Source organism: Solanum lycopersicum, chromosome 12 (assembly GCF_036512215.1).
Source record: "Solanum lycopersicum chromosome 12, SLM_r2.1".
NCBI lineage: Eukaryota > Viridiplantae > Streptophyta > Magnoliopsida > Solanales > Solanaceae > Solanum > Solanum lycopersicum.
The window spans coordinates 67,817,173-68,088,810 of NC_090811.1; the positions used below are offsets into that span (position 1 = coordinate 67,817,173).

The 271,638-nt window shown below is 32.7% G+C and overlaps 36 protein-coding genes, 2 long non-coding RNA genes, 2 other non-coding genes and 1 pseudogene across 50 annotated transcripts; 21 read left to right on the top strand and 20 right to left on the bottom strand.

Annotated features, from left to right (window-relative positions):
• Positions 1-3,038: 3,038 nt before the first annotated feature.
• Positions 3,039-7,243, top strand: LOC101245829 (thioesterase superfamily protein). The gene is made up of 5 exons (NM_001346837.1): positions 3,039-3,500; positions 3,886-4,063; positions 5,426-5,847; positions 6,634-6,762; positions 6,957-7,243. The coding sequence occupies exons 1-5, from the start codon at positions 3,060-3,062 to the stop codon at positions 7,110-7,112; spliced, it is 1,326 nt and encodes a 441-aa protein (NP_001333766.1). The 5' UTR covers positions 3,039-3,059; the 3' UTR covers positions 7,113-7,243.
• An 87-nt stretch (positions 7,244-7,330) lies between these two features.
• On the top strand, positions 7,331-11,350 carry LOC101245532 (gallate 1-beta-glucosyltransferase 84A24-like). Its single transcript, XM_004252976.5, has one exon. The coding sequence runs from the start codon at positions 9,758-9,760 to the stop codon at positions 11,216-11,218; it is 1,461 nt and encodes a 486-aa protein (XP_004253024.1). The 5' UTR covers positions 7,331-9,757; the 3' UTR covers positions 11,219-11,350.
• A 3,572-nt stretch (positions 11,351-14,922) lies between these two features.
• LOC101266616 (protein PHLOEM PROTEIN 2-LIKE A5) lies at positions 14,923-17,554 on the top strand. The gene is made up of 4 exons (XM_004253129.5): positions 14,923-15,549; positions 15,688-15,832; positions 16,453-16,568; positions 16,947-17,554. Exons 1-4 carry the CDS (start codon positions 15,080-15,082, stop codon positions 17,347-17,349), a joined length of 1,134 nt encoding a protein of 377 aa, XP_004253177.1. The 5' UTR covers positions 14,923-15,079; the 3' UTR covers positions 17,350-17,554.
• Positions 17,555-19,739: 2,185 nt separating this feature from the next.
• On the top strand, positions 19,740-22,583 carry LOC101245240 (protein PHLOEM PROTEIN 2-LIKE A5). Its single transcript, XM_004252975.5, has 4 exons — positions 19,740-20,416; positions 21,342-21,483; positions 21,766-21,884; positions 21,982-22,583. Exons 1-4 carry the CDS (start codon positions 19,938-19,940, stop codon positions 22,382-22,384), a joined length of 1,143 nt encoding a protein of 380 aa, XP_004253023.1. The 5' UTR covers positions 19,740-19,937; the 3' UTR covers positions 22,385-22,583.
• Positions 22,584-27,989: 5,406 nt separating this feature from the next.
• LOC101266319 (probable disease resistance RPP8-like protein 2) lies at positions 27,990-34,040 on the top strand. The gene is made up of 4 exons (XM_010316471.4): positions 27,990-29,527; positions 30,002-31,792; positions 31,905-32,004; positions 33,636-34,040. The coding sequence occupies exons 1-3, from the start codon at positions 28,423-28,425 to the stop codon at positions 31,973-31,975; spliced, it is 2,967 nt and encodes a 988-aa protein (XP_010314773.2). The 5' UTR covers positions 27,990-28,422; the 3' UTR covers positions 31,976-32,004; positions 33,636-34,040.
• A 524-nt stretch (positions 34,041-34,564) lies between these two features.
• Positions 34,565-37,831, top strand: LOC101244941 (caleosin). Its single transcript, NM_001346838.1, has 6 exons — positions 34,565-34,824; positions 36,286-36,435; positions 36,762-36,847; positions 37,161-37,255; positions 37,342-37,467; positions 37,543-37,831. Exons 1-6 carry the CDS (start codon positions 34,710-34,712, stop codon positions 37,706-37,708), a joined length of 738 nt encoding a protein of 245 aa, NP_001333767.1. The 5' UTR covers positions 34,565-34,709; the 3' UTR covers positions 37,709-37,831.
• Positions 37,832-38,682: 851 nt separating this feature from the next.
• LOC109118689 (uncharacterized) lies at positions 38,683-41,426 on the bottom strand. Of its 2 annotated transcripts, none has more exons than XM_010316468.2 (5): positions 41,274-41,426; positions 39,794-40,651; positions 39,541-39,714; positions 39,138-39,451; positions 38,683-39,050 (listed from the first exon to the last, which is right to left on the bottom strand). In XM_010316468.2, exons 1-4 carry the CDS (start codon positions 41,316-41,318, stop codon positions 39,155-39,157), a joined length of 1,374 nt encoding a protein of 457 aa, XP_010314770.1. In that variant the 5' UTR covers positions 41,319-41,426; the 3' UTR covers positions 38,683-39,050; positions 39,138-39,154. The 2 variants fall into 2 exon arrangements, with proteins under 2 accessions (XP_010314770.1, XP_019066824.1); XM_019211279.3 differs by lacking the exon at positions 41,274-41,426 and adding an exon at positions 41,133-41,247.
• Positions 41,427-44,678: 3,252 nt separating this feature from the next.
• Positions 44,679-48,668, bottom strand: LOC104645214 (uncharacterized). Its single transcript, XM_010316466.4, has 8 exons — positions 48,380-48,668; positions 46,943-47,415; positions 46,775-46,847; positions 46,454-46,534; positions 45,955-46,018; positions 45,255-45,342; positions 45,081-45,165; positions 44,679-44,979 (listed from the first exon to the last, which is right to left on the bottom strand). The coding sequence occupies exons 1-8, from the start codon at positions 48,464-48,466 to the stop codon at positions 44,938-44,940; spliced, it is 993 nt and encodes a 330-aa protein (XP_010314768.1). The 5' UTR covers positions 48,467-48,668; the 3' UTR covers positions 44,679-44,937.
• Positions 48,669-50,607: 1,939 nt separating this feature from the next.
• On the top strand, positions 50,608-52,049 carry LOC101244652 (pathogenesis-related protein STH-2). The gene is made up of 2 exons (XM_004252973.5): positions 50,608-50,883; positions 51,613-52,049. The coding sequence occupies exons 1-2, from the start codon at positions 50,706-50,708 to the stop codon at positions 51,909-51,911; spliced, it is 477 nt and encodes a 158-aa protein (XP_004253021.1). The 5' UTR covers positions 50,608-50,705; the 3' UTR covers positions 51,912-52,049.
• A 977-nt stretch (positions 52,050-53,026) lies between these two features.
• Positions 53,027-55,514, top strand: LOC101244358 (uncharacterized). Its single transcript, XM_004252972.4, has 2 exons — positions 53,027-53,584; positions 54,027-55,514. Exons 1-2 carry the CDS (start codon positions 53,207-53,209, stop codon positions 55,251-55,253), a joined length of 1,605 nt encoding a protein of 534 aa, XP_004253020.1. The 5' UTR covers positions 53,027-53,206; the 3' UTR covers positions 55,254-55,514.
• Positions 55,515-58,345: 2,831 nt separating this feature from the next.
• Positions 58,346-60,691, top strand: IAA5 (auxin-regulated IAA5). Its single transcript, NM_001279133.1, has 4 exons — positions 58,346-58,563; positions 59,532-59,827; positions 60,235-60,352; positions 60,622-60,691. Exons 1-4 carry the CDS (start codon positions 58,346-58,348, stop codon positions 60,689-60,691), a joined length of 702 nt encoding a protein of 233 aa, NP_001266062.1.
• A 727-nt stretch (positions 60,692-61,418) lies between these two features.
• TRNAS-AGA (transfer RNA serine (anticodon AGA)) lies at positions 61,419-61,500 on the top strand. Its single transcript has one exon. It is a non-coding gene; the product is annotated as a tRNA-Ser (tRNA).
• Positions 61,501-62,526: 1,026 nt separating this feature from the next.
• On the bottom strand, positions 62,527-66,845 carry LOC101268173 (histone-lysine N-methyltransferase family member SUVH9-like). The gene is made up of 3 exons (XM_004252967.5): positions 66,298-66,845; positions 64,388-66,073; positions 62,527-63,178 (listed from the first exon to the last, which is right to left on the bottom strand). Exons 1-2 carry the CDS (start codon positions 66,676-66,678, stop codon positions 64,457-64,459), a joined length of 1,998 nt encoding a protein of 665 aa, XP_004253015.1. The 5' UTR covers positions 66,679-66,845; the 3' UTR covers positions 62,527-63,178; positions 64,388-64,456.
• A 3,666-nt stretch (positions 66,846-70,511) lies between these two features.
• LOC101268751 (TMV resistance protein N-like) lies at positions 70,512-72,559 on the bottom strand. The gene is made up of 2 exons (XM_004252969.5): positions 71,433-72,559; positions 70,512-71,173 (listed from the first exon to the last, which is right to left on the bottom strand). Exons 1-2 carry the CDS (start codon positions 71,909-71,911, stop codon positions 71,065-71,067), a joined length of 588 nt encoding a protein of 195 aa, XP_004253017.1. The 5' UTR covers positions 71,912-72,559; the 3' UTR covers positions 70,512-71,064.
• Positions 72,560-72,882: 323 nt separating this feature from the next.
• Positions 72,883-78,045, bottom strand: LOC101266010 (disease resistance protein Roq1-like; annotated as a pseudogene). The gene is made up of 5 exons (XR_739070.4): positions 77,436-78,045; positions 76,114-77,214; positions 75,714-76,001; positions 73,696-74,985; positions 72,883-73,613 (listed from the first exon to the last, which is right to left on the bottom strand). The product of XR_739070.4 is annotated as a disease resistance protein Roq1-like (transcript).
• A 745-nt stretch (positions 78,046-78,790) lies between these two features.
• Positions 78,791-86,243, top strand: LOC101267880 (carboxyl-terminal-processing peptidase 2, chloroplastic). Of its 3 annotated transcripts, XM_026028515.2 has the most exons (14): positions 78,958-79,107; positions 79,311-79,350; positions 81,092-81,464; positions 81,568-81,717; positions 82,308-82,390; positions 82,499-82,707; positions 83,484-83,552; positions 83,831-83,949; positions 84,429-84,504; positions 84,575-84,616; positions 85,041-85,149; positions 85,588-85,685; positions 85,772-85,865; positions 85,953-86,243. In XM_026028515.2, the coding sequence occupies exons 2-14, from the start codon at positions 79,312-79,314 to the stop codon at positions 86,076-86,078; spliced, it is 1,587 nt and encodes a 528-aa protein (XP_025884300.1). In that variant the 5' UTR covers positions 78,958-79,107; position 79,311; the 3' UTR covers positions 86,079-86,243. The 3 variants fall into 3 exon arrangements, with proteins under 3 accessions (XP_004253014.1, XP_025884301.1, XP_025884300.1); XM_004252966.5 differs by lacking the exon at positions 79,311-79,350 and having other exon boundaries at positions 78,791-79,107; XM_026028516.2 differs by lacking the exons at positions 79,311-79,350; positions 84,575-84,616 and having other exon boundaries at positions 78,812-79,107.
• LOC138340552 (uncharacterized) lies at positions 81,580-82,302 on the bottom strand. Of its 2 annotated transcripts, XR_011213118.1 has the most exons (3): positions 82,180-82,302; positions 81,951-82,036; positions 81,683-81,819 (listed from the first exon to the last, which is right to left on the bottom strand). It is a non-coding gene; the product is annotated as an uncharacterized lncRNA (long non-coding RNA). The 2 variants fall into 2 exon arrangements; XR_011213119.1 differs by lacking the exon at positions 82,180-82,302 and having other exon boundaries at positions 81,580-81,819; positions 81,918-82,041.
• Positions 86,244-86,780: 537 nt separating the features above from the next.
• On the top strand, positions 86,781-87,195 carry LOC101267595 (small acidic protein 1). The gene has a single exon (XM_004252965.5). The coding sequence runs from the start codon at positions 86,860-86,862 to the stop codon at positions 87,052-87,054; it is 195 nt and encodes a 64-aa protein (XP_004253013.1). The 5' UTR covers positions 86,781-86,859; the 3' UTR covers positions 87,055-87,195.
• Positions 87,196-89,464: 2,269 nt separating this feature from the next.
• LOC109119190 (late embryogenesis abundant protein 29-like) lies at positions 89,465-90,507 on the top strand. Its single transcript, XM_019211702.3, has 3 exons — positions 89,465-89,612; positions 90,096-90,191; positions 90,318-90,507. Exons 1-3 carry the CDS (start codon positions 89,565-89,567, stop codon positions 90,402-90,404), a joined length of 231 nt encoding a protein of 76 aa, XP_019067247.1. The 5' UTR covers positions 89,465-89,564; the 3' UTR covers positions 90,405-90,507.
• A 530-nt stretch (positions 90,508-91,037) lies between these two features.
• Positions 91,038-93,231, bottom strand: LOC101267009 (uncharacterized). The gene is made up of 2 exons (XM_004252963.5): positions 92,199-93,231; positions 91,038-91,561 (listed from the first exon to the last, which is right to left on the bottom strand). Exons 1-2 carry the CDS (start codon positions 92,644-92,646, stop codon positions 91,335-91,337), a joined length of 675 nt encoding a protein of 224 aa, XP_004253011.1. The 5' UTR covers positions 92,647-93,231; the 3' UTR covers positions 91,038-91,334.
• A 3,913-nt stretch (positions 93,232-97,144) lies between these two features.
• On the bottom strand, positions 97,145-109,994 carry LOC101265716 (protein BLISTER-like). Its single transcript, XM_010316465.4, has 13 exons — positions 109,534-109,994; positions 105,116-105,863; positions 104,430-104,953; positions 103,049-103,168; positions 102,700-102,765; positions 101,603-101,713; positions 100,732-100,808; positions 100,182-100,249; positions 99,927-100,040; positions 99,646-99,824; positions 99,438-99,506; positions 98,896-99,051; positions 97,145-97,542 (listed from the first exon to the last, which is right to left on the bottom strand). The coding sequence occupies exons 1-13, from the start codon at positions 109,588-109,590 to the stop codon at positions 97,462-97,464; spliced, it is 2,370 nt and encodes a 789-aa protein (XP_010314767.1). The 5' UTR covers positions 109,591-109,994; the 3' UTR covers positions 97,145-97,461.
• A 1,151-nt stretch (positions 109,995-111,145) lies between these two features.
• Positions 111,146-112,524, bottom strand: LOC101266706 (uncharacterized). Its single transcript, XR_011213120.1, has 2 exons — positions 112,155-112,524; positions 111,146-111,684 (listed from the first exon to the last, which is right to left on the bottom strand). It is a non-coding gene; the product is annotated as an uncharacterized lncRNA (long non-coding RNA).
• A 4,381-nt stretch (positions 112,525-116,905) lies between these two features.
• On the top strand, positions 116,906-118,676 carry LOC101266404 (dirigent protein 18-like). Its single transcript, XM_004252961.5, has 2 exons — positions 116,906-117,435; positions 118,125-118,676. The coding sequence occupies exons 1-2, from the start codon at positions 117,036-117,038 to the stop codon at positions 118,478-118,480; spliced, it is 756 nt and encodes a 251-aa protein (XP_004253009.1). The 5' UTR covers positions 116,906-117,035; the 3' UTR covers positions 118,481-118,676.
• An 11,469-nt stretch (positions 118,677-130,145) lies between these two features.
• Positions 130,146-137,367, bottom strand: LOC138340534 (uncharacterized). The gene is made up of 7 exons (XM_069292265.1): positions 135,902-137,367; positions 133,838-135,811; positions 133,038-133,593; positions 132,769-132,962; positions 132,041-132,684; positions 130,979-131,953; positions 130,146-130,543 (listed from the first exon to the last, which is right to left on the bottom strand). The coding sequence occupies exons 1-7, from the start codon at positions 137,365-137,367 to the stop codon at positions 130,146-130,148; spliced, it is 6,207 nt and encodes a 2,068-aa protein (XP_069148366.1).
• A 7,414-nt stretch (positions 137,368-144,781) lies between these two features.
• Positions 144,782-146,486, top strand: LOC101266107 (chalcone synthase J). Its single transcript, XM_010316555.3, has 2 exons — positions 144,782-145,148; positions 145,492-146,486. The coding sequence occupies exons 1-2, from the start codon at positions 144,929-144,931 to the stop codon at positions 146,484-146,486; spliced, it is 1,215 nt and encodes a 404-aa protein (XP_010314857.1). The 5' UTR covers positions 144,782-144,928.
• Positions 146,487-150,497: 4,011 nt separating this feature from the next.
• On the top strand, positions 150,498-155,840 carry LOC101265417 (probable leucine-rich repeat receptor-like protein kinase At5g63930). Of its 2 annotated transcripts, none has more exons than XM_019211310.3 (3): positions 150,498-151,122; positions 151,597-154,589; positions 155,229-155,840. In XM_019211310.3, exons 2-3 carry the CDS (start codon positions 151,646-151,648, stop codon positions 155,576-155,578), a joined length of 3,294 nt encoding a protein of 1,097 aa, XP_019066855.1. In that variant the 5' UTR covers positions 150,498-151,122; positions 151,597-151,645; the 3' UTR covers positions 155,579-155,840. The 2 variants fall into 2 exon arrangements, with proteins under 2 accessions (XP_019066855.1, XP_025884495.1); XM_026028710.2 differs by having other exon boundaries at positions 150,500-151,122; positions 151,592-154,589.
• A 2,906-nt stretch (positions 155,841-158,746) lies between these two features.
• Positions 158,747-159,378, bottom strand: LOC109119116 (uncharacterized). The gene has a single exon (XM_019211441.3). It carries the CDS (start codon positions 159,316-159,318, stop codon positions 158,866-158,868), a length of 453 nt encoding a protein of 150 aa, XP_019066986.1. The 5' UTR covers positions 159,319-159,378; the 3' UTR covers positions 158,747-158,865.
• A 3,369-nt stretch (positions 159,379-162,747) lies between these two features.
• LOC101265809 (inositol oxygenase 5-like) lies at positions 162,748-164,118 on the top strand. Its single transcript, XM_004252959.4, has one exon. It carries the CDS (start codon positions 162,986-162,988, stop codon positions 163,853-163,855), a length of 870 nt encoding a protein of 289 aa, XP_004253007.1. The 5' UTR covers positions 162,748-162,985; the 3' UTR covers positions 163,856-164,118.
• An 875-nt stretch (positions 164,119-164,993) lies between these two features.
• LOC104645225 (glycine-rich protein 23-like) lies at positions 164,994-165,401 on the bottom strand. Its single transcript, XM_010316554.1, has one exon. The coding sequence runs from the start codon at positions 165,399-165,401 to the stop codon at positions 164,994-164,996; it is 408 nt and encodes a 135-aa protein (XP_010314856.1).
• A 1,361-nt stretch (positions 165,402-166,762) lies between these two features.
• LOC109119172 (uncharacterized protein At4g13230-like) lies at positions 166,763-168,421 on the top strand. The gene is made up of 3 exons (XM_019211487.3): positions 166,763-167,221; positions 167,754-167,873; positions 168,113-168,421. The coding sequence occupies exons 1-3, from the start codon at positions 167,096-167,098 to the stop codon at positions 168,230-168,232; spliced, it is 366 nt and encodes a 121-aa protein (XP_019067032.1). The 5' UTR covers positions 166,763-167,095; the 3' UTR covers positions 168,233-168,421.
• A 2,138-nt stretch (positions 168,422-170,559) lies between these two features.
• LOC101265522 (probable voltage-gated potassium channel subunit beta) lies at positions 170,560-175,199 on the top strand. The gene is made up of 4 exons (XM_004252958.5): positions 170,560-171,317; positions 172,929-173,072; positions 173,898-174,062; positions 174,874-175,199. The coding sequence occupies exons 1-4, from the start codon at positions 170,748-170,750 to the stop codon at positions 174,985-174,987; spliced, it is 993 nt and encodes a 330-aa protein (XP_004253006.1). The 5' UTR covers positions 170,560-170,747; the 3' UTR covers positions 174,988-175,199.
• A 6,098-nt stretch (positions 175,200-181,297) lies between these two features.
• LOC101265115 (protein ALWAYS EARLY 3-like) lies at positions 181,298-205,758 on the bottom strand. Of its 4 annotated transcripts, none has more exons than XM_069292352.1 (23): positions 205,481-205,752; positions 205,098-205,365; positions 203,569-203,678; positions 202,489-202,609; positions 201,936-202,034; positions 201,747-201,809; positions 199,828-199,905; positions 199,023-199,197; positions 198,341-198,606; positions 197,892-198,246; positions 192,311-192,385; positions 191,824-192,041; positions 191,652-191,708; positions 191,201-191,509; positions 190,945-191,123; positions 190,542-190,824; positions 188,364-188,591; positions 187,771-187,932; positions 185,402-185,545; positions 185,111-185,326; positions 183,747-183,848; positions 183,566-183,664; positions 181,298-181,823 (listed from the first exon to the last, which is right to left on the bottom strand). In XM_069292352.1, the coding sequence occupies exons 4-23, from the start codon at positions 202,597-202,599 to the stop codon at positions 181,659-181,661; spliced, it is 3,384 nt and encodes a 1,127-aa protein (XP_069148453.1). In that variant the 5' UTR covers positions 202,600-202,609; positions 203,569-203,678; positions 205,098-205,365; positions 205,481-205,752; the 3' UTR covers positions 181,298-181,658. The 4 variants fall into 4 exon arrangements, with proteins under 4 accessions (XP_069148453.1, XP_010314764.1, XP_025884271.1 ...); XM_010316462.3 differs by having other exon boundaries at positions 191,791-192,041; XM_026028486.2 differs by lacking the exon at positions 203,569-203,678 and having other exon boundaries at positions 205,481-205,758.
• Positions 205,759-209,492: 3,734 nt separating this feature from the next.
• Positions 209,493-211,827, top strand: LOC101265215 (putative vesicle-associated membrane protein 726). Its single transcript, XM_004252957.5, has 5 exons — positions 209,493-209,817; positions 210,404-210,545; positions 210,633-210,753; positions 211,179-211,241; positions 211,510-211,827. Exons 1-5 carry the CDS (start codon positions 209,628-209,630, stop codon positions 211,657-211,659), a joined length of 666 nt encoding a protein of 221 aa, XP_004253005.1. The 5' UTR covers positions 209,493-209,627; the 3' UTR covers positions 211,660-211,827.
• Positions 211,828-212,184: 357 nt separating this feature from the next.
• LOC101264909 (putative F-box protein PP2-B12) lies at positions 212,185-214,276 on the bottom strand. The gene is made up of 3 exons (NM_001366552.1): positions 213,872-214,276; positions 212,888-213,006; positions 212,185-212,795 (listed from the first exon to the last, which is right to left on the bottom strand). The coding sequence occupies exons 1-3, from the start codon at positions 214,130-214,132 to the stop codon at positions 212,390-212,392; spliced, it is 786 nt and encodes a 261-aa protein (NP_001353481.1). The 5' UTR covers positions 214,133-214,276; the 3' UTR covers positions 212,185-212,389.
• Positions 214,277-214,827: 551 nt separating this feature from the next.
• Positions 214,828-217,892, bottom strand: LOC101264806 (F-box protein PP2-B10-like). Of its 2 annotated transcripts, none has more exons than XM_026028556.2 (3): positions 217,509-217,892; positions 216,775-216,896; positions 214,828-215,366 (listed from the first exon to the last, which is right to left on the bottom strand). In XM_026028556.2, exons 1-3 carry the CDS (start codon positions 217,767-217,769, stop codon positions 215,081-215,083), a joined length of 669 nt encoding a protein of 222 aa, XP_025884341.1. In that variant the 5' UTR covers positions 217,770-217,892; the 3' UTR covers positions 214,828-215,080. The 2 variants fall into 2 exon arrangements, with proteins under 2 accessions (XP_025884341.1, XP_010314855.1); XM_010316553.4 differs by lacking the exon at positions 214,828-215,366 and adding an exon at positions 215,922-216,433 and having other exon boundaries at positions 217,509-217,883.
• A 601-nt stretch (positions 217,893-218,493) lies between these two features.
• On the bottom strand, positions 218,494-226,624 carry ABCG52 (ABC transporter G family member 52). Its single transcript, XM_004252955.5, has 20 exons — positions 226,172-226,624; positions 225,039-225,159; positions 224,765-224,938; positions 224,338-224,497; positions 224,176-224,252; positions 223,504-223,557; positions 223,015-223,407; positions 222,645-222,926; positions 222,242-222,558; positions 221,995-222,155; positions 221,797-221,900; positions 221,560-221,716; positions 221,306-221,481; positions 220,873-221,205; positions 220,466-220,756; positions 220,292-220,375; positions 219,850-220,211; positions 219,586-219,757; positions 219,154-219,408; positions 218,494-219,047 (listed from the first exon to the last, which is right to left on the bottom strand). Exons 1-20 carry the CDS (start codon positions 226,516-226,518, stop codon positions 218,790-218,792), a joined length of 4,278 nt encoding a protein of 1,425 aa, XP_004253003.1. The 5' UTR covers positions 226,519-226,624; the 3' UTR covers positions 218,494-218,789.
• A 2,823-nt stretch (positions 226,625-229,447) lies between these two features.
• Positions 229,448-233,638, bottom strand: LOC101258935 (uncharacterized). Its single transcript, XM_069292295.1, has 5 exons — positions 233,185-233,638; positions 232,570-232,693; positions 231,248-231,482; positions 229,937-230,062; positions 229,448-229,811 (listed from the first exon to the last, which is right to left on the bottom strand). Exons 1-5 carry the CDS (start codon positions 233,259-233,261, stop codon positions 229,690-229,692), a joined length of 684 nt encoding a protein of 227 aa, XP_069148396.1. The 5' UTR covers positions 233,262-233,638; the 3' UTR covers positions 229,448-229,689.
• TRNAM-CAU (transfer RNA methionine (anticodon CAU)) lies at positions 233,433-233,517 on the bottom strand. Its single transcript is given in 2 exon segments — positions 233,433-233,468; positions 233,480-233,517. It is a non-coding gene; the product is annotated as a tRNA-Met (tRNA).
• A 3,180-nt stretch (positions 233,639-236,818) lies between the features above and the next one.
• On the bottom strand, positions 236,819-237,920 carry LOC101264107 (glycine-rich cell wall structural protein 1). Its single transcript, XM_010316552.4, has one exon. It carries the CDS (start codon positions 237,821-237,823, stop codon positions 237,107-237,109), a length of 717 nt encoding a protein of 238 aa, XP_010314854.2. The 5' UTR covers positions 237,824-237,920; the 3' UTR covers positions 236,819-237,106.
• An 8,411-nt stretch (positions 237,921-246,331) lies between these two features.
• LOC104645224 (uncharacterized) lies at positions 246,332-249,053 on the bottom strand. Its single transcript, XM_010316551.1, has 2 exons — positions 248,813-249,053; positions 246,332-246,561 (listed from the first exon to the last, which is right to left on the bottom strand). The coding sequence occupies exons 1-2, from the start codon at positions 249,051-249,053 to the stop codon at positions 246,332-246,334; spliced, it is 471 nt and encodes a 156-aa protein (XP_010314853.1).
• A 10,453-nt stretch (positions 249,054-259,506) lies between these two features.
• LOC101264196 (WAT1-related protein At2g37460-like) lies at positions 259,507-264,289 on the top strand. Its single transcript, XM_026028812.1, has 7 exons — positions 259,507-259,691; positions 260,754-260,816; positions 260,957-261,073; positions 261,616-261,871; positions 262,393-262,554; positions 263,252-263,403; positions 264,040-264,289. Exons 1-7 carry the CDS (start codon positions 259,507-259,509, stop codon positions 264,287-264,289), a joined length of 1,185 nt encoding a protein of 394 aa, XP_025884597.1.
• Positions 264,290-271,638: the final 7,349 nt, after the last annotated feature.

The window sequence follows — 271,638 nt, forward strand, 5'->3', positions numbered from 1 at the left end:
AATATGTTTCTAAAGTTGATGTTAGAAACAAATATATCAAAAAGTATAATGAGGGTAAATATGACTCTTTTCTATTTAAACATATATATTGGACCACCAATGGATGTGGGACAGTGATAGATTGTTTCTTCCTTAACTAAAGATTTCGATCCAACTCAAATTAATATTAAATAAAAATATTGAATATCGGATCACAAGAAATTAAAAGGAAAGAAACATACATATTGCAGTACTCTGTCAATAATATGGGTTAATTCCGTAATTTTTTTGCAAAAAAAAGGTTCCGAAGTAATATGACTAAAACATTCACGAGTTAACACACATGAAAAATTGAAAAAAAAACGTCCAATTCCAATAAAATGGCCTCCTAAATGCTTAAAATATGTGCGAGAAATAGAGAGGTTTCATGTACTGCTCCCCCAACTTCTACAGAAGGTTTGTAAAGGTTTTACAAAAAAATTATCTAGAAGTCGTATCATCAAAATATTCATGGGCTAAACAAATGAAAAACTGAGAAAATCAAATAATTCTTGTAAAATCGCTCCAAAATGCCCTTAAATCATTCTGAAAATGATGAAACTGTATGTACTGCTCCCCCAACTTCCTACGGAGGGTTCCATAAAGATTTTGTAAAAGAATCGTTCGAAAGTCATATCACCGAAATATTTATAAGCTAGCACCTACAACGAACTGAGGAATTCATCTAATTCTAATAAAATATCTTATAAAAATGTCCAAAATAAGTGCATAAAATTTGAGGCTTCACGTACTGCTCTGACAATTCCCTACGGAGGGTTCTGCAAATATTTTACAAAAATATCATCTGAAAGTCATATCATCAAATTATTCATAGCTAACATACACAAAAATATTTAAAAAATCACCTAATTCTTGTAAAATGATTCTTAAATTCCCAAAAATTTACAATAAATAGTGAGACTTCCCATACTGTTCCTTGAACTTGCCAACCATTTGAATATATTAATATGAGGATTTTCACATAAAATGAGATAAAAAATTTATAAATTAAATATTTTTTTGTTGGATAGCTTTGGTAATCAGAATTGCATGGGATAAAACGCCTTAATCTCAGGGCCAAGAGATTGCTTCTAAATATTTTAATTAAGTATATATGAAGATTAAGGCAATAGTTATGATAGAAACAACAAGCTTATTATATGTAGAAGATCTATTCCATAATTAATTACCACTTTAGTAAAATTAAAGGAAAAAAATATAAGTATCCATTTGAGTTAAACTCAAAATTTCAGAAATATAATAATCTTAATTACCTTAATATTTAACCTAATTCATTTTTTAAAAAAATTAACAAATATCATCCTAAGAACTTACGTGGTACAGAAAATCAAATTTTTGATAGGCAATGAAATGTACGGTCACAACCCACATATAATGAACGGTCTCTATGTCATTTCAATACTTAGGATGATATTTATTTCATTTTAAAACATTTTAAAGGGTACTAATAAAAATTATAAAAATAAAATGTGTGTTCATAATTATTTTTTTTTGGGATAATGTACAAGTACCCCCTCAACCTATGCCCGAAATTTCACAGACACACTTATACTATACTAAGGTCCTATTACCCTCCTGAACTTATTTTAGAAGTAATTTTCTACCCCTTTTTAGCCTACGTGTCACTAGTTTGAAAAAAAAAGTCAACCATCATTGGACCCACAAGATAGTGCCACGTAGGTCGAAAAGGGGTAAAAAATTATTAATAAAATAAGTTCAGTGGGGGAAATAGGACCTTAGTATAGTATAAGTGTGTCTCTGAGATTTCGGGCATAGGTTGAGGAGGTATTTGAACATTATCCCTTTTTTTTAGATATATCTCCAAATAATTATGAACTTTCCAAAATAACATTAAAATGAGATGGCCACGAGGCCATTTGAAGTTGTAAGCATGGTTAATAATAACGTGCAATGGAGAAATAATTCTTAAGTAATTTATTACTTAGTAGGCCAGCTTAATCCTGCATTAAGGGGAATCTAATGCTGAAATGTTAACCAAAAATAAATAAATTTATTAAATATTAATTATTCTTGCGTCAAACATAATTTTTAATTAGTTCTTCTCATTGAAGCCTTTGCTAAAAATTAGCCTGAGGTAGTTGTGGCTATGTTTTTTTTTTTTAGTCTGTCTAAAAAATATAAAAATTATTCTATCGAATTAGTCACTCAATATTTATAATATTTATTCGATCACACTTAAATATAAAAGTTATTGAAAATAATCGTTAATTAAATCAAAGTTTTTAAGAATGAACATGTTCTCGTGGACATTTTACTAATAAACATGATTATCAAGTCTATTTTTCAATTCATAGACTAAATAAAGTATTTCTTAATTTTATTTTTATTTGTCTAGTATTAATTTAATAAATTTTTTTAAAACATAGTGAAAAAATTAACAATTTTGCTATATTATCATTAAAATATAATAAATTTAATATTTTATAATTTTAATAAATGAATGTGGTTAAGAATAAGTTTAAATTAGAAACTAATTAATAAATTATTTTTTTAATTTTAAAAATTGAATAATTAGAAATTAATATTTATTTTAAATTTAAAAGACAAATAAAACTAACTGATGATTAAATAAATAAATTAGCTGGCACAGCAGCATTAAAATCGGTCAGCACGCATTACAACAACACCTACATTTTCGTACACATGCCATTTAATTTCTATATTACGTTTTCAGAAATTCAAATTCGAGGTCTTTTTGAATTTATATTAAATATTTATAAAAATTTAAATTGCTCATTTACAAGACTATGTTTTAGGAGCGACATTTTTAATAATAAATATTTTGTTCTCAAAAAATTTAAATTTGAAATTTTTGATTAAGTGTTGGGAAAGATTTTAATCATTCTACTGAAACACATATTTATATCTATTAAAAACAAACATTATTAATTGTTATCTAGCTGTCATCATTTGATTCCCCATCTTCTTCTTTTTTCACTATCACTTTAAATCTTAATTAATTTCTCATCATTTCTCATGTATATTTTTTTTAACCAATAATGAAACTCCCAAAAAACACTCTAAAATGTTACTATTTCTTCAAACATGAAGAAAAAAAACTTGTTTCTTCCCTTTCAACTTCACAATCCATACATTTTTCTCAAACAAGGCAATATTCAACTACAACAATGTCTAATCCATCATCAACAACCACGGTTAATACGAATTCATTGTTATTTATGAACCAATCACCTGTGAAAAACGCGTTCTGGGAGGCACGATCGAGTATTTTCTTCAGTTATTCATCAATTGTTCCATTGGCATCGTCAATTGATGATCATTTGATCGTTAAAACTCCGTCTAGGAGCAGGACTCGTGTTGTGTATAGATTTTCTTCGGATTTTGAACTTCGAGAGAGGTATAGGAACCCGATGAATGAGATTCGAATTGAAAAGTTGTTAGAAGACTTGGATGCACTAGCTGGAACCATTTCCTATAAGGTACTTTTTCTATTTCATGATTTCATTTGTTTTAATTTGTCTGAACGCGGAATTTCAAAGAAAGGAAAAATTCAAAATAGAGGACTTTTTAGCTAGTCCTATGTTGACTAGGCATGCCCACTATAGAAATTGTTTACCAAAATACCCTTGTTAATGATTGTTATTGTTGTAACTTCAATAAATTTGGGCAATGTGGATACTTATTGAGGTTAATGTTAGATGAAAATAAGATGTGTTTCTTTGTTATTAGATTCTGAATTCAATAGATAGTTCTTAGGTTTTTGATACAAATATAGAATATATGTAAAAACTATTGAATTCTTGAGAATCAGCATTCGATATTCGAATACATTACTCATATTGTTTCTCTCTCTTTGACAAACAGCATTGTTCTAGTGATGATGGCAAAGCAAGGTCATTAGTATTGGTGACTGCATCTGTGGATAATATGATTTTGAAAAAAACAATTTGTATTGATAAGGATCTCACTATAGAGGGGGCTGTTACATGGGTTGGATGTTCATCTTTGGAGATTCACTTAGAGGTCAAGCAATCTAGATCAGGTATTTTTATAAGTTTTTTTTTCAAAAAAATATATATTTACGGTTGGTATAATAGATAAATATACCATTTAACTTGACTTCAACTTACATTTGTGTCACGCCCTTCAATTTTGGGTGTTCACAAATAAATTAATATTTAAAATTGTATAAAATAGAACAAGTAGACATATGTATCCTATGTGGTGTCTTATGAGGCTATTTTGTGTCCTACGTGACATCCTATATGTATTATGACATGTAGGACGTGTGTGTCTACTTGTTTTAAATTTTTTATTTATTTAAGTGTATACTTGGGCACATCCAAAGTTGGAGGATATAAATGCCGGTTGAGGCCAAGATAAAGGGTATGTTTATAGTAGACATAATACAGAAATGTACCTTTTAACTTGGTCTCATTTCACATTTATGCCCTCCAACTTTGAGTATGCACAATTTAACATTTAAACTTGTCTAAAGTTGAACAAGTATGAATCCTACGTGATAAAATATACATAGGACACCACGTAGGATAAAAATGACATATAGAACATATGTGTCTATTTGTACTTGTGTACACCCAAAGCTAAAAGACATAAATGTAATTTGAAGCCAAGTTAAATGACATATTTATGTTTTATGTCTTTATAATATACATAAATCACATTTTTTGTACAGTACATAAATATGACACTTAACTTGGCATCAACTGATAACTATGACTTTTAACTTCGTTGTGCACAAGTAGGCCCTTAACTTGTATAAAATTGAACAATGGACACATTCGTCCTACATAACAATTCGTGTCGTATTATATAAGTTTAAGTGTGTACTTGTTTTTCAAAGTTAGAGGACATAAATGTCCGTTGAGGCTATTATAAAATATTTCATTTAATTACTTATTCCAAATTATTTTTCAGGTCCATTAAAGAGTATCGCATATTAATTAGGCATAATACATAAATATGCCCTTTAACTTGGTTTCGAATCACATTTATGCCCTTCAACTTTGAGTGTGCACAAGTAGAAACTTAAACATGTATAAAGTTGAATAAATAGAGACACATGTCCTACATGTTATTGTTTGTCCTAAGTGGTGTTCTACGTGTATTTTTCCATGTAGGACTCATGTGTTTATTTATTTAAAAGTTGGATAGTTAAAGTTTCTGTTTGTGCATTATGAAAGTTGGAGGTCAAAGTTAAAATTTGAAACCAAGTTTAGGGTCCAATATCTGTATTATGCCTATTAATCAATATGAGTATCATGCTAAAATGTGCACTTCATTATATTTGTGTAAAATTTATCGTGGACAAGTAAAAATGAACGAATCGAAAAGAGTATTTTTATTGGAAAAAAGACTTATGACATTTATCATTTTCTTGCAGAACCAACCAATTCCAAAGAGTCAGTATCTCTTACAGCAAACTTCACATTTGTAGCAAAAGACAAGAGAGGAAAATCAGTTAAAATCAACCAAATTTTACCTCAAAATGAAAAAGAAAAACATCTATGGGAAGAAGCAGAAGAAAGAAACAAAATGAGAAAGAAGAAAAAAGAAGAAAAAAAAGACAATTTGAATGAATTGTTGTTGGCAAATATTAAAGACAACAACAATAACATTTTAATTAATGAAACTTGTCTTCAAAATTATTTGGTTTGCCAACCAGAGAAAAATAACATTCATGGACAAATATTTGGAGGTTATTTAATGAGGAAAGCTTATGAATTGGCATATGCAACTGCTTATTCATTTGCTAGGACTCCACCTTGCTTTGTGGAAGTTGATCATGTTAATTTCTTGAAACCAGTAAGTGTTTATATATTATTCTCCTAGTTTCTGGTTCTTCGATTTATGTTATTGTATATGTTGTTTACTGTGTTTATGTTATTATTAGGCATAATATATAAATATGCCTTCTAACTTGGTCTCATTTAATATTTATGCTCTCCTATTTTGAAAATGCATAAGTAGACACTCAAATTTGTATAAAATTGAACAAATAGACAAACATATCCTACATGACAATCTGTGTTTTATGTGGTGTTCTGTGTGTATTATGTAATAGGCATAATACATAATTATACCCTTTAACTTGATTTCGAATCACATTTATGCCCTTCAACTTTGGGTGTGCACAAGTAGACACTTAAACTTGTATAAAGTTGAACAAATAGACACATATGTCCTACATGTCATTTTTTGTCCTACGTGATTTGTGCCATGTGGGACTCATGCATTTATTTATTTAAAAGTTGGATAGTTAAAGTGTCTATTTATGCATTATGAAAATTGGAGGTCAGAGTTAAAATTTGAAGCTAAATTGTGTATTATGTCTTTATTTTACTATGTGGTTATTGTTCCTTTTCTTTATATGCTTTGGAATGTTTCCTCTAGTATTTGTGATGTCTTCATTACTTTTGTTTTCTGCTTTTAAATCTGCTTTGATGTGCGTTACTTGTTAGAAACACATATATAACTGCGTTGATACGATTGTTACATGAGATTATATTATTTAAAAGTTTAATCGATAAGGACGAAAATATTTCTATTGTCTTATATAAATTATAGCTAAGACATAGTCTACTAATGCAGGTAGATGCTGGAGATTTCCTTCACCTCAAATCATGTGTTATATACACACAATTTGAAAATTCATCTAGGCCTTTGATTAATGTGGAAGTGCTAGCTCATGTTACACAGCCCCAAGATCTTTCTAGTGAGGTGTGTACTATATCTTATATCGAATATTATTTAGTGACGGAATCAGAAATTCAAGAGAATTTAAAACTTAGACTAATATTTTACATATAGAAAGTGAGAATAAAATAAAAATTTAAGTATTGATACATTTTTATTATGAAATCCTTAATGAATTATTTGATAAATTAGTATGTTATTGCTTTGCTCTTTCACAGGTTTCAAACAATTTCTACTTCACTTTCACAGTCCCCTCAGATTCACTAAGAAATGGCTTGAAAATTAGGAATGTTGTTCCTGGTACAAAGGAGGAAGCGCGGCGTGTGATAGACGTACGGAATACCTATCACCCTGATTATAATTCTCGAATTTGAGTATGAGTCTGTTGAATGTGAATCTGAATTAGTCGAACTTGTGATGGTACCACATGCCAATTTTTATTTTTTTTCCTATAGTCATTTGTTGATGTACTTCCAATATATTTTTTATTTGTTCTCATATGTGATTATTGGTACATTCAATCATAAGGCGATCTTTTAGACATTTAGAGGCTAATTTACCTATTATATAGTACTAATAATTCAATCACTAAACTTTTTACTTTATTTTATAAAAATCGTCTTTTCTTGGATATTAATTTGAAAAAAAGTTTAAAATAAAGTAGGACATTAAAAGTGAGTTAAAAAAAAGGCACAATATTTTTTAAAAGGGCTCAATTGTGTAGAGCAAAATTGGGGAAATATATTAAATGTGCATGATACGACGGGTTAAATAATTTAGCGGACACCTTATTTTATTTTGGGAAAAGAGTCTGATATACCCCTCAACTTTGTTATTTGGAGCTAATATATCCTTCGTTATAAAAGTGGCTTATATATGCCCTTACCGTTATACAAACAACTCACACCCCTGCCATTACAAAATGACTCATATATACCCTTCATTTAACGGAAGTTAAAAAATTAGTTTTAAATTTATATTTTTTACTTGTAATTTTTTTAAAAAAATTATTTAGGGGTATACATGATTATTCTATCAAAGTTCAAGGTATATTTTAATTTTTTTCATGTACAAATTATTTTTTTGACTTTTTTTATTATAATTATTTGAGTTTCTTATTCTTATTTTGTTTTTTTATTTTCATTCCTTAGTTTAAAGAGAGAGAAAATTTAAACTATATTTTTTTTGTTTTTGTAATTTAATTTCATATTCGAAGAAAAATTTGGTCATCTACAATAAGTTTTACAAGAATATTAGTGAAACATAAATAAATTTGATTATCAAAATAATAATTATAAATTAGTCATTGAAACAAAAAAAGGTAAAAAAAAATATGTTTGACGAGGATTAAATTTACTCATATGACATTATATTTTTTAGAAAAAAATAATAAAAATTTAGATTAAAATTATTATTTTTTTCATTTCCGTTTGAGGAAAGGGTATATGTGAGCCATTTATTTACAAGTAGGGGTATATATGAGCGACTTTCATAACAAGGGGTATACCAGCTCTAAATAACAAAGTTAAGAGGTATATCAGACCCTTTTCCCTTTTATTTTTTCATCTTGTAATTTTTATATATTTACTTCTTGATGTTACGAATTCCTGAATGAAAATTATGTGTCCGTCATTATTTGATGTTTATTCTTTATTGTTCTGTTTAAAAGAAAATGCTATGTTTTTATATTTTTATGATAAGAAGCTCTTATAGCCACACAAATGATATTAACATGTTTAAGATAAAGAAGTTTTTTAACCACACAATATATTATGACAGTTACAACTTACCTACCATTATCAATAATTGTACAACCTATCGATCATTCGATAAATTATTTAAGCAATAATTTAGAGTTCATACATACACTATGATTATGCCATTTAACTTTAACCCTAGTTTAGTGATTTTCATTGTATTTTGGAAGCGCATCTGCCTAAGGATACTAGTGGTATGGTTAGGACGATTATTTTATAAATTTATACTATACTATTTTTCGGTTATTTTATTTTATATAATCAAAAAAATATTTTACTGAGTCCTTATTATATTAATTTCTCTATCATCATATGGTATTAAAACTGAGATCTCCCAATAAGAATATTAATCATTTCATTTTGTTTCATTAAATTTCAAATTAAAGCATTTGAGTACTTAATTTGAGGAAGAATTTGTCCTTAAATAGAATAAATATCCATCGTTAATCTTTCAGATTATTTTAAGAAATTTGCACTATTATATATTTTTATTTCATGACCTTCAAGTGTTTAATAATATTATGTGATTTTCTTTTCAAATTGTTATTTTTAATTAGTATATGTTTGCACCTGTACATTATATAATTGGGTAAAAAGATAATTGGGGTGGGGGTGGGGTAGTGGGGGTTGGTGAAACGTTTACTTGTGCAATTTAATTTCCTTTGATTCAAAAATTTATTGAGCCAAGTTGTTGACTTTCTAAAAGAAATAAATATATTAAGGGATAATTCAATATTCATAGATCTTGATTCTTGAGACTACTCGACGAGGCTATTAGAAATCGAATCATTATAAACAAGGTGAAAGATCAGGTAGTCAATTAACTAAAGTACTAAGATTTCTTAACACCATTCGGGGGAGATGATTACGTCAAGATGAGGTATAGAATAATCATCAACAAAGTGAAAGATCAGGTAGTCAATCAACGCAACTTCTAGGATTTTCCGAGACTGTCTATTCTAATCCAAGATTCATGGATCTTGATTCCTGAGACTACTTGGGGGAGGTGATTACAAAGTAACAAATTGAACCATCATCAACAAGATGAAAATATTAGATATTCAATCAACTGAACTGCTAAGATTTTCCGAGACTATTCTAAATCCATATACCAATTAATGACTTCATTTACATTTCAGTTTATTGAAACACCGTCATATAAAATGAAACAGAGAGAAATAAGTTGTACTATTGTTTTTGACTATTGCAAGTTTGCAACTATAAATAGATGATTGATCTTCATATTGACTATTGAAATAAACATGTCTTCTCCATCACAAAACACAAAAAGTAGTCTTGTCCATGTCTTTCTTGTTTCATTTCATGGTCAAGGCAATGTTAACCCTTTTCTCAGACTAGCGAAACGCCTTGCTAGCAAGGGCATGTTGGTTACTTTCTGTGCACCCGAGCTCGTTGGCAAAGAGATGAGAGCTGTCAATATGAACTTGATCATCGATCAACCAACTCCTTACGGTGATGGTATGATCAGGTTTGAATTCTTCGAGGATGGATCCTCGGATCAATCCATTATTGAGGATTTTGACTTGAGGATGCAAATGCTTGAGCAAACCGGACGAAGGAACTTGACTAAGATCTTGAAGAAACAGGATGACGAAGGTCGTCCTGTTTCTTGTATAGTCCACAATCCATTTTTTCCATGGGTATGTGAAATTTCTGAGAGTCTTGGAATACCTAACGCGTTGTTATGGATTCAATCTTGTGCTTGTTTTTCGATATATTACCATTATAATTTCAATCTAGTACCATTTCCAAGTGAACTCGAACCTGAAAAGGATGTCATCCTACCTAGTATGCCTGTTTTGAAACACGATGATCTGCCTACGTTCCTACTCAAATCAAGTGGCTTCGAATTAGTGTTGAAACGGATTATGCTGAATCAATTCAACAACTTGTCCAAACCTTTTTGCGTACTCGTAGACTCATTTCAAGAACTTGAACATGAGGTGGTTAGGCATATGTCGAAAATTTGCCCCATTAGGACTATTGGTCCCTTGTTATTTAATGACCCTGAAATCGTTAGCCACATTCGCGGTGATTGCACAAATATCGAGGAGGATTGCATCGAGTGGCTTGACTCGAGGCCAACATCTTCAGTTGTTTACATTTCATTTGGTAGTGTTGCAGTTCCTGATCAAGAACAAACAGATGAGATCGCGTTTGGACTATTAAATTCGGGGATATCTTTCTTATGGGTGATGAAGCCAACCCCTGGCTATTCTGTTTTTCAGCCTGTTGTGTTACCTGATGGTTTTCTTTCGAAAGTCGATGGAAGGGGGAAAATAGTGAAATGGTGTCCACAAGAACAAGTCTTGTCTCACCCTTCTACCGCCTTTTTTCTGACACATTGTGGATGGAATTCATCGATGGAGGCAATTTCAAGTGGCGTCCCCATCATTGCTTACCCTCAATGGGGTGATCAAGCCACGAACGCAAAGTATTTGGTTGATGTATTCAAAATGGGGATAAGATTAAGCAAAGATGAGAACGGGAGCAAGATAATTCGGAGGGAAGAGATTGAGAAATGCTTGCGTGAAGCCACTAGTGATGATTCGAAGGTAGCAGAGATGATAGAAAATGCGCGTAAGTGGAAGAAACAAGCAGAGGAAGCAGTGGCAGAGCGCGGTTCCTCTGCTATCAATATCCAAGCATTTGTCGATGAGTTGAAAAATATCCATGCCAAGAAACAACAAGAAAACGCCTAGTGATCGACATTCTTAATTGAGAATGTGTGTGTTTGTGTTTTTACCAATTCTGAAGTTCAAGATGTACACTTGAAGATTGTTCATTCCAAGTTTAACTTCAACCTAGTACATAAATATTGAATTTATTTGTTATTTTACGTTTCTATTCGATCCTCGAAGTGTGTTAATCTATGGTTAGAATGTTGCCTCGTGGATTTCTTCAACGATAAAAGTAAGGAAAAAGGGTATGATATATCTCTCAACTTTGTCATTTAGAGCTGATATACCCCTCGTAATAAAAGTGGCTCATATATACCCCTACTTGTAAACAAATGGCTCACATATACCCTTTTCCTCTAACGAAAATGAAAAAAATAATAAGTTTAATCTAAATTTTTATTATTTTTTTCTAAAAAATATAATCCCATATGAGTAAATTTAATCCTTGTCAAACATATTTTTTTTGAATTTTTTTTTAATGACTAATTTATAATTATTATTTTGATAATCAAATTTATTTATGTTTCACTAATATTCTTGTAAAACTTATTATAGATGACCAAATTTTTTCTTCGAATACGAAATTAAATTACAATACACACACAAAAAATAGTTTAATTTTTTTTTTAAACTAAGGAATGAAAGAAAAAACAAAATAAGAATAAGAAACTCAAATAATTATAATAAGAGAAGTCAAAAAATAATTTATGTATGAAAAAAATTAAAATATATCTTGAACTTTGATAAAAGAATCATATATACCCCTAAATAATTTTTTTTAAAAAAATTAGAAGTAACAAATATAAATTTAAAACTAATTTTTTAATTTCCGTTAAATGAAGGGTATATGTGAGCCATTTTGAAACGGCAGGGGTATATGTGAGCCGTTTGTATAACGGTAAGGGCATATATGAGCCACTTTTATAACGAGGGATATATCAGCTCTAAATGACAAAGTTGAGGGATATATAAGACCCTTTTCCCTAAAAGTAATACAACGCGAGATGTGTTTTAGAACCCTTCATGAATCACACATCCGAAATGTGAACAAAACTAAGTTACATGTTGAAATAAATAGATAATAACCTGGTAACTCGAACATACAACCTTAGAGCTGGAGGGAGCTTAGAAGCAACTCCTCTCGTCTTCCACGACAACTTTTTTTTATTTTTTGATGGAGAAATTTATTGAGTAAGTTGACTTAACTAAAACGATATTAAAGAACAATCCAAAATTCATGGATCTTGTTTCCTTAAAATATCCAAGTTAAACTATTGCAAGTTGTTATTAAAATTAATCTTTGTTTTTTCCCTTTGGCACATCCACTACTTCCTTTTGCCTAAAAATGGTTTTTGCATTACAAAACACCAAAATAAGTAGCTTAGTGTGAGTCACTTTACTCAAGAAATAAGAGAACTCAATAGTCAAATCAATTTGTTTTTCTACTTTCTATCGCACGCTTCTACTATTTATTGATACAGTATGTGAACTCTAACAAATGGAAAGTGGCTACGAATATGAAAGTGGTGGTTCACGTCACGAATAGAGGTCGTTAAAGGATGTACTTTTTTTTCCTTTTGTTCATCTAGATTGTGTTGGTGTTCAATATACCACTTGTCTAGTCTGATCCGTGGAAGCCTACATAGAGTACAAGATCGAAAAGAATGGACTGAATGGATGTCCGATTATAGGTTTGTATATCAAATTATATGGATAAGCATCTGTTTAAATTAGAAATAAACAACATTCTAGTAGCTCTTAAGCATAAGATGTTCCTCATCAGCCGACACAAAGGATTTTCAAGGAAACATACTTATCTAGACGGGGTCAATGGTCGATAAAAAGTCTCAACCACCTAGGATGGTGACCTTCATTGCACACTGAAGAAGCGTCCAACTAAGGTTGGTCCAAATGGTCGAGTTCTATAAAATTAAACAAATAGATATATGTATTCTACGTGGCAATCTACGTTACATCCTACATACATCATGTCACGTGGGATGTGTGTCTATTTTTTCAATTTTATACAAGTTTAAGTACCTACTTATGCATGTCAAAAATTGAAGAATATAAATATCAGCTAATTAAGATCAAATTAAAAGATACGTTTTGTGTACTATATTAATATTATATCCACAAATAATTTAATTCAATAAAAAAATACTTATCAAAGTCAATGATCCAAATAGTCTTTGTTTAGAAGTAATTACCTAGTTGACTGTGACATAACTAAAACCATTTGATCAAGTTGTAGAAAAGTTAAATTAATAATGAATTAACTAAAGGACCGAATCAAATCGAGTGCCAAAAATTCAAATAAACCGACTTTTAATATGAATATTGTTATCTATTGTTTCGTAACGTATGATAATGAATTATATTATTTTAATATTATGATTTGTTAAGTATTGGTCATGTCTAAGATAAGAATAAAAAGAAAATAATATCGAAATTAATATATATATTATTTTATCTAATATTTTGTATCAAACGACCCTTAAGTTTTTGAAAATTTCAAAGACTTGATTTGCAGAGGTAATTAACCCCGAGGTAATTAAGTCTTCTAAGTTTGATGCGAGGTTGTTTGATAGTTGATTAGAGTTATGCAAATAATAGTAATAAATGAATCAGTTAGGAGAATTTATGTATTATTTTATACAAAGTTTAGTTAGTCATTCATATATTGCGTGTGTAATACAATTATTAAAAGCGCGTGAAAGACCATTTTAGCCAATTTTTATTTAATTTTTTCCTTCTTCTTTCCTATTTTTGAGCCACCATTTTTCCTACCTTAAGGTCCTTCAATGGTGAAAAGTGATGAGAGTGATTCTAGAGTTGAATAAACTTCTCTACGTGGATTAGATTTGATGGTCAAATTGGTGAAGCATTTTATAGTTAATTAATTATAGTTCAAATTATGTGGTTGAAAGTCGTCATTACAACTTCACTAACAATTTTTTTTCTAGATTTAACAATTGATTATGTGATATTTGACCTTAATTACTATCTCAAATTCTTCATTAAAATGGCAGCCCTTAAATTAATTAGAAGCTGAGAAACTGACCACTTTGTTTGTGTATAATGGAATCCTCCTACTAATAAAACTTAAAAGCATTGTGATATAACGGTCGGCGGAGAAGACGGAGGGGGGTTGAGTTTAATTTGTTGGAGAAGACGACAAGGGTCGAGGCGGGTGGGTGGGGGTGTTCTGCAAAAGTAATTTAAAAAAAAAATTAGTCCTCTTTAATAAATATTTGGGCAAAAATGTCATGTGTCATTGATTCATTGGCTAACTTATAATTTTATACAAAATTCATTATTAAAGAATTGTTTTTGTGTCAAATAACAAATGTCTTCATTTAACTTGGTATCACGAGTGAGTTATACTAACTTTAATTTTTTTTGCTGACAATGAAAAAAGTGTCAAAATAACACAATACAACCTGACATAAGATAGCTAAAATGAAAAAAAACTCTAGTTAAAATATCTAAGTGAAAGTTTATGTCAATTTTAGAGGATCACCGATGGAGACCTTTTATACATTCCGTACAAAATATTACATATATTTTCTTATATATTATACGCGGATTTCGAAATTACAAATCAAATATTATCCTATCAACCTAAGACCTAATACACGCATACCTATACTTTGATTTTTTTTTCACCTTTTTGGCCAAGGCTAAGTCAAAAGTCTTCTTAAATTATATAAAAAAGAAGAAGTAGGGTACATATATTTTTTATGACTTCAATTAGGAACATGATAAGAAGTTACCATAAAGACTATGAATAAAAAGTGAAAAAAAGGTGAAGTATTGTTCTTCATTAAGTTGAGAATTTCCCTATTAGTTTTTAGCAATTGCGACTAATATTCTTTAACAATGTCACACACTTCTTCTTCCAAAATTCAAAAGTACGATGTTTTTCTGAGTTTTAGTGGTGCAGATGTACGTAAAACATTTGTGAGTCATCTCCATAACGCGTTAATACAAGTAGGAATTAACGTTTTCATAGATGAACGTATAGAAACCGGAACATCAATTCCTCACGAACTACCAAAAGCCATAAAAGAGTCTAAATTTGCTATTGTGATATTTTCTAAAAGCTATGCATGGTCAAAATGGTGTTTAAACGAGCTTGCAGAGATCATTAAGTGTCGAAAGGAATTGGACCAAATTGTAATTCCTATTTTCTATAACGTAGATCCATCAGATGTAAGCCATCAAACTCAATCTTTTGCTGAGGCTTTTTCCAAACACGAGGAAAAATATGAAGACGAAAAGATTCAAAGATGGAGGGGTGCATTAGCGAAGTCTGGGAAAATAAAAGGGCACCATTTGCAAAATTACAAGTAAGATTACTTTTATTCGTCCTATTAACTCATGTCAAGTCAAACTAAACGTGTCAGATAAACTGACTCAAAAAGAATATTCAATTTGATTTCTAAAAGTTCGAACTAAATAGTTGTTCTTTCCATTGATACATTTAGGACTGAGGCAGATTGCATTAAAGAGGTTGTTGACAGACTATTGCCAGTATTGCAAATTGACGATGATGATGATGATGATGATGTTCGTGCCTACATACGGGGCAAGGACAGTAAATCTCCGATTCTTATCGATGGAGGCAAAATGGTATTATTTATTTTATTATTTGAATCGTCTTAGTGAAATTCGATAGATATCTATCTAAGTAGAGAGGTCACTCCTTTAAGTACCTTGTTGCTAGTTTCAAAATAGAGTGTTAGTTGACCCTTGAAAATACAATTTCAATTATCAATACAAAATCCTATTTAGTAAGTAATATAATGATCAATAATCTTTAAAATGCAAAATATTATGTCTACATGTTTGTTTTTTTTTATAAATGATTAATTCACACTTGACATATTTCCACAACAAAAATTACATATTGAATAATACTTTTTATTCTTTTATTGCGTTATTTTTATAAATACTAGAATTTAGATTAATAAATAACTGATTGTCAATAAAAAGGACCATGTCTATGTTTATCGTGTTACGTGTATGAGTGAAACTATGAAAGTCAAGTGGACAGGGCCAGTCCAGACCGATCCAACCCAACCGGATAAGGAAGGGCCAATAACTATCCGGCCCCATTCATTAGGGTTGTTGGGTGGTCATGGTCTTGGCCATTCATTAGGATTGTTGAGTGGTCTCTATAGGACCTTTTTCGATTTGATTTCTAATTTATGATATGATGTCCTATGTTTGTGATTTGTCTTGTCAAATAGAGTTTTTCGCTGGATAAGAAGAGGAAGAAATGTTTTATGGTAGCAGCAAGGGGACTTGAAATCGAATGGGGTGGTACACCAGAGTATTGGGAATGGTTATCTCATGTGGACTCAAGGTTATATATGTTTGTGATTTCTATTTATTACTCGCTCTATCTTTAATTACTTGTCTACTTTTAAATTGACATACATATTGAGAAGACATAGTAAAATTTTCATTTTACTCCTATTAATTATGAAGTGAGTGAATTAAAAATTAAAGATTTTTTCAAGAAATTGTACCTTTTTCAAAGTAATTAATTGAGGATATAATTGGTAAAATTATTTTGTCCTTTCTTGATTAGTCACAATGGACAAGTAACTAAGCACAACTACAAAAGGAAAAGTGGACAAGTAATTAGGAACAGAGCGAGTACTATAAGTTTTTTGAATGAAACTACTGAATTTTTTTTACTACATATGATTATTGAGCAATGTGAATTTTCTTTTTAAAGATTCGCGGAAGTGGCTAAACTCAAGAGGGTTTGTTGGCTTGATATTCGAGGCAAAATTGAAACTCAAAGACTGTCGAAGAGAACCAAATACGTTGTTTATATAGTGTTCAAATTGGAACATAAATGGCGTGGCCTTGAAACTGTTAATGCAGTCGTTAGATTTGTTGATTCTGTGAGTGACGTTGACGCAGAGCAACGAGCTAGGGTTGTGCATTTTGCAGGACGAGGACCTAGAGAAACGCTACCCTTCAAAAGAGCTGATGGATGGATGGAAATAAAAATGGGAGACTTTTTCAATGATGCAGGAGAAGACGGAGATGTTGATGCGCGGTTAATGGAAACTAAGAAACTCAATGATAAAAGTGGTCTCATTGTTCAAGGAATGGAGTTTCGTCCCGAATGAAGAAGAGAAGAATCCTCCTCTTACTATGCCCTTTTGTTTTGGTCTCATTTTGATTGATTCAAGTACTTTTGTAGATGGCCCTTCTAGAGGAACGCATTGATAGAGAGAATTGAATTTGATTAGACGATTGTGTATTTGTAGTAAGGCGGATTTTTTAAACATTTTACTATGATTCTATGAGATTTACTTTTTTTACGGTTCAAAAGTGGCGCTACATTTTTGTTTTAGAAGAGAGTATAACAACAATATGAGTATCTATTTCTTCCCAAGTAACTTAAAACAAATCAAAACTTAAATACTATGATCTTTTCATCTCAAATTATCTATCATGATTTTAAAAAAAAAAACTATATCAACTTTTTCTTTTGTCATTTTAGATGTTCAAAATAAAATTAATTACTTTTTTTCATATTTTATCTATAGAGTAGTGATGTTCTTGAAACAACAAACACTGAAATAAATGAGCACAGAAAATATTCAATTTAAAGAGATTATATAAATAAATAGAGAAATTTTTATCTGATAATATAGGCGGGCATTATACATGGGAGGGTGCCCACCTAGTGTCATTATGCATGTATTAGATCTCGCACAAGTAATATCATATTTTATGACTTGAAATAGGAAGACGATAAGAAGTTTCCATAAAGACTATGAATAATCTTTACGATGCTTCTTAGAGTTTTAGAGGTAAAAATACGCGTAGAACAATAATTTTAATTGTACAAGTATGCATAATTTTTAAGTTTATTTAAAAGAGTGGTCCTAATTAAATATTAATATGATCATCTTCATAGTTTTATGTTGACACTGATACACAACTTCAAGTGGTCCATATTGAAGAAAACATTTCCCATTACCAATTTAATGGTACTAGAGAAACTACATCCACAAATTTGGTGGAAATATCAAACATACTTAGTTCTTTCGATGTCATAACAACTTAGAGTAATTAATTAATAATCTTACCAGAGTAGAGCTAACACATACTATACCATAATATTTTCTTATTGAATAGTACTATACATTTAGTTTAGTTTCATAACTTTTTTCTATGTAAATTCAAGGCCTATATCAACCATGTGACTCCATAATATTACTCACTACTCTATCACGACCTTTTTAATTTTGTATCGTGGCATTTTTATCGAGACGATATGTTATTTATTTTTGATTTAGCTTGATATATGCTAAGGCAAAATTTTCATCAGAAATTTTATCACTTACTATATTTGAAATCGATTATATTGTATTTATTTGTTGCAATATATGATGGTTTAATAATTAGTCCAAGAAAAATCATCGTTTAGTGTATTGCACACTAATTTTTCAAATATTATATACACAAATAATATAAATACAATTAAAAAGATACTTATTAAACTCAACAATCCAAATAGTTTGTTTTGAAGTAATTAGTTGATTGTGACATGACTAATCTCATTTGATCAAGTTGGCGAAAAGTTAAATCAATTGACTAAAGACCTAATCAAATCGAGTGATCACAAAAAATCTAATAAAGCGACTTTTAATATGATTTTTGCATATTGTTTAGTAACATATGATAATGTACTATATAAATTTAATACTATAACTTTTTTATATATTGATATACCAAATACGCTATACGACTAAACTAATATTTATATCAGTTATATATATAAATAGCCATAACAATTCTTCGAAATTTCCAATAACTTCAGGATTCCGTAAAAAGTATTAGAGAATTTTATAATCATAATGCATAAATATGCCCTTTAACTTGGCCTTACATCACATAATTGTCCTTTAACTTCGATTCTGCACAAATTTAAATATTTAAACTAGTATAAAGTTGAACATATAAACACACATGTCTTACATAACATCCTACATGACATATATTATATATATATATATATATATATATAACTCTGAAGTTATTGGAAATTTCGAAGAATTTTTGTTGCAGAGCCAATAACCACAAGGCACGCAATAAAGTCTTTTAAGTAGTGAGAGTCGTTTATTAATAGCTTATTAGAGTTATGCAGATGTTAATACATAAATTAATTACAAGAGAATTTATGTAGGTATTAATAATACATGAATTGCATTAAAAAACATTTATAAAAATATCCTCCACAATTATAATAGGAAAAGATATAAAAAGGAGTTTAAAGGGGTACCCCACAATTATAATAGGAAAACATATAAAAAGGAGTTTAAAGGGTAATTGAGCTTTTAATTATACTTGCGCATGTATAGAATCCCTTTGTGTTACTAATACACAGAAATCAATGATATTAGTTATACAGTCTTTCATACACAATAAAATGTATAACTATTACGTGCAAAGAAAAGATTATTAATACACAAAGTTAATATATATATTATTTTTGGGAATACATTCTATCGACACCAAGTCTTTGGTTGGCTTTTTTTTGGCCAAGTGCTAAGTCAAAAGTCTTCTAATTAGCTGTATTTTGTACGACCTTATTAATGAAAATTATGTTTCACTTTATGACTTTGAGATAGAAACATTATATAGGACCATAAAGACTATGAACAAATAGTGAAAAATTAGCAATTGTAACTAATATTCTTAAACCATGTCACACGCTTCTTCTTCCAAAATTCAAAAGTACGATGCTTTTCTGAGTTTTAGAGGTGTAGATATACGTAAAACATTTGTGAGTCATCTCTATAACGCTTTAGTACAAAGAGGAATTAATGTTTTCAAAGACGATGAACGTTTAGAAACTGGAAAATCAATTTCTGATGAACTACTAAAAGCCATAGAAGAGTCTAAATTTGCTATTGTGATATTTTCTGAAAGCTATGCATCGTCAAAATGGTGTTTAAACGAGCTTGCACACATCATAAAGTGTCGAAAGGAATTGGACCTAACCTTAATTCCTATTTTCTTTGATGTAAATCCATCAGATGTAAGCCATCAAACTCAATCTTTTGCTGAGTCTTTTTCCAAACATGAGGAACAATATAAAGATGATATGGAGAAAATTCACAGATGGAGGGATGCATTTGCAGTGTCTGGGGAAATAAAAGGGCACCATTTGCAAAATTACCAGTAAGATTACTTTTCTTTTTCTTGTTACCCCTCCACCACAGTATATATCTCTTAATTTGATTCCGCACAAAATTTTTAAAAAAAATAAACAGAAATTTTGTTGTTTTAAACTTGTTAGGTAGGTTGTTGGAATTGAAAAACACATTAAATATAGAAAGAGAATCTCTTACGGACAAATCAAAGAGGAAAGTGAGACACTAAGCTTGCGTAGACGTGCAATATGAAGTCTAGATTTCAAATCAGTATTTGGGCGCAAAGAGGAAAGTGAGACACTTAGCTTGCGTTTAGATATGCAATATGAAGTCTAGATTTCAAATCAGTATTTGGGCATGTGATTTGAAATTCTGAATTCTCCATATAAAAAAGCACATGATTAGAGATTCCAAACCATGTTTTTGGGAGAATGATTTCAAATTCTGATCTCTAAATCTCATGTTCAAATATTGATTTGAAATTTTGACTTCATACCGCATATCCTTATGCAAGCTTAAATTGGGATATAAGAAATAGTATTTTTCTAGCTTTGCCCTCATGGGCAATTCAAGAAGCACACTGCTTTTTATGTTGTGCAAGAATAATTAAAATTAATAAAATAAGGTATATATAATATCATAAAGAGATTATGCCCTAAATATAAATTCTATAAACTTTGTATTCTCTTTGTGTCTATTTATGTGATATTTTCTTAGTCCATTCACAAAAATATATCACTTTTATATAAATAGAAGGAATTTAACTTTAAATTTGATGTTTACCCTTAATCAAAAGATTTACAACTTTACACAAGTGTTTAAGGTTCTTTTTAGATCATAAATTTTCAAAATTTGTTCTTTTCTTTCTTAAATTTTGTGTTGAATTGAGACAAAAATTAATTTGATTTCTACATTTCGATCTAAGTAATTGTTCTTTTTATTGTAACATATAGGGATGAGGCGGATTGCATCAAAAAGGTTGTTGACGAACTAATGACATCATTACATATTAAATCTGATGATGAAGACGACGACGACGCTGGCGATCGGGGCATAGATTCTAAATCTACAATTCTTATTGAAGGAGGAAAAATGGTATTGTTTCTTTTTATAGTTTGAATTCATGACTGGTCTAGCCTAACCTGATAAGAAAGGGTCCATGACTAGCATGCCCTATTCATAAAGGTTGTTAGGTGGCCTGGACCTGGAACCAGGCCACCTAACAAGTAGTACATAAGTGGTCTATAAGAATAGGCCTGAACCGTTACTAGCCCGACCCATTCATAAGGGCTATCAAGTGGTCTATAAGACCTTTTTACGAATAATTTTATAATTTATAATGTCTTATATATGTTTGTGATTTGATATGTTAAATAGAGTTTTTCACGAATTAAGAAGACGGGAAAGAAATGTTTCATGATAGCAGCTAGAGGACTTGATATTGAATGGAGTAATACACCAGACTATTGGGAATGGTTACCTCACTCTGAGTCCAGGTTTTATATTTGCGCTCTCTTTCTATTCTATGTACTAGTATAAAATTTGAAAGGAATTAGTAATAATTATTGATAAAGGTGAATTCTTTTTTTGTAGATTTGGGGAAGTGGCTAAACTCAAGTGGGTTTGTTGGCTTGATATTCGAGGCAAAATTGAAACTCAAAGACTATCAAAAAGAACCAAATATGTTGCTTATCTAGTGTTCAAATTGGAAGATAAATTCCATGGCCTTGAAACTGTTAAAGCAGTTGTTAGATTTGTTGATTTTATGAGTGTAAAGGAAGCGGAACAACGAGCTAGTGTTGTACATTTTTCAGGACGAGGAGCTAAAGAGACACTACCCGTCAAAAGAGGTGATGGATGGATGGAATTAAAAATGGGAGACTTTTTCAATGATGCAGGAGAAGACGGAGATGTTGATGCTCGATTAATGGAGACTGAGCAACTCGAAGCAAAAGGTGGACTCATTGTTCAAGGAATGGAGTTTCGTCCAGAATGAAGAAGAGAAGAATCCTCCTCTTACTATGCATTATTGTTTTGGTATTATTTGGATTGATTCAAGTACTTTCATGTATGGCCCTTCTGGAGAAGCGTATTAATTCAGAGAATTGAATTTGATTAGACAATGTGTCGTTAGCAATAAAGTTGTTTTTTTAAAATATTTTAATATGATTCAATAAAATTTTATTTTATTTAAAGATCGAGTATCATGTACAATAACAAAGTGACTTGATGCATGCACCACTTATCTATAGTATCAATTTCTGCGGTCAGTTTCAATCAATTCTTTTCCTGTCTCACTATTCTGAAAGGCCAAAGACTATTGTCATATGATTAGGAGGTAAGAGATTCGAAATGTGAAAACATCCTCTAATAGAATTGCAAGATAAAATTCTGTATAATAGACTATATTAGTCAGGCCCTTCCCATAGATCCCTCGCATAACGAGAGCTTAGTGCTGATGTCTTTTTTAATTTTATTTTCTATTGTGCAACTATTTTTTCGCCGTTTACTAAAGAATATTGTGTGCTCATTGCATTGACATACACCAATTTTTGCGGGGGTTCTCTTCATTGAGTGCTCCCTACAATTCTAATTTCAATTTTTTTTGGAAAAACGAATTTAACCTTCTCTTTAAAATTCAAAGTGGATATTCTTGCGCGAATCTCAGCAATTACTTGTTCTGATTCTATGTATTGATCGTTTTGAACTAAAAGCAAACTTTTGGGTGGAATATTCACATTATGTAGAATATCTTCACTCTCAATAGTTACATACAAGTCTATAGAACATAGAAAGGCGGGATGCCCATGACGTGTACGTGTCGGATGAACCAAGTCCTCATTGAATTTTATTTTTCCATTTGATGGGGCTCGCACATGTTCTGCAGTACCCCCCGTGAATACTCCTCCGGTATGAAAAGTTTGTAATGTTAATTGAGTACCCGGTTCTCCAATCGATTGACCTACAATAGTACCTACAGCTTCCTCCCAATTCAACCAGGTCGCCATGAGTAGGACTACGCCCATAACATAATCGACAAATCCAAGATGTACTCCTACAAGTAAAGGGAGTTCGAATAGAGATTGGTTATGCCCGAAAGGTTATGAACCGATTACAAGTCCAATGTCAATGGCTTAGTTTCTTGTGGCAATACATCGTGAACCCATGTATATATCATCTGCTAATACACGGCCAATTAATGTTTGACTAAAAATCCTTTCCGACATTATCCCATTCCGAGGACTCACAAAAATACCCCGGGCGATAACCTCCCCTACCACGTTTCTTATATGCCATTAGGAGAAGTCAGTCTGCACAATCCGCAATGATGAACCCGCGTAATATGCATGAACAATCTAGAAGGTTCTTTTTAACCTATATTGGTGACTTCCACCGCGCTTAAAAGAGGGGTGTCCACTTAAGGTCGGCCCAAATATATTCTTCAATTTCTAGAATGGATCGGCCCAAATGGACGAGCTTTTCAAAAATGTCAAAATTGTACTATACTTTCTAGAATGGGGACTACACAATTTATTTTGATTGGAGTGAACTTCTTGGAAATTTGATGAAACGTCAATTATCAAATTAAAGACTTGGTAAAAATCAAGCCTACTCTTGAAAATATATGTACGAAAATAAGAAAGTACTCAATAAAATTAAACGAAAGAAATTATATAGTCATTTAGTTAGAAGATTCGTATAACTCCACCAAATTTATGAATGTAAAAATTAGTTTAGCGCATGAAAATATAATCAATAGATTTTTGAACGGATTAAATTGAATTGAGTATATATATGTTGGCGGGTCAATTTGGGAATAGCTTTATTTAACCAAATCTAAAAGCTTGGACTAATTTTAGCAACATAATTGATCACCAGTAAATTTAAGTGTTAAATTGATATTTAAGGTTGAATTTGAGTGTACGTATATTTATTTTGGTAGTTCACCCATTATATGTGGGGTTCAGAAGAGAATCGAACCACAAGAATTTATTTTATGTAGCTTAATTTATGGCTCAAATACATGATTTATTGGTCATGCATGTGGTAACAATTTTATTAATTATATTAAAATATTCGTTTCAAACAATATTACATTATATTAAAAATAAAAAAATAAAAAAAATATCTTCTACTTTATCTATAAATATATGGAAAGTATAGACTAATTTCATAGATTTCTTTATAAAATGACTTAGAAACTTCAAGCATACCGCAATTGTAGCAAAACTCGTACGGAGTACGAACAATTCAACAACTTTGAATAGAAGCTTAAAAAACTTTGAACATAATTGCTATTATTATTCTTTTTGACAAAAATGACATAAAATTTAAAATAAATTTGTAAAATAAAGGACTAGAAAATCAATGTGATGGCTAGATATTACTTCCTCCGTTCCAAAATACTTGTCACATATTATTTTTCGAGAGTCGGTTTAACTGATCGTCGACCCTAATTATTCATATAACAACACAGACAATATAGTTTTACAAGTGGATTCTAGAAGGATAAGATGTACACAAACATTATCCCTACCTTTAGGGAGGTAGACAGATATTTTCGAAAGACCTTCGATTCCAAAAAACTGCGTTCGAAGCAGGATTGCAAGAAAACTATGACAACAACATATATTGCAAGATGAAAATTAGGTATAATACATAAATATGACCCTTAACTTGGCATCAATTGACAACTATCACATTTAACTTTGGGTGTGCGCAAATAGACACTTAAACTAGTATAAAATTGAATAAATGAACACATTTGTTCTACATGAAAACCCTGCATGGCAATTTTGTATCCTACGTGTATTATGTCATGTAGAACACTTGTGCCTACTTATTTAATTTTATAATAGTTTAAGTGCATATTTGTGCACATTCAAAGTTGAAAGACATAGTTATTCATTAACGCCAAGTTAAGGGTCATATTTATATATTACAAATAAAGCTATCGATTGTGTTACAACATTTTGGAATCAAAATTTAAATAGTTGAAAAATATATAAATAATACTATAACTTGTAATTTTTCTCAAGATGTATATCTTTAAATTTATCAAAATATAATTTAATTTTCGAAAAGAGCAAAACGAAATCAATATAGAAATTTTGTGGTGTCTGCATTGCTACTGACTTGTTGGACTTATACAGGAACATGTGAAATTTCTGTGGATATATACACTTTGACAAAGATATTCTAATTAATATTATCATCATTTTTAATCATTTATAATGTGGAAAATGATTGGGTAGATGGCACATTCAATGGATGAATTTAGTTATGTTGGACAAGTAATTAAATTAATTAAAGAATTTGATCGACTAATGTTACATCAACTATCTATTAACTTAGCTACTTTAATTTTTTTGCAAATTAAATTTATTATTTAATTTGTCTATTGTTCATCCACAAAATATCTTCAAAAAAGTTTTCATAGTTTAATCGTTTAGATGAATGACTATATATAATGTTTTAGATGTAAGTTATTTATTTTCTAACAATTATTTTTGTCCAATGAGGTGTCCTCGAATGATTGGATAGAAAAAAAAATTAGTGGTTTTTATTCATATTATAAGAAATCAATAATATATTTATATATAAATAATTAAATATGAACTTCATTTGAGATATTTATAAGAAAATGTAATTATCAAAACATGAATCCACTTTAGTTAGTCAGACAAATCTATTATTCACTAAATTTTTTAATAATATACCATCAACTTTCTCAATTATGAAAAAAAAAAATACTATTAGTTCATATTTTTTGGTTTAAAGTAGCATATTATCTCGCCAATATTTTAATTTCAATTTCGAGTTTTGGTCGAAAATCAAAATTAAACCATAATAAAGAAGGTTTATGTTACCTAATAAAAATAATGTACCATAATATTAAATTTCGTCGAAACGATTGTGATAATGTTTGAACTATATTTATCACTAGTACTGTTTTTTGTTGACTTTAGTTCTTATATTTATAATATAAAAAGTAGTATAATTAATTGCTTGGTTTGATTTGAAAATTTTGATGCATTGTCATTTGGGTATTATTAAGCTTTCAACGAAATTTTTAGTTGTGTATAATATCCTTCCAATATTAAAATAACTAAATATAGTACATATTCCTTAGTCATATAAATATGGTACTCCTTTAATTTACCTACTTTTAGTATATATTTCGTTTTATTAAAGTCAATTTAATTATTTCTTTTAAGCTAAATTGAATTAAATTAATTTGACTTTTGAGAACTTGTGCTGGAAAATGAAGCTTGGAATTAGAAAATAAGGCCCTCTCAATATGGTCATCTGGTAGGAAGATTCAAATTAGAAGATTCAAGTACCCCACCACCATAAATATAGCCAAAAAAATTATTAATATATGACACCCATCTACGCACCGTTATATATGAGTCGTTAATATGAATGAATAATTGAAGTAAATACAAAATCAATTATCTATGTATTTAGCACAAATTTAATCTGTCCAAATTTAAGTTAATCGTCCTATTTAAATATAAACATCATAAAACACATTTCAATTTTTCATATTCTAATACATATGTAATGTAACTAGTATTATAGGGGAAAAGAATAAAATTTACTTACATTTACCAACTAAAAAACAGAGATTTTTTTTTTCCAATTAAAATATAAATAGTCCAGGAATAATATACTTGTCAGACAATCAACATCCACCAATTAAGTTGGATATTAAAATAGACAAATAGTTATACTATAGTCTATAATATTATATAAAAATTTGTTCCAAATAATAACCGATGGTCGGCACGTCTACAATAATTGTTTTAAATAATCTTTAGTCAACAAATAATAAATGCATAAGCACTGATGCAATATGACTGAACACATGTATGATATCGCGGACGGATTTAGAAATTAAAATTTTTATAAAGTTTTAAAATAATTTTAACTTAATATATTGAAATTGCAATTAAAATATTTACAAATACTTAATAAATATGCGAGAAAAAATCGACTATACTCTAAATAATTCGAAATGAATCAATTTTACTCCGTATCAAAATATTCTCCAACTATCAAAACAACTCAACCTACTAACGGTTGCTAATAAATATAAAATTGGGGTAGAGATTGGCGGTTGAATGTATGATATACAATATAATAACATATAAAAAAATTTGTAGTGTATATAAACACTTCACATATTATTAAAATAAAAATGATTGACATGTAACTCTTTTTTTCTTGTGACTCCTTATACATTAGGTAAGTGTTTATTTTTAAATTTATGATATCGTGTATCTTTTCTTATATGACTATTTAAATTTTATATATCTAAACTAATAATAATGAACTTTTTTTACTAACTCTAGAAATGATATATAATAAAAGAAATCAAGCTCAATTATATATCTTGACACGTTATATTACTGATTATACCTTTAAGTCATCTCAAGTTTCAGTCAATTTCTAGAGGATTGGTATAATAGTTGGAGGTCATTTCTAGCAATAGTTAGTAAGGTATTTTTCGAGTTGTTTTGACAGTTTGAGAGCGTTTCTAAGCCAAAGACGTAACAGCAAAGATATAAGGCAAAAATATAACTGAGGATAAAATTGACTTTTTTTTTATTTCCCGCCTTAGGAGCGCACACATTTGTGTTCTTTTAGTGACTCGAACTCACAACCTTAGAGTTGAAAGTACTTCCTCTTGTCAAAACTGACTCATTTTGAATAGTGAGAGTAAATTTAATCATTTTCTCTACTTATGCAGGATCGAGCCAAAAGTTATTGAATTCACGTGAACTCACAATATAATATTATATTGTGGATCTACATGTCTCTACCAAAAGTAGGGAAAAAAAATATGATTATAGAGGAATCAAAATCTACAAAAATATTTCCAAAGTCAATTATACTAAACAAAATACAATTTGTACAATCTCAAGTCTTGATCAAGAAAAGCTTACATTCAACTTATTAATTTTAGTCATGAAGTTTAAGTAGTTAATATGTCACTTTCTATAGTCTTAAATTACATGTCATGTAGCTATGAAATTTCTAGGAATCTATTCTAATTCAAACAAAAGCTTCAAAGTTAAAACGCCTAAATCTTCCTGTATAGTCTATTTTCTCAACACAAACAAAAAAAAAATGTATGATAGTTCTCTCTTTGGTCTCTTGCAAATGCTATATGATACACTAAAGAACGAGGCGAAATTCCTATCAAATGTAAGCAATCAAATTCAAGATATTCGTGCTGAAATAAATCGAATACAATGCTTCTTACAAGATGCAGATGCTAACAAACCTGAGTATGAGACAGTTCGTAACTGGATTGCAGATATCAGAGAAGTTGCTTACGATGTAGAGAATATCCTCGAGAAGTATATGCATAAGGTCGTATTGAGGAGGGATCGATCGTTGTGGAAGGAGAATATAAATTTACATAACATAGGCCTGGAGACAAAAGATGTTATGTCAAGAATTGATAACATAAAAAGATGTATGAAAACTTATGTTGATACAGGTATAAGAGCTATATGTCAAGGGGATACCTCGTCGGAGAGAAGTCAATGGTTAACGAGGTCTTACTCTCATCTTGTTGACGAAGACTTTGTTGGATTAGTAGAAGAGGTGAATAAGTTGGTTGATGAGTTGATCGATGATGAGTTTTATGTAGTTTTCGCGATATGTGGAATGGGAGGTCTTGGTAAAACAACACTTGCTCGGAAGGCATATCGTCATGTTGATGTACAAAGTCATTTCCAGGCTTTCGCGTGGGCTAGTATCTCGAGACAATGGCAAGCAAGAGATGTGCTGATGAGCATCCTCACGAAACTTGAACCTGAAAACAGAACAAGGATTAATATGATGATGGATGATGAGCTTGTAAAAGCACTTTACAATGTTCAACAGAGGAAAAAATGCCTTATTGTGCTTGATGATATCTGGTCAACAAATTTCTGGAATAGCGTAAAACATGCTTTTCCGAAGGGGAAAGGGAGTCGAAGCAAGATTTTGCTTACAACGCGCAAGAAGGACGTGTGTACACACATAGATCCAACTTGTTTCTTGTTTGAACCAAGATGTTTGGATGCTGAGGAGAGTTGGAAGTTACTTCATAAGAAAGCATTCCCCAGAGTAAACACTCCAGGTAATTTATCTTCAATTTAATGAAGTCTCATTTCAATAATTTGTTCAAATATGTGTAAAAATTGTCTATAATTGGCATAATACATAATACATAAACAGACACTGAAACTTAGCCTCACCTGGAAAGTAAGCACTCTAACTTTTGGGAGTGCACATCTAGATACTTCAATTTGGTGTCAAACGGCAACTGAACACTCCAACTCGTCCCAATTGTATGTTGTGGTCAGCCGATATTGAGGTGGGATGTAAATTTTGGAGGTGTCTAGATGATATAGTGGAGACGAGTTGAGGTGTCTTACTAGATGTGTATACTGAAAGTTTGAGTGCTTATATACTTGCTAGCTGACGTGAAGTTTGAGTGTATGTTTGTGTATAATGCCTTCAATTTTCTAAAAGCACGAAACTTGGGGGTATTGCTTATTGTAGGTATATGCTATTCATCGCGAAATGAAAATTCTCTCATTTTTTTGTGTAGATTTAAAGATTGATTTGGAGTTGGAGAGGCTTGGAAAGGAAATGGTCAGTAAATGCGGAGGCTTGCCTTTAGCGATAATTGTGCTTGCTGGACTCTTGGCTAGAAGACCTAAAATCGATGAGTGGAGAAGGACCTGCCAGAACCTTAACTTACACATGAGTGGTGAAAGTTTTGAACAAGATGGAGGAATTCACGGTGTCCTTGCTTTGAGTTACTACGACTTACCTTATCAGCTGAAACCGTGTTTTTTGTACTTGGGAATTTTTCCTGAGGATCAAAAGATTTCTGCGCGGAGATTGTATCAGCTATGGGCTGCTGAAGGTATCATATCATTGGAAGGTAACCGAGGAGAGGAAACAGCAATGATGGAGATAGGGGAACGTTATCTGCACGAGTTAGCTCAAAGGTACATGGTTCAGGTTCAACTAGAGGAAACAACGGGAAGGATCAAATCTTGTCGATTTCATGATCTCATGAGAGATACATGTTTGTCGAAAGCAAAGGAGGAAAACTTTCTCAAGACAGTTTCTCCTCAGCATTTGCATCAATCGATGCACTGCTCTACTTCAGCTACAGCAACATCAACACGTACTGTACGTAGACTGTCCATCACAGTAGACAATGAAGTTCAAAACTATTTCTCTACGGACGATAAGTCATTTCAGCATGTGAGAGCAGCTTTCTTCTTTCCAAGACAGACAGGACGCGAAGGCACAGAATATCCCCTGCCTTTATTCCAAGGTCTGTGCAATAACTTCTCGATGTTGAGAGTTTTGCATCTCGAGAAGTTCACTTTTGAGGAAATTTTACCAAAAGCAATTGGTAATTTAGTGTACTTGAGATACCTGAGCTTAAGACATTCACACTTTCAAAAACTTTCGTCGTCTGTAGGTAATCTTAAGTACCTACAGACACTTGATTTGAGGGTGAATTTCTTCTCGTACTTAACTTTACCGAATACCATACAGAAGTTGAAAAACTTGAGGAATTTATATCTTCCTCCTTCACATCAACACACGTATAAGTTAGACCTGAGTCCGTTAAGCCACTTGGAAATACTGAAGAACTTCGATACACAAGTTTCTCCTTTTCGAGATATCTTCAAGTTGACAAAACTTCAGAAACTATCAGCTGTTCTCTCATTGGATTCGGACGAGATGGAAGAGATGATCAAACACCTCACCCTCAGATCAGGTAGACTCAGGGAGACATCTTTTCGCATTTACTACAGATTTCATTCAGAAAAAGAGGTAAACATTCTGAAGTTACTGTTAGGTTGTCACCATCTCCGGAAGCTAGATTTAATCGGACACATCACTAAGCTACCGGAACACCACTCGTTTTCACAAAGCCTCACTAAGTTAACATTGAGAAAGAGTGGACTTGAAGAAGACCCTATGGTCATTCTTCAAAAGCTTCCTAAGCTATTCACCTTGTCGTTACGTGGAAACGCGTTTATTGGAAAGGAAATGTGTTGTTCTCCACAAGGATTTCCACTTCTCAAAACTCTTAAACTCCAAGGGCTACTAAATTTAGAAAGCTGGAGGGTGGAGACAGGGGCACTGCCTAATCTAGTTCATCTAGAAATCGACGAGTGCAAGAAATTGGAGATGGTTCCGGAAGGATTGATATATCTAAGTAAAATACAGGAGGTAATGATTATAAACATGCCAGACAACTTCCAAAAGAGGCTGCAAGAGGTTCAAAGGGAAGAATATTACAAAGTTCAGTTCAGGAAAAGTTTCGACACAAAGAAGATTTCGAAGATCAAATTCAATATGCGAATATCAGGTACTTTGCAGTCCATTTCATTATAATAGAAATGAATTGAAACCTTTATTGTTGAGTCTACATACCTTTATCTCGAAAACTGATACATACATCACTTATTTTTCATGTTCAGGACCAATGTTTGGCGGATTATTGCAGACCATTTATCCATCAACAGTACCAAAGGAATGGAAGATGTTATAAGGATTCACGAGGAAGATATTATCGATAAGGTTAGTAAACAAGACACTCATAAAACTTCATTTACCTTCTTCGCAGTTACCTATCCATACCGTGTACAATCTTCTATGCAAAACATGCTTAGCTAGTTAGCTCTGCTGTCATTCTGAATAGAACAGGAATCAGCTACGCATTTTTTGCTAATTCGTATCTAAATAGAATTCGCGACAGAATTTGTCCATAACTAACTCCAATCTTAAGATGGTATCACGTCCAACACATTTGAAGTCACATGTTATTGATCTTTAGCTAATGTATTATATATGCAGTCATTTGAACATATGCATGTTTTCATGGAACTGATGTATAATACCGCGAAAACTACAATGACAGCTTACATTAGAAGTAAAAGAAATCTGTTTTTCTGTTAAAAGTGACATACCTAGGGTAGTCCAACAATGCCTGATTTGGGGAGGGTTAGAAGTAGGGAGTCTGTTTCCAATAGACGCTCAACTCAAGGAAAAACAGTACAAAGCAGACCAGGAAAAGAAGTAACGGAAGTACAAGAATCAACAGACGAACTTACTACTGAGAAAACAACAATAACTGCTTACATTAGTAGCAATCGAAATCTGTTAAAACCGACATATCTAGTGTAGTCCCATGATCATATTGGGATAGCAGAGTGTACGCAGACCTTACTCGTACCTTAGAGATAAGGAGTCAGTTTCCTATAGACGCTCAACTCAAGGAAAAACAGTACAAAGCAGACCAGGAAAAGAAGTAACGGAAGTACAAGAATCAACAGACGACCTTACTACTGAGAAAACAACAATAACTGCTTACATTAATAGTAATCGAAATCTGTTAAAACCGACATACCTAGTGTAGTCCCATGATAATATTGGGATAGCAGAGTGTACGCAGACCTTACTCGTACCTTAGAGATAAGGAGTCAGTTTCCTATAGACGCTCAACTCAAGGAAAAACAGTACAAAGCAGACCAGGAAAAGAAGTAACGGAAGTACAAGAATCAACAGACGACCTTACTACTGAGAAAACAACAATAACTGCTTACATTAATAGTAATCGAAATCTGTTAAAACCGACATACCTAGTGTAGTCCCATGATAATATTGGGATAGCAGAGTGTACGCAGACCTTACTCGTACCTTAGAGATAAGGAGTCAGTTTCCTATAGACGCTCAACTCAAGGAAAAACAATACAAGCAGACCAGGAAAAGAAGTAACGGAAGTACAAGAATCAACAGACGACCTTACTACTAAGAAAACAACAATAACTGCTTATATTAGTAGTAATCCGAATCTGTTAAAATCGACATACCTAGTGTAGTCCCATGATCATATTGGGATAGCAGAGTGTACGCAGACCTAACTCGTACCTTAGAGATAAGGAGTCAGTTTCCTATAGATGCGCAACTCAAGGAAAACAGTACAAAGCTAACCAACAAAAAAGTAACGAAAGTACAAGAATCCAAAGAAATAACAACAAAACTACAATATAGTAGCAGAAGGAAAGCTAAAAAAGAACACTATTACGATAATTGAGGTACAAGTAATCAACAGAATCGAGGACAAGAAACTATCGAAGCAATAATACAACTACTAATATGAATAATATGATTATTACCTACTAACCTACTACTTATTTTTTTTTATTCAGGTCATGTATTTCAAGCAAGACTGAAAAAAGGATGACAAGTTGACAATATTCTTAATTTGAAATTCGAGGGAAAGTTGAAGGCCTTGCTTTTGTACAGTATTACTAAAAATTCTGACTCTATTATTTGTACGGACAATAGATTCTACTTTGTGTACAGATGTTTGTTAGACTATTGAGCTATTAAGTCTTGTATATATCATATTGATAGTAACAAAAAAGAGTGTACAATACTTAAAATCTCTTTTTGTAAATTATAATTTTTCTTTAAAACTCTCTTCTTTGCTGTAATAATATAATTGTCATTAGTTTAATTACTCCTTCTGCTTCTTTTTTTGTATGATTAGTGTTTGAATGGTGTACAAACTTTATGAAATGAATAAATAACTTTGTAACATTATTATTTTACTTTTTCTGGTTTTTTTTTTGGGGTATGATAGTATTTTAACGTGTACAAAAATTTAACAAATAATCAATAACTTCCAAATACAAACTTAGAAATATGTTCAACATAACCGAAAGTAAAAACCTTAGTACCCTACTGGTCGTTCAACATTGATTTCATCTTATATAATAATTAGTATAAGAGCATGTGACTAATTATCGAATTTAAACCGAGACGAATTCAAAAATTTTAAAAATTACGTGAATCATAACTTTTAGGCATTTATTTATATATAATATAATTTTAATTTTTTTCTCTCCAAGGCAGCAAATAAATCCAAATATTTCTTACATCATGCGAAGAAAAAAAAAAGATATTCATAAAAAGAAAAAGTCAGCAAAGCAATGACACGTATAAAATTACGTGTCAAAAATTATGAAACAAATGTCACTTGCTAGGTGTAAAATATTCATGCATGTAAATGCCACTTGTACTATATATTATATTTCAAAAAATGCTCTAACACATGCATTGTGACAACGCACGAACATCTTGAGTTACATTTTTTTTTAATTTCTCTTCACATTTTTTAGACTAAAGTTTATTTTCGTCACACATTTGGTATTTTTCTTTTAGAGTATTTTAAGTATAAGAGGGGGGGAATTTGTGAAGAATTTGTAAGAGAGAAAATAATGGCGATTGCTGGGGTTGATCGGAATGTGGCGTTGTCGCCGGAGGCACCGTTGGCTCCGGTGACGGTTGAACGGCAAGTTAGGACTGATTTGGAAACTTCTATTCCAAAACCTTGTAAGTTTTACTTTTTTTTTTGTTTTACTGAAATTTTAGTTCAGTTGATTGACTATCTGAATTTTCACGTCTGGTTGGATTTTTCGTGCCGTGTAGGAAGTTATTTCATTAATTTTAAATAATAAATTAAAGAGATCGAAGTAAATAGATGAACTGAAAGAGCATGATGTTGTTATCATGTGTTGGTTTCCTTTGTTGGTTCTTAATCAGATATTTCGAGTTTTGAGTTTTTAGAAACAAAAAGAATCTTTGATGCCTGACATGCTGATCACTGCTAAAAATTATTATTTTCCCATTGAAAAATATTTAGTGGTTGTTTTCACTAATGTTTTGATTGAATTGGTGGATTAAGAAAAAATAGTAAAATAGTAATGGTTTTGTTGAATGCCTTGAATCGGGCCCAAGCCTGTTAGGGCGTAGCTTAGCACTATATATAGACGCTATGGGAAACCCTATTCTGTAATTCTGTTTTTGCCTCTCCATAATAAAACTGCTCCCTCTCTTCCCGTGGACGTAGCCAATTTATTGGTGAACCACGTAAATCTGTTGTCTTGTTTTTCGCGTTTATATTTTCTCGTATTATCTCAAATTCCGCACAACAGGTTTCATATGAAAAAGTAGGAATTTTGCTATTATTTTTGTGAGAATATGTTGTTCACTATGCATTTTCCGAGTGAGTTGGTTCCATGGAAAATGAACGGGGAAATCATGATCTCTAGCACAAATTTTATTGGCATCCTTCGGATATGCACAAGTACACAGTTAAACTTGTATAAACTTGAACATCTATCTACGTGGCACGAATACACTAGCACGATACACGTACGACACCCTAACAGACAAAAAATGATCTGTGGGCGTGGATGTCACATAGGACATAAGTGTGTATTTGTTCAAATTTTATATAAGTTTAAGTGCTTACTTGTGCACACCCAAATTTAAGGACATAAATGTGATTTAAAGCAAGTTAAAATGACATATTTATGTATTATGTTAATTTTATTTACGTGAGAATTTGTTTTTCACCGTGCGAATCTCTTTTCATGTGAGATGAGTTGGAAAAGCATAATCTATAGTACAAATTTTCCATTGATTCGCGATGGAGTTTTTTTTTTTAAAATGTTTTTAGTGGTGTGAATTTGGATCTAGTTAGGCCCACCAAATTTTGGGAAACCAAAAAGAATAGTCCGGACCCGAGCCGTTGTACTTGTGTGTCAAAGTAGCCTTATTGGAGTGGAGCTTCTAATTGGCACAACTATTAATTGAAGGGGTCAATCAATCAAAGCTCCTAGCTCGATGCTTGGATCGTTATACGTATCTCTCATCTTATTTGAGCAGCTGAGCCTTAAACAGGAGCATGTTACATTTTAGTCGATTTGTTTTTCCTTCAATTTTTTGGTAGTTTTACTCGAGGATTGTTACGATGCTATGTTTTAAAAGATTTGTGTTATGTATATTCAGATTTGGCAAGGGGATTGGTGGCTCCTGATATGGAGCACCCCCATGGTACTCCTGGTCATAGGCACCACGGCATGAGCGTTCTTCAACAGCACGTTGCGTTTTTCGATCAGGATGAGAATGGCATCATCTATCCGTGGGAAACTTACTCAGGTAATCATTCCATTTCCGCTACTCGCACTATAGGCAGTTCTATGAGATGTGAACCCATAATTTAACATCACAACGAGTTCAATATTAAAAATCTTAAAAGTTGAAACCATTAAATTTAAATTTTAAACTGTTTTAAGTAGGTAAGGATATGATTTATTCACCATTTTCGGAGGAAAAATGCATCATCGGTAGCATTTAGACTTGACATTTTATCATGTGCAATTCGATAAGTACTAATGCGATCAAATATCCAACATGATATACATAGTTCTTGTATATTTGAACTGAAAACCTCGTGCGGTCCTTTTTCCCCTCACTTTAAACAGGGCTACGTCAGATTGGCTTCAATATGATAGCATCTCTCATTATTGCCATTGTCATCAATGTTGGTTTGAGTTATCCTTCTTTGCCGGTAAGTTCCTGCTTCGAGTTATCGTACTTCAGTAGTTTGCAAGTAAGTTGATCTGTTCTTAGAAATGTTAATAGTAAATGATCATTAAATTGAAAGAACGTTGCTAATATATCGACTTAAAGATCCGTCGAAGTGGGATTTTGGTCCTTTTAGTATATTTGGTTAATAGGTTAATGAGCGGAGTTTCTATACGAAACAATCTCTCTACTTAGGTTGATGTAGGGTGCGTACGTCCTACCCTCCCTCGATTCGACGTATATAGAAGTTTGTTTATGTATAGGTTCTTTTTTCGTTGATATTCGATGTGATACAGGGGTGGATACCTTCTCCTTTCCTCCCAATATATATTTACAACATACACAAGTGCAAACATGGAAGTGATACTCACACCTATGACAGTGAGGGAAGGTTAGTATACTAATTCGCTTGTTATTCCGTTTTCGATATTATTCTTGACCATCCTCGTCAAGTCAAATTGACGACATTTCCTTAAGGTTCATGCCCGTGCATTTCGAGAACGCTTTTAGCAAGTACGCCCGAACTCTGCCTGATAAGCTTACTCTTGGAGAACTTTGGGAAATGACTGAAGGCAACAGAGAGGCGTTCGACTTATTTGGCTGGTAATTTAATTTTCTCTCAATCCAAACCCGAATGTCCCCGAAGTAATGTCTCTCAAGGCTTTTGGCTTTTTTTAGGGTGGCGAGCAAAATGGAGTGGGGAGTTCTGTATGTTCTTGCTAGAGATCAAGACGGTTTTCTTTCTAAAGAAGCTATAAGGCGTTGCTTCGATGGAAGTTTGTTCGAGTATTGCGCCAAGATACAAATGGAAAAGGAAAATGAAGGATGGTTGAAGGAAGAATAGTTGGCAAGTCTATTATGAAGCAACATTGTAATAAATAAGGCAATAATAGCCTTGTATTGAACTTGTATTTTGTGCATGTTGATTGCTAATAGTATTTATCCGAATTGGCGTTATGAGTTTTGCTAGTTGAATGTTAGTGTAACTGCGTGTTTGATAGAGTGCTACTAGTCGAACATTCCAGTATATTTACCTTCGTACCAGAATCGGATCTCTCTGTAGTATCTGTTCTTTGTAATCTTTTTTGTGTGTTTGTACGAATTCACAAAATTTATGTCCTGAATTTCGATTTTACATTTCTCGAAAATTTAGTCTATTGAGCTATTTATATTTCATTGAAGTGCAACTAATTTGGGGTTTTGATGGAAGATATTTTGTTGCCGATTTGGGGTTCTGATGGAAGATATTGTCGAGGTTATACATCAAATACATATGTGATTCTGCTCCTAACAGGACTATATCTGGACTATATCTGGCTCTGATGGAAGATGTTGTCGAGGTTATACATCAAGTACATACGTGATTCTGCTCCTGTACTATATCTGGCTCTGATGGAAGATGTTGTCGAGGTTATGCATCAAGTACATACTTGATTCTATTCTGACAGAAGTCTCTGCAATTTAGCTCGGTAAGATTCTTTTACATTTCATATTTGTTGTTGGAGTCAAGAACACATGTTTTGTAAAGGTTATACATGAAGTACATATGTGATTCTGCTCCAACAGGACTACATCTGGCTCTGATGGAAGATGTTGTCGAGGTTATACATCAAGTACACACGTGATTCTATTTTGACAGAAGTCTACGCAATTTAGCTCGGGTAAGATTTTTTTATATCACACATTTGTTGTTTGGAGTCGAGAACACATAGGTTTTGTAAAATGAAGTGTATATATATAATTGTAACATCTACAAACACAACTTTGTTTGTTAAGTTGCAACTCATCAAACCTATAATTCAAAAAAAATTCAAGAGATTTGACAAAGTATCAACTTTTGTCAATACACATTTACAAAAATTTACATGTTCTCTTCTTCACTGTGAAGTTCCATTATTATTGACAATTTGTGTTTTAATTATATAGTATAGATCTACAAAATTTACATGTCCTCACTTGTGAAGAAGTTCCATTGAGTTAATTATTATACTAAACTTTATATGTCTGAAATGTTAATTATTCCCTTTATATTAATTGGGACATTTTGGCTCTGCTACTTTGAAAAAACTAAGCATACTGTAAAAATCTGCCTGATGAAATCCAAGATTGGTGAACGACGACGACTGAAATTATTTACACCAAAGGTATCTTATATGACTTCACCGGTTCTTCTCGTGTAGATTGAACTTCAAAAAAACAAAAAAAAAATCGTATTAGCAAAATGTTATATAGGTACTCCATGACAGAATAGGTTTCAAGTTCTTGGAGAGTACTTGTTCATCCGCGGAGTTTAGTGTAACTGTCCATCTGTACAATACAGAGGAGGGCAAATATCGTAGGGACTCGTAGACGAGTGACAATTCGAAGTGAAAATCCGTCCATTATTATCATGTCCTGATGAAGTATTCATCATGTTAGGATCTTGATGATATGTAAAATTGAGTTTTACATCTTGTTGATCATGTGTGATATCTTCATTTGTACCACATGACATTGTCTTAGCACTAGCTTCACCAAATTCATCGTTCTTCGCAAATCTTCCTCTTACCCTTGGTCTACTATCTGCTAACGTTTTCCTGCATGCATACTAAACACAATACGGACATACATATATATATACTGTTAGTACATAAAACTTTATAAACATTTCTTATTCCTTGAGTTAAAGGGTTAGACCTTGATTTTCTTGCTGAAATTCCTTTCGTTTCGTTTCTTCATGTATCTATGGATCTTCTCCCTCCTCTCCTCCGGCGTGCACTTAACAGCTTTATAAGTAGTGTCCTCCAAATTTGTTATTTCTGATGCTAAAGGGTTAGCACTAACCAAATGTTGACTCTCATTGCTTAGTGCCTTCATCAATGAAAATTTTAAATGATTGATTCAGTATGATGAATCTGTTGGAACTGTTCTTTTGTCAGATTAGACGTACCTGAAGCTCGTCGGAAGTACAGTTATAGACTCGTGGCAAGGAATCGGGGCAGAATAGTCTACTACTATCTCCTTGAAAATCCATTTCTTGTACCGGTGGAAACTCTGTTCCGAAAAACAAGCTACCTCCCGGGGCAGCAGCAGCAGCAGCAGCAAGTATAGCTGAACATTCAGCGTTAGGCATGTTGGTGTTTGTGTTTAAAGGTAAGTAATTCGCGAGTGAAGGATCAAGAAGGGGAGATGATGAAGATGTAGGAACGCGCATGTAAGAAGGTATAGATGATAAAGAATCGTCTTCGTAGTAATGTCCTAATGGTGGCCCCATAAGTGGAACGATAGGGGGTTGATGATGATGCTGCTGATGATGATGATCGTGAGGATACGGTTGATGAAGTGATCCATCCGAAACATGATCTGTCATTTTCATGTGTTGATCGTTGAGAGAATTCATATCGAATAAATCTTGATGTTGAGTTTGAAGTAAATGATGTGGGATTGAGAAATTTCCATCTTGTGTGAATTCTATAGAAGCGGATATATCATTCTCGATTTGATGATCTTCTTGAGTGTCAAACATAATCGAGAGATCGTTGTTGCTCATGTTGTTGTTGTTGTTATCGTCGTTGTTGATTCTTGAAGGGCTAATAACATTAGATGTAACCGTTGTGACATTTTTTTCTTCATTTTTTTCAATAGTGTTACTAAACTTGTTCATATCAAGATTATTTGAATATGAACTTTGTTCTTCATAGCTACAACAATTTGAGCTAGAAGCAACTTCTGAATTTTGTACATTTGGGAAAAATTCAGATTCACAAAAATTCAGAATTTGATCACTAAGAGGGCTTGACATCTCTTCCTGCAAAATAATAATAAGATGCATGAACGTTATGTTATTTCCGATATAACAGAATACCAGAGATGTCTAATACGTTCTCCAAACATGTATTTGTTCTCCACATGTGACATGTGGGATCCAAAAATGAAAAACAAGAAATTGAAAAGGAAAAAAGAAAAACAAAGAATATGGAAGTTTTCATAGAATTTTGATACTCCAAATTTTGACAAGCAATAAAGAACTTTAGTATAGCACTAATATATATACTATCCCATATGCATGTGAAATGCTCTCTCTACAAAAAAAAAATAAAGTTCAAGAATCATTTTACCACTCTTGTAAAAAACATAATCAATTACACTTAGAAAAAAGCTAAATATTCCATAGTTTTTAATTAATTTAAAAAAAGAAGAGTGTCAAGAATAAGATAAAAGAATTCAATAATATAATTCATGATCTCAAACTAGAACAACATTAGAGCTAATTAAAACAAGATATGTACAATGGGAAGTTGATTTTCTTGAATATTAACCATGTTCTTCAACATTTTCTCGAGGAAAATAAATCGATTTTTTTTCTTTTTAAGTCTTTTGAATTTCCATCTTGAATTTATGATTTCCAAATTATTATTTTTTCATCTTACCTTAACAAAATGCAAGTTTTGAACCAATGGAAGAGAGAATTCCATGCAAGAAAATAGGGGAGAAAGAGAAAAACAAGAAGAGATTTTGATTTGAAGAACAACAAGGTAAATAATATGAAGAATTTTATTTTTATGGGGGGTGGGGTAGGGGGTTGGAGGGGGGTGGGGGTATGAAAAAAATATATATAAATAACTAGAAATAGAAGTTAGTTATATATATAATAGGTACATGTTTGACCGTACAATTGAGTTACATACACCTAGGTTATCGGTGGGCCAGACAAATTATAAGACATTTTACAGTTTTTTGACACGTGGAGACATGTAATAATTTTATAAAGTTTTTTGTAAAGTAAAATATGTACTTAAGTTTGAACAAATTAAGTTGGCCTAGGTTCATTTTCTAGGATCATTACTATGAAATAGCGTTGGATTAATAGTTCAGATATTTCAGGTTCGAATCTTAAAATTTGAGGTGTTTGATAGCAATCGTTGATGGTTTATTTCTTTAGTTAATGAGTTTAATAGATTTTGATTAGTAAATTTCGATAGATTATTATTAAAAATAAAGAAACACAATAATACAATTCATGTTGTGAAAAGTTGAATCATTGCATGAATATTGAAGAATGTTTATATTTTTATTTTCAATCTGATATTTTATTAGTATCAGACTATTCGTTTAATTTGAAACTCCATATAATTCTAATTTCGCTTTATGCAAGTCACGTTAAAAGGGAAAAACGCTCTTTAATAGGATCTATTCAACTATAAAAACCCCAAATAAAAATTTTCTAATAGGCTATTATTTTTGTTTACGTATTGAACAAATGATTTTTTTTCAAAAAAATATTTTTTACGGTAAATATCTTTTAGCTAAATAACAAAAAATCGTCAGTAATCATATTTAGGAATCGATTATCAATGAATAATAATTAAAAAAAAATCATAGCTATAAGTAATTTAACGACGAAATGTATAGTTAATTTCAAAAATAATAATCTAGTAAACTAGATAGCTCAAAAGTTAAGGATAGTCCAAAATTATAAAAAGATATAACCACTTTCTTTCGTGAGATATTTAATATTTTTTTTATATTTATATATAAATATTTAAAACGTGAACATTATAAGATGAAATCGTAAATTTCTTGAAACCTACTTTATTCTCAAGTATTTTTCAGTCAAAGTCACTTCCTATCTAATACAAAAGTATCCAAATCTTTATAGAGAAAATTTACAGTAATTTTTATAATAAAACTCATCTATATTAATTGTATGTGTGAAGAAAAATTATTTTTCCACTTTGTAAAAGAGAACTTTTGGAATAGCATTTGTGAAAATGACCTCTTAGTTGATAGATTCCTAAAATTAATCTGGTAATTAATTAGCCCATTAATTTGTCCTCCTTCTAAAAAAATATTATAATTAATCTAAAGAGATTTATATAACCTCCTAAATTAATATTTAAGATTCAATACTATAGTTCTAATTAATTGTTTTGAATACTTCACCTAAAGTTATATCTAAATTAGTTTTGTGTTGAATACAATTAAGTTAGAAGTGACAAATTATTAACATTAGGGATTAAATATCAATGTGATTTTCTCATCGAATGTTAGTATTAGTAAGTAAATTATCATAATTTTTTTCTTAAACACATCAATTTCAATATATAGGAGTAATATATTTATGTCTAAGCATAAAACCTTATCCTAAGAGTAGCACAAGTTTCTTATTCGTTGAATTATTTGGCCTCTTTAATTAATTGGTATCAAACAATGATCACAATCTCATAAATTGACATCTCTTTTTTTAATTCGGTATCTGATATTCATATTAAAGTTTAATTATTTTGAATCGCACCACGTAAGGTCTCATTCGGGAAGTGCTTTCTACCAAGATTTTTTTTATACCTAGGAATCGAATTCGAAACCTCTAGTTAAGAGAGAAGCAGTTTCATCTATTACACCACATCCTCTCGTGATATTTGTGAAAAATTAAAAAGTTGCACATATTTGTACTTTATGATTAACTATAGCTTGAAGAGTGACACAAAGAGAGAAATTCTAACGAAAGAATTCGAATAAAATACTAGAATTAATATTAAAATAATTTTGAGTCATTTTTACTACTATTACACTAGAAACCCTATCTATGTAAAAATTCTCTCTATATATATGTGTGTGTCATTCTAACTATGTACCTGATCAATAAATAATTTAGACATAATACATAAATATGCACTTTAACTTGGTTTCGAATTATATTTATGTCCTTCAACTTTGAGCGTACACAAGTAGACACTTAAACTTCTATAAAGTTGAACAAATAGACACACATGTCCTACATGTCTCCTTACATGTCATTTTTTGTCCTACGTGGTGTCCTACGTGTATTGTGTCATGTAGGACTCATGTGTTTATTTATTTAAAAGTTGGATAGTTAAAGTGCTTATTTGTGCATTATGAAAGTTGGAGGTCAAAGTTAAAATTTGAAGCCAAGTTTAGGATCTAATATATGTATTATGTCAATAATTTAATATGTTTGTGATTTTATCATAAAGCCTGAGGAAAATGTACAAGTATCCCTTAATCTATGCCCGAAATTAGAGACAGAGTTATACTATATTAAGGTCATATTATCCTCCTGAACTTATTTTATAAATAATTTTTTTGACTTACGCGACACTATCTTGTGAGCCCAACGCGTGTTAACATTTTTTCTTAATAACCTTATCTAACATAAATTTTATTAATTGAATAAATACATATTTCCATATATCAAGGCCTAAAAAGATCCCCCACCCTCAAAAAGGGAACAAATGCCTACACAATCATGACCTTGTATAACAAAAGATGACTCAAAAAATATACTTGTGGTTGGCTAATGTTGGGGCAAATGCTCTTGGTTTAATTCTTGATTAAAACTATAATTAGCAAACACACATTATTATTCTCTAGCTAGGTACATCTAACTTTCTAATTGTTTTGGGAAAGAACTTCAAATTATAGAATTAAAATCTATATATTCTGATAAGCTAAAATTAGAATTTAAGACATATTCTATTCTAAAGTTTTTGAAAAATATATTCTAATGATCATTGAGCATCATTCTTACATTGTACAAACAAGACATTGAAATTCTAATATGATATGACTACAAATTCATTCTAGATTAAGCCTATCAATTAACTTCTTCTTTTTTTTTGTCATATCCTAAAATTTAATTGCTTTTGAAAATAAACCAAGATATGCTCAACAATTTCGACTCCCTTTCGTAACGTGACTTCTTCTCATTTGTCCAAACCTCGATGGATAGAGTTATCTAGTATTCGTGTTAGTGATAGATAATGGGATACCTCATGGAATTAGTTGAGGTACACGTAACGTAAGATAGATGTATATAATAAAAACAAAACACATTTTTCATGAAGAATTTATATCATTACACTTATGGAATGCCAAAACTTGAAAAGTTCATGTCATAAACAAGAAGAATGTATACCTATACACAAACTAAAGAATCTCATTTCTTGATACAACTACACCAAGAACTCTCCAAGATTAAAATGGAGACAAACTACTACTTGGACATCAAATAATAAATAGTCATATTTCTAAATTTTATCGAATAAAATCGAAAAACTTAACACTTCAGACTTGTTACGAGGTGAGGTATCGAGATGCATGTGTAAAACCCCACAACTGCATCAAGAGAACGAAACTCTCAAATCATCGGTCATGGAATATTCAGCAAATTGTTCAAAACAACATAGTTTTTCTGCACAAGTTTGGTAGTACATTACCTCAACATTCTTCAACTCAAACTCTTCATCATGTGCTAAGCATAAGTTCCCAAACGTATCGCAAGGTCCACTATTACCAGATAACCTTCATCGAAAAATTATCTCATCACGATGATGGAACTTCAGAAAATTGTAATGAAAGTAAACTGCAAGCTACAATGTCGATAAACTTACAGGTCTCCATCCAAACATAACGCGAAATGTCCACCTCCTCCAAGCGCAAGGATTTCATTCATGCATAAGTAAAAATATCTGTTGGCACCTAGTCCCAAACAAAAAAAAACGAAAAGAAGACTAGGTAATTTGCTCTTGGAAGTTTTTATGTATCGTGCATTAGTAAACTCGAACGAGTAGTATCATACAAAAGCCAACAACTATATGATCAGTATATGTTATGGTTGAAGAAAATCTTATATACATACACACATATTAGACCAATATATAATCTCTTTTGGCGATAGTGTGTATAATTTAAGAATGTACACGAAATACATAGTACGATAGAATTCCTCAACAGTCTTAAAGATTAACTACAAAGACTCCGTGAGTCTCTCGTTCTTGTATTTTCCCTAAACTAACGCCAACACCCCGAAAATAGCAGGAATCTTCGACTAAATATGAAAGAGAAGTCAAGCTGTGTGGTGTACTAACTCAATAGATAAGTAAAGGGGTGTCAACTTTGATGAAAATCATCACAAAATGTTGGCTTTATATGGTTTATCACCTAAATTTAGTTTGAAGAGAGTCTTAACGGTCATCTGTAAATTCAAATAGGTTTATACTGAAGATAAGTAGCTTGGTCGACCTCATATATAACGAGGACTTCAGTCAAAGAGATATAAGATATAAGGGTTTATCGACTTGATATACTTACCCGTAGGTCTGAATAGCCTTGGTTCACCATATACAGTTGTGAATACAAATGACTGAACTGTTCCCTGTCAGGATAATAGAATAAAAGCATCTTAGTAATGGATATAAAAATGAGATCAATGACGATGAATAAGCACAAATCTTCTACCGTTTTTCAAACATTATTATTAACAACGGAAAAATCCCCTGTTTACATACAAAAAAGTAGACAATCTAAAACATTTTACGATTCTCCACAAGATACCTACAAGAATATACGATATTTCTACTTGGAAAAGGGTATTTGTACAAACGACACTAAGTCTTATGTACATAAATATACAATAACTCTTCATAGGAACGGTGTTTGACTTCGTAAAATTACCAAGGACAACACCAGACAACAAAAGTTATTTGTTCTTTGGATATTAGTTTACCATAAGTTCGAATTGATTAAAAGAAAGTGAACACGGGCTATTGTCACTTGTCTTGTGTAAAAGGCGAAAAAAATTATTACTTACTTGGTACTTCCGCTTCGCGGTTGGCCTGAGTGGTGACTCAAGCAACCCACCAAATACAGCACCTCGCTTATCCCCGGTAATCTGGAACAAGCATGATTAATAGAAATTCACATCAACGATGAGGAAAAAGAATATGAAAAATGATACACTCCCTCTGTTCCAATTTATGTGACATACTTTCCTTTTTAGTCTATCCAAAAGAATATGTCACATTTCTATAAATGAAAACAATTAACGGTGCCACATAAATTGAGACGGGGGAGTAACATATTGGGAATGCATGGACATAAAATTTTTGCAGTAATGTGGAGGCAAAAATACCAGTAAGCAAGGACCAGAAGAATTAGCACTCATGCGAATTAGCGTACGAAGTGATATACCATGTTTCGCGGTGCTGCCCTTCATTCAAATAAACAGAGTAAATATGAATATTGAACCGCAAAAGTTGTTATAGATCTTCAATGGAGACTAGTTCAGAGTCGAAGTTACCTATACAACAAGGACCATTGACAGCCTTTCACTATATTAGGGAGAGAAGACTGGAAAAAGTCATACAACTCCCGAGAAATGAAAACAGAATCTTCAACGAGATTAGGCATAGACTGCTCTAAACTGTCTCCATCAGGTGCATCTTCGAAAGGTTCAAAACCACTGGCGACACTCCTTGCAGAATTAGGTTCTTCATTACACCTAGGTGTATAGAACGATTCGTTCAACACACCAATTGAACTCCTGACCAAGCCATTTTCACCTTCTTCCATGTGATCATTATGATCATCACATTCTGCGTATCTCTCCAAAGGTCTATCACGCCATGAGAAACTCTTACTTCTCCACGTAAAAGAATGTGATTGAAACGAGTTGACATCATCTTCATCTTTGAACTTACTAAAACTTGTTGACGGTAGAAAGATAGAAAGTACAGATGATAAAGATCTTCCCTCTTTCGTGTATGGCCTGGCCTAAACACAGAGAACTACAGTGTCACGAATAATGAGCCAATCGAAAGGACCAAATTAAGAAACATGTACTATGTTGTGTTTGTTATATAACAACTCTTCAACTTCCATTTTGATCCATTTGGTCATGTTTCATTCCAATACTCAATAAACTCGAATTCCTTTGACACTCGAAGTTCTCTACATTTTCTACTGACATACAGATCTCTAAACGGACTTCAAAGAAAACTAACAAACACCTAGTCTAAGTACACACCAACACGTCATTCCAATACTCAATAACCTTGAGGTCCTTTGACATTCCAAGTTCTCTACATTTTCTACTGACATACAAATCTCTGAACGGACTTCAAAGGGAGCTTACAAACACCTGGTCTAACTACACACCAACACGACTATTGCAATCATCAAAAAAACGAAAAACTAAACAATTATAAACAACCTATCAATCCTTCTAACAAGGAAACAAACGCAGCGCCACTTACACAATTACAAAGCTCTCCATATCTTTTTCAAACTCACAACCAATTTAATGCATTTTCTCATTACTCATCTCAATACAATAGAGAAGCTTAGCTTCAGTACACTAAGCTCCCGCTATACACAAGAGTCCAAGAAGGACTCGAACTACAAAAGTCTATTGTACGTAGCCTTACTCTCATCTCATTAAATGTAGTGTCAATGCCACCTCGACTAATTCTACGAAATAACTCCTACCCCACCAACACATAACACATATTGGACACAAGAAAAAAATCACCTAGTATTTTTCGCGTCCGCTAAAATTAAACATGATACCTCATGGATGCTCGTAAAAATTGAAACTTTAGTCATTAAATAACAAACACATTGCTTTAAAATCATAATATCAACATATCAAAAGCAAAAGATCTAAATTTTACAACATTATAACATAAGAAAATCATTTTTTTAGCAAATTTTAATAAGAAAAATAGAAAAAGAGAACCTGAGGTTGTTGATCTGAAGATTTAGAAGGAGAATCAGAAAAAAGACGTGAAAGCTTCTCAGAAACTGTATCCTTTATGGAATTCATTTTTTTTTTCTAAATTTTTTTTTCTAATTTTTTGCACTTACCCAATTCAGAATCTTTGAATTTTAATTCAAAAATTGGTATTTTCAAAGGTAAAAATGGGTTCTTTAATTTGAATTTTGCTGTTTTTTTGGTGATTTTGCAGAGTGGAAAAAGGAAATTTTGGTGAAAGAGACAGTAAGAGGATTGTCGTAATAGCCGGAAAAAAAACAGAACATACCAAAAAAAATTAAAATATAAAAAAAAAATATCAATTTTGATGAAAAATTGAATTTTTTTTTAATTATTTGACTTTTGATATTTATATTGGATAGATAAATTAGTATTTGCATCCTATAAAGGTTATTCCAAAAAAAAAAAAGCATTATCTAATATGATTTATTTTTTTAAAATAGAAGACTTTGAAATCAAGATTTTTAGTTAAGAATCGAAAATAAGAAACATTCTAGACTAAGTTATTTTATCATATTTCGAGGGGAGACTAATCTAACTTTTAAAAAAAAATATTTCTTCAACTTAATTTATATGATATAATTTGATATTAAATATTTATCGAACAAAAAATATATTTATTCTGTCATAATTTATATAATTCATTTTTTTTATAGTCAGTCTCAATATTTTGAATCTATTCCTAAAATGGACTATCTAATTATGCATAACATATGTTTTAAGGCTGTTAAAAATTGAATTGAAACAGATAAGTTGAATCGATAAAAAAGTTATTAGTTTATAGTATTGGGTTATCGACTTAGCGGTTTTGATAACTATTTGATTTTTTTGTTATCAGATTATCGATTCTTAACAGTCTGAAGTTTTTTCTTGACAGGTTAATCGATAACCTGATAGTAAATTAAATAATTATATTTATACCATTTTGTATATAAACTACTCGACTTAGAGTTTAATTTTCTACATTTATTTTTTGTTGTTTCAAATACTTGGTTATTCTACCATGTAAAAGTTTTGTGAGCAAGATGTAACTTGTGACCTCAAGTTCGTGGTTTATTTGGTTTATCGACTTATTATCTAAGTGATTTTCAATGTTTTTTTCTTTTGTGTCAGATTTAACGGTTAAACCGATAATCGAACCGATAACGATCAAAAACCGATAAACCAATAACCGATAAGTCAATATCTTAATGGTTCTATGACAGTTTAGCATCTCTACAAACCGATAACCAATAAGTCAACCCAATAAACTTCAAAACTGAACGAACCGGCCGATACACAACCCTAATATGTTTGTCTAGGGCTGGGCATAAACACTGGAAAACCGAAATACCGTACCGAACCAAATTTTTTTGGTATTTCGGTTTTTCGATTTTCAATTCGGTATTCGATATATATTTTTGTATTTTTCGATATTTATGTAATTTTGTGTTATTCGGTATTTCGATTTACCGAAATATATTATATTATAATATATATTTATATTATATTATAATATATATTTATATTATATTAATTATTAATGTTAAATAATAAATATTATAATTTAAAATAAAAAAGTAAAAAGTAAAAGACACTTTTTGATGTAACTATTTTTAGCTCATTAAGCTGAAAAATCAAACAAAAAAAATTGTAAATTTTTAAAAGTCCAACTAAGCAGGCCCATTAAAAAAATCGAATTAACAAAATCGAACCGAAATAATAAAAATCGAACCAAACCGAATTATTTCGATTCGGTGTTCGGTACATATTGTACAAGAATCGAAAACCGAAAAAACTAAAAAAAAAAAGAAACGAAACCAAATTACCGAATGTCCACCCCTATGTTTGTCTATATATATTTTTTAATTTTGACTTAATAAGAATCAATAATAATAACAACATATTTTCATCTAATCAATCACTTAACCATATGTAAGTTTGAAGTGGAATATATATAGGGTGTGAATAAATGACTTCTCTAGAAATTTATTATTCTTTTCTTTTTTCACCTAGAAATTTATTATTCTTTTCTTTTTTCACCAAGAAATTTATTATTCAAAAGAGTATGGATAGGGCATTTAGAAAAAAAAATGCATTTATATAATAAAGTCTAAAATGGAGTGCTATGAATGTTGAAATTTACAAAGTTGACTTATTGACTCAACTCTAAAGTCTCTCACTCCATTTTTTTCCAATAAATACCTTCTCAAATTAATATTTCATTATCCACATAGCTCAAATCTTTCTCAATAACTATTATAATCTTTTCTTTTTTTTTATCAATTTTAGACAAAAATTAATATTAATTATGGGTGTTACTACATATACCCAAGATATTGTAGCACAAGTTGATGCAAATAGGATTTTCAAGGCTTTGGTTCTTGATGCAGATAATATTATACCAAAATTGATGTCACAAGCTGTTAAAAATATTGAAACTATTGAAGATCATGATGGAAACATCAAGAAGATGAACTTTGTTGAAGGTATTAACTTAGGTTTTTAAATATTGATTCGTTTGTGTTGAAGATATAATTAAATAAAAAAAGTGTGTTCTTTTTAATGATTTATGTTTTTAGATGAATAATTATCCAATTTAATATGATTTTTAGAGTAGGATGACAATTAATCAAATAAGGTAAAAGGTAATTTTTTTTCATTACAAGAAATGAGGTTAATTAATTTTTCTGATGACTTTATAACTACATGATGACCCCTTTATTTTCCACAAAAATAAGTTAAGAAAAATTAGGTACATTGTGTAGTATATTGAATATTTTATATGTCTATTTCTTTATAATTTCTTTCTGAAAATCTTAACTCAAAAGTCTTTAAGGAAAAAAGTCTTTTGTGATGACTTTTTCCAATTTTTATAATAAAGTTGCCATGAAAGTTCCATTTCTTGTTTGTGCTTCATAATTTTCTAAATTCTTATATAATGATTATATTGAAGGCACAATATAACTTCTCCAACATTTGAAAAATAGAATAATAAAAGATTATAACATAGTATAGAAAACAAAGAACTTTTAAAGACGGGTAAAATTTTATAGATAATCTCATTTAGCTATAGATTAACGATAAATTATAAGAAAAATCAGTTGTGTAGAAATATTTTAGCAACAGATTAACTAGAAATTATCGATTGTTCCATAGCATATTTTCTTACGGTGAAACTGACAAAAACTAAATTATTTATGTTTTTATGATGACAGGATATCCAATAAAATACTTAAAACACAAGATCCATTTCATTGACGACAAGAACATGGTAATAAAATATTCATTAATTGAAGGAGAAGTTCTTGGAGAAAATTTGGAACATATTTCTTATTATATTAGATTTGAAGAATGTGAAAATGGAGGGTGCATTTGCAAGACAATAAGTGAGTATCATACAAATGGTAATTGTATAGTCAAAGAAGAAGAAATCAAAGAAGATAGAGACAAAGCTATTGAACTTTTCAAACTTGTTGAGGCATATCTTCTTGCTAATCCTTTTGCCTATGTTTAATTAATGGTTTTAATTTAATTAACTTTTTAAGAATTAACAAGTTTAATTTTTGGAATTTTGGCTTTAAATTTGAGTAATGTGTGTTTGTTATGTTGTTGAACGCATAACCAATTAAATTAGAGTTTCTTTTTTTTCGTATGTCATTTGTGTGATAATATTGAGTAAATTGTTGTTGTGATTTCTCTTCGATAATAGTAACATTTTTTATGAGATGATCAAATATTTTGATATGATATTAGAGCAGATAAATGTTTTAAATTAACTATAAGTTTCACCATCACTCATTATCAAGAAGACTTTCCACGTGTGACGTATGAAAAAAATATAATCTCGCACTTCAAGGAAAAAGTGTATTTGAGACAAAACTAATAATAATCTTTTATAATAACTTAAGCATTAAATGGGATCGATAATCACACACTTTAACAATATAATTTTTAAAAAATGAAACATTAAAATTTTTATTTGTGAAAATATGATTTATAGATTTTCAAACATTCCAAATCCCTTTTGGTCCAAAAGGACTTTGTTTTATGATTTTATTACAACTTTATTTTGGCAAAAGCTATTAAAAGAATGATGAATTTTATTTTGTTACTTTTTGAATTGACCACTAATACCAAACAATATTACCAGCATCTGCCTTTAGTTTTCAACGTTCACATCATATATTGAATTTCAAAAGCATAGTATATATCATACATACTTTTTCCTCCTACATAATTTACGTAACACTTTTTTTCTTTATCTTTTTTAATTCGTCTACAAAAAATATTTTTTCATATATTGTAGTAACACTTAGAGTAAATAGAACAACGAATAATTGATGACATATGAAAAAAGCAAAAAGAAATAATTAAATATGTGTCTGAGTTTTGATCATCATCAAACTTGGTTATCGGAAAAAAAAATCCTAAAATACACATGCAAATTTTATTTCTCAACTTTTCACATATTAATGATAAGATTTTCCTCTAAAAAAAAACTAAAGGTCCACAATTATTGACTTGAAAAAATTTAAATTGAAAATTACAAATCATCCAAATATGTTAATAACCTTAATGGTCAAAAAAAGAAGTTGAATTTAATTACTATTTCCTTTTGTATTCTATTATCTTTTTCTTTAATGTCCTCTAAAAAAATCACCTTCCTCTCCTTCCCCAATTTTCCTTGGGGGTATTTTTCCACGTTAATGCCAAATTCTTCCCTCGTCGGCCCATCAACGACGGGCGGCGAGCGGAAATATAATTTTATATTCTATCATCGTTATCGATCATCATTATTCGTATTTCAAAATGCCTCATAAAATGGGAGCCTTGAAGCCTTTTCAATTATTGGAGGTAAATATTATCTCCGCGCAAGATTTGGAGCCTATATCCAAGAAAATGAAAACCTACGCGTCCGCGTGGGTCCACCCTACCCGAAAACTCACCACAGGGGTTGATAATGATGGTGGTAACAACCCCACGTGGAATGATAAGTTTGTTTTTCGGGTAGATGATGAATTTTTACAACAGGATACTTCTGCGGTACAAATTGACATTTTTTCGGTACATTGGTTCCGCGATTCGCTTGTGGGGTCCGTTCGTGTCCTCGTTGGAAACCTTATCCCTCCTCCGACTAGGTTGCAACATCAACAACACCATATTGGTATGCGTTTTGTTGCACTTCAGGTTTGTTTCTTTCGAGTATATTTTGATCTTTCTGTGAATATCTGTTTACGTGAAATAGGAACGTTGCATGCATGCATGCATCTCTTCAATCTTCGTTTCTGAAATTATCCCTATAATTTTTTCTAAATCATATATTTTTATAGATGAAATTGTGGAATGTAATATGTCCAATATTCTCCCATCTCTATTGTTTGATGTTCATTTTATTTAAATTTGTTTTAAATATACCATTTTTGAAATTTCATATTTTTTTTTAAAAGTGAGATTTCATTAGTTTTGTCATATGTTTCATTGTGTATTTAATAGCTTCATGTCAGAAAAATTAGACAAACAAATTGAAACTGTGTATGTTGTATGATGATTTTTGACAATAACTCACAATTTCTTTGAATAAATATGTGCAAAACTAGCATTTAAAAGTTTGTTTATTTTTGGGATATAGATACGTCGTCCCTCAGGGCGTCCTCAAGGAATATTAAACATTGGTGTGACATTACTTGGTGGTACTATGAGAAGCATGCAACTATATAGACAATTAAGTATGTCAGCAGTTGGATATCGCGATTTAATGGATGAAGATGCACATCTACCCAACTACGACCAAAAAACCCTAGAGGCTCAGAAGGACGACAACAACAACAACAATGCCACTGCGTTAAAACCTATGCTACGTCGTACAAGGAGTGAGCGTAGTGAACGTGTCGCGTTCGATAGCGGCTCGATGGCCAATAGTTCATTAGTTGCAGCAGTTCCCCACAAAAAAAAAGTTGTGGCTGTTGAAAAAGAGAGTTCAATACTTAGTATTTCATTTGAGCCACCAAAACATATGATGAAGAAAAAAGGCAAAGCAAGTTCTGTTATAAGTGGTGCAGAATTAAGAGAAAAGCCCAAAACAAACAATAAAAAAGGTAAATCTGGATCAGTATTAAGTGATTCAATTGTTAGTAAAGAATCATCTTCTTATCTTCATAGGCCCAAGCCCAAAGATTATAGGCCCAAGCCCAAAGATGAAAAGCCCAAACTCAAACTTATAGAGTTAGAATTTGGGGATAAAGAAAAGCCCATTAATGAAAAGAAGGCCGGAACCGATTCACCGACGACTAAGGTAGTTGATGAAAAGTCCATTACAATAAAGCCCAATAAGAATTTGGGCCATGATGTAAGCCCAAAAGAGAGACAAACACCAGTTATTGGAAAGCCCATGTTGAGAAATAATGGTGGATTTGATTATGGAGGCCCAAAAGGGCAAAATGGGAAATTTGTATTTGGAGGCCCATTAAAGGCCCATTCAGTATGGTCTGATTCTGAAGTTGGGCCTTCACCTTCTGAAGTGGCTGCTGCTATTGCTGAAAAGAAATATCCTTTAGAAGAGGAAAAGAGTTCTGTTTTGGATGGTTGGAGTATAGATGAAAGCGTCGAAGGTCTCCGGTCGAAGCTCGAGAGGTGGAGAACCGAACTACCGCCATTATACGACCGGGGGATGGCGTCGAGTAGCTATCATTCAACGGGCCGGCACACGAGAAGGCATACTGATGGTGGGAGTGGGCTTTTTTCTTGTTTTGGCAACTTTTATGGTTATGAATGTCAATGTGTTTGTGGAAAGCCCAAAAGGAGAAGAGTGAATCCAAAGTTTCAAAGCCCATCAGTTGGAAGCAGGTCATGGGTGTAAAAAGCCCAAAAAAAAGATTTCAAGGCCCAATTGTGACAAGGGAAAGGAATATACATTATTTGCAAAGAGTAAAATATTCATTATTATTGTTTTTTAAATTAATAAGATGTTGTATTAATATATTTTTTTTTTCCACTTTGGTGGAACTTAACCAGACTAAAATTCATTTTCTTTTATCAGTCAGTTTCATATGCCTTTTAGATATTTTGGTTTGGTATGGAGGGAATTTTTTTCCCATGAAATAAGATAATATTCATGTTATATACTGTATATAATTTAAAATAAGTGTAATGTGTGAGCTATTCACACAAATAATTTTCATTGTCATCTTAAGCAAAAAGAATGGGGTGCATTACTTTAAACTATAATTAATTAAAAAAAATGAATAATTTTTTTCATATCAAAAAATTATTTTTTCTTTTTAAAAACTAATAATGATTATGCCCTATGGACCCATATATGTTTGCCATTAAAACAAACACTCTTTTCAAAATGATGAATTCTTCCTCTTCAAGTTTCATTTTTTCAAATATATATTTGTTTTATTTAGTCTCTGATTTGTGTTGCCATGTTTTTTTCCTTTATTTACTGAAAATGTTTTTTTATGTTCCCTACCTTTTTGTAGAAATATAGATATTTAATTTATTTTCGTTCGTAGATTCTTATAAAATAGGTTAAATTTAGTTTGTGTTTGACCATGCGATATGAAGTCGTTATTCTAATTTATTATTTAAATGTGTGCTTTGGAATCACAATTTTAATTTTCTTAATTATTTCATTTTATTCGATATTTGGTATTTAATATTTATATTAAAACTCGATTAGTTCGAATTTAGCATGTACAGAATTTCATTCAAAAAGAAATATTCTATATTAAAATGTTTTTTCATATTTAAAATTCGAATTTAAAATCTCAAATTAAAAAAAGAACAAATCATTTACTGCATCACATTCGTCGGTGAGATGCTTTGATCCTTAATGGAACATACTTTTATGACAAGTTTGACCTTAAAATTAGTTGGTGTTAACTTTCTAAAGAAAATTAATTATTTATCAATTTGTCTATATATTAAGCTCTCTAATACTGGCATTGTCTCTAGAAAACATGTTTATTAATTGAGTATTATATTACATTTTATTAAAAGTTAATTTGGACAGAATAATAATAATAATAATATTTGGTCCGACAAAGATCATATGTAAGATATTACAAAACTTTAATGTGGTTAATTTAATAATTAGCTTAATAGTACTATCAAACATGAATTTTATTTCAAGGCCTGCAAAAAATATCATTGTCGCATAAAAAGTTACTACTTCTTTTCTTTTATTTATTCAGTATAGATACGATATATTAAATTATAACAACACAATAATAAGATATGTTTTCGTAATTTTGATATAATAATATTTGATATGTATTTTTATTTTTATATATATTCGATATGATATTCAATTTTCAACAAAAAACATATCAAAATACAGATAACGTGTTGAAGTATATATTTACGTATACATACATATATGTTGTTATAATCCTGATAAATATATAAATTAATATTACAAAATCAATTATTTAGTCATCGGAATTCTGATTACACTATCTTGATTCGGTGTCTAGTATTCATCGTTTACGGCTAAGACTACTGAAGTATTTAACCTCATTCCTCCCCTAGCTTTTGTCTCTTAGTGTCATTGTCGTTCTAGCATAGTGCTTTCGTTGGTGGTGTTCGTTCTTCGTCAAGAAATGTGCCCTTTTTTGTATAATTGATAAACGAAGACAAATGTCTTTTATATACCTTCTTTTGAATATTACTATATGTTAAAGGTGTTAGTATGATATAATTAAAACGCTTCTGAAAGGTCGAAATTATATTTCTTTATTATAAAAGTATATGTGAATCGATGTTGAACAAAACTATGATTTACAAATCTATCACACTACGAAGTATAGTAAAATCAAACTTAAAATATTAAACTATACTGAGTTATAAGTTTAGTACGATCATAGTATAGTATAAAAAAGTATGATGACTTGGATAAAGAAAGGCTAATGGAGAAACCTCATTAATTATAAGTCTTCTAGATGCCTATAAATCTTAATTAAGCATTTGTAATTGACATAAAACAAAATCAAGGATTTAGAAAATCTTAATTAGTCAAGTTTAGGTGTCTCAACTTTAGCATTAAAACTCATGGGTTAATGTGTAAAAGGTTGATTCTTTTCACAAGCCAAAAGCTTAGTCTAGACTATATACTATTTTTTTTGGCTTCAATATACTTTATTTATTTACTTTCTTTGTGTTGTTTGTCTATTATTTAGAAGACAACTATCACTTACCCTTACTTTCAAAAGATTGATCTAATAGTGATTTTGGCCATATATATTCACCAACTTAAATTAACTAAAGATTTTTTTTTATAGTAATTAGTAAAAAAAAGTGGTGTGTACATAATCTTATTTCTATCAAATGTGAACCAAAACTATCATAGGAGGATAAAAACAAAAAATTATTGAATTTTCAAGGAGTCGAAGAAATGGTTTTCTTCATTTGTTTTTAATTCAGTGTTTGATATTCGTCCTCTTAATTTAAATTTATATTAAAATTTTTACTTAAAAAAATGTTTTTTCGAAAACTAATTTCATCTTTAGTTAAGCTTTGAATGTGAATTAATACTTATCACTTTATCGTAACTTTTTGTTATACTAGAAAATTATATTCATTGTAAGTTTAGTCCCAACATTTGGACAAAAAAGTGAATAAGAAAGGAGAAAAGTTCTTAAAAGCTATAGGGAACAAAGAAATAACACATTCAAGTACATATAATGGCAAAAAGAAAATTGAAATGATTTCAAATGAAACTTGAAGAGGAAGAATTCATTTGTTTAATCATTTTATTTAATAATAATAATTTAAAAAAGTGTTTGGCTCAATGGCAAACATATGGGTCCCATATATAACATTTTAAATTTTTTAATTATTATTATTAAATTAATTAATTATCTCCCAATATATATATATATATATGATCACTTGATTCTCATTCATTTCTTGAACTTCAATATTTGTAGTTTGTCAAAAATTGGAAAAATGTGTTCAGAGAATAATTCATCTTACAGTGATGAAACTGGGCTTGAATTGGGCTTGGGCCTAGGCCCAAGTGTTACAAAGACTAACAAATCATCAACAAAATGGTGTGAGTATGGTAGAATTTTGACTGCTAAAGATTTTCCTAATGGATTTATTACAAGAAGATTTAATAATATTTGTACTGATGAAAATATTGGATCTGCTTCTACAAGTGCCAGGTAAATAACTTTTTCGTTGGACATAAGTTTATATTTTCGTATTATAATATTTCAGACGTTATGTCTTGTAGCCTTATAGATATTATACCTCGCGCAAGGCATAAGTTTGATTGTAAGGAGCAGGATGCTCGTTTGAAGGATAAAAATTAAAGATTAAATTGTGCGATTAAATGTTAGTATTTTTTTTTTTTTGTTATAGCTTCACCATGATAATTCCATTTGTTTTATGAAAAAATGTATGATGATGATATAAGCCTTTTTTGGTAAATTTGGTGACTATATTAGGAGTTTTTACTTGAGTTATGGCTTTGAAGTGATTGTTTTTTTATTTTTATGGTTGTGGTGGAAAGAATGTGATTCTTTAAGGATAATTATAAGCTTTGTATATGGTGAAAAGACTAACATAATAGGGTCGTTGTGTTGCTCGCTAAATAAAGAGTTAATATTCAAAATTCTTTACTATCAAATATTTCTTGTGTTTTGACCATCACATTACTTTATTTGGTTGTTGTTATTGTCTAGTTTACCCTTTATTATATGTTATTTCGTCTTTACCTTTGTACACTGTTTGATATGCGTTAATTGACTGGGGATCTTTTGGATAGACGAAAACACTCTCTCTATACCTCTTGAAGGAGTTTTAGTGGGGGTACAATCGTAGTAGGCTCTACCTTCTGTAGAATTACACTTAATATATATATATATTATCGTTATTGTCTTTTGGGAACGATAAACTATGGATAGGGAGGGAGCAATTTCTTTTTATGGGCTTGTGTGGTATTAATCAGATCAATGAATTTCGAAATTCAAACAATTATAAAAAAAAAAGTGCTTATTTTTCCTTACTTTAATTCTCTCTATTAATTAATATAACATTTAATTGGTACATCCACATTACTATGTTCATATAATTTTTTTTGTAGCCTTAGTTATTTCTAACCAATATAATTGCATTTCTTTTGAAGCAGTCAGGTTGTGGGATGGCCACCAATAAGGACTTACAGGATGAATAGTTTTAATCAATCAAAGATTACAAATGCTGATCATCAACAAGAAGAAAATGTGAACAAAGAAACTGAGAGTTCAAACAAGAAAATTAATCATGGAATTAATAATACCAAGAATAATGATGTAGATTTTGTAAAGGTGAATATGGATGGATTGCCAATTGGAAGAAAAGTGAATTTGAGTTCTCATATTTGCTATGAAACTTTAGCCAAAATCTTGGAGGAGATGTTCTTCAAATCAACCAAAACTACTAATTGTAAGTTGACATATCTATCATAGTTACTAAAATTATATCTTTGAAATGATTTGATGGTGCTACTTCTCAAAAGTTATGTTGCTCGAACTTTTCAAAATGACAATGGGGGCATGTCTGATTCTTCAAAAGTATTTTATTTTTGTAGGATCAGGCAAAAGTGACTATTTTTAAAGAGCCTCCAAAGATCGAATACAATTACAGTCTAATAACTTGGTTATCAAACACTTTATTTTCCATCCAACGTCTGATATTTGTTTGTGATTCTGATTAATTTGAATTTACTTTATATAAACTCATTTACTTAAGATGAAACCTCTCTTTACCCTAGATAGTACATGTTAGTGTGATTTTTCTTGTTATAGTGATAATATATGATACTTAATTGAATTTGTGCTTATTTAAATTAGGTGGAGAAAAAGAACAAGTAACAAAGTCATGTAAGCTCTTGGATGGATCATCAGAGTTTGTTCTCACATATGAGGATAAAGATGGAGATTGGATGCTTGTAGGAGATGTTCCATGGGGGTAAAGAAACATTTCTTTTAATTTAGCGTTTCTATAGTTAGTTAAAATGTTTGACGTATTTAGAACAGAGTTATCTGATATCTATTGCTAGTAAAATGTAACCTAAGTATTCTGTAGAGTTAGTTAAAGTACATGCAAGTTAGGCTAGACACCACAACTATATAAGAAAACAAAAATCTTTGACTAGAAATCATTATCGTTATAAAAATTCATAAATTTCGAATCCTGAATGCGTCTCTGCTTACCTGTTCGTTTGTATTGTCTTGTAGGATGTTTTTGAGCAATGTGAAAAGACTAAGAATCATGAGGACTACTGAGGCCAAAGGACTTTGTATGTAGAAACATGGAGAGACACAAAGCAAATTGATCTAGTTTACTTAATTAGCAAATTATCAAATGAGAACACAACTTGGAAAAACTATATAAGAAAATAGTACAAGTAGAGAAGCAAAGAGTACACATTTTGGGGAGTACTTTTTATAGTTTCAATTTTTGTTTATGCATTTTTTTTTGTCTAATGTAAGCCTTATTCAAGTTACTAGTTCTTAAAACCCCTTATATAATTGATACATATGCTTGCTAGATCCTTATATATTGTTATGATTTTTTTCTTTCATTATTTTGAGTTCAATTCTTTTTATTATTGTACTGTTTCTATTTTCTATATATTGAAAATAATTTCTCTATCTTCTAAGGTAACTAGAGATAAGACTATAAATACACCAGTCTACGTCAACATAGATATTATTGTGTTCCTAAGAACTCACATAACTAGGTTTGTGAACTTTAAGTCCCAAAAATAATAAACGAAGACTTTTTTTGACAACGTATAACTCTTGATAAGACTTATAATTAATACTCATATATTATGAATCTACATTTGTTGAATCGCCCATGTTATTCATGTATCATTCAACCTACAACTTCATCTAATGAGTTATAGAATTTTAACAATATGCAGAAGTTTGTAACATTAAGCTTAGCTTCATCATGAAATTAATAAATAAATATACTAAATATTATATATATATATATATATATACTTTAGAAAATAACATCACATCAAGTGGTCGTGCCGGAGTGGTTATCGGGCATGACTAGAAATCATGTGAGCTTTGCCCGCGCAGGTTCGAATCCTGCCGACCACGCCTGTGTTTGTACATTTTTTTAAATAATTTTTGCATATTAAAAGAATTTTATGATGTTATTTCGACCGTTTACTCCGGTCATAATCGTAGATAGAAAGATGCAAAGGTCGTAGATTAGAAAGGAAGATTAGTAGATAATCGTGTGTTGTCTCGCGTTCTTGCACAATAGTCTTGGTAATAGTTTAGTGTGTTATCCGTTCATATTGCATTGTCTCACTCTCTTGCAGAATAGTTTAGTGTGTTATCATTTAGTGTGTTATCCGTTCATATTACGTTGTCCCACTCTCTTGCAGAATAGCCTTGATCGTAGATAAAAATATACGAAGGTCGTAGATTAGAGTGGAAGATTAGTAGATAATCGTGCATTGTCTCACTTTCTTACAGGATAGGCTTGGTAATAGATTGGTGGCATCGTATTTGTTTATCCGTTCATATTGTGTTGTCTCGCTTTCTTGCATAATAGGCTTGATCGTAGATAAAAGGATACGAAGGTCGTCGATTTGAGTGAAAGATTAGTAGATAATTGCATAATAGGCTTGGTGATAGTTTGGTGCGTCATATTTGTTTATCCGTTCATATTGTGTTGTCTCGCTTTCTTACAGAATAAGCTTGGTAATAGTTTGGTGCATCGTATTCGTTTATCCATTCATATTAGTTTTATTTTTGTAGTTTATTGTCTTACCATTTATTATTACTCGTTGTTTCCTTACTTGACCTTAGAGTCTTTCTAAGACAAGCTTTCTACCTCCATAAGATAAGGATAAGATCTGTGAATATACTACCCTCCTAAATTAAGCAAGTTGCGGAATCAAAGACAATTGCTCTCTTGACAAGTTTAAGCTCCAAGCGAGAGAAAGTGAAAGACAAAAGGTGTTTTCCCATTCGATTGATCGATTCAAAATCCCGAACTTAAGCCCAAACCCATACTCTTATTCAGAAAAATGGATCATTGACATACGATCTTTACAGATTAGGAAGCAAAGTATAAACCATAAACCAATAAGAAAGAAAACTCATCAAACAAGATAACAAATGCAAATGCAGGTCTCCCATTAATGAAGAAATAATAAAGAACATTACCGTCCCAAATCTCATTGATTAGGTCTTTTGGATAACCTAATAATCGCCTAATCAAACAAATGTCATGACCTAAAAGTCTTTAGGACTAAAGCAGAGGAGAGAAAGAGATGTCAATTGCTTAGAACTTTCATTTCTGAATTTTTGTGCCTGTGGGTGGGGTGGGGGGAGGGGAGGGAGCTGCCTTTGATGACATCCAATGCATTACAAAGCTGGCTCATCCTTTGTTCTAATTTAATTCGAAGATCGATTGATCTCGATTACAACTAACCATGACAAAGGATTGATACAAATCTCTATACATGATCATATGAAGTTCAATCTTCATATCTACTAGCTAATAGGTTTCTTTTTCTCTTTCGAGAACGGAAGACGCAAACAAGAAGTAGCTTATACTTAACATGAGCTCTTATAATGGGAGAAGAGTATTACTTCCAAGTTCCAAGTTAGTTGTTGCAACAAACTTTCTTCTATCTTCTCAGCTAGTCATTGAACACACCATGAAATCTAGGTTATGTGGACTTAGATTCTATCATCAAGATTGTGAGTATTCTTGGGCAAAGGAAATAGAGAAAACGTTCACCAACAACCGCGCCTTCATCTGCACGAGAAATAATTCAACGTCAGCTGAATATTTAGCTAATACAGTTGTTAGTGACTACAATAAGTCAAAAGCTTACAAAAGTTCATGCTATGTTCTCTCCAACATCACAAAGGTATAAGCATCGAGAATTCGAGATACTGATGTGCAAAACAAGGATATAGAACATGTAGAAAGGAGGTTACAACATTCCAAGTCCTTTTCCCCGGACGTTCTATGATGTTCAGTTTACTCAAATAAAGTATATTATAATAGGGCCTCCCACCATATATGCAAGTGAATGAAATCAACACACACACAAAAAAAAAGAACAGAACAATGTATAATACAATTAGCATTAAACAAGATCAATAATCATCAAACAGCATACATTAGCTCTTCATAAAAAGGTGAGTAAATGACGTTTTACTGATTAGTGTCTTGATTGTCTTGAAGATACTACCAGAGATGATTCACAATCTGTTAAGGCACTTTGACTGAAACATTTAAGCACTCCTAAGATGAGAACATTAATAGTCTTTAAAATATGCAAGTGCACCTAAAGAGGTGACGGAGAATGCTATTTGGTACTAAACCAGAAAGAAATTAATAAAAGATGGCATAGGCTACACTCTTTTCTTTTGTCTAGTTGGTACAGTTAATATTTCAAATTTCAACATTTTCAGTCCATGTAATTTTTCACAGCTAAATCGGAAGTCGCTCTCTCTTTTCTTTTTTTTAATTCAATAAAATTAGAAGCTTCTTAGACATAGAAAGCAAAGAACAAAATGTACAATTAGAAAAAGTAGAGCCAATAGAACTGTAATCTGGCTCTGAATAATCACAGGACATCTGATTCAAAATTATTCAAAACGGAAGTACACTCAAATGCTTTTGAAATGCCTTTACGACTAATCTATTGTATGCATATTCAAATAGCTTGTGTGGGATCCTACAATTGTAAAGCAAGGACAGTGACATTCCAAAGAGGTTGTCAGCGTTGCACTAAATTAAGACGGCCAGCCATGAGCAGAATCACTCTGGGAATTCAAAGTGGAAGGGACTTCAATCAGCATATGAAGAAAGATGCAAAGAACAAAGACCACATGCAGGTAAAGTAAGAAGACGACCAATTTACAGAATCTAAATGCAAAACCAGCAATTCAAGAAAATGTTATGATGTCTATCATAATTTCAAACTCTACAGGATTATTAACTATTGATGGTTACCTCAGTACATGATGTGCCAAAAATAGCTATGCTGCATCTCTCAAAACTCCAACAATTCCTATGAGGTAGTCAATTGCAGATGGCAAGCTTCCCTGTGCAGTCATCAGGCATTCCATAATCAATGCTGAGCTCCCTTAGGGGAGGGATATTCTCCATTGCGAAGAGCATGAGGTGAGGGAAAGATACATTATTATGATCATACAGCACAGGCTGTACTAGAACATTGGGGCTTGAACTGTGACTCATGTAACAGGCTAAATTCCTCATTCTAGAAACATCCATCGCAAAATCCAAAGGAGGAATGGAGGGGTATGCGGGTCGAGCGTAATTAGAATCTATTCGGGATAAATCTCCCCATTCCGCCCATCTCTCAGCAAAATGGCTTGGATAGATTAAACTATCACCATTCATTGTAAATATTTGAGCTTGCTCTTGAGTGAGAACAACACCAGTATATTCACAAATAAAAGACCCTGCTTGCAGGAGGTCTAACGACCTAACTCCCCAATCAGTCTCCCTAGACCGAAATACTTCAAACCTGTTCCTCACACCTTTCTGACTAACTCGATTCAAACAAGTTGGAGGACATGAACAATGTGGCCCACATTCAAAAATGATTGGTTTTCCTCTCAACAAGATCCCATTCGTATCATATGCAAACTGTCCACCATTTTTCATGGCACAAAAGCAATTAGTCCCATTCCCACACCCATCGGTGCATTCACAACCTGAACCATTTCCCACATGCTGATAGACATATGGAGGAAATACAGTCTTCAACAGATAGTCATAACAAGCTGGATCACGTTCATTATCAATATCATTGAATAAAAATACAGGCACATTTTCCTTTTTCCTAGATATATCAAGAGAAATGTATCCCATGGGCCTTACCTCTAGTGGCCTGGTCCTAAGACTCTCTGCAAATCTAAGTATAGCACTTCCCATGTCTGGTTGATTTTCAATCCTAACAAGCTTATATTTGTACACTCCAAATCCAGACTTACCCACATCAAACCAAGATTCCGTGATTCTATACAACCCATCATACACATACACTTTACCACTAGAACTACCAACATATTTAAAGCCACGAATTACCCTCACCTCAACTCCATAGTACATGCTCCTCTCCAATGCCAAATTCCCACCTTCCAACTTTTGATGCACAACTTGCCGTGAGTTCTTATCCTGTCCACCTTGCCCTGTATATATAATCACATCCCCAGCATCTTCATCATCCTCATACCCCCCTGAAGCAATTATACTTGTCGCAATTGGCTCCCCATTTGAGCTCTGGTTAGCAGGAAGATAATCAATCCCAGCTTGAGGTGTCCCATGTAGTCCTACCACACAAAGCTCCATTCTATATAAGAACAAATCACCAACAAGCACTCCTGGAATCGGACCAACAGTACGCTTATCACGATTCAACCAAAGTCCATGCTCCCTCATCATTTGTGATGCTTTCAAGTCCCCCCTTGCTCTAGTCTGTCTGCCAGAACCCAAATGTTGGCTGTTTTCATCCTCTAAATTTACAAAAATCCGTAGAGAATCATAAAGCATTCGTGTCTTTCGAATCAGGTCACGGAAGTATCGTACATCCTCTGGTTTAAGATCAGTCACCCTAACCAACTCTGATGACCTCTTCTCATACTTCCTTCTTGTAATAACAATATCAGAGACCTGAGATTAAGCTAACAAATCAAAAAGGATCGATCGAACTCACAAAAAAACTACCTGGGTCAGTAAGCATTACATCAAATTCATCTACAAAATCATCACAACACCAAATCAACTCAAACCAAACCAACAAAAAAAAAGTTCATTTTATTCAATTTTTAACCTAAACTTCTTCAGGATTTGATTTAAAATCTCTAATACAAGCTAAATAAAACAATCCCTCGTACCTGTGAACCATTGCTGACAGGAACAATCGCTCGACAACCCAAATCCTCATTAGCTTCAACATCTCCATCTCTCTGTACACTCTGAGCAAAAGCCGTTTGAAACAGCTCAGATATCCGATTATACTCGGAATGAACACCTGCCTCGATTGAGCTTGGAGTTTGAGAACTAGTAGCATTCAGCTGCTGCTGCTGCGGAGTAGTAGTATTTCTGAAACCAGAATTGTAACTGAAATTCGAATTGGGGTTCATCGATTGAGGGGTAAATTCATCAAGGGGTTCAAGTTTCGGCTCAATTTTAGGGAAAATCATGGTGGGTGTTGGAGTTTTTGGTTCAGTAGAGAAATTAACGTCTCCTAATCCAACAACAGAACCCATTTCCATAGAAAAACAAGAAAAAGCAAGAAGAATTTATAGATTTTTAACACAAATTAGCTCATGTAAGAAGAAAAAATTGAGAAAATTTAGGGTTTTGCAGAGAAATATTGAGATTTCTCCATAGAAATGAAATGAAAGAAAAGACAGAGGATTTGTCTGAAAGAGAAAATAAAGGAATCTTTTTATCTTTATTGTATTATAAAATAAAATCTATTTTTAAATGTACTCTTTTTTTCGTATTTAAGAATCAAATTAGGAAATAAAGAAAAAATATTTATTTTATTTAAAACAAAAACAAATCTAATGTTTTCGTGCTCTTATAATTAAAAAAAATGAAATTTAATTTTTCCTTATATCTAAGAAAGATTATCTTGATTCGGTTATACGAGAGTCAAGCTGATTAATATTATGTATCTGGACAGTTTTTGTTATAAGATTTGTATATTTAAAAAGAGAAAAATAGTCAAAAGTCTCTAATATATTATCAAATTTTCAACTACACACTTATATTTTATGGGGTCCTATCACTACCTGAATAAATGAAATTTAATTTTTCCTTGTGCTTAAAAAAGATTATCTTGATTTGATTCGAGAGTCAAACTGATTAATATTATGAATTTGGACAGTTTTTATTATAAGATGTAAATATTTAGAAACTATATATAAGGTATTATAAGTCACAATAATTAACAATTTCAAATATTTAGAAACTATTTTGTAAAATTATAATTAAAGAAAATATTCTTTAATTGTTCGAATAATAATTAAGATACTTGAATTGGACCAAAAAAGAATATTAATAAATTAAGGGGTGCATTAAAAATTAAAATATTAAACAACATTTAAAATGGAGTGGAAATAGTAATTGATCCTTCAATTAAAAGTAAAGGGTTGAGTCTTTTTAAAGGAGAAAAGAAGTTTTAACTTTTAATTAGGAGATTATTTTTTTTATGTATCATATATTTTTACAAAATATATTTTTGTAAAATTATAAGTTTACTCAAAATAATGAAAAAAATTACCTTTCTTTTATTGTTCAGTTAAATAAAATTAAATTTCTATATGAATATCAAATATCAAATCATATCTCCCATTAAAAATTATAAAAAACACAAACTCTCTTCAGCTATCATATTTATTTAACTACATATTTGATTTAAGTCAAATTTTTGATAAATTATTTATATTAAATATTTTTATAATATGAATATATTTATTGATTTCATAAAAAAAAATTTACCCATTATGTACATGTCACTAGAAAAAGCACCCAACAAAACAAGAATTAATTCTAGTTATGTGAGGTTGCTCTCCTTGTTACATGTGCCTAGTGGGTGACAATTTATGCGGAGTGTTGGTACTTTTCACCTAAAGGATAACTATAACTTTTTTTATTTATTTGTTTTGAATTTTATATATTTTTTAAAAAATAATGATCGATCAAAATATTTATATTAATTAATAATATTTATTTTAAAATATTAAGAAATAATTTGGAAAAGAAAAGTTAATGATGAGATATAAAAAGGGATATGTAAATCAATTTATTAACGAGGTATATCAGCTCTAAGTCATAAAATTGAAGAATATAACTTATTAATTTTTTAAAAAGAAATAATATTTTTTCCTTTAATATGTTAAACATGATAAATAAAAATGCATTTAATATTTTGTAGCGTAATGAACAAATAAAAAGAATAAATTGACTTTAAGTACATAAAATTATGTTTGAGAAATTAAATAAGAACATAAAAACTAACCAAAACAAAGGAAGAATATAAAGTTATTTGCATCTTGATTTTATATATTATTTTTTATTAGGAGGTATTTTTTGTACTTTTTTTTGGGACACTCAATAAAAAAGAATAATTTACTAATATTTGCAAATAAATAAATAACTTTAAAAAAATTACTTTGCTGGGGACCACTTGCCTCTTAAGCCGCGAAATCTTTTAGTCGTCATTTCAGTTGGATTTGAATTTTCAGATTTTTGGCTCCAAATTTTGAATAAAGTGAAATTTCCGTACTGTATTTTGAATTTTTGCAAAAATTCAAAAAAATGAAATTGTCTGAAATTTGAAAATAATCTTCTCGATAATCAAAGTATATTAAAATAATAATGATATCTCATATTATCGTGTTTAGATTGACAATAAAATTTCACTGAATTTAAATCATCAAAAAAGGTTATTAACAATATCATCGATGTATACTGAATTTAGAAAGAAATCGAGCTAGCTTCTTCTTTTTTTTTTCTATAGGACAACGTTAATTGAGAAGATGAAAATAAACGAGGTCCTGGCTGGATTGGACGTCACTTTACATTTCTTTGCTTCGTAGAGACTTGTCTGAAGACTTTTATGTCAGAACAAAACCGTTCTTATACTCAGAGTAGTCTAATTATTTATTTTGAATTACAAAATGAAAATCTAACGATATAAAAAAATAATTTCTTAAGTATATGCTCATGCATGCGTAAGTTATAACAATCTCAAAGAAAGTGAAATCTAGGGAAATGAATCATCACTTTTTATTATGTTTGTTATAAACGCAACAAATACCTTGGTGAAATATTTGATGTTGTACGTACTTAACACATGTCTATGGTTAGTCGAGTCAGTTTTAACACAAAATGCAGGTATCGTTGGTCATGACTCGATCATCACGCGCCAACATATCCAATGAGATTTCGAATGATAAAAAAGTTGTTTGAGGCTCAAAAGCAACATTATAATTAGGCTTAAGTCATAGACGGACCCTTAAAGTTGTTCACATATTTCACTTAAACATTTTAACTAGGACTTATACCTATTGAACACCTGGATTGTTCTGAATTTAAACCATTTAAACACGTTGTGTACATGTGGCAAAAAAGTGAGATTCACGCCTTAATAAGCGCGTGAATCATTTAATCAGAAATTTTCAAACTTTTTTTCTCATTATTTTTTTTAAAAAAATAACAATCTTTTCAAATACTCCTTTTCAAAATAATACCACCCGCGATCCTATTTTCTTCATAACAATCCACCATTAACATAAGAATTCCAAGGCAATAATAAATTCAAACATCACTTTATTCCTTACATTTCAAGCCTTAATATGTTTGTTTTATCATATTTCTTCTTGTCATTGTTTTAATTTTTCAGATTTAAAATTATATCTTGACATCTTTTTGTCGGAAAAAATGGATACCGCCATCCATATTTTTTTTCTGGGAAAAATGAAGGCTATCATCCACATCTCCTTACCAGAAAAAATGGAGACGCATACAAAACCCCTTCTTCTTCCACAACAAAGTAGAAACAAAATTCGAAAACAAAATTAATTATAACGTATTTTTTGTAAAAAAATAACAATATCAATTCCAAATAGGAACAAAAAGACGGGATAAAGAGAAACAAAAATAAAAAATTCTTAGTTAGTATATGTTAAAATCTCCACTTTTTTTTAGATGAACAACAACAATGGTGGAAATGATTATCTTTAAGGGAAAGAGAAGAAGGGGAGGTTTGGGGTGGGTGGGGTGAGGTGGATTTTTCTTTCTTTTTTTTCTGGTTGAAACTCTTTTTTTTTTAGATTTAGATTTTTTGGTATTTTTATTTCATTTATTTAAGATAATTAAACTAAAATGCCACATGTCGTAATTTAATTTGTTATTTTGCCACATCAACTGCGTGTGTGTTGCACGCACTTCATTTTTTAAGTACGTGTCAGAAAAATATTTGATAGGTATTTATTTTGTAAGGTTGAAGTGTCTAATAGGAAAATGGACATGTTAAGGTGTTTAAGTGAAATATATGGACAACTTTAAGTGGCCGTAGATGACTTAAGCCTTATAATTAGTAAAAATTTCATCCATGTATCATTGATACAAACCCCTCATATACAAATTGTACTAACAATGTAGCACATACTCTTTCCATACCATTTTACGATACGTGTTTGGTTTGAGTACGAAATTTAAGAAAGAAAGCAAAATATAATTTGAAATTTGTGACGTAAAATAAGTGATAGACAGACGTTTGCATCACTCATGTCTTCCTTTTCATACCATTCTGGTTCTCCAACCCAAAATTCCAACTGTTCTTGATGGTTTACGTCATCGATGGTGAACAGAACTTTCTTCCAACGAAGCATATTCTTTAAAATATTCATCCCTTCATCCTCACTAGTTAAGAGTCAATTTTTCACCCAAGAGCTTGCAAATGACGACTTGTTTCTAGCCATGTTAGTCCATTTTTCTGATGAAGTTTTCCAACATCACCGAGAAAACAATCAGCTTCAAATTGATGTAGAACAGTTGCAATTTCTGTTTTGGCGATGCCGCCCATACCCCAAATACCAATAGAACGAACATCATTTGATTCCATATCTAATAATGAGGTTACTTTCTCAGCCTGAGATTTCATACCCACTAAGCTTTTCGGGAAAAGCTGAAATAATTTGAAGTGACTTAGAAAATATGTCATCAACTAGTTTCTTGATGCACGCTGCCTCATCCCTACGTTACAGTGAAATAATCTCAGAGTAAATAAATAGACTTGTCAGACTAATATCTAAAACAAACACATAATAATGTTAGTTCAAATCAACTATTATGAATTATAACGATTTAAAATCATCAAACAACCATATACGTCTCGATTTTCCTAGAATCTTTGTTCCATCTCTGGTAAAAGTATAGCTGATGAATTGTAGCTAAAAGTTTGTTCCTTTTCGCTCTTGATAAAGAGAAACCATAAAAAAAATAGAAAGCTTACTTGAAATTTAGTAAATGATAGCCTGATAATTTGCCTGCCTCCGCAAATGCACCTCTCCATCTTTGAACCTTCTCCATATCATCTTTGTATTCTACCTCGTGTTGGAAAAATGAATCCGCGAAAGGGGAATTTTGATGGCGTACATTTGATGGACTCACATCATAGAATACTGGAATCACAACCTGCTCCAATTCCATTTTACACTTTATGATGTGTGCAAGCTCCTCTAAGCACCGTCTTGAGGATGCATAGCTTTTTGAAAATACCACGACAGCGAATCTGGCGTCTTCTATGGCTTTTAAAAGTTCAGCAGAAATTGATTGTCCTGCCTCCAACCGTTCATCGTCTTTGAAAGCATGGATTCCTCTCTGTTCCAAAGCATTATAGAGATGACTCACAAAGGTTCTACGCGTATCCTCACCTCTAAAACTCAAAAAGATATCGTACTTGCAGACTTTGGAAGAAGAAGCATGAGACATTGTTTGAAGGATATTGCTAAAGACTAACAGGTAACTTCTCAGATTAATATTTGAAGCCTAATTGGTAAAATTATTTCTCAGAATTTGGTCTAAGTTATCATTAATAAAGTCCTCACATTTAAAGTCAATGTCTGATATGAAGTCTTCTTTCCACATTGTGTCTGCAACATGCATTATTGTGAATGGGTCCATCAACAAACACAAATAAAAACAAAGTTTACTTACTACATCTTTTTACACCATATTAGCAAATTCATCCCTCCATCTTTGAATCTTCTCCGTAACTTCTCTGAATTATTGAGAAAAATGACTCATATCAATTGTTCTTTTCTTATAATAGTTAATATCTAGAGCACACCTCGACTAATTTCACAAATCTCATCATGAAAACAACTATCTCTTCCATTCACCCATAGACACCTACCGGCAATATGTATCAAGTAACTTTGTCCATCGGGGATAGGACAAGGACATATGGGAAGAATCACTTGGCGCTTTTGTATCAGTTGGGATTTATCCCGAGACGTCATGACTCTCAACCACTTCATTAATTACTAGGTCATACTCGTTACGGGTAACTCCTTATCATCTTGCTATTTCAACTCATAAAAATGTATCCTAGGTATTCATTATTGTGAGAAATTAATTGAAGTCATTACATTTTTTACAACTTAAAACTCTTTATTGTAATATGGTTGAAATAAACGACATAAGAAGAGATCTAATACGAGGACTTCCGAGGATTCGGTCACCCATCAAATGGGTCCAACCTTTAATAAAGTTCACATGCAGGACCTTTTTTTCAATGGGAACAAAATTGTTAATAGTGTTCACAAAGAGAAAAGACTTTACCTTTTTTCATCTTCTATAGGAAACTTGTTATCATCTTTCCTAATTCATGACATAAGAATGTACCTTTTTTCAACTTACAAATTAAACAAATGAACAGCAAATTGATACCTTTCTGTAAATTAATATAGAATTTTGACCAATATATGTGTCTATAGAATCATTTAGATATTTTGAATTACAAAATGAAAATCCACCTTATGCTCATGTATTGCGGTCACTTATTACAATCACCCAGAAAATGATTCAAAAAACAACATATCTAGTAAAATCCCACAAACGGATGATGCGACGTGTTTGGTTGAATATGGAATTTAAGAAAGAAATAAACAACATTTAAATATCGTGATGTAAAACAAGTCATAAACAGACCTCATTGCTTCCTTTTCTTATTTGGATGACTAGTATTACTCATTGCCTCCTTTTCATACTCCAGGCGAATTCCCCAGCCTACTTCATCAGTAAACTCCAACTCCAACTCCAACATGTAATAATCATTTGGATTCTTCCCTTCTTTATTGCCTTCGCCATTGTTCCACAATGTTTCAAATGGTATGTAGGCAAAACAAATAAAAGGATCGTCAGACTCCAAATTTTCACCGAGAAAGTTGTTATACCCCAAGGAATATTTTCTTTCAGGGCCAGATTTGCAGACCAATGTAACTCGTAATTCTGTGTGATTTCTAATAGGACCGTAACATATCGAAAAACCAATGAATTTATCGGTATACCAAGATGGGTCCAGATCAATTGACATATCTTGTTGATATATAAACCGATTGTAATCAAACAGCTCAGGAATTCTGACTCCAGGAAAAACAATGAGAAAATAATCCCTTAGGTGGAAGTTACACTGCATGCAATAGAATATAAATTATTACTACTAGAAATCAATCAATTTGACAAGAAAATTCAATATTCAATAAATTAATAACCTGGATGCATGTCTTGTGAAAATGCTGTAGGAACACATTAACTTGTTCACTTGAGACAGTTCCACAGTTGGATATTCCCAGCCTACACAACTTAAGACAATTCATTACGAGATCTCTGATGCTCTTCAGGGCTAAATGATAATCTGCATATAGCCATGTTAAATTTGGGGGTAGCTCTCTTGGCAGTTCATTAAGATTCTCACAGTAGTGTACTTCCAGATACTGAAGGAGAAAGTGTCCTTTTAAGCTTTTTGGTGAACAAGAAATATTGCTTCCACTTACATCCAATTCTCTCAAAGATCCTAATTGTCCACCCAATATGTTGCGATCGTGTGGTTGGGATATTGCAGTTTCGCTAGTATCATGTATATACAACTCTTGCAAATCACCAACGTTTTCTGGAAGCTTCTCTAGCCTTTTGCAACCTCTGAGGTTAAGACTACGAAGATTCACCAAATTACAGAGGTTGTCTGGTAGACTTACAAGATCTTCACAACCTGACAGATTTAGATAAATGAGGCCGCTCAGATTCCCAATGGATGAAGGCACTTCTCTTATCGCAGTAGACGTCAGAGTCAGGAACTTCAAGCAATGCATATCTCCTTTGATTTCTGGAAATGTATCTAATTTTGGGGAATTAGATATCTTGAGTCGTGTAAGGGATTCTATCCGAATAGAGCTTGAAAACTTCTGTAAGTTCTCACATCTATCCATCTCTAACTCATAGAGATTCTTTTGAACTCCAAGAGATGAGGGGAGCTTTACCAATCCAGAACATCGGTGTATATAAAGATGTTCCAATTGCTGTGATTCAAAGAGGCTGTCTGGCAGTGTTGTAAGTTTATTGCAACCTGAAATAATGAGATCACTAAGATTTCGTATAGTGTCTGGAATACTTTCAAGAATTTCACAATCAGCCAATTTCAACTTTCTAAGGCCGCTGAGAGACGGGGATAAGCTTCTTATCCAGGGGGATTCAAGAAAGAGTTTTGATAAGCACTGCATATCTCCACAGATTTCTGGAAATTCTTGTAAGCTTGTGCATTTAATGAGATAGAGACGCTCAAGAGATTCCATGCACACAAATTTTGGAAGCTTCTTAAGTTTGTAACAATAAGACAAAGTCAAAGAAGTAAGCATTCTGCAATGTCCAAGAGAGGGATGCACCTCTTCCAAATTCTCACACCTGTGTAAATTTAGTTTCACCAAGTTTGGCATATCACCAAAATTAGGGGTTTTTCTTAATTCATAGCAGTCCGTGAGATCCAAATGCTTCAAGTTGCTCAATTTCTGTTTTCATAAAAAAAAAACAGTTAGCTTAAGTAGTACTCCTAATAGAAATATTTTGTGGGAAAATAAATAAATGAAAGGAGGGATGTTATGATCATTGAAGGATGTAGAAAATGCGAAAAAGAGGGAGTCCCACGTAACTCTATCCACCAAAGCTAGAACATATGGGAAGAAATCGCCTAGGAGTCGTTTGGTAGAGTGTTTAAAAATAATGTGTGTATTAGGAATGCTTATATTGGTTAAGTATAGATTATCTCATATGCATTGTTTGCTTTGGTGTATTAAAAATAGTTATTTACAAGAATATCCTCCTCTATTATGGCGGAAAAGATGTAAAAGTGCTTTTTTGAGAGGTAATTGGGTCATTAAGCATGCCAATGCATGTATTAAATTTATATACATGATGTTCTATAATTACAACTATTTGTTCAGAATTATTGTTCCTATCATTCTGTACAACAACTTCGCAACAAATCCAGTTGATGTCTGCTATTTAATAATTCATCAAAACACTACAAGTATATCACATGAAAATTGTTTCTTTGCTTTTTATGGTTCCATTATTCCGGCCTTTCAAATTTAAAGAACTTTGAACTCACAGAAACAAGTATATAGCATGCTTCACAATAGATTTATTTATTATATTTGCTCCAAAAAAACAAAGTTTCTTGACCCATCTTTGATTAACAATCTATTTAACTCAAACAGGACATTGTACCAAAATATACCTTTGATATTGGCAAAACTTCAACAAGACAACTTTCACGTAAACGAAGCATAACGAGCTGTGATGGTTCAAAGCTCTCTGGCAATGAAATTGAAGGATACCCTGTCCAATCAATAAACCGCAGGCTGGAAGGAAGATAAGTAATTGCGCAGTTTGAGCTAAAAGTTCCATCGCCAATTATGAGTATTTGTAAGCTTTGCATCACCTTGAAAATATTGCTATAATCAACAAGATTCTCTTCAAAATAGGAATATTTTGGGATATGTAGGCTTTCCACCTTTTCTGTTATCTGAGAAGAATATCGAAACGTATATTTAATTGCTAACAAAGAAAAATGAAACAAAAAAGAACAATAGAACTATGAGCTAACGAAATTATCAATCAAGCTAAATATTGCTTACCAACTTCCCATCAAAAAGGTCACAAATTTCCTCGGGAAGCCATATTCTGCTGTTAGCATACTCTTCCCTTATGACATTTTCTCCCATTTCTCTTATCATATTATGCATCACAATTCTATTATTCAAAGTGATGGATAACAGAGATTTTTCCATAAGGTAATCTATTAGAAAACCACGATTCGGGTCTCTCTGTAATAGTTCCAGATAAAGATCGAAATCAGATCTAGCCCAGTAGTCCATATCCAGAAATGCAATATTTAGAAATGTAATATCTAGAAATAATTCCTTCTCATCTTTGTCAAGACCATCAAAACTAAGCCTAAGCTTTCCTAGAATATCCTTGTGAGGGATTCTCTTCAGCCGATCAATTATGTGTCTCCAGTGCTTTTTGTCTCGTCTGTAAAATGAAGAACCCAAAAGTTTAAGAGCTAACGGGAGTCCACCAGCATGTTTCACCACTTCTCTCGAAAGTTCAATAAAATCTTCTTTTGGTGTTTTTTCTCTAAAAGCATGCCTACTGAACAATTCAAGTGCTTCAACCTCGGATAATAGTTGGACTTCATACACGTTATCCCCGACGTGACTGATCAACAGGTTCTTGTCTCTTGATTTAAAATAATTCTGCTACCCATTCCAAACCACTCTGTCCCTCCAACTAAAAATTCCAACTGTTCTCGATGGTTTACATCATCGAGAATGAACAAAACTTTCTTCCAGCGAAGCCTATTCTTTAAAATAATCATCCCTTCATGTTCACTAGTTACACTCATCTTTTCACCCAAGAGCTTGCGAATGACGACTTGTGCCAGCCATGCTTGTCCATTTTTCTGGTGAAGTTCTCCAACATCACCAAGAAAACAATCAGCTTCAAATAGATGGCGGTATCTTTCATACAGAACACGTGCAAGTTCTGATTTGCCGATGCCACCCATACCACTAATACCAATAGAGCGAGCATCATTTGATTCCATACTTAATAATTCGATTACTTCCTCAACCTGAGATCTCATACCCACTAAGCTTTCCGGAAAAGGTGAAATAATTTGAAGTGACTTAGGAAATATGTCATCAACAAGTTTCTTGACGCACTCAGCCTCATCTCTACAATATAATGGAAAATAATCTCAGAGTAAATAAATGTTACAAAGGTAGTTTAAATAAACTATTATGAATTATAACGTTTTAAAATCATCAAACAACCACATACGTCTCGATTTTCCTTTTTCAGTAAAAGTATAGCTGATGATTGTGTGGAATTGTAGCTAAAAGTTTGTTCCTTTTCGCTCTTGATAGAGAGAAACCGTAAAAAATATAAAGCTTACTTGAAATTTAGTAAATGATAGCCTGATATATTGCCTGCCTCCGCAAATGCACCTCTCCATCTTTGAACCTTCTCCATATCATCTTTGTATTTTACCTCGTGTTGGAAAAATGAATCCGCGAAAGGGGAATTTTGATGGCGTACATCTGCTGGACTAACATCATAGAATACTGGAATCACATTCTGCTCCAATTCATTTTTACACTTTATGATGTGTGCAAGCTCCTCTAAACACCATCTTGAGGATGCATAGCTTTTTGAAAATACCACGACAGCGAATCTGGCGTCTTCTATGGCTCTTAAAAGTTCAGCAGAAATTGATTGTCCTGCCTCCAACCGTTCATCGTCTTTGAAAGCATGGATTCCTCTCTGTTCCAAAGCATTATAGAGATGACTCACAAAGGTTCTACGGGTATCCTCACCTCCAAAACTCAAAAAGATATCGTACTTGCAAACTTTGGAAGAAGAAGCATGAGACATTGTTTGAAGAATATTGCTAAAGCCTTAGTGAAAGAAAAAGTGGTACTTTTCAAAAGATGAATAGAAAGTGGATTCATTCAGCATTGCTAAATACTAGACAGAAAGTGAATGCAAGTGGTTGAGAAGGAGGGATCATCAATAAATTTTCGAAACTTCATTTACAGCTACCAATAGTACTTACTGTATGTGAAAGAGATCTAACATTGGGTGGGCCTCTGCTTGTTACCACTTTTTTGTGATGGATGAAACATTCCATCACGTTCTACAAGTAGATTTGTTATAATTTGTAAAAAGTACATTTTAATATGTTTTTTAGGAATATTGATGAAAGATTATTGCTGCTTATAATTATTTTTTAAATTGATTAGTCATTCTAAAATTAAATATACATACTTTTTCATCAAAAGGAGTATAGAATTACAGTATTGTAATTCATTTTTTGAAAATACTTTTTCAAATAAATTGAATTATATAATTAATAATCTTTTCATTCACTATTATTTATTATATTTGAATAAATATTCAAAGGTCCAAATGAAATTAATTTCTTGATTTGTACTCTGATGACAAGCCATGAAAAACTCTATAATCAAATTAGATTTTTATCAAAAAAGAAGAAAAGAAAAGGAAGATAAAGAGTGGAGAGTTTTTTTTTTTTTAATTGTTATACATATATTTTCTCAATCGAAATTTATGTATATCTTTAATACACTTTCTACTATTTTTTTAGGGATATATTAATGATTAAATTGATAATCGAATCAATAATAATCAATAAACGATAAATTAATATTCTAACAGTTTAACATATTCTCAAATAGATAATTAATTATTTTTAAAATCGATACAAAACCCTTATCTCAAATTTAAATAGATATCCAACACAAAATATCAAATGAAAAATTGGGTGTTCGACTTTTCTCGAATGATAAAATACCACTCAATTTCAATTACGGATTATGAATTCGAGTCAATAAGAAAACGAATAATAATAAAAACTCATCCGGAAGCTTTTTAAAAGAAGAAGAAAAACGATAATAAACAGAATTGAAAAGAATTTTTTGTGGCTGAAATTTGGCTACCGACTGAAATCGTTTCGTTTCATTTCTGAGCTAGCAATGGAAGCTCTACTGGGAAGTTCGAATTCTCCTTCATTCACCATCATCAGAAGAAACCCCATTACTTCTTTTAAGGTATGTGAAAAAATGGGAAAGTTTAGTTTTTTATGGTTTTTGAAATAACCCCATTTGGTCAAGTGGGCAAATTCCATTTCATATTACTAGTTGTTGTTTTAGTTGGTGTTCTTGATTTCATTAATTTCTCGATGTTTCAATTTATGTGATTGTGTTTGACTGGAAATTGAGATTGAAATAGTTCTAATTTGATTTTTGTGTAGTATGAATGGTAGTAGAAGAAACCCCATTATTTCTTTTAAGGTATGTGAAAATTGGAAATTTTGAAGTTTTTTTTTATGGTTCTTGAAATAACCCCATTTGTTCAAGTGGACAAATTCCCTAATATTTCATATTTACTATTTGTTATTTTAGTTGGTGTTCTTGATTTCATAAGTTTCCTGATGGTTCAATTTATGTGACGGTGTTTGACTGGAGTTTGAAATAGTACTAATATGGTATTGTGTAGTATGAATGGTAGTAGAATTCAACAACAAGAACATATCTAGTGTAGTCTATGGGGAGGGTAGAGTGTACGTAGACTTTACCCCTACCTAGTGACGGAGTTGCAATTTTCATCAAGGGGTTCACCATCTACTTTATATATATAAAAGATAATTTTAACCATGTAATAAACAGTATGATTCTCCATAAAAGGGGGTTCGGATGAAGCCCTTGATCCTACTTGGCTCCGTACCTTGTCCCTACCTCAGGGGTAGAGAGGTTGTTTCCGATAAACCCTTGTCTCAAGATGAATAGTAGTAGAAGAAGATATTAATTAGCTTAGATAGTTTTAGTTTGCTTAGAAAAGTATTGAAGTGTAAAATAAGTTTAGGACAGGAGAAAATATAGTGATTTCTGTACATCTGCCTAACTCTGGAGGAATAATGAAGATTTGCACTAGCTGGCCTGGATTAAATAATTTTAATGACTGAATTGTGTGTACTATTTTTGAATTCTTGAAAGGGAAAGAGTGTAGTATAGATTAAAAGTTTAAAACTAGAAGAGTTCATTATTTAAGCAGTCTGTTTTCTCAATTGTGAAACATGGAAATCCTTGTTTAAACTTATATAGTAAACAAGTACTTATGTATTTTAAAGTTTTCACAGAGCCAGTAATTCGAGTTAAGATTGAAACTTTACATTGTTTTTCATTTGATGATAATCTCACGATATTTAGTGTGTCAAATGAAAGAAAAGGTAGAAATTGAAAGATCCGAACATTATTTGAGAGGCTTGAATCAGAGAGGTAAAAAATTGACTCCTTCGTTCAGTCATATGAGTCAGCCCCAAACTAGTTGGTGCAGGCAACATGGTTCCGCTATATCCTTTCCACTCTATTCATGCTATTTCATTGCAGTACTGGTACATAATTGGTCTTTTAAGACCAAAAAGCATATACTTTTAAACATTATGATTTAATTAAAGGGGGAAGGTCCAAATTTATCCCTGTACTATTTAAATCACTCAATGTTGCCTCTGTCACACTTTTGGTTCATTCATATTCTTGTTGTTAACAAATCACCACGTAGTTTTCCTTTTTGTTAATGGAACTCCAGCGTAAAATTGGTGGACTCTACGTGTCCAAATTTTTGAGAAAAAATGTCCAAATTTATCCATCAACCTTACTTTGGAGCTTCATTAGTACGGGTCAAGGGTAAAAATAAGACTGCTTCACAGCGGAGGGGGTAAAATAGACCAAAAGTTTATAGAGGCAAAAGTTGCTCAATTTTAGATAGTAATCGGGAAAATTTAACCTTTTCCCTTTAGTTAATTTTAAAGGAGCTGGAAGGCAAAGAAATGATCATGAGGAATTATTCTTGCTTGTATGTGGTGGACCATCTAGAAGGAACAAAATTAACATGTTCGTTCTGTAAACAAGAAGTAAAGCATCTCCAAACTAAAAGCTACTCGTCTTTCTCTTTGTCTTTGTGTTTTTGGTGCAAAAGTGCAAAATTTACACGATATAGATAGTCAAGTAGACTTAATCAATAAACATTCTGCAGGTGCTTTCATGGAATTCTTTGTACAGCGGAAGTAATAAATCTCGAGTATATCATCCTATATTGTGTCTGAAAAGAAGTGGCAATGACAACTCTGGAAGTTGCTCTCCTTCATGCTACATTGAGCAAATGTACAGAAACAGAATGTTTTCTCAGCCAATCCGGAGGTGTAGAAAAATATTCATAGATAAGCAAAGTTTGCTGGTTATACAAAATGGCTTAGCTTTTATACCAAGAAAATTCAAATCCAGTCTCCGCAAAACATTAAAGCATTCTGAACTTTGTAAGAGTATAGTACCTGAGATATTTGTTCGGTCCTGCATAGGACTAATGCTGGTTATGGCTGTCAATGCTGCTGTTGTCAAAGCGCCTTCTTGTAAGTCTGTCAGTTTGATGGATCATGTCAAGCTTTTCCATGTTGTAAGACTCAATTATTCAAATATAAGTAATGAAATTCCTATTTTCTTCCCATTTTACAGTTGCTCTCACTGAAGAAAATCTACTTTTCTTGGAGGCATGGAGAACAATTGACCGTGCATATATTGACAAGACCTTCAATGGTCAAAGTTGGTTTAGGTACCGAGAAGACGCTCTACGAAATGAACCAATGAACACAAGGCAGGAAACATGTAAGTCTTGCCCTTTTTTTGGATGGTCTGTTAGTGATTATCTGCATGAAGTTTTGCAGAATACTCGGGGAAGAAATGATCTGCTATGCATCTGCGTTTAAGCTTTGATTGAAAAAGAAGAAAACATTATTCCGAGTAGGTAGAGGACTAGAGTGTGCAATCTATATAGAAGGGAAAATGTATTAGTTAATCTTACATACATGTATAACAAGATGCAAGTTAGCAAATAGTACCCGGCACATTTTTCTATTTTCTTTTTGCCGACAAGATGCTATATTGTGCCCATCAGTCTGTTGATATACCTTTTGGTCAAGCTCACCTGCATGATGGACTAATAGTTTGTATCTTGAGTTCTGAATTTTTGATTGATGTGTGCTTTAAGCAACCTCATCTATTTTATGGAACCATGCCATTTGTGGCAGGAAACTCTGTTTATCAATATATATAGTCATAGAAACGTACAGATTCCAATAACCAGCCTTGAAGCTTTAAACTTGTCTGGAAGTATGAAATGACTTGTCTCAGCTACAGCTGTAGTTTTCCATCCCTTAAATACATATTGTTAAATCATTGCACTACACTGTCTCCAGATGCAGCAATAAAAAAGATGCTCGCCACTCTGAATGACCCTTTCACCCGTTTTCTGGAGCCTGAAAAGTTCAAAAGTTTGCGGGTATGGTTCTTGTTTTCTCTTGTCTTATTAGCTGGTGAGTTAACTCCACCACGATTGATTGAAAATTTGCTTCCTAAACAGATCTCTTCATATGTTTTTTGAAGGCAGTCGGGAACTCAAAATGCACTTACTGGAGTAGGGTTGTCAATTGGCTATCCATTGGGGAAAAATGAATCGGCCTCTGGACTGGTCGTTATCTCAGCTTCTCCAGGAGGTCCTGCAAATAGGGCTGGCATCTCATCTGGTGATATCATCCTACAAATTGACAATACCAGCACAGAAAACATGGGTATATATGATGCAGCAGAACGGTTACAGTAAGTTTTCTTCTGGTCCTGACGTGCAGTTTCATTTTATGCTTCACAGTTCAAATTCTTGATGAGATGAAGTCTTATTCTGGGTTTACCAGACAAGTGAAGCACAACGACTGAGAGCTTGAACATCAGTAAAATTATTGAATTTACTTGTAACGATTGCCATGCTTTTTTTTTAATAGTATTTTGCCATGATTTCTTCACTTCCGTTATTTCTTTTTCAATCTGCTTTGATACACCTTCCTTTGAGCTGAGGGTCTATGGGAAGCAACCTCTCTACCTCCCAAGGTAGGGGTAAGGTCTGTGTACACTCTATACTCTTTGGCCCCACTTGTGGGATCACACTGGGCATGTTGCTGTTGTTACTTACTCATAACTATTGCACCTGACAAACCTAATGATAGGATCTGCATGCTAGAACTATAAGTCAGAGGTCATAATCCTTCTCACGTTATACTGAATCAAACTGGAAATATTCCTGGGAGAAACAGTATTACTTCTAATTAATGAGGGAGAAACATTGACTGATCAAAAAGAAAAAAGAGAACGCTGAAGTAGAAGTAATTTTACTCTGCTATCATACATATGAGTTCATAAACAAGAATCACGTGGCTAATAGGTTTGTAACTGTAGGTCAATATCTCATAATATTTTCTGATTCTAAGATCTCAATATCAACAGGTTGGTAGTCTGTTTTTCCCCTGGCGATTATGTCTATAGCTTAAGTTTATATGCATATATTTTCCTCTTTATTTATTGTTATTTTTGTTGACATACAGAGGACCTGAAGGAAGTGGTGTGGAACTAACTGTACTTCATGGATCCGAGAGAAGGCAGCTACCATTAATGTGTGTTCATCTTGTTGAACTCTACTAAAGTTTTCTATGATCTGCATACTTCTGTTACTTTTATATATGACTCTTGCATACTTCTTTTATTTTTAAGTATGACTATTGCTATTAATGCATCTATTAATTAGTTTAAGCTCGTACCTTCTTCCTTAGCTGTTATTACAGTAAAACATATGTAAATGTTTTTTTTTTTTGGTTTATGATTATGCTCTTTTATATTCTTAGCTAGAGAGATACCTATTCTTAACAAATACTAATAATGTGCTGTCTTCCAGACGGGAAAAAGTTTCTCTGAATCCTGTAAAATCAAGAATCTGCAAGCTACCCACTGGAGGAGATGATGCTCCTCTGATCGGATACATCAAACTATCAACATTCAACCAGAACGCTTCTGGTAAACTATCTTATCAACTACTTCTAATATTAAAAACACTATCCTACTTAATAGAAAACCAGACTACTCTCAAATCGCCTATTATCTGAACTAGTAGCCTTGCTTCTTCTTTTTTCCTCCTTCTAGGGAGTGGTTTGTCACTATGCAGATGCATTGCATCAAATCGGAGACTTTTTTCTACTCTCTGATTTGGTTATCAGAAGTTGTACACACTTCATGTTTAGAATTTTCTTGATCTTACTGGTATTTTCACTGTTAGTATGCCATCATTGAATATAGCATTTCTGTCAATGACAATGAAATCATTTGGAAAGTGAATCCTGCATTTCATATTGCTACACTTTATATCTATCATTTTATGCATGCTTCCACTAAAATTTTCTAGAAATGTGATGATTTCAGTACGTGTTTGAAGAGTTAAACATCGTGGTAGTTTTTTCATAAATTCCAGTTAAGTAGTCATGTAAATCTCCCTATAGGTGCTGTAAGAGAGGCGATTGAAACCTTAAGGAAAAACAATGTCAAGGCATTTGTCTTGGACCTTCGGGATAACAGGTGATAAGCTCTCACCCTGTCTTCATTTCACAGTCTTTAATTGTGATCTGAAAGTTGAGATCTTGTGCAGTGGTGGTCTCTTCCCTGAAGGAGTTGAGATAGCAAAAATTTGGTAAGCTGTGTTTGGATTTTCCAGTTTGAAGTGTCTGCTTAGTTTTCTTCTGATGATCCAATGTACTCGAGTGCTAGTTTCTCAATAAGTATTACTCATCTTTTCAAGGGTCGATGTAGGTGTTGACAATGAAATTTTTTTCCCTATTTTATTCTTTTTACATAAGAGTGCCACATAGGTCTATATACTGTTAAATACTAGAAGTTCTTTTAATACAATGTAGTCTAGTCAAAATAATATTTTCGATTCACAACAGAGAGATTATGAGATTACTTTGTTAGTGATACAATGAAGTTTCTTTCTTTGGTTCAGCATATTATTATTCTCTAGCTTTTTCGTTCTAATGTTTGCCCCTTTGACGCTACTGCTACTGCTATGCAAGAAGACTAAACTGTGCTATGCAATGGATTTCACTGCCAACCAGGTTGGATAAAGGTGTGATTGTATACATTTGTGATAGCCGTGGTGTTCGAGATATTTATGACACGGATGGGAGCAATGTGGTAGCTGCTTCAGAGCCCCTAGCTGTGCTGGTAAGTGTATTCATACTTAGTCATTTATGTTGACATGGATTAGCCTAACCTCAGCTAAGTGGTTTTTGTGATGAAGGTAGACAATTGAGTTGGTTTTGTTTTTTCCCCTTGTGCACTTAAATTCCACCGCATCTTCTTGTTTTGTGATGCTCGCGGCTGGACTGTAGTTCTCATTTATCAAATATTGGTGCTTAATGATGTATAATGATCCTATTCTTCCGGTGTATTTGAGTTTGACATGAATTTCGTATTTTGCACTGCAAATCTTTCCAGTCAGAGGCTCACTTTCTGTCACAGTTCAGCATTTTAAGTTTATCTTTGGCTTTGCCAAAAGTTGTTCTAGTTTCTCTTTCAATCACTCAAGTTCACACTTCACACACTGATTCCGCCAATCCCTGAACTCTCCCCGGGCCAAACTCACGTGCATATGCTTGTCAGGTAAACAAAGGGACTGCAAGTGCAAGTGAGATTTTAGCCGGTGCTTTGAAAGATAACAAGCGTGCACAGCTGTTTGGTGAACCAACATATGGCAAGGGGTAATAACTTTATTTACTTACATGCAAATACGCTTTAGCTGGCAAAAGAAGAATGCTATTCTTACTTGTTTCTTCTTCTGATACAGTAAAATCCAGTCTGTATTCCAGCTATCTGATGGCTCTGGCGTGGCTGTTACAGTTGCTCGGTATGAAACTCCTGCTCACAACGATATAGACAAGGTCCACACACTCTCTATCTCCTCACTCTCGTTCTGATATATACATGCCACAAACAAATATGGTTATTGATGTGTATCGTCTTTCTAGGTTGGTGTCACCCCGGACCATCCTTTGCCAGCATCATTTCCAAAAGACGACGAGAGCTTCTGTAACTGCCTTCAAAATCCTGCTGCTGCTTGCCACATAGATAGAGTCGAGTTGTTCTCAAAATGACTCAATCCTGCAATCTGAAGAAAATACCTTACTTTTTCAACATTTTGTTTGTAGATACCATTGATTCTTTAACCAGATACATGCATCTGATGTTTGTACATACAAAGAACCAAGAACAAAGGGACAACTCAATTCCTAATACTGTTGAACTCTTTGCTCTAAAAAGTGTCTATTTTACCCTTGAACTATTGGAAATGGAACAACTGTGCCGCCTTCTTAATATAAAGCTTCCTGTTGACTTCTCGCAGCGATTGAGTCGTCCAACAAAATGGTAAGACTTTTCCATGGGAAGGTAATCAAATTGAGATTAAGATGGAAATTCTTAACACTCTTTACTTTTTACCGGTCATGTTTTACTTTTTTCAAAAGTTAATTTGATTAATAGTCGAAATTTAATTGAACTAAATAAATATTATATCAACAACATATCCAGTCAAATTTTCTAAATGAGATTTAGAGAGGGTAAACTGTAAACAAACATTACCACTATCTTCATGAAACTGTTTTCGAAACATCCTTTGTGAAGATAGAGAATTTGTTCTCGAAAATTCATCGGCTCAAAGTGTATTAAATCGAAGTAGAAAAATAGAAAAAACATAGCAACTAACGAGGAGTGTAGTGTGCGAACCATCAGATAATTCGGATGTCCGGGTCGGGTCCATATTTTTGACCCGATTCCGGTTATATAAATAGGCTATTGCACCTTCCATTTTGAATTTTTCCACTTCACAATCCCAATTCTCCAATTGCATCAGCGAGAGAAGAAGAAGAAGAATCAACAATGAAGCCGATGGTAGTAGACTATTTAGCAGACATGGAAGAACAAGGATCAACAATGGCGATGGACGTTGATGACGTGGACACAATCGACATGTTCGGCGAAGGTCCACTCGGTGGTGGCGAACACCTCCGACTCGCCGACTCCGACTTCTTCAATCTCTTTCAGGATGATTTCGATGACTCAGATATCAACTAAATCTATCAACTAAAACTCTTCCTTTCCTAAAAAACAACTACATGTGTTGTTTCTTCTCCCTTCTAGGGTTTACTCTTGCCTATGGTACGTTGTACTTAATTTTCTGAAGGAATAAAGCAATTTTTTTGGATGCTCTAGAAATTTTATCATAGCTTGCTTATTCACATCGATTTTTTTTTTGTGTTATTTTGAAAGCTTTTCGGGCGTTGTGTTCTGAGTTTCTGTTTATGAAGCAATAGTTAGTTGTATGTTGAATTTATAGCTGATTGTGAGGTATAGGTAGTTTCTAAGAGCTGAATTTGCTCTTTTTGATTGATCATTTGTTAAGTTCTTAGATGTAAGAGCTGATTCGAGTCTCTCTGTTAGCAAATCTATCCAAAAAATATGGTTTTTCTATGGAAGACAATCATCTATACTAATTTGAAATCTAGTCAGTTCTAGCAAATGATAAAAAATCACTAGGGACTCTTAGTATATATCGTTGGAGCAATTAGGGAACTTGGAGTGTTAGATAAGTAGTTTAAGTCTAGAATAATGAAATAATATGGATTCAAACGAAGCGCTTATGGTGATGAGGATTCATACTGCTGACTTGAACTAGCTTGGGACTGAGTTGTAGCTGATATTATTGGAAAATTTATGGTTTGGTTGTCATTGCTGTGACAAATTTACATGTGCAAACCATTGTTCGCCCCAATTTCAGATAAAGAAGGAAGGCTATGTAGGTTGACTGTGTCTGATCGGATGAATGCTCTTGTCATGACAGGTAGAATGACTGATTCATGTAGATTGTAGTCGACGCTAATTTGGGATTTAGGTGTAGACCTTTAGTTATTGGCCTTCTCATATTTCTTGCATGGTGGTTACCCAGATGTGTGATTTGGCAGTTCAGGTTTTCAATTGATATTTCTGGAGAAAACTGTGCGACACCATTCATTCTATTTCACTATCTTCTTGTGGAACCTGAGCTGTCTTCTGTATTGTCGTTTTCTCAGAGAGTCAAATTGCTTATGCGACACTTAAGTTTAGGTTGCTGTGTTCTGTCATTTCACCGTTTATGTGATACAGAGGACAATACTCTGGCTGGCTTGGTTCCTCTTTTCTGTTACGCATCTATAGTGGCTTAGTTTAATATATGTCGTTCGTACTTTCCAGAAGCATAAATTGTATGCCTTTCTTGAAGGTTGTTTTTTGGCATAGCGGTATGTTGCATATTACCTAATGTTGGAAGGTTAATCCATGTCATAGGCATTGCAGGAACACACAGGCATTTCAAAATGCTCATATAGGTTATGTCTTTCGATTGTTCATGTATAGTTGCGAACAATGCATGTTTGGTTTTGTTTGAAAGATTGAAATTCTTGCTTTCTATCCCAAGTTTTATCCGTTCTTTCATAACGGTGGTGTTCTAGCCAGCTTGTGTGCATATCTACTAATCCATTGAGTGCGTGCTATCGGAAGCTCCCTCGGGAATATTTTGAGCATTGGAAGTTAAGTACTTGAGTGAATGTTCCCAATGACCAGTGTCATGTTTCTGTGGCTGCGCTTTGTTGCTTCCGAGTACACGTCCGTGAAAAGGACTGAAATAAAACTGGAGAATTAACTATCTTCTTGAGCTTATAGTAGCTTTAGTGACATTGTTGGCATCATTTGTGTATGTACTTGAACATTAGGAACTTAGCATCCTTTGTACTTGTTACCATTCTCAGAAGAAAAAAAGTTTATGATCCTTTGCAAATATCTTGATTTATTTACAACCTTGTGGCGATATTGATATTTGTACCCAACTGGATAGGTTACTATTTAGAATGATGCAATATTTATGATGTTCACGTGGGCACCTATATATATTTTTAAAATACATTATTAAATAGTGCAGGAGTAATAGGGTCTACCCAAAGTTTGGGATTATTATAGTAATTTCGCTCAATGTTTAGATATATTTTGAATCAAATACTTCGGGTTGGCCAAGTAGTATGAGCTTGGGACTTCCATGTTGGAGGTCTCAAGTTCAAAATCCCTTGCCAGCGAAAGCAAGGGATTTGCCTTCTAGGTCAAGTTCGTCGCACCAGGCTTACCTAGTGCGGGTTACCTCTCCTATGTGGTTTACGAGCTATTGCATAGGAGCAGGGCTTTACCCTGTGAGCATCCAAAAAGGATAGTGGCTGCGGGTTTCCGTTGTTGTCAAAAAAACAAATACTTAAAAGAAAAAAGAGATAAAGATGCAAAAAAATGAGTGAAATAAAACATGATTAAATCTAAAACAAGTATGGATTAGCATATTTTTCTCAATGTCACACAAAAATTAGCCACAAAAGGCGGATAAAATAGCAGCAAAATGTGGATTTCAATTTATCAAAACCAATCACTAAAGAATCTCTCTATAAAAACTTCTCATTAGCCCAGAAGGTTTTCATATATATTGAATACCAAAAACATTAACAATTAAGGAGTTTTATATATTTAATATATACGTATATATAATTTTATATAATATATCAAGAATCAATATGGCAAGTGCTCAATGCAATTCTGATAAATTCCATAGCAAAGCTCAGGTGAAATATCATATCTTAGAATATATTGTTTATTCCATCTCATTTTATATGATAAAAGAATAATCAATTTATGTATTTGAAAGTAAATGTCGATTCAAGATTTAAAATTTATGATTTGTAGATTTTAGCCATTTTGAGCTTACTAGTTCTAAGCTTGTAATTTGTAACAATTCGAGTCGAAGGTATTGAGTTCTGTTGAAGTTATACTGTAAACACCATATCTATATAACTTTAGTTTTTACCCTCAACAATATACTCTTATAACCATGGATGCATATCGACATGTTTAATTTCACAAACTTCTAAGGATACTTCTAATATGCACGAAAAAATATGATTAAAACTCATCATTTGATCAAATCACTGTCATATAAAATGAAACGGACGTAACAAATTTATATAAAAATTATGGTTTAGTAAATTCCTAATTTTTACCTTATCTTTTTTTTCCTTCTACTCTTATAAACTTGCAATTTTTGGTAGGCAAATCACTCTGTTAGCAAAGTTGAAGATGCAATTCAAAGAGCTTGTGAATCAGCTCATCAAAAAAGGGAACATAATTCTGGATTTCTTCACCAGGTAATTTTATTAGATATCATTGAATAGTCGAAGTGTGCGTAAACTACTCTCGAAATCGCGATTACAAAAAAAATCAAAATATATTTTTGGTGTATTAAATTATTTTTCTTGTTGATTGTATTTTAGACTGGAGAGCAAATGTTGCACATGGCTCAAGATGCAGTTGATGGGGTGAAGAACACATTTGGAATTGGAACTAAAAATAATAAATAAAAGAATTATTGTTCACTAATATGTTATATAAGGATTTGTAACCAATAAGAATTATCTATCACTATGTTATTATTAATCATATAAGCATGTCACAATTATTTTTTGTTGGTGTGTGTTTGCGCATTAAGATTATTTATAAAATGAACCAAAAATAAGAGAAAAAAATAAGTCAAATAGTTTTGCTTTCGATATCGATGGAAGGGTACTTTCAGAGTTTGAGATGTCTGAGCTTAGGGCTCCACAAGCATTTAAAGTTTTGCTATCTTTCTCTTTACACGCAATATATGGTGGTTTTTTGAGTTCATAGGATAACAACATAAGAAAACCTAGAGCATGGTCGTTAGTCATGTTTTTGTGGAGCTTGATGCTCTATGGCGTAGACGTCTTTGATTAGTTGAAGACAAAAATATAAGAAAAATCTAGCGAGGGAGCTTATAAAATCACTAGTTATAGCTGTAATGGCACTCTTATTCTTCATGATATTATAGTATGTAGCCCTAGAAAAACAACGAGGAGCATGGTCCCTAGTCTAATTTTGTAGTTTGATTCTCTTCGTTATAGATGTCGTTAATTAGATAGAGACAAATATATAAAAAAGTATATGATAAAAGATACTTATAAATCACTAGGTAGTCAGACATAACTCCTCTCAATCATTTACTTTTACGAAAAAACAGTTCCTTTGGTCATAAATTAACCAAAATATATACTAAATTGCTAAATGAGGCTAGCAAGTAACATTGTTCCTCATGAGAAGTACATATCAAATGAGTACACATTTATACCTTAGTGAAACCAAACAAATATTGGTATTTCTATGATCTTTGCTTTCCAATGCATTGTAGAAATTGTAATAAACAATCAGTTCGGTGCACAAAGTATCTCGTGTTCACACAAGATCGAGTCTGATACAGAACATCTTAGAAAATTCTAGTTTTTGTAAAAAACTTTAGATATGCTAGAAACCTTTTTGTTGTAACTCATAATTTTCAAACTTTGCCTCAAAATATCAATCTCCCTCTCCCTCTTAACTTCTTGTTTCTCCATTGAAACAATTTTTTCTTTTAAATGTGCAATGACTTCTTCTTTTGCTTTCAACTCCATATGTAGTTCTTCTAATAATTCCACTTCCTCTTTTCTCCAGCAGAGTCTTTCTCCTATGAAAACAAATTAAACACACCATCAAGAATGATAGAATTCATTTTGCATGGTACAATTGAGCAGAAACAGATTCAGAATTTCGAGTTTATAAGTTCCGAATTGTAGAAAGGTAAGTACTGAATTTTAGATAACTTATTTATTTATATCAAGTGGATTTCTCAACATAAATATAGAATGTTGGGCTAACACTAATGAGTTCCACCGAAAGTAACTAGAGTTCTAGCTCCGTTTATATAATTAAATTTTACTAATTGGATAGGGAGTTAGACTCTATAGGTTACAAGACTTCAATAAATTCAAGAGTGTGAACTTTGGAGTGACCTTTACAACACTAGAAGCTTCTTTAAGTCGATAAGATTCAACAATTTATATATTAATAAAACTAATTTTTCTTACTCCTATTTGTATATTACTATTTTGTCGATTAACGAGACTCAATTAAACCCTCAAAGAGACTTGAGGGATTAACATGAGAGGACATGAATGAATGCATTTCTAGGAGCTACCTCCAAGCAAGTGTTATGTAGCAAAATAACTCGAATTTCAAATTATACGTTGCCATATAAAAAGTGTAAAAACCAAATAGGACTATAAACATATAAAATAATAAAAATAATAAATAATTAAATTTACCTTGATTTGTCCTTTGAATAAGTTCATCAAGCTCATTTTTAATAACAAAATAGAGATTTTTCCATTTCTCAATAGCTTCATCTCTTCTAACTTCCTCTTCTCTAATTTGCTCCAACAATGAATTTCTCACCAACATATGATACTCTTTATTATCACATTTTTCACTTACCATTTCTTGATTTTCCACTTTATCTTTATCTTCTTTATAATCTTCCAATTTTTTCTTCAAATCATTTAATTCTTCATTAAGTTTCTTCTTTTCTTGCTTCCATTCTTCTTCTTTTACTGCAAAAACAATCATTTCTTGATTGTAAATTTCACTCTCATTTTCCCTTATACACATTATTTCACTTACCTCTTTTTGAAGTAACCTTACTTTATACTTCAACTCTTCAATAATTTTGGCATTTGGATTGTTTTTATGATTTTTTGTTTGAAGACTTCCCATTTTGCTAAAAGTCTTTTTCAACTCCCTTTTGCCTTTTTATTTTTCTTCTTCTACTAATAATGGAACTATTTATATTGGTGACTATGTGGTATATATATAGCAAGTTATTGAATATTGAATATTCAGGTTTTGTTGTGTGTTTTAATGAAGGGGTGCCTTAGTACAAGGGTCCATTTAGGAGGTTTCTAAAAATAGAGTTACCTCTCGAGCTGAGTCAGAAATTTATATAAAAAATTTAAATATATATAGATTTTATATTTGTGACTAGTAAATTTTTGAACCTTTACACTCCGATCGATCTTCAAGAAGATTCAACCGTTTACATATAATCAAAAGGGTTACTTTTTTAAAATGATTCATTTCCTTTTAGCTTTACTCGAAAATCATCATTATTTATTTAATTTTAAAATGGTTAAATTTATATACGCTGATATATAAAATTGTTAAACTATTAGATTATGAAAATATAACAATATATAACAATTCATAACAAATCGAAATTAATAACTTAAAAAATAATATAGGTAACTAAAAGTGACTTTCGTGATCTGAATTCAGATGAACTCGATCTTTAAAGTTCTTACCATTATATATATATATATATATATATATATATATTGGACCAATAAAAGAGGAGTGTAGGAAGGAGACATAAATGCCTGAAAAAGAGGCTCCACCAACATAATAAAATGTGAAGTGATAGCACTAATTCAATTATTCATTAATGGAAACTGTGAAAGATGCTTGTGAATTGTGATACATACTTTACACAAAAAATAAAAGTCAATATCTTTGAAAAAATTGACACATTGAATAGAATAAATCCACTAAATTCCAAAATCACATATAAAATAAGTATCCAAGGACGTGATCTAGCTATCATTGAGAATTTACATGATCTCAAATTCAAATTTCAACGTAAATAAAATATTAATTATTTTTTTTTCATTTATTCTAAATTTATTGATCAGATCTTATATATTACAAATAAAAAAAATCACATGTAAATCCTTTATAGGAGCGTGTGTTTTGTGAGGTATTGAATTTTTAGATCTCTTTTTGTATCTATTTGGCCAATTATTATTTTTTATAAATATAAATTATAATAATATTAATAATTATTGGGCCTACAATCACGGAGGAAAACATGGTGCGCATATTTGACAATAATTTTTTATTTTTGAATATATAAATATATACCTTTTTGAGCATGGTATTGCTCAACATTATGATAAATATTATTTGATTTTAAATTATATAAATTGATGATGTAGATTTTATATTTTTTTTTTGGTATCAGCTTAACATGTTATACCATATAATCTTTTGGTATTTTTCAAGAAAGAATGTTTTCGTGTTTTTTTGACATATTAACGTTTAGAAAGATCGATGCCATAAAAATATTAGATTCGAATAATAAAGTAGAATTTAGATATGCATTTAATATATGGTGTCAAATTTAGATAAATCTAGAAGTATTCTTCCTAGAAACTAATTAGGATTAATGATTTTCTTGGCAATTTCATAGTACTAATTATCATACTAGACATATAAAAAAACTTATCATGATCATTCTAGAGAATAAATTCTTATAGTGCTAATGCACTAGATTGAACCACTAAACCATATTTAAAAATATTTTTTCTTTCTTTATTGTCATACATAGGATAATAGGGCATTTCAAAATTCTAGGCAGCCTACCAATCTAACAATTAAAAAAATACTAGTACTATGTTTTATATATATATAGTAATAATAATAATATTTGTCAAAAATAATTCTTAAACAGTTAGGTACTATGAGAAAAATGTGCACTAGAATGAAATTGATGTTTACCAACAATATGAAGATTTATTCAAGTTAGCAGTATGGTTTCACTTGGCTTTCTTGTTCAAAGAATACCAGTAGTTTGAGTTTAAACAGAGTCGATCACATATATTTTTTAAAAAATATTGATTAATATGCATAAAAAGTTAAAGATAATCGTACAAATTTGTTTTATGATCCTTGAACTTGAAAAAAAAAAGTAGTGTACTTTGCTCCTCGAAAATTACAAGTGACACGAGTGGATTTACAAAATTAAAATTAAAACAATATTCATTACATGAATTATTCGCCGTTAAAAGGTATTAGTGACAAAAAATGTTAGTTTTAGCGGCATTAGTCGCTGCTAAAAGGTATTTTTACTGACAAAATTATAGTTTCAGCGAAAATAATAGTAAAAGGTATTATTAGTGACAAAAAAATATTTGTTTTAGTGGCAATAATAGTCGCCACTAAAAAGTGTTTTTATTGACAAAAGATTATAAGGAAAAAGGGTCTGATATACCCCTCAACTTTGTCATTTAGAGCTGATATACCCCTTGATGAAAGTGGCTCATATGTACCCCTACTTGTAAGCAAATGACTCACATATACCCTTTTCCTCTAACGGAAATGAAAATAATCTAAATTTTTATTATTTTTTTCTAAAAAATATAATCCCATATGAGTAAATTTATTCCTCGTCAGACATATTTTTTTTGACTTATTTTATTTCAATGACAAATTTATAATTATTATTTTGATAATCAAATTTATTTACGTTTCACTAATATTCTTGTAAAATTTATTGTAGATGACCAAATTTTTTCTTCGAATACGAAATTAAATTACAATACACACAAAAAAAATAGTTTAATTTTTTTTGTTTAAACTAAGGAATGAAAGAAAAATAAATAAATTAAGAATAAGAAACTCAAATAATTATAATAAAAGAAGTCAAAAAATAATTTATGTATGAAAAAATATGAAAATATACCTTGAACTTTGATAGAAGGATCATATATACCCTTAAATAATTTTTTTTAAAAAAATTAGAAGTATTAAAAATAAATTTAAATTAATTTTTTAAATTCCGTTAAATGAAGGGCATATGTGAGCTATTTTGTAACGACAGGGGTATATGTGAGCGGTTTGTATAACAGTAAGGACATATATGAGCCACTTTTATAACGAGGGTATATTAGCTGCAAATGACAAAGTTGAGGGGTATATCAGACCCTTTTCCCAAGATTATAGTTTTAGCGAAAATAATAGTCGCTGATATTTTTAATGACAAAAAAATATTAGTTTTAGCGGCAATAATAGTCGCCGCTAAAAGTATTTTTAAGTAACAAAAAATATTAGTTTTAGCGGCAATTATAGTCGCTGCTAAAAGGCTTTTTAGTGACAAAAATATTAGTTTTAGCGGCAATTATAGTCGCTGCTAAAAAGGTGTTTTTAGTGACAAGATTTTTCAGTTTTAGCGGCAATTATAGTCGCCGCTAAAAGGTGTTTTGACAAAATTTTTTAGTTTTAGTGGCAATTTTAGTCGCCGCTAAAAGATATTTTTAGTGACAAAAAATTATATATTTAGTGGCAATTATAGTCGCCGCTAAAAGGCGTTTTAGTGACAAAAAGTTATAGTTTTAGCGGCAATTATAGTCGCCGCTAAAAGGTGTTTTTAGTGACAAAACTTTTTAGTTTTAGCGCAGCAATTATAGTCGCCGCTAAAAGGTATTTTTAGTGACAAATTTTTTTAGTTTTAGTGGCAATTATAGTCGCCGCTAAAAGGTGTTTTTAGTGACAAAAATTTTTAGTTTTAGTGGCAATTTTAGTCGCCGCTAAAAGGTATTTTTAGTGACAAAAAATAATAGATTTAGCGGCAATTATAGTCGCTCCTGCTTCACCTGCTAAAAGGTGTTTTTAGTGACAATTTTTTTTAGTTTTACCGGCAATTATAGTCGCCGCTAAAAGGTGTTTTTGACAAAATTTTATAGTTTTAGCAGCAATTATAGTTGCCGCTAAAAGGTATTTTTAGTGACAAAAAATTTATAGATTTAGCGGCAGTTATAGTCGCCACTAAAAGGCGTTTTTTGTGACAAAAAGTTATAGTTTTAGCAGCAATTGTAGTCACCGCTTAAAAGGTTTTTTTGTGACAAAAAATTATAGTTTAAGCGGCATTTGTTGTCACCAGTAAAAGGTATTTTATTTACCAGCAATTTAATCCGCCACTAAATCAAATAACAATTGCCGTTAAAAGATAGTATTAGTGGCAAATAAAACCGCCACTAATTCTTATAGAAGTCGCCATTAAAATCTAGTATTTTGAAAAACTACGAATCTAGGAACCAAAAAATTGAGTTCAAGTTCATCGTATAGTAATATCATAACTTTATTATTGAGCTAAGCCTAAGGATCTATCAAAACCAAGTTATCTACCCTATTGTGGCATAAGATTTGTATACATGTTATCCCTTCCTAGGTTCTATTAAAATTTTAAATTCAAATGTCAAAAACTACACTAAAAATACCATATTAGTTGCAATCTTCATAATCTTAATATGACAGGATTACAACTTAAAATATTTATTGAAATCCATTCAATTTGACTCTCGATAAGCAAAAAGGTGACGAGTAGGTATTAGGCCTAAAAACAAAATTAACAAATACATTAGTACTAAGACTACAACAAGAGTAATTAAAAAGACAATATTTTCGATAGGTAAATGATACATTTGATCCTTTTCCTCTTTTCTCCCACTATTAATTCACAAGTAAAACTACATCTTCTAAATAATTATAATACTAAACCAAACTTCATCTTGTTGTCAAATCTGTGAAGTAATCAATCATTTCTTCTAAATACCTCTTTGAAGCAATTTGCTTCTTCTGGGAAATGAATTAGGACTATGAATCACTTAATAGAACACGAAAACCATCTCCATCTGGCTACCAAAAATACAAGGCGCGGAGGAGCAAAAAGAGCTTATATGATGTACAAAACTCGTTGAACTAAATAAGATTGCTGGTTCTCCGCTTTGATGGTCCTCCAGGGAATAGCTTTATTATCCATCCCAAGACCCGTTCCACCACCTGATACAAAAGAAGAAAGTATAGTCAAGGCATCGACTATCAAGTTTAAATTAGAAGGAGATGAGGAAGCAAAAGAGTGAGAACATTTGACGCCAAGAAGACGAACACCTCAAAACCATCTGACAAGCTGTGTAATACTGTTAGTCCAATATCTCTAAATGACACAAAATTGTAGAAGGTTAGAGTTTGTTGGAGAAAAGAGTGTTTGACTGGCTCTCAAAAAAAAAAAGCAAACGTCCTTTTGGTAGACTCAGTTTAAAAGTTTCACCATGAAAGAAGGTGAATCTATTCATGAAATGTGCACTAGATTCTCCACCATTACAAACGAGATCATGTTCCTAAAGAACCTAGCACTGCGTGCAAACAGGTCACTAAGATACAGGAGATCCTCTCAGAATCTTGTACTGATGAAGTTGATGTTGTCGATGATATAAGGGATCCTAAAGTACATACTGATGTTGGATGCTCTATTACAACATCTTTAAGTTCATGAGATGCACATAAGAAAGGACGGTCTCATTCTCAAAGGTAAAGACAAAAGGTTGGATCCAAGTAATGAGGTTGATCGGAAGAAAGATGCAAAAATGAATAAATCACTTGCTCTCAAGGTGCCACAAAGTCAAATCCTAAAATAGATGAGAACATGGCCTATCTCCCTTGAAGATTTCAAAAAATCGTGAGAAAACATGGAGGTCTCATAAAGAAAGGAAATCTCAACAGGGCTACAAACTTAAATGACTTGTGCCACAAGTGTGGTAAACCATGTCACTTAATCAGAGATGCACAAGGAATATGACAAGCCTGGAGGAGACAAGGACAAAAGAAGGGACCAGGTCTCTCACAAGTCAAGCAGAAGGGAAACGGTTGATTATGTGGTGAAGAAAGCTCTGGCCGTCTGGGGATACATTCTAACAAGAACCTCTACCATTTGTGGGTGTTCGAAAACTGGTATTTATTTTATGGTGTTTCTACATCACTGATAGATCCATTAAGCTCCAGCAGTAGCTTAGAGGAAAAGAAAGAATTTCAAACTTAGCTCTCTCTTAGTCTATAAAAGAACTAAAAAAGCTTACTCTTGAAGCGTAACTTATAAGTTGAATAACGAATCTGAGGGCACAAGCCGCAATGGTATTGGCATTCCATGCCAATTTTAACTTTAATTCGAAATACAAAGTGAAATATAAGTAAAAATTTTAAAACTTTAACAGATAAAAGGGGCACAGAAGATAACTTTAAGAGGATGGAGGTTTATAAGCATATGGAAGCAGTTATATTTACAAGTCATATTACAGTACAAGAAAGGTTCACACAGCACCTTTATTGAATGAAAAGTTTCAAGGTAGGTCATTTTACCTCATCACCTTCATCAGCATATGTGGTGCTGTCCTGCACAGATAAAGCATCTGGTAGCCTTGTTTGGTTATTACCAGTTGCCATGCTTTGAGCAGTCAAAAGCTCCGATCTTTGTGTTTGAGCTTCAAGCTTTCGGGTTAAGTCCTTGTTTAACTCCTATGCTCATCAAGGAACAAAACAAAAATCCATCAAACAAGTGTAGAGAGAGAATATTATTAGTATCCAAGCAGTGAACTTTTAGTTGCACTTCCCAACACAAAGCACTACATGAAAATTAATAGATATTGAAAGAACATGTGCAAGCATACTTACAAAAGGGAGACTTGATCAAAAAAATTTACATTTGCAATAGAACATTGGTGGTTTATATTAGAAGCAACAGAAAGGAAAAGGATGAAAAAGAATCCTAAAGGTGAAAATAATTTGACTCATATTTTTTTTGAGAATGATAACGTTAATTTGACTCACATATTAGATCCTGAGGAGAAATATTTTTGGATGATAATACTAACAAGTGACAAGGACAGCTTCCCTCAAATTACCTGCAATTCAGAGCACTGAGATGATTCCAGTGACAAGGCTTTCATCAACTCTTCTTTCTCCAAGGTTAACTATAAGCATCCAAGTTGGAAGAAAATTATTCAATTCTTTTAAATGGTAAAAATGCCTTGAAATATATAAACAGCTAAGAAGACAGGTAGTCGAGGGTGCAAAAATGATCAGCCTCAAGGATTTTATGCAAGAAGCTACCTCAGAAATCAATGTATTGATGCTTTGAATCATCCTTATCTGATCTGGAGGAACAGTCGTCGATAAACTTTCAAGACTGAGCTGGTCATTCTCAGATAGATATGAAAAGGTGGGGCCCTCAGAACTGCGAGCTCCCAAGTTAGGGCCATCCAAGGTAGTATTTACGATTTTTTCTTCACCTGAATCAATACAACACCACATAATTGAAATCTACAATAATGTTAAAAAATACATAAAGAGGCATCCTGAAGATGTAATCTGTGAAATCTGAAACCACATACGGAGATCCTCTGTTGAAGTTGATACATCCTTTTTACTAGGCATACTCCTGCTAACATCAAGTGACTTGCCACTATCAGAAGTTTTTCGTAGTTTCTCCTGCAAGAGCTTCTTTTCTGTTGAGAGAAAGAAAACAAAGATGTCGTTATGTGTACAAGAAACTGGTGGAAAGAAATAGCAACTCTATATCACTCTAAACCAATTACAAGCAAAATAACTCGAATAAAAAAAAGGTTCTTTAACTATCAGCATCTTACCTTCTTTTAGAGCATCAATTGTTGACAGCAGATCCTGGCGTTCCTTTCCAAGGCTAGCCATTTTCTTTCTGCAGCGATTAAGAGAGAGTCGAATGACATCAACACCCACATTTATTGCAATTTACAAGAGTTAATGAGTAAGGCAAAGCGACTCAATTCTGACTTCTAAAATTTATAGCAATCTTCGCTAACTGTTCTTGCTAATATACATTTTCACAAGTAGATGGAAGTAACCAATATGCGTTACAAAAACTACTAAAGTTTCCTCCATTGCAAGCACCAGGAGAGGCACATAAAGTTTTTGGCAGCACTTCAATATTATATGGAAGTGAATGGTGTTACATAAAGGTAGACATGAATATCTGATAAGTGATATATCCTTCTCATTGTAATAAACTATTGACTTCATTAAAATGATTATGCTATCTAGTTTCCCTTAGCTTTTATCCCAGTGGATAAAGGAGAGATGGGAGGGAATGAACAATAAAAGCGAAAGATGACTATGACCAGATCAGAGTTAAAAGTGTTCACAGGCAAGTTTTGAGCATACTTGAAAGAAGATATTTCAGCTTGTGATTTCTCTAATTCCCTCTCCAGTTTAAGCTCATTAGATCTCAGACGAAGTGCCTACAAGATAAGTTAGACAAAGTTATTATCTCAAAGTGGAGGAAATTATCATCTATCTGAAAAACAAATGGCTGCACTTAATAATCAATTTCGAAGAAAAGAAATCTAGAAAAGGCACGGTTTCAAAAAGGTGAGTAGACCGTTCCGATCTAATATCAACAGGAAGTATAATCGACGATGCACTGATCCAAAGGAAAAATTAAAATCATAACAAATATTGGATATATACCTTACAGCATCGTGATCCAAGTGATATTAAATTTTATTTCTAAACCATTAGAACAAGGACAAAACATCAGACTCCACATACCACCTCAGTATTACAAGCGGCAAACATTGATACAAAAAGTATTATATGTGACAGACATTGAAAAGATACCTGAGTGAGGACATAGTGAAGGCTACCATATGGGTTCTAATAGAGTATCACTTTACACTTCAGAAGTGAATATAGCAAGATACTCCGCATTAGATGTGTCAGCTAATCAATATAACAGAATATACACAATACTAAGTTTGCTTCAAGTTCAACAAATATGAAATATCAATAAAAACTAAACATTATCAACATTAGATTTTCAATATGATAGTTCTAGTGTAATACAATTTATCTTTTGAACAAGGGTATGTTCCTCTTCCAAAGTATAAGAAAACAGAATATGTCTACCTTAACTATCTCTTTTAATCAAATAGGACAACTTTGCAGATGTAAATGATGTTAAAATTCATTTTAAATTCTCAATAAGGGCTTTGTGAAGGATTTGGCAACACAAGGCAATGCCACTATCCGTTACCTTCTCTTCCAAACCAATCACTTCAGAAGCCAATAGCTTAGCACGTTCATCTGCAGCATTACATTCAAATTGTACACTTGCATATTCCATTTTCACAGCTTCAAGTTCGACCTGCTTACATTAGATGCAATGACAGAAAATCACATACCTCAATGGTTATGGTAAGAATCAAGTCCATTATGATGAACTGAACTCAACAGGACATGTTAGTACAAAGATAGCTTGCCAGACATCTGAACTAATCTCAACATGAGAAACCAGTTCATTCCACAATACCGATTCCAAAAGTGTTCTCCAACATAAGGGTCACAGGTGTATCGTTGAATATAGAGTTAAGATGAATGAACACGTTCTTCAACATCTTAATATAGCAGATACGGTTCAAATGGTATCTATTTTATGAAATTTGTATCTGGAAAACCATTGAACACCACATAGAAAATTTGTTGCACCTTGCTGACCAAATTACAGACAAAACAAAGGAACTTCATGAAGCCTCCTCAAAACTGAAGAAAGGGGGTGACCAAGAACTAAGGTTTTAATGTTGTGAATTTATTTTTATTAAATAAAAATATAAACCACCAATGAGACGTACTTAGACAAGAAAGATCATTGGATGCTTCAACATATAGACTGGCCACCCCTCTTTCTTGTCCAAGTCAATCAAATAATTATTTGTGAGTTGTGACTATGCATTTCTTCTGTTTCTAAACAGCAGAAATAAATATGATTGTTTGCATTTTCCATTCTTTATTTTTATAATTGAGTTATGTATGAAATGCCTGGCCAAAATTTCTGCTGTTTAGAAACAAAAGAAGAAAACTGCACGTAACTTTCCGTGGCATCCATGTTGTGCTACAACTTTTAAAATGGCATATCAAGGATAGTAAAGAAAATAGGTCATTTCATTTCTTTGTCGATCAACTTGAAAATGTATCCAGATAAAACCAGTGGAAGTCATTAACACCCACTACCTTGTACTAATTGACAATTTTAGCTATGTTGTGCAATGTAACTTAAGGTGTACATTCAAAAAGGAATACAGATCAGGGAATATAGCAATAATTGGGAGTAACCGAGTGAGTTTTGTTACAAACCAGTTGTGCTTTAATTTCCTCCTGCAGTTCTTCTATGTCGGTCTTTAATTGGGTAACAAAACTGCCCTGGAAAAGAAAATTAAGCAACTGATTGGAGCAAGACTCATTTCTTCAAATAGATAACAAAAAATTCCGAGAATGTTAGACATGCATATTATACTTAGTACAACAAATGTTAGCTGGTGTTACATGATCAAACCCTTAAGGAGCAGATGTGGCTAGTGTACACTACATATTTGAAGCTTGTAATATGCTTCATAATAAATAATTTATTCAACTTCCTACAAGTTTAAATGTGTGTTCTTTGAGTGTGGGAATATATATTTTATATATAAACAGAAAAGTGTACCTGTTGATTATAACTCTCTGTCAGGGCTGAATTTTCAGCAGCTAGAGACTCTGCTAGAACTCGTGAAGCCTCAAGAGCACGTTGTGAAGAAAACTTCTCTTGTGTTAAATCTTCAATATGCTGTCAAAAAATGTAAAAGTATACATCATGCAAGTATTTGACAATTTAAGACCTGCTGTGAAATGCTACATCCCTGAGAGTCATGCAATCATGCATGACCTCTATCATCCTCGTCCATTTCCCTCATTGTAAATGCAAGAGACAATTTTTAATCTTGCCAGTTTCTCTGACCAGGCAATTGAAGAGTGCTCTTGTACTGACACATTGAACAAGCGAAATAACTATCAGATGGAAAGTGTTTTCTAACTATAACAAAAAGATCTTTTTTAAGATGAAAGAACAAGAAATGTAATTGGCAGGTGTTCACTTCACATCAGAGTCTGTTTATTAAGATATTTCATGTGTTAAATTATTTTACTTAATTAAGCTTAATCTCTATACAATCACAGACCTTTCCAGGTTCATGTACAATAATATAGAAAGTAAACAAACCTGACTAATGCACACCTCAAGATTAGCGGCATTATTCTAGCTTACTAACATTTTCTCGATTGCATTCAACTTCACTGAGCCACAATCCACTATATTTAAAAGTTAATTCTAGTCTACACATTTCAATGTGAAAAACTCGAAATCGTGTCTTCAATTATCAACTTCTGCAGTTCTCTCCAAGGTGCTTCAAATAACTGGTAACGAGATGGCTATTATTGGTCCAATGTACTGACTACTAAGAATAATCTTTTCAAATGATGTTATTTTGTTGCAGTTAGTGTTCAGAATGCTTTGTTATGCTTTCAATCCCGTTTGTTCTTTTCCTGGACTGTTTTCCCTTGAGTCAAGGGTCTATAGAAACAACCTCTCTACCTCTGTGATTGGTGTAAGGCCTGCATACACTCTACCCTCCCCATAACCCACTTTGCGGGACTACACTGGGTATGTTCTGGCAGTTTTTAAATTATAATGCCTTTGCTGACAAAAAATCACAACTTCCCCTAAACTTCAAAGTTCTAGAGGAAAGAAGAGAAAAGAAGGGGGGAAAGAGCATGAAAGAAAGTAAAGAAGGATTCATAACATCCTAGTCGAACAGAGAAAAACTTGCTTCATAAAGGGACAATTGATCGAGACAATTTAAAATGACTAAGCCAAACAAGACGAAAAGGTTTTCCATTCTAATAAAGACTGATTTCTATCCTGAAGCAGCAGAGTGCTTTTCATATATTAACCATCAATTAGCAGTACTTTCAAACTAAATTTTGACTTTGAAGACATCCTGACCTAAACTTATCACTTTCTAAAGCAAGGGAAGTAAATGTGGAGAAACCTGTTCTAAAGCAGCAAAATCTTCATTCTGTTTTTGTGCAAAAGACTGATAACGGTTGTCCATGTTCCCCGTGTCTTTCTCAGCATGATGATTCAACTGATCAGACCCACTTGCAGAAAAGGTTGAAGAAGTCATCATGTTCCTGGAGTTGGACGATTCCAAAGTGTCCGTGGGATGACCCTTTGGATCAAATCTGTCTGCAGAAACTGATTCAGTTGGAGAAGGGGATACCACAGGAACTTTTGAAATGTTGATGGAATCAAGGAAAGACGGACGAGATTTCCTCCCAACAGTGGCTGTAGACAATTTTGAATTACTAGAAGAACTTCTTGCTTCAGAACTGATGTCCTCATGTTTAGAATCAGATGCCCAAGAAGACGAATTATTATTCATGTAAAAACCAGAGTTGTTGAACTGGCCATACCCAATATCAGAAATTATAGAACTATTAGCTTCAACAGTACCATCTCTTTGCCCATCTTCCAAAGAAAACTTTGTACTGCTGGTTGTGGGGCGCATATGATCTATCAAAAAAAAAAGGGAAATAGATGTCAGATTATGCAACCCCAATTAATTAACTGGATAGATGAATCGCAGGTACGCAATGAGGCTCTCTAAGGTAAAAAGGAAGCACAATAAAGGATTAAAAAAAGAAAAAACGGAACTCCAAATTACCATAAAGTTACCTTCATATGATGAGGAGGTAAACCCACTAGCCCAACGATCCATAAAACCTGGTTTTTCTTGCAGATGAGGACCACGGGAGTTTTCAGGTGAAACATTAGCAGGAAAAGCATGAGAAGTACTAGAGTTCATTACAGAAAGATCTTTTGTTTTTTTTCCCTCTATTTCACTTTTAGCTACACCATCATGACTAAACAAACCGGAAAATTTACTGTAACTGGGGAATGATGACAGAAAATTAGGTGTAGAATGACTAGTATTAAATCCAAATCCAATACTTCCCAAGGCTCCATCATTCTCCGTCTTCTCAGGGGGATTATAACTATCACTGAATTGTTCAGATGATTTAGGTTTCTCATCACCCTTAAGCACTTTATCTCTAAAATGAGATGGCGTGGAGATGGAAGAAGTAAAACCATGATTGTTTCCACTAATAGTAGAAGTAGCGCTAGCATCATTATCATTGTTGTGTAAACTATGAGTAGGACTAGCATTAGCTTCATAGGAAGAAGCGAAACCACTCTTCTGTGCAAGATCAGGATTCTTGAAATCATGTGTAACGTCTACTCGAGATAACTCTGAAACAGCTCCATCAAGGGCATCAGATGTACCAGCTCCACGAGAGTCAGTGATTCTTGTGTGTTCACTGTCTGAAGGTTGGTTATCAAAGCCTCCACCCGAACCATGAGGTTGATTATTGGAAGTTGACTTTTTTGCCTTCTCTGCTTTCTTTTTGCGGAACTCTTCTAGCTGCAAATGATACAAGATAAAGAATTATGAGATGAAAGAAAAATTACAGCAAAACTAATAAAAGGAAAAGATTCTATATTCAGAATTCAGGCAACACAATTGCAGATTAACAACATTGATAGGACAACAAGGAGGACAACAGAGCCAAAAAGGTTTTGACCATTAAAGGAGAACTAGGTAATGGCTATCATCCAACTCATGATGATTAGCAATTTATCTACCATTATGAAAAAAGAGAAGGCATAAAGCATGAAACAAAAAACAAGAATTGTATGATCCAAGAATTAGCCTTCAGGAGTAGTGGCAACTATCTTGATTGATCAATGAAAATGCATGTGGTTTTTTTACCGCAGTGGATCTACGAGAGAAGCTAATAGATGGATAGACTTCTTCTTTTATAACATAGATGAATAGGCTTCTTTGGAATCATGGAATATGATTTGGAGAATGACTGGAGTTCGCGTGTCTGGCAAGCTAGAGATCACCAATCACCAGAGCATAGAACGAGATATTCTTTTCTTGCAACCATGGAAAACATCAACTGTTCAAGTCTTATTATCTCCAACTCAGGCACTTACTCAATAGAAGGCTAAAGCCCTATATGTAATGCCGATACAAACTACAAAGTTCGTGATGCATATCTTGTTTCATTCATCTTTTTGGTGTGACTCATATGAAATAGGTATAACTGTATAAGTATCTTGTGAGTAAATGTATTGGTTGTGTATAGATTTTTTAGGAGATGTGTCCTGATCCTGACGAAAGAATGTACAGGAATTTAATAATGATTGTTGTTTAGAGACAGTGGTGTACAAGTATACACGCCAATAACTAGCTAGTACTATAATGGAACACATGCTATAAATGAGCTAATACTCCAACCGGATACTCATTAATTAACCAACAAGTATCACATATTGTTTCTGTTGCTAATCAAGGCATAATGATAGGCATATTCTTTCTCCAAATAATAGGCATAAGGGAAAAAAAGTCCTGCTAATGTTCACCCTATATAAAGGATAATGTGCATGTGATCACAATTTACAAATAAGTTAAGTATTGATGAGATCCAATTGATCTTAATTGAAATCCGTTCCACGAAAAGCTTTATACAACAATCATATGTTGCATATTCGGCTGAACTCAAACCAAGAGGAAAGCATACTAGTTACCTTTACATTTTCTGATATTAGAGGCTCTTCAATTGACATAGAAAATGGTCTACGCAATGATAACTTCTCCTCGCATCTCACCTAAGTATTACTTTTTATGACTGCTGAAAGCTAGTATTATTCAAACTAGTATAAAAGAAAAATGTGCTACAAAATGTGTTCTCAAGCAACATCAACTGATTTCGCTGTGTGATTAAATATGTAGTTGAAACTTGCACCAAAGGTAAAAGGCTCTAAAAAGCGTGTTAGTTCTATTGCATCTTTAAGTGCAATGTGAAATTGAAGTGTGGGCTTGGTAAAAATAAGGTGCAATGGGAGGGGAAAAACATATTTATACATAAATATGTAATTCAAGTAAAAGGTAACAAACTTCATTCATAATCTTTTCCTTGACAACTATGTAATACACTTATATGCCGATTAAATTTGTTGTTTAATACAGCTCCATTCAAGCTAGAATTCATGGCAGTGGTGTGCAAGCCTCATTTTCTTGCCTTCACAGCGCAACTTCAGCGAGGTGAAGCGCCTGCCTGAGATTTTCTGAGCTTCAGGGCGTGGACCTTAAATGAATGTTCGACAACACTGACTAAAATGTTGCTTAAAATGTAGTGTAGTGGCCTGCAGTAGGATCATTCAGCCCTTGATTATAGAAATTACCCACGAGAAAAGCTATATTAAAGTCAGATCGGAGCAGCCCATCTCAAAATTTTCCCATCATTGGGACATATCAATAGATACTATTTTTGTTAATCTAAGTAAGCACAAAATAAAGCCTCCCTCCATACCAATTTGTTTGCCTTACTTTCCTTTTTAGTCAGTTTCAAAAAAAAATGTATGTTTCCTTTTTTGCCAACTTTTTAATTCCAACAGTCCAGATAGCATATTTAAGACCACGAGATTAAAGGAAATTTGGTACACTAACCATACTTTATGTATCTTTAATTTTAGTATACAAGATTCAAAAGTCTTTTTACTTTTTAAAACTGCCTACCAAGTTAAAATGAGACGAAATAAATTGAAATGGAGGAGTATATATCTAGCAATTCCCTCATGCTACAAATCTTCAGCTCACAAATATTATTCAGGATAAACATTTAGTAAGCCAATATCCTCAACAAGCATTCGACTATTTCCACCTGTTTCGCAGTAGTACTCGTTCCAGAACAAACATTAAATGATAGTTAGAACATCCTAAATAGAAAAGATGCATTCTTTTCCGCCAATCTAGTAATCCAACTAAAAATAAAAGGCCAAACCAGTGCACTAAGAAACTACAATGTTCGGGTCCAGGAATGCTCAACTTTCAATTCCTGCATACCACAAATCTTCAGCTCACTAATATTATTAAGAAATCAGAATAAACACTAAGTAAACCAATTTCCTCAACAACCATTCCACTATTTCCACCCGTTTCACTGCAGTACTCGATCTAGAACAAGCATTAAATGATAGAAAAACATAAAACATTGCTCAAATAACGTGTTAGAACATCCTAAATCAAAAAAGATTCATTATTTTCCCCCAATCTAGTAATCCAATTACAAAAAAAGGACAAACTGATGCACTTTCTATATGCGGGATTCGGAAATGTGCAAATCTACCTAGAATCTAGTAATCCAACTAAAAACAAAAGGACAAACCGATGAATTGTCAGATCCTTCTATACATGGGATTCGGAAATACACAGTTTACCTAGAATCTAGAAATCCAAATAAAAACAAAAGGACAAACCAATGCACTAAGCTCCTTCTATACACGGGATTCGTAAATGCACAATTTTACCTAGAATCTAGAAATCCAACTAAAAACAAAAGGACAAACCAATGTACTAAGCTCCCGCTATTCGCAGAGTCCCGAAATATGAAATTTTTTTACCTAGAATCTAGAAATCCAACTAAAAACAAAAAGGACAAACCAATGCACTAAGCTCCCGCTATATGCATAGTCTGGGAATATGTAATTTTACATAGAATCTAGAAATCCAACTAAAAACAAAAGCACAAACCGATGCACTGAGCTCCCGGTATAGGAAGAGTCCGGAAATACACAATTTTATCTAGAATCTACTAATCCAACTAAAAACAAAAGGGCAAACCAATGCACTAAGCTCCCCATATAGGCAGATTCTGGAAATACGCAATTTTACCTAGAATCTAGTAATCCAACTAAAAACAAAAGGGCAAACCAATGCACTAAGCTCCCGCTATTCGAAGAGTCAGGAAATACACAATTTTACCTAGAATCTACTAATCCAACTAAAAACAAAAGGGCAAACCAATGCACTAAGCTCCCCATATAGGCAGATTCTGGAAATACACAATTTTACCTAGAATCTAGTAATCCAACTAAAAACAAAAGGGCAAACCAATGCACTAAGCTCCCGCTATATGCAGAGTCCGGGAATACACAATTTTACCTAGAATCTACTAATCCAACTAACTAAACGAATTAAATTCAATACAACAATCATCGTAAATCTTTCTGAAAAAAGATCATACCTTTTTTTTCCCAGCTTGCAAAAGCTCTTGCTTTCGCAAAACCTGAGCCGATGCCATTCGAATCCACACAAAAAAAATTCAAAATTCCCTTAAATCATCATCCGAAACCCTAATAATTATCAGATTTTCAACTAAAATACAGATCAATTAGCAATGTAAGTGAATCTGTAGATCAGTTTTGATGCATTAAAAAACTTAATTATTGATTTTGGGTAATTCATAGCAAAAAAAATGGAAATTTTGTGAGATTACAGAGGAAAAAGAACCTAAATTTGGATTAAAAGGAATCTAAAAAATGGATTTGGAAAGGGAGAAATTAGAGGGAGAACCGAACGGCTCTCTGTTTTTTTTTTTTTTTGTTTTTTTTTTTTGGGTTCTTTTTGAGAAATTTCTTTATTTTTTACTAATTTATTTTTATGATTTTTTATTTATTATTTTTTTTAAAAAATAAGTTTGATTTTAGAAGTTTGAAAACTGGTAAAATTATATGTATAGTCTTTTACCATCGATTGTTTCATTTTTGATTTGGAATGATAAGCTTCGTCATATTGAATGTACTTGTAATAGAAATTTTTAAAAATTGAGGGAGCATTTTCTTAAAAAAAAATGTTTCTATAATTTTAGAAAATTGTTACGCTATTTAGAAATTAAATCTATAAATTGGGGATTGAATTCGCAGTTCAAGTTGCACAATCCAGTACTATGAGACTATCTCTTTTTTTGGATTAAGGTAATTTAAAATTAGTATACATACGAAAATATTAAAAATATATCATATATTTACAGTGTAAATTTTTACCGTAGATTTGAGTGAATCCGTGGAATCACGTAGATCTGCCTCTAACTCTATCGGCTTATTTGGTCGTACAATTCTTTATTTAGATTTCTAATTAAACTTTAAAAAGCGGAAAAGAAGGTAATCAATAGATAGTAAAAGATTTACATTCGTCTTTATATAGTTGGATATAATTTTATCTACTTTTAAAATAGAATTAAGGTCGTAAAACTTTTACTCCTATTTTAACCTTGCCAAACTGAAAATCTAAATCTTAAAAATGTAGTAAGTCACGTATAATATATGTGTTTGACATTGATATTTGTGTATCACAAATTTATAGCTAATTCAAATTCTTTATGCTATTAAATTTTTTTTTATTTTTTGTATGATTTCACACTCCATTATATTTCTGGTTTATTTATATCATTTTATTAATAGTTATTTTGATATTAATAGAATTTTAACATGAAACAAGTGAATTTCACGTGTTCAAATTCTTTAAGAAGATGATCTAAATATATTACGATTTTCTTGTGACTATAACAATCTAAAGTGTTTTCTTTTTAAATATATAAACCCATTTTTAAAGTTGTTGTGATTCTAAACATATCATACATATTCTTTACAATATTCTTCGACGATTGCATAGAATAAAAATGCATAAAAAGAGTTCATATATCAAGATCGAAAAACCTAGTTATTTAATACCTAAAAGTTAATGAACTATGTTCCTTTTTTCTTTTTGATAATTTTTATATCTTCATTGAAGTCCGATTTGCTCTACAATTTTGTGTTTGTGAGTTATTACAACAATCTTAAATTAATATACAATAATCACTGAACAAATCGACTTGATTCCAAGGTAAAGATTCGTATACATTTATTGAAATACATGGTCTAAGCAACATGAACCCATAAATTTATTAACGTGATTCACCGGAAAGTCTCACATAGAAATATAAAGCGTTTTCTGACTAAGAGAGACGATTCTATACTCAAAGCTCGAGCCTGCCTCGTTAAGGAGATGCTAACATCCTCCCCCTAGCATTTTTCATGTACACAAACATCTCATCACGATTAGGTAAATTATCTTTGATTGTTTGAACTTCTTTGAATTTTTTTATCCAATTGTTAATACGAGGAAAATTGTGAGGATTAAGTAACTTAATCCCAACAATTTCTTCAATAATTTCCATCCAAAGAGAATAACCTCCAAAAGCTATGTCAACAAATCCAATATTTTCACCACCAAATAATATATTGTTTTCTCCCAAAGCATTTTCCTCTATGGTTTTGAACATTTCAAGGCTCTCCTTTATAGCATTTTGTTGCTTTTCTCCAGTGTAACAAAATACATTCCATGAACTATGCGACTGCATCACAATTTAACCAAAAAAAAAAAAAGTTAAGTAATATCACATTTTATTTACTTAATTATATCCTCGACAAATTTAACAGTGTGAGTTTTGAGTACTAGCTAAGTGGAAACAAAGAAGGATGAGTAAATTTAACTAAGAAGAACCATTTGCATACTCGTTAGAGTCGATGATGTTTCATTTTCAATTTAAGTGTCTTAATTTAATTAGGCGTGAAATTTATGTACGAGGGGATGAGGGGGAGGGGGGTTCAACAGGTATATATGTAATCTCATTTTTTTTAATTACGGAACAAGAGGGAGTTGCTCGGATGGTAAACATTGTTCACTTCTAATCCTAAGATTGTGGAATCGAGTTACCAAGGAATCAAAAAGGTGGGAGCTCATAGAGCGGGATTGAAAAAAAGAAAATTGTGAATTGCTAGTAGTGCTTCACAATAGAAAATATTGATCATAATAACACCATACCTTTTCTTCGATATATTTAGCCCAAAATCGAGATGTGGCTCGTTCATATGAATCAGTTGAAAGTAATGGATTCAGTTTCCACGTCTCGTTGATGTATTCAACGATGACCATAGACTCACAAATTATCTTGTCACCATGGATTAGAACTGGAACTTTCTTGTGAATTGGATTGTATTTTACAAGCAAAGAACTTTTCTTGGACATGTCTTCATCTATATACTCATAATTTATTCCCTTTAGCTTTAATGCCCAAATAACTCTATATGTGAAAAAACTAAAAGGAGTACCTATTAACTTTACTATTTCCATTCCCAAAAAAAAAAAAAGATGAAATATTAACTATTGAGTGGAAAATTGAAGAATGAAAAAACTCACTTGCTCTAGGTAGTATTTATAACAAGTATTTCTTAGGGAATATTGCAACTTGCAAGTTTCAAATAAGTTTTTATTCCCTCATACTCTTTGTGCCTGAATGATAAAATTAGTCCGTAAAAATAACATATTTATCTATTTATTAACTCATTTTATTTTAATTTGTTTAAATTTAATTTATCCGCTTATATAACGTAGACACGTGAGGAAAATAAATTTTAGTCTATGTTTGTCATTAAATAATTTATTTTTTATAGTAATTTGATCAACAAATGTAATATTATAATAGAATAAAAAAGTTGATAGTAGATGATTAGGTACGTTATCATTTTAAAAGAATGTAAATGAAAAAGTCAACTGATTTTTTTAATCCAAAAATATCAAAAATTCTTTAGAATCAGTAATATTTTCAACTAAACCCTTTATTTTTAATTATTATTAATATAATGACTCTTTGAAAACTTGAAAAGGCAAATTGGACTTTGTTTAACTAAAACCCATTAATTTCTTTTAACATTAAGATTTTTTAAAAAATAAATCAGAACACAAGATATAAGATTAGTTATATATTTTCTCAACAATATCTGAATGTAAATGTTGCTAAAATCTAAGATTTACTGACAATTAACTAATACTTAATAAAAGTTTCTAATATTCTTTATTATCGTTAAAAGTTATTTTTATCGTAATGTATCGCTCGATAAGCCCAATGAAAAAAAAAACTCATAAGATGAGTTATTTCCCCATCAAAGAACATTTCCTAATATTGATAATATTATTCATAAATATTTTACTAGTAAGAAGCTTCAAACTTCATAATATTTGTGTTCCCAAAATATTTCATGTTCAAATTGTAATTCACATGCAAAATAGGTGTGTGGATTCACGAGAAATTAATATACGGAGATATAATAATAAATCATAATCTAAAATTTTTCCACAAAATAAACAAATTAGCTATACTGAATTTTCCATTCAATAAAAAAATGAATTTACTGATTTTCATATCTATAATATATAAAAATAAAATAAAAAATTAGTCAGCCATATGTACAATAGTATATGCATCGATTGAAGTTCATAAACAAATTAATATGCAACTTCTACATATAGTTTAGTTTACGTTATAATTCTAAGAACCTTCAAAGTTTATATATAGTATACAACATTAAACCACAAAATAATAATTTAGTCACATGTACACACTAAACAAAAGTACCGGGGGTTAAAAAAAATTCGACAAGAAATTATATTGTTTATATATGATTAAAATTATTTTTTTTAATTTTTATATATATATATATATATATATATAATAGATATTGAACTTTCATTGACCTTCATTTTGTATGCTTACTTTTTCGTATTTTAAATTTCGTTCACGAAAATCCTAATTCTTTCGCTAAAAAAAATCTTAAGCCTCACTAAATAAACGAAAATAATTCGCATTTTTTATGGCTTTCCTTAATTATATAATTCACATTCCTCTTTAAAATTCTCATTGCCATTACATTCTAACGGTGAATGTTGTAATTTTGCATTATAAATTCAAATACAAACAATAACAAAGAAATGTAAACTAACAAAATTCAAAAAAAAAAAAAAAAAAAACTTAAAAAATGTGTTCTTCCTACATCAAATCACCCTTTATTTTATTGATCATATTATTCATAAATATTTTAAATTTAAAAAATGTTGTTGCAAGTCCATTCCATATTCAAGTTATGAATAATATTGATCCAACTAGATTTCCCTTTAATAGTATTAAACTTCATTGCGCTTCTAAAGATAATGATATGGGATTTCATGACATTACTCCAAATAACAAATTTGAATGGTCGTTTAAAGAAGGATATTTTTCTAACACATTATTTTTTTGTCATTTTTGGTGGGGATTAAAAGAAAGAGCTTTCGAAGTGTTTAATGTCTTCCATGGATGTATCAAAAATGCACCACTCAATCCCGATACTCGTTTATGTAAATGGACAATAACAGATATAGGATTTTTTCTGGAAGATGATAAAGGAAAGAAATATATTGCTTATGCTTGGGAGCCTCTTAAAAAGTAAAAATAGTTAGTTATTATTCGCTCTGATCCCTAATTTGTTTGGGATTGTGAAGCGTGTGTCTTTTTTTTTTTTTGAGTTTTAAATATTCTTATATGGTGTACATTATTGAAGGAATAAACGCATTGTTATATGTAATGCGCATAGGGAAAATCTAGATCCTGTATATATACTAAGAAATTTATTTAATATCTATAAATATTTGATAATTATAAGTGTTTTATTTTGATTTAATATGTTTCACTTTACAATTTATTCTTAAGTAGTAGATGGTACATGAAGTTTATTAAATATCATCCTTAATCATAACTAATCACAAGTGACTAATTAAGAAGGAATTAGAGAGACTATAATCTATAGTAGCAAAACCATTTTTTATTCATTTTCATTTATTCCATAACAATTTTCAAGCAAATTGTCCATTCCTTAAAGTTACTTTTCATATAATTTACTTGTTATATGCGATATACATCTCAATTAATTAAGTCAATAAATTTTACATACTAAATAAATTAAAAGGAAAAAGTTAACTATTCATATTTCATTACAATAAAAAATAATATCGTGATTGACACCTGACGAGTTATATTTCCACTCTATACCCATATTGTTCCACATGAATTTAAAATTATAATCGCGTCGCTTCTATGTCATCCCTAATTAAGTTGCTATATTATGCTACAATAACGTTGGAAGAAAAACGAAGAAATTAATATAATACTAAGAATAATTAAAGTGAGAATTAAGATGGGTTAAGTTCAATAATTGGGCTATAAACTATTCTCTGATCTGTAATGGACCTCTTTATAGATAATAAAGAAAAAACAAAATAAGACTAACTCTCCGTAAAGGTGTCTAAATTGGTGCAACAAGTGGTAAGGGAGGTCGATGATCGATCATGATTCACATATTAATATATTTTTTAATCGAGCTCATCATACCAGGCTTATCTAATACGTTTACATTTATGTGAAATCTTTCAAGGAGACTCATAAATAAACAATAGGAGATGAACTAAAAAAACAACTCAAATAACCAAAAAAATGTATACCTCATGAATTATCGACTGATTATAATCGTAACGAAAAATAATTAGCATTTTTATGGCCTTTACTTATATAATTCACATTTCATCATAAAAATTCTCATTACCATTACATTGTAACTGAATGCTATAATTTTGCATTATATATTCAAGTACTATTGATAATAACAAAGAAATTTAAACTAACAATTTCCTTAGAAAAAAAAAAACCCTACAAAATGAGTTCTTCATACATCAAATCACCTTTTCTTTTATTGATCATATTGTTTATAAATATTTTACATTTAAAAAGTGTTAATTCATTCCAAGTTCAAGTTGTGAATAACATTGATCCTACTAAATTTCCCTTTAATAGTATTAAAATTCATTGTGCTTCTAAAGATAATGATATGGGATTTCATGACCTTAGTCCAAATAACAAATTTGAATGGTCATTCAAAGAGAAATATTTTGCCAACACAATGTTTTTTTGTCATTTTTGGTGGGGTTTAAAAGAAAGAGCTTTTGAAGTATTCAATAACTTCCAAGGATGTATTAGAGATTCACCGCTTAGTACTCGGACTCTTTTATGTAAATGGACAGTGACAGATCAAGGGTTTTTTCTGGAAGATGCTAGCGGAAAGAAATATAATCCTTACAAATGGGAACCACTTCATTAATTTATAAAGTGGTTAGTTATTCGTTCCGATCCCTAACTTGTTTGGGACTATGATTTTATTTTTTTTTTGAGTTTTGAATAAATGCATTATTTTACTCTCCTAGAAACCATCAATATCAATCAATCAATCAATTACGCTTTAATTATAATCTAATCGGGGTTATCTATATAAGTCTTTCATATTCAACAACAACAATATATTTAATATAATCCCATAAAATTATGAGGTCTAGACCAGAGAGGCACTAGGCGGCTAGAATATATGCAAACTTTTTTCCTACTCTGTTTTCAATAAACCCTCGACTCGATAAAAAATAGTCCAAAACAAAAAGGTACGAACAGTGGAGTTGCTTTACTATGGAATATAATGGTGAAAGGTAAACATAAGAATAAATAAAAGGGAGAACTAAAGATGGATTAGGTTCAATAAATAAGCTAATCCTTGTTTAACAAAATGTAACGAACTCACTCTTAACACATTTTATAACACAAATTAATCATGTGTATACAACTTTTTATTGTTAACATAATGAATAATGACACAAAAAAATGTTAGGTTTTGTTGGAATAACTCCAACAATTGCACCATAACTCTATATCACAACAACTCCATTATTATGTCCTATTATGATTATATATCTATATAAAGTTTCAATCTTGACCATAATTTCATAATCAATCAAACAAATCATAAAGAAGAAAAAGAAAACTTTATTTTTCCCTATAACCAAAATCTCAAAATGTTATCACCATATTCCATTTTCTTTGCAATTTTCTTAGTAGCCATAACCAAATTGTCACCCCTTGTTGTTGCTATTGACACTCAAGTTCCCGAAGGATCGATACTCGAGTTATACATGCATGATATCCTGGGAGGAAATAATCCAACAGCTCGACCAATTACCGGATTATTAGGGAATATATATAGTGGACAAGTTCCTTTTGCAAGGCCTTTAGGTTTTCAACCACCTACAGATGGTGTAGCAATTCCTAATTCTAATGGTGCAATTCCAACATTTAATATCAATGGTGTTCCACTAGGAACTGGCTTAGCAGGCACAATATTTGCTGGAAATCAGAATGGCCAAGCTAGTGGTGTGACTACTCAATTAGGCCCTGATGGATTGGGCCTCGGGTTTGGTACGTAAAAATTTAAGTTGTTAGAGAGATACTATTATATTCTTGATTACCTTATAACTTATATTATATCTTTGATATGTTTTCTCACGTATTGTTCTGATTCTTTTTTATTGGTTAGTTTTTTCTTTTTTTCGGTGATGATGAGATTCGAACATAGGAACCACTTGCTTGATTACATTTATATCATGTCTCAACATGATCTTCACACGTGTAGGTCTGCTTCTTTTTCATTGCCCTTTTTCCTTGCGGTATTAAAACCTAGGATCAGTACATCAAAAATAAGCTTTAGCAACAATTAATAAACAATTGTCGCTAAATATATATTTTTTTCGGCAATCAGCCATATATATCCCTGAAGATTTTAGCGACGTTATATCTAATGACATTTAACTAATGACGGTAAAAACTTTAACACTCTTTATTAATGTGTCTATTTATTGCCGCTAAAAATTATTTTTTGTGCTACATAGTGTGTTCTTTACCATGTCTCAATGACGTGTCAACATGATTATTTATTATTGGCCAAACACATTGAATAGTCTGACCATCTCATCTATTTTGACTATACATCAAACATGAGCGCCTGATTCTTTTTCATTAGTCAACCAGGTGGAAGTATCTCTTACTTTTAAAGGTGGAAGTGCAATTTGAATCCAATAACACTTACGTTTTATATTATGTCACGACAGGTACCATCACAGTTATCGATGACTACTTGACATTGTCCCCTGAGTTAGGCACACAAAACCTTGGAAAAGCACAAGGTGTATATGTATCAAGTTCTGCAGATGGAAGTACTCAAATGATGGCGTTTACCGCCATGATGGAAGGAGGCGAATATGGCGATAGCCTCAATTTTTTCGGAGTTTATAGAATTGGAAGCACAATGTCAAGAATATCAGTTACAGGAGGAACTGGTAAATTTAAAAATGCTTGTGGTTTCGCGGAGATTCGTTCACTTATACCAACAGGGCAACATGTTATTGATGGTGCTGAGACATTGTTAAGGATTACTGTTCATCTTACTGAGGGACGACCACGATGAGTACGCGTTTTTATATAGGATCAAACGGCTTTTGTTCGATCGAGGGGCTTAAACAAGAATGGTGGATTGTTATAAATTGTGTGAAAAATGAATTTGATTTGTGTTTTATTTTTTCTTATAATGTTTTAATTTTGAATTGAGTACAAACATATATGATATATCCTCTCAATAATTGCATGTCCACTATTTGGGAGAAGAGTTTGTGTTTGATATTTTAAAGTCAAAACTTAAAAATGTTTATAATATTTGTTTATTGGTTGAATATGCATTTGTTTTCTTTTAGTTGGAAATAATGTCAAAATATAGTCCAAATTTTAAACTTAAAAATGTTTATAATATCTGTTTATTGGTTGAATATGCATTTGTTTCTTTTAGTTGAAAATAATGTCTAAATATAATCCAAATTTTATTAAATCCAAAATCTTCAAAGTAATGCATAGAGCTAGGCAGATGTTTCTAATCCCTTTATATACCCTAATAATACATTTCTAATCTTCAAAGTAAAATGGAATATATGTACCATAAGAGAAATAATAGATTATCTTACAAGTGCGCTGTTTAATTTTATCCTCACTATTAGTAATACGAAAAAAAGTTCAAGAATAAATAAATAAATCTTAGTAACGTACTATTTTAAAATCGTGCGACGATATCATTATTTGACTGAACAATTTACCTGACACGACCCAAAAAGAATAGTTAGAATGAAATCAAACACAATAGGATATGGATAGGTACTTACATAATATATAACCTCTTAAACTTAATATTTTTATAAGATTGTAGTCTAATTTTTGAACTCTACGAAGTGTTTTTCAAGCACCTATATGTATAAAAAGCAACTTCTAACGTGCAAAATAGACTAATTACTAGCCCGTTTAAATTGATTTAAAAAAAAATACTTTCGTCAAATATTTTTATTTGTGGCTTTTTAAAAGTTGATTTAATTTATTATAAAGTTAACATAAAAACTATATATATAACACAAAGTATATGGTTCAGTCCATAATTTCTAGCTCTTTCACTTCATAATTATGGAGTCTTCCATTTGTTTTGTTTTTTAATCTTTTAGCTCTATTCTTGATTTATTCATTTTAGGCATAATGGAGACATGTCAAGACACTTCTGTCAAGTGTAAATGTAAATGTCTATTTTTAGAAAAATATGTCAAGTCTAAAAAATTATAATGGCATTTAGCAATAAAATATTTTGAAAAAACTATTTATTAGATATATATCTATATTATATAAATCTATTATATTTATAATTTTAAATAATTACATATCTTACCACTAATTAAAAGTTTTTTAATATATATTGAAGAAGATACAGACATTTTCGCAACCAGGTACACTAAAATAGGGAGAGAAATGAGTGAGAAAGTTATGAATATCAAATACATGCAATCACACTAAATATACACTAGATACATGCATATGTATGTTTCTAATATGGTTCGCATGTATTTGGAATACCAAATACAGAGGAGAGTAGTGAGTAAGATCGAACAGAGACAAGTGAGGCGAGAGAGATTTGTTATTTATCTCAAATGCATATAAATTCACTAATTAAATACAATATATCTAAAATAAATTACACACTCTATGTATTCCGAGATACATGTATCTGAACGTAGTAGAATGCACCAAAATGTGATAAAATTCACAACATTACAAATTAAAATGTATTCTAAATAATTAAGTACTAAACTAGTTAAATTTCGATAAATTTTCGATCCCATTATTTCTTTTTCTTTTTTTTGCCCAATATTACTTGCCCAAAAAGATTATTACTTAGAATAGAAGCAATCAATAAGACAAGGATAGGAGGCAATTATAAAAATCATCTTCTTGTCTGAAAGTATATGTTAGAACTTAGAATAAAACCAATTATAATAGGACAACTACAAGATATTAAATAACTATCGTATTTAGATGTTGAAATTTCGACTACTCTATTTTAATATATTAAATGGTATTTTTAGGTGATTTATTTAGCAAAGAGGATTGTTCGTACTTAATTTTAAATATTTCTATTAGTGTAAGATATTAGTATAATATAATTGAGACATTTGTTGGAAAGTCAAAGTCATAATTTTTATCATACAAATATATATAACTGGAAGCTGATCGATCTATGATCATCGCTTTATCATTCGGTAAAATATTAAAATCGAATTTTTATATATCTAACACAAAATTAATTTAATATAATAACGATATAATATTTTAAAAATCGTAAACTAAAATTATCAAACCTAATTTTTCAACAGCGTGTCAAGTACAGTACCCTATGATTGATAATAGATAGGAGTTGTTAAATAATGCATGAAAATAAATTGGAGAAGAAGAAATACGTGGGTTCCCTAGGGCATAGCCTATTAAGATCGAAGAACGATTAAATATTGAATCTCTTTCGTAAAAAAAAAAATTATAATATTTATAAAGAGATTTTATTCGTTATATATATATATATATATATATATATATGATACAATGCATAAGTATTCTTTCAACATATGTCTGAAATTTCAGATACACACTTATACTATATTAAGGTCCTATTATCTTCCCTGAAGTTATTTTATTAAAAAATTTTACCCCTTTTCAGCCTACGTGACACTATCTTGTGGATCTAACAACGCAAAACTATATATTTTATACTAAAAGTACATATATTAGACATATAATATAAACTAATAGTATATATATTGTGTATACTTTTGTTATATTAAAAAACTAGATAGGCAGTTAATATAATATTGATAACCATTCAAAATTTACATGTTCACATGTTATTTATAGACCAGTAGAATTTCTTCATCACAAAGATATATATTTTATGAGAAAAATATTTTATTTAAAAAAAAGGACCCTTCTACAACATTAGAAGGTAATTTGGCCAAACAATCTACAACTTGATTAGTCTTATTGAAATAATGTGAGGTTGAATTAAATATCACTAGTATTATTGGTGTCTAATAAATAGATATATGCTTTATGAATTATAAATTTTTTAAAAATAATAATTTTATATTGAGTTCTAAATAAATTATGATACAATATGAGTAGTCAACTTTTATGGTCTTTGACTAAACCTATCGAAAGAAATACAAATACATATCCTTTTTTAAAAAAATAATAACTAAATTTCGAAATTTATGATCTTTCTGGATTATATAATTCTTAATTATCATATGATTTATTGTTATTTGAAAATTATGTTATTTAATTGGTATAACAACTAATTGATGATTTTTAATATTACATGTGTATCTTGTTTTGAATTAAAATTTTAATAATTCAGTTAATTATTATTTTAGCGTAATTTCATTTTATTAGCAAGGATTCAATTCTCTACCTTTTAATTTCCTTTTTCTTATCACTAATTTTTTTTTTCAAATGCTCAATAATGGGGTAGAAAATATTTCCAATCTATGATTTCTAGCTAGTTGTAGCATCTAAAAATTTAATACTCCTTAAATAGCTGATTTCGAGATTTCAAATTTACTCTACTTCATATTATTTGTCCATATAATTGTCCTAAATTACTAGTCAGTTTATAAAATTAAAATAATATCAATTTATTTATTTTCATTTTTCCCTTGATTTTTTTTGTTTAAACGTATAAATATCATAAAGTTTCTCATTGTTAATCCTTTAAGAGTAAATAAACTAAAATACCCTTCTTTCCTTTTCATATATTTTTTTAAACGACACGTAAAATGGAAAATGAACCACTAATATATAACCTTCGATTAGTAACTAATTCATTTGCTTGTAAAATCCTCTTCAAATAAATACTAGAACAATTTCTTAGTAAAAAAGCAAATATCTTTTGTTTTATCGAAAAAAAGTGGTTTTCGAAAAAGTTTATTTTAAAGGGTATTTTCGACCTTTAGGAGTCGCCACTTAATTTTTAAGAAAAATCAAGAAAATTTATTCTCAAAACAATTTAAACAGAAAAAAATCGTTTTGAAAATATTTTAGGGGGTTCGGGATTCCTATTAGTATCTTAGGAAGGTGTTTAAGGCACCTAAGATACTCCGTTAATACGGTTTTCCGACGACTAACTTATTTGACTATTTTGTTTTTTCGTTATTCTTAAGATTTTCCATCTAGGCAAACTTTATAAGTTTTGAAATGACTTCGCAAATTTCATTTTTTAAGGTTAAGACACTTTATATTCGAACAAACTTGTAGAAAATTTTTTTGAACTTAGGAAAAGTTTTAGACGAATTTACGAGTTGAAAACATTTATCACTTTCAAGGCATAGTTCTGAACTAGATAAAAAGAAAGACGTTTCGAAGGGGGTTTGGAGTTTTCTAGTCCTAGACTAAGAGGCAATTAAAGCAAAAATATAAACAAGTAGTAAAACGGAAAAGAGAGAGAGAAAGAGAGAGAGAGATTTGGGTCCAAACTCGGGTTCTGTTCGCCTTGACCGAGTTTTGGACCCACCAGTTCTTTGGGTTTTTGACCCATTTCTCTTTCGTACCTGTCCTAATCTAAACATACAAAATAAATTTCAAGGAAATGAAACAACAAGGGCTTATGCCCATTACAGAATGAAATACAAAATAAAAAAATAAAGTAAAACGTCTTCTAATCCTCTTCTTCGAATTTCTTCAATCTTCAAAGGATTTCAATTTCGAGGAGCGGTCCGCCGGATTTTATGACTTTGACTCAGCAAAAAAGAAATCAAGCCTTTTATGGCCTTTCTTAAAGATGCCAAAGGGGAGAGTCCATTGGACTCGTTCGGAGAGAGAGTTATGCAAAGAAGAAGAAAAAAAAATAGAAGTTAGCGATTTACCAAGAAAGGTCCAACATTAGTTTAATACATAAATGAACTCAAACAATACACAAATAATGCAAGTCGAGTATTTCAAACAATGGAGGAAACCAACAGCAACGGAGAAACGGAGAAGGATTAATTTCCGAATCTAATCAAAAGCTTCATGTTCAAACTAATAAATAACACCCTCATGAGTTTCAACCACGTACTTAAAGCAAGAAGAAGATCATAATAGAAACATATTCAAGAGAACAGGCTCCAAAGCTCACAGTGATTTAACCAACACACCATATATAACAACAACTATACAAAGGTTTCCTGATGCATCGACTATCAAGTAAATTCCTACTTGAACCCAACAGTTGATTAAGCCAAGCGGAGTTCAAACAGATTCACACCACACTGTATGAATAAACGAGTTTAAGCTCAACTAGGCTCATGTCGAAATGAAGAATAACCTTAAACGAAGTGTAACCAACAAAATTGAATTAAAAAAATATAAGCATGGTTTCGACCTCTTTAAAAAATGACATCTAGACCGACACGAAACACAGCGACATACATTTGAACGTCTGGAACGTAAAATCAGCAAAGACCCACAGCGAGATAGAATAAAGCCGAAGAAAACGCAAAGCAAGCTCGAGCGCCATCCTCTGCGTTCATGGATATTCGAAGACGAATATCTCGCATAAGTAACTCATTAGGTGCGTTGACCGACTAGCTAACTTCATTCGACTCACCCAAACACCTTAATACAGCAATAACGAGCCAAGCAAAGAATAAAAGACATCCGACGAACCAGCAGCTGTCATCGACACGAAAACACATACGAAACATGTCGTGCTGCCTCTAGACAGTCTAATGGAGGTGAAATGAAAAACACTCGAGCGAGAAAGAAACCGAAAATCAAACAGCTAGGCCGAAACAGAGTAGGGGTAGACATAATGCAAACAGATGCAAAAGCACCATCTAAACTTGCTGGAAACAGATGCTTATCGCCAGAACAGCTTGTGAAATAAAATTTAGAGTCGGCATACATCGTGCAAGGTCAGCCAACCAACGACAATGGCTGCCTCGCGACGACGGACTCAGAAAATAGGTGTAGAACACAAAGCATACGAACTTCAACGAAACAAACCAACACAGAGTACTTCCAATAACATAGCCTATCACTTATGCAGCGATCAACAACACTCAAAGCATCTCGAATATCCACACATGAGTTTGCTTGCGTAAAGAAAAAGTAGATGAAGGAATACTAATGGCGAGTTACGTTAAAATAAACTGGACATTACCTTTTGGGGAGCAACGAACTTGGGGGCTACGAGCAAGGGAGAAGCACCACTATCGCGACCTCAAACCAACCTCTGTCTCGAATACCTGAGCTGGAACGACACACCTACGCTCGACGAAACAGACACACCGAGGTTGCTACGACGTTTCGACGGAACACCACTGTCGAACACTCGTTAACGAAACAGAGTGTTTCTCTCTAAAACTAATCCGACTTCCTTAGTTCTTCTGAAACCAACAGTAGAGAAACCAAAATGTTTCCAACGCTCACAATAACAGAGTAGCTCGATTTCCTTCTTCAGAATTTCCCAATTTTCAACCCAAGAAATTTCAAAAAAAATCCAACCCCCAAACTGACGAGAATGGGGGTTTATATAGAAAAATCCCTATGGTTTTTGAAATTGGGATGGGTTTCACGAGTTTCCGCGCATCTCAATTCAAAATCTCAAAATCTTATCCGAAATTTCGAGCGGGAAGGGAGTTTGAGGCGAGGTGGAGGGTTGAGATGAAATCGTGGTACTAGCGAGCTACGTGGAGTCATCTCGGCGATGCAAGGACGAGAGAGCAGGTCTGCCACAGCCGAAAGCACGGCACTGCTGCATTTTTTGGTGTCTGTCTTTGCTGCGTTTTCGGCGCAGCTCTGTTCTTTTTCTTTGCAGGTCGCGATGGGAGGGGGGAGAGAAAGACGCGTGAGGGGGACGAGAGCGTGGGGAGATGAGGGAGATTTTCTGCGTTTTTTCTGGGTTCTCGGAATGGCGTCTGTTTTTCTGTGTTTTTTGGGAATTGTTGGGATGAAGGAAGGGGAGGAAGAAAGAGGGGGAAACGGGTTTGGGTCGTGGGGCGGGTTAAGTGGTTTGGGTTGTGGGGCGGGTTAAGTGGTTTGGGTTGGGTTGGATTTAATTTAGTGGGTTGGATTAAGGACGTGGGCCGCCTGAAGGGAAATTGGGCCTTGAGTTTGTGGGCTGTTGGGGAATATTGGGTATAAGGTGGGCTGTAAAGGAATTGGGCCTTTAATCTGAAAATAGAGTAGAAGGGAGTGGGCCTGGGGCTGCTGAGGATTGTGCGAATGGCCCAAACTAAAACAAATTAAGTTAAGGATGGGTTGGTTTAATGAATATCCAAGTTGGCCCAACCCCAAAATAAAAAATGAATTCGTATCAATTAATTAACGAGCTTCTTTATATATAATAATTATAAAAATCATAAAAGTGATTCAAACGTATAATTTTAATTTAAACTAAGGCTAGTTTAATAAAACATTCAAATGTATATCTTGATGATTGTGAAATAATCGTAAGATATACTACTTATATACATAATTATGTAAAATATATATATATATATATATATATATTATCGAAAATTATGTCAAAGCGTATTCGAAGTAACATAAAATTCATACATTATGTATATTTTTAATTTATATACATATATATACATACATATATATATATATATATATGTATATATATATACATACATATACATATATACATGTATATATATTTTTAAAATCTTCTTCTCTTTTTTTTTTCTTTTTTTTTCTTTTTTAAAATTTTTGCAAGATTTATAAAACTAATTAACTTAAATAATTTTAAAAATTCTCGAAGCTCGATAGTTAATTTACACCAATGTGGGTCAAAATTGGGTGTCAACAACTGTCCCTCATTTTTCTTGGGTTGATGCAAGCAACTCAAGGAAAATGAAATTGACCAAACCAATTTTGACCAACTCCATTCATTTTAAAGAAAGGATTTGACATAGGATTTATGAATTATGGACGAACCCTTGCAAACGGGTCTCCTACATATCTCAGGCTATATGAGAATTCAGGCCACTTGTAGTTCAAATAGATTGATTTATCGCACGATTTTGAAAGAATCAAAGCCACTTCGATACCGGATTATGAAGGTATTGAAATGCTCGAGAATAGAATTCGAGAGCGAATGTTGGAATACAGCCGAGTTTTCAACATTGAATCCGCCTACATACCCTTAAACCTTCGGAATCAGGCTGTGTGTAGTTCGACTCGATCGTTGGAAAAGGAAAACTATTATGCTAGCTAACCTTCGGTTTTGGACGAGTGACACATTAAACGAGTATGAAAAAGAGGCTTGTAACCTCTTAGCCATGAATGTGGCGCGCTTCACACCCATAATTAAGAACTTATACGGACATAATTTCCAAATCTTTTGGCGTATTGTCACTCAGATTGGAAACTTGCTTCCGATAAAACAAAACTTTCGGAAGCGAGACAAAAACTGACAGAACTAGAGAAAACCCGTAAGCCTCGAGAGGGTGGTTCGATTGTGGTGGAAGTCGCTCCTCTGCTCGCGTCCTAAGAGTTTGACACTCCTCTTTGGACTGTGTCCCAGTTCGCTGCTAAGAAAAAGTTCCACGTTGTGCTGCATCCTTTTTGATGTCGTCCGCACCTGTGGTTTTTGGAGAATTCATCCTTTTGGATGCTCTCGACAAAGACTGAGATAAAACTCGTCAGCTTAAAAAATGCAATTAGGATGGGAGACAGTGTCTTTTACCATGTCGACACTTCATTGTTCTCCTCCATGTTCGACGTCGACTCGACCGGTCTGACGTCCAGCAAATAAAGCTTATGCCTTGTGTTTTGCAATATCATCTTCAATGTATTCCATACTTGATGTCGAAATAAATAAATAAATGCTGATGCGATATTGATGTTTCTTTTGTTGTCATCTTCGATGCTCTCCATGATGTTTATTTTTATAAGAAATAACATAATGCAGTCGAGGCCAATGGATAAGTATTGCTCTTTCTTTATCCAAGTACGTCTTCTTGCGGGTCATGAATATCTTCCCGCGATACGTAAATTCCTGCGAGATATGAATCTTCTCGCGATGCATAACTTTCAGCGAAGAATAAAATCTTCTTGCGATGTGCAAATTTTGACGAGGCATGAATTCTTCTCGTCGTGCATAAATTTTGACGAGGCATGAAATCTTCTCGTCGTGCATAATTATTGACTCGCGGTGCATGATTTCCGCGATGCATGAATTCCAGCGAGGCATAAATTCTTCTCGCGATGTATAAATTTCGACGAGGCATGAAATCTTCTCGTCATGCATGATTATTGACTCGCGATGCATGATTCCGCGATGCATGAATTCCAGCGAGGCATAAATTCTTCTCGCGATATATAAATTTTGACGAGGCATGAAATCTTCTCGTCATGCATAATTATTGACTCGCGATGCATGATTTCCGCGATGCATGATTCCGCGATGCATGAATTCCAGCGAGGCATAAATTCTTCTCGCGATGTATAAATTTTGACGAGGCATGAAATCTTCTCGTCGTGCATAATTATTGACTCGCGATGCATGATTTCCGCGATGCATGATTCCGCGATGCATGAATTCCAGCGAGGCATGAATTCTTCTCGCGATGTATAAATTTCGACGAGGCATGAAATCTTCTCGTCATGCATGATTATTGACTCGCGATGCATGATTCCGCGATGCATGAATTCCAGCGAGGCATAAATTCTTCTCGCGATGTATAAATTTTGACGAGGCATGAAATCTTCTCGTCATGCATAATTATTGACTCGCGATGCATGATTTCCGCGATGCATGATTCCGCGATGCATGAATTCCAGCGAGGCATAAATTCTTCTCGCGATGTATAAATTTTGACGAGGCATGAAATCTTCTCGTCATGCATAATTATTGACTCGCGATGCATGATTCCGCGATGCATGATTCCGGTATGCATGATTCTTCAGTGTATAAATTCGTGATGCATGAATATTTATATCGCCCCTGTGAATAGTAACGATAAGATGATCTCCAAATAATACATCGACTTGATCGATAATGATAAAATAATAATTGCATAACCGTCTCTTCTGAGGTAATGCATGGCCTTGATCGACAATAATCATCTTGCTTTGATAACGCAATGCAAATAGCGCTATCTATAGAAATCACGAAATCTTCGCTGAGATTCCCGTTTGATTCACCTTTGAATCTGACTGGATATTTTGTAAATTTCCCATTGTTGAGAATGGTTTGAAATAAACAAACACATTCATAAGCATCCTGACGCAAACGATATTCCCGCTTTCAATAAAATCACTGGTTTTGGAGATAGTTTTCTCCTTCTCCGTATTCAATCAGTCGGAAGAATTCGGCCGATTTCGAAGTGAAGCTATAAACCTGCATCCACAGAAAAATTGTCAGTTTTAAACATACTGATCTGTGTCGATCCCTTCGATTGTTTGCTCCTTGTCTTGACGTCCTCGGTTGATTTCCCGATTTCCCGACTCTTGATAGATAAGAAAATATCTTATGCCAAAACAGATGAAATATAAAAGGGAAATTTTTAAGAGAAGCAAGGAATTTTTTAAGAAATAGTATCTCGAAAAAGTCAATGCCAAGTCATGTCATGTCAGGCTTAACGAGCTTCCTTGAGTCCGACGCTTGTCGAATGAATTTCAGAGGCATTCCGGACTTGTGGGGAAGTCCCATGACAAAATTTTGAGGCTATCCTCAAAATTTCTGTCCCAGTTTAGTATCTTGCTCCTCTTTCCATTGTAATCGCACAGATCTCGGAATTTTTGAGATCTTCTCAAAAATTCTGTCCCAGTCGCAAATTCGAAATGTCTTTAGTTTGATCCGCTAAAGAGAAGGTTCCTTCTGGAGAATTTTTTGAGTCCCTCTAAAAAATTCTGTCCCAGTTTCTATTGTAGAAGGGGGGAATAAAATTTACGAGATATATGACCGAGCCCTTGTGGCGCCTACGTATCCCGTTGCGGCAGGAATCAGGTCAAACGTAGTTCCCCTTAAAGGTTAACAAGAATAAAATTTACAAAGAAACCGACCGAAGCCGACACAGGCCGCCTACGTATCTCATTCTCGAGAATTCAGGTCGAACGTAGTTCAGGTCGTAGAATTTGGTCTTCTGTTTTGACTTGTTAAAGAAGTCCAACTTCAAATGAATTTTTGAGATCCTCTCAAAAATTCTGTCCCAGTTTCCATCATGGAGAGAAATGGAAATCTTCTGGGTATATGACCGAGCCGTTGTGGCGCCTACGTATCTCATTCTTGAGAATTCAGGTCGAACGTAGTTCCAATGCAAAGAAATGATTAAAGGGGATAAATGGGGTGACCGAAGCCGACATGGGCCGCCTACGTATCTCGTTCTCGAGAATTCAGGTCGAACGTAGTTCAGGTCGTAGAATTTGGTCTTCTGTTTTGACTTGTTAAAGAAGTCCAACTTCAAATGAATTTTTGAGATCCTCTCAAAAATTCTGTCCCAGTTTCCATCATGGAGAGAAATGGAAATCTTCTGGGTATATGACCGAGCCGTTGTGGCGCCTACGTATCTCATTCTTGAGAATTCAGGTCGAATGTAGTTCCAATGCAAAGAAATGATTAAAGGGGATAAATGGGGTGACCGAAGCCGACATGGGCCGCCTACGTATCTCGTTCTCGAGAATTCAGGTCGAACGTAGTTCGTTACAAGAGGGATAAGAATTCAAATTCGAACAAATACAAGCAAACAGAAGATTACAAGTAAATGATGGAAAATGCAAAACGAACTTCACGCGTAATATCTCTTGACAGCATCTGAGTTGATAGGCTTGGGCCATACAGCGCCATCCATCTCTGACAAGACTAAAGCACCTCCAGATAGTACTTTGCGAACCATGTAAGGACCTTGCCAGTTCGGTGCGAACTTTCCTTTGTGCTCGTCATGATGAGGAAAAATACGCTTAAGAACCAACTGACCAACTTCAAAATTTCTGGCTCTTACTCTTTTGTGAAAAGCGCGAGTCATTCTTTGTCTATACAACTGGCCATGGCAAACAGCAACCATCCTCTTCTCATCAATCAAAGCTAGTTGGTCAATCCGTTTGCTAACCCACTCAGCATTACTTAGCTCAGCTTCTTGGATGATCCTCAGTGACGGTATCTCGACTTCAACAGGTACGACTGCTTCTGTTCCGTATACTAGCAAGTATGGAGTAGCCCCAGTTGATGTTCTGACCGTCGTTCGATAACCCAGTAGAGCATATGGCAACATTTCATGCCAACCCCGCTGCTTGTCAATCATTTTCCTCAGAATCTTCTTGATGTTCTTGTTGGCGGCCTCTACAGCTCCGTTCATTTGAGGGCGATAAGCAGTGGACCTTCGGTGAATAATCTTAAATTGTTCACATATCTCTTTCATCAGATGACTGTTGAGATTTGCACCGTTATCCGTGATGATGGATTCTGGAACTCCAAATCGGCATATCAGATTGTTGCGGACAAAGTCGGCCACCACTTTCTTGGTTACCGATTTGTAAGAGGCTGCTTCCACCCACTTGGTGAAATAATCGATGGCAACCAAAATGAATCTGTGTCCATTAGAAGCGGCTGGCTCTATAGGACCGATGACATCCATTCCCCAAGCTACAAATGGCCAAGGCGAACTCATAGCATTAAGTTCGTGAGGTGGCACCCGTATCAGATCGCCGTGCACTTGACATTTGTGGCATTTTTGCACGAATTTGCAGCAGTCATGCTCCATAGTCATCCAGAAATAACCGGCTCGAAGGACTTTTCTTGCCAAGGTAAGCCCGTTCATATGTGTGCCACAGACTCCAGCATGTATCTGTTCAATAAGCCTCACGGCTTCAGTAGCATCCACGCATCTCAAAAGGCCCAAATCTGGAGTCCTCCTGTAAAGGACTTCTCCATTCAAAAAGAAATTGAGAGCCATACGACGTATCGACTTCTTTTGATTAGATGCGGCGTCTTCTGGATATGTCCCAGACTCCAAGTACCTCTTTATGTCGAAATACCAGGGCAAACCATCTGGTTCTGATTCAACATGTGAACAATGGACTGGATGTTCCTTCAAGTCTATATCCAACGGGTCGATGTAATCAGTATCCGGATGTTTGATCATTGACGCGATGGTGGCAAGAGCATCAGCTAATTCATTCTGTATTCTGGGAGTATGTCTGAACTCGATCTGGCGAAACCTTTTACACAGATTTTGCACATATTGTACGTAAGGTACAATCTTCGGGTTCTTCACAGCCCATTCTCCCTGAACCTGATGAATCAAGAGGTCTGAATCTCCAATAACCAGTAACTCGTAGACATTCATGTCAACGACCATTTTCAAACCGAGAATGCAAGCTTCATACTCAGCCATGTTGTTTGTGCAGTTGAATCGTAGTTTAGCCGCTATAGGATAGTGCTGACCAGATTCTGATACCAAGACTGCTCCAACACCTTTACCCTGGTGGTTCACCGCTCCATCGAAGAATAATCTCCAACCTGGATAAGCTTCAGAGATATCTTCACCCACAAATGACACTTCTTCATCGTGAAAATATGTCTTGAGAGGTTCATACTCTTCATCAACGGGATTTTCCGCAAGATGATCAGCCAAAGCTTGTGCTTTTATTGCCTTCTGAGTCACGTACACGATGTCAAACTCACTCAATAGCATTTGCCATTTAGCTAACTTCCCGGTCGGCATCGCTTTCTGGAAAATATACTTCAATGGATCCATTCTGGAGATAAGATATGTAGTATACGACGACAAATAGTGCCTCAGCTTCTGGGCAAGCCACGTCAGAGCACAACATGTTTTTTCCAGCAGAGTGTAACGAGACTCATACGGAGTAAATTTCTTGCTGATGTAGTAGATTGCCCTTTCTTTCTTCCCTGTCTCGTCGTGTTGACCCAGTACACATCCAAAGGCGTTATCTGAAACAGATAAATACAGCAACAAAGGACTCCGTTCTCGCGGAGGAACCAATACTGGTGGATTAGACAAGTAGCTCTTGATAGCGTCGAAAGCGGTCTGGCACTCCTCAGTCCACTTAGTTGGGGCATCTTTCTTCAGCAACCTGAAGATAGGCTCACATACCACCGTCGACTGTGCTATAAACCGGCTGATATAGTTCAACCTCCCTAAGAAACTCATCACCTCTCTTCTCGTTTTCGGCGGAGGTAACTCTTGAATCGCTTTGATCTTAGAAGGGTCGAGCTCAATACCTCTTCTGCTGACTATAAATCCCAACAACTTCCCAGCTGGGACTCCAAAAGCACACTTGGCGGGATTGAGCTTCAAGTTGTACCTACGTAAACGTTCAAAGAATTTTCGTAGGTGCGTCAAATGATCCGAACTCTCGTGGGATTTAATTATGACGTCGTCCACATACACTTCAATTTCCTTGTGAATCATGTCGTGGAAGATAGTCGTCATGGCTCTCATGTAAGTGGCACCGGCGTTTTTGAGCCCAAACGGCATCACCCTGTAGTGATATACCCCCCAAGGTGTGATGAAGGCCGTTTTCTCCGCGTCTTCTTCATCCATCAGAATCTGGTGATAACCCGCGTAGCAGTCCACAAATGACTGCATCTCATGTTTGGCACAGTTGTCAATCAGAATATGGATATTTGGCAACGGGAAATTATCCTTTGGACTAGCCTTGTTGAGATCTCTGTAATCAACACAAATCCTGATTTTTCCATCTTTCTTGGCGACCGGAACGACATTCGCCAACCAGGTGGGATATTGCGTTACTTCTACAAACCGAGACTCTATCTGCTTGGTGATTTCCTCCTTAATCTTCAGGCTCAATTCAGGCTTGAATTTCCGAGTCTTTTGCTTCACCGGCTCGAACCCTGGGTTGATAGGCAGCTTATGAGATACGACATCGGTACTCAGCCCCTGCGTGTCACTGACCTCCCAAACAAACACATCGCTGTATTCGGCAAGCAAATGCACCAGGCTCACCTTCTGAGTTTCATTCAGGTGAGTGCTGATCTTAACCTCTTTGACACATTCTGAATCTCCCAAATTCACCGTCTCTGTTTCCTCCAGATTCGGCTTATGTTGATTCTCGAACTGCCGAAATTCTTCTACCACATAGTCTGGTTCCCCACTTTCGTCGTCGTAGTCGTCAGCCTCGTCGTCATTTGCCTCATTTTGCTCGTTTAGCTCGTGACATGACATGACATTGGCAGGTTTGTAACTTACGTTACTGAAATCATAAACAGACAAAATTAGAAAAGTAAAATATAACAAGCAATCGAATAAACAAAGTCAAAATAAGGAGGCTTTCATTTAAATTGAATCAAAATGCAAATTTGGGTCATGGCACAAGGCCGTGTCGCCCTTTAAACAATCATAACAAAATTCAAAATCAAGAAATGCAGAAATGGTGGGTCTCGGGCCTCTTCCGAACGACCACCGATTTTGGCATGCACAAAATAACTCCATTCTACCACAGAGTTCGGGGCATCGGGATCGGCGTGGACGTCCAATTTTGCAGCATCTCCCCTGGTTCAGCATCACGAATGCCTGCTGGCTCAGCCTCCCCCTCGATGACGGCGTTGATCTCCTTGAACAGGTCACAGATTCCTTCCCCATCGTCTGCAGACTCGGCATGCTCCCGGACTGGAAAGGAGTGATAGAGATGTGGGATCGGCTTAGTCAACCCTTGATCCTTGCTCCTCTTCATCTTCAAATCATCATCTGCGGGGATGTACCCCAAACCATACTTTGATCCTATAGCAAGGACCGGAATTGGCTCGATGATCCCTTGTGCATTCCTTCCTAATCCGAAACCTGGGTCGAATCCGCTCTGCAGCATTACCGTGGCAATCATTTTGTACACGGCCGGCATGGGAGTCTGTGCTGCCAGGCCCTTATCGGTGGCATTTACCAACTCCACTGTGTAGAAGTCCGAAGTTTGCGGCGTCTCGTCCAAGATCGGCACCTGCTTACCTGAATGGCTCCTTTCCCCGTGAATAACTAGTTCTTCATTTCTCCATACTAGTTTCATCACTTGGTGAAGAGTGGAAGGGATGGCTCCAGCCATATGAATAAATGGCCTTCCCAAAAGGAGGTTATAGCTGGTGTCGATATCCAACACCTGGAATTTTGCCTCGAACTCCGCGGGGCCCATTTGGATGATCAAGTTCACCGCTCCTAACGTCTCTCTCTGCACACCATCAAATGCTCTCACATTGACCTGGTTTTTCTCCAACTTTCCGAGGTCAAACCTCAGCTGCTTCAGCGTGGACAAGGGGCATATGTTTAGGCCCGATCCGTCGTCTACCAAAACACGGTTGACGATCTTTCCGCGGCATACCACGGTGATGTGTAGAGCTTTGTTGTGGGCTCTCCCTTCGGATGGTACCTCATCATCGCAGAAGCTGATACGGTGTCCCTGAATGACTCGGTGAATCATAGCAGCTACATTGTCGCTGCTTGTGCCTGAGGGCACGTATGTATCATCAAGAGCTTTCATTAAGGCCTGCCTGTGGGACTGAGAGCTCATCAGCAGGGCCCATACAGATATCTGAGCTAGAGTCTTCTCTAAATGTTTGACGATGGAATAGTCCTTCGGCTGCATCCTTCTCCAGAACTCTTCTGCTTCCCCCTCGCTTATCGGCCTCTTAGCATGGTCCTTCTTCTGTCCTCCGAGAGCAAGCTCATAAGGAGTGTAGCACCTTCCGGACCTAGTCATGCCTTGAGCCACGGCCGTTTCTATCACAAACTTGGGTTTGGGGAGAGTCCTTGAGGGCACCAAGGCAACAGCCTTTGCAGGTGTCAGAATGACAAACTCTCCTTTCTCCCTGACGCTCAAAGAAGCGACAGCCCTCTCCAAGTCTTCCTGAACAATAGGAGTAATTCTCTTGGCTTCACGCTCATCATCGTCAATTTCTATCATGTTGATGTTTCCACCCCCATGATTTGGCAACGGATTCGTGTTGACGTTTGGCGCCGCGGGCTGAAGAGAGACCACTTCCTGGTCAATCAAGTCCTGGATCTTGTGCTTGAGATTGATACAATCTTCTGTGTCATGTCCAACACTGTTGGAATGGTAAGCACATCTCTGCTCCGGTCTGTAGAATCTGGAATGGACATCCACGGGCTTGGGGCCCACAGAGTGGATGTATCCAGCCGCGGATAACCTTTCGAACAATTTAGTTCTGCTTTCAGCCAACACGGTGAAGCTTCTGGAGGGCTTCTTCTCAGACCTGGGGCGAGGGGGATCATACCCGCCCTGCTGTGGGGGAGGGACTTGTTGGTAATTGCGGGCGTTTGGTCGTGGAGCTTGGGTTCTGGGGTAGGGATTTGTTTGGTGGTTTGGCCTTGGGGCTTGGTAATTTGGATGGGGGCTTTGATATGCTGGGGTTTGTATTTGATATGCGGGGAATGGCGCTTGATAGCTTGGCTGTACATTAGCGCAGCTGGGAGCGATATTCTGGTAGTGGAGAGGGACTTAATAGGCTTGGAGGTAGTTTGGAAAATTTTGGGGAATCGGGGGTGGATTCTGATACGACGCAATATGGGCTTCTGGATAAGTGGGGCCGGCATTGCAGTGGCTGGAATGATTTGAGTTTGGACTGTAGGCTTGATGAGGCTGTGATGGAGGGTAAGGGCGGCCTTGGGGACGTGGTAAGTTTCTGGGGGCCTTTCTTCCCCCGTGTGAGATGGCGTTAACCTCTTCTCTTTTCTTCCTTACCAGTCCGGAAGACCCAGGTGATGCAGACACTCGGGCTATCTTCCCCGACTTCAGGCCATCTTCAATAGTCTCACCCACCTTGACTATCTCGGCGAACTTGGCGCCGATTAATAAGATGACTCTGTCATAATACTCGGGCTCCTGCACCTGCACGAACACCTCCACAATCTCCTTCTCTGTCATTGGAGGCCTCACCCTCGCTGCCTCCTTCCTCCATCTGTACGCGAACTCGCGATAGCTTTCTGTGGGCTTCTGCTTCATCTTCTCCAAGGAGTACCGATCAGGGACTATTTCGACGTTGTACGCGAATCTGTCGATGAACTCCTTAGCCAGTGCACTCCAACTGGGCCATTGTCGAGTCTCGTGGGATGTGAACCACTCCAAAGCTTCCCCGCACAGGCTCCGGCTGAATAACCTCATTAGCAAGGCTTCATCTTTGCCAACTCCCACGAGTTGGTCACAGTACGCTCTGAGGTGTGCCATGGGGTTGCCCGCCCCACCGAAGGTATCAAACTTCGGGATCTTGAACCCTTCAGGCAGGTTCAAGTCTGGGTGGATGCATAGTTCTGCGTAGCTTAACCCGGCGACGTCTGGAGTACATTGCAATTCCCTCATTGCCTTCCGGATCTCCTCCTTTATGTCTACCTTTGCTTCTTCCCTCGACCTCCACTCTATTTCTTGCTCCTCATAGTGGTCCAGCTCGGAGCCGTGCACCTCATGCTCGACTGGGATTGGGACTTGAAAAGTGGTTCTTTTGGGGAGGGGTGGAGCTATGGAAGGGCTTGGAACGTTCTGTGCGGTTTGATAATTTTGCGGAAAATTTTGTGGATTGGTATCTTGGTTAAAGTGGGGATGCGGTGTTTGGGAATTGACGGCGGCGGGATTTTGGGTTTGATTTTGGGGTAATGGGGCTATTGGAATGCTTTGGGGGTGTGGTGGTATTTGTGGAGGATTGTCTGGGGGTGGTGAGGGAGCCTGATAGGAGACTGACGCGTATTGGGGGTTTTGGGTGGTTATATCTATTCTAGAGGGGTTATGCACGGGTGTCGATGGACGTTGCTGAGTAGGATCCGAGCTGGACGAGGGGAAGTATGTAGGGGGTCTTGCGTCGAGAAAGTTGGGGCCGAATCCGGGCAGAGAGGTGTCTTGCCTCCGTTGCATCTCTACCCTCATGTCAGCTATTTGCTGCATCAGCTGCGCAATAAGCTCATTCTGCTCTGCCGCGGTGGGCTGAGCCACCACGACATCTGTGAGGCTGATTTGTTCATTGTTGTCGCCCATGTCTGTATTTGCGTTTGATCTGGGGAAGGAATCTGCGCGACCTTTTGATCTGGTGAAGTAGTGGTGATCTGCCAGCTTTATCGACACAGATCAGTAAGAGGTACCTGTGATGAAAAAACAACTCAAAGGCAAATTTGTCAGTGCATATCCGGAGTACAAAATGCATAATATCGCACATAAAACATATAAACACACAAGTCACTTTGTTTGAGGATATCTTAACCCGCGAATGAGGACGGAAATATATTTTGAACAAACAGGAATTTGTTTGTTTTGACGTCATCTCGGGAAAGCTGAATCACGTTGAGCTATGGTTTTCTTGCAGCTGCTTTTCGTCGTCCGTTGATCTTATCTTCGTATCTCCGAAACACGGAGGAGAATGAAAATTTTTGGTGATAGGGGCCGGGCCGGGAAAGGCTGCCTACGTATCTCACGAGGAGAATTCAGGCCCAACGTAGTTCGAATACAAGGATGAAAATTTTCATTCATTCTTTCATTGTGATTACAAGGGAATTGGAAAACAACATTGAAATTTCTGGCAAACAGCATTTGGCGATTTCTTGTCTTGTGGTGGCGTCATTCCTTTCCTTTCAGACAGTCGGAAATGGAGGCTTGTAGACGATTTCTTCTTCATCGTCCTCCTCAATTACTTCATAGCCGGGGCTACTGTGATCTGTTCCCTGTTCACGGGCGGGATGTTTTCTGCCTTTTAAGTTGCTATGGGTTGCCAATTCTTCGTCGAGTGCCGCACTTCTGGCCAACGACACGGCAGTCTCGATATCTATTTTCGCTTCTCTCGCCTTTCCTTCGTGTATCTCCAAACGAAGCAGGTTCAACCTTTTCCTTAGGCTTTCGGTTTCCATCTCAACCTCCTTCTTTCTCTTTATCTGTGACGCCAGATCTTCATCCAAGGTTGTGACCGCAGCTTTGTAGATCGTCGTGGTCACGTCTACTTTGAGTCCTTCTTCTTTAATTCTCTGAATCTCTCGAGTGATTCGTTCGATCTTTCTTCGTAGTTCCTCCTCAGTGAGCTCCGTCTGGACGTTCTTGCCTTTGTCCATAGCGGTGATTCAACTTCCCTGGGATGATAGAGCGGTGTTTAGGATTTGTGGTGGGAGATGGATTTTGCGTGAGAAACTAGAGACTCGGAAATTTTGGTCGGACATTTTAATAGTGGCTTCTGTATACTCTTTAGAGTTTTGGGCTTGGAGTGGGTTTACAATATCTTCATTCAAAGCAACGTAACACATAAGCATTTAAGTGCACATAGGTAACGCGTCCTAATCATGCATGGGGACCCTTTTGTGCCAAGGGTAGGCCTAACGCATTCGAATGATGTACGTGTGAGTTTAAACCAGTCAAGTGATTCCCCCCAGAATAATATTTAACAATGAGTGAAATGTTTTAAAAGGGAAATAAACAAACCCACGCAGGGGCTATTTAGAAAGTGCGATAATATTGGGCCCACGCAGGGGCTAAAGCAATGCGAATACAACAAGGAAAACCCCGCGTAGGGGCGATATCCACTATGCTGCTCCGGACGATCCCGCTCCGTCGTCGTTTTTCTGGTTTTTGTGCTGTTGGAACATGTACCTCAGTATCAACAAAAAGCCTTCGCCCAGACGCCCTTTGTCTTCCAGGCTCTCGTATCGCATCCTCTCAATTTTCTGCTGGATCCAGTTGTCGAACTCTTCATACCCTTGCTTCAGTCTCTCGATCTCTCGAGTTGCCCTTTCGAGTGCGTCTTGATTCTCTATGAATTTGGCGTAGACCTCATTAGCTTCTTCCTTTAATTCTCGAAATTCAGCCTCTGCTTTGGCCTCTTTGTCTGTCACACTACGAAAGCTACGCGGAATCTGAAAGGAGATGTTTTGTATATCCCTCTTCAACCATGCTTTGTAGCCTTCGTCACATCCAGCGTTGAATCGGTCAGGGGCGATACTGTCTTTGCCCATGCGCTTGGCATTCTTCCATTTTCTGAGCATCTCTGTAGCGTCGTCCACCCTGTCGTCCCCGATGTCATATACATAAGCACCATAATACGCTTCTCTAGGCACAGTCTGCTTTCTTCCGAACTGTCGCAAGACTCGAAACGGCGCGTAAGGGCGGATCCCTCGAATACCGGGTAAAGGAAGCACGACACATCTTCGACTTTCTACGACAACTTCTTTGGATATGAAGCGGTCGAGCATCCATTGGAGGTCCTCTTCTTTCAACTCGGAGAAAATTTGGGCCCATCTCCCTCTCGTCTTCCGATTGTTCATGTTTGCCCAGAATAACAAGTCGTTCAAGTCCTTGAGGGTGTTCTTGTTGTCGAGAGTGTGCAGTTCTCGAGTTCCGGCACGCTTCGCCAAGTGGCTGAGAATCCACCATTGGAGGAGCAGATTACAGCCCTGGAAGTACCGATGTCCCTCTTTGCACTTACCCAAAGCGCGATATATGTCTGACAATATGACCGGGGCTACGGAGTAGTACTTTGTCGTTCCTTGATTCTCGTACCCTTTGAATAGCGTCTGGACGAGTGTTATGACTCTGGTGTTGATACTCAGGCTCGGGCCATGCGGGAAGACCATTGTTCCCAACAAGGCTATGGCAAACGCCAATGGGCGGAGCTCGTTCCACTCCCTGTAGGAAATTCTAAATTCCCGATTATACGCGGCATAGAAACTCGCGTGTCCAAATCTAACGTACAGATCTCTGAACATTATGTGGGAATCTTGACACCAATAAGTGAAATCTTTTCTTAGTCCTAACTAATCCGAGATGTCCTCAACGGAAGGTTTGTTGGGGATAAACACGTCCTCTTGTTTTCGGGCTCTTCTTTCTAGGCCCGTTCCCACGGTGTCTATGCAATCCCTTATCTCTTCTAATGTAGGGGTGATTTCGGCCGTTCCAAAACGGAAGACCATTCTCTGGCTGTCCCAATACCCCGTGAGTACCTCTATCAACTCTGGCCAACCATTCATGTTGATTAGCTCGGTCAAGGCCCCTACATACTTGTTGAAAGTCCGCCTATGATCTCCGTCTAAGTCGTTGTGCCACATTGTTAGTTGGGGTGGCGCTGAGATGACCATGTTGAATTTGGGGAAGCGGTCCATACCTGCAAAACAAAAACCCGTTAGACTTTCCCCTACCCCAAGTTGGTTTTCACACATACACTTTCGAATGTCAAATAACATGATGCGTCGTGAGGTCGAAGACCTTAGACGCGATTTTGGTGATTTTCTACTAAAATGGACTTAATACGCCTTGGGTATTAAGTCATCCTAGGCTAATGCCTAATTTTGGTTTTGGTTTCGCTCTAACTTAGGCTTTTCTAGAATTGTTTTCAAATAGACGGTTACCCGAGTCGGACAAACATCGGGATGGAGCTATCGAATAACGTCGGATGACCGCATTCCAACTATTTATTCGATACTCCCAAATGATTTCTTGAGGTATTTCTGAGAGAAGTCGCGGTAAGCCGCGTAACTTCAGTTTCCTAATGCAGTCTATTTGCCGTTTGGCGGAAGTTATGCCATGAAATGCAATTATTCGAAAACTAAAGTATTTAAGCAAGTGAACAATTATCACAATTAGTCAAACAAGTTAGTCTTAAGGTTAGAATCCTCCAAATAGTCCCCAGCGGAGTCGCCATTTCTGTTTTATCGAAAAAAAGTGGTTTTCGAAAAAGTTTATTTTAAAGGGTATTTTCGACCTTTAGGAGTCGCCACTTAATTTTTAAGAAAAATCAAGAAAACTTATTCTCAAAACAATTTAAACAGAAAAAAATCGTTTTGAAAATATTTTAGGGGGTTCGGGATTCCTATTAGTATCTTAGGAAGGTGTTTAAGGCACCTAAGATACTCCGTTAATACGGTTTTCCGACGACTAACTTATTTGACTATTTTGTTTTTTCGTTATTCTTAAGATTTTCCATCTAGGCAAACTTTATAAGTTTTGAAATGACTTCGCAAATTCCATTTTTTAAGGTTAAGGCACTTTATATTCGAACAAACTTGTAGAAAAATTTTTTGAACTTAGGAAAAGTTTTAGACGAATTTACGAGTTGAAAACATTTATCACTTTCAAGGCATAGTTCTGAACTAGATAAAAAGAAAGACGTTTCGAAGGGGGTTTGGAGTTTTCTAGTCCTAGACTAAGAGGCAATTAAAGCAAAAATATAAACAAGTAGTAAAACGGAAAAGAGAGAGAGAAAGAGAGAGAGAGATTTGGGTCCAAACTCGGGTTCTGTTCGCCTTGACCGAGTTTTGGACCCACCGGTTCTTTGGGTTTTTGACCCATTTCTCTTTCGTACCTGTCCTAATCTAAACATACAAAATAAATTTCAAGGAAATGAAACAACAAGGGCTTATGCCCATTACAGAATGAAATACAAAATAAAAAAATAAAGTAAAACGTCTTCTAATCCTCTTCTTCGAATTTCTTCAATCTTCAAAGGATTTCAATTTCGAGGAGCGGTCCGCCGGATTTTATGACTTTGACTCAGCAAAAAAGAAATCAAGCCTTTTATGGCCTTTCTTAAAGATGCCAAAGGGGAGAGTCCATTGGACTCGTTCGGAGAGAGAGTTATGCAAAGAAGAAGAAAAAAAAATAGAAGTTAGCGATTTACCAAGAAAGGTCCAACATTAGTTTAATACATAAATGAACTCAAACAATACACAAATAATGCAAGTCGAGTATTTCAAACAATGGAGGAAACCAACAGCAACGGAGAAACGGAGAAGGATTAATTTCCGAATCTAATCAAAAGCTTCATGTTCAAACTAATAAATAACACCCTCATGAGTTTCAACCACGTACTTAAAGCAAGAAGAAGATCATAATAGAAACATATTCAAGAGAACAGGCTCCAAAGCTCACAGTGATTTAACCAACACACCATATATAACAACAACTATACAAAGGTTTCCTGATGCATCGACTATCAAGTAAATTCCTACTTGAACCCAACAGTTGATTAAGCCAAGCGGAGTTCAAACAGATTCACACCACACTGTATGAATAAACGAGTTTAAGCTCAACTAGGCTCATGTCGAAATGAAGAATAACCTTAAACGAAGTGTAACCAACAAAATTGAATTAAAAAAATATAAGCATGGTTTCGACCTCTTTAAAAAATGACATCTAGACCGACACGAAACACAGCGACATACATTTGAACGTCTGGAACGTAAAATCAGCAAAGACCCACAGCGAGATAGAATAAAGCCGAAGAAAACGCAAAGCAAGCTCGAGCGCCATCCTCTGCGTTCATGGATATTCGAAGACGAATATCTCGCATAAGTAACTCATTAGGTGCGTTGACCGACTAGCTAACTTCATTCGACTCACCCAAACACCTTAATACAGCAATAACGAGCCAAGCAAAGAATAAAAGACATCCGACGAACCAGCAGCTGTCATCGACACGAAAACACATACGAAACATGTCGTGCTGCCTCTAGACAGTCTAATGGAGGTGAAATGAAAAACACTCGAGCGAGAAAGAAACCGAAAATCAAACAGCTAGGCCGAAACAGAGTAGGGGTAGACATAATGCAAACAGATGCAAAAGCACCATCTAAACTTGCTGGAAACAGATGCTTATCGCCAGAACAGCTTGTGAAATAAAATTTAGAGTCGGCATACATCGTGCAAGGTCAGCCAACCAACGACAATGGCTGCCTCGCGACGACGGACTCAGAAAATAGGTGTAGAACACAAAGCATACGAACTTCAACGAAACAAACCAACACAGAGTACTTCCAATAACATAGCCTATCACTTATGCAGCGATCAACAACACTCAAAGCATCTCGAATATCCACACATGAGTTTGCTTGCGTAAAGAAAAAGTAGATGAAGGAATACTAATGGCGAGTTACGTTAAAATAAACTGGACATTACCTTTTGGGGAGCAACGAACTTGGGGGCTACGAGCAAGGGAGAAGCACCACTATCGCGACCTCAAACCAACCTCTGTCTCGAATACCTGAGCTGGAACGACACACCTACGCTCGACGAAACAGACACACCGAGGTTGCTACGACGTTTCGACGGAACACCACTGTCGAACACTCGTTAACGAAACAGAGTGTTTCTCTCTAAAACTAATCCGACTTCCTTAGTTCTTCTGAAACCAACAGTAGAGAAACCAAAATGTTTCCAACGCTCACAATAACAGAGTAGCTCGATTTCCTTCTTCAGAATTTCCCAATTTTCAACCCAAGAAATTTCAAAAAAAATCCAACCCCCAAACTGACGAGAATGGGGGTTTATATAGAAAAATCCCTATGGTTTTTGAAATTGGGATGGGTTTCACGAGTTTCCGCGCATCTCAATTCAAAATCTCAAAATCTTATCCGAAATTTCGAGCGGGAAGGGAGTTTGAGGCGAGGTGGAGGGTTGAGATGAAATCGTGGTACTAGCGAGCTACGTGGAGTCATCTCGGCGATGCAAGGACGAGAGAGCAGGTCTGCCACAGCCGAAAGCACGGCACTGCTGCATTTTTTGGTGTCTGTCTTTGCTGCGTTTTCGGCGCAGCTCTGTTCTTTTTCTTTGCAGGTCGCGATGGGAGGGGGGAGAGAAAGACGCGTGAGGGGGACGAGAGCGTGGGGAGATGAGGGAGATTTTCTGCGTTTTTTCTGGGTTCTCGGAATGGCGTCTGTTTTTCTGTGTTTTTTGGGAATTGTTGGGATGAAGGAAGGGGAGGAAGAAAGAGGGGGAAACGGGTTTGGGTCGTGGGGCGGGTTAAGTGGTTTGGGTTGTGGGGCGGGTTAAGTGGTTTGGGTTGGGTTGGATTTAATTTAGTGGGTTGGATTAAGGACGTGGGCCGCCTGAAGGGAAATTGGGCCTTGAGTTTGTGGGCTGTTGGGGAATATTGGGTATAAGGTGGGCTGTAAAGGAATTGGGCCTTTAATCTGAAAATAGAGTAGAAGGGAGTGGGCCTGGGGCTGCTGAGGATTGTGCGAATGGCCCAAACTAAAACAAATTAAGTTAAGGATGGGTTGGTTTAATGAATATCCAAGTTGGCCCAACCCCAAAATAAAAAATGAATTCGTATCAATTAATTAACGAGCTTCTTTATATATAATAATTATAAAAATCATAAAAGTGATTCAAACGTATAATTTTAATTTAAACTAAGGCTAGTTTAATAAAACATTCAAATGTATATCTTGATGATTGTGAAATAATCGTAAGATATACTACTTATATACATAATTATGTAAAATATATATATATATATATATATTATCGAAAATTATGTCAAAGCGTATTCGAAGTAACATAAAATTCATACATTATGTATATTTTTAATTTATATACATATATATACATACATATATATATATATATATGTATATATATACACATACATATACATATATACATGTATATATATTTTTAAAATCTTCTTCTCTTTTTTTTTTCTTTTTTTTTCTTTTCTTTTTTTTTTTTTAAATTTTTGCAAGATTTATAAAACTAATTAACTTAAATAATTTTAAAAATTCTCGAAGCTCGATAATTAATTTACACCAATGTGGGTCAAAATTGGGTGTCAACATCTTTTATAAAGATGATAAAATGTTTGTGTTCCAATTTACCGCCATCGGCGAAAATAGTCACTATCGAAGAGTTTCATAAGGCACAACGAGCCGAGGGACTTGCTAATGTGTTGGCCATCGGAACAGCCAATCCTTCCAATTGTATCGATCAAAGCACCTATCCTGACTATTTTTTTCGTATCACTAATAGTGAACATAAGAGTGAACTTAAACGAAAGTTTAAGCAAATGTGTAAGTTTAATATTTTTGTTATCTTGATTTGCACAATTCCAATTATTCAAAGTGTTTTTCTTTCTTTTAATTAAAATATGTTAAAGAATGACAAAAGTCTCACATCGGTGATTAATGAGATGGGTGGACTCTTTATAAGGCTTGGGCAATCCTCCTCCCTTTGAGCTAGCTTTTAGGGTGTGAGTTAGGCCTAAGACCTAATTTCACAAAATATATTTAGTTAAGGATATATGAAAATTATTTTCAGATGATTTCGTATTGAATTTTCTTGAGTTTTTCATGTTCGAGACTTGAATGTGTTTTTTGTTAGTGTTCGGTTTACATTTGTGATTATATGTTACAGGTGCTAAAACAATGATTAAGAAAAGATATTTGCATTTAACCGAGGAAATCTTGAAGAAGAATCCTAATATTTGTGATTACAATACACCTTCTTTTGATGCTAAACAAAAAATAACAATTATCGAGGTTCCAAAACTAGGCCAAGAGGCAGCCCAAAAGGCTATCAAAGAATGGGGCCAGCCCATATCTAAGATTACACATTTGGTCTTTTGCACCACTAGTGGTGTGGACATGCCAGGGGCCGACTCCCAGCTCACCAAACTTCTTGGGCTAGATCCATCAGTTAAGCGATTCATGTTGTACCAACAAGGTTGCTCTGGTGGTGCAGCTGTTCTTAGATTGGCTAAGGATTTGGCTGAAAACAACAAGAAAGCTCGTGTCCTTGTTGTTTGCTCAGAATTAATAAATTTGATGAGCTTTCAAGGCCCAAGGGACACTGACTTAGATGTTTTGGTTGGGCAAGCTTTTAGTAGCGATGGGGCATCAGCTGTCATTATTGGTTCAGATCCTATCATACCAATAGAAAGGCCTTTGTTTGAACTTGTATTCACAACTCAAACTCTTCTCCCAAATAGCGAAAGTGCTATTTATTCTAACCTAAGTGAGGCTGGGTTAATAATCCATATACATAAGGAAGTTCCGATGCTAATTTCAACAAATATTGAGAAAATCTTACTGGAAGGATTTCAGCCTCTTGGCATTTCTGATTGGAACTCCATCTTTTGGGTAGCTCATCCAGGCGGACGTGCAATTTCAGATCAAATTGAATTAAAATTGGGCCTAAAGCCCGAAAAACTCAAAGCTACAAGAAATGTCTTGAGTGGCTATGGGAATATGGGTTGTGCCACCATACTGTTTGTTTTGGATGAGATGAGGAAAGCTTCTATCAGTGAAGGATTGATTAGCACAGGCGAAGGGCTTGAGTGGGGCGTGCTTTGTTGTTTTGGGCCTGGCCTAACTATGGAGGCAGTCGTCCTTCGCAGTATTTCTATTTAGGTCTAAATTGTCTTTTTACTTTACATTTTTTTCATTTGTATTTATATATTTATCGTTTTCAAATTGAATTAATAAATAATGATATTTTTAACTAAAAAAATCAAATAACTCACTTTACTTCTTTGCTCCATTTATCATTTTAGAGGTTGAAGTAATATTTTTCATTATAATATGGTCATAGATCTTAGGTTGTAACTTGATCATGAGCGAATTTGTTGATATTGCACCCATGAAGTATGGAAAGTGCCAAACATTGGGAACTACCCGGAGAGGAGTTAGGAACAGGAACAAGGAGAATAGATAGGCTTTTTTCGCTTCTTCGTCAAACTTTTGAGCAGCTCTTTCAACTGCCGCCTAATCACCCAACATGCTCAAGAACCGAGAGCCGTACAGGGATTGCCGGAGGGAGCTTGCTTATAGAAAGAAGATAGGCCAGAAAAACAAGGTGCAACGGGCTCTCCGCTCCTAGTCACTAAGAAGTGCTATTCTGTCCTAGAGTCATTGCTTATATATTATCACTAGAGCTGTTAATATGGGTCAACCCACCCCATCCGGGCTAACCCATACAGGCTTTGACATTTTACGGGTCATGCTGGGCTAGCCCATTTTTAGTGTGGGCCAGAAAATGGTCGGCCCAGTCCACAAGTACGTAGGCTACAGGCTTGCCGGGCCAATCCACTTTTTAAAAAAATATATTTTTTTATAATTATTAAATTAACTTATAAATTATAATTTAAAAATATTATCATAAATATCGATAAAACAATATTACATTATGTTAGACCTCATTTGTTTGCACTTAATGTGATTTGAATCTTAATCATTCAGATTTGCCTCATGTATTTGTTTTTAAGAACTGAATCTTAATTATTCAGATTCAGTTCATGAAGTTTGTTTGTTTTATTTTATTATAAGCATCTTAATGGGTCTGGATATATCTGAATGAATCTGTAACACACCCTTAACACTATTTAGACTAAAAAATAAGACTCCTATCTTAATTCAACTAAATCAAAACAACTCATAAAAGTTGTGTTCTTATTTAATTAATATTTAATTACATACTTGCCATTATAATTTCTTTTATTCATATTAACTTAATATACATCTTTTACTTTCATAAATTAATCAATATATTTGAATTGATAAGCACTCCCATGATATAATATTTAGCACGGTTTTCAAAAAATAAAAAAAATATTAGTTATTTGATCGATAACAATAATAAATTTCTAAAGTAAAATAAAATAAAATATTTTTCTAAACTATATATTTACTACTCTATATAAACTATTTTAAATTGCATTATATTCGATTCTCAAAGTATTTTGAATGCAAAAAATAGTCATATTAATGATGTAACTTGATGTTAAGTTCTTAAAAGATAAATCATATTACCTTGTTACGGTAAAAAATGTTTAAAATATTATATTATATGAAAAATACTATTTTACTAACAAGGTTTTGATAATATTTTATTGATATAACGTTAAATTTCATATGTGCATTCATATATTGAAAACAAACCGTACCAATAATTTAGTGTTCAGATTCAGAGACAATATTTGAATATTCAGATGTTTATTCAGATTTACACATCTAGATCTTAATGCACATCTTAATATTTAAATGCGTATTCAAACTCAGACGTCTTAATCTTAATGGGAAAAAAATGAGACCTTAATGTCACTACTTGCTAATCAAATTCAAAAATAAAATTATTTTTATAATATTTAGGGAAAATGCACAAGTACCCCCAAGACTATGTCCGAAATCCCAAAGACACACCTTACTAAGGTCGTATTACCCCCCTAAACTTATTTTTTTTTTGTAATTTTGTGTATCTCTTTGGCTTACGTGGCATCCAAATATCTCCGACGCGCCTCAATTGCGTGGAGTCAAATAGAGTGCCACGTAAGACAAAAGATGTATAAAATTAAAAAAAAAAGTTCAGGGGTAATAGGACCTTAGTTTAGTTAAGGTGTGTCTGGGATTTTGGTCATAGTCTAGGGGTATTTTGTGCATTTTCCTTGATATTTATTAATTTTCTTTTCAACTAAAAGTATAAATATATAAATAGAAATATTAAACTAATTGTTTTGATTTTGGACTCTCTTTATTTTTAAATTTTAATATTATATTATATTTTTTAATTAATTTTTATTGGCCCATGGCCGGCCCTATCGACATTTCTCAAGCCTCCCAAATAAGCAGACTTATTCAAATCGGGCAAAAAAAACCTTTTTCTTAAATGGATTTCAAAAATCTTAGCTTAGCCTTATTAAATTTCGGGTTAGGCCAGGCCGGCCCAACGGACCTAACCCATATTGACAGCTCTAATTAGCACTTAGTCTATTTATTACTCAATAAGATATATTTTCTTAATCTTGAATTCAAAAATTAAATCGGTCTAGTTATGCTTAGAACAATATGAAGTTTTTCAAAAACAATTACTACTAAAAGTAAAAGTAAAAACAAATTATTTTCAACTTCTATACGAATAATTATTTTGAAACAGATATTTAAATAAAAATTACATCTATTTTGAAACAAAAGGAATATATAACCATAATAAATTTAGTTACTCTCCGCGTTAATGATAGAAATTGTCGGCGTATAGAGTTTATGTATATTTTTACTATTATTTTATTAATGGTTCAGAAGATAAAATAAATTGATTTGTAGTACATGTTGACCAAATTATTGTTTCATTTATCTAAGGACAAAATTGAGATTTAACGTTGACTTCAAATTAAAAGAATCTTTTTGCATAATTTGATGGGATAGAATTGATTAATATAGCATAGAAGATATTCAAAGATATTCTTACCCTAATTTATACAAAATTATTGATTTTGTTTAAAGATTTTATCTTCAAGATATTCTAACATCAAAAATAAAAATAACATTAGTTTCAAAGTTTTAATGTAGTGATATTTTATGTGTTAGATATATGTTACGATTTTTGAGTTTGAGCCTTATTGATATATTCCTTGCAAACAACAAGAACATATAAACGATTTCATTATTTATGAAATTTAGAATTTTATATATATATATATTATTAATCTTCAAAGATTTTTTTTTAATTGTAAAAAGGATGAAAAATAGAGTAGGTAAAGGGGAAGAATGGTCATCACGTTGCATATTCTTATTTAGTTTAATTGCCTAAAAAATTATACCAACACCAAATGAAAAAAAAAAAAGGATATTTAGAAGTTAGAACTATAACAATCAATCAATATCTTTACGAATGAGGTCGGGAGAAGATAATGTGTATATAGTAATCTGTATTATTATTTTATGTACATGAAAATATTTTATGATAGTCGTCGGTTAAAAAAATAAATATAATATGTAGTTAGATATTTAACTTGATCTTAACTAACAATTAAATAAGAGTAATGCCATCACAAACATAATAAGAACGAATTGAGGTGTCTAGATATATATGAAGTATCTAAATAATCATTTAAACACCTTTAAAAATTATGTGTCACGTCAGCATCAAGTGTTTACCAATACCAGTACCAGCGTTATTTGATTCCGAATTTAGAACAATGACTATTATACCCTTTTCAAATTCAATTAATCACCATTACTTCATCAAAGTCGTGAATATGAACAATGTCATTGCAGATATAATATAATAAGAAAGAATTGAGGTGTCTAGATATGCATGAAGTGTTTAAATGTAAATTTATGTGTCACGTCAGCGTTCCAAATCTACAATCCTATTGTACTATGTTCAAGTTCTAAAAATTACCCCCTATTATTTCATCAAGATTTTGAATACCAGCAATTTCATCATAGACGCAATCAAAACAAATTGAGGTATCTAGACGTGCATCATATATTATAAGCAATAATTTTTTGCAAAAATTCAAATAAAAAACAGAAGATGACACCATTGCTAGCATCACCATCTGATTTCACTTCATCTGAGTCCTCATGTACAATTTTTCCAAAAAAAAAAACAACAAAGAAGAAGCTGTCCAATCTCAAAAGTCCATATGAATATTTTTCTGAAAAAAGTGTATGTAAAATGCCTAGAAAGTTGACAGTTAGTGACCCTTTGAAGCACTCAAAAGCAACATTTTAGAGAGAGAGATAAGATTCTTGAAACCATCTTTTCAATATTTTTCATCAATAAAGAAAAGGGTAGCAAAATCTTTACTTTAAAACATTACATTTGAATTCCCATGTTTCTTTTTGCTTGTTAAATACATAAAGTTTGAATCTTTTTACCCTTTTCCCCACCATTCTTGGGAAAAAAGTATTAGCTTTTAGTTTCATAAATATGGAATTTTTCATCTATAAAGAAAAGGGTAGAAAAATCTTCACTTAGAAACATTACATTTGATTTCCCATGTTTTGTTTTGCTTGTTAGATACATGAAGTTTGAATCTTTTTGCCCTTTTCATAAAATTGTGCATATAGATAAGAAGATCTCCACAATTCTTGGAAAAAGTTAAGAGCTTTTAGTTTTATATATAGAATTTTCCCATTTCAAGATTCTATGGTTTTTGCTGTGTTATCAACAAAAGGAATCACTTGACAGTTCTTGGTTGTCTTTGCTTTTTTGGGCTGTGGGGTCTCCAGCATTTTGAAGAAGAGATGCTACAAAAGTCTAGAGGTATGATAAAGTTTTGATCTTTAATGGATTTTCTTTATATAGTTGACTTGTTAATCTAGCATATTGGCTCTACATTGTTTGGTGGAGTTTCTTGGCAATTCTGAGTTTTGGAATTCTTTGAAATGGTTAATCTGTCAATCTGTTGGATATTTATTTGGATTAGTCTTTGATTTGGTTTGTCGAATTGAGGATTTAAATTTGATCTGTTCAGTCTTTTACATATATGTATATATTTATACTCCATGTGTAAAGTATTAGGTTGTTGATCCCGACTTGTTTGGGACTGAAGCATAGTTGTTGTTAGTTGAAAATATTAGGTTCAGTTGAACTCGTTAACTATATGCTACATCCATCACTGGTTTTGTCAGTGTTGCTCTCTAACTAGCTCTGCTGATTCATTTGCTTTGTTTTGATGATTGAATGTGTGATAGTGTGAGTTCTTTTCTAAAATTTTCAGTATTTGTACCAGTATAGGTTGGATAACAGATCAAGGTTCAAGTTTGGATTATTGAGAGTTTTCGTAATGTCTGGAGTATATGACTCAAGAACTGGTTTAATTCTGATTTGGATAGTTATTTTGTTGGCTTCCGTTACGATGGTTTGTCCTGCAGAAGGATTGAATGCTGAAGGAATGTACCTACTTGAGTTAAAGAAGAGTTTAAAGGACGAGTCTAACAATCTTGGAAATTGGAATCCTAGTGATGAGACGCCGTGTAGATGGAAAGGTGTAAATTGCACTTTTGATTATAATCCAGTTGTGCAATCTCTTGATTTGAGTTTAATGAATCTGTCAGGCACTTTGAGTTCTAGCATTGGTGGTCTCGTGAGCTTAACCGTTCTTGACTTGTCTTTCAATAGATTCACAGGGAATATTCCGAAAGAAATAGGAAACTGCTCGAAACTGCAGAGTCTTCAGCTCCATGATAATGAGTTTTACGGGCAGATTCCTGATGAATTGTATAACCTTTCTCATTTGAAAGATTTAAACTTGTTTAACAACATGATATCTGGTTCTATATTGGAGGAGTTTGGGAGACTCTCTTCTTTAGTTTCTTTTGTTGCATACACCAATAATCTCACTGGTTCACTCCCTCGATCACTCGGGAAACTAAAAAAGTTGGAAACATTTCGAGTGGGGCAGAATCCGCTTTCTGGAACCTTACCCCCGGAGATTGGTGATTGCAAGAGCTTACAAGTGCTTGGTCTTGCACAAAACAATGTTGGAGGAAATATACCCAAAGAGATCGGTATGCTTAAAAGATTGAAACAACTTGTACTTTGGGACAATAAACTCTCGGGTTATATCCCGAAGGAACTTGGAAACTGTACAAAACTTGAACTGCTTGCTTTATACCAGAACAACCTGGTTGGAGAAATTCCTGCTGCAATAGGTAAGCTCAAATCTCTCAAGAGGTTATACTTATACCGGAATGGATTAAACGGTACAATTCCAAGAGTCATTGGGAATCTTTCGTCAGCGATAGAAATTGACTTCTCAGAGAACTATCTGATAGGAGACATACCAAATGAGTTCAGTCAAATAAAGGGGCTGAAATTGTTGTATCTTTTTAATAACCAGCTCAATGGTGTGATACCTCGGGAACTTTCTAGTTTAAGAAAGTTGGAACGTCTTGATCTGTCGATTAATTACTTATATGGCTCTATTCCGTTTTCATTTCAGTATCTCACTGAACTGGTTCAGTTACAGCTCTTTCAGAATTCTCTTAGTGGAACTATTCCCCAAGGTCTTGGGAACTATAGCCGACTTTGGGTTGTTGATTTTTCTTACAACTACCTAACAGGAGGAATTCCTCCGAATATTTGTAGGGATTCTAATTTGATTTGGCTTAATCTTGGTTCAAATAATTTGCATGGAGTCATTCCATCTGGTGTTATTAAGTGTGACTCATTGGTACAACTTCGTCTTGACGGTAACTGGCTACAAGGAAATTTTCCTTATGGCTTGTGCAAATTGAGTAATCTATCTGCTCTTGAATTAGGACAAAACACGTTCAGTGGTTTAATTCCTCCTGAGATTGGAAACTGTCGAAAGTTGCAAAGACTTGATCTTTCAGGCAATTATTTCACACATGAATTGCCACGTGAGATAGGGAATCTTGAAACACTTGTGACGTTTAATGTCTCGTCTAATTTGCTGTCAGGTCAAGTACCACTAGAAATTCTGAAATGCAAGGAGTTGCAACGACTTGATCTCAGTAGGAACAGCTTTAGTGGTACTATACCTGATGAAATTGGAAAACTAGCACAGCTTGAACGTCTTTTGGTTTCGGATAATAAGTTTTCTGGAAAGATACCAGTATCATTGGGGAGGCTTTCTCGTTTGAACGAACTGCAGATGGGTGGAAATTCATTTTCAGGTGAAATGCCATCAGAATTGGGTGATCTTACCGGTCTGCAGATCGCGATGAATCTTAGTGACAACAATCTCTCTGGTTCAATACCGCCTAAGCTTGGAAATCTTATTCTACTAGAGTCTCTCTATCTCAACAATAATCATCTGAGTGGTGAAATACCAATCACATTCAGAAATTTAACGAGTCTAATGAGCTGTAACTTTTCATACAATAACCTCACTGGACCATTGCCTAATTTACCACTCTTTCAGAATATGGATGTCAGCAGCTTTATTGGAAACAATGGGCTTTGTGGTGGTCGTTTAGGTGGATGTAAAGAATCTCCTCCGTTTAATTCTGATCCTCCAACCAAAAATGCAGGTGGTCCAAGAGAGAAGATTGTTATTGTTGTTGTGGCTGTTGGTAGTGGTGTCTTTCTTGTTTTGATTATGGTAATTTTGTATGTGATGAAGCGGAAACCAGTTGATCAGATGGTTGCATCAGTGAAAGATAAGGACATGTCATTTCCAGCTTCGGACATATATTTCCCTCCCGAAGAGGAGTTCACTTTCCAAGACTTAGTTGAGGCTACAAACAATTTTCAAGACAGTTATGTTGTAGGAAGAGGAGCTGTTGGGACGGTATACAAAGCAGTCATGCAATCTGGACGAAAAATCGCTGTTAAGAAGCTGGCTTCTAACAGAGAGGGTAATAACATAGAAAAGAGTTTCCGAGCAGAGATTTCAACTCTCGGAAAGATTAGGCATCGTAACATTGTAAAACTGTATGGCTTTTGCTATCATCAAGGTTCTAATCTGCTTCTTTACGAGTACATGGAAAAAGGTAGCTTGGGTGAATTGCTTCACGGTGCATCTTGTGGCTTGGATTGGCCTCAACGCTTTATGATAGCTCTTGGGGCAGCTGAAGGACTTTCTTACTTACATCATGATTGCAAACCACAGATCATCCACCGCGATATAAAGTCAAACAATATTTTGCTCGATGAGAAGTTGGAAGCTCATGTTGGTGATTTTGGTCTTGCTAAAGTTATCGACATGCCTCAAACTAAGTCGATGTCTGCAATTGCAGGATCATATGGCTACATAGCTCCTGGTACGTACATTTCATTATTTTTTCATGAGAGACTTCCGTAGTATAGCCCGTCTACTGTCTGCTAATAATGTCAAGAAACATATGACCGTCTAGATTAATGCTCAACACTAATATATATTATACATAAGCAATGATTATAACTCTTCGCCGAAATCCAGTGCATGTACACGAAAAATCTCACGTATAGTTCCTCCTCTGAGCTGACTAGTGTGTGTTAGTTTTCCTCACACTTTGACTAGCAAATAGTACTAGTGTTTGTGTTTCCTTGGTGAACGTTTTTGCTTCTTTTGTTATACTCAATAACAACAACATACCCAGTGAAATTTCACAAAGTGTGGTCTGGAAAGAGTAGAGTGTCCACAGACCTAACCCCTACCTCGTAGAGGTAGAATCTGTTTCCAAAAGACTCTCGACTCAAGTGAAACGAAGAGAACAATACAACTAGTAGAAAAGAGTACAGAGTATACATGCAAGGAATAGTAACATCAACAACATAATGCGATCACCTAAACATAGTAAACAACAGATGATAATAGATATACCAAAAGCTAGAAACTACATGAAATAAGGGTAATACCATTTGAAGAGAGCAAGGAGACGCGTCTACTTAGTTTAACGGTTCTGTTTTTCCCATTGCAGAATATGCTTACACCATGAAGGTAACAGAAAAATGTGATATCTATAGTTACGGAGTAGTCCTTTTGGAGTTGCTAACAGGAAGAACACCGGTGCAGCCACTCGATCAAGGAGGTGATCTTGTCACTTATGTGAGGCATTTTATTCGAGACAATTCGTTGACACCAGGGGTACTCGATATCCGATTGGATTTGACAGATAAAACTGCTGTTAGTCACATGCTTACAGTCCTGAAAATTGGTCTAGTCTGCACTTGTTTGTCCCCGGCTGATCGCCCTTCAATGCGCGAAGTTGTGTCAATGTTGATGGAGTCTGATGAGCAAGAAGGTAACTTCATCTTGTCTCAAAGTTGATCTCCCTATGACAGAAACATAATGTATTATGTTATGTTGCTCGGACTCTTCAAAAATGTTACATCACCCGTGTCCGATTCGCAAAACATGTACTAGTTTTGAAGTATTCAACATGCATCTGGTGGCATTCTTGAAGAGTTCGAACAACATAAGTTAAATATATAAATAGCGCGAAGACTGATATGCTTTCTAGTATTAGCTCTTGTATTGTATTCTACAGTTGAATAATAGAATTACCACATGTTTCTCAAAATGTAAATAATATCTCACGTTACTCTGTCTGATCCTCCAAAAATACATAGCTTTTGAAGGATCTGACATACACCGGACATTATTTTTAAAAAATTCGAGCAACATAGCTTGTAAATATTTCTACATACATCACTGAGTAAGTTGACAAGAAAAAGTGAAGACGTCTCTCAAAATCCTATTAAACAAAGCAAGTTGGTTCTAATATTTATACAAGCTAAAAGTCAAAGTAAACTAGACTCCCAAAAAATAAAAATATGTTTATGTATATATTTTACATATTGACACGATATATATCTAATGAAATTAATCAAAACGATTACTTATTCTTAAACCATTTTACCAACCCTACTCCTCAATTATACTATAGGTTATTAAAGCAATAGTTAACTAATTAAGAATACCTTTTTGCAATCATAAACCTATAGCTCATTTTTTTTTTCTAAATTAATATAGGACAAATTACAACTTACAAGTGACATAAAACTAAATTAAAGTTGTATATATCTTTGTGGAATATGGTAGCTGTTGACAGAAAGCATTTGCATGTTTTACTTATCAAGATCAATTAAAAAAAGAACTAAAATAGCTACTTTGGTGATGCATAAGTTCATAAAGTTTTTGGCTTTAACACAATTTGAAAGGTAATTGCACAACTTGGGAGAAGTTCGATTTGGAGACGGATTTAATATTTAAATTTGATAAATTCGACTTTTAGAGTTTTTATTACTCAAACTTATTATACTTTTACGATTATAAGATCGAAGACAATAGTTCTAAAATTTTGGTGGAATTTGACATATAAAAAAAAATACTGAATTCAGATGAATTCGTTGTCTGGTTCAATGATTGAGAAGGGACAAAACGATGGTGTCAATTAATTAATTAATTTCCTTAATTAAATAAGATTATCATGACTTAAAAACAAAGCACTACGAAAAATCAATTATTAACTGGACTAAATAAATGGGACAAGTTGCAAAACAAAAGCTTTAGGAGTTTAAATTTACACCATTAGAGATACAAACAAAAATTGTTGTCTTTTGTTTTCTTTTTAGTTTATTAAATGGAATGCATCTATACTTTATAACTGGCAATTTGATGAAAATATGATATCATATTTTAGATATATTTAAATATAATATTATTTTTGGATATATATATATATATATTATATATCCAAAAGAAAATTTTGCAACTTTAGCTCAATTAAAAAACTTGATTCATTGAGTCCCACAAAGATCCTATCCTAATGCTATCATAGGCTAGTTGTTTAGCTTGAAAAATGGTTTGTTTATTGAAGGTGTAGCGATATACTCTGAAGTTCAAAGAATTTTGATAAAAACACAGTATTTGAAGCGTTAATTCAATGATGAAATACATGAGGCATGCGTGGAAATAAGAATTAACACATAAGTTATTCACAAGAGAGATAGTTTCAAGTATATATCTTGACTCTTTATATCAAGAAAGTAGAGATATCGACGATGATGTCTTACATCGAATTGGTGTGTATGGACGAAGAGTAGGCTTGCGGCATTCGAAGTCTTGTGTAACAAAAAGGTACCATCAAAACTTAAAGGTAAATTTTGCAAAGTACCGACGAAGAAATATAATGTTCAGAAGATGCAAATAACTAATCAGTTGCTATATTTTCTTCACTGTCATTTTTTCTTTTCATGATACATGATAAACAGTAACTTAAAATTTAAATTAACCTTTAAACCCTACCGATCGAAATTCAAACTCGTTTTAAAATGAATTATGACAACAGATCGATACACTTGTAAAAAAAAACCATGCCTATACACACTTTACACTTTGTTGCTATCAAATTTTTGAAAATGACAAGAGACACCACTAAAAATGGTGTTCAATTTTGGATGATTCATTAAGAATTTTTTTCCTAACCTAATTTCTTAAATGGGCAAACGCACTATCTTATCATTTTATTATTAGTGGAACAAAAAAAAATCTTTTTTTTTCTTTTTGGCTAACTTTTAATTTTATAATTTTATATACATAGCCGCATTTCAATCTACATGTCTTAATTAACTATTTTGATATACATTATTTTTAAAAAAAAATTATTTTGAAAAGTTGGATGTGATCATTATGTCCCATCTTACACTAAAACTTTAAGAAAAAGTTTAGTCTAAAATTAGAAACTAATTGAAGTGGAGAGCACAAGAGATGGTTGAAATAACAGACGATTATTTTATTTTTTTAAAAAAAATTATTATTATTAGACTAACAAAATTAAAAGTTCTATTATTTGATCAATTGAGTTATTAAAATTTCTCACATGAAAGATGATTAAACTATAAAATAATATATTTTTATTCGTGTCATACAAACTTGAACTATAAAATATTACACAAAATTGACAAAATCAGAGAGTGCATGATCACGATGAAGCTAAAATTTTTAATAGGAAGTGTTAGAACCGCAAAATATAAATAAGTAAGCAAGCATGCAGAAATAGGTCGATAGATTTTAACATATAGTATATATATATATGATAGAAAAAATTATTAATTTATGTGGAATGTGATTTTTCAACAAAAGGGTGTCAATTTATACCCTAACCACTAGTATGTATCTTTTTTCACTCGTCATCTAATTAAAATATACATTTTTATATAATAATCATTTTTCAAGTAAATGACTTCTATTTTTATTATCATGATAAAATGTCCTTGACGTACATATATATAGTGCTTCGCATGAGTTAAAAACATAAAGAGCACAAGGACCAAAATTAAAAAAAAGGATTAGTCATCATATATATAACAAAATGAAATATTAGAAAGAGATTGAATTTATAGAAAAAGACTAAGGTAAGTAACAAAGAAATATCTTGTGAATTTTGATCAAATAATTTAAAGTTTAGTTTTCAAAAATTTGGCGTAACAACACTCAATCGCAAAACTGAATATATTCTCGATATATATAAGTTAAACTCATTCGAAAAACATAACCTCTCGTCATGATGAGGGGGAAAAAAATAGACTAACAAAAATACATCTCAAGATCACTTAAATCCAAGAAAAATCTTTTTGCCAATATATTTCATCATTACTAAAATAAAAACCATCTTCTTTGACCAACCAAAAACAATGCTTAGTAGGATTGCACCTTTGAACATCTCTATTTCCATGAAATGCTTGAAATTTCCTCCTTTTTTGATCCAATTTCATTGTACACAAGTACATAGTGTTCTTCCAAAATTTCGTTTCGACACTCCAACTAAAATCATCGCGTTCTTGGAGGGCACGTCCCCCGATGTCACCGGAGTCATCATCGGACGAGCACCATACTATCAATGGGAGAGATGAATTGTTGGTGAAGCCATTGATAATGTGGATGTTATAGATGTTGTTACCAAAATAGTAGTAGTGGTTATAATGATGAGGTTGTTGTTTTAAAGAAATGAAAGTAATGTAAGTAGCAAGGCCTAATATGAGGAGAAAAATGTTGTGTGGCCTCATGATTTTTTTTTTGTGTGTGTGATAAACTATGTAGTTGTAATATATATATTATGAATGAATGGTTATGAAAAAAATTGAAGTTGTAGTGGCTATATATAGATATAGGCAACTAGCTACATGATTATATTCCTTTATGGTAAAGTGGTGTACCATGAATATGAAAATAATATTTTTCATGTATTTGAAATAGTTAGGATTTGATAGACTGACTTGGTGGTTAATAAAGCGGATTTAAAAAGTTATTGATAGAGTTACTCGATAATTATGTTTATGGGAGGTGGAAGATGATCCCTCTAGATTTAATCAAGTTGCGTCTAAAATATGATTTTTTTTCATCTCAATTTATATGATGTATAGAGTTTGACTGATATAGCGTTTAAAAAATATGAAAATATTTTAAAATGTTTCAAAATTATACTTAATATGAGTATATTTAATGGACTTTTTGTCAAATAAGTGGGACCCAATATGGATAAAATGTTAGATAGTGTATTTGTCAAATAAAAAAGTGTCATTATTTTCTTTTTATGACAAGGGAAACACGCATTCGCTATCATTTTGGGAATGCATAGGATAATATCTCCACTCCTTTGCAATAGCTCACAAATCACATAGGAGAGGTAACTCGCACTAGGTAAATTCGATGCGACGAGCTCGATCCATAAGAACTCCTTGCTTTTACGCTGGCGAGGGATTTCGAACTTGAAACCTCTAACATAGAAGTCCCAAACCCAAACCACTTCAAAAGGAAAATGTCATATAAATAATTAGGACAAAAAAATATATAACTTTTTCTAGTTATCTAAATCTTGATGGACAAAATTAACTCACGTCTATACTTGTGATAGATCGAAGATGATAAACTAGTATAGTCAGTTAAATGTGTATAAGTTACTTGAACACGTATAATTTTTTTTTAAAAAAGTATTTGGAATTAGTCATGCTAATAGTAATAGTATTGATTTTTTTTAATTTTACTACGAAACCCCTTTAAGAAAAGTAGAATATGCGATTAGCACCTCATGGTTTGGTCACTTAAATTTGTAGTACTTTTTTGAAGCATTAATAATGGGTGAATTAGTGCACGTAAAGTGAAATAACTTTTTGATGTCTTTGAAATTCTTAAAATTTCTAAAGTAAATTCTAGTATTTTAATTTAAATATGTTTAATTTTGCGAAATTTAACTTTAACTAAAAAAAAATTATGATCAAACTCTTGTTGATTTTATTTTTTTTGTTTTATTCAAGTATGGTCGTTGCTTTCATGGTCCTATTCCTAGTTATGCATAATCGATAGGCTAAAGATATAAGATAAAGAATAAAAAAAAGAAATATTTTTATAGAAAACTCAAAAACAATATCCCAAAAATTTAGGTAAATAACTAGCATAGTTTAATGTGTGCATTTTTTCTGATTAGACCTTTGTGTGATTTTACTGTGCAAAAAAACATTCGGACTAATCGTGATTTATTCAAAATCTTAAGTTTATAAAAGAAAAAATTATATATTGAATTGAATAAATATTAAAATATTAAGTCAAAATTATTTGCGTAACTTTAATATAAGCTTTGTTACTAAAGTCGAATCTAAGACTTTAAATTTTAAATATTTATAAATATTTATGAATTCTTAATTTCGCCTCCGTACGTGATAAATATGAATCATGGCCAAGCACTATAATAAAGTTTCCTTTTTATCCTAAGGATCGATTAGCTGCGTTTAATGACTAGTGATTGAACATTTATATATACTAAAATCTCCACGTCTTTAATTGATGTAACAAGCATGCTGATCCTATAATATTGTTCAAGATTTTAATAATTGGTCATCGTGATATTTATGATTACTTTTTTTGAATTACATAGATATGATATTAGAGATTTTAAATAGACGTATTATTGACAGATTAAAATAGATTGAGTTAATATATGAGCATATTAAAGTTATAAACAGATCCCCTCAATTCCTCCTAAATTTTAATTTCTTTGTTTGATTTTTTTATGAATTTTTAGTACCTAACGAAAATATGTTTTTCCCTTTAATATGGTTGTATATATGATATACCAAATAAAGCAAAATGTCTTTTAAAATATTTTTTTTAAATAAGATTTCTCATGGATTAATTATTTGGATCACATATTAGCCCAATTTTTTATGGGTTGAAATGAATACACTAAAAGAGGTTGACTTTTGTTGTTTACTAATTTGACTAATTCAATTTCATGTCCCATAAAATTCATTAAAAAAACATTTTCAATCGTAATTTTCTCTTTTTTTTCAAGGCTCGAGACCTCTGAAGGATCACATCTATCCCACCACACCTGTTTACGATCATTTAATTATGTTATCCATTAAATGATATTGATCATTAGTCTCCACATATGATCTTGAACAATCTTTACGTAATGAATTAATTTTTTAAATTTAGTTAGATCTGAGATGCATTTCTTTATCGTAGTATCAGATTTAGATCAATTTTAACTTTTCGTTTAAATAGTTTTATGTTGAGCCAGTTCCATATATATTATAATCTACGTTCCAATCGACAGGTCTGGACATGCAGAAAAATATAAATAAACTCCCAATTCGGGTAATTAATAATATAAGAACAAATCTTTTGATATGATCTTCAAACAATTTCACTGATTGGCATAAGGAAATAAATATATAGATTAGGTTTTCATAATGGAGGGCAAAAATTTGTTATGTGAAAGTAACCATACATAATGATGGAGGTATTTCTATCTTATATTATTTGAAATCATATTTTTCAATGACTTTAAGCTTTATCTATAATAGTGCTGACCCTAGAAATGATCATGTACAATAAGTGGTGCAATATGATTTTTCAAGAATTGCAAATTAAAATCTACACACAAAAAAAGTAAAAGTCGAAATATTTAAGTAAGATGAAATCCACATCGAATCTTATTATAAAATTATGTAATTTCAAATAGAACATCGAATTACCAAAAATTAAAAATATAGACAGATCATTCAAATTATTATAACAGCTAACAAATATATATATTTTATGACAATTGTACTCAAAAAGGGCATGTTACATTAAACATGGTAATGACTCACTATGGCATATATAAAATGATTTTTCATATATTTAAGGGATATTAATATAAATATTGACAATTTGTTAAAATATTATTTGATTAAAACTAAACACCTATTTACATGGGCAAATCCACATTATCCCCAAACCTCAAACTATATTTTGTTCTTATCCTCTAGTATAATTTAGTATCCAAACTAAACATTTGTCAAGTTGATAATAATAAGCATAAATAAAAATAGAATTATTATAACAAAAGAAAAAATGGGAGGTGAAAATAATATCTAGTTAGAGATTTTTAAGGAATGACTTTAATTACCAACACTTATAAATACTTGAAATTTTTATATTTTTTTACCCAAGTATCCCATCAAAATCAAATTATTATTTTTATCTTATTTACTATATTAATTATCCTATCCTAACCTATCCTATCCCTCTTTGCTTTGCTTTAATTACTTTCAATTATTCTCAAATTTGAGATTTGTGTTCTTTGTTGTAGTTCTATCTGTAACAATATCGTGAGTAAAAATTAAGGTCCAGTTGACAATCTGAGCCAGATTTTTCAAATTATTTCACTTTTTTTTTTAATCATTAAAAATGACTATCCAACTAGAGGGAAAAAAAATCCAAGACCAAGACCAATTTATGGTGCCTCAAACAAATGCATTTGGACATGATTTTAGGGACTACAACAATGCACAAAGTGAAAGGCAAAAAGGGGTAGAAAAATTCTACAAAACACAACATATAAATCAAACCTATGATTTTGTGAAGAAAATGAGAGAAGATTACATAAAATTAGACAAAGCAAAAATGAGCATATGGGAATGTTGTGAATTATTAAATGATGTTGTTGATGATAGTGATCCTGATTTAGATGAACCACAAATTCAACATTTATTACAAAGTGCTGAGGCAATTAGAAAAGATTATCCTAATGAAGATTGGTTACACTTAACAGCCTTAATTCATGATTTGGGTAAAATATTAGTTTTACCTAAGTTTGGTGGTTTACCTCAATGGGCTGTTGTTGGTGACACATTCCCTTTAGGATGTGCATTTGATGAATCAAATATTCATCATAAATATTTTAAAGAAAATCAAGATTTCAACAACCCAATTTATAACACAAAAAATGGAATATATAATGATTCTATTGGACTAGAAAATGTCATGATGTCATGGGGTCATGATGATTATATGTACATGGTTGCTAAAGAAAATGGTACAACATTACCATCAGCTGGACTTTTTATTATAAGGTATCATTCATTTTATCCATTGCATAAAAATGGAGGTTATAAACATTTAATGAATGATGAAGATGAAGAAAATTTGAAGTGGCTTCATGTTTTTAATAAATATGATTTGTATAGTAAAAGCAAAGTTCATGTTAATGTGGAAGAAGTAAAACCTTATTATATGTCTTTAATTGAGAAATATTTTCCAGCAAAGCTAAGGTGGTGAAAAGGAGGTGATATATATATGAAGTTATGAACAAATTATTTTTTACTATATGGTAGATATAATTTGTGAGATGTGGATTAGGTTGTATAATATATAGTTTGTACTATTGGAGTAATTATAATTTATTATCAAGGAGTGTTTAATAGTCTCTATGGGAATGGAATGGGAAAATTGTAATATAAATACCCATTATTTCCCTAAGAGATTGAACATGTACATAATTAATAATGATATTAATAAAATGATATTTAATATTTATTATATACTATGTGTGACTCATCTCTTATGATTTATCTTTCATATTTTTAGGATATTGTTTTGGCTTAATACTTTTTGCATCCTAACATTGACAAAAAATTTCATTTAGATATATACTTTTGAAGTATAGTTTATTTCAATTGAGCAAGCGAATTCATAAAACGTATTTTTATTAGAAACTTTTTTTGAAAACTTTATTTTAAAAAATAAGTTGTATATATTCTCATGTGTCCAATGTTTATTTCAAATAAGCTTATCACATAAAAAACACATCTCATTCAGTAATACACATCATCCTTAAGCAGAAAACGCTTAGGTGTTTATGGTTCACTGAGGTGAAAACGTATAATAAGTAAGGTCATACACTTTGAGTTGTTAACTTATTTACATAATGAGCAATATTTGAGAACGCACAAAATATTTGAGAACGCACAAAATAAATTCGAAATTTAATGAAAAAATATTTAAATAACAAAAAAGACTCAAATATATCGTCGGACATTGAAAAGAGAATCTATTAATAACATCCATTAAAGATTACGTTCATGATTTATTAAAAACTTGAAAGAGTAAACTAGAAATGGATAGAATTAATTATTGGGAAAAAAAACAAGTTAAACCAACAAGCCCAATGAAATTGGGAACATAATTAACACAATCTAATTAAGCAAACTATACTATTATATCCTTAATTATTACACAATAACTTGGAAATAAAATACTAGATAACACAATGATCTAGGAAATAATAGTAATACTAACACTTTTAATTAAAAACATAAAATTTAAATACTAGACACTTCAAACAACACAAGTACTAGGATAACATGCATGCAATAACAAAATAAAAATATTAACCAACACTATATAGTAAAACACTTCAAGGAATAATAACTCCTACACCTTTATAACCACCAATTCCACCACCAACACCTAGTCCACCACCACCAACACCTCCGGCACCGCCAACACCGCCGCCAATCCCTTTGAACCCGGCACCACCAAGACCGCCACCGACTCCACCAACACCACCGGCGGCACCACCAACGCCGCCAACGGCACCGCCAAGTATTGGCAACACCCCACCTACTCCACCAATTCCGGAACAACCACCTATGCCACCATATGTTATAAAATTTTTGTTGTCATTAAGTCCTCCAATTTTGCTTGGTGTTGGAGAATTAGTACTTAAAGTCTTAGTGTTTACATTTTGAACCTCAGGAATATTTCTTGCATTGGCATGGACTAGTACTAGTGCAAATATGAATATTATGGACCAATTTGCCATTTTGTTTACTCCAAAAACTTATGTTTCTATCTCCTTACACACACAAAAACAAACAAAACAAAAAATAGTCTAAGGTTGGTGAATTGTGGTATGTAAAAAATTGTGACAAAAGGTCTATTTAAAGATACATTTGAGGGACAATTGAGTAATTAAGGACAAGACAATAAATATAGTACTTGTCCTCCATCCCTCCGGTTCAAAGATTTATAATATGTTACTAGATATCGAGTTTTTTTTCATCTTTAATTAATAAAAAAAAAATTATTCATTTTTCATCGAATTAGTTTATTTGAAAAACGCATGATGGAAATAGATTTTCAGTAAACTACTGACAAACTTTCTGTTTTTTAAAAAAATATTAGTATTTTCTAATTCACAGATTAAATCAAAATATCTGTAAAAATGGCTATGGTAGATTTATCTCTGAAAAAATTTCATGAAAATAGTGATTATGTTTCGAAGTTCTTAATATATATTTATAAAAATAAAAAAATTCATGAATTATTTCATTTGTTTCAGTTTATGAGATACTCTTTGAACTAAATATAATTTTTTTTAAAAAAATGAAAGAATTTTGAAAATTTTGATTGATCATATTAAATGTATTTTAATATTGTATAACTATAAAACTTTCAAAAACGTATGACCTGAAACATATTAATTTTATAATTTAAATTTTATATTTATTCTCTTAGATACGTTTAAAATATTGAATTCATATAAATCTGATATATATATAAAAGTTAACATTAAAACTCAACCATATACAACATCTCGAGAGTAACATTATAGAGTATAGTCAGAGTTAGGTGAAGGAAAAGAATAGATCATTAATGTTTTTATAAATGTCAACTCATTAATAAATAAATAAAAACAAATTTCATAGTATATTTATTGTGTTTATAATTATTATATCACGCAATTCAAGCTGGCCATGCAACTTCATGCATACTCTTTCATCAACACTTGTAACAATTGTAGATGAAATTAATTAGTCATGCATTCTCTATTTTACATTTCCCTATACACAATTTCTATTAGAGAATTGCATGACTCTCTTTGGGATCAATAAAAGGAAAATATACCCAAAGTTTCATAGAAATAATAATTATTATTATGTGAAGTTTAATGATCCGATTAATTTAAATTTATGCACGTAAAGTCTACGTAAGAGAAATCATTCCTTACCATAGAGAAGGTTAATTTGTGTTAAGAGATATTGTTAAAATTGTGATGATAGAAAAAATAGGAAAAAATTTATTCGTATCAGATGTTTATATCAAGTCAATACAATTTTTGTTATTATGTGATTTAATGAAATAGAACACATATTAATTAATTATGATTAAATAAAATGAAATATAAATTTAAACACATAGCATATTGCTGTTGACTTGATATAAACACCTGATGCGGATAAGTTTTACGCTATGATTCTTCAAGTTAATTAGCATGATTAGTTCTTAACCATAGAACTTTTCTCTCCATTATAGCAACAAAAACCTCAAAAAGAGACACTTGTGTACATGATTTGCTTCTTCACATTTACAACATACAACTACTAGCAATATCATAGGAAAGAAAACAAAAAACAAAAAACAAAAAAAAGTAAAAACTTTTAATCAAAGATTATTATTATTATTATAATTGTCTTAAGAGAAATAAATTAAATAGCAAATCAAGAAGAAAAAGACATGGCTCATTTAAAAGTAATTATAGCCAACATGTCCAATTGTATTTCTACTAGATTCATGATTGTGCCTGCAGGAAATGTATTGATCTATAGAGACTTTGTTAGTGCCACAAGACCTTCTCAAAAAGTGAGTTTTTATTCGTTTAGTTTATCGAGTCTAACTTATACGCACGTCGATTAATTGATTTTTCATTAGCATAAATATTGATATTGAGTAACTTGATCGATTAAATCTGAACGCACGGTTAGAAAAGATATATCATTGAGTATATTTGTATGCCTTAATCACTAAAGTTTGAACCTAAAACACTCATATTTCTTCTTGAATATATTGCATTAATCGTGTTTAAATATATACGTAAATATTCGAGCTTTAATTTATTCATTTTATCTTTTTTAAAATAACCATACTATCTGATTCAGCTTATGCACAATTCTACGAATATAAATAGTATCGAGTAACTTTGTTCACTAAGATCACTTAAACAAATAATTAAAAATAATATTATATGGTATATGATTTGTATGCTTTTATTGAAATTTGAACCTGGAACACTCGTTTTTCTTCTTGAATATTACATTAATAATGTTTTTTTTTGTATACACATATAAATATTTTCTTGTTTTTGGTTTAAATTTTGGATTTTTTTTTAATGAAGATTGATAAAGAGACATGTCAAAAGATAATAGAAGCAGCAGAAGCAGTAAAAGAAGGAGCTAAAGAAGTGAAAAGTGTGGGAGAATATGTCAAAAAAACTGTTTCTGATAGTGCTGGAAATGTAAGCTCTTTTTTTTTTAACTATTTATATAGCTATAAAATTTATCGTTAATCTCTGAATATCATTCTATTTCGATCAATAACAAGATAAATCTTATTTTATCATTATATAACATATATATCTAACATAAACTTAGCAATGAATTGATTTATTTATTGTTTAGCGATAAAAATTGTTCTAGTTAATTCTTAATTTATTATTATTATTATTATTTCATTAATGTTATGTTGATTAATTAGGTAATCTCAGAGGTGGCAAAAGCAGCACTAGAAAAGGCAACTGAAAAGGAAGAAAAAGGTGCATGGGATAAAGTCAAAGACACAGCAAATGACATCAAGAATAAAGTAGTTGGCAAGTGACTTAATTATATCGAATTTAAGTTTTATATATCGTCAATATTAGAATTTATCTCAAATTGTATTTAATTAATTATAACAAGTTAGCGCCTGATGCTTTGATTTATTTCACATTATTATATCATACAAGAAATTACATGTTATTGTAGGTCATTTAATTGATGGTATAAAACTTTTATATATTATCGTTAATCGACCATCAAACAAAAATCATAGCTTATAAAATTTTGTAATTATCTCATGTGAAATAGAACTAGTGAGAAATTATGTTGTTTAATTATCGAATTCGTCGTTTACTAATTTTTTTTTAAGTAGTGATCAATTACTTCTTTTTTCTTTCGTACCTAGGTACTTGTGATAAAAAATACCTCTTGGCTAGGCTTGACCTAGCTAGGTTAAGTTTTAGTAAAAGTTCAATTAAGTTCAGTTTGATTCAATGTTGTAATAAAGTTTGATAAGGCTCGACTCAAACTTTGTTTGACAATGGAATAGACTAAAGTCGAACTCAATTCAACTCGACTCAACCCATGCATGGGATAGTGAAGTACTTCTTGGCTTGCTTCTTGTCGAGATGTAATCCAAACAGGTTCAAGTGGATCATTAATAGAGGCAAAAATGGATTAATGGGCTTGGGATGGAATAAAAGTTGGGCTTCATAATAATCAAGACCAGGCCCATGGATTAGTTTTAGTTGTCCAAGCCCAAATAGAGGATGGATGAGCCAGGAGCCAAGCCCAAGTACTGTATTTAGTTTTTTTCTTTTTCAAAAGTTAATTGTCATTATTATAAAGAAAGTAAGAAAAATTGTAATTAGACTTAGCATAATTATTTTAATTTTGTTTAAGAAAAAAGCCAAATAGTTTACATGATATCAAAAATACAAACAAAAGCAAACATCTCTTTCGTTTGTTACTAATACTCTTGAAAGAAATGTTGATCGATCTGTTTCATACGATTCAGTTTCTTTTTATATAAATGATCTTTAATTATTATAATAAAATTCTTCTATTATAACAAAAAAAGAAACTTATTTTGAATAGAAGACAAATTAATTGCACAATGGAATAATTATGTTGCTACCAAAAGAAGAACAAAAATATAAAGGGTCAGAAACTTTGTACTTCATACTGTCATTGTAGTAATAAACTAAAAAGGAAATTAAAAAAATAAAAGATTCACCTACCTTAAATCTCATAAATATGCTAAATAATATTCCCCACACTTCAATGCATATCACAATCCTATGTCACAAGAGCCAAGTATACTATCCTCCGTCACAAATTATCTATCGTTATTTATTTTAAAATTATTATTCTCTTCGTTCAACTTTACTTGTCAATATTTAACTTGATACACTCATTAAGAAAACAATTATCGATACATATATAGTATTGAATCTTGGTAAATTATATGGATGTAGTATCAATGCTGGGGTAAAACGTGAAAAAAGAATAATTATTTTTTCTTAATATGTCAAAAGTAACAAGTAAAAATAAAAAATTATTTTAGAAATAAGTGATAAATAAAAGTGAATAGAAAAAGTATCTAAATTACCGTATATATTTTAAAAATATACAGAATACATAGTTTTGATTCACATTTTGACTTGATCAACTCAATCAAATCATAACATTGTCATATTCGAGCTTTGATGGATCGAGTTATCTTATATTTATGCGTACACATAAGCTCATATAAAAAAATGTGCACACACAAACCGATTCGAACACCATAATTATAATTTTTATTATTAAAGTGCATCACATCACAACAAATGTATACACACAAGTTTACCCGACCACCACAATTATAGTTCTTTTAATTAATAAAGTGTGTCACATCAAGCCAAATGTATAGACATAAGCTGATTTAAACATTATAATTATAATTTTCTATTATCAAAGTGCATCATATCACAATAAATATGTACGCTCAAACTAATCTGAACACCACAATTATAATTTTTTATTATCAAATGTATCGAATCACAACAACAATAAATATGTATACATAAACTGATTCGAACATTACGATCATAATTTCGTAATTAATCAGCGTCACATCTAAACAATTAAATGCACACAACTACGCAAGCTAACTCGAACACCACCTAACATCACATCACTCCGCTACATTTAGAGCACCCACAATATTAAAATCCTAGATCCGTCACTATGTACAGTCAAACTGATTTGAATATCACGATTATAATTTCTTATCATCAAAACGTATCAAATCACAACTACAATAAACATGTATACATAAGCTGATTCAAACATCACGATCATAATTTCATTCACATTAAAATAAATATATACACGTAATTACGTAACGTAATATGTCACATCACAACAAATTTCAGTGCTTAGATCAATAGTTTCACTGTCAGTCCCAACAACTTATTATGCCAAGTGTAAACAGCTAATCTACACACCAAAGAAACTTAAACTCTATCACAAATTCTCTTAAAAAGACCAATCTTTTTCCCCTTTTCTTGATTCTTGATCTCCCTCAAAAAATGCAAATGCAATACAAGAATTTAGGCAGATCAGGTCTAAAGGTATCACAGCTCTCTTATGGAGCATGGGTTACCTTTGGAAATCAACTTGATGTTAAAGAAGCAAAAACCCTTTTACAGTGTTGTCGTGACCATGGTGTCAATTTCTTTGATAATGCTGAGGTTTATGCTAATGGCAGAGCAGAAGAAATCATGGGTCAAGCGATTCGTGAACTTGGGTGGAAAAGATCGGACATTGTTGTGTCAACAAAGATATTTTGGGGTGGTTCTGGTCCAAATGATAAAGGGCTTTCAAGAAAACATATAATTGAAGGAACAAAAGCTTCATTGAAGAGACTTGATATGGATTATGTAGATCTGATCTATTGTCATAGGCCTGATACAAGTACACCTATTGAAGAAACTGTTAGGGCTATGAACTATGTGATTGATAAAGGGTGGGCTTTTTATTGGGGTACAAGTGAATGGTCAGCTCAGCAGATTACTGAAGCATGGGGGGTTGCTCAAAGATTGGATCTTGTTGGTCCCATTGTTGAGCAGCCTGAGTATAACTTGTTGTCTAGGCATAAGGTAATTTTTTGGACTCTGCTTCTTGGATTTAGATTGTTTCTAGTTTATATTATGGTTTTTTGTTGCTTATGTTTTAGTATGATGATATGAAATGATCTTAGAATGAAGAAATGGGATTCATACAGCCTGGGGCTGAGGCTGAGGCATAACTGTTGTTGTTGTGTTATGGTTTGTTGTAGTTTTTAAGTATGATGATGATGATGATGATGATATTAAATGAGCTTAAATGAAGAAGACGGATTCATATAGTCGATCCAACTTATTTGGAGATGAGGCGTTATTGTTGTTGTTGTTGTTGTGTTATGGTTTGTTGTTGTTTTTGAGTATGATGATGTTATGAAATGAGCTTAAATGAAGAGATGGGATTCATATAGCTGATCTCAACTTATTTGGACTGAGGCATAGCTGTTGTGTTATGGTTTGTTGTTGTTTCAAGTATGATGATGATATGAAATGAGCTTATATGAAGTAGTGATGTTCAGATAGCCAATCCCAACTTATGTGGGATGGAAGCATAGTTGTTGTTCTTGTGTTATGACTTATTGTTGTTTTTAGTATGATGATGATATGAAATAAGTTTAAAGTGAAGAACTTGAATTCATACAGCCGATCCCAACTTGTTTGGGGATGATGCAAAATTGTTGTTGTTGTGTTATGGTTTGTTGTTTTTAGTATGATGATGTTATAAATGAGCTTTAATGAAGAGATGGGATTCATACAGCCGACCCCAACTTGTTTGGGAATCACCATGCTTGTTGATTAATGTAAGGGCGATTTGTCAACAGTTCCCAATATAGTACCTTTGTGTATTGTGTTGGTTTTGAGAACCGAAGCTTAACCAGATGCCTTAGTTGAGCAAATGCTGTGACAGTAACTTCTGTTTTCTTAATATGGTTAGTATAGATTCCTTAATTCCAAGAGTAGTAGAATATGCAGATGTTCAACTAGATAGAAGATTAATCTTTCATTTCATATAAATTGCTGAATGAATGCACAGGCTAGATCTGGTGCATATTACAAATCAATGTCAAAATAGGACACGTGAAATGAAAAAAATAGACGGAGTGGATTGATGGCGATAATTAGTTGACAAGGTGTTTGAGGTAAAAAAAGAGATATTCCCTGACATCCTCTAGGTCTCTCTATAGTTAAACCTTTCAGTGCAAAACTGCATTCTTTTACAGCTGTACGTACAAGGTACTGTTGTGACAACTTCAGTGGAGGATTTTCAGGGTATTGCAAGTCTAGTTTGTATGTGGAAAAAATCTGTTGCCTTTCATTGAACATGTCGCCAACTGTAGAAATTTCTGTGAAGGTGTACTCCAACTCTGAGTATGGTGTAGGACAGTAGGAGCTCCAATGTTGTCCATTGTTTCTTCTTCCTCAGGATCTGTTATTGATTTAGGCTGTTTTTGTTGAGTGGTTCAACGTTGCTGGCTGCTACATATTGGCTGACTGCCATTTTTTTATGCTGACATGAATTTCATTACCTGAACTTGTCAGATTTTAGTGCATTGGCCTTCGCTTGTAGCTCCAATGTCATTATCCCTGTTTGCAACTTGCCATGTGTCTTTACTCTAAAAATACATGGACCTCATTGAATGGTTGCAGGTTGAATCTGAGTACCTCCCTCTCTATAGCAACTATGGAATTGGTCTTACCACATGGAGTCCTCTCGCTTCAGGCGTTCTGACTGGAAAATATACCTCAGGGAACATTCCACCAGACAGTCGATTTGCACTGGAAAATTACAAGGTAGAACCCTCAAAGTTTTACAAGAAAATCCCGTTTGTTTGGGAGCTCTACTTTTCCACTCCTATTGTCTTTTAAGTTAATGCTCTTCTTATATTCACTTAGATCGTTGTTAATTCCTAGTTCACAGCTTCCTATTTTATTTTTTAAAAAATGGTAAAATATTACAGCTTCCTAAATAAATATATGGCAAATTTCTTTGAGCAGCTCATTGAGTGGTCAGCTGTTTGAAGTTCTCCAAATTTAAGACCATTCAGTGATCTTTCAAGCAAATAGTTCTTGTGATTTTAACTAGTATCTTCGTTCATTGAAAACGGATGGTAGATGGTATATGTGTGCCAAAAGAAATTCTTCCCTTACTTGGACACAAGCAGATATTTCTTACTTCTTAATGTTTGTGAGCGGATGTCCTAAACCTGTTTCTTAACAATTCTAGTCTAGAACATCAAAAAAAGAAGTTTTTACATTTTCTTATGTGCTACAACCTAGAACTATAAGATAAAAGTCACTTACAAGAAAAGGAAGTGCTATTGGCAAGTGGATTCAGAATTCTTTTATTATTCGTCATGATTTGTGTTCATATGTTATAAAAGTCTCTATTTTATGAGTTGCTTCCAAATTGATGAACCAAAAGTCCAATAATCGAAAGTTAAAGTTTTCCGTGTAAGTAAGATCAGATATATGTATGTGCGGGCTTATCAAACTTCATGTATTAATGCGTATATATATGCATGCTTTGTTATTTTGTTAACTTTTCTTTGGGAATTGCCACTCTTTTAATCTTACTCCTTTTTGAAGAAACTTGACTAGTAATCTTATGCATTGCAGAATCTTGCCAGCAGATCCTTGGTGGATGATGTGCTGAGGAAAGTAAATGGATTGAAACCAATTGCTGAGGAACTAGGTGTACCTCTGCCTCAACTGGCAATTGCCTGGTGTGCTGCAAATCCTAATGTCTCATCTGTTATTACTGGTGCCACCAAAGAGTATCAGGTCCGTTAGTTTTTCCCTTATTCTGTTATTCATTTCATGAGCTTTCCCTTTCAGACAATAATTCTTTTCTTCAGTGTTAACTCTCACTTCAATAACTGATATCAATCTGGATTAGTTGAGATTCCAGTGTACAGCCTGTGTTATTTCTGTTATTAAAGCATGCATTCATGGAGTTTCTCGTTCTTTTTTGATAAACATGTTGCTTTTTATACCTTTCTGAGCTTACTTTTAGAGTTTTTCTACGTGTCCGCTAACTGTATTAAGCCCTCATAACCCCACCCGCACCCCCACCAGCACCCGAATCCAAAGTTAAAAAGTACTAAAAGGAAGAATCCTCTTGCTTTGGTTTCGAAATATGTACTCATTTTGATTTTGTTTCTACTTTGTATCTCTTCTGATTCAACTTATTTCCATAGACATCTGAGCAAAAAAAGACTAACAATCTTCTTTTTGCATTGTTTTCACTTTCTCCTAATGTTTTGACTGAACAGAATCTTAACTTTTTGCATTTCATTTATATGACTATGTTCGACTAGGCACAACGTTTAAGAAAGAAATAAAAGACTTTAGGCGCATAACATAAGTACCATATGAACTCTGTCATTATTTTCGGAAGAGACTGGAAAGGAAAGAGTGTCATAAAAAATGAAACAGAAAGTAATATTAGTCTATGTTGCTTGGACTCTTTTAAAAAAAAACCTAGGCATATGTCGGATCCTCCAAAATTGCAGTACATATGGTTCAACAACATTTGTTAGGATTCGAGCAAATTTTACGTGGTGTATCTCATGTTTGGTCTACATTAATGCAGATTCAAGAGAACATGAAAGCTATCAATGTGATTCCAATGTTAACACCTGCTGTGATGGAGAAGATTGAAGCTATTGTTCAAAGCAAACCGAAGCGCCAAGATTCATATAGGTAGACAAATTTGTGAGATCCATTAGTAGTTCAAAAGAGCAGTGTTGTTCAAGACTCAGTTTGTTTTTTCATCATTATGTATTTGCATCCCCTTTTGCTTTGCCATATTTGAAGACACTTATGAGAGTTGGTGTTTTTTCTGAACCAAAAAACCTTTAATGATGGTGAATTTTCTACTTTTCTTTAAGTGGATGAATGATTATATTGGCTTTTGAAGTTGCTTGTGAGTACTTTTAACTATATTTTTCATATACTTCATGTTGAAAATTCCAACTTACGAAATGATTAGACAACTCCAAAAGTTATGTTACATGACAACAGGACATAGATATGGTGGAGACTCAAGTCAAGGCGATGGATCACTATCACTATAGATAGATGCTTTCCCTGGACTGTGTTCAATGGCACCTGATATGCCAACAAGGGCTTACTAAGAGATCTAATAGGACTCCACGAGACACAATGGAGACGAGTTAAAGATTGTTTAGTTCCTAGTGGAGATTAAGTTGAAGTTTAGGTTAAAAGATCTGATTAGTCCATTTTTTAAATATTCATGGATTATAAGCACACAAAAATCGGTAAAATGAGGGATTTACCTGTTTCGGGACTCATTTGTCCTTCAAAATGAGCTGTTTTGGCCGTCAAAATGGTTCCATAGCTTATGTCTTAATAGACGTCTACTAAAAAATTGGGCAAAAAAGATGTAGAAATTCTGAATCACCAAAAAATTGTGAACTATAGCACACAAATAAATAAAATGAGGGGTTTACTTGCTCCGTAATTTGTTTGACCTTCAAAATGAGACGATTTGGCCGTCAGGGCCAACTGACTCCATAAATGATGTCTAAATGGACGTTCACAAAAATTTTGGACAAAAATAAAGTCAAATTTTGGTTTACCAAAAAACCATTGACTATAGTACACGAAAATCGGTAAAATGAGGTTTACCTGCTTCGAGACTCGTTTGACCTTGAAAATGAACCGTTTTGGCTGTCAGACCAACTAGCTCCATAGCTAACGACTTAACGAAAGTCTAGGAAAATTTTGAACAAAAAAGATGTCGGAATTTTAGATCACCAAAATTCATGGACTATAACACACGAAAATTGAGAAAATGGAGGTTTTACTTGCTCCGGAGGCTCGTTTGATCTTCAAAATGGGACATTTTAGTTGTTAAGCCAACTCGTTTCATAGCTAACATCTTAACGAACATTCTAAAAAAATTGGGCAAAAAACGTAGGAATTATGTATCACCAAAAAAATCGTGGATTATAGCACATGAAAATTAGCAAAATGAACGGTTTACCTGCTCTAAGGCTCGTTTGACCTTCAAAATGGGCCATTATGTCTGTCACAGTCAACTGACTTCATATATAACGTCCTAACGGATGTCCACAAAAATTTTGGGCAAAAATGATGTCGAAATTCTAAATCACCAAAAATTCATGGACTATAGTACACGAAAATCAGCTAAATGAATTTTCTTGCTTCGTGGCTCATTTTACCTTGAAAATGGGTCGTTTTAGTCATCAGGGCTAACTAACCCCATAGCTAATGTCTTAACAGATGTCCACGAAAAAATTGAAAAAAAAAAGACGTCGAAATTCTGGATCATTAAAAACCCATGGACTAGCATATGAAAATCAGCAAAATGAGGGTTTACCTACTCAGGGGCTCGTTTGACCTTCAAAATTGACCGTTTTGGCCGTAAGGTCCAAATGACTCCATAGATAACGTCTTAACAAACATCCACAAAAATTTGGGCAAAAAAACGTAGAAATTCTTGATTACCAAAAAAGACCGTGAACTATAACACAAAAAAAATCAATAGAATGGGGGGTTTAATTGCTCCAGGGCTCGTTTGACCTTCAATATGGATCGTTTTGGCCGTCAAGGCCAATTGGCTCCATGGATAACGTCTTAACGAACGTTCACAAAAAAATTAGATATTTGGGTAAAAATGACGTCTTAATTTCGGATCACAAAAAAATCATAGACTATAATATACGAAAATTGACAAAATGGGGTTTACTTGCTTCGAGGCTCGTTTGACCTTGAAAATGGATCGTTTTGTCCGGCAGGGCCAACTAGCTCCATAGCTAAAGTCTTAATGGACGTCCACAAAAAATTTGGACAAAATAGACATCGAAATTCTGGATCACCAAAAAACATCATGGGCTATAACACATGAAAATCGATAAAAATGAGGGGTTTGCCTACTCTGGACTCGTTTGACCTTCAAAATGAGTTATTTTAGCCATCAGGGCCAACAGAATCCATAATAACGTCTTAATGGACGTCCACCAAAAATTTGGGCAAAAATGACATTAAAATTATGGATTACCAAAATCTATGATATATGATACACCGGAAATTGACAAAATATGGTTTACCTGCTTCGGGGCTCGCTTGACCTTAAAAATAGGTCATTTTGGCCTTCTAGGACAACTGACTCCATAGCTAACGTCTTCACGGAAATCCACAAAAAATTTGGGCAAAACAGACGTCAAAATTTTGGATCACAAAAAATTCATGGACTATAGCTCACAAAAATCAACAAAATGAGGGGTTTACTTGCTTCGGAGCTCGTTTATACTTAAAAACGGATTGTTTTGACTGTCATGACCAACTGGATCCATAGCTAACGTCTTAACGGGCGACCATAATTTTTTTCACAAAAAGGACGTTGGAATTGGATCACTAAAAACGATTATAGACTATAACACACGAAAATCAGCACAATGAGAGGTTTACATGCTCGGGGCTCGTTTGACCTTTAAAATGAGTTTTTTTGCCGTCAGGGCCAAATGACTCCATATATAATGTTTTAAAGAATGTCCAGGAAATTTTGGGCAAAAATGACATCAGAATTCGAACCACCAAAAATTCATGGACTATAATACACAAAAATCAGCAAATGAGATTTACCTGCTTCTAGGATCGTTTAACCTTGAAAATATATTTTTTTGGCCATTAGGTCCAACTGGCTCTATAACTACTGACTTTACGGACGTCCACGAAAAATTTGGACAAAAAAGACATTGAAATTCTGAATCACCAAAATTCATGGACTATAGCACATTAAAATCGGTAATTTGGGGGATTTACTTGCTCTGGGGCTTACTGGACCATCAAAATGGGCCGTTTTGACCATCAAGGCCAACTGGATCCATAGCTAACATCATAATGAACGTCCACAAAAAATTTAGGCAAAAAAGACGTCAGAATTCTTTATCGCCAAAAAGGTCGTGGGCTATAGCATATGAAAATCGACAAAATGAAATGTTTACGTGATCCGGAGCTCGTTTGACCTTCAAAATGGATAGTTTTGGCCGTTAGGCCAACTGACTCCATAGATAACGTCTTAGCATAGGTCTACAAAAAAATTAGAATAAAAAATGTCAGAATTCCGGATCACCAATAACCCATAGACTATATAGTACACGAAAATTAGCAAAATGAGTTTTACCTACTTCGGGGCTCATTTTACCTTGAAAATAAGTCATTTTGTCCATCATGGCCAATTATATCTATAGCTAACGTTTTAACTGACGTCTATGAATAATTTTGAAAAAAAAGATGTCGAAATTCTGGATCATAAAAAAACCATGGATGAAAAATTGAAAAATGGGGGATTCACCTTCTCTGGGCTCAGTTGACTTTCAAAATGGTCGTTTTAGTCGTCAGAACAAACTGGCTCCATAGATAATATCTTAACGGAATTTCACAAAAAATTTGGCAAATAAAAGAGTCAAAATTTTGGATCACCGAAAAAGATCGTGGATTATAATACACAAAAATTGGCAAAATTAGGGGTTTACCTGCTTTGAGGCTCGTTTGACCTTCAAAAAGGTCTTTTTGTCCGTCAGGGCCAATTGAATTTATAGATAACTTCTTCATGGACATCCACGAAAAATTTGAGCAAAAATAACGTCGCATTTTTGGATTACCGAAAATTCATAAACTATAGTATTTGAAAATCGGTAAAATGAGGTTTATCTGATTCAGGGCTTGTTTGACCTTGAAAATAGGTCGTTTTGGCTGTAAGGGCCAGCTGTCTCCATAGCTAACATCTTAACGGACGTCCATAAAAAATATGGGTAAAAGAGACGTCGAAATTCTGAATCACCAAATATCTGTGGACTATGCACACAAAATTGGGAAAATGGGGGGGGGGGGGGGGAGGGGTTACCTGTTTTGGGGCTCGTTTCACCTTCAAAATAGGTAGTTTTGGTTGTTAGGGCAAACTGGCTCCATAAGTAATGTCTTAACGGGCTTCCACAAAAATTTTAGATCTCAAAAAAAATCATGGACTATATCATACGAAAATCACCAATATGAGGGGTTTACCTGTTTCGGGGCTCGTTTGACCTTTAAAATGAGTCATTTTTGACAGTTAGGGCCAACTGACTCGTAGATAACATCTCGGACGTCCATGAAAAATTTGGGCAAAAATGACGTCAGAATTCTGAATCACTAAAAATATATGGCCTATAGTACACGAAAATTGGTAAAATGAGATTTATCTACTTCGGGGCTCGTTTGACCTTGAAAATTGGCCTCTTTGGCCATCAGGGCCAACTACCTCAATAACTAACGACTTAACGGATGTCCACAAAATTTTGGATGAAAAGATATAGAAATTCTAGATCACCAAAAATTCATGGACTATAGTACACGAAAATTGGTAAAATAGGGATTTATTTGCTTTAGGGCTCGTTTGACCTTCAAAATGGGTCGTTTTGACCCTGAGGGCCAATCAGATCCATAGCTAGCGTCTTAACAGACATCCACAAAAAAATTGTACAAAAAAGGACGCCGACATTCTGGATCACCAAACATTATCGTAGACTATAGCATACAAAAATGGACAAAATGAGGGGTTTACTTGTGAGAATCATTTGACCTTCAAAATGAGTTGTTTTGGTCGTCAGGGCTAACTAGCTCTATAGATAATGTCTTAACGAACGTCCAAAATAAAATTGGGCAAAAATGACGTCGAATTACAGATCACCAAAAATATATGGACTATAGTACACGAAAATCGATAAAATGGAATTTACCTGCTTCGGGACTCCTTTGACCTTGAAAATTGGTCGTTTTGGCCGTGTAACGACTTAATAGACGTCCACGAAAAATTTGAACAAAAAAGACATATGAATTCTGAATCACCAAAAATCAATGGACTATAGCACACGAAAATCGATAAAATGGGGGTTTACCTACTCTGAATTAACACACAGAAAATTGAAAAAAAAATGAATTTCTATTTCGTGACCCTTAACGCCTAGAGGATATGAATATCATTACGGATGGACTCAAGAAAATTAGGACAAGAACATTCGATTGGTCGTATTTTCAAAAATTTATGGACTAATATACACGGAGAATTGAAAAAAAAAATCATGAATACCATGAATCTTGTAGAAGTAATAGGTATCGTCCATTAGGTCATTACAAATGATCCCACAAAATTTTGAGTCCAAAAAGGTTCAATCAGTCATGTTTTCAGAAGTTCATGAACTAATACACATGCAAAATAAAGAAATCTTGAATTCCAATTTCGGGACCCCTAAACAATAAAAAAGTGATCTGAATTTTATGCGGATGGTCCCAAAAAATTTGGAAGCAAAAAATATTTTATCAGAAATATTACCAAAAAATCATGGATTAATACACACGTAAAAATTGAGAAATTCTAAATTCCTAATTCGTGATTCATAAACGCTAAAAAAAGTGGCATAAATCATGTGGAGGCTATGAATATCATTTACTAGATCATTGCGGATGATCCCACAAAGTTTTGGGTCGAAAAGATTTGGTTGATCATATGTCCAGAACTCATAGACTAATACACATGAAATTTTTTTTTGCAAAAATCCTGAATGAATGCCTAAAGCATCACTTGAATTCACATCAAATAATAAAAGTCCAAACAGGCAAAACTCTATGAGAAGAGTCCTATTAAAAAGAGGATGTATAATGCCTACACCAAATAAGTTTTAGTTCGTAAACACAGGCAAAATACAAAATATTTCCTTCAAAATCTGTTGACTTGACAGATTTCTTGTATTTCCATGGCACTATATCCATGTCAAGAATGTGTATGTCACTGGGAAAAACATATAGAACAGAACTAATTTTCAGTTTTCACAAAGAAAATGGGTCAAGTCTCGTGGACAACAACAACAATGGGGTCTGGGGAGGGTAGAGTGTGAGCAGACGTTACCACTACCTCGTGGAGGTGAGAGGTTGTTTCTGAAAGACTCTAACTTTACGACTCACAGACAAGAAAGAAGCTCAAGTCATAGGAATAGTCCAAAAAACAAAATTCATCATTTCATGCCTCTTTTAACTTGCAATCCAACAGGTAGTAGCAGATACTGATTTTCAACAATACCACTCTCCATTAGGAGGGGAACAGAAAAACAGAAATCACCATTGAGGCAGTTAATTAAGTTTTGAATTGGTCTAAGAGCTGAACGATGAATAAGGTTATTATCTGCATACTGAGTTTACAAGATGTAAAAAGACTAGAGTTGATAAACATGTTGCTCGGACTTTCAAAAATGTCAACGGGTGTGTGGCAGGTTCTCCAAATGTAGTGTACTTTTTTAGAGAATCCGATACGGGTACGGCATCGAAAGTGAAGAGTCCGTGCAACTTACACATGGTCTACGTTGGTACCAATGACAGAATTTGGTTTCTGATGATTCCCATGCACTTCTGTATTTCACGGTAGATTGGAGTGTTCTGCGAGCAACTTGGTTGCAAGCTTGCTACAGCGGAATCAAGTACTTTTGCCACATCAGCAGGAGGAAACTGTCGTTCTGTACACTTCTGCAAAAATATACAATAGATAAACAAGTAATGTCAAAACATAAAGATGGAAAATCGGGAGGTATTGTTGGGGATCACAGAATGCCAACAGAAATATTCACATTTAAGATAATGGGGATATAAGGGCACCAATACTTTTGCGTGGAAGATCTAAACTAGGGGGAAAACCACGTCCCAAGAAGAGCAAAACAATCACTACGGTGAGATTAGATGCACTCTACACACTTGAGTGTCACAAAGTTCTTGATGCTAATACATTCAAAAGAAATGCCATCTTTTGAAATTTCCTCACTATAAAACCACTCAAATCTATGCTTCACGCAGATGTATTTCTCTCGTTGAATTCGGTGATAGCAAACGAAGAGGAAGTCCCCATTTGCAGGGTGAAAGCTTGTCTATATCCAATTATAGTTGAATATCTTGATTTTTTTGGTAGTTCTACTTATCGTTGAAGTGGTCTCTTAGTTCTAAAAGATTTATTTATCCATTTGAAGCAAAATCAAATGAAGGTTCAAAGACATTACAGCTCCTCTTCGGCTAATCTACTAGCCATATTTTCACTCTTTCAGCCAAAACACATTCCCCACGACCTCGCCTAGAAAATGCTCGAGTGCATACACTGCTTTCCATCCTTCAACCATGGATTAACCTACCTATCTAAACCCTTTCTTTAACCACCACACCAGAACACTCGATCATCACCAGACAAACAGACCCACCAAAAAATCAACAGAACTCTTCCGATAGATAAAAGTTTTGTCGGTCGAGTCAAAACTCCAGTAAGATCAGGGTTTTGGGTGCTCCAATCTGACCAAAATGAGTTGACTCGCAAGGTTGTCCGTTCAAAGGTTAACGGTTTTTGTTTTGGGATCTCCGGTCTCAGTATGCCATGTATTTATGTTTATGAATGTGGTGAATTGCAATCTGAAGTTCAAGAGTCTGTTCAGCTCTTGTTTCCATAAGCAGCCTTGTGATAGTGGTATTGTGGTGGTTGGAATTGATAAACACAAACTGAAGGGAAGAGGAGAGGAGAAGAAAGAAGGGATTATCTTCGGATGTTATTTTACACTTGTCACTCAGTTGTTAGTTTCTTTTCCATGTCATGCACCTCATTGTGCAATAGTTACATTTTGATGGGTCACTAATAAGGTACAAGGTCAAGTAAGGAGCCAAAATGAAAATTGGTGCCAACTTCAAGGGGTTGTTTATGTATTTAGCCAAGTTTTTTTAACTGGAGATCATGATTATGTAATACACAGCCAGAAACTACAAATTCTTTTTAACCCTCATCTTCCAAGGCTATCTAGCAATCACTATTGGGGTAAAACTTGGTGGCGAAAGATGGCTTGCACTTCTTTTCATAACATGTTGTATGGGTCTCTCCTTTACCCTCCATTGATCATTGATCCAAAAACACAATTCACAATACATCGTCTACTTAGCTTGTATTGAACTGTAAGCAAAATTTTGGGAAGAATGGGGAGCATCATTTGGATGTTATGGAACATTTTATGTCATGCAAAAAAGAGGCACTCAACACGGAAATCCAAAGTTCAGTAAAGGACAGAAAGTGATAGGTAATCCAAGCAAGGGAATTTCCATCTCGGACATTCTAAAGCATTAATCATTTCATAATAACCAGTCCAGAAAAAACATAAAAGCTTGGGAAATGTACTGGAATTATGGAATAAAGGAACTAGTCAACAAGACAGGAAAAAACTGATGCTATAAATTGTATTTACCTGAATCATAAGTAAAGTAGCAATGCATTTTGAGATAAGTTCGGAAGGAATTTCTGCTTCATTTGTATCTGACATATTCTTTGACTTAGGATCAGGTGGCTGCAGGAGATCAATGAACTTTAAATCAATTTATAAAGCAAATGTAGCGACTAAGCGAACATGAATTAGTAAAAGATCTCACAGTGGGCATGAAAGAGTCATCGAGTGGAATTCGATCATTCACATAATCAACCACCTCAATCTTCTCAGTTGCGTTATCTCTACAACTAAATGAAATCATCGCCTACACAGATAAATTAATCAAAATGTAAACAATCTACAACAACGACAGAAGAAACTGACGAGGTGTCAAGGTCACGAAAACGAGAGAAGAAACATGAAAAATATTAGGAATCAGGATGCTATAAACAAACATAATATTTTCCATATGGTAGTATTGAATTAATAAAATCAATTCTAAACAGATTAAAAGAAGTCTAATATTATCAAATTTGGTTAAGAACCCGAAAGGTTTTAAATAAGCTAAATATAAATAGTTCTCAAAAGATTGTCTCAATAAAAGTGTACTGGTATAATCTTCTCTGTAAACTTTAATCCTGATGTATTTTTTTCAAGATATTTTGATCTGGCTATATACATGAAGATGATACAAAATTTATGCAAAATCACTTCTTGTTTTGATAACCGTGGTGTCCGGGCAAGCTTGCGCTCACCTCAACTAATTTCATGGGATACATGTCAACTCCCACCACCAACAGGTACTAGGTAACTCTGTCCACCAAGGTTTGGATAGATGGGAAGAAATCACCTAGTACTACGCCACAACTTGGGTGCAAATCACATACTATTTCTAAATGGAGTCGAAGGGCCTAAAAGTTTCAAAAAGTTCCTGACAAAAGAATTATTTTCTTAAAAAATGATTAAGACATCACCAACTGAACTAGCTAAATCAAAATGAAAAGGTATCCACAACTCTGGCAATCAGAACACAATGTCATTCATAAAACTTTCAAAATAAGATGGAAAAGATAAGTAATAGAAGTCCGGAGACATTGCAATACAAAACCACATTGAGTAAGCAATATTGTTGACATGAAAGGGAAAATAAATTAAATGGGTAGACCAGCCTAGAGAAGACATAGGTAAAACCCAGTAAATAGTAACTTATGCAAAAGTCTCTCCTCTCAGATTAAAGAGGGACATAAGCATACAACCATGAATTTCATTTATACTAATTAAACAATGAACAAGCATCATCATAAAGTGTAGCGTTTTTCATGTTGTAAATACTATTACTGAAAGAGCATATTGATGGCTGCAATTGAAGAAACACATTTGAATACCCCCCAATCTACTGAGGTCAGGAATGACTCAACCAGGCAACCATGTGAATGAGATCTCCGAAGAAACTATCAAATATCAACATGTTATGAATCATAACCCGCTTTAGAATCTTTTCAAACATCATTTAAAACTGATTTGGGTCACGCCATCACTGCTTTTAGAAAGATTTCCAACACAAGTAACAGTTGATTGATTGTGTACCTGCACAGCTGCATCTACCATAGTCCGGGCTTTGATTTTTGAACTTTCTATAATTTCGTTGACAAGAAATCCTGATTCATCCGGCTGACTTGTACAACAATCAAAAGTGCTCAACACACTAGGATCAATGAAATTAGTAACTGGCCTTGGCAATGCAAGTAACATGTTTCCCGGATGGTTATTCCTCTGTCTCAAGCGATATAGAGCAGATGAAACCTGCCAAATCAATGAATGCTATAGCAAACTTTGTGCATCTTAGAAATTTAAATTCTAATAAGAGGACAGACATACTTGCTGATTGACTTCATTTAACTGTATTAGCACGGCCGCATATTGCTTCTTGAAAGGCTCTGAGTCTCTAAGAGAAGAGTCATTGCTCTTTTCATTTTCCAACACTTCATCATTCATGCGCCTCAACTCTGAAACCACTGCATCCTACAAGTTAAGCCCAATGTCATGAGCTCACTGCACATCTAACACAAAATATTCATGCCTCATATATATAACATCAACTAGAAATACATCTTTTGACAGAAGTCCCAAAGACATACATTGAAATACAAGAACAGCCTAACTTAACAGCTACCTCAAAAAATAAAAGACAAGAAGCAGTACAACTCTAAAACGAAAGAAACTAGTCATCAATATGGTTGCAGCATCAATTTAAACTAGCTCACCACTACCTTAAGTATTTCCAACCTCAAACAAAATATTGAACACAGATTTTCTCATAAACAAATAAATGCTCAATGAAAACCTCCACAGATTTTCTCAGACTAGCATATGCCAGTATGTAGACTAAGTTCTATAAAGCTTCTTTGGCCTTCGTTTTTTAAAAAGTATATAGAGCCTTAACCTGCAGGTTCATGAAAGGTTACCCCTTCTACAATTTTTTTTCCTGTTGTTCTTTCTACGCAAATAAACCCTTCAATTTCGGAAAAGAATTATATCTCCGTCATTAGCTTGTACTGGTAATTTTGACATGAACACCTACAAGTTTTATCGTCATTCTATTTAGTTGAATAAAAGAACTTTTGAATTTTGTGATCATCTCATTCAACAATTTTAAAATGTTTAAAGGAGCACATTTATTTATTAATTATAGGTTTGGAACACACTTTCTCACATTTGAACACTAATTGTTAACCAAAAAAAGTCAAACGCCCTATATGGTACAGACTAGAGAAGCATATTCACAAATTTTCTGCAAGTTCTGGTTTTTCTCAGAAACAGCGGAAAATTATGATTTTGGAAGGACGTGTGGTTGGGTCATTCACTGCTCAGATTTTGCAGCATCTCCTCCCTTCACAATGAAGTGATCGCTGATTTGTTCACTAATTAAGGTTGGACTCAGAAAGAATTTAAACGATTTGGAAGCGTCTAGGACTTGTGAGCTGTTATCTACACCAAATATCTCACTGGACTATCAGAAAGTGGATTCTATAATGTGGTGAGGACACCAAATGCCTTTTTCCTATGAAATCATGCTACAAGATATTCACTTCTATTTTATTTTATTATAGGAATACAAGATGCTGTCTTTTAATGATAACAGTGATTCTTCGCCTTGGAAAAAAATATGGGTGAACAATGCTCTCTTGGAAAAAAATATGGGTGAACAATGCTCTCTTGAAACTCTACTGTTGCTCCTGGTTAGTGGCAAGGAAGGCCTGCCTCACCCAAAGCAATCTTTAGAGAAGAGGATGCCAACTTTGTTGCAGATGTCCTCTCTGTGAAGACCATCCTGAAATGTCAATCACCTCTTTCCCCACTGTGAAAACACATATCAGTAGTGGAGTTCAAATTTTTCCTATTCTTGGCATGACTAAGACTATGCCTTTATCCACTCCAAAGTTTTTTTAGTATTGGAACATAAGTGAACTTATGTGTCCCTCAAAATTTGGTATTATACCCCAAGCAATTTGGTGGATTGTCTAGACAAAAATAAACAACAAAAAAATCTTAAAAGGCAAAAAGTAGAACATTCTTAGCCTTAACGCCTCAACTTCAGAGCTACTTCGTTGCTAGCTTTTTAGTGCAAACTAGTTGTTGTACAGTGGTAGAATCATGTCAATATCCTAGAATATTGTAGTTATAGGTATGGCTTGATTTACCTTCTGTAATTATATTGTAATCATGCAATTGATTTTCTTTTCTAGAATAGGACATGCAAACATAGATATTCAAAACCTAATAGCTTAAGGGAACAATCAAGTTTTGTTCTCCCTCAATTACTTGTTCGTTCTCACATACAAGATACAGATATCTTGTTACATATGATTGGAGAATTGCACAACGCGTAACTGTGTTCGTCCCACCAACTTAGTGCCGCTTCTCATTTAATACACTATCAAAAAAACAAAGAAAAGAAACACACTAGCGCACATGCAAGCCTAATTAGTTAACTTGAGTCAAGCACGTGAAAATATTTCTTTGGGTGCCGGTGAGGCTTATGTCGCTATGATACAATGCTGAATTGTATACCGCCTAATGTAAATGCTTAAGTTGGAGAGAGCAAACAGATCTATTTAGGTCCACAACAATTACATAAACAGATCAAGATAATAGGGAAAGAAAGAGAGAGCCACCTAGTTTTCATGTGTATTATCTTCTTTCATGGATCATAAAAATAATGAAGTGAAACACAATGAGTTTTGCACCTTTTTGTCTAGCGCCCGATTGAACTCAACAAGAGCTTGAACATCAGCCTCCTTTCCTAGAATTTGAGCAGCAACAGAAAGCTTTGAATATGTTGTTTGTTGATATGCGGCAGTTTCCATGACTCCAGATTTACATTGCATATCAGCTTCTGCTGAAGCCACCTGACGATCAAGGTACTTGCAAATTATGTGGAAGAATAATATGAAAAAGCATTAAGAAAAACTATTCGTCCTCCGTAATTATGTGAAAAAGAAATTGTCACACATAATAAGGAGGGTAATGATCAATACTCTAGAGGGACTTCTCAAGGTAATATATCAACTATGGTATTACAAAGATTTTGAGATCAGGTATAAAATTGATAATCATGAAATCTACCAAAACTCACGTTGAATATTGGGTTTTCCATTACAAGGTAAACCGAATTAAGATTCAGCTTTCTAAATCGAAAAGCTTAAATATATAGCCTTTCTGTTTAGGTGGCCTACTTTGACGTAGTATTTCGCCTCAATTAACCAATTGAGGCGTTTGATAAATCTGAAAATATACAAATAATGAAAGGTATACAAGGGAGAGTATGAGGAGAAGCAACCTTATTCTGCATTAGGAGATTACTTATGGGATGACTTGGTGGGGAGAAATGAGAGAAAACATCTCCATTCTCCATGTTGTCACCAACTGGAAATTTCATAAACTCATGTGCTCGTGCATTCACCTTGAGCTCATTGAAACTCTCAAAAAACTTATCAACACCATCTGCGTGCCTTTTAAGTGATGAAGGCATGTTTTCAAATGGATTTCGAGGCATGCATTCAAAGTCCTGCCAGAGCATTCAATTATCCAATAAGCCATCAGTCCAGAAAACAACCACCTCAAAACCAAAAGTACTGAAATACTAATTCATACACACAACATGTTGTGAACCAAGTTCCCAAACTATTTACAAGGGCACATAAGGTTGTCTTCCAATAGATAAAAGAGATTAGACACAAGAGTGTAATATATCAGTTTGGCTGAGTAATCCATTTAATTTGGTTTATGTATTTATTTTTCTTTTTTCTCGTATTCAGAAGTATCCTCAGAAGAGGTATTAGACTTACCATATTTGGAGAATGGGACCAGTGTGAATACATTTTGGCTTACTTTAACATAGCCTACCTACTATTTTATTTATTCAAATAGTAAATCATGTCTTAAAGAAGGCAAATGGGAGGTTTTCTAAAACTAAAAGATTTCTTTAAATCTTACACTTACTTGTGTACAGTGAACGTAGAACTCTTGTCAAACTTTGGACTTAATGCAAGTGTAATAGAAACTAAACCCTAATCCTAAACTAGTTGGCATAGCTTATGTGGACCCCCTGATTCCATTGTGCTCTATATTTTAGCTAATACACTAGGGTGATCAAGGACATGTATATAGCAGCAAGACCCGGGTAAGGAGAGTGGGAGCGGGACAGGACTCAGAGAACCTCCCAGTTGTGATAAGGTTGCACCAAGGATCATCTCTTAGCTCGTTTTTATTTGCTTTGGTGTTGGATGATTTGAACACAATACATCCTAGTTGAGGTGTTATGGTGTATGTTATTTGCGGATGACATAGTTCCGATTAACAAGACACAAGGAGGAGTTAACGCTAAGCTAGAGGTGTGGAGACAGACCTTACTGTCTAACAGGTTTAGGTTGAGCAGAAACCAAGACGGGATATTTGAAGTGCAAGTTCAGTGACGTAGCACAAGAGGCTAGTGTAGGAGTAGGTCTTGATACATAGGCATTCCCAAAGAGAGAGTTTCAAGTATATTGGATCTATTATCCAAGGAGAAGCAGAGATTGACGATGATGTCATACATCGTATTGGTGTCAGGTGGATAAAATGGAGGCTTACATCCGGATTTTTGTGTGATAAGAAGGTGCCACCAAACTTAAAATGCAAGTTCTATAGAGTGGTGGTTAGACCTAATATGTTATATGGGGCGGAGCGTTAATCGGTCAAGAAATCTGTCCAGATGAGATGAGGATGCCATGATGGATGTGTGACCAAACTAGGAGGGATAGGATTAGAAATGAAAATATTCAAAACAAGGTAAAAGTGGCCTCGATGGGACAAGATGCGGGAAGCAAGGTTGAGATGGTTCGGACATGTGAAGAGGAGATACACGGATGCTCCAATACGGAGGTCATGGATGGTTTCAGAAGAGGTAGAGGTAAGCCAAAGAAATACTAAGAAGTGACTAGACAGGACATGTAGCAGCTCCAGCTTACTGGGGAAATGACCTTTGATAGGATGTTGTCTCGCTTATATTTCCTTACTTGTAATCGTAGTATTACTCAAGAGTTTCTTGTCCTTTGATGTCAGCTATTATACGTTGTATCTTGCACTTGAATTATTTTGTTATTTTGTTGTAGTTACATTTCTTTTTTCCAGCATGCTGTCTACGTACACCCTATCCTCCAAGACCCCACTTGTAGGATTACACCTAGGTATGTTGTTGTCAACATAGATATCAAGAGATTATATAACCTTTGGTACAACTTTATCCATACGATATTAGATCTACTGCGTCCTTTTTCTATCCACTTCAATGATCAAAATGTTGCACCTAAAGAAAAGTGCATATGTTGGTCTATTTAGGATGTCGGTTAAATCATCTAAAGATATATCCTCATTTTACCATATGTGTGTTACTTCCACCACTGTAATGATTTCTAATCTTGTTCCAATCTTGGTGCCAGAATGTAGTATGAACATATACTAAGCAATAATGAATTACCATGACAAACTCGACCCCAAGCTCAGGTCGGTCAAACTGAACACGACATCTGGAGCGATCGACTGTTAGCACACTGCCATCATGAATCTCTCTTGTTTTAGGATGAATAGCAATGACACGCTGCCCAACTGACAATGGCTTTGCAAGATCTGTGGGTAGACCTTCTCTTGTACCTTCGCGAAGCTCATTATAATGTGTTCTGACAGATTCTCGGTATTGATAAAGCTTCTCCTTTTCTTCATTCAAAAATTGCTCAGAGAATCGCCGTGGTTTTCCAAGAGAACTACATAAAGATGAGGATTCAACGGACCATCATTAACATAAAATAACAAACTTCTTAATATTTAGGACTTGCCCAGGGAATAGAGAAGACTTCCAAACTTCAGCAAAGTTGAGAAACTACCTTCTTATGACACCCCACTCAACACGAGTTAACCTTGGAACATGTCCCAATCCAACATGATGCAGGTACTCCACAAATTCCCTTTTGGCAAACCAGGGATAGTCAATTGCACTGTAGAACCACTCATAAATACACCAACTACGAACCTGATGCTTGGAAAGGCGATTGGAAATCTTTTCCTGCATGCAATGTCTTTAACTTAAATAGTGTCTATAACACGAAGATGCACTACAACGGACAAAGGTGAATAACTAACCTTAAGACTGAATGCTCTGTCATGAAATGCAGTGACGGATGCACTCGTATCATCCAAAATTTTATCAGAAATCTTCGATTTTCTCTGTCTTTGAGGGTTTTTCAGGTCCGTCTTGCGCCTGCTTCTGACTTTAGCAGGTAAATTAACCTGGTTTTCCACAGGGATCTGTGCAGTTGATTGAGCTGAATCACTTCGTTCTGTTCTTGGATCTATGCATGATGCATGCTCCTGATCTTTGATTAATTTCGGTGACATGCTCTGATTGGATCTTTTACCCTTATTTGTTGACTTATTTGGTAGTTCTTTTGCCTATAGGAGGGAAGATCAAGTCAAATTAGAAATAATGCAGCTGATTAAGATATCCAATCTGGCAAAATGTTTAAGACAATGTCTCAAACATCTGTCTAAATCTCTAAACGATCATTTGAAATAGACAAAATAAGAAAATCACCTCAGCTTCCAGAGAGTCTGTGACTTCATTGTTAATGTGACCTTCATTTTTTCGAGCCTGAAAGATTATTGTCAGCATTGTTACATATCATTTACCTCGTCAGAATATTGAGTAGGCATGGAAAGCTGCCTTTTAATACCTTAGACGACATTGCTTTCTGTGCCCTCCTCACCTGCTTTGTTTCAGGAACAGCACTAACATCAGTAGGTCTAACTTTTCCATGCTTTAATGTCTTACTGGATGCAACTCCAGACTTTGATACAGGTTGACTCCATCTTGATTTAACCCCCGCTGATCCATGTTTGTCTCTTTGTCTGTTTGCAGGCAATGCTTCTACGGAGCCAGATTCATCAACATGATCATCAGTATCATCCTTGGCAGGGATCGACTCTGAAACAAAAAAAATATAAACCAATATATTCCCAATTAAAACAGCAAAAAAATTGAAAAATCAAGTGGAAACACATGAACTGTGATGAAGACACAGGATAGTCAGCACATCCAATGCATAGAGGTTTAAGTTAACAAAAAAAAACAGGATACGACAGCAAGAATGTGAAAGGGGGGAAGAGAGATACTAGCAACACCCAGCATCTCTCCAAAAGTCAAACAAGCAAGCTCCATACAAAGATCTAAAGAAACAGAATTTATAAACTTACCATCTTCATTTTCTGTTGGCATCATAAGTGACAAATCAGCCAAAGTTTGCAGAGCATCAAAAGGGGAGTCTTCATCTACAAGAGGAAAAAGGAAAATTAGCAGATTTATCCTCTAGAGTACATTCTACCAAGATATATAACAGCTTCAATCAGAGGTGCCTTAATAAACCCATGGAATCATAATCCGCACAACCCACCCAAGTTTGGGCTGATTATTGACCCGCCCATTTATTAGCTCAGCCCCTAAAAGTTTGGGCTGATATGTTGCCCAAATTGATCATTGATAAATCTTGTCAAAATATTTTGAAAATACATTTTATTCTATTTGACATATTATATATAGTAAATAATAAAGAAAAATAATGATTTTATAAAGTACTTGTTAAGATGTCCCACATCGGTAGAGGGATGGGAATTTGGTCTCCTTACGTGGACTAGGACAAACCTCCCATCATGAGCTAGCTTTTGGGGTTGAATCAGGCCCACGTACCATATCTTATCATGGTATAAGAGTCAGGCCCATCCCACAATTTGTTGTTCACCGATCATGGGCACTCACTTAGAAGTATTCACGCTCTAGTTGAGGTCTAGGCGTGCGGGGGAGTGTTAAGATGTCCCACATCGGTAGAGGGATGAGAATCTATATATGGTATTGGACAAACCTCCCCTCATGAGCTAGCTTTTGGGGTTGAGTTAGGCCCAGGTTCCATAAACATTATAAAAGAATAAATAAAGCAATTAAAACTTGGTAAGAGTTGCGGTATTGACCCGCCAATTATTAACTTAGCCCATTTTGACATACCAAATTCCGCCAAACCCGCCCATTTGTCACCTATAGTTTCAATGACATCATAACAAGTTTACTTTCTTTTTTTGAGATTGACATGATACAACTTTACAGTTAATTTTTTTTTACCAAAATAGCATATGCTACTTTGCATTGAAATAACAAAACTCAAAGAAATAATTGTTGCTTTCCAACTTGGAAAACAAAGACAAACTAATGAGACAAGAAGAAACGGTATTTTTGAAATATAACAGAACATCAATGGATCTCCCAAAGCCATTAGTTATCCAGAACTTGTAATTCTGAGTACTTCTTTTAGGCTTTATCTACCTTTTTCTGGTGTCTAAGCCTTCTGCAGATGAAGCAACTCCCTAGATATTAATGTCATGAAAGTAATGTTCTGATCTAGTGCCAGCCAAAGTAAAGCCTTGTCAGATGAAAAACTGGAGAAAAGGAAGAAATCCCCGAGAATGGCAATACAGCTTAGCTTACAACAACTTCGACGGAACAGAAATAAGAGAGTGTTGAAGGCAGACTTGGGCCACATCATTTGATGGTTAAGTTTTAGGGTTAAGTTTAGTGATGACCAAATCAATGTATGTGCATGTTTTACATACGCAGGAATACAGGAAAATTCTATATAGGGAAGTTGACTTGCTAAAAAAGAAGTTTGAGGAGAAGAAAATATATGAGTATCGTCCAACACTCGTTTATGGGGAACTTTCAATCAAGATCAGTGAAGGAAAGGAAAGAAGAATCCAGCAAGGATTCACACGCAAGCGCCAAGGAAAGAAGAAAATCAAGATCTCAGTGCATCTGTTAAAGGCGAATTAAATCACATCCATACTCCATAGATGCAAGTACCAAGAGCTCAAATTTATCAAAACCCTAGAAGGAAATGAGCTACAACAAATAAAGTTTGATGATCTGTTCAACAGCCTTAATGGAAAGCTCTAAACTTATTCTTGAAGGAGATCAATCTAATTCCTCTTTCCAAAGATCAAACCTCTTGGGCTTTCATCTCTGTCAAGATGTTCAACGGAGTTCAAAAACTACTTCAAGCCATTCAAAGAAAGATGGAAGATATACTTTCATCTAGACCTCCCCAAGCTCCTTTGTTCTGCTCTTAATAAGAATTGTTTTTCATTCTAGATTTACTGTGTACTCAAACGAGAGAAATGAGGAAAAATATTGCTAGTGAGGCATCGTATCAAAAGTCACGAGAAGAGAGATTAAGTGTAGACGTAGGAATTACACTACACCACAACTGTACAAGTAAGACCTCAAAATAGCTCACTAAGAACACCCTTGCAACATAATGAGACTGGACTAAGATTCACATTGGATCTCAACTGGTACAAAAATATTTGGTGTCACTTTACTTTATGCTCTTCGAGTTCTGCATCTTTTATGGTATTCTTATCACCCTTCTTCTTGAAGCTAGCCACATCTGCCTCGATGATCATCCTAATATCACTATCAAGCAATGCTACAATTCCAGATCTTTTGGTAGTATGGGCTTGTTCAGTGATACCTGGGTACAAAGTATGTTTCTGACGGTACATAACTGTTGCTCCTTCCCAAACCAAAAATTCATCTCGTGCTTCTCCTTCCACGGCCTCTGTTAAGTGCTCTCTGGATGTGCTTGCTAAGCTGTCTACTCTAATGCTAAATTTGAGTCAATCAAGGAGGATCTTATGGCTTCCACCTTGTGCAATGTCGAGAAAATTTGTGATACTACGAAGGAAACAGATGCTGATATTGCTCATCTCAGGATAAAGCTGGATAAAGTGATCAAAAAAGATGTCAAACTTTTGGAGACCTTCCCACCAAAATGTCGAACAAGTTTGAGGAGATCTAAGGTGTTGTTGACACAAAGTTTAATGCCATGAAGGAAGCTATTGCTAACACCCTGGTGTACTTTCTTAGGCCCCATTAGATATTTTCTAGATTGTTATAAACTTTGTGTTGTCTAAATGTAAGTCTAGCTGACTATTAATTTGTTTGTTATGCGGCTGTGACAATTACATTTGCTCTCTTTATGCATCATATACGATTTACAAGTTTATATTTGTGGTAATTGCCTCTGCGTTATCCCGAAAAGCCACACATTTTAACATCGTTGTATTTAAATTCCATCTGCTAACAATATTAAGTTTTTAAATTACATTATATATCTCTATCATCTTCAAAAATATATTCTTGGATAAAATTGTAAGTTTGAAATATTGAATACTACAGTTAGTAATCGAATACTGTAAGTTTGATTTAAACACGGCATTTAATTTTCTAATATTAATTACTTCACTTTTGCTTTGAATGTTGTTTTTATTTGCATATTGTGGTTTTTGAATTGAATATTGAAGGTTTCATTTCAATGTTATAATTTTTTCTTTGAATATTCTAGGTGTCCTTTAAATACTTCATTTCTTAACAGAATAATGAAGATTTGAATTGCATACAGTAATTTTAAAGCTAAATATTGCATTCTTGAATCGAATATTATAAGTTTGAATATTGAATATTGTAGTTTGTAGTTGAATATTGTAAGTTCGATTATTGGATACTGTAGTTTGTTCTAATATATTTTCTAATGGTGGCATGGATTACAGTCGTCTACTTTTAGGAATCAGTTGTTGGTTAATGCTTAACTTTCAGAATATTAACCCATTAGACAAGTTGCCACCGGTTTTATTTTTTTACCATGCTTGGTATAGGATGTCAATATTTATAGGATTTTCTATGTACTTACTATTATTATGGTATATTGTGAAAAGAGGGTCAGTAGGATGTATCATTATGTTTTTTCTCTAAACTAAGTGCTAGGGTCAGTAGGATGTATCATTATGTTTTTTCTCTAAACTAAGTGCTTACATTTAGGGAGAGTCAACTCATTGCAAAGTCTAGAGACATTACAAACAGGGAAGTCAAAAATGAGCTATTAATTTTTTTATTGTCATCATCAAAAAGGGGGGAAATCGCTAGGGTTTAGTTTTAATGAAGAAAGAACTAATGTAAGTGCGTAGTTTACATGTGCAAGTGCATGTGCATGAATACACAAAAATTTCATAAAGGAAAGTTGACTTATTAAAAGAGAATTTTAAGAAGAAATTAAATGAGTATCTTCCAACACTCATTTGTGGAAAACTATCAATCAAGATCAGCGAAGGAAAGAAGCCTCAACAAGGATTCACACGCAAGCGGCCAAGGCTAAGGAAAGAAGACTCAACAATTATTGAAGGCCAAGATTCACATCTATGGAAACAAGTACTAAGAGCTCAAATTCGTCAAACCCCTAGAAGGTAACGAGCTACAACAAATCAAGTTTGAAGATCTGCTCAATGTAACTAATGGAAAGCTCTAGACTCATTCTTGGAAGAGATCAATCTAACTCCTCTTTCCGAAGATCAAAACTCTTATATTGTCATCTCTGTCAAAAAGTTCCACAGCTGTTCAAAGACTACATAAAGTTATTCGAAGAAAGATGGAAGACATACTTCTGTCTAAACCTTCAGAAGCTTCCTTAGTTTTACTCTTAATAAGCATTGTATCTCATTCTAGATTAATTGTGTACCCAATAAAGAGAAGAGAGGAAAAATATTGTTGGTAAGGCATTGTATCAAAAGTCACGAAAAAAGAGATAGTGTATAGAGGTAAAAATTACACTACGTCACAATTGTAGAAGTCAAACCTCAAAAGAGCTTACAATTTATGCTCTTTAAGTGTTCTTTATTGTCTTCCTAAATAGTCGAACAGAAAATCAAAGAAGAGTTAAATTCATCCACACACACACACACACCCTCCTGCACTTTCAGTAAGCAGTCTGCAAACCTATAGATGTGTCTTCTTTTGTAAAAAACTTTTCTCCATCCATTTTAATAGGATGTCAAGAATACCAGAAGAAGGGTGAAGGGAGGAATGATTTGTACTATACATGACAAGGGAGGAGGTGGTAAGGAGATGATGTTTGAGGCTTACTGTAACACCCTAGGTGAATTTCACATCGATAAAATACGGGAGAGATGCTGGATATATAAGGAAGCAAGCCTTAGACCCTGGTGACACATTTTAAACCCGTGCGGACCTAGGCCCAAAGCAGACAATAACATTAGTGGGTTGGGCTGTAAATATGGTATCAGAGTCATTCTACGTGCAACCATGAAAAATGGTGGGGAAAACCTCAGCAAGGACGTTGAATTCCTCAGGAGGGTGTATGTAACACCCTAGGTGAATCTCACAACGACAAAACATAGGAAACATGCTGGGTTTGTAAGGAAGCAAGCCTTAGACCCTAATGACATGTTTCAAACCTGTACGCAACAGGCCCACAAAGAACAATATCACTAGTGGGCTGGCTGTGACATCAACATAGGTTTCTACTAAAGAACACAGAGATACAATACGATATGCACATATGTACATTGAAATTGATAGAATAAACAGTCAGTGTGATGAAACTAAAGATTGTCATTCTCCTTCCAAGGGAATTAGCCCTAGTTTGACTTGGGTTAGTGCGATAGCAACTACTCACACTTACTGATCATCCCTCTCATCAAACTTTGTTAAATGTCCATGTCCTATTAGGGATTCGACTTTCCTTCTGTTTCCAAGAGTATATCCCCTTTCCCCCTTTAGAATAATGGCAAGAGATAAAATAGAATAATCAAAGAGGACTAAAAGGAGCATATATAATGCAGTTAGAACTTAAAATTACTGGAATGGAAAGTTCTGATGAACAGCAATCTACAAATATATTTTTTTCAGAATTCAGTAATCTAAAGAACTTTGCAATACCTCTCCTGAAAAACATCTTTCTGCTCCTCTTTCTATGGCCTTGTAAAGAGGTCCTTGAATTCTTTTCATCTGAGGCCTCCAATTCAAGTTTACCCCCCACCGAGCCCAATCTTTGACCTTCTTCTGTACCACTACATGCCTCTTTGATATCATCAAAATGGTTGTCAACACTATCAACATCCAACTTTTCACCATAAGGTCTTCTTCCCTTTTGTGCTGTTCGACTAATGCTTCCAGTTTCCGTCAAATCCTTTTTATACCGCAACAGCTCTCCAGTGTCTGCTTCCATGCTTCCCTCTTCTTCGTCCACTTCATTACTGAGAAGCTTTCCATCGCCCATACCCATTTTAACACGCTAGTTGAGTAAACAAATAAGAAAATATCAAAAAAGTTGATGACTCATAGTTTATAGAGATAGGTCAAAATATGAAATGAAAGTTGAGGAATACCTTTCTTCCAGCAGTTTCAGCAGGTGAGGACATAGCACTGTCCGTCCAACGGTTTGGTGTCTGAGAAACCTGAGGAGAACCACCTCTTTGTGACGCTTCGGTCAAAACTAATGCTATCTTCACATCCTCATCAGTGTCACTGTCATCAGCCTGAAGTTTCAAACTCTGCCTACTTGGCGAAAAATACTTCTCACCCATCGGATTTTCATGAGAAAAAGAAACAGGAAAGCGTGGGGTTCTTTTTCCGACAGCACGAGGCCGGCTTCCTGAAAGGAACTCCAGCAAAACTTTATCAATAATATCACATGGCAAGGGCTCAATCCTTAGAAAATAGAAGAAGAAAATAGGCTTCTACCCCTGATTACAGATAAATAAAAAGAGATATTGTGTTTGTCAACATTCAAAGATGTCAAGCCTCCGTTCAATAAGTAAATAGATCATGTGGAAGATGGCTAAAAAAAATGAAATCCAAAGAAAAGCTACTACACTGCATGCAAGTAAAATGCACTGGTAACAGAAATGTATGCAAGACATTTTGCAACAATAACAAGTAACAAAGATCCAAATCTATATCCATCCAGGAGATACTTAAAGACATTTTATTTTATTTTCCATAGGAATAATTCTTCATTTCTTTTAATTCATCCTTCTTTGTTGTGGGAGGGGTAGAAGGACAACACACCTCCTGAACGCTTCTTCTTCAACAAAGTTAAACAGCCATGCGTAGCTGCTAACGTTGGGGATGCCACCTCAGATGTTTTAGAAACATTAGGCTGAGTCTTTACCCGTGCACGTTTTTGAGGTTTTCTAGATGTTCCAGCATCCTCATTACTTTCTTGCTCACTGTCGCTTGCTGCCTGAAATCCCATGGTAACGTTACTTCAACAAAACTAAGACTCAGGTACAATAAATAAACACTGGGACTCAGAAGCCATGAACAAATATAAGAGAGCACCGAGCAGAAACTCGCTTCTCTTTAGAAAAGTTTTTCTTGTCAACAGTCAAAAGTCAGAAAAATGCTTTGCTACGGGCCTAATGCGTAGAATCATCTTTCCTGATGCTTATTTAGTAACAGCTTAAAAAGAGCTTTCTGCTCAAGACAAACAGCATTTTTCAATTGAAGTATACAAGCAATTCCATACACTGATGCCATGAAGCTAAAATCATCACATGCAACATTTTAGCTTCATGGCATCAGTGTATGGAATAGCTTGTATACTTCAATTGAAAAATGCTGTTTGTCTTGAGCAGAAAGCTCTTTTCAAGCTGTTACTAAATAAGCATCAGGAAAGATGATTCTAGGCATTAGGCCCATAGCAAAGCATTGTTCTGACTTTTGGAGTAGTGCAACACTACTCTCTCAGTTTGAACAAAATAGGGAAGGTATAAATAATTTTCATGAGTGCAGAAGGGAGTGAGGGATGTCAGATAAAACATATAGTACACAGAGGTTCCTCTTGCTCAATACTCTATATCTCAAGCCTTACCAAGTTGCAGTAGTGATCAGTCATCATGGCAATCAGCCCAACAACAGATGCAGTCCCCTCTGGAAGAGATAAATAGGCCTGAGAATACAGTAGAATAGAGTAGGTAATTTTATCTTCATTTTGTATGACTGAATATATTCATGCAGATTAATTATTCATTGTCATTTGTTCTAATTAAATCTTATTATAGTGTCTCCACAGAATAATGATCAAATTGATTGTTCGAATTGTTGCTGATCTGTTACGGGGAAAAATCAACAAACCATGATTTATAATTTTTCTTTTGACAGAGACAATGATTTATGATGATTAATATGGCACTCGGTGCTTTTATGTACATAACCATGTAAGCATAAAAATGATCACAAGTTAAGTGATAATTCATATTTATCCCAAAAAGTTAGTCAAAAAGATGATTCATATTCTCTTCTGAAAGAGATGGCTCTTTCTTAGTAGCATTTGCTTCACCAGGAAACAACATTTTTCTTTTTCAAGTGCAATGGAGAAGTGTTTCACTGTATTAATGCAACAAAATAGCATCAAAAAGAAATGAACAAATCATTTAACCCACTGGTAATGCAGATTTATGAATCTAAGTCATCTTTGATGCAAATCTTTTCCAGTAATATCAATTACTCACGGGATTGCATTGCTCCATATAAGGATCCAGAAAAGGAAAACAAAGTAGCACTAAAAGTCGACTAAACTTGTTGAGATGACATGGAATCTGGATACTGCCCAAGCAGACAGAAAGAGAGTGAAGAGGATGATATTGCAACAGGCCAAATTAAGGAAACTAATTCAATAATAAAAGTGTTAAATTCTAGTTACAGCTGACTAAAATGTCCTACTTATAAAAGAAACAGAGAGGGAAAAACAGAATCTAAGAGTCATATTATTTTTTGATAGGCATAATATAGAGTCATATTATTGTTAATAGATCGATGTCCGCCGGCAAAAGCCGGGGATTATGAGCCTGTTTGGATTGGCTCTTTATTTTTATCATTTTGTCTTAAAATCAAATGCTTATAAGCACTTCTTAAATTTACCCAATCACTTCAAAAGTGCATAAAAGCTATTTTGACAAAATAAGCCAATCCAAACAGGCTCTAGGTTCTTTCCTTAAACAGTTTTCTTCTCCTTTCCTGCTATTTTTTTTTATTTTTATTTTGAGAAATCTGAACAGATAAGTATTCCTTTCCTACTGTTCTTGAGTGGACACATCATTCTTACAAGGTACAAAACAGAAACTGTGTATGGAAGTGCTTGATTAATTGACAATCTCAGAGTACTCAAGGAACTGTCCTTTTGGAGGTCTAAAATCTTTGCAGCTGATGAGTACAAAAATAACAAACATCAAGTACATAATTGACTGCAGCTCATATTAATACATCCACATGCGTCTATGATAAAAGAACGACACGCATATCACCATAGCAGCAATCATGACCATGCAAGACAAAAGGCTAAATTATTTCAAAACTAAGACAGGAAACAAAGGCTATGAGGGAAAGCGCAGTCCACGTAAAATAATTGTCTACCAGAAAAAAGAGAAATTGAATATAAGATGAATGCAGCCCCACAAAAGTAGACAACCCTAACCAGATTTTATTGTAAAAAGATTTGACTTATTAGAGTATCGTGCTCCTCAAATCACTTATAATGAATAATGTCACAAGCCAACAACATCAAGTGTTAGAACAAGATTCTCACAAATGGGCTCTCTCGTCATGCAATGAGTATGTATAGATGACATTTAAATCCAGCTATAAATCAGCAGCAACATAGTTTGGAAAATAGATAAGAAGATCAAGATAAGTAATGCCAATCAAGATATATCACTCGATGATTTCATAAGCAAAGAGGATTCAACTATAAAGACGTGTGGTGTTACTTTGTTGTCTACATTCAAAGCCTACCCTATTCATTGTGTAAAGAGCCTCCACCATCTCTGCAGTTCGGGGTTTCACAGCACCAGCAACCTGTAATAAATATAAAGCAGCTCTTAGAGGCAAGCATTACAGATCAATCAACAGCAAATATATGCAAGCTACTGGGGATATACAATAAACTTCAATTAATGGATTACACATTGAATTTGGACAGACCTTTTTCCAATCTTTACCATACTTGCGGTATGCTTGATAGAAGTGTGTCAGGTCCTCATCACTCCACTTGGGACCTAGCATGTCAGACAACTTCCTCTTCTGCAATTTTATAGAAAGAACCGCATCAAAATGCATTCAGAATTCCACAAGAATGCTTTACATCTAACAAAAATGAAACCAGATGAAATCTGTTTCCTTCCAACTCAACATATTACCACTTTCCTAAAGGAACCATTTGATTGACAAGAATAGGGAAGGAAAGATCTGGAACTTTAACATTACAGCATATTCAACCTTTAGCAAGATGAAAGTTGTGGAAAATACAAGAGAAAACTTCCCACAACTTCCATCTAATCCATCCAAAATGTGAGAAAGTCGAAACCAAACTTTTTTTCTCATTCCATATTCTCCTTTTTCTTTCAAAGAAAATCAGGCAGGAAAATGTCTTCACTTCACTGACACATTTCTAGCAACAACCTGACATCCTTAACAAAGCCATTCATCTCTATTCATGTAATGCTACAAGAGCAAACAAAAGAATAGTTGAACTCACCCGTTGCAAGCTTTTCTTTGAATTGTCCCCAATACCATCTTTACTGGGAGAGATTTCAGTTGTAGGAGAAAAGCGTTTATTTGCAGTTCTAGACTTTTTTGCTGGAGCCATGCCTAAAATCCTGGGAAACATACAAGGAACAAAAAAACAGAATTAGGCAAGCACAATGTAAGAGTCTGGTTTATGACAATTGAATGTTTTGTAAAGTGATAGACTACATAAAGAACAAACTTTATTTTAATATGTACATCAAAATAAAGTTTCAGCAACTAAAGGTCCATGAAATAGTTACTTGATTTTGTCAAATTATATACAAACAAATGGACAAAATTATATAGCGAACAAGCATATAGATTCAGAAAGGAGCCAATCAACCATACTGAAATATAACATCAATAACTCTTCAGAAGATGTGTTCATTGTAAGATACAGTACGGTTTTATTATGAAAAACACTATACCACTGCCATGCTGAATTAATCTGGTACAGTTTGGCATTTTTAATTTTGGTTTGTGTGGTACGATAAGTTGGTGGCAACAGTTTGTTCAACACTGACAAGAATGGTTTGGGGGGGGGGGGGGGGGGGGGGTTTATTCTTACAAGTTTCTGGAATAGCAATTTCAGTTTTCATCCTTTACAGTTTAAACAAATTAAGTAGGCGTTTGGTCATAGGATTTGGGACCCCAAATTCACATTTTGATTTGAAACCAGCGTTTGTTTGTGAAATCTGCAAAATTTCAATATCAATTTCAAAGAAAAAAATCTCCAAAAAGTAAGATTTCATATTCCTCTATATACATTTTGTAAAAAAAAGACTCATTTTTTTAAATTTTGTAAAAAAAAGAATCATGCTCGACGTGAATAGAGTGTTTGTACCATGTGGAAGGATTATATTAAAAAATAGCTAGGTACTACTGTTGTTGATTTTTGAACCGGTGCCTTAAGAATACAACATACAAATTAACTCTGAAGTTTAATGGTTTTTCAGAAAGACAAAAAAATTAAAGGTAGAGGCAAACAGTACTATAAGTAATTTGCATTTTATATGACTATATGTAATCAACTTAATTCAAGATTTACCTTAAGCAGCAAAGGTTAGAAGGTCAAATGTTGGCGGGAGAGATGGAGAGGTTGTTTTGATTAATTGTTCAACTCGAACGAAGGGAACAACATTTTAAACCTCCATATGCCTGCACACAATTGAAACTTTGGCTCAACTGTAGAAATAGGCACATGGAGGTAAAGGATGCCACCAAAATATGAGAATTATTGTGATCCAGATAGTATCCCCTAGATGTTTGGATGTGTCTTGGAGAGGTTGGAGTAGAATGGCTCACCAATTATTCAATGTTATACTAAGAAGTGATAGGATGTCTGACTAGTGGAGAAACACTATCCTGATTCCAACTTATAAGAACAAAGGAGATATTCAGAATTGTGTGAAATACCGTGGCATTAAACTCATGAATCATACGATGAAACTCCACAAAACAGTGTAAGAGCATTGACTTAAAATACGACAAGAGTAACAGAGAATCAATTCGGATTTATGCCTAATACATCTGTAATGGAAGCTATATTCTTGGTAAGAACATTGATGAAAATTTATCTCTAAAAGAAGAAAGATCTACGCATGGGTGTCATTAGCAAAAACTATGATAGACAACCACGAAAAATCCTTTGGTGGGTGATGGAAAAGAAAAGAATTCATATTAAATCTGAAACCCAACCAAAAGTACATTTACATAAAGGCATTTCAAACTTGATGAAACTTTGATTTATACTACAATCAAAAGCATTCTAACCTTACGTCAGCTGAAACATCTCAAAATTAACAAGTCTAGATATGACGTCAGATACTGAACTCTAATGTCATATCTAGAGTTATTAATTTTGAGATGTTTCAGCTGAAGTAAGGTTAGAATGCTTTTGATCGTAGTATAAATCAAAGTTTCACCAAGTTTGAAATGCCTTTATGTAATCTAAAGCTATTCAAACCTATCATGTGATATTCCTAAGGGTAGGATCACCAACATGGCATACAGATATTGTTATTTGTGATGCACTCATTATAATTAATAAGATAATAAGAGTCGCCCGCTACATTCATGCTTTCTGAAGTGCATACGAAATCCTAATTCAGTATTATCTCGAATGTACTGTATTCGAACTAGAGCACATATTTCATAAACAATCTGTCCAGTAAATCAATCAACTTTATGACCTATAGTCATTTCATCAATGCCTTAAATGAAAACATACCAGATCAAGCTTTAACACCATACATCACAACACAGAAACATGTACTCAGCCCTCTTAAAAAACATTCAACTAAAACGGAGATCCATTAACACCAAATCATCATAATCTCTAAGTATAAACATAAAAAACCTTATATCAGTACTTCAATCACGCCATGCTTCAATCACACCATGGTGAAAAATAGAAAATGGAATATTCTGATAAGTGATGCACCACGTGCATTGTATAATCATGATTGCTAAAACTTTAAGGAAAACATCCAACAATGGTTTTTACCAAGTCAATAAACTACTATTACCTATTTTAACAGTAAAATCAAAGAAAATACTTTCATTTGAGGCTCTGACCTTCTTTTTTCAGAATTGAAGTACGCTGGCCAGTCTACAAACCGCTTCCAAAAACCTTGACATACAGCACACGATTCCAAGCCACTCAAGGGTGTTCCGGGTCAAACCCGTGTTGCCCAATTCTCAGTCAATCAAACAGAACCGACCACAAAGTTCCAATCTTGGCTATACTAACACTGTCTAATTTCAACAGGGAGAGTTATAACTCAAAGATAGCCAGCAACAAGTCCAAATTTGTGTTCATACCTTTTCAGGATTAGGGTTTGAGCTGAATTTCAAAAAAAAAAACAGCTTAAACAATCAAAATCAACAATGGTGAACATCTACCTATACAGCAAAGCTTCAGCAAAGCGATAATTAACACAAAAGAGTGAAGAAATCACCTTTATAAACGCGAAAGACTCCAAATCCAACCACCAGTCATTTCGACTCACAACTCAACACACTTGCATTCAATCATTAATTTGAATTAACATTGTTGATCTGCTCATCTACTAGCACCAAATCGATGAAATTCGGTTCAATTCGGTTCGATTCGACACGAAAAAAGCAAAAATTTGCAGTGAGAAATGGAGAAGTTAACACTTGAAGCAATTTGAAATTGAAAATTTTGGGTAAAAATGTGAACGAGGGAATTTCAGAAACCTATCTGAATAAAAATTGAATTTGAGAAAAGGGCTTAGATATATAGTGAGATGGAATGACCGTTCGATCAATCTGATCGAACGGCTATAAATGAGTCTATGATATTCTCACTTTGTGGCATTTTTTTGACATCCAAACACACCTTAAGTTCGCGTTTGACTATAGATTTTTTCATTAAATTTTAGGAAAATTTCTTTAAATGTTTTTTTGATCATAAATTTTATGTTAGCTTTTGTATATTTTGTCTAAGATATGTATTTATTGAGTTTCAAAAATTGATCCACGAGAATTTTTTGTTGCAGAGCGTGGGTTATAAGTTTGGTCGAATTTAGTAGTTTTAGTTTTTTTTTTTTGTATTTGTCTTTTAAAAAATTAGTAAATTTATAAAAATAACTAATTAGAAAAAAATTAAAATCTCGAAGTTATAAATTTCAAATTTTAATTTCGATGATGACAAACTGCAATACGATCAATTAATTTTTAGACACGTATAATCATATATGTGTTAATAAAATCGTTAAATATATACACGAGTTAAATCTAGAACTTCCCTACGAGCCCTTAGTGATTGATGTTGGGTAGTATAGCAACTATAATCTTGTGTTATTAATAAGAAGAGAATTTTTACGTCAATCAGCTATATATCACTACTAATTATAATAGTCGTTTGAATAGGTAATTTCATTTTGTTTGATTTTGTTTATTAGCTTTGTTCCTATAAAGATATATCAATTGGGGTGGAGCCACGTAGCTAGGATCGCGAGTCCTCAGAGTCAAAGAAATCATCTAATTCTTCGATTAAAAATTACACTAATTATACATAATTAATTTTTCTTTTATGTACGTTTAATTCGTTTAACATCTTTATACATTTACTTTTTTATATTCTTCGATATCATGGTGAAAACGTAGAATATATTACCAAAATATTCTTCAATCTTATCATCTTAGATATGTCATATGCAAAAGTAGAAGTAAAAATTAATTGCCAAAATGCAAAAAAAATATTTTAAAAATTTCTTCTTTTTTTTTACTTAAAAGAAATAAAGTCAATGTGACAGTAATTATTATAAGTAAATTGGTTCAAATGCCTAAAATTAAAGAATCTTTATAAAATAGTATAATAATCAACTTGATAATTTTAATTCAACTTGGACCAATTGCCAAATATCAAATTCTATAACTTATTTAACTAAAAATCATTATAGAGTACACAACAAGCTTTTTGAGACTTTAGTTTCCTATACTACAACAATAATAAACCAATAAAATTTTATAAGTAATGTTTGTAAAAAATGATATGTACACAATTTTAATTTATTTTATAAAGATTAAAATATTATTTTTAATAAACCCTTGATTTACATAAACATATTAAACAGAAAATACATTAACAAAAAATATAATATGGACTCATTATATCACCTTAGTAGTTGGTTCAAATACCTAAAGAGAATCTTTATAAACTAATATATCAACTTGACAATTTTTCCACTTAAACCAATAATTGCCAATTTCAATAACTCATTTAATAATTACTTATTACAAGTTGAGGCTTTAGCTATCTTAACAAATTGCTATAAATTTCTTCATTTTACATACCAAAAATACAAAAGAAATTCAAATATCCAAAGATGAGTTCCTCTATTAAGAGATCAATAGTCCCAAATCTTCCTCAAGATATTATGTCAAATATACTTTCAAGATTACATGTTAAATCTCTTACAATTCAAATGTGTGTCCAAATCTTGGCTATCTCTAATTTCATATGAAGAATTTATCAATCTTCATCTTTCTCTAGCTATTTCTGACCTAAACACAAACCATTTTAGGATTTTAACTATGTCACCTTTTAAGTCCTTGGACTATGAATCTCCATCATCACTTGAAGATCATGTCGATGACGATAGCGCCATTGTAGATTTGTTGTATCCATCCATGGATCATCAAGAACTTGAATCAAATAATGTTGAAATTATTGGATCTTGTAATGGATTGATTTGTTTATTATTATATAACACTAATAAAATTTCTCTATGGAACCCCTCAACTAGAGTCTCTAGGGACTTACCAAGTTTGACTTGTAATTTTCATGATGATTGTCCTATTTTCAATGGTTTTGGTTATGATTGGATTAATAACACATACAAAGTTGTTAGAGGTACATCAAATGGAATAGTTGATGTTTTTTCTACAAGTGGTGAAAGATGGAGAAGGATTAATCAAGGGTTTAAGGATACATCTATTATTTTTGATGATCAAGAACAAGGGGTTTTCTTTAATGGAACTCTACATTGGCTAGGGTATTATAATGATATTAATGAGATAAAGAAGGAGAAAACAATTGTCACATTTGATTTAGGACAAGAGATATTTGGAGTAATGAAACAACCTATGTTGGAACATGATGAAAATGTTAATTTTCATAATGTTGGTGTTTTAAAAGGATGTTTATCTTTGATTAACAAAGGTAATGGACTTTATTGTGAAATTTGGGTGATGAAGGAGTATGGTGTCATTTCATCATGGATGAAATTATTAGTATTGGACACTAATGATTTTGAACATATTGGATATGTTGATCCAATTTGTTTCACAAAAAATGGAGAGCTCATTGTTGATAATGAAGGATATCAATTGGTGAGATACAATATTGAAAAGAAAACATGTCAAACTCTCAAGAATCATAATGATGATTGGTTTCAACAAATTGTTTATGTGCAAAGTCTTGTTTCACCATATGGTAATGTTATTTTTTAGCAATACAATAACATTAAATAATGTTTTTATTTAGCAATGTATCTAAATAATGAAATTTATTTTTCATCTTATTTAGCAATATAATAGTAATAACAAATAACATCATATTGAGCATAATCCACAAGTACTAAAGTTTGAAAATAATAATAGTGTACGCAATTTTATCTTCATCTTGTGAATTCCAATTGACTCGATGCTGACGTACTGAAGCATATAAAAAATAATAGAGAAAAAAATAAGACCACAAAATCGTAATACGATAAACACAAGGCAAAACAAAAAAACAAGTAATAGAAAAATCGAAGAAAATTACTAATAATATCACTAATAAGGGAAACTATATAAACGCTCAACTATTTAGCAATATATTATGTGCTAAAGGTAATTACAGATTTCACATATTTTAAAGGTAAAATTACAAGTTATTCCTCAAAAGTTTATAATTACGAAAAATTCCTCAGAACGGATACAAAAATATAAGTGTTGATACATTTATCTAATGCGCGAGATACATTAATTTGATATGTTAGATACACTAATTTGATGCGCGAGATACATTTTATACATGATACACTAATCTAATGTGCAAGTTACATTAATTTGATGGGCGAGATACACAAATTTGATGAGCGAGATACATTAATTTGATGCCCGAGATACACTAATCTGATGCGCGAGATACACAAATCTAACGCGTGAGGTACATTTTATACATGATACACTAATCTGGTGCGCGAAATACATTAATGTGATGCGCGGATGAAAATTTGTAAAACTTATATGGGATAAGTAATAAGTAAACTAAAAAGTGGGATTTTCGTAATTATCAACGAAAAGAAATTGTTAGCTACGAGCTATATATATTAATTAGATCAATAATAAGGATAATTAATTAATATTTATTTATAATTTCTTTTTCTTGTTTTCCCCCAAATTAATCAAAAATTACATATTCATTTCCACTTTCTTCTTCTTCAACCATTCAACAATATGCTATCTCTCCTTTCATTTCCATGCATGCAAAAATATTTCTCTCTAGAAAAATAAAATTCTATTTTCCTCTCCCATTATAAACGGATTAATTCATCGAAAATTAAATAAAAAAGATCGATCAATCATCGATCAATGGGACAACAAACGTTGATTTATAGCTTCGTTGCCAGAGGAACAATAATTCTGGTTGAGTATAGTGAATTCACAGGAAATTTTAGCAGCATCGCTACTCAATGTTTGCAGAAGCTACCTCCATCTAGTAACAAATTTTCGTATAATTGTGATGATCATACGTTCAATTTTCTCTCCGATAATGGATTCAGTCAGTTTCATCTTTTTTTCCTATACTCATCATATTTTTTTTTATTTTTTTTTCGTATTTTGATTAATTGGATCTATTTGATAAATTTGATTTTTTAGAGTTTGTTGATGAATTATATGTGGATCGTGTGATTTTCTTAGAGGTTGTTATTGAACCTGAGGCCTCATGGAATTAAGAGTTGAATAGGCATTGTTTTTGTTGATAGATGATAATTGGAGATATTCATAATAATACAAGAAATGTATGACATTTTTAAATAATCTTCGAAAATGTGATCTAGTGATCAATAACGTAAGATGAGAATTATGAGGCTTTTTCACGTTCAAAGTTTTGGAAAAAATAAAAATATTAGGTAATTTTTCTTATCTATCTTATATTTGGTGAACAGACTTTTTTGATATGAGCCAAAACATGGAAATAATAAGGATAGAGGTTAAATTTATGCCTAAGCTATTTGAAATGATTTTAGTTTGAAAATTGAGGTCATCCATGCCATCGTCGTTCCAATTTTGATTTGAAATTATAAAATTTATTCCTGACGTTTAAATTCTAAATCTGTCACTAACATGTTACTTCGATAACGCAGCCTATTGTGTTGTGGCTACTGAATCTGCAGGCAGGGAAATTCCCCTTGCCTTCTTGGATAGAGTGAAGAATGATTTTAGCAAGAAATATGCTGGAGGCAAAGCTGCAACTGCTAGTGCTAAAAGCCTCAATAGGGAATTTGGGTACCTTTTTATTTCGTTTTTTTTTGTTGCTCTGTTCGTTTTAATTTGTTTGTTTTATTTTCCGTAATGTGGTGTTACTTATTGAAGGTCAAAATTAAAAGAGCATATGAAATATTGTTGTGATCATCCTGAAGAAATCAGTAAGCTTTCTAAGGTCAAGGCTCAAGTTTCTGAAGTTAAGGGAGTTATGATGGAAAACATTGAGAAGGTGAATTTCCGGTGAATGTATTGATGGTCTGTTTATATGAATTTAGATAATTATTTCCCGAAGATCTAGTTCCGTATCTTTACATTGTATTAGAGTTCGATTCATCCCTTTTTGTGATCTCGGTTCACGCTTCAGATGGGTCTGAACATGAAGCGGGTGTTAGCGTCCCACGTTAGTTGAGGAATAGATTGATGGTTTTTATAGATAAAATATGCTTAATATTTCCACATCTGGCAGTGACGGACACCCTTCTACAAGACTAGAAGAGGGCGTCATGATGTCACCTGACACTACTTCGTTGAGAAAATTCAATAAGTTATAATAGGATGACACTGCTTGCACAAAATCCTAAATATGAATTTTGACATCTAGAGCATGCTTATGTAAAATTTGTTTCAATTTTTTTTTTTTTGGTTTAACACCAGGTTCTTGATCGCGGTGAGAAGATTGAGCTTCTAGTTGATAAAACAGATAATCTTCGATCACAGGTTAGCCCATAATGCAGCATGAACATATTTTCAAGCAACTTTATCTACATGATTAGTGTTTCCACTTAGACTTTCATGGATTGTTCGATAGTTTGTGATCACAGAGTTGTTGTGGAGTGATAAGTGCTCCTTTATCATTACACAGAAGTCTCAAGATCTTTATCCCAATACGAGACATCCATCGCGTGTACAAATTAGTGAGGGCTCTAATACGAGTATCGGACAGTTTAAGAAAAAAGTTTGTAATATACTCTTTTGTGATTTTCAGGCTCAGGACTTCAGACAACAGGGTACAAAGATAAGGAGGAAGATGTGGTATGAAAATATGAAGATAAAACTGGTTGTCTTTGCCATCATCTTGGTCCTGATTCTCATTATCATTTTATCTGTCTGCCCTGGCTTCAAATGCACTTCGTGATTCGATCTTTAAGGTTCTTAGCACTGAACTCGTTTTACTTGTCAAATTGTAAGTTCAGGATTCAACATTTGTTGAAATCTTGGCGGTTTTTCAGACATATGTCTATGTTCCGTGTCAAAAATACTGCATTCAGTTGAACCAAATGGTCATAGGTTCCATCCGTCTATACGGACCCGTTGTTGATGTTAAACTTACCCAACAGTCAGAATGTTTTCCTTACAACAGGAGTTTAGCTCATGAAGAACTTGTATTTTGATGTAATGCATGGGTAATTTAGAGTTGGTTGCTTCAAAATGCTAAGAAAAAACAAATCTATAAAACAACTTTAGTGCTAATAGCAGTGGCGGAGCCAGGAATTCTAATGAGGTAATATTATATACAGAGATAATGGTCAAAAACATACCTGAAGAATCAGTTTTTTGCGAGTTATGTTTATTCAGGTGTTCACGTTTTCTACCTGAACTATCACCAGAACAGAAAAGTGAAAATAGTTGAAAGAAACAGAGTGAAAACAGGAATAGATGCTATAGAACAGGTGCTATATTTCACAAGCAAAATGAGTTTTTTACATGCAGTAACACACGCTGATAACATATTAATATAGTAAATTAACTATACCGATAACTCGAGTTCGACCATGAGGTGAGAAGGGCCATATTTAGAAGGATATGAGTCGATCCGGGAGAGAGGGAGTATTGGGAAGGCATGGTTCAAAGGATTCTTCTTTTGTTTATTCTGGTCGAAACTCTATTCCTTGAACGATAAGGCCACCTTTCGCAGAGAGACGCCTAACTTCCATTAATCTCGCTTCAACATCTCCATCCTCTCCCGCGTCATTGAAAAATTTTCCCATTTCTATTTCCAGCCATCCATTGTCTCTTCTCTTGGATCGATTCTCACCATGTTCTTCTTGTGTTGAAAGACTAACAACACTAGCTCGTTCCTCAGCTTCATTGTCACTCTCACGATCAACAAATCTAACGAATGTATTAGCAGTTTCAAGGCCATAGTATCCGCTTTTCAGTTTGAACACTAGATAAGCAACATAGTTGGTTCTTTTTGACAGTAGTCGAGTTTCAATCTTCCCTCGCATATCAAGCCAACAAACAAACCGAAGATTAGCCACTTCCGAAAATCTGCATAAAATAATCATGATCAATGTTTATGTTTTAATTAACTAATCTCTTTCTAAATTATACAGCAAAAAGGAACCAAGAAAAAATAGAACCTGGAGTCGGGGTGAGATGACCATGACCAATAATGTGGTGTATCGCTCCACGAAATAGCAAGTTCCCTCGCTGATACCATAAAACATTTCTTCCCGGTCTTCTTGTCCAATGAAAAACTCTGTTTAACAGATCACCATAGATACACAACACGTCGATGAGGAATAAAACCAACGAAAAACGAAAAAAAGGCCCCGATTAACTATATCTAGCTACATAAAAGTAAGTTCGGGACCCAGACAACCCAACAACCCTTATAGATAGTCGGGTCGGTCACAGGCTTATTCTTAACCAGGTCGGGATGGGACGGTCACAGGCCAATCCTGCCCGCTTAACATGTCTAGATACAAACCACATATACATTTCCACCCCTAGACCATACACATCCATAGCCAAAGGCCCCTTTTCATTGACAATTAGCTAATATTCATTGTACATCTAAAATAAAAACTTAAAAACGAATCAAATCCATATAATTTTGATCTCTCGGTTTGTTTATTGAATGAAGATCGTAGTCCTTGTCTAATCAAACACAACTAACCAAAACCAACAACAACCCCAATGTCACACAGACAGGGTTACGTTTGCGGACGGTGGTGTATACACAAACCTTACCCCTACCTTCAACAGTTAGAGAGAGAGTTATTTTTGATAGACTGCTACCTTCAACAGTTAGAGAGAGTTATTTTCGATAGACTCCGACTCAACTAACCTTTTACTCAACAAAACACTAATATACTTCCTCTATCTCAATTAATATGTGGGAACAAATTAGAATCTCGAGATTCGAACTTCTAATTTTGACCCAAAATACACACATACAAGTTTTTAAAAATGAAATCTCTATATTTAAAAACTACCTAACAAAATATACTATAAATCAAATTTCATCAATTGATCATAAAAATAGCAGCATATTACATATAGACTTCTCGTAAATTCACACAATTGATCATCATCCCAGAAAAAGAGAGAAAATAAAGTACCATTTTGCCTCCATCAGTGAGAATTGGAGAATCACAGAGACTAAAGTAGAGCTGTTTCATGGAAGGAGAAGCCATTAACGATTTTGATTTAGAAATTATATTTTGATAATCCGACGGCAAAAATTTCTCCCAAACGACGTCGGATTCAGCAGCGAAATTGAAGCCTCGAGAGCTCGTCGATAACCTAGCAGTATCCTCCGGCGAAGTGAACGATAAAATTTCCGATAAGCAATCTTCCGGCATCAACCCAAAATAATCCATCGGAAATTAATTTTAACAAAAATTAAAATTATCAACCGATTAAAGTAGCTGAAGATTTACGGTGTAAATATAAAGATGAATACTATAGTCTATTAAGCTTTGGAAATTTCATTCGCACTTTGTGTTCTTCTTCTCGAAAGAATTAAAAGACAAAAACTTAAGTCGGCAAAAATCTCATAGGTGTCTTTACGTAAATACGAGATAATTTTAGTGGTGGCTTTCTGTCTTTTCTCTATAATATATATACATAAAAAATTATATTTTTATTTATAGTAGTGTCAAAGTGTTTTAGACTATAATTTTAAATACGTCCTCTGTATAATTTTAAATACGTCCTCTGTATAATTTTTAACTTTTACCTCCAACTTTCATAATGCACAAACAGATATTTTAACTATTCAACTTTTAAATAAATAAACACATGAGTCCTACATGATACAATACACATAGGACACCACGCATGACAAAAAATGACATGTAGGATATGTATGTCTGTTTGTTAAACTTTATACAAGATTTAGTGTCTACTTGTGCATATCCAAAGTTGAAGGGCATAAATGTAATTTAAAACCAAGTTAAATGGTATACTTACGTATTATGCCTTTTTTATTGAGACTGATCAAAGATAAAATGATGACACATAAAATGGGAGGGAGGGAGTATAAGAAGTAATTTTAAAATTTTAACAAAGGCTATAAATAGTAAGTTAAATTGCATAAATAGTACTTCGGTATTGGTGGGGAAAGGACCAATAGTTTTGATTGTATAGACTTGGAAATTCCTTCCCTCATCTGCTAGTTTTGAGATGCGAGTTGGGCTCAAAATCTAATTTTAAAGGTTCAGCTGAATCAATAATTCTATTATGGCTTCGGCACCATAACAACATTGCTGAATTGTGTTCAAGTTGACTCGAACTTCATGGTTATTAAGAAAAAAAAATTCTAGGCTTCAATAGTGTTTATGTTGCCCCATTTCTACTTCCATCCATCCATCTGCTCTCAGTTTTGCTGATGTCAAAAGTTTCACAGGGTTGGCTTGGTCTTCAGTCTCAGTAACATTCTCATATTTAACAAACCTAATAATTGAATTAGCATATTCAAGTTCACAGGACATTATTCCAACTTTGAACACCAAATAAGCAACATAATCTGTCTGACGTGACAACATCTTTGTTCTTATTTTTCCACGAATGTCCAACTGAAGCACACAATTAAGATATGCCACTTTCGGGAATCTGCAAAAGTATAGCAAGAAGCATTTTAACATTATTTAAGCATCCTTATTCGTAGTATCATCATAGAGTGTGTTACAAATTCTGTGGTAATCACAAAAAAGTTATAGTTCTTTCGAGCTCTAATTCTCTTCAGGTTATTTAGTAGAGGTTTGTTATTTCATTATGATTGGTCAGGTATGATTCAAACTCCCATTGCTTGTTCTTATTTCTGTTGTGTTTTTTATTATTTTTTAGTAGAACATCGCTAAAAAATATAATTTCAAGAAATCTATTATATAAGTTTATCAAGTTAAAGTACAACACATAAAACATTTATAAAAAAGAGGAATGAAGTACGTTGTAAATCAAATTAAGGCATTTCAAGACTAATATTATATTTGATTCGACGTGTAAGTGTGTGATTGGAGAAAAAGACTCATAGAATAATTGGTATTGCTTAACACCTTCACACTATGATTTAGGTCTACTTCGTATCATTTTAACACCTTCACACTATGAATTTCATAGTGCAACAATTTAATTATTTTTTTATTTAACCATGATAAATTAGTATGATACGATGTAAACATTGGATGTAAATTATTATTCGATGAAGTTCAGTGTAGAAAGCACATAAGGTATATTATAGTATAATTGTACAATTTCTTCTTTATTCTGGTTTAAATTCAATTCCTTGAACAATAAGGCCACCTTTTCCATGAAGCCGAGTAATCTCCATCAATCGCGCTTCAACATCTCCATCATCTCCTGTATCGTTGATGAAATTTCCCAATTCTATTTCCATCCATCCATCGACTCTTTTTCGTGGACGTTTCACATTACATTTGCGTCTCCTAACCCTTTTTCCGACTAGACTCACAACACTAGCTCGTTCCTCGGCTTCTTTGTCGCTCACACGATTCACAAACCTAATACATGCATTAGCAATTTCTAGTCCATCATGATCCTTTGCCAATTTGAACACCAAATAAACAACATATTTGGTTCTTTTCGACAATATTTGTGTTCCAATCGTGCCTCGTATGTCTAGCCAACTTACACCCTTGAGATGAGCCACTTCCGAAAATCTACGAAATAAAATGTATATATCGTCTCAGATACATGTATTTATAATGAGTTTAACTCATACATATCATCGCCAGTATAAGTAATTATCCCACTATAAAATCATCTTTACCTATTGTCATAGGTAACATGTTTCACTACACATTTTAACGAGGCTCATCTATATATATCTTTTGGGTGGCCTGATTTAAAAAATTCTTTCTTACCAATAGTGTCAAAGTTAGAATTTCGAACAAGGGATTCAAAAAGTAACATATGTAGAAATTCGTTAAAAGGCAATGAAGTATAGTTTTTTTCATACGTAGTATGTAAAAAATAATAATAATATAATTTTTTGACGAACCTGGAGTCGGGATGAGAAATCCATTCCCAATACCATGGTGTATCAACTCCCCATGAAATAGCAAGTTCTCTAGCTGATATCATAAAACATTTCTTGCCTGTTTTCTTATCAAGTGAAAAACTCTGTTTTCAAAAAATTAATATAAAATCTTAGATTCACACTACTATCTTATAGTCCATTTAAAAATAAAAAAAAAAATTGACAATTATTCATATAATAATCTATTTACTTTTGCGTTTTTAGTAGTGTTTGTAACCCATTGGGAAGAAAATCTTAATAGTTCAGCTAGTTGACTGAGAGAGTTCAATTTCGAGTTTTTTACAAAAACAAAAATAAGAAATGGTCCATTTAGAGGTGACGCTTCCAACAAAATTTTCGTCATATCCAGGGCTCAAACCCGAGACCTCTAGTTAAAGATAAAACACTCCCACCAGCACATCACAACACATGTTGGTAGTTCATGACCTTTACCGTTATACAACATCAACTGTCAGGGGCAAAGCTAGAACAGAACACTCCTATAAATTCCAGGAACACAATAGTTTTAGTTCAAATCCTGTATTTATCTTTAAATAAACTCCTCTAAAATGTACCAAATTATTAATTTCTAACCAAAACAACTCAAAAAACACACAACAAAATCTCGAACTCATAAGCTTCAACGCAGTTATACATATATTAAACTAAAATGAGCCCAAAAAAACTTACTACTTCCCAATTTTAGAGCTACTTACCAATTTTCCTCCATCCATTAGAACAGGAAAGTCACATAGACTAAAGTAAAGTTGCCTTTTAGACGGAGAAATCCGCGGAGAGACATATCTCGAGTTGATATCTTCATAATCATCTGGTAAGAAATTTTCCCAAATAACGTCGAATTCAGCAACAGAGTTGAATCCCCGAGAGATCGCGGATGCAATCACGACGTCTTTCGGGGAAGTAAAGGAGAGAATATCACAAACACAACCTTCAGGTAGCAATAGGAAATAGTCCATTGTTGAAAAATTGAAAAATTTGAAGTTTTTGTAAAAAAATTTTGAGTTTGTTTATATAAAAGCAAACTGAGAAAAGTTAGTTGGAGAGTTGTTACAAAATCATTTTTTTGTTTATTTTTCATTGTTTTTATCTAGTTTTCTCACATATGTACATTTTATTTCCAAAAAAAATAAATTAAAGAATTGATATTTTGCTTAGATACACCAAACAAACAACTCACGTGGAAGAAGACATTATTCCACTAACACAAAACATGAAATGTTTTTGAGTTTAAAACTTTTTGTTTTTTCCTTTTCTTTTGTGAAGTGAAACATGAAACGCTAGGTATTCGAAATTTACTGGCCTGACTAATTCAATATTAGCATCATCTAATATCCGTTTATCAAGAATTTCTCCATTCTCCAAATTCAAACCAAAGACTTCTTGTTTAGTTAACACAAGAGAAATCTCATTCACCGCACCACAGTTATGGAAGTTCCCGAATAGCAATATTCACAAATTCATACATTCATCATATCATCAATTTCTTATAGTTATAATACTACAACAACAACATATCCGGTATCTCCCCCACAAAGTGGGGTCTACAGAGGATAGAGCGTACACAGACTTTACTCCTATCGCAGAGATAGAAAGTCTTTTTCGATACATCCTCGACTCGAGAAAAATAATCCAAAGCAGTTCAGAAAATGACACAACAAAAGTACAAGAAACGACAGATAGTAACAGAAAAATACTTGAATATGGTAAATGGAATGAATTTGCCACTGCATTTTGATTCAACATTAACATATGAACTTGGAATTCATAAAGAATTATCATAATAACAGAACATACACTTGTTCAACTGGAAATCTATATACAATGCTTTCAAAATCAATATCTCCCTCATACTTGAGCTCGAGAAAACTTCCTTATACGTACTAATCGCGTCTTCATCATTACACGAGTAGTGGACAGAACGTTTCACACGTTGTCTTTAGTACTTTCCTCACACATCTTCAGCAGGTAACGTCTTTTTATCTCGTTTGGAAGTTGAATGCCTTAATAGCGAAAGCAAATGTGAAGCCAAAAAGAACAGTGTATCCAACAATCGCGACTGCAACTATTGGAAGGAAATCATGTTTGAAGCCGAAGTAACGTCTCAAGAATTGTTCTACTGTTTCTTCATCAGTAAGTTTGTTCTGAAGATCACCAAATTGTGATGCAACTAAACCATATAAGGTCCAGGCAACAGGACAACACCAGTAGTACCATCTCCACCATATGGGAATACGCTGTTTTTTTAAATGAAAAATGGGAAAAAATGCAGAGAATATGTCATTGCGGAGCTGTAAGTTAGTTTCGATGTAACAAGAAAATGGAAGTGTTTCAAGAACTTACAGTTCGTGGAACGATGAATCCTGAGAAAAGATTCCATACTCCGTAGAAGAAGGAGCCGACAATTTGAGCAACACTTACATTTGGGGTAACAGCAACAGTCATCATACCGTAGAAAGTGAAGTACAAGAGGGTGAAAAACAGGAAGAACAGGTACCAAAAGAACTTTGCTACCGTCCATTCAAAACCGATCATTGCATACATGATTGCACCACAGAAAACAGATTGCATAAAGACATAAGGGATTTCAATGGAAATCTGCAAGATAGAAAAAGTTAAGTAATTTAGACTTTTCACCTAAAATTATCGAGGCACGTTGACAGTTTTATGACTTTTAGTGTTAAGAGTGGATAACATGTAGTCAGTTATAGTGGAAAAAGCTCAGTGATCAAGTGTGAAATTAATGCGATATAAGAAATTGAACTCTATATTCACCTGTCCAAAGGCATAAGGTAATGCAGAATACATTCCAGCAGCTCTTTCTCTATAGAATACTGTACGTTCAACGGCTACAACAGGCTGCACTGATGATGAATTTTGTGTACCGAGGAACAGAACAGTAGCATACAAGCATCCCATTGCGTTAAATAGATCTTGACTCTTACTCCTGAAACCAAAAAAGATCAAGTTTTAGTGTTAGTTGAGGGTATTTTTTTTACTGTGTAATTGTTGGTTTTTGCTTCGTAGTTTTGGACTTACACTTTACCACCAATATCCCAGAACATTGTCCCGAAGACCAAGGCAATGATGGTTGTAAACAGAAATCTGACTGCCGTATAAGTAGGATTACGCCAGTATGACCAGTGTTGTTTCCAAAGGCAAGCTATACATTGGGTCCAAAATGGCTGTGAGTATTTAGTGTCAAAATGCAGATCTTTTGTACCAGGGCGAGGTACGCTCAGTTCACTAATCAATGCTTTGTTCCTTGTGTAAAGGTCTGATTTCTTGTATAAATCAGTAAAATCAACCCCGAACAGTATTTCCTGAGCCGAGGCTGTGACTTCTAACATCCACGTTGCTGGATTGTAGCCATCTTTTATTTTACTTACCCCTGGCATGGACTGAACACAAGAGAGCTCAGCTTAGTAGTTGGTCGTATGGATTCGAAAAAGGAAAGCTCTCTTTCACTTAGACAACTTACCTCAAAGTATTTGATTAAATGGCAAGAATGGCGACCCAATGGACCAACGTATATCTCTTGTCCTCCTCTTTTCATAAGAAAGAGCTGCAAAGTGGTTATAATATCAGTTTTCTATGACAGAAGTCTTGGAAAAATAGTTAATAGCTTGATTGAGTTAAAAAATATCAAATTCACCTCATCAAAGGCTTCAAAAATGTCGATACTAGGTTGATGGATGGTACAAACAACGGTTCTTCCTGTGTCGACAGTGTTCCTAACAGTTCTCATAACAATTGCAGCAGCCCTTGCATCCAGCCCGGAGGTTGGTTCATCCATGAAAATGATAGAGGGGTTAGCCACTAGCTCCACTGCTATGGTCAACCTTTTGCGTTGTTCAGTTGAGAGACCGTTGATCCCTGGCAAACCAACTAAGGCTGATCTTAATGGTCCAAGCTCCACAAGATCCATGACTTGCTCAACAAACATCTGCACGACCATAAATAAATAGGATTTTCTTACATGAACTCAACCTTCTTTTAGTGTTTAATTGATCTTTCGGTGAAATTTTATGTCACGGAAGAAAATTTTTCATAAGAACCAACCTTTCGGGTCTTTGTATCAACATTATGAGGTAAACGCAGCCAAGCGGAGTATACTAATGACTCATAAACTGTAACATAAGGTGAATGGATGTCATTCTGCTCACAGTATCCAGATATACGTGCAAATGTGTCTTGCTTCTTAGGATAGCCCGAAATCTTGATGTCACCCTCGATATATCCTCCTGTCTTTCTTCCAGCCAATACATCCATCAATGTTGTTTTTCCAGCCCCACTTACTCCCATCAAAGCTGTCAAAACACCGGGCCTGAATGCTCCACTTACGCCCTTAAGAAGTACCAATCTATCTTCAGTAGCACCTTGATCTTTCATTTCCTGCAAGTATCGGGAAGAAATAGTTAACATATCTATTAAAAATGGCGGAATAGCATTGCTAATTTGATAAATAACAATTCCTGGCTAGTTAGTTTGTTACCTGAGGCATGCCGACAGAGTACATTACATCATCGAAGGTGATGGAATGCGGTTCAAATGGAAGAACCATTCCTTTTTTCTTATTCTGACTCTCGCTATTGGAGTCTTCTGTCTCCGCGCTAGTTGTTTGTGCATCTTCACTGTCTTCTGGTATCATAGCTTGTGGCTTACCAAACGCTGTAGATACTCACACTAAACATTTAACATTTTTTGTCTTTACGGAGATATAAATGGAGAAACTTGAGAGATACTCACGTTTTAGGTAAGTGAGTGCAATGGTGTAGCAGATGTTAAACACGATTGTGAATCCAACAAGTGCGCCAAAGCCTATCCAGTACCACGATGCATCTGGGAAGAAGCCTCGACCTCTTACAACAGCAGCTCCAAGAGGCTCAGTTCCATTTGGTGGAATCTGGTTAGGATTAGAGTGAGCTTCAGCATTTATACAAGGAAACTAATTATTTGCACATTCCAGTAGATAGAGAAACTTACATGTTTCCACCTTTTCCCGTCAAATTCGTTCACAAGAATTGCGTTCACGGAATACATCATAGGTGAAGTCCAGTAACCCCATATCCACCAGCTCTTCACATCATCTGCAGCATAAGGCAAAGCGGATAAGTAACAATTTAACGTTAAGTCTGTTTAAGAATCAAGAGCTACTGCAGACATATGAATGTTCAAATATACCTCGTGAAAGAACGAAGCCTCCCAATGCAAATTGTAAAAGCAGAGCAAATGATCCAAATATACTAGCAACTCCTAAGCTCCTGCCAACAGCCCCAATGAATCGAAACAACCCTGAGGCCATCTGACTTACTATTATGAGTAGTAAGAACTGTTTGAACAGCCTGCAGGTTCAAAATCCCGATTAGTAATCATGGGGAAAAGGTAATAGTTGAAGGTAAACTCACCTTTATTTCACATTATCATGTACCTTGAGGGGTGCGGATCAAATCCCATGACGTAGTAAGTGAGAAACACCCAGAGAGCAGTTTCAACAAATGTTACAGGGATTTTGAGTATCCATGAGGGAATTGCATAAGCCCATGCAGGGAAAAAGAGAAGGTCCCTTTGCTTGAAGAAGACTGGAAGTTTATAGATTATCATCCCGAGCTCAGACATTCCGTTAAACATATTCATAATGATCACGAAAAAGAGAGCACCAGAATATATTCCTCCATCATCTATAGTATCATGTTTCATCTCAGTTCGGAAAAAGATGGTCATCGAGATGAGTGCCATAATCAAAAGCTGCAAACAGATCAAACTTAGTATTTGCTAGAAAACATGATGAGACTTGAAGAAGTTCAATATTTATAATAGACTAAGTAATTCACCTGACAGAACTTGAAAATGTAAACGAACGAGTTCCTCTTCATTAGCAAGTATTCTCTTTCCTTGCAGACTTCGAAGAGCTGTTTCTTCCCTATACCATACTTTTCAGTTGTCAAAGCAGCAGGATGGCTTTTTCTCTTGTCAAATGAGACTGCAAGATCGTTCCCGAGTTTCCTCCCTACATGAAATGCTTGATATGCCTCGGAAAATTCTTTCGATGTGATAAACCTGTAAGGCTCATCCCTCCTCACCCAATATTGTTGTTGATCCTTCTTCGATGTCACCTGCAAAAAGTTTAAATCTCCACTATTAGAACAAAAATGCATCATTGCCTGTCAACTATAACAGTCGGGAGCTTATTATAAGACATACTTCTTGCAAAAAGTCAGCTACGCCTTTTCTTTCAGGGCATTTGAAACCCATGGATTCAAAGAAGCCAATAACATCTTCTCGAGGTCCCTGATAGACAATTACACTATCTGATAACAGAATAATGTCATCAAACAAATTGTATGTCTCGGGCGCTGGCTGCAAGAGAGATATCACAGCAGTTCCCTTCAAGATTTGAACAGTTTGCCTTAGAGAGTTCACGATGGAATAAGTGGTCGAACTATCCAATCCAGTAGAGATTTCATCCATGAAAAGTGCCTTTGACGGTCCAACAAGCATTTCACCTGTCGTCACACGCTTCTTTTGCCCTCCTGAAATACCCCTTACCATTTCATCTCCCACCATAGTATCAGCACAAATGTCAAGTCCCAAAATCTACACATAACATTCGAAAATAACTCAAGTCACTAAATCCCTCAGTCTTTTCACTGTCAAAATAACCGAAAAATCATTGAACGTAATCAACATTACCTTAAGAACATAATCAGTCACAACATTAGCTTCTTGTCCCTCTGTTGCTGCTGCCTACATTATCATCACATAATGAAGGTCATAATCATTATTGTTTTTTTTCCTTTTGCTATTTGGATAAGATTCTAGTTTTCTTACTTAAATGTTATTTTATTACGAATTACTAGACTATAAAAACAGAATCTTGCATAAATGCAACCCGACATGGTCTATCCCTTTATTGGATCCTGAACATAGTTAGAGCTTAATGCATCAGTCTGTCCTTTTCATTTCCTTTCTTCAACTTCACTCTTTCTCTACCATTGCTTCATTTTCAACATAACAACTAACAAACATTGGAATAAAACGGTAAAACAGGAGTAGCGGAGCTGACTATAAAATCCGGTGCAAGTACATATACCAATTTACGAATACTGCCAACTAAAAAACTCAGAAGTACGTTCCTTGGTAGGTTCAATCACACCTTTGCATTAAAGAAAATCTATTTTTTTACATTATCAAATGATTCTATATATAGAATTCTTGAAAACCAAGTCCCAACAACTCAATAATATCACATGGAAACATGATCCTATATTATTTTATAACAAGAATTCAGTCTCATCAATACAAGTAGACATACAGTAGTTGTGAATACTATTTTAATAATTCAACACAGAAAAATATTATTACCTTCATAAAAACATCAATATCAGGATCTGGTTTGATATTTGCTGTTTTCTCTCTTCTTGACAGTTCAGCCAACATTTCTACAATTTTTTCTCAAGAAACATTAATCATATAGACATGATTTTTCATTGAAAACTTAATCGAACCAAATAAACAAATGCTAACCATAACGAGAGCCAACTCCCTGGCATCTAGCAGAGAATTGCAAAGTTTCTCTCACAGTCATTTCTCCGATGTGTAAATCGTGCTGACTAATATAAGCAGCAGTTCTTTGCGGCACAAACTCATTCATTTCATGTCCATTATACGTCACCTTCCCACTAGCCTGATTTCCGAGGAAAAACAATACACAATTAGGCAACTTACAAGATAATTCCATGTATATCTCTATGTCATCACGAGTTGTACTACAATCAATAGTGTAAAAGAATTTTTACACGATCAGGTCACTTAGAGTAAGTTAAACTTAAATGTTTCTAATACGTACATCGATTAGTAACATTGACAAAATATGGTAACTCATCTGCCATCTACAAATAGTATTGTACTGTCAGTATATATAGCTTAAACCCGTTCGATATTTAGTACTTACTTTAAGTTCAGTGTCAAGTTTTCCAGCCAAAGCTAATAAGAGAGTAGTTTTGCCAGAACCAGGAGGACCTAAAAGTAAAGTCAATCTGCAAGGCTTGATGATACCGCTCACGTCATCAAGAATAGTGAGTTTCCTCTTTCGATTTGGTACGATATGGAGAGAATACAGCAATGGCTATAAGCACGAACAAAAACAATGATGTTAGTTTCAAACATTTTCTTCAATCAAATGAGCTTCGAGATATGGAAATCAAGATTTTGGTTCTGATTTTTACCTCGATAAAGTTAGTCACAAAGTTGATAAATGTAGGCAAAGCACTGCTTCCTACATATGCATCTGCCTCAATTTTTAGATGTTCATATCTTACTTCAATTGTTGGCAAATCAATCCCAACTCTGTAGAAAGTAAAAATATGTCAAACAACTAAAAAATTTGATAAATAAAGAGTCGAATCAACGATTAAAGTCCGTGAGTTCATAATGAGTGTGATCTTATTACTCTCTCTGTGTATCATTTTTATGTGATCAAACACTTTTCTATGACATCTTTCTCAATCCGAACTTAAAAAGTTCAAATCTTGAATATGCCTCTAAACCGAGCTAGGAAAATGAAGGAGTATATGCAAGGGCAGACATAGTGAATAAGCTACGCGTACATGTGATCTTAGTAGCTTCTGTTTAAATCCTATATACACACTGAAAATACCCAGCGAAAAGCTCAAGTAACATATTTTAACCACCAAAAAGCACAAGTAAAACATTTTTACTGCATAACTTAGACAAGACGTCATAAAGTTCAAATCTTGATTTTCGCTCCGAACCAAACTAAACTAAGCCACCAAAAAAGAAAACAAATTTTGACCACCAAAATGCATAAGTAACACATTTTAACCACCAAAAAGCACAAGTAACACATTTTAACCACCAAAAAGCACAAGTAACACATTTTTTACCACAGTTTCATAGACAGAACACGATAAAGTTCAAATCTTGAATCTACCCTCGGAACCAAACTAAACTAAACCACCCGAATTAGCCTAAGCTCCACCTCAAACACAAACATAAACAAAAAAGACTCAATCTTTCACAGCCCCTCCTAACCAAACCAACAGAACTCGTCTTAAATCCGCCTCAAACACACAAATACACAATAAAGACTCAATCTTTCACAACCCCTCCTAACCAAACCAACAGAACTCGTCTTAAATCCGCCTCAAATACACAATAAAGACTCAATCTTTCACAACCCCTCCTAACCAAACCAACCGAACTCGTCTTAAATCTGCCTCAAACACACAAATACACAATAAAGACTTTCACAACCCCTCCTAACCAAACCTACAGAACTCGTCTTAAATCCGCCTCAAACGTCCAAACGAACAATAAATATTCAATCTTTTCACATTACCTATCAATTCTATCTCTGAGTTTCAACAAAAACTTCTCATTATCTTCATCAGCAACTTTAACAAGCCTATCAACCAAATCTTTACTTTGTTGATTACCAAGATCATGTATATCAATTTCATTAGCTCCAAATAAAATTCCTTTTCTTAAACGATCAAAAGTTGGTAACTTTTCAAGTGCAGCCCATTTAAGTGCTTCTTCATCATCTTCATCTCTTGATGAACGATTAAATATATTATTATTTCTAAATATTGAATTACTATCTGATCTAAAACTTCCTCTAGAACTTCCTTTTACACTTCCTCTTAAACTACTACCTCTCAAATTACCAAAATCTATTGGTTCCATTTCTTTTTTGGACCAATCAAAATACAACACTATGTTTTAGATATGCCCAAGAAATTTTCTTGAAGTTTTTTTTGGAAACAAAAGTGGAAATGAAAGAGTTTATTGCAATGGTGTAATAGGCTTAAGGGGATTATATATAACATGTAGTATGGGGAAAATGGTGTGCTGTTTGAATGGATTTTCTTTAAAATATTATTCTTTAAAAAGATGCATTGAAAGATATTTGATGTCATAAGTGACATAATGTACGTAGAATGTCACTTAGAATACGAATTGTTGCATAAGATATCATGTAAGACGTATGTATGTATTGGTTAAGTACTTACTTGTGTATGTCCAATATTTGATGACATAAATATCAGTTGAAATCAAGTTAAATGACATATTAAGCAATAGTAATTTCATATCGCCATGTTGGATTTTGGTTTTCAGAAATCGACTAAATTTGAATTTGCGTATTCTAAGGTTCATTTGGAGATGGTGCTTTTAATAGGATTTTTTTTATTTTCAATTACTCGAACTCGAGATGTACAATCAAGAGCTTATTTAGATACGGCGATATAAAATCATGATTTGAAATTAGATAATTAATATAAAGTTGAAATTTTAATTCAAATATGTCATTTGAACTTTTTAAATTGTATTTTTCTAAAAAAAAATTTATAAATGTTATACTCTCATTTCAAATGAGCAAACTATGTAAGGCATCCTATTGATAAAGCATATCTCCATGTTCGTTTCTTATAAATAAATATTTATGATTACATTCTTTCAAATGGACATAATTTTATAACGATTCACTAATTTAAAATAATAGTAACTAATTATTCATTAATATACTTTACATCATACAAACAATCTCCTAACCCTAAGTATAAGTCTTTTCTTCTTTTTTTTTTTTTGCAAAAATTTATAATATCACGTCTTATTTCTTTTGTAAAATATTACACTTTTAAAAAAATTTATATCGCGAGTTAATTGAAACCTCAACTTAGATATATAAGTACTAGTTAAAAATTATAATCTTGTTATCGTATATTCAAAGTGCGAACGTCTATTATGGACGGAGGAATTTCAAACGATTTTGTTACATGCTTATGTCAATATATAAAATAGAGGTTAACTTATAGAAAGAATTACACCATCAGCTCATTTTTTGAAATACTTATTTTTTAAAATTTAATTATCATATTTTCGTATTTAAAAATTAATGCTTTTTTTAACTTTTCTTTTTCTTCTTCTTAACATTCTCTATAAATTTAAAAAAATAAATAAATAAAAGTTAAATATTTTTTACTGTTAATGTATATAAGTTAATCTCAATAAAATATTGTAATTATGGGTTTGTGCTGAGAACATGTATTATGGATCACATATGGCCTACACCATTTGGCTTTTCAAGAATCCCAGCTGTTAATTATATTTTAATAATGTTGTCTTATTTATTATCTTTGCTTCTAGAAATAATTATAATAATTCGAGTCACAATTTTAAGTTAATATATAACAATAACATTTAAAATTTTAAAATTAGTAAAAATATAAATGCGTAGTACTAGTTAAATATAAACTCCATTTATTATTATTATTATTATTATTATTATTATTATTATTATATTAATTGCTATAAATATCATAAACTTAAAATTATACATTCTTTTTTTTTTTTGGTAGTAAAAGTTATACATTCACCCCTATGTTGATTAGGAAAATTAAAAAAAGTTATTTTAAATTGCTTAGAAGACAAACAAAATCAAAAGCAAAGCAAAAGGATTTTGTAAGACTTTCTATTTGAGGAAAGTTTCTAGAATGTCAACAATTTTTATTTTATTGTATTAGACTAAGTAAATCACTTTTTATAAAGTAAAGTTGAGTTAATTTTTTGCTAAAACTTTGTTGTAATTTTAGTCTAATAAAATAAAAAATAAATGCTCCCATAAAAGGATCTTTTATTTTGTATCCGCAATATATATATAAAAGTGAAGTATTTGTTTATTTCTTATTTGGGCTGAGCTTGTTTGACTGATTTTAATTTTGTCAAAATCTCATTGACTATAACAAATAAATAAATTAGAAGATAAGTAAAAGATTTTGTAAGACTTGCAATTAGTTGAGGAAAGTTTCTAGAACTTCAATTTAATTATTGATGAGTAAAGTTGAGTTAATATATTGTTTAAAATTTATTTTGTAATTTAATATTTTAGTTTAGTGCAATAAAAATAAGAAAAAGTGAAATTATTCTTTCATAGAAGAAACGTTAAGAGGTGCAATAAAATCATAGCATGTCTCTAGCAAAATTATTTAATTTGACCAAACAATTATTTCAGTGAGTCAAATAATTGAGACTTTTTTATTCTTATATTATAACATTTATTTATACTGCCGTCCTTTTTAATAATTTTTAATTTGTTAGATATTTAATTTAGGTCAAAAATAGACTTCTAGAAGTTATAAATAAATTTAAGTTTTTTATTATTATTTTCACTTAGTTTACCAAAGTTGGAAAGTCATGATATTGCATCACTCCTAAAAAAGTAGAGTAAATAAAGTCATCATATCATTAAATTTGAAAAAATTTAATTTATCATTATATCTTTATGTTTTATAGTTAATTATATTTTTATGTAATAGTATTCACATTATTTTTAAAAATAGTGTAGTGTATAATCTGAATAATGTGAATATTATTGCATGAAAAAATTATGCAAACAATTATAAAACAAATGATGAAGTATAAGTTCCTACGAACAAGGAATGTCAATCTTATTTATAAATAATGAAAGTTAGTAACGCTTAAAACCTCTTAGTTACACCTCCTAAATATATTTCCTCCTCCGTTTTCAATAGTGCATGAACCCTAGGCAAGTTGGTTCATGCACTATGGGGAACGGATTTAAGCATATCTAGCTCTCATGCTTAATTTAACACAATTTGCATAAATTTTTAATTCTTATTAATTAGTGTTTTTAAGATAACAAATCTTGTTAAAGTAAGCTAATAATTCCAACATCAAGAGTCTCAACAACAACAACAATCTATCTCCCTTCACGAGGTAGGGATAAGGTCAACGTACGTTGTACCCTCCCCAAACCCCACCTTTGATATTACACTGGGTATGTTGTTGTCGTTGTATCACAAAAATACAGTATTTTCTCTACTCATATCACTTACTTCAGTGCCATTCCAATCCCCCTAGAGTTGTAGAACCCATTCCTTCCCATACTTCACAACACCCCACTTCTTCATTATCAACACCTTCCATGTTGCAATCCCACCAGCCACTTCCATTTGCATCTGCAAGCAGAAAAAAACGATATTTTTTTTTTCATTTTTATGAGAACTTGCATTTCGAAGTACAGTAAAATATGTTCTAGTAGAAGAATGCTTTCGTGAAAGACTACGAGTTTAAGTGGACTTACAATGATTGAAGAGAGTGCTAGGTTTCTCAATGTTATCAAGCTTTCTCACTTTTCTTCTAGGATTTTCTGCTGAGCCTTCTCCGAGAACTGCCAAAACCTTTCGAGCTGATTGGTTTACGCTGCTACCTAGAAAACCATTAAAAATGTAAAGGGCTAAACAACAAGAATTCATCGATCACTCCTGAGAAAATACCACATTCAATATATGATCCATGAAATCCAAGAACATGTAACATATTGGGATATTCGATAATATTTTTCCATATAAGAACTCCAGAGCATATGTATTTGGATTAACAAGAAAAGTACTTTATCTAAACATGGGAACTAAAATAAATGGAAGTAGTTATTTCTCAAGAAAATCAATTGATCAAGCACTAGTAACAAGATATAAAAGAGTTGTGTATTTAAGTGGTGGATTTTGAATATTTTCATTTTGTTACAACAGCAAGACTATGGAGAGTCAATATTTGAACTTTATGGGTTCTAAATTCTAGGATAGTGATATAAGGTGTTAGTAACTGAGTTGAAAATTTAATTCGTGTATATAACGAGGTTTGGACTAAAACTACTAGATTCGGCAAACCTGTACATACATAAACTTCTGGCTATATACCTGGCAAAGAGGATCCTCAAACATTTAGAATCTAGAGGATTAACGCTCTTTTTGAGGGGCTTAAGAAATGGGCAATGATTCTATCCTTCTGAGACCCCGCTTGTGGGATCACGCTGGGTATGGTGTTGTTGGTGTTGTAGGAAATGGACAATGATCTTATTCAAGGTATCATCTTTCAGGAAAATTAGAGAAGAAAAGCAATTTGCCTTTTTCTCCATGTAGCCAATATTGAACTCAAACTCTCAATTTCAAGCAATGATCATAACTTAACTCAAGCGGAATAATCCCTTTGGCTTCTAGAGTTCAACGCTTCTCCAAGTACAACAGGGAATGGAAATATTAGTAGATACTCTATATATATATATATATATATATATATATATATATATATATAATATCATCTTTATAAAAGGAAAAGCAATACCAACTAACAAAAGATTGCATTGAAATTATAATCAGCAGCTTAGTAGCTTGGGGGGGCAAGGTCAAGTGACACAAGAAGCCATACTGATTAGCTTCTTGTTTTACCGCACATGTATACTAGTTACAGAAACAAGCTTAGATACTCAGAAATAACTTTAACCAAAACAATTACCAACCGCAATCTCATGAAAGATAATTCATTGAGAAAATATGATGAGCACAACAAACATGTGAACAGGTGAACTCATTTATTTTCTGAAAGAATGGCTAACCTTCCATAAGAACTCTTTTTCTAGATGTTCTGACATTATCTTTGATGGGAACTTCACGGGAATCATTAGGAGCAGAAACATCTTGGTTCTCTTTCATGGTGTTCTTGTATTGTTCAAAAATAGCATCAAGAGCACATGGAATTCCTGTTTCTCCATCTTTCGAACAATTGAATCGTCCATTCACACACTTACTTGTGTCTTTACTGCATGTTGGCACCGAGAATTTCTTGTTTGCCTGCGAACATTTAGGTCCCATTAACACTTGAATCAAATTAGGTAAATTATTGTACAAGTTGAGAAATTGCACACCCTGATATGGGACAACCTATAATAATTTCTACAGATGCTCAGGAAACCAGTTCCATGTTCCAAACACATGCAAATATAGAACACTGCTTATTGCAGTTTTATAGAACACAAGTAATACAAATGACAGAACTTAAAAGTAAACTACAGTTTAGATCCTTTCAAATATTTGACATTGATTGAAGCCGGTAACCTCACCACCTGTTCCAATTATATACTCGAGTCTTTAGGTATTTCGAAAGAAAATTTTAGCTCAGACCAAGTGACCATATTTAGTCCATACTCCATCATTGAAGGCATTAAGTGCACTTCCGTGAACAGAGTCTAGAATTAACAAGAGTTCATAGAATTAGGAACATATACATTCTTAAAAGAAATTATTTAAATTTCTCTAACCACACATATATGTAACCGAGCTTGAAACTGTGGATGCAGGTCCATCCACTGCTTATACGTGTTGTATTGACCTACAAGTTCTATATTCATCTATAACAACATACACAGTGTAATCCCACAAGTGAGATTCTGAGTGTAGCATGTGCGCAGACCTTACCCCTAACTTGGGAGCTAGAAAGGTTAGGCCTATAGAAGTTCTACATTCAGCTACAATGTGAAATCTTGAAGTAATGGCAACTAACAAACAGGACACAAAGTTCCCAGTTCTTCCAATTTTTGAAATCTTTCTTGGGATCCCAATAGAATTTTTTTTTTCCATTTGTAGCATTTCCATGAGAACACAACAACATACTGAGTGTACTTCGACAGGTCGGGTGAGGTGTACACGGACCCTACCCCTACCTTAGCAGGTAGAGAGGTTGTTTCTAATAGAACCTCAGCTTTCATGAGAAGACAGAAACTGTAATGCAACAACATACGAAGTGCAATCGCACAAAGTGGTGTCTGAGGAGGATAGTGAGCACATAGACCCTACCCCTACCTCGGAAGGTAGAGGGGTTGTTTCCGATAGACCCTCAACTTCCATGAGACACGGAACTTAAACAATTTAGCTTACTTACAGGAACTACTCCGGGCAAAACAGGACTTCTGTGCAATTTTTTGCTGAGGAAGTCGGAAAGAGATATGCTAGAACCCTTTTGATTGGAACCTCTGATTTCCACTTTCTTCTCACAACCAGTAGACCTTAACAAAGCACAAAAAATGAACAACAGATCCATAACTACACCCAGAAAACTAAAAACAGAGAGATTAACTTAACACGAAGCTGAAGTTCATTCATAAAAACTAAATTTAACACCAAAATCGAAACCCTAGATCACAAACGAAACCCAACAAGTTTTAAAAACAAGAAATTTAACCAAAAATGTGATTGTTAAGCAACAAAAGCGAAACCCCAGATCACATGCGAAACCAAACAAGCTAAAAAAACAAGAAATTTAACCAAAAATGTGAAATTTAAGCAACTAAATCGAGACCCAACAAGCTACAAAAATAAGAACTTTAACCCGTAAATCTGAATTTTACGCAACAAAATCGAAACCCCAGATGACAAACAAGACCCAACTAGCTAAAAGAACAAGAAATTTAACCAGAAATGCAAATTAAGCAACAAAAGTGAAAGCCCCAAATCTCTAACGAATGAATACAGTAAAGTTCCATAACTCCATTCTTACTGATTTGGAGAACGAAAGAGAAAAGTTGAAGCAATTGACCGCTGTCCCAATGGTAGTATTTCAGGTTGCTTTTTCATCTTCTTCACCAAAAAAATTCTTCAAAATGCGATTTTGGGTCAATTTGTACTTTGCTTTTTCATCTTCTTCACCAAAAAAATTCTTCAGAATGCGATTTTGGGTCAATTTGTACTGCAAATTTGGCGCATAATTTGAAATTTTCACCAAAAAAGAGGGGATAAAAAAGTTCATGGGGTGAGAGAGGCTCGAACTCTCGACCTCAGGATTACTCAGAAGCTATGAGACCTACGCGCTAGCCAACTGCGCCACCACCCCTTTGCTGCTATTACTTAGCGATTTATGTTCTTACCTCAACATAGTAGAAATCATCGATTCAAACCTATCTATATAACTATAAATACTTCTCTTTATAACGATTGACGACTAATAAAGAAATAATATCAAACAAAATAAAATGAAGGAAGTAATCATATATTCACGATTCACTTAATTATTAGTCCATTCACAAAAGGACTAACTACGCAAAGTAAAAATACACGAGGGGCAAAATGGAAAAAATGAAAAAGAATATGAACCTTGTGGTTAGATCGATAATATCTTTCTACGTGTAATTAGAAATTTCAGGTTCAAATTTTGAATATGATACATATATATAAAATTTCAATACGAATATAGAACATCGAATAAATTGATAGTGCTTCTCACTTTTTCCTATTACTATTTATGAGAAAGCTTTACAAAGCATATATCTATATATATAGTATTAATAATATTTTCTAGTTCTATATATTTAAACTTCTTAATTTCTTCTAGCTCCCTAATATTTCCCAACTTGGAAGTAACCATTTGGTTCATGGATATTCATGGCAAAAACAACTACACAACTACAAATTCTTGTTCTTTTCTTTCTGCTACTACTCATGAACACTTATTCTTCAGGATTTAACGTGAGAGCCCATCGAGATTACTCTCCAACAAGCGAAAAATCCACCATGCAAGTTCTTCCCAAAAAATCACCTACTACCACGACCACCACTACTGTCACTACCCCTACTAGGGGTGCAACCACCCCTAATGCGAGAGGGCAATATGGGGTGGCTGCTCATAGTGTTCCTAGTGGTCCAAATCCGGAGTCCAATCGATAAATCAAGTGAGGTTGCTAGAGTTAGTTCCGCTCTTGCTTATCTTTTATTTATGCATTCAGCTCGATTAATTTGAATTTAGGTCATATAGGACCTATTAATAGAAGAAGCGCGCTCTCTATTAGGATTTTTTCTCTTTATAAGATATGATGTGTTTTCTCTTGCTATTATTTGAACATTTTTTTGTTTTCCTTCTTATAATAATAATGTATATGAAGAATATATATATATATATATATATATATATATATATATATATATATATATATATATATATATATATATATATATATATATATATGTATAATACTTTGTTTTTAGTTGTGATATTTATGCATATCATATGTACATGAATTTTAATTTTGCTTCCTATGATACTTGATTAAACATATACATTTAACTTCAATTACTCGAAATGTACACCTTTGATCCCTTTACCTCTAATATTCGTATATTTAATTTTTCGGAATTATTAACCGTTTCACTTCCATCATTTTGTTTATTGTATATGTTTCGTTAATGGTACTATACTTCAAAATATAACATATTTAAGTACAGGCTACCAAAAAAATACACACATCTCAATTAATTCAACATTAAATATAAGGAGAGGACCAAAATTCAAAATTAGGGGACCAAATATATTCCATCATTTCATTTTATTTATTATTGTTGGATATAGTGTTGTTGTGAATTCAAAGTCTCAGTGTTTTTTATATTAATTAATTTATATCTTTAAAATTAAACTATGGTTTATTTAAAATTGAATTTTATGTCATGTGATATGAATAATTTTATAAATCAATATTGAAGACAGTGATTCAGATATGAAAAAGTAGAGCCATCAAATTAATAGAGCAGTGGTGTCAGATCTCTTTGTAAACTCTGATGTATATATATCTAACTTTTACTTCTTGGCTTTTTTATCTTGAAAATAATAATTCATGGATTTTTTCATTTGTCTTGTCAAATATGTGGGCCAAATAAAAAAAAAAGAACAGGTTATCACAAGGACAAAAAAGTTTTGACTGTATTTATATCACACGTATCTTATATGATGTCCTACATGATAATTTATATTTTACACTCTTTTCGTTTAAAAAAAATAATCTTATTTTTTTAGTTTCTTTTAAAAAGAATGATTTTTTTTAGTAACATTTTAAAATTAGCTTTTCACGTGGCGGTGACATGTTTAAGACCACAAGATTAAAGGACATTTTGTACATTTAACCTAACTTTAGTATAGGACCACAAGATACAAAAGTCTTCTTTATACTCTTAAACTCTGTGCCAAGTCAAATCAGGTCATTCTTTGTAAAACAGATAAATTATATAATATTTAACGTGCATTTTACTATATAGAATGTATGTGTGTGGTTGTTTAATTTATATTGTTTATTTCTGCATATGTAAAGTTGAAGGGCTTAGATATGAGTTGAAACTAATTTAAAGGGCATAATTTTGTATTGTGCATAAAATTTTAAGAGGTAAAAGTCTTGTATATTGTTAGTGTTAATATATATCGTTTATATTAGTCGTTCATCCAAGTTAAATTCAAACATACCTCCCTTTTTTTAGGGGGGTGAGAAACGATGTCAAACTAAAAAATCTAGCAATCATCAAATCTATGTGAAAAGGAGGTGATAGATTCAGTCATACCTTCTATTATAACTATTTTGTTACGATTTTACTTTGATCACTAATCTTACTTTCGAGATCCCAATCCTTGTTAATATTTATATTTAGATTAAAATCTTCTTAAAATTTAGATTTTGAAAATTTAAAATTAAGACAACTTACCTGTTACGATATACATAAAAAAAATGATTAGTGTAAAAATTATTTGTTTATCTTTATCAAACTTCAATTCCATTGTTTGAGCATTTTACCTAGTATAGTATTTCATAAGACAAATACAAGCTGCCAAATATCTGGCCTGGTGGGGGACGAAATGATGGACTCAATAATTAGTTTTGGTGAAAATTGACTTCGATTTGAAATAGACGGATTCAAAATTTAAAGTTAAGCAGATTTGAGATTCTCACAAGTAGGATTACTCTCTATTAGGCCCATATCTTATATTAATGTTCACATTTTATATTTCCAATCCTGAATGATTATTTAGTTTAATTATTGATTTTGATAATTTTTATTTCATAAGCCAACTTTGGTTGATAATTGAGTTAGACTTTTACAAGTCCATCTCTTTAATTATCATAATATCCATAACAAGACGTTCTTAGACCTCTATAATATATTAATTACACTTCAAATAAATTTTCGGATAATTTTCACCTATAAACTATTTCTCGGAGTTGAGTTAAATTGATCAAAGGTTCACTTTTAGTGGTTCAACGTCAGTTAATGACACGAGTGTTATCGAACTCTATAAATATGCATGAAAATGAAGTAAAGAATAAAAATAGAGCAAATACTCCCTATAGTTCGTATTAAATAAATTATTTTGGGGATAATTTAGCACACTTGGAAAACAACATACTTTATTAATAATATGGTTGGATAATACAATAGTCCATAAGCTTTATTTTACATGTAATAACATGTAAAGAAGCTTTAAAGGACAAATTTACTTTTGATATAATTGATAAATAATGATATACTCTTGTTTAAGTACTTTTACAAAGTACTCTCACAAAAAAATAGAAACTACAAAAGTACATAATAATATTTAACATTTTGATCACATTCTTATATAGTTCATGCAAGACATAATAGCAAGAACTATATATATTGATCAATAATTAATGACCACCACCAATGCCTCCACCACCACCAAATCCACCACCACCTCCTATACCTCCGCCAACGCCTCCACCTGCACCACCACCAAAGCCACCTCCGGCACCTCCACCACCACCAATGCCACCACCTCCACCACCACCAAATCCTCCGCCTCCACCTCCACCTAGACCACCTCCGGCCCCTCCACCTCCACCAAAACCACCTCCAGCACCACCACCTAATCCTCCTCCACCACCAGCACCACCACCAAATCCACCACCTCCACCAACTCCTCCTCCGGCACCACCACCTACTCCTCCACCAGCTCCACCACCACCACCTAGTCCTCCTCCAGCTCCACCACCACCTCCTAGTCCACCACCACCACCTAGTCCTCCTCCGGCTCCACCACCACCTCCTAGTCCACCACCACCACCAAGTCCACCACCTTTACCTAAACCACCACCTCCTCCTAATCCACCCCCACCACCAAGTCCACCACCTTTACCTAAACCACCACCACCTCCTAATCCACCTCCACCACCTAAACCACCACCTCCTCCTAATCCACCTCCACCACCTAATCCACCTCCACCACCAAACCTCTTCCCAAACTTTCTATGTCCAAATAGGAGCTTCTCATCTCCAACTCCATTAACATCAGCATAAACAACACAATCAACAAACAACACAAGCAAAATCAAATATCCACCAAGAGAAAAACATGATAACCCCATAATTATGTATTATACTAGTTCAACTTTGTAACCCTAGATCACATGCAAAAATGTACACTATCCCTATCCAATTATATAGTAGCCAAAAATAACTAATCTTTTTTACACAAAATTAAATCACATGGTAGGTCCAGATAAAACTCAACTGTCATCTTCTTTTTACTTAAATGCATGTTTGCTTTATGATTGGTCTATATATTTAATTCTTCCAACTGCCCTCCTCCAATACACGGACACAAATTTACAAAGTCACAAAGACAACACAATTATCATAATTAGTGTTTTTGGTTGTGAGAGATTATTTGACTTTTAGGGTGTCTCATTAAATTCTTGATCTATATATCCATATTAATGGTGTTTAATTAGTTGATTCTTTGCCTATATTGATTAGCAATTATTTTTTGTATGTCCATATTAGTTTGCGCACCATCTACCTAAGTAGCGAGTAATTAACCATATCGATCAAATTTATATTCTTATAGCTATAGTCGATTGTTTTTAATAGACTTTTTTGCGGTGTTTTGAGGTTAGTTCTTTGTTCCACTCCTTTTTTGTAATTTTCAATGAAGATGAATGGGCGATGACACCGTCCGAGAGATCAAAAATTTATATATATAGTATAATATATAACTATGTCTTTTAACGTGACTTTAGTTGACATCTATGTCCTTCAACTTTGAGTCTGTATAAAATTTAACAAATAGACACTCATATCTTACGTGACATAATACAAGTAGGACGCGTACAAATTGTCATGTAGGATGCATGTACGATGCCACGTAGGACGAATGTTTCAATCTATTCAATTTTAAACAATAAGTGTCTACTTATACACAGGTTAAGTTAAATGGCATCGATATCAATTAAAGACAAGTTAAATGACTCGTTTATGTATTATGCGGGAAAAACAAAACCTTATCTATTAAAGTTGAAACAAATACAAAGAAATTATTCATAAATTTTGTTTATTGATCAATATATATCGAGTTCTGTGTCAAAATCAAGCAGTTGATCCCACTAAAGCGATGTTGACTTTATTGAGGGTTCAACTGGAATTATAAGAAGTCTTTCTCCGCAACCATCCCACATGCCTCATGTATTTTATAATTTTAATTTACTTTATTGATCGCTAAGCCAGGCTAAACTATTAATTATTAGTTGATTCTTTTATCCATGTAGGCCATTCATTCTTAATGGCTTTGAACTTTGGATTGAACAAGCTAACACTCATTTATTGGGTCTTCTAATTGTCATTAATGGATCAACCAAACTATTTCCTGCCACCAGTATTAATTTGTACTCTCTGTCAATGTACTAGTTGCAATATTCTTTAGTTCACATTATATAGGCATAGCTATTAAATTATTCTATCCATTTCTATTTATTTGTCGATTTTTTACTTGACAAATATATTTTTAAAAAAAATTGATACAATAAGATCATTATTTTATTCTTATTAGTTAATAAAAATTTAAAATTAATATACTCATAAAATATGTTAACTTGATTGAATCCATTATGAATTCAATAAATCTAAGTAAATTGTAGTTTTGTTTTCACTTTTTTTTACAATATTCAATATTTATATTGACAACAGTGTATCGAACAAATATAATTCATTATGATAAATAAAATGGATCTATTCTATCTTTATTAAAAATCTCAACTCTATAAATAAATTGAATGAATAGTAGATAAAAGAATGTTTCGTTTCTTGATTTGTAAAAAATAACAAGTAAAAAAGATAGATAAAATTAGATAAATAAAAAGGGACAGAGAAAGTAATTAATTTTGGGCTGTGTTTCTTTACTAACTTTTGGTTTATTTTAATTGTGATACTTATTAAAAATAAGAATTGATATAAAAAAAAAACTCGGTCATTGTATTAAAATTAAATATACACTTAATTTATGTTTGTCGAGTTTATAATTAATTACCATTATTATTAATTAACTATAGTTATTTTTCAAACATTGAATTTTGTAATATTCAAAATATTGATATAATAAAAACTGTCATATTATTTATTGCTTAAAATGTACTTGCCATGTAAATAAGTAAAAATAAATCGAAAAAATAGTTATTTCAAGACATAAGTTATTATTCCCTCCTTAAAAAAAATGAAATTCTCAATTTTTAAGTTTTAACTTTAAAATTTATAATCGAGAGCTTTTAATTTATTGGCAAATGGTAGTTCTTTAATACAGTAAGCTGATTATTTTAAAATAAATAAATTCATAAAATTCAAATCATTTTTATAACAGGGATGAAAGACACACCAAAAACTACAAAATAAATTGAAATCAAACCAAATACTTCAATTTTATAAAAATAATAATTCACCCCTCCATTATAATCATTGATACAATTATGAAATCAAACCAAATACTTCAATTTTATAAAAATAATAATTCACCCCTCCATTATAATCATTGATACAATTATAACTCCATAAAAACCCACATCAACACACATTATAAATATGATACAATATATGTAAAAAGAATTGAATAAAGCAATAATTAAGCTCTTATTTTGATGAATCAGAATTTAGAGCCAATCCAAAATAAAACACACTCATATTATCTTATAAAAAAAATAGAAGTACAAATTTCATCTTTTGCAAGCAAGCAATTAACGGAAAATGGTCTGATGTACACTTAAAACTTACGTAAAGAATATATTATTTTCAATAGTTCATGAGTATATCTTGACCTTTTTCGATTAATCAATCACCACCTCCAATGCCCATACCTTTACCACCAACCAAACCACCACCAAGTCCGGCGCCACCCGCTGCCTCAGCAATACTTCCACCAATACCCAACCCACCACCAAATAAACCACCACCACCGCCACCTCCACCGCCTGCCGCGAGCATGCGCCGCCCTAACACATCAGCAGAAACCATAATGCCACTAAAAAGAACAATTAAAAGAATTGCTCCAATAACACGAGCTGAAAAAATTGCCATTATATTAATTGTAGCTTTAAATTAAATATATGTACTAAAAATATTTATGAAGAGAAAATGATAAAATTGTAAGATATATGATAATAATGTACTTCTATGGACAAGTTTATATAATGTTCAATTGGTCTATTTTTTATTGAACATATGTTAGGAACTCAAAAATATATAATTGTGAATAACAAGATTATTTCTATGATCTTAGCCAAATCTCCCATTATATTTATTTTATATTGGCTTAAGGATCAATAAATCTATTAGTTAATTATTAGAAAAATATATAATGGGATTATTAGAAATTAAGCAATGCACGATTGTGAATAAACAATGTTTTGTTCTCATTTTAGTGGCTCTCCATGAACAATATAGTTGGTTTCGGAGCCTAAAGGGTGAAAAATGTTAATAAAAGTTCCAAAATGTTATATGAATTTTTTTTTAAAATTAAAAGGCAAAATTACTCACTAAGTAGTGATTATGTCCGTCGAAAAAAGTAAAATCGTTATTATAACAGCGATTTGTTAAATTTGAAATTTAAACAAAATCGCTCCCTAAGAAGCGATTTTCAAAATACATATATTTTTTGTTATATTTTTGGTATGTAGCTGTTGATAACAAAAAGAAGCAAAAAATAATTAAAAAAAAATTAAACTTTAGTCGCTGTCTCAGCAGCGACATATTAAAAAAAGAAAATTTTAGTTTGGAAATCGCTCCTTTGGGAGCGATTTTGTTTAATTTTTTTTTCTTAAAAAAATAAATTTAACAAATCGTTGCTATAGCAGCGATTTTACTCTTTCAAGCGGGCAAAATCGCTACTTCATGAGCGATTTTACCGTTTTGATTAAAAAGAAATTTCATATACCGTTTTAAAATTTTTATTAACATTTTTCACTCTTTAGACTCCGAATTCGTATAATATATTTATAGTTAGAATGAGAACGTGTATGTATATATTAGATAATAATAAGAAAGAATAATTGGAAAGACAATTATATTTTTTATCAATTTGGATATTTTTTTTTTTACATCAACTTATCGAGGATATGAGAGTAGAATATAAAGATTAGAATTAGGATAGAGGTTAATTGGTAGTCGATAATTCTCTAGATACTCTGTTAATATTATTGTTGTTACATTCCATATGGTTATTATTTCTTATTGTATTTCGATTATTTGTTATTATCTATTTATATGTTTTTCTTCTTCTTTTTTCTACTTCTCTGATTTGCCTTTATTACTATATTTCTTTTTCTTACTCATTTTTGTGACTACTTGTGATGTTTTACTTTAGCCGAGAATATATCAAAAACAAGCTATATCTACTTTCACCAGATAGGCTAAAGTTGCGTATATACTATTCTTTTCTCATATTCCATTTATAAGATTACATTGATATATTATGGTTGTGGTTGATTTTTTTCTCTTTTATTATGAAATAAAATATATACTTGGAAAAAATACAACATAAAAAATAATATATAATTGTCGGACGGGTACAAAATAATTCAATAGACAACTAAATATATTATGGTGAGATAAAAAAAAAATTATGATGATGAGATAGTAAGTATCTCATCGTTCTTAATATCAGAGATCTTGAAATCCTATAAATAAATTTGTCTTCGATAGAAAACATTTTGCTCCTTAAAGAAAGAACTCGTGGTGAAAAAATGTATCTAGATTGGGCTAGCATTTTGAATAGGGAAAAATAATAAATATATTTTCGAATTATCGTAAATGGTATGCAGATATTCTCTATTATATTTTTGGGATATTGATTCCTCTGCCATCAAAAAACTACAACATATATATCCTTTATACTAATGGACATACACGTGTCATAATCTTATCCACCAACTCGGCATTTATTAAATATCGGATCGATGGATAAAATTGTGTCACGTGTCCCTATTTAGTCTTCTGTTAGCGTGAAGGACATATATGCTATAGTTTTTGGATGGTAGGAACACCAATGTCCCAAAAGTATGACGGAAGATATCTGCATACCATTTACGATAGTTCAGGGCTATATTTTTCTTTTTCCCCTTTTGAATATCTTGCTAAATGAAAAGCTCGATGGGTTGAATAGAAAAAGAGCAGATATAACCAACTATTGTTGAAGAATGTATAAATCGATACATTCGAAATCCAATCACCATCATATCGAATTAAAAGGAAGATAAATTTAATCCATTAAGCTTCCGAAACAATTGCAACATAACAACTTTGGGAAAAAGAAACACAATTTCACACCGTAAAAACATAAGTCATATAAATTGATACAGAAAAAATAATAATTTTTTTATTATTATTACCATATATGGTAATTTAATCAATCAATTTAATCTCCACCACCAGCACCAAGACCTTGACCACCAAGCACACCACCACCAAATCCAGTCCCAAAATTTGCCTCACCAACACTTACACCAGAACCAAATCCAAATCCACCTAAGCCAGGACCACCACCACCACCAACGCCGCCTGCACCGAGCATGCGCCGCCCTAACACATCAGCAGAAACCATAATGCCACTAAAAAGAACAATTAAGAGAATTATTCCAATAACACGAGTCGATGAGATAGCCATTATAACTTAAATAAGTAATATTTATGAATGAATTAAGGGACAAAAAAAACAAATAACTAATGAGAAAGTTGATGATTAATTCACTTGTCTAGGCAAGTATATATAGTATCAACAATATCATTACAATATTGAGCATGTGTTAGGAGTTTTAAAATATATAATTGTGAATGATTAGATCTTAGGCAAATATTCCATTAGTGATTAGAAGATAATTATGGGATTATTAGGATTTAGTAATTAAGCAATGCACGATTAATGTATTGTAAATTTTTTAAAAATGTTTTGTACTCATGTAGTGGCTTTCCATGAACTATAGAAAATAATTCTTGTGTATATTGTGTTGTAGAGAATCTCCTTTTCTTTTATTTAGTGAAATAAATACTAGAAATAATATAAAATTCATTATAGTTATCGTTAGACATTAATTCTATATGAACTATTTCCTGCCACCAGTATTAATTTGCAATATTCTTTAGTTCACATTATATATGCATAGCCATTAAATTATTCTATCCATTTTTATTTATTTGTCGATTTTTTACTTAATATCTATATTAAGAAAATAATAATTAATGGAGTGAGATAATTATTTTATCCTTATTAATTAATAAAATTTTAAAATTCATTTACTCATAAAAGACGTTCTATCTTTATTTAAAATATTAACTCTTTAAATAAATTTAAAAAATAATAAGTAAAAGAATATTTCGTTTTTTAATTTATAAAAAAATGAAAAGTAAAAAGGAATAGATAAAAGTAATTAATTATTGTTGTGTTTCTCTCTCCCTTTTGGTCTATTTTATTTGTGATACTTATTAAAAAATAAGAATTGATAAAAAAAAACTCAGTCATTGTATTAAAAATAGATATACACTTAATTTATGTTTGTCGAGTTTATAATTAATTGGGAAAAGGGTCAAATATGCCCCTAAACTATTTGAAAAGGTTTAGATATACCCTCAGTTTAAAGTTTGGTCCATTTATACCCTCGCCGTCCAACTTTTGGTCTACATATGCCCTTTTGGGCGTTAGTTGGCCAACTCGAAATATCCAACTCATTTTACTTTTATTTAAATGTCATATAAATTTTCCACGTCATTTTTATGTATTATCACTTGACATTTATATTCAAGGGAAAAGGGTCAAATATGCCCCTAAACTATTCGAAAGGTCTAGATATACCCCCGTTTAAAGTTTGGTCCATTTATACCCTCGCGTCCAAACTTTTGGTCTACATATGCCTTTATGGGTGTTAGTTGGTCAATTGAAATATCCAACTCATTTTACATTTCTTTAATTGCCAAAATGGATTTTCCACATCATTTTTATATATTATTACTTGACATTTATATTAAAAGAGAAAGGGGTCTTTTATGCCCATAACTATCCGACCTAATTTTAAAACACATATACGACCCGTCTTTTAAATAATCTATACAACCCGACCCTTTTTTTAAATACCCTATATGGGTCGGATTAGGGCATAATTGAACCATTTAAATGGCGAACGCTATCGTGCTCTAATTGGAACTGCTGAGGAATCAATGGCACGACAACTAAAGGAAAAGGAAGTCGAGGTTTGAAAAGTGTTTTGGCGCAACACAGAGCTGGAGGCGCAAACCTGGCAGGCAAGGCCCAGAGTAGAGGAATTCACCACAACAACGTTACAGACACAACTGCAAGCTGCAGCAGGCGATGATGATGTAAATAACAAAATAATTCACACATAAATGAGTCGGATTAGGGGCATAATTGAACTATTTAAAAGACGGTCGTATATGTGTTTTAAAATTGGGTCGGATAGTTAGGGCATAAGTGACCCCTTTCTCTTTTAATATAAATGTCAAGTGATAATATATATAAATGATGTGAAATCCCATTTAGCATTTAAAGAAAAGTAAAATGAGTTGGAGATTTCGAGTTGACCAACTAACACTCATAAGGGCATATGTAGACAAAAAGTTCGACGCGAGGGTGTAAATGGACCAAACTTTAAACGGGGGTATATCTAGACCTTTCGAATAGTTTAGAGGCATATTTGACCCTTTTCCCTTGTATATAAATGTCAAGTGATAATACATATAAATGACGTGAAAAATTCATTTGGCATTTAAATAAAAGTAAAATGAGTTGGATATTCCGAGTTGGCCAACTAACGCCCAAAAGGGCATATGTAGACCAAAAATTGAACGGCGAGGGTATAAATGGACCAAACTTTAAGGGTATATCTAAACCATTATTATTAATTAACTATAGTTATTTTTCAAAACATTGAATTTTGTAATATTTAAATATTGATATAATAAAAATTGTCATATTATTTATTGCTTAAAATGTACTTGCATTGTAAATAAGTAAAAATAAAAAGAAAGAATAGTTATCTCAAGACAAAATTTATTATTCCCTCCTTAAAAAAATCAAATTCTCAATTTTTAAGTTTCAACTTTAAAATTTATAGTTGAGAGCTTTAATTTATTGGCAAATGTTATTACTTTAATACAGTAAGTTGATTATTTTGAAATAAAAAAATTCATAAAATTCGAATCATTTTTATAACAGAGATGAAAGCCACACCAAAAACTACAGAATAAATTGAAATCACACTAAATACTTCAATTTTATAAAAATAATAATTCACCCCTCCATCATAATCATTGATACAATTATAACTCCAAAAAAACCCACATCAACACATTATAAATATGATAAAATATATGTAAAAAAAAATTGAATAAAGCAATAATTAAGCTCTTATTTTGATGAATCAAAATCTAGAGCCAATTCAAAATAAAACACACTCATAAAATCTTATTTAAAAAATAAAAGTACAAATTTAATCTTTTGCAAGCAATCAATTAACGAAATATGGTCTGATATACACTCAAAACTTACGTGAAGAGTATATTATTTTCAATAGTTCATGAGTATATTTTGACCCTTTTTCGATTAATCAATCACCACCACCGATGCCCATACCTTTACCACCAATCAAACCACCACCAAGTCCAGCGCCACCAGTTGCCTCACCAATACTTCCACCAATACCCAACCCACCACCAAATAAACCACCACCACCGCCACCTCCACCGCCTGCCGCGAGCATGCGCCGCCCTAACAAGTCAGCAGAAACCATAATGCCACTAAAAAGAACAATTAAAAGAATTACTCCAATAACACGAGCTGAAAAAATTGTCATTATATGAATTGTAGCTTTAAATTAAATATATGCACTAAAAATATTTATGAAGAAAAAATAATAAAATCGTAAGATATATGATAATAATGTACTTCTATGGACAAGTTTATATAGTGTTAAATAAGTCTATTTTTTATTGAACATATGTTAGGAAGTTAAAAATATATAATTGTGAATAATAATATTATTTCTATGATCATAGCCAAATTTACCCTTATATTTATTTTATATTGGTTTAAGGATCAATAAATCTTTTAGTTAATTATTAGAAAAATATATAATGGGATTATTAGAAATTAAGCAATGCACGATTGTGAATAAACAATGTTTTGGTCTCATTTTAGTGGCTCTCCATGAACAATATAGTTGGTTATACTATTTGCCAGCAGTATAATGTAGGGTTCGAAGTCTAAAGGGTGAAAAATATTAATAAAAGTTCTAAAATGGTATATGAATTATTTTTTTAAACTAAAATGGCAAAATCGTTCACTAAGTAGCGATTTTGTCCGTCGAAAAAAGTAAAATCGTTGCTATAACAACGATTTGTCAAATTTGTTTTTTTTTAAAAAAAAAAAATTAAACAAAATCGCTACCGAAGGAGCGATTTTAAAAATACATATTTTTTATTAAATTTTTGTTATGACGCTGCTGCTGAGGCACCGACTTGAGTTCAATTTTTTTTTAATTTCTTTTTTAAGTGTAAATAATTTTTTTTAAAAAAAAATCAAATCGCAGCCATTTTGGTTAAAAAGAAATTTCATATATCGTTTTGAAATTTTTGTTAATATTTTTCACCCTTTAGGCTCCGGATTCGTATAATGTATTTATAGTTAGAATGAAAACATGTATGTATAATATTTGATAATAATAAGAAAGAACAATTGGAAAAACAATTATATTTTTTTTATCAATTTGGATACCTTTTTTTTTACATCAACTTATCGAGGATATGAAAGCAAAATATAAAGATTATAATTAGAATAAAGATTAGTTGGTAGTCCATAATTATCTAGATACTCAGTATTACTATTGTTACTTTCCATATGGTTATTATTTCTTATTGTGTTCCGATTATTTGTTATTATCTGTTTATATGTTTTTCTTCTACTTTTTTCTACTTCTCTAGATTTGCATTTATTACTACATTTCTTTTTCTTATTCATTTTTATGACTACTTGTGATGTTTTACTTTAGTCGAGGATATATAAAAAATAAGCTATATCTATTTTCACTAGGTAGGCTAAAATTACGTATATACTGTTCTTTTCTCATATTCCATTTATAATTGATATATTGTGATTGTGGTTGATTTTTTTCTCTTTTATTATGAAATAAAATATATACTTAGAAAAAATACAACATAAAAAATAATATATAATTGTTGGACGGGTACAAAATAATTCAATAGACAACTAAATATATTACGGTGAGAGATAAAAAAAAATTACTATAGTGAGATAGTAAGTATCTCATCATTCTTAATATCAGAGATCTTGAATCCTATAAATAAATTTTTCTTTGATAGAAAATATTTTGCTCCTTAAAGAAAGAGTGTCTAGATTAGCTAGCATTTTGAATAGGGAAAAATAACAAATATATTTTCGAATTATCGTAAATAGTATGCAAATACTCTTTATTATATTTTTGGGATATTGATGTCCTCGCCGTCTAAAAACTACAACATATATATCCTTTATACTAACGGACATACACGTGTCATAATCTTATTAAATATCGGACCGACGGATAAAATTGTGTCACGTGTTCCTATTTAGTCTTTTGTTAGAGTGAAGCACATATATGCTATAGTTTTTGGATGGTAGGGGCACCAATGTCCCAAAAGTATGACGATGGATATCTGCATACCATTTACGATAGTTTAGGGCTATATTTGTCTTTTTCCCCTTTTGAATATCTTGCTAAATGAAAAGCTCGGTGGATTGAATAGAAAAAGAGCAGATATAACCAACTATTGTCGAAGAATGTATAAATCGATACATTCGAAATCCAATCACCATCATATCGAATTAAAAGGAAGATAAATTTAATCTATTAAGCTTCCGAAACAATTACAACATAACAACTTTGGGAAAAAGAAATCACATACTCCAGAAAGAAACACAATTTCACACCCATCTCTCGTAAAAACAAAAGTCATATAAATTGATACAGAAAAAATAATAAACATTTTTGATTATTACCACATATGGTAATTTAATTAATCAATTTAATCACCACCACCAGCACCAAGACCTTGACCACCAAGCACACCACCACCAAATCCAGTCCCAAAATTTGCCTCACCGACACTTACACCAGAACCAAATCCAAATCCACCTAATCCAGGACCACCACCACCACCAACGCCGCCTGCACCGAGCATGCGCCGCCCTAACACGTCAGCAGAAACCATAATGCCACTAAAAAGAACAATTAAGAGAATTATTCCAATAACACGAGTTGATGAGATAGCCATTATAACTTAAATAAGTAATATTTATCAATGAATTAAGAGAAAAAAAGAACAAATAATTAATGAGAAAGTTGATGATTAATTCACTTGTCTAGGCAAGTATATATAGTATCAACAATAACATTATAATATTGAGCATGTGTTAGGAGTTGTAAAATATATAATTGTGAATGATTAGATCTTAGGCAAATATTCCATTAATGATTAGAAGATAATGATGGGATTATTAGGATTTAGTAATTAACAATGCACGATTAATGTATTGTAAATTTTTTAAAAATATTTTGTACTCATGTAGTGGCTTTCCATGAACTATAGAAAATAATTATTGTGTATTTTGTGTTACAGAGGATCTCTTTTTTTATTTTATTTAGTGAAATAAATACTAGAAATAATATAAAAATCATGATAGTTATCGAGCGGATTCGAAATAGTCTGATAGACCATTAAAGGTTGGTGTAGATAATGATAAGTATGTATCTTTTTTTCAGAAAGTTTAAATTTGAGATATGAAAATAAAATCGTCTTTAATAAAAAATATTTTGACCCCCAAAAAGAATTTCTAGCCTAATTTGAATTAATCGAGGATAAATTTTTAAATATTTGAATCGAAAAAAACAAAATAGAACATCAAATCTTAGTAGAGAAATTGATTCACAATCTTCATGAAGATATCAAATAAAATCTTTTTTATTATTTTTATATAAAGTTCGTGGGAAGCCAATAATAAGATTGCTTAATGAACCTTGATCTCTTTTAATAATCATAAAACTTACATATATATATTAATATATAATAGCCAAACAATTGTATTATTCTTTTAGTTCATTCACATTGTTATAATTATTTTATACTTAGCTCATAATACATGTACAATATTAAAATGCTATTGGTAGTCAACTACTATTGAAAAAGATAAAGTGACCAATAATTTAACACTATATATACTTGCCTAGACAAGTGCACCCTTTTTTCGATTCGTATCAAACATTTCGTATAGAAGTTATTATATCAGCAATATTTGGCCTTTTTAACTCTTTTTTTTATAAATATTAAAAATATAATGAGTATCTCATCATCTCGAGTTATTGGAGTAATTTTCTTAATTGTTCTTTTTAATGGCATTATGGTTAATGCTGATGTGTTAGGGCGGCGCATGCTCGATGTTGGTGACTCAGGGGGCGGTGGTGGCAGCGGTGATGGCGGTGGTGTGAGTATTGGAATTGGTATAGGTGCAAGTGTTGAGCATGTAGGAAGTATTGGCATTGGAATTGGTGGTGGTTTGTTTGGTGGTGAAGGTAAAGGCGTTGGTGGCGGTGGACCCTAAATTAATTTACTTTAATTACTTATATAAGATTATCGTTACTAAATAAGTGATGTAATTTTAAAAAAAAGTTAAATTGTGTGGAATTTGGTGTGGTAATTCTTTTGACTAATTCATTAGTTCTTTCTTTAAATCTTGAATTTTGATTTATTTACTTATAGCAATAAATGATTTAATTAACTTATATATAAAAACTTAGTTAACGTCATATTGAAATATATAATGAATGGTGTATATATATATATATCTTTATCATCTAATAAATAGTGTATTTAATTAATACCTTCTTTATCTAATAAATGATGCATATTTATATTTTTCGTTAACAAAATAATAAATTAAAACAAATTATCTTAAAATTAGTTTTTTAAATTCAAAAAATGTCACATGAGTTTAAAATTTGCCGTGTACCTTTTTCTCCACCTTTTTAGACCTGACTCAAATTCGACCCGACTAAACAAACCAATCCTCTTATAGTCAGATATGACGCAAACTCATTTTATAACTAAGTGCAAAATAAATTGATTTTTTCTCATTTGGATTAGGTCTTGAGACGAAAAAAACTGGATAAGATATTTTTTTGAATCCACATAATATTTTTACGATCGTAGAGGAAGAAAAAATAGATAAGGTGATTTTTTTGATCCACGTGATATTTTTGGAATTAAAAAAATTAGTTTTAAAATTATTTTTTTCAATTAAGTAAAATATAAGTCTGTAGACAAAAAGAGATAACTAATTATACATTATTTGTCAGATAATGAATATACGTATATACTACTTTTTAAATGAATAATATATTCTTTCTAAATTGCAGAGTTAAAAAAAATATTTTTTCCAAATAATAGAGAGTGAATTAATTAATTAGTACTAGTAATACCTTAGCTTTTTCTACAATAAATAAATTAGAGTTTGCAATTAGCAATATATATGTTAATTTGGAGGGAATTATAGTGGATGTAATTTCAAATTTTTGTATATTAATTATACATCGAAATGAATATTGGAATACAAAAATAAAAATATAAATCTAATAAATGTTATAAAATCAAGCTCATAAGAGATATAAATATAAAGAGATGAAGACAAGAGAAGTAAGATGGAAGATAAGATTTTCTTCTTATTCAAGTGTATATAACTTTCATATATCTATATTACAATAGTGAATGAACAACCCTATTTATAGAGTGAGAAATCACTCCAAAGGTCACCATATTAAGTATCATAATAAATAGATACATTCTTATCCAAAAAGGTTCATGTAACCTAGTGAATATGAATGGTTGTTCATGTACCAACCTTATGGACTATCCACTCATTCAATGAATTTATAACAATAAACTATTTGTTATTTATATATTCATGGTATATAGAGCTATCAAAATAACATATCCAATTGAATCGACCCGCTCTTTATTTCACATTACTTTCAAAAATATCAGTCCAGCCCAATATATGTTTGAGTAGGCAATGGATAGCAATTTTAATGTTTTTCAAAAAAAGAAATTCAAACTTGTAATTTTAACGATAACGATTACTTATTCTTTAAATAATCATTCATACTTTTACAAAGACAACTTTCGTAATAGTACATATAACAAAAAGTATTTTGAAAACATTACCTTATGAATGTATAAGGTATGTATAATATCAATGTATTGATATTGTATAATTAGTTATGCAATTTATATAATTAGTTATGTGTACTGATATGTATAGTTAGTAGATTATTTTGTATATATGATATATAATTATGTATTTAGAAATATATACACATTCATATACATTGTTTATACAATATTTCTATAAGTGAATTTTTTTCTGATAAATCGATTACTCTAGTTTTGTTCAAGACTATACAATAATCTTAATATTTACCATTGTCACGACCTAAAAATCACGAGTCGTGATGGAACCTATGTTCCCAACCGATAGGTAAGCCAAACCAACAAGTATCACCAATTCAACTTAAACGTGAGAAAGATAAGTATCAAACTAATATCTAACATACTAAGTATTCAAATAAATGCGGAATATAAATAAAACTACCCCAAGATTTAGTGTCATAAGTACAAGAGCTTCTACAATATGATACAATTCCAAACTAATATAAAAATCTACACATAAGAATTATCCTATCAGCATAACAAAATAACCTAATAAATAGAGGTAGACTGAAGGTGTGGGCCGCAGAATATCCCAAACAGCACACCACAACTCCAAGATAATTCAAACTCATATCCAATCTCGAAGAACGTTCCCAAATTGAAAGTCAATCACTCAATCTGCACCACAAAAAGTGCAGCAAGTGTAGTATGAGTACGAAACCACGTGTACCTCGTATGTCTCATTGACCGACAACGAAGAAGTAGTGACGGGAGTTATATAAGAAAATAAATTCTTAGATTGTACAAGTATATATATATATATTACATTTACTATTTAAGTTTCATCAATAAAGGAAATCAACATTTAATATTTTTCAAACACCAAACGAAACATATAGTCATCAAGAATGAATGATGGGATGAAATGCAATGCAATATGATGCCATGTAATGATATGTCTCAGAATACCCAGTACTCACTCAACCGTATATACATGATACTCCTCGGAAATACATCGAGAGTTCATGACCCATGGAGGACTCGCGAGGTTCATATACCGACACGGACGATCTCCACGTGTCTGTGCGGACGATCTCAACGCACTATCATAATATCAAACAATTTTCGCACGGACGGTCTCCACGTGCCCAAATTACAATCTTAACATCTCACCATCCCCAGCACGGACGATCTCCACGTGCCCAACTTATACTCAGTCTCGTCTCTATGCATGTGCACAATATTGTTTCAATAGTGGGAATGATGATGCATCTCAATCAATCAATATGAATATAATACATAACCACCTCAATTATCTCAACTATACGGGTGAAATAAATAAAACACAATCATACAAGGAATTCAAGTCAATAATATATCAGCTAATGCCCATATGCTTTGGCATTCTCAAATTTCAGTCCACATTCTATAATAGTACTTTTCCTTTTTATAACACCGGTACTCGTACCAATGCCCGTCACACCATTGATACGAGACCACCATCTTTCCCCCTTACCCCTTGTCTATTTTCATTTTTTTTTAATCTTTAATTAGGAAAACGTCCTTCAACAAGTCTAAAAAGTCTTAACATACCTTAGATGCCGAGCTTGTGCCACGAATCTTTTAAGATTTTTTCTTTTCCTTTTCGCAAGGTTTCGAAACATTCCCAATCTACCAATTTTGCAATATTCGTAAGTAAGCAATTTTTGTAGACATTCAAATTATTATATGTCTATCATAGACGCTAACACTCACTCATTTTTTTCAACAAACTCCAAATCTTGATATATATTGGCAATGCCAAATTTTTCATACTTGCTAAATTTCAAGCCAAGAACTTAACTCTAACCTTTTCAAATGGACTAAAATTCAATGTTAGATCATATAAAATAACACCTAATAATTAATTACCAATTAAAAAATCTATTATCATTGTATACATTATTATTATTTTATTTTTTCTGCAGAAACCCATTTGTAAACAAGTGCCAATTTTCTAGAATATTTATCAAATTCCAATCATTGGCAATCATTGACAATGATTGGCTCAATCTTATTCCTACCATTCTGAAACTAACAATATATATATAATAAATTCTTTTGACAAAATCACAGAAAACATTAACCTGCAGCCGTTCAACTATTTGACTATGATTTTTCTCCCTCTCGCTGGTAGCCTGTGGTAAGGTTTCGCATCCATTTTTTTTTTCTAAACAAGAGTTTATTAACCGTGAAACCCCACTAACCTATTATCTATATTACTTATTTAATAAAAGTTTCATCAATTGGGTACTCATGGTTATCTAATAGTTTAAAAATACCCCTTTGAATTTTTCAATGGAGTCAAACTAGTCCTAGTTTTCAAAACAACCTAGCGGGTCGTTACAACCATTTAGAGAATAATAACAATAATTTAAAAAATACCATGCATTTTAATATTTTTATTTTTCCTTGCTAAAAATGTCATGTTTTAATAAGAAAAGGTCAATAACTCATCAAAATTAATAAAGAGATATATGATTTAGTACTGATTTTGCAAAAGGAAAAAGATCCCACACAAACAATATAAAAAGGGGAAAGGGGCAAATATACAAATTCAACTTTAAAAACAAACAATATAAAATGGAAAAAAAGGGACAAATAAATCTATTAACTTTGTGATTTTTTGAGGGAATATATTCCTCACTAAAAGCATGGTGCATATATACTTTTGAAATTTTATGAATGGTGTATATTTATCCTGTTTAGTTGATAGGCCTATATTTACTTAATTATAAATAATAATTCTAAAATTGATTTTAATTTCCAAAAATATTATGTGATTTTTTTTTTTAAAAAAATGATCTTATTTATTTTGTTTATTCATCTAGACCTGATCCAATTGAAAAAAACGTAATCTCTCTTGTATTCAATCATTTACTTTTTTTTGATAAAAAGACACAAATGTCTTGATACATTACGTAAGAGTGTTATATTCGAGAATAGGAGAGTGAGTAAGGAAAATAAGATCTTTTGTAATTTTTTCAAATACTAAAATTTTAAAAATATAATAAAATAAGTTACGTATTTATGTAATTTTTTCTTATTTTGTTTACATTCAGTAAATATGAATTTCTTAACAAAAAGTATAAATATGCATCATTGATTAGATTGTGAAGATATATATGCACCATTATCGTTAGACAATAATGCTATATGAACTAATTTTTATCAATAGTTATATATTCTCTATATCACAAATTAAAAAGTATATTTATTTTTTTTCCCAAGTAAAAAAAGAAGAAGAAGGGAGGAATCAAAAGATGCAATAAAGACGAGAATTTCAATAACTCAATTGATTAGTTGTTTGAACATTCATGTAATTGATGAAAACAACACTTGAAGGGCTACACAATGGAGATTGGATCGGCCTCGTATGGAGCGCTTTTTGGCTTCCCGAAGACCTTCCACATGACCGGCAAGCTCTTATTCCAATTTCTATAGGACCTAGCTACAACTCTTTATCTGTTGTCCGTCTCGCTCAAACAAGGTTTCACGGAATCGAGTTCAAGTAGCATCTTTACATGTATCGGACATTCCCCTTCCCCTACACCATTTTATTTTATTTTAAAAAAGATTTAAATATTTGTACAAATTTTCCTTGGTATGGGACCCACCAAATATAGCAAAAAAATACATTAAATAAAAAGAAAAAAATACTCATAAGGGCAGAGAAAAGAGCAATTCAAAAAAAATTAAAGAGATGCATTTTTTTTTCAAAATAAAAGGCAAGTTTGCTACTAGCCAATTTTGGAAAAACAAATGCAAATTGCAAATTTAAAATCAAAAACAATTGCAAGTTGCATCCATAGGAGAAAAATCTATAAATAGAAATAGTATGTGCATTATTCTCTCCAAAATTACTCTAAGTATCACTCCAAATATTTGTTGTTTTTTTGTCCAATATATGAACTTTGTTTCTAGTGCTAAATAATTTTTTGATTTTGAAAATTATTTTAGTTTCTATTTTTATTTGAACATCGAAATTCTTCGTTTTGAATATTTCTTCTATTTTCTTATTTAATAGAAAAGAATATTATATTTTTATTAGTAGTACTAACTTTAGTGTGAAGTTACTTTCTATTGCATTTAAAAAATGTAGGATATTAACATTTTATATAATGATAGGTATTATTTCTGAAATTTAATGTGCTTGAGCTGAATTTATAGGTAAGTGTTGGTTAATTTATTTATATTTATCTATTTGTACTACATATTAACATATTACTAGCTTTGTAAAGGTGGAAGAAGTAATAACGTTAATTGATTTTATATTTATCTATAATAAAAAGAGACGAATAATGTAATAATTAGTTATAACAAATACAATTAGTTGAATCAACTAAAAAGAGGTGTTATAGTTAGAAACACTTATTTTTGGTTAATCGAGAGATGTAAATTTAATTGTTCAAATTATTTTAATATATGAAAGGTATTTATTTATACATATGTGAGAAACAAAAATTGTAGGATAAATAATTTACTTTATAATAAAAGAATATCAAGTGAAGTTAGTAAATATATACGTTAATAAACAGTATTAAAGTCTTTATCAATATTAGTTAACTGTCACTAGATCTAGTGTCGCCTTTAGGAATATTTATAAAATGTTGTTAATTACCATATGTAAATTTATAGTCATTCATCCACTCCTCTTTTAAGACTTAATGTTTTATCACGTTTTTCTTTTCGTTCTTCATATTCAGTGTCTGATATATATTTTAGAACTCGACTTATTCTAATTGGCATTGGAAATCCTTTTTGCGAAGGGAGGTGGGTAATTTACTTTCTATCCTCCGTAGACTTTATTGCTTATAAATTTACGTATACAAAATGTGGTGTGTGTATATATATATATATATATATATATATATATATATATTATATTTGTTCTTGTTCTTAACCATCTTTGATCACTTCTTATAGACATAAATTAATTCCATATGGATTGAGGAGATCATAAAAATCTTTTTCTATATTCATAAAGAAAATCAGTATAGTGGAAATATTCAATCTATATTATATATTATATTATTATAATAATAGTCAAAGTTGAAAGAAATCACATATAGTATATAGTAGTATCATTTTGCAAGGTATGGTTTAGTTAATTTACATTTGCTAACACATGCTCAATAACACAAAATCTTATTTGACTATATCTTTTCAAAATATTCTTATGAAATTGATAGAAAATGATATGTGAAATCACATAAAATATTAAATTTGTTGATTAAATATAACCAATTGACAGTACATACAATTCATGCTAAGCCATCATGACTCATGAGTACACAAATATTGTTTTTATCATTCATGTTGATATTATCTGTCTAAGATCATGAAAATATTTCTTTTTATTTTTACGTTTTTTTCTAGATTGTTTTTTGTCTTGAGTCAAGGGTCTATTTCAACATTAATATATTTTTAATATTGAATCACGATCAACTAGAAGAGAAATAAAGCATTGGATCGAACTCTTTTTTTGGTGTCAAGATAATATCTATGAATAGTCATCGACTTTTAAGAAAGAGAAGAAGGATGGGACATACAGTGCACTACATAAGTATGATCATTACGATTTAGTTATATGGAAAAGATAATTGTTTCAAGCAACGACAGAACCAGAAGCGCCCCTACTTTGAAAGAGAGGAGGACTTATTCACATTTCATTTGATGGCCACTAACGAATTGAAAGTTAAGCAATTTCCCCGGGAAAAAATAGAGATACCTCCTACGTGATTCATAATATGTGAAAATATTAATGTACGTAATTTTATAAAGCTATTTGATCTAAATAACTTCTCTACTTCGCCTCTAAAATAGAGATACAATTTATACACTATACTCATTTTAGACCCCACTTTAATTCTTGAGATTGTATAATTGCATATTTGGATATGTTGTTATTGTCACACTGATACAATTATACTATAATAATGTTATTATTAGTTGACATTATACATATTTTGTTTTCAAGGAAGAGTTCACCCTTAGATCAAAAAATAAATAATATATATATATATGAAGTGATATTTTTAGCTTGTACATATTTTTGAATGAGAAATTCACTTATTCCTAAAATGTAAAACAATCATTTTATTAACTTACTTTTGATTATATAGTTATTTATTTAGCAAGTTTTTTTGTTATGCAAAAACTCACTTATCTAAATAAGGATAGAGTCAAAAAGAAAATAATTGTTATTTTAGCTCAGTTACTATGTCAATTGTCAAAGTAAAAGTAAATTATGAAATATAAATAACAAATAATTAAGTAGTGATTTACAATCATAGAAATTAATTAAGAAGGTTTTATATATATTTAAAACCAACGTATAATTAACATCCAATGTCCTAGCTCTAGAACAATTAATCATACTAATACCAAAAAAAAAAAAGATTTGAAAAATTCTAATTTTAATTATATGAAATAAAATAATTAAAAATAATATAATATACATTTTATTTTTTCAAAAAAATGACTAAATCGTATCATTGACACTCCTAAATAAGGAATTAATTAATATCCATGAGATATGATCATAGAAAGGAACAATTGTTATATGTAAATAAGAATATACTTTTTGAATATTAAAAGAATTTAGGATACTTTTTAGAACGTGCCAAACTAATTCAAGAATATTTGAGCTTGTCAAAAGAAAAAATAAAATACAAACTAATAACTAATTATAGATACTTCACATGGTAATAAAATACTTTTCTTCTATATTATCCCAATTAATATAATATTTTTTGACTGAATACAAAGCTTGAAAAAGAAGAAATAAAAAAGTTTGAAAATTTGTTATGATTTAAAAAAGTACTTATTACAATTTTGTATACAATATTCATATAGATTTAATACATCAATATGCAAACCTAAAATATAATTTTCATACAAATTCAGTATACAATTTTTTGATATAAATGTGATACAATTCAACTGTAATTTTAAACTTCAACAAATTATGATTGAAATTCAGCCAAAAATTAGTTCAAATTTCCAAATGAGACATGCCTTTTCATTTGAAGTCGTAGGAGTTGGAAATTCTTAATCGCTTGATTGATTAACTACCTGAATTTGGAAATTTTTAGTAGCTCGATTGATTAACTACATGAACGAACTAAAAAATGAATTTTAAAGAAAATCGTAAGTTATACTAGAAACTCACAATTCTAAAAGAGTCTCGAATTTTAATTTCCATAGAACCGTAATCCCCTTTCCCATTTTCCTTTCCACCGCCCCTAATTTTGTTTTAAAATAAATACAAAAATGTGTGTGAACAAATTATAATACAATTTTGTAGAAAGTGTAAAGTCTTACAAATAATAAAATATTGAACACATAAATAAAATCATAAAGATTTTGTGCAAGTCAGAAAATAGATATATAGTTAGAAGAAGTATTCAATATGTATATATATTGAATAACATATATACATTGTGCAAGTTGATTAAAACTTGAAATCTTAATAATTATTATAATGAAAGAAGTATTAATCAGAGCAAAACCCTTTTTTGCTGTTGTATTTCTCCAATTAGGTCTTTCAGGAATGTATATCCTTTCAAAAATGGCCTTGAATGAAGGATCTAGCAATTATGTATATGTTGTATATCGACAAGCTGTTGCAACTCTTTTCATGGCTCCATTTGCAATTATTCTAGACAAGTAGATCCTCTTTCTCTCTTCTTCAATGTTCAATTAATGTGTTTGCAATTTCATTTCTATAAACTCGAGGGTCGCTGAGTTGGTGTAGTAGGTGGTATCTCATAAGAGAAGTCAGAGATCGATTTCCCGATCAAGACCTTCTTAGTCGAGTTTGTCATACCGGTGCGCTTTGCTTGTTAGGTGTAATTTGTGAGCTATTGATTGAGTTGGTGTAGTACGTGGCATCTCATAATAGAGGTTAGGGATCGATTCCCTTTGCCAACGCCTTCTCAGTTGAGCTCGTCGCACCGAGCTTGATTGGTGCGGTTTACACCTTATATGTCATTTGTGAGATATTGATTGAGTTGGTGTAGCATGTGGGATTTCGTAGCACAGGTTAGGGATCGATTCCCTCTGCAAACGCCTTCGCAGTTTAACTCGTCGCACCGGGCTTGCCTAGTGTTGTTTACATTTCATGTATAATTTTGCGAGCTTTTGACTGAGTTGGTGTAGCAGATGGTATCCTGTAAGGAAAGCTAGGTAGGGATCGATCCCCCTGTCAATGTCTTCTTAGCCGAGCTCGTTACACTGGGCTTGCCGAGTGTGATTTACATCTTCTACGTAGTTTTTGAGCTTTTGGCTGAGTTGGTGTGACATGTGATATCCCAAAAGGGAGGCTAGGGATTGATTCCTCTTGTCAACACCTTTTCATTCAAACTCATCGCACTCGATTTGTCTAGTATAATTTTACATCTTCTATGTGGTCTGCAAATTAATATTGCGTTTAAGTGAATTTACCCAAAACATTTACAAAAAAGATTTAAAAATGTAAATAAATTAAAGTCTCAAATCATCTGATTATTTTTACTTGTTAGATATAACATCAATTTTCCTTGGCAACTTGATAGATTAAAAAATTATTTATACTAACGATAAACAAATAGGAGATCATTCGATCCCCTATAATTTTTTAAAAATAAAACCTCTTGAATAAATATGTGTATATATGTTGAAGAACTAATATGTATGATTAGCCACTCAAAATACACAAATGATTAACAAGTTGAATGTCTCTTACAACAGGGGGAAAAGACCAAAGATGACTTTTTCAATATTTGCCAAGTTGGTACTTCTTAGTATATTAGAGTAAGTCTCAAAAACTTTATTTTATTTTACTAGTGCAATAATTTTATTAATAGAAAGAATTGATTTTGTAGTCCACTTATAGTTTTCATCCAAAAATAATAAAATTATAACATTGTTTTTTTTTTTTTGTCTATGAACAGGCCAGTGATAGACCAAAATCTATATTCTCTTGGCTTGAAATATACAACAGCAACATTTGCAGCTGCAATGTACAACACTCTTCCTGCCATTACTTTCATAATGTCTTGGATATTCAGGTAATTAATTAGAATATACATGCAATATATTATCTGATTAATTTTGGTTTAGATGAACTGAAAATCTTATCGAAAAAATTGATTTTACGTAGGATAGAGTATATACAAACTTTATTCTATATTGGCGATAAATTTGTTGGTCGAAGACATGACCCTAGATAGGAGGATATGAAAGTCAGGTATATGGATAGAAGCACTACAAGAAAACCGTGTAAATTACATGGAATTTTCCTGGGAATTAGTATAAAAGTTTGTAGGAAAATAAACTTTTCGCAAATTTTCATACTAATCCCCATGTAATTCATAGTTTTCTTGTAGTGAAGGATAATAGATAGGTGGTCTACAAATTCCATAGCTAATTTCATATTTTCTAGTAATAGTGTTTTCTGTATGCTTCACTTAAGCCAAGCGTCTATCGAAAATAATTGATCTCTCCGATCTACCTTCAGAATGTAGGAGTAAGGATGCCTACACGTCACTCTTTTTATATCCTATAAATTATTGAATTATACTGACTATATTGTTATTATCGTGTGCCCTAGGCAAGAGAAGGTGAAGTTTACAAGTATTGGGAGCCAAGCCAAAATAATTGGGACTATTGCTACATTTGGTGGAGCCATGATTATGATGTTAGTTAGAGGCCCAGAGGTTCAACTATTTCCAACAAATGAATATTATGTGAATAATAATGATGCATCTGATCAAATTAGTGGTGGGATTATTCTTAATGATGCTATCAAAGGTTCCCTAATGATAATGCTTGGGTGTACTAGTGGGGCCGCCTTCATAATTTACCAGGTATAATATAATGAAATGTTATTATAGAGAATGACTATTACATGTAGATCTAATTGTATATTCTCGTGTCGTAGACAAAGGTGTTTGTCACAATTTACGACGAAATTCATAAAGTGTTTGTTATAATGAAATATAATTATAGAAGAACCATTGTTACATAGAAATTTGGCCGTATAATCTTGAGTCGTAGACAAAGATGTCTATCACAATTTATGACGAAATTCATAAATTAATTGTTAGAATTGCAACGTTATTATAGAGAATGATTGTTACAGAAAGATCTGGTTGTACATTCTCAAGTTGTACGCGGACAAAGATGTGTCATAAGTTTATGACGAAATTCATAAATTGATTGTTATAATGAAATATTATTATAGAAAACGACTGTAACAGAGAAATCTGTCTGTGTTATGATTCTCGAGTTGTAGATAGAGATGTATAAATTGATCGTTATACGAAAACGTTATTATAAAGAATGGGTGTTACAGAAAGATCTGACCGTATATTCTCGATTTTCGTAGACAAAGATACTGCAGACATATCCAGCAGAGCTCTCACTACATACTTGGATATGCTTGTTGGGAACAGTTGAGGGAGGTATTATAGCAATGATAATGGAAAGAGGGAATAGTGCAGTTTGGATAATAAATTTGGACTCCAAATTTCTTGCTGTTGTATACAGTGTAAGTACTCAAACTTTATTGTTGTTTTTTGGTTTAAAAGAATATATATTAGCTAGATCGAGATAATTATCAAAAACATATTTAAATTTTTATTTTATTACGGGCTTTATATTTCAACTACCAGTTATTCTTTTTTCTACTTAAATTATCGTCATCTATACATTCGCTATCAAGAAACCATTGTTTATCTATTAAAAAATGTTCAGTGTCTGTGTATGTTGATATTTTGATTGAATCTGAAAAGAAAATTATAGTGTTCCATATCGAAAAATTAGAAAGCTTTTCGGTATTATAATGAGAATTATTCCTCATTATGTGTTTTTCCAGTGAGTTGGTTCGATAGAAAATGGATGAAGAAAATTTTATTTTATAACACAAATTTTTCATTGATTTACGATAGGATAAGTCTTTGTTTCTAGTGGTGATTTTACACACCTCAATTATTCGTTAATCCTCTTTTCTTATATGAATTATTAACATTGTTCATGTAGGAAAAATTGAAACAGCTAAATTAATAGTGATAGTTCAGATAGAAAAAGTGAATAAATAACAATTGAAATGTGAAATTCGTAATATTTTAAATGTATTTTTAATCATTATCTCGATTTACTATAGGTAGTTAACATAAAAAATTATTTCAAAAAAAATAAATTATTATAATGAAATGTTATTATAAAAAATGTCTGAAAATATTCAGGGAATATTTGGTTCTGGACTAGCATATTATATACAAGGAGTAATATTGGAAGATAGGAGCTCTCTATTTATCTCAGCCTTCAATCCATTAAACATATTAATCGTAGCTATAATAAGTTCAATTATTCTACAAGAACAAATGAACCTTGGAAGGTACGTAAATTCGATTTATAAACACTTTTAATTTGATTAAATTTTTTACGATTTTATTTTTAACATCTTTTGTAATTTTCGATTCATAAGATGTTAGTTTTAATCATCTCCTTATTCTATTTCAGTCATTTATACTCATTTTTTAGCTGATGATCTATCAGTAACAGTTTCTCTATCTTAGAAAGTTACAGGAGTTTAATAAGGTTTATGTATATTCTATCTTTCTCTGATTCCACATGTGAAATTACATTGAATATATATAATTATTGTTTTTTTAAAAAATAATATAAAAATTCTTTGAAATATACATTTTTTTGTAAATATATAATTTATAAGGTCTATAATTTTGGAAACCAAAATAAATATGTTTATCAAAACCTTTTTTTTCTTCAAGAATCAATTATTTTTAGTTTAAACTTTTAAACAAGTCGGTGAAAAGCTATTTAGGTTAACTATTCTTCTTTTAACTTATTATCAAAGACTAACTATATTTATCATCAAATTCAACCCCCATAAAATCAACTTCAACACCTAAAAGAAATAATTTTGAGCTAATGAATTTTAATTACAAAAACAAAAAAAATGCATAATTATTATATAATTAATTCTTTGATTTTTTTTTTTAAATTTTTGCAGGATACTTGGTGTTGTGGTGATTATTATAGGCCTTTACATAATCTTGTGGGGTAAAAGCAAGGATCATAAAATATTATCTCCATCAAAAGATGAACAAGCAATAATATCACCAAAAAAAATATTGTCAAATAATGAAAATAAATTAAGTGACAATAAAGATAATTTAAGTAGTCAAAATAATGTTGTTATCAACATTAAGCCATTAAAAGAGACAATTGTTAGTAATGAAATAATAGAGTGTTGTTGTTAGTTTGTAAATAAAATTAATCATAGCAATGTGCCCAAAATTTTGGTATAGAGATTAAAACAACTATATGTATATTGTAAAATATTAGTTGAAAATTAATTAATTACAATTTTCCTTTTATTGATATATCCTATACAATATGTTATAATTTGCTTTGTGGAAAGTCATTTGGTACAAAGGATTTTTTTTTTTAGAGAAATAAATTAATTTCTTAGTTTTTGGACATGAGTTATATTATACGCAATAACCATTTATTTTACGATACGTTACAACCATTCGAACAAGCTTAATAGCATATAGTTGATATTTCATGTCTTTTCTCATATTTGGTCGCATGAGCTAGCTTAATCGAAAAATTTATAATCGTGGATTAGTTCATTCTACGTAGCTAATAGCCTCAATTCAAAAGCGTAGGTTGATTTCTCTTCTTGAGATTATATTTATTTAATTATATTCAACTTGACACATCATAAAAGTAACTTATTTTACACATCAACTATATAATTTTATTAAGAGTATTTGTTTTTGATCTTGACTTATTCAGACTCGCAGTAATATTATCCTTCTTTAAGAAGTATATATAAGGGAAAATTGTATATAATAGCAAACTAATAACCCAAATTAAATGGAATAGCTAGGGTTTGATTTAATTGTGCTCCATAGCAAACATTAGCTAAAATTTGCCAGCGTCTCTCTCCCAAAAATCTCGCTCGCCACTCTCCATTCTCGCTCGCCTCTCTCGCTTTATACACAAAAGTGTATAATTCTGTTTCTGTTTTGTATAAAGCGAGAGAAAATTGTATATACACATGCAAAAATGTATATCTTCGTGTTATACACTTAATTATACAATTTACAAACATTTTACTTCAAATATTGCAGAGAAAAAGGCCAACGAATTATACAATTGCAGTGAAATACAATTTTCTCTAGCTTTATACAACAGAAGTGTATATATTGTGTTTCTGTTTTTGTATAAAGCGAGAAAAACATATATCTTCTTGCTATACACTTATAATTATGCAATATACATACATTTTAATTCGATTCAACTGTATGCAAAACAAATTATACAATTACAGCGAAATAGGTCAGCGAATTATACAATTTAGGCCAGCGAATTATACAATTATATATATATAACAAATTATACAGTTTTATGTTTGCTATGGAGCCCAATTATGCAAAGTTTGCTATAGCATACAAATATGAATTTTTTATTTGCTATATGTGAAAGTTGCCCTATATATAATGCACTTTCGAATTTGAGACATTCGATTAAAATGATGGGATATTTAATTACCACCCCTACCATAAATTTGGGGATCTATACTTGTAAACCGTTCGATAATTAATTATATTGGTTGTATATTACTTTGATTAAGTATATAATATAATTAGAATAAATTGGTTCCAAATTCATGGAAAGCCACTATGGGCACCAAAATACATTTTTATTTATTTACAATCGTGCGTTGCTTAATTCCTAATTAATGATACTCATGATTCTCGTCTAATCATGATTAAGTAATAGATTAATGAATATTGTGTATATTTGGCTAAGAATTAAGATCATGGATCTTATCATTAGTAATTATATATTTCACATCTCCTAACATATGATTAATATTATAATCAATTATTTAATTAAAAATAGACCAATTTAACACTATATATACTTGCTTAAGAAAGTATACATTCTCATATATATCTAAAGTATTTTTCACTATTTGGTTATTTTTTCTTCTTCTATATTTCATAAATATTTTTGGTCTATACATTTAATTTAGAAGTTATAATTAATATAATGGGTATTTCATCAGCTCGTATTTTTGGAATAGTTCTCTTAATTGTTCTTTTTAGTGGCATTATGGTTTCTGCTGACGTATTAGGGCGGCGCATGCTCGGTGCTAGCGGCGTAGGTAGTGGTGGTGGTGGTTTAGGTGGCTTGGGAGTTGGTATTGGTGGAAGTCTTGGCCGTGATATAAATGGTGGGATTGGATTCGGTGGCGGTGTGCTTGGTGGTAAAGGTCTTGGCATTGGCGGTGGAAACTAAATTAATTTATTTACCTTATATGGTAATAATCGGAGTGTCTTTTTTCATCTTTTCTGTTTCAATTTATGATTTTAATTTTCACGGGAGATGGTGTGATATTGTATTTCTATTTATGTGAATTCTATTGCAATTGTAACCGAACCTTAAAGAATTAACTTTATATTTTTTAATTTGATATGATGGTGTTTGAATTTTGAGTGTATCGATTTATTCTTTGACAATAATGGTTATATATGATCTTTTGCTATTTTGGGAAAAGAATGCAAGAATAAATCCTCCCCATATGCTTTTATTTTCGTTTTTGAAGTTTGATTGATTGATTAGTTTAATTATTATCACGAGGATAATGTGACTTTTAAATGCTAAAAAAGATGGCGTAGATCATAGCGAGATTATAAGAATTGTTTTTTCAGATTATTACGGGGAGTCTTATGAAGTTTTTGAAAAGAAGTGTTCAAAATTTATATCACCTAAAATTAAAGTTTATGTGCTAACACATACAAAAAATTGAGAAAATAATATAATTCTTGTGGACTGGCTTCTCGAAAAAATTGACGTGGATGATAGGTGAAGTTGTGGGTATTGGTTCGTAGGTCATTAAAGAGGATCCTGCAAAGTTTTTTTTTTTTTTTTTTTGCAAAAAGTGTTCAAAATCCATATCATCAAAAAATTCATATATTAATATATACGAAAAAAAAGAAGAGAAAATCGTCTAATTTCTTGAGCGTCCCTTAAATGCTAAGAAAGAAGTGTGGATCATGATGATGGTTTAGGTATTGTTCTCCCAGGTTATTACGGAGGATCTGGTAAATTTTTTGTAAAAAAAAGTATCTGACAGTCACCAGAAATTCATATACTAACACACACAAAAAAAATTGAAAAAATCGCTTAATTCTTGTTGAGTGACCTCAAAATGCTAAAAAAGTGGCGTGGATCATGGGTAAGACTATAGGTATTGTTCCTCCAGGTCATACAAAGGGTCCTGTATAGTTTTTACAAAAAAAAAACACCGAAAATCCATGTCACGAAAATTTATGTAACACAAAAAAAAATTTTGAAAAAATCGTCTGATTCCTCTAACAACCATCCAAACAAATTGAAATATCATATAATTAACATTTCATGTCTTTCTCATATTTTGCCACATGAGATCGCTAAATTAAAAGTTTGATGGTTGAAAATTAATTTGTTTTGTATCGTCAGCCTCCTAACCTAAAAAGTGCAGACTGATCATCCCAATTGAGGGCTTTCATTTATTCATATATTCAACTTGACACTGTGCGAAAAAGACTTATTCTAGAGATGACTTGACATATGTGTGCCTAAAATCCTTAATTATCACCCAAAAAAAATCATATACTAACACATATGAAATTTGAAAGAATTGTTTGATTCCTGTTGAATGACCCCTAAATGCTTAATAAGCGACATGGATCCTGGTGGGGCTATAAGTATTGTTCCTTCAGATTATTACGAAGGATCTTGTAAGATATTACTTAGAGGCTCGTACGTGACATTAGTTCTTTGAGACATTTTGAGTTATGTTATTATTTCTGCATATTTATATTATGTTAGTCCTTTAATCTGTTTTACTTTCAAACTAAATCTTGTTTCATTGAGTTTAGACTGACCTCTCTTGATGGAATAAGAGAGATACACTCAATTTATAAATTGTGACATCTATAAGTCGTAAGTCGTGTCTCAACTTATTCAAATTCATATTGAAAATCCTTTTCCGGGGGGTGGGGGGGGGGGGTAATAAGCAACCAGTTCTATATAGTTCATGGAAAGCCACTATAGGAAGATTAAAAGATTTACAATCGTGTGTTGCTTAATTCCTAATGATCCAATTAATCTTTTTTTTTAATCATTAAACTAATAGATTTATGGATCCTAAGCTAATATTTTCTATTTGTCTAAAGATCATGGAAGTCATGTTATCATCCAAAAAATATGTATTTCACATCTCCTAACACATGATTAATATTATATAATCGACTATTGAATAAAAAAAAATTTAATAATACTATATATACTTGTCCATAGAAGTACATTCTCATATATTTCACTATTTGTTCAATTTTTCATAAATATTTTTGATCCATATATTTAATTTAAAGTTTTTACATTTAATATAATGGGTATTCCATCAACTCGTGTTATTGTAGTAATTTTTTTAATTGTTCTTTTTAGTGGCATTATGGTTTCTGCTGACGTGTTAGGGCGGCGCATGCTCGGCGCAGGCGGCGTTGGTGGTGGTGGTGGTCATGGCTTAGGTGGCTTTGGATTTGGTTCTGGTGTAAGTGTTGGTAAGGCAAGTTTTGGGACTGGATTTGGTGGCGGTGTGCTTGGTGGTCAAGGTTTTGGTGCTGGCGGTGGTGACTAAATAGTTAATTAAATCATCTTATATGGTAATCATTGAAATTTTTTATTATTTTTTGTGTATCAATTTATATACCTTTTGTTTTTACGAGAGATGAAGTGTTTTGTTTTTCCAAAATTGTGATGTTGCAATTGTTTTCGAAGCTTAATGAATCAATTTCACATTCATTTTAATTGAATATAAATATGTTTTAATTTCGAGTGTATCAATTCATTCTTTAACAATAATTGTTATATATGTTATTTCGCATCCTCATGGGTAATTGTCTTCTCTTCAAACATGTTCTCGGTCGATAAACTGTGCTCGTTTAGCTAGCATTTATGTCCTTTCATTTTGTATTCACGCATAAGTAGATATTTAAATTCATATATAGTTGAATTAACAAGTAACCAAATGTATTCTATGTGGCAATTTACATCCTATATAGCGTTCTACATATATTCTTCTTCTTCTTAATCACGGAAAAATCCTTATTGTGCTACATTCCCAATAAAAAATTGTAGGGAGGTTTTCAACAACCATAACGACTCGTTATTACAATCTTGAGGAAGCGAAGCTAGTCTTTCATAAATACTTATTACATGTTAACATTTTAAAGATATATGTATCTTCTTCCCTTTTAAGTGAAGTTATACAGTATATCATACGTCTATATGTTGTTACTATTTTTTTTATTATTATTATTATTTTGACTTTATCATCTGATACTTAATCATTATTCACATTGAAACTCGAGTAAATTTAAATTGATGCCGAAAACGCTATCTTTGTTTGGCGTTAAGATTTAAGAATATCATTTAGTTAAATAGTAACGCCAACTTTTATTTATTTGGCATAACAAAACTTTTTTGTGTCACGTTATTATCCAAGTCCATTTAAGTGTAACTGCATGCTTAATGTGATTAATTTTTAATCTTTTCCTAATTAGACACCACACATAAATTAGATGTTTTTTCTATTAAGTCGATTATTCGCAAATTGTTTTATTATAAAGACAAAAATATGAGCGATAATAGTCAATGGTATTATCAACAAACACAATTTTAGTATAAGAAAAATCATAGAACTAATTTTCTTAATTAATAAGCATAAATTTGCATCTAAACAAAATTAATACTAAGGATGATAGTCAATGAAAGATAAATCTACTCATCTTTTTATATTAAATGAACGATTATCGTCAAGGTTATTATTAATAAAAGATAATAATCATAAAACAGATTAATTACTAAGCGTCAATTTTACATCTAAAAGTGAATTAAACTTAAGAATAGTACTCCATAGAAAAACTACCTACTCATTGATTTTATATTAAAAAGTGTTTATTGTCAAAGATATCATCAATAAAATAACATTTTAACGATCATAAATTAAATTTCAATAATTATTAAGCGTAAAATTTATATTTATAACTGCATTAAAATTTAGAATAATACTCTGTAAAAAATATTTACTCATTTAATTTTATGTCAAATAAGCGTTTATGGTCAAAGATATCATCAACATAACAATATTTTAATAATGTTTCTCATTAATTATATATTGAACAAGCGCTTATCGTCAAAGATATCATTAACAAAGCGACATTTTAACAGTCATGAAATACATTTTAGTAATTACTAAACATAAATTTACCTCCAAAAGTTGAATTGTCATTAAGGATAATACTCTGAGAAAAAATTTACTCATGAATATTATATTAAATAAGCGTTTAGTGTCAAAAATATTTTCAACAAAACAACATTTTAACAGTCATAAATTAAATTTCAATAATTATTAAGTGTAAATTTATATCTATAACTGCTTTAAAATTCCAGATAATACTTTATAAAAAAATTACTTAATTTTATATCAAATAAGCGTTTATGGTCAAAGTTATCATCATAAAATAACATTTTAATAATGTGTGTGCTTGCGTGCGTGCACGTGCGCGTGTACGTGCACACACACTCATTAATTGTATACTACAAGCGCTTATTGTCAAAGATATCATCAACAAAGAAACATTTTAAAAGTCATGAAATACATTTTAGTAATTACTAAGCGTAAATTTGCATTAAGGATAATAGTCTGAGAAGAAAATTTACTCCTTAATTTATATTAAATAAGCGCTTATTGTCAAAGATATCATCAACAAAACATCATTTTAAATAGTCATAAAATAAATTTCAGTTATTACTAAGCGTAAATTTATATCCAAAACTAAATTAAAACTAAGGGTAATACTTTGTAAAAGAAATAACCTACTATCATTAACAAAATGACATTTTAACAATCATAAAATAATTTTTAGTAATTACAAGCGTAAATTTATATTCAAAATTAAATTAAATTAAAGATAATAATCTTAAAAAATAAATAATACTCATTAGTTTTGTATCAAACAAGCACTTAATATTTAAGATGTCATCAACAAAAAAACTAACATTTTAATAATCATGATAATTTTTTAGAAATTATCAAGCGTAAGTTCATATCCAATTAAAATTAAATTAAAATTAAGGATAATGCTTTGTAAAAAAACAAAAAATCTACTCATTAATTTTTATCAAGTAAGTGCTTATTGTTAAATATATTATCAATAAAACAATATTTTAATAATTATGAAATAAATTGCAGTAATTATTAAGCGAAAATTTATATACAAAACTTAATTAAATTAAGGATAATACTCTATAAAAAAATCTACTAATTGATTTTGTATCAAACAAGTAGTTAATATTAAAGATATCATCAACAAAATCACATTTTAATAATCGTAAATAATTGCGCTAATTATTAAACATAAGTTTATATTCAAAACTGAATTAAAATTAAGGATAATGTCATGTAAGAAAAAATATTTACTCATTAATTTCATTTTAAATAAGCACTTATTGTCAAGGATATCATCAACAAAACGACACTTTAACG

Excerpts from the sequence above, each read along its gene's own strand:
- LOC101265215 (XM_004252957.5), top strand. The coding sequence starts at position 209,628 with ATGGGACAACAAACGTTGATTTATAGCTTCGTTGCCAGAGGAACAATA. Across the intron at positions 210,546-210,632 it reads AGCCTCAATAGGGAATTTGG|GTCAAAATTAAAAGAGCATA; the intron begins GTACCTTTTTAT and ends TACTTATTGAAG. Across the intron at positions 210,754-211,178 it reads TGATGGAAAACATTGAGAAG|GTTCTTGATCGCGGTGAGAA; the intron begins GTGAATTTCCGG and ends GTTTAACACCAG.
- LOC101245532 (XM_004252976.5), top strand. The coding sequence starts at position 9,758 with ATGTCTTCTCCATCACAAAACACAAAAAGTAGTCTTGTCCATGTCTTT.
- LOC101244652 (XM_004252973.5), top strand. The coding sequence starts at position 50,706 with ATGGGTGTTACTACATATACCCAAGATATTGTAGCACAAGTTGATGCA. Across the intron at positions 50,884-51,612 it reads GAAGATGAACTTTGTTGAAG|GATATCCAATAAAATACTTA; the intron begins GTATTAACTTAG and ends TTATGATGACAG.
- LOC101265522 (XM_004252958.5), top strand. The coding sequence starts at position 170,748 with ATGCAAATGCAATACAAGAATTTAGGCAGATCAGGTCTAAAGGTATCA. Across the intron at positions 171,318-172,928 it reads ACTTGTTGTCTAGGCATAAG|GTTGAATCTGAGTACCTCCC; the intron begins GTAATTTTTTGG and ends GAATGGTTGCAG. Across the intron at positions 173,073-173,897 it reads TTGCACTGGAAAATTACAAG|AATCTTGCCAGCAGATCCTT; the intron begins GTAGAACCCTCA and ends TATGCATTGCAG.
- LOC101265809 (XM_004252959.4), top strand. The coding sequence starts at position 162,986 with ATGACTATCCAACTAGAGGGAAAAAAAATCCAAGACCAAGACCAATTT.
- LOC101268173 (XM_004252967.5), bottom strand. The coding sequence starts at position 66,678 with ATGGAAATGGGTTCTGTTGTTGGATTAGGAGACGTTAATTTCTCTACT. Across the intron at positions 66,074-66,297 it reads CTGTCAGCAATGGTTCACAG|GTCTCTGATATTGTTATTAC; the intron begins GTACGAGGGATT and ends GCTTAATCTCAG.
- LOC101264196 (XM_026028812.1), top strand. The coding sequence starts at position 259,507 with ATGAAAGAAGTATTAATCAGAGCAAAACCCTTTTTTGCTGTTGTATTT. Across the intron at positions 260,817-260,956 it reads GTACTTCTTAGTATATTAGA|GCCAGTGATAGACCAAAATC; the intron begins GTAAGTCTCAAA and ends GTCTATGAACAG. Across the intron at positions 263,404-264,039 it reads GAACAAATGAACCTTGGAAG|GATACTTGGTGTTGTGGTGA; the intron begins GTACGTAAATTC and ends AAATTTTTGCAG.
- LOC101266616 (XM_004253129.5), top strand. The coding sequence starts at position 15,080 with ATGTCACACACTTCTTCTTCCAAAATTCAAAAGTACGATGTTTTTCTG. Across the intron at positions 15,550-15,687 it reads CACCATTTGCAAAATTACAA|GACTGAGGCAGATTGCATTA; the intron begins GTAAGATTACTT and ends TGATACATTTAG. Across the intron at positions 15,833-16,452 it reads TTATCGATGGAGGCAAAATG|AGTTTTTCGCTGGATAAGAA; the intron begins GTATTATTTATT and ends CTTGTCAAATAG.
- LOC109119190 (XM_019211702.3), top strand. The coding sequence starts at position 89,565 with ATGGCAAGTGCTCAATGCAATTCTGATAAATTCCATAGCAAAGCTCAG. Across the intron at positions 89,613-90,095 it reads AATTCCATAGCAAAGCTCAG|GCAAATCACTCTGTTAGCAA; the intron begins GTGAAATATCAT and ends AATTTTTGGTAG. Across the intron at positions 90,192-90,317 it reads ATTCTGGATTTCTTCACCAG|ACTGGAGAGCAAATGTTGCA; the intron begins GTAATTTTATTA and ends ATTGTATTTTAG.
- LOC101265115 (XM_004253124.4), bottom strand. The coding sequence starts at position 202,599 with ATGGCTCCAGCAAAAAAGTCTAGAACTGCAAATAAACGCTTTTCTCCT. Across the intron at positions 201,810-201,935 it reads ATGGTAAAGATTGGAAAAAG|GTTGCTGGTGCTGTGAAACC; the intron begins GTCTGTCCAAAT and ends TATTTATTACAG. Across the intron at positions 192,386-197,891 it reads AAAGATGTTTTTCAGGAGAG|ATGAAGACTCCCCTTTTGAT; the intron begins GTATTGCAAAGT and ends TTCCTCTTGTAG.
- LOC101244358 (XM_004252972.4), top strand. The coding sequence starts at position 53,207 with ATGCCTCATAAAATGGGAGCCTTGAAGCCTTTTCAATTATTGGAGGTA. Across the intron at positions 53,585-54,026 it reads TGCGTTTTGTTGCACTTCAG|ATACGTCGTCCCTCAGGGCG; the intron begins GTTTGTTTCTTT and ends TTTGGGATATAG.
- LOC109119172 (XM_019211487.3), top strand. The coding sequence starts at position 167,096 with ATGGCTCATTTAAAAGTAATTATAGCCAACATGTCCAATTGTATTTCT. Across the intron at positions 167,222-167,753 it reads CCACAAGACCTTCTCAAAAA|ATTGATAAAGAGACATGTCA; the intron begins GTGAGTTTTTAT and ends TTTTTAATGAAG. Across the intron at positions 167,874-168,112 it reads TTTCTGATAGTGCTGGAAAT|GTAATCTCAGAGGTGGCAAA; the intron begins GTAAGCTCTTTT and ends TTGATTAATTAG.
- LOC101268751 (XM_004252969.5), bottom strand. The coding sequence starts at position 71,911 with ATGTCTCATGCTTCTTCTTCCAAAGTCTGCAAGTACGATATCTTTTTG. Across the intron at positions 71,174-71,432 it reads TATCATTTACTAAATTTCAA|GGATGAGGCAGCGTGCATCA; the intron begins GTAAGCTTTCTA and ends ACTGTAACGTAG.
- LOC138340534 (XM_069292265.1), bottom strand. The coding sequence starts at position 137,367 with ATGGGCGACAACAATGAACAAATCAGCCTCACAGATGTCGTGGTGGCT. Across the intron at positions 132,963-133,037 it reads ATTACAGAGATCTCAACAAG|TCATTTGTGGACTGCTACGC; the intron begins GCTAGTCCAAAG and ends CATGAGATGCAG. Across the intron at positions 130,544-130,978 it reads TTGGGGAATGGATGTCATCG|AAGCAGTCGTACCTGTTGAA; the intron begins GTCCTATAGAGC and ends TATACGGAACAG.
- LOC101267009 (XM_004252963.5), bottom strand. The coding sequence starts at position 92,646 with ATGGGAAGTCTTCAAACAAAAAATCATAAAAACAATCCAAATGCCAAA. Across the intron at positions 91,562-92,198 it reads TATTCAAAGGACAAATCAAG|GAGAAAGACTCTGCTGGAGA; the intron begins GTAAATTTAATT and ends TTGTTTTCATAG.
- LOC104645224 (XM_010316551.1), bottom strand. The coding sequence starts at position 249,053 with ATGGCTATCTCATCAACTCGTGTTATTGGAATAATTCTCTTAATTGTT. Across the intron at positions 246,562-248,812 it reads AGGTCTTGGTGCTGGTGGTG|CTCGTGTTATTGGAGTAATT; the intron begins GTGATTAAATTG and ends CAATTTTTTCAG.
- LOC101265417 (XM_019211310.3), top strand. The coding sequence starts at position 151,646 with ATGTCTGGAGTATATGACTCAAGAACTGGTTTAATTCTGATTTGGATA. Across the intron at positions 154,590-155,228 it reads ATATGGCTACATAGCTCCTG|AATATGCTTACACCATGAAG; the intron begins GTACGTACATTT and ends TTCCCATTGCAG.
- LOC101245829 (NM_001346837.1), top strand. The coding sequence starts at position 3,060 with ATGAAACTCCCAAAAAACACTCTAAAATGTTACTATTTCTTCAAACAT. Across the intron at positions 3,501-3,885 it reads CTGGAACCATTTCCTATAAG|CATTGTTCTAGTGATGATGG; the intron begins GTACTTTTTCTA and ends TTTGACAAACAG. Across the intron at positions 6,763-6,956 it reads CCCAAGATCTTTCTAGTGAG|GTTTCAAACAATTTCTACTT; the intron begins GTGTGTACTATA and ends GCTCTTTCACAG.
- LOC101264806 (XM_010316553.4), bottom strand. The coding sequence starts at position 217,769 with ATGGACTATTTCCTATTGCTACCTGAAGGTTGTGTTTGTGATATTCTC. Across the intron at positions 216,897-217,508 it reads TAATGGATGGAGGAAAATTG|AGTTTTTCACTTGATAAGAA; the intron begins GTAAGTAGCTCT and ends TTTTGAAAACAG. Across the intron at positions 216,434-216,774 it reads ATTTCTCATCCCGACTCCAG|ATTTTCGGAAGTGGCTCATC; the intron begins GTTCGTCAAAAA and ends TTTATTTCGTAG.
- LOC101265716 (XM_010316465.4), bottom strand. The coding sequence starts at position 109,590 with ATGGCATCGGCTCAGGTTTTGCGAAAGCAAGAGCTTTTGCAAGCTGGG. Across the intron at positions 103,169-104,429 it reads ATTTTGCTGCTTTAGAACAG|CATATTGAAGATTTAACACA; the intron begins GTTTCTCCACAT and ends ATTTTTTGACAG. Across the intron at positions 100,250-100,731 it reads GCTGAAATATCTTCTTTCAA|AAAGAAAATGGCTAGCCTTG; the intron begins GTATGCTCAAAA and ends TAATCGCTGCAG.
- LOC101267595 (XM_004252965.5), top strand. The coding sequence starts at position 86,860 with ATGAAGCCGATGGTAGTAGACTATTTAGCAGACATGGAAGAACAAGGA.
- LOC101264909 (NM_001366552.1), bottom strand. The coding sequence starts at position 214,132 with ATGGATTATTTTGGGTTGATGCCGGAAGATTGCTTATCGGAAATTTTA. Across the intron at positions 213,007-213,871 it reads TCACTGATGGAGGCAAAATG|AGTTTTTCATTGGACAAGAA; the intron begins GTACTTTATTTT and ends TCTGTTAAACAG. Across the intron at positions 212,796-212,887 it reads TCATCTCACCCCGACTCCAG|ATTTTCGGAAGTGGCTAATC; the intron begins GTTCTATTTTTT and ends TATTTTATGCAG.
- ABCG52 (XM_004252955.5), bottom strand. The coding sequence starts at position 226,518 with ATGGAACCAATAGATTTTGGTAATTTGAGAGGTAGTAGTTTAAGAGGA. Across the intron at positions 221,206-221,305 it reads ACTCTGTCGGCATGCCTCAG|GAAATGAAAGATCAAGGTGC; the intron begins GTAACAAACTAA and ends CGATACTTGCAG. Across the intron at positions 219,048-219,153 it reads GATTCATCGTTCCACGAACT|CGTATTCCCATATGGTGGAG; the intron begins GTAAGTTCTTGA and ends TTAAAAAAACAG.
- LOC101267880 (XM_004252966.5), top strand. The coding sequence starts at position 79,033 with ATGGAAGCTCTACTGGGAAGTTCGAATTCTCCTTCATTCACCATCATC. Across the intron at positions 81,465-81,567 it reads TGTTGTCAAAGCGCCTTCTT|TTGCTCTCACTGAAGAAAAT; the intron begins GTAAGTCTGTCA and ends CCCATTTTACAG. Across the intron at positions 82,708-83,483 it reads GATGCAGCAGAACGGTTACA|AGGACCTGAAGGAAGTGGTG; the intron begins GTAAGTTTTCTT and ends GTTGACATACAG.
- LOC101264107 (XM_010316552.4), bottom strand. The coding sequence starts at position 237,823 with ATGGGGTTATCATGTTTTTCTCTTGGTGGATATTTGATTTTGCTTGTG.
- LOC104645214 (XM_010316466.4), bottom strand. The coding sequence starts at position 48,466 with ATGAATTCCATAAAGGATACAGTTTCTGAGAAGCTTTCACGTCTTTTT. Across the intron at positions 46,019-46,453 it reads CCGCGAAGCGGAAGTACCAA|GGAACAGTTCAGTCATTTGT; the intron begins GTAAGTAATAAT and ends TTATCCTGACAG. Across the intron at positions 45,166-45,254 it reads TTATGTTTGGATGGAGACCT|GTTATCTGGTAATAGTGGAC; the intron begins GTAAGTTTATCG and ends TTTTCGATGAAG.
- IAA5 (NM_001279133.1), top strand. The coding sequence starts at position 58,346 with ATGTGTTCAGAGAATAATTCATCTTACAGTGATGAAACTGGGCTTGAA. Across the intron at positions 58,564-59,531 it reads TCTGCTTCTACAAGTGCCAG|TCAGGTTGTGGGATGGCCAC; the intron begins GTAAATAACTTT and ends CTTTTGAAGCAG. Across the intron at positions 60,353-60,621 it reads GTAGGAGATGTTCCATGGGG|GATGTTTTTGAGCAATGTGA; the intron begins GTAAAGAAACAT and ends ATTGTCTTGTAG.
- LOC101266107 (XM_010316555.3), top strand. The coding sequence starts at position 144,929 with ATGATAAAATGTTTGTGTTCCAATTTACCGCCATCGGCGAAAATAGTC. Across the intron at positions 145,149-145,491 it reads ACGAAAGTTTAAGCAAATGT|GTGCTAAAACAATGATTAAG; the intron begins GTAAGTTTAATA and ends TATATGTTACAG.
- LOC101245240 (XM_004252975.5), top strand. The coding sequence starts at position 19,938 with ATGTCACACGCTTCTTCTTCCAAAATTCAAAAGTACGATGCTTTTCTG. Across the intron at positions 21,484-21,765 it reads TTATTGAAGGAGGAAAAATG|AGTTTTTCACGAATTAAGAA; the intron begins GTATTGTTTCTT and ends TATGTTAAATAG. Across the intron at positions 21,885-21,981 it reads TTACCTCACTCTGAGTCCAG|ATTTGGGGAAGTGGCTAAAC; the intron begins GTTTTATATTTG and ends CTTTTTTTGTAG.
- LOC101258935 (XM_069292295.1), bottom strand. The coding sequence starts at position 233,261 with ATGAAAAAGCAACCTGAAATACTACCATTGGGACAGCGGTCAATTGCT. Across the intron at positions 232,694-233,184 it reads CTCTTTCGTTCTCCAAATCA|GTCTACTGGTTGTGAGAAGA; the intron begins GTAAGAATGGAG and ends TGCTTTGTTAAG. Across the intron at positions 231,483-232,569 it reads TTTTGCCCGGAGTAGTTCCT|GCAAACAAGAAATTCTCGGT; the intron begins GTAAGTAAGCTA and ends AAATGTTCGCAG.
- LOC104645225 (XM_010316554.1), bottom strand. The coding sequence starts at position 165,401 with ATGGCAAATTGGTCCATAATATTCATATTTGCACTAGTACTAGTCCAT.
- LOC109119116 (XM_019211441.3), bottom strand. The coding sequence starts at position 159,318 with ATGAGGCCACACAACATTTTTCTCCTCATATTAGGCCTTGCTACTTAC.
- LOC101266404 (XM_004252961.5), top strand. The coding sequence starts at position 117,036 with ATGTTATCACCATATTCCATTTTCTTTGCAATTTTCTTAGTAGCCATA. Across the intron at positions 117,436-118,124 it reads TGGATTGGGCCTCGGGTTTG|GTACCATCACAGTTATCGAT; the intron begins GTACGTAAAAAT and ends ATGTCACGACAG.
- LOC109118689 (XM_010316468.2), bottom strand. The coding sequence starts at position 41,318 with ATGGAATTCTCTCTTCCATTGGTTCAAAACTTGCATTTTGTTAAG. Across the intron at positions 40,652-41,273 it reads AAAACTTGCATTTTGTTAAG|GAAGAGATGTCAAGCCCTCT; the intron begins GTAAGATGAAAA and ends ATTATTTTGCAG. Across the intron at positions 39,452-39,540 it reads ATTTCAGCAAGAAAATCAAG|TATGCATGCAGGAAAACGTT; the intron begins GTCTAACCCTTT and ends TATTGTGTTTAG.
- LOC101266319 (XM_010316471.4), top strand. The coding sequence starts at position 28,423 with ATGAAATTTCTAGGAATCTATTCTAATTCAAACAAAAGCTTCAAAGTT. Across the intron at positions 29,528-30,001 it reads CCCCAGAGTAAACACTCCAG|ATTTAAAGATTGATTTGGAG; the intron begins GTAATTTATCTT and ends TTTTTTGTGTAG. Across the intron at positions 31,793-31,904 it reads ATTCAATATGCGAATATCAG|GACCAATGTTTGGCGGATTA; the intron begins GTACTTTGCAGT and ends TTTCATGTTCAG.
- LOC101244941 (NM_001346838.1), top strand. The coding sequence starts at position 34,710 with ATGGCGATTGCTGGGGTTGATCGGAATGTGGCGTTGTCGCCGGAGGCA. Across the intron at positions 34,825-36,285 it reads AACTTCTATTCCAAAACCTT|ATTTGGCAAGGGGATTGGTG; the intron begins GTAAGTTTTACT and ends ATGTATATTCAG. Across the intron at positions 36,436-36,761 it reads TCCGTGGGAAACTTACTCAG|GGCTACGTCAGATTGGCTTC; the intron begins GTAATCATTCCA and ends CACTTTAAACAG.